Source organism: Aquarana catesbeiana, linkage group LG02, assembly GCF_042186555.1.
Source record: "Aquarana catesbeiana isolate 2022-GZ linkage group LG02, ASM4218655v1, whole genome shotgun sequence".
Lineage (NCBI taxonomy): Eukaryota > Metazoa > Chordata > Amphibia > Anura > Ranidae > Aquarana > Aquarana catesbeiana.
Window position 1 is genome coordinate 49,445,498 of NC_133325.1, and position 288,358 is coordinate 49,733,855.

At 42.8% G+C, this 288,358-nt stretch overlaps 1 protein-coding gene across 2 annotated transcripts; it reads left to right on the top strand.

The window, feature by feature from the left end:
* Positions 1-17,572: 17,572 nt before the first annotated feature.
* Positions 17,573-229,428, top strand: LOC141126853 (retinal guanylyl cyclase 2-like). 2 transcript variants are annotated; one of them, XM_073612862.1, is made up of 20 exons: positions 17,573-18,497; positions 73,209-74,010; positions 102,944-103,245; positions 107,133-107,487; positions 132,398-132,482; positions 142,562-142,658; positions 145,802-145,930; positions 150,766-150,846; positions 152,233-152,409; positions 155,196-155,352; positions 163,642-163,791; positions 168,231-168,379; positions 177,680-177,843; positions 182,207-182,399; positions 184,521-184,695; positions 192,097-192,195; positions 194,687-194,781; positions 196,967-197,052; positions 213,830-213,917; positions 228,487-229,428. In XM_073612862.1, exons 2-20 carry the CDS (start codon positions 73,266-73,268, stop codon positions 228,520-228,522), a joined length of 3,363 nt encoding a protein of 1,120 aa, XP_073468963.1. In that variant the 5' UTR covers positions 17,573-18,497; positions 73,209-73,265; the 3' UTR covers positions 228,523-229,428. The 2 variants fall into 2 exon arrangements, with proteins under 2 accessions (XP_073468963.1, XP_073468964.1); XM_073612863.1 differs by lacking the exon at positions 213,830-213,917.
* The last annotated feature ends 58,930 nt before the right edge of the window (positions 229,429-288,358 follow it).

Here is a 288,358-nt window from a genome sequence, read left to right on the forward strand (position 1 = left end):
TTGCTGGGCACAGATCACGCTGCATTGCTGGGCACAGATCACTCTGCATTGCTGGGCACAGATCACTCTGCATTGCTGGGCACAGATCACTCTGCATTGCTGGGCACAGATCACGCTGCATTGCTCGGCACAGATCACGCTGCATTGCTGGGCACAGGTCAGGCTGCATAACTGGGCACAGGTCAGGCTGCATAACTGGGCACAGGTCAGGCTGCATAACTGGGCATAGGTCAGGCTGCATAACTGGGCAATGGAGAGGTTAGCTGCATTACTGGGTTCAGATCAGGCTGCCATGCTGGGCACAGATCAGGCTGCCTTGCTGGGCACAGATCAGGCTGCCTTGCTGGGCACAGATCAGGCTGCCTTGCTGGGCACTGGTAATGCTACCTTGCTGGGCACTGGTCATGCTGCCTTGCTGGGCACTGGTCAGACTGCCTTGCTGGGCACTGGTCAGGCTGCATTGCTGGGCACTGGTCAGGCTGCATTACTGGGCACTGGTCAGGCTGCATTACTGGGCACTGGTCAGGCTGCATTACTGGGCACTGGTCAGGCTGCATTACTGGGCACTGGTCAGGCTGCCTTGCTGGGCACAAGTCAGTCTGCCTTGCTGGGCACTGGAGAGGCTGGCTGCCTTGCTGGGCACTGGAGAGGCTGGCTGCCTTGCTGGGCACTGGAGAGGCTGGCTGCCTTGCTGGGCACTGGAGAGGCTGGCTGCGCTGCTGGGCACTGGAGAGGCTGGCTGCGCTGCTGGGCACTGGTCAGGCTGGCTGCGCTGCTGGGCACTGGAGAGGCTGGCTGCGCTGCTGGGCACTGGTCAGGCTGGCTGCGCTGCTGGGCACTGGTCAGGCTGCATTGTTGGGTACTGGTCAGGCTGCATTGTTGGGCTCTGGTCAGGCTGCATTGCTGGGCACTGGTGAGGCTGCATTGATTCGGCCCCCCAACAATCTGAGGGACAGTGGACTGGGCCCCTATTTAAAAAGTTAGAGGACCCCTGCCTTAAAATGATTGTTATCCATGTGACATTGCGTTGATTACTTCACATTTGGGGCACAACCACTGTTTACAAACACATGCATGCCCTACGTGTGCGTTTGCATTCAAGCGTGTGCGGGGGGGGGGGGGGGGGGGGGGGCAACAGGGGTGCTTCTAAATGGTATTTATTTTTTTATTATTTTTAACTTTTTTATCTTTATTACTTTTAAAGGGGGCTAACACCCCTATGCATACCTCCCAACTTTTTGAGATGGGAAAGAGGGACACCTATCAGCAAAAGTATGCAGGCATAGGACACACCCCTTGCCACATCCCCTTAAAGGAGAACTGTATAAAAAAAATGTTTAGTTAAGTGCTTTTTTTACCACTAATATTCCTTTATATTGGCTTTTGGAATTTCCAAATGCAGCAATTTAGAAATAATCAGATGAAAAGTTTAGCACTGAGAAACACTTTTTGATAGATAAAAAGTGCATTTTATATACATCTATGTGGATCAGACCAAAATAAGGGACAAATGAGGAGGAAAGAGGGACAGAGGGACATTGCTCCAAATCAGGGACAGTCCCTCGAAATCAGGGACAGTTGGGAGCTATGGCTATGTAATAGCAACAGGCAGGTGATAGGTCCTTTTCTTTGAGACATTGGGGGTCTATAAGAGCCCCAAATCTCTCCCTTGCTCTCCATTCCAGCTAATCAAGCTTGATTAGCTGCTTTCTCAGCTATAGCAGCAGGGAAATGACAGCTTGGAACCCACAATTGCCAAATTCTTTGTTGCTTCCGGGTTCATTCATCGCAGAGGAGATGTGGGAAATAGATGTTCCTTGATCTCCTCCCGCTTGGCATCCTGAAGCTGTTTACTGTGGTCCAAGGCTCCCTGGAGGGACTGAAGAATCTTGGAAACATCACAGGTGGCACCAATGGGACGATCCATAACTAAGCTACGGGGAGCAGAGTGAACCATGTTGGGGGCATGGCCTAGTGGGAGCCCAGGCCGAGGTTGTCTCTCTTACATCACCATAGGACTCCGTGGATGTGTGGCACCAGGGATCTTTCCTCTTTTCTTTTCCAGTGACTACAGGAGCTGGGACAAGCTCCATCCCTTGCTGGCACTCCTGCAATGGTTGCAGCATCACCCACACTGCTCCCCATAGTGATTGAGCCTAAGTGGCACACCATGGAAAAAAATTGTTGAAGACTACCTATTAGATTAGGGCCTGGAACCCAAGCCACATCCCATATCAAACGAGAGAGCAAAGAGAGAAGGTGCCCCAGGGATTTTCGACCCTCGCCCGTAAAATCCCTGGGGCATCCTCTCTCTTTGTTCTCTCACCAAACACACCATGGGTAGGGATGAGCTTCGTGTTCGAGTCGAACCCATGTTCGACTCGAACATCGGCTGTTCGATCGTTCGCCGAATTGCGAACGTTATGGGCCGTTCGCGCTAAATTCGTGTGGCGCGTCACGGCCCATAATTCACTGCGGCATCGCAGTGCATTGCTGGCTGATGATTGGCCAAGCATGCACTATGACCCGCATGCTTGGCCAATCACAGCGCCGTCAGTAGAGAGAGCTGTAATTGGCCAAAGCCAGGGTGGCTTTGGCCAATTATGGCTCAGGGGATTTAGTACACACCCCACACTATATAAGGCCGCCTGCACGGCGGCCCTGTGTAGTGTGTGTTCCGGTGTGCTGAGAGATAGAGAGAGAGAGAGACAGTGTCATTTGATTTGAGTTAGATAGATTAGGCAGAACAGTCAGTCAGTTAGCTGCACTTACAGTGTATTGTGTATATATATGCATCCCAGGTGTTGCATATATATATATACACTGTATTCAGTTTAGCTAGATCCGTTCCTGTTATCTTCTATCTAGACTATTTACATTTAATGCAGTGCGTCCTGCTCACAGTGTTCAGCTAGATCCGTTCCTGCTATTTACATTTAGTGCAGTGCGTCCTGCTCACAGTGTTCAGCTAGATCCGTTCCTGTTATCTTCTAGACTATTTACATTTAGTGCAGTGCGTCCTGCTCACAGTGTTCAGCTAGATCCGTTCCTGCAATTTACATTTAGTGCAGTGCGTCCTGCTCACAGTGTTCAGCTAGATCCGTTCCTGCTATTTACATTTAGTGCAGTGCGTCCTGCTCACAGTGTTCAGCTAGATCCGTTCCTGCTATTTACATTTAGTGCAGTGCGTCCTGCTCACAGTGTTCAGCTAGATCCGTTCCTGTTATTTACATTTAGTGCAGTGCGTCCTGCTCACAGTGTTCAGCTAGATCCGTTCCTGCTATTTACATTTAGTGCAGTGCGTCCTGCTCACAGTGTTCAGCTAGATCCGTTCCTGTTATCTTCTAGACTATTTACATTTAGTGCAGTGCGTCCTGCTCACAGTGTTCAGCTAGATCCGTTCCTGCTATTTACATTTAGTGCAGTGCGTCCTGCTCACAGTGTTCAGCTAGATCCGTTCCTGTTATCTTCTAGACTATTTACATTTAGTGCAGTGCGTCCTGCTCACAGTGTTCAGCTAGATCCGTTCCTGTTATCTTCTAGACTATTTACATTTAGTGCAGTGCATCCTGCTCACAGTGTTCAGCTAGATCCGTTCCTGTTATCTTCTAGACTATTTACATTTAGTGCAGTGCGTCCTGCTCACAGTGTTCAGCTAGATCCGTTCCTGTTATCTTCTAGACTATTTACATTTAGTGCAGTGCGTCCTGCTCACAGTGTTCAGCTAGATCCGTTCCTGTTAAATTCCTACTGACAGGCAGGCTTGTCTGGTTACAGTATATAAAGCTACCTGAAGAAAATTACAGGTGTTCTATTTGATCCTATTAGTACCACGGTCAGGCAGCTAGACTATTTACATTTAGTACAGTGCGTCCTGCTCACAGTGTTCAGCTAGATCCGTTCCTGTTATCTTCCTACTGACAGGCAGGCTTGTCTGGTTACAGTATATAAAGCTACCTGAAGAAAATTACAGGTGTTCTATTTGATCCTATTAGTACCACGGTCAGGCAGCTAGACTATTTACATTTAGTACAGTGCGTCCTGCTCACAGTGTACAGCTAGATCCGTTCCTGTTATCTTCCTACTGACAGGCAGGCTTGTCTGGTTACAGTATATAAAGCTACCTGAAGAAAATTACAGGTGTTCTATTTGATCCTATTAGTACCACGGTCAGGCAGCTAGACTATTTACATTTAGTACAGTGCGTCCTGCTCACAGTGTTCAGCTAGATCCGTTCCTGTTATCTTCCTACTGACAGGCAGGCTTGTCTGGTTACAGTATATAAAGCTACCTGAAGAAAATTACAGGTGTTCTATCCCAGCTTAGTGCAGCTACAGGCCATTAGTATGTCTGGAAGGCCAAGAAGGAGAGGCAGACAGTCACAAGCCAATAAGAGAGGGCAAGCAGGCTCTGTGTCTAGTGCTGGTCGTGGAGACGGTGCATCCTCATCAGCACGTGGCCATGGGACACGCTTGGCCTTTTTTTCGGCAGCTGGCCGTGTTGAGCCGCAACATGCGGAAGACTTGGTCGAGTGGATGACCAAGCCGTCCTCATCCTCCTCATCCTCTCTCACCCATGCCCAGGGTGCTTTGTCTGGCAAAGCAGCGGCCTCTTCCCTCAGCTCAATGTCATCAGTGACTCCTTCCCTAGCTCCACCATGTCCTCATGAGGATTCCCTCGAACTGTTTGACCACAGTGTTGGGTACATGCTCCAGGAGGATGCCCAGCGTTTGGAAGGCTCTGATGACGATACTGAGCTCGATGAAGGCAGTAACATGAGCACGGACAGAGGGGGTGCCCAAGAAGGACAGCAATCTGGCAGTCATGCTCCCCCTGCTGCAGCATACTGCCAGGTTTGCTCCAGTGATGAGGAGGGAGGGGATGATGAGGTCACTGACTCAACGTGGGTGCCTGATAGGAGAGAGGAGGAGGAGGAGGAGGAGGAGGCGGCGGCACATCACCAACGAGGCAGGATGCCCTCCAGGGGCCAGCCTAAGGGCAGCACATTGACTGCATCACACCCCAAAGCTCCACATGTGCAGGGCGCTGCAGTCTCTGCGCGTTATTCAAAAAGTTCTTTGGTGTGGGCCTTTTTTGAGACGAGTGCATCAGATCGCACCGCTGCTATTTGCAACATATGTCTCAAGCGTATCTCGCGTGGCCAAAACATCTCCCGCTTGGGTACCACATGCTTGACCAGACATATGTTGACCTGCCATGCAGTTCGTTGGCAAGCGTATCTAAAAGACCCACACCAAAGAACAAAGAGGATCTCTCCTTGCTCCTCATCAGCTGAGATTTCCAACCCCACTAGACCTTCAGTCCTCTCTGAGACCTGCAGTGAGAGGAATGAAGGTGTAGAATTAGGTGTGTCACAGCCAAGTACTTGTGGGCAATCTGCTTTTGGTACACCGACGTCAGATTGTACCAGGCAAATTTCCCTGCCCCAGCTGCTGCACCGCCGAAAGAAGTTTGCTCCCAGCCATCCACATGCCCAGCGGTTGAATGCTAGCTTGGCAAAATTGCTAGCACTTCAACTGCTGCCTTTTCAGTTGGTAGACTCTGCCCCCTTCCGTGAGTTTGTGGAATGTGCGGTTCCTCAGTGGCATGTACCCAAACGCCACTTTTTCTCACGGAAGGCGATTCCGGCTCTCTACCGGCATGTGGAAGGCAATGTCCATGCCTCGCTGGACAGGGCGGTCAGCGGTAAGGTGCATATTACCGCTGACTCATGGTCCAGCAGGCATGGACAGGGACGTTACCTAAGTTTCACGGCGCATTGGGTGACTCTGCTGGCAGCTGGGAAGGATGCAGGATAAGGTGCAGTAGTGTTGGAGGTTGTTCCGCCACCACGCCTCCAAAATGCTGATTGTGACACACCTCTCTCCTCCACCCCCTCCTCTTCTTCTTCCTCCATGGCCTCTTCCTCGGAACCAGCGGTGCTCCGTAGGCGTTCAAGGGGCTACGCAAGTACGCAGGCCAAAAGATGCCATGCGGTGCTTGAGCTGGTGTGCTTGGGGGACAGGAGCCACACTGGGGCAGAGGTTCTGTCAGCTCTGCAGGGGCAGGTTCAGAGGTGGTTGACGCCACGCCAACTTAAGGCAGGAATGGTGGTTTGCGACAATGGCACCAACCTCCTCTCTGCCCTCCGACAGGGACAAATGACCCATGTGCCCTGTTTGGCTCACGTCCTTAACTTGGTGGTGCAGCGGTTCTTGGGCAGGTACCCGGGCTTACAGGATGTCCTAAAGGCAGGCCAGGAAAGTCTGTGTGCATTTCCGCCGGTCATATAATGCCAGTGCTCGGCTGACGGACCTCCAAAAGGAGTTTAACCTGCCCAAGAACCGCCTAATCTGTGACATGCCCGCCAGGTGGAACTCAACGTTGGCCATGCTGCAGCGGCTGCACACGCAGCAGAGGGCCATCAATGAGTACCTGTGTGACTATGGCACCAGGACAGGGTCAGGGGAGCTTGTTTTTTTTTCCCCACGCCAGTGGGCCATGATCAGGGATGCATGCACTGTCCTGTCACCATTCGAGGAGGCCACGAGGATGGTGAGCAGTGACAGTGCATGCATCAGTGACACTGTCCCCCTTGTCCACCTGTTGGAGCACACGCTGCGTGGAATAATGGACAGGGCACTTGAGGCAGAACAGAGGCAGGAAGAGGAGGACTTCCTTAGCTCTCAAGGCCCCCTTTATCCAGACAGTGTTCCTGCGTGCCCGCCGATCACACAGGAAGAGGACGAGGAGGAAGAGGAGGAGGAGGAAGATTGTGTCAGTATGGAGGTGGAGCCTGGCACTCAGCATCAGCAGCAGTCTTTAAGGGATCAGTCCCAAGAAACACGTGGACTTGTACGTGGCTGGGAGGAGGTGGCTGCGGACCATGTCGTTCTTAGTGACCCAGAGGACTCCGGACCGAATGCCTCAGCAAACCTACGCTGCATGGCCTCCCTGATCCTGCAAAGCCTGCGTAAGGATCCTCGTATTCGTGGTATCAAGGAGAAGGACCAATACTGGCTGGCAACCCTTCTTGATCCACGTTACAAGGGTAAGGTTGCGGACCTTATCTTGCCATCGCAGAGGGAGCAGAGGATGAAACATCTTCGGGAGGCCTTGCAGAAAGGTCTGTGCAACGCGTTCCCAGAGACTGGGAGGTTACAAACTCCTGTTTCTGGACAACGTGTTGCTGAGGCTTCGGTCAGTCAAAGAAGGAGCGGTGGAGAAGGTGGCCGTCTGACCGATGCGTTCAGACAATTTTTTGGTCCGCAGCCCCAAGGTATGATCGGTTCCAGCAACCATCGCCAGCGTCTGTTTTACATGGTGCAGGAATACCTAGGGGCAAGATCAGACTTGGACACCTTTCCCACCGAAAATCCTCTGGGTTACTGGGTCTTGAGGATGGATCACTGGCCAGAGCTTGCACAGTATGCAATTGAGCTACTGGCCTGTCCTGCATCCAGCGTTCTTTCGGAACGCACATTCAGTGCTGCTGGAGGCGTGGTAACCGATCACAGGGTGCGTCTGTCCACCGACTCGGTCGATCGGCTGACCTTCATAAAAATGAATGAGTCTTGGATCACCACCAGCTACCAAGCACCTGATGCTGATGTAACCGAATAATTTTTTTTGAAATCTCAGATCCCTTCAAAGACTGCCTATGCTGATGCTGAGTGACTATCCCTGAGTAATTATCCTCTTCCTCCTCAATCATCACGCTGATAGCTTGTAAGAACATTTTTGGTTCTGGGCGCCACCACCAGTGCCTAAGGCACAATTTTTCAGCCCCTGTTTAACAGGGGCGTGTAATTACAATTTTTGATGTAATACTTTGCAGCAGGGCTCGTTCCTGCATTCCAACTAGAGTGTCTGTGAGGGGTTGCAGTGTTGTGGCACCAGCACCAGTGCCTAAGGCCCAATTTTTCTGCCCCTGTCTAACAGGGGCGTGTAATTACAATTTTTGATGCAATACTTTGCAGCAGGGCTCGTTCCTGCGTTCCAACTAGAGTGTCTGTGAGGGGTTGCAGTGTTGTGGCACCAGCACCAGTGCCTAAGGCCCAATTTTTCTGCCCCTGTCTAACAGGGGCGTGTAATTACACTTTTTGAAGCAATACTTTGCAGCAGGGCTCGTTCCTGCGTTCCAACTAGAGTGTCTGTGAGGGGTTGCAGTGTTGTGGCACCAGCACCAGTGCCTAAGGCCTAATTTTTCAGCTCCTGTTCAACAGGGGCATGTAATTACAATTCTTGATCTAATATTTCACAGCAGGGCCCTGTGAGGGCTTACAGTGTTGTGGCCACAGCAACACCTAAGGCCCAAATTTCTGCTGAGTATATAGGGCAGGACCCTACTTTCAAACATCTAACTTACAAACGACTCCTACTTGCAAACGGAAGGAGACAACAGGAAGTGAGATGAAATCTACCCCTAGGAAGGGAAATTCTCTCCTGTAAGAGTTAATATGGGAAAACAATTTCTCCTTTCCACTGATGCTTTCCAATCCTTGTTCCACAAAAAAACCCAAATTTTCAAAAAACATTTTTCATTGGGACAAAAAAGTGAGGTGAAATCTTCTGAAGAGGAGGAAAGACAGCAAAACAAATGTCACAGGGGTGATAACCCTTCCCTATGTTTTCCAAAAAGCTTAGAAAAGATTTTTTGGCTGGAGCTAAACACGTTAAAAATGTTCAAAATTACAAACAGATTCTACTTAACAACAAACCTACAGTCCCTGTCTTGTTTGCACCGCCTGTATACTGCTGTTCAGAGTATATAGGGCCTGGTGGCCCCACACCTTTCCTTATTTTAATTTGGGTGCGGGGTTCCCCTTAATATCCATACAAGACCCAAAGGGCCTGGTAATGGACTGGGGGGTACCCATGCCGTTTGTCTCACTGATTTTCATCCATATTGCCATGACCCGACATTACATTAAACCCGCAAGCAGTTTTAAATGAGATTTTTTCCTTTAAAAATGACATTTGGTGCAGGGACTGTTCTAAACATGGGAAACACGCGTCACTTTACAGGCATACTATAGACACCCCCCAGGTACGATATTTAAAGGAATATTTCACTTTTTTTTTTTTTTACTTTAAGCATCATTAAAATCACTGCTCCCGAAAAAACGGCCGTTTTTAAAAGTTTTTTTTGCATTGATACATGTCCCCTGGGGTAGGACCCGGGTCCCCAAACCCTTTTTAGGACAATACCATGCAAATTAGCCTTTAAAATGAGCACTTTTGATTTCGAACGTTCGAGTCCCATAGACGTCAATGGGGTTCTAACGTTCGTGCGAACTTTCGGTCCGTTCGCGGGTTCTGGTGCGAACCGAACCGGGGGGTGTTCGGCTCATCCCTAACCATGGGGCACCAATGGGAGGAAAGGGGGTCAGGCCTTTCGATGTACTGTAAAGTCAACCAGATCACTTTTATTTGACAGCTGTGAGTTGGCTGAAGAAATCAATGCCAGCTCATGTCTGCAGCTAGAGCCATGACCTTGCCTGAAAACAATGTTAAACCCAAAACCAAAAATGTAATATATTGCAGCTTACCAATCATTAGATGGGGTGGCTGCTCCCTCTGTTTTCACCTGGTGATTTGGCCAGTAACACAGCTTGTGTATTAGATTGCCTCCACTTTGGATGAAGCAGCACAGTGGGCACAGCAGACAGCAGCAGTGTCAGTCTGGGGGAGGGGAGTGTTGGATGTACTAGCAGATTTAAATGCACTAACAAATTGAAGCCAAACCCCGGATCACACTTTATAAGCAGATACAGCAGTCTTTTTTGGGATAAAGGTTTTTACACTGATAATTTTAAGCATTCCTGCCCGTGTTAAATGGCTTGTCTCAACCCTGTAGACTGATACATTCTTCTGGAGAGCTTGTGCTTTTGAAAAAAAAAAAGAAAAACCGGTTCAAGCGGTTGTATTGTCTGCGTGGTCATTTTTACCTACAGGTAAGCCTACAATAAGGCTTACCTGTAGGTAAAATGAAAATGTACGGTTTAGGAGATATTCACCTTGCATTCAGCCGCTGATGTCAGTGGCGCATGCGCAGTGAAGGTCCGATGAAGGTCCGGTGAAGGTCTGGCGAAGGTCCGGGGTATTGTGCCAGAACTTGACGGAACGGAGTGATGTCGTCGCGGCTCCAGCCACTAACAACGCCAGAGCCGCAAACCCTGAAGAAACGCCAAGGGAACATGTCGGCTCCCTCATCGGTGACCGGGCGGCTCTGTGAGAGCTTCGTTCTAAGGTAAGTATTTCATAATGAGCTAGTATGGGGTGCGTACTAGCTCATTATGCCTTTGTCTTACAGGTTTTTGTTTTGTTTGTTATTTTTGTTTTTTGGGCATACAACCGCTTTAAGTTGAGGGGTGGGGGGAGAATGAGACAGAAATGCTGCAGCCCCAGAATGATATAACAAATGGGTCAGAAACTTTGAAGTATCTACACTGCTCAAAAAAAAATTAAAGGAACACTTTGAAAACACATCAGATCTCAATGGGGAAAAATATCATGCTGTATATCTATACTGATATGGATTGGGTAATGTGTTAGGAATTAAAGGATGCCACATCGTTTGATGGAAATGAAAATGATCAACCTACAGAGGGCTGAATTCAAAGACACCCTGAAAATCAAAGTGAAAAAAATGATGCAGCAGGCTAGTCCATTTGCCTTAAATTTCATTGCAGCAACTCAAAATGGTCCTCAGTACTTTGTATGGCCCTCTTGTGCTTGTATGCATGCCTGACAACATCGAGGAATGCTCCTAATGAGACGACGGATGGTGTCCTGGGGTATTTTCCTCTCAGATCTGGACCAGGGCATCACTGAGCTCCTGAACAGACTGAGGTGAAACCTGGCAGTTTCGAATGGGCGATACATAAAGTGGGACCCGGAGAAGAAAAATGGGCGCAGGGTCGGCATGACTAAGGGAGGAACAAGTCTGGGGAAGGGTTAAATAAATAAGTAGTTAGTGGGGGTAGGGGCGTAGCTTACCTGATTGGTGTATTATGGGTCAGATGGTCAGGGTGGAGCCGCAGGAGGTTTTGTCCGTGCAAGGGCTGATGGGTAATCACTCTGGAAAGTTCTCTAGATTGAAGAGTTCCCATCCGCCCTGTATTCTGGTTTAGGGGGTAGTCTGGGTGGGGGGACAATTCTGATGTTTCATTTAAAAAAAAAATGAATAAATAAATAACTAAACAAATAAAATAAATAAATAAGAATAAATAAATAAAATAAAAAAAAATAAAATAAAAAATATATTTTTTTTAAATATTTTACACTTTTGTCACAGCAGCTGGCGGGTCAGGGGGTCTTTCGGGGGTCAAGGATTAACCAGATTGTAGAATCGGGGGCCCATCTAGGGTATGGCGCCCCCACCTGGTTGGTTGTTTGTTAAATAAAAGGGCTGTTGTGGCCGTTTAAACCCATGTCACGCAGTGTTGTGTTTCTATTATAAGTTTAAGGACCGTAAGTTGACGAATCCTATAGTCATGTCCCAGAGGTGTTCTATTGGATATATGTCAGGTGAGCGTGGGGGGCCATTCAATGGTATCAATTCCTTCATCCTCCAGGAACTGGCTGCATACTCTCGCCATATGAGGCTGGGCATTGTCATGCACCAGGAGGAACTCAGGACCCCCCCAGCGTAGGGCCTGAGAACGGGTTCAAGGATTTCATCCCGATACCTTATGGCAGTCAGGGAGCCATTGTCTAGCCTGTAGAGGTCTGTGCGTCCCTCCATGGATATGCCTCCCCAGACCATCACTGACCCACCACCAAACCGATCATGCTGAACGATGTTACAGGCAGCATAACGTTCTCCACGTCTTCTCCAGACCCTTTCACGTCTGTCACCTGTGCTCAGGGTGAACCTGCTCTCATCTGTGAAAAGCACAGAGGAAGAGTGGCAGACCTGCCAATTCTGGTGTTCAATGGCAAATGCCAATCGAGCTCCAAGGTCAGTGAGCACAGGGTTCACTAGAGGATGTCAGACCCTCAGGCCACCCTCATGAAGTCTGTTTCTGATTGTTTGGTCAGAGACATTCACACCAGTGGCCTGCTGGAGGTCATTTTGTAGGACTCTGGCAGTGCTCATCCTGTTTCTCCTTGCACAAAGGAGCAGATACCGATTCTGCTAATGGGTTAAGGACCTTCTATGGCTCTGTCCAGCTCTCCTAGAGTAACTGCCTGTCTCCTGGAATCTCCTCCATGCTCTTGAGACTGTGCTGGGAGATACAGGAAACCTTCTGGTAATGGCACATATTGATGTGCCATCCTGGATGAGTTGGACTGCCTGAGCAACCTCTATAGGGTCCAGGTATCCTCTCATGCTACCAGTAGTGACACTGACCCTAGCCAAATGCAAAACTAGTGAAAAACAGAAAGGATGAGTAGGGGAAAAAAATGTCAGTGGCCTCCACCTGTAAAATTATTTCTGTTTTGGAGCTCGTTGTTGTTGCCCATCTAGTGTACCTATTGTTAATTTCATTATTAACACCAAAGCAGCTGAAACTGATTAAAGTGGAGTTCCACCCATAGAAAAAACTTACTTACTGTGCAGCAAATAATATAATATATATATAATAAATGACATTTGGAGAGTTTTTTTTTTTAAATTACTTTGCATGCCTGTTGCTATGTGGTCCCTTCAAATCTTCCCCTTCCTCACCGCGGCTCCTTACGTCACTTCCCTCGGCGCCTCCTCTCACTACTGCTCCTGGGGGATGTGTGTCATCATTTCCCAGCAGTCAGTTGGCAGCGCCGAGGGCTTCGTTGCCATCACAACGGGGCGGGCACTTCCGACACCGACGCCCGTTGTGATGGCAACCTAAGAAGTTGACGGCGCTGCGATTCTGTGAAAATGCACATGCGCGAAAACGGGCAGTGCATGCTGGTCGCTCAGCTGCACCGTATCCCGTAACGTTATGCTTGTGGGCTTCACATGCCCACAAGCAATATGGGAACGGCCTGGAAGCAATTTTATAAGTTGATTTTTTATATTAAACCGGACATCGGGGGACACATTTTTCTAAAGACGTGAGTGTTAAATGTCTATGTTATGACCTTAAGAAATGTTAAATAAAAAATTAAAATATTACATGTCGTTGGAACTCCGCTTTAACAACCCCCAGTGCTACTTAACTGATCAGATCAATGTCCCAGGAGTTTAATTGACTTGATGCTATACTCAGGAACTAGAAAGTGTTCCTTTATTTTTTTGAGCAGTGTATTAAAACTGAACTAACAGGTTTGGATGGACTGACCCTTTAATCTAGTGAAGTTTTACTTTCCAGTTCTCAGTCAGCATTGCTCTATCAAAGTAAATCGTTAGCAATTATGAAGGACGTATGAAATGGGATCAAAGCATCACCATGTAAGATTGCTGACTTATCTCTCTATAATGCAGCAGAACGTTTTGTCTGGCTGTTCAGGTGATTAAGATGTGTGGATGAATCCTTAATGAACTCCCCATGTGTTTTTCTGCTGACTTCTCATAATTCACTCCTTAGTAAACAAAGCTTTGTCATCAGCAAAGGTGTCCTGGGAGAGGGGGCAGGAGGGAGGGCTTATTACACTTGGGAGTTATCACAATCTCTGCAGAACATGCCTGTGAATCTTCAAATAACAGACAAAATTGTCATCCCATCTTTTTTAAAGATAAACTCCAGGCACAAAGACTTTCAGTTAAATAGATTCCTAAGAAGCCACAAAGAATATATATCCACTTTGTCTGCAGCAAATGACTTTAAAAATCCAGATGTTATCTTGTAAAAAACAGCAGTGACGTCATCATGCTGTACATAGCCTGTGCAGGGAGTAGAGCTATGGGAGGGGCCCAGCAGCTCCACCCACTACAGGCTCCCTGCAGAAAACTACCGGAGGGGGCGGAGACAAGACCAGTCCCCCTGCACAAGGAGAGAGAGCAGCAGTGAGCGGTTTTTATTTCAGGAAGTTCCTGTACAGAAGTAAAGTGTCACACTGGATTACTGCACAGATCTGGAAGAAAAACACAAAGCACACCGAGATTCAAGGAAGAATACACATCTACTGTATTTAGATATATTTGCATATCCTGGAGTCCACCTTTTTCTCAGAAGCATGATATTATAAAGCAGGGCTGTGATATTATTACTATTATACACAATTTAACTACTTGCTGACTGCCTGTCGCAGATTTACTGTGGCAAGGTGGCATGGCTGCTCAAAACGATGAACCTGTATGTCGTTTCCTAGCCTGTGTGGGCACACGCATGCCGATTGGCCAGAGGGGGAGCCAATCAGCGGGTCCAGTGGATGCGATGTCTGCCAGCCACTGGCGACCGTTCCCCACAAAGGCAGAGCAGTGATCTGCCTATGTAAACAAGGCAGATCGCCATTCTGACAGGGGAAGACATAGGGATCTTGTATTCCAGCTAAGCAGGAACACGGATCTCTGTGTTGTCCCAGTCAGTCCACCCCCCACACAGTTAGAAAACACTCCCAGGGAACACACTTAACCCTTTGATCCCCCCGTGGTGTTAACCCCTTTTCTGCTAGTGTCATTAGTACAGTAACAGTGCATATTTTTAGCAATGATCACTGTAATAATGTCACTGGTTATCAAAAAAGTGTCACTTAGTGTCATATATATAACAAGAAGTGCAGCGCTGGATATGTAAAAAAACAAAATTTAGTGATAATTGATAAGTGAAATGATTAATATACGTGATCCATAAAAAGTGAAAAATAAAACACAAAACAAGTAAGTGCTTCACTGTAGGGATATGTGCGTGGTAAATAACACCACATTCACTTATTTTGATCAAACCAGTATCAGCTTTGTCTGCCGTAATGTCGCAGTCCAACTAAAAATCACAGATCGCCACTATTACTAGTAAAAAAAATCATAAATACAAAATTCCAAAAAATTTCCCATAGTTTGTAGACGCTATAACTTTTGCGCAAACCAATAAATATACACTTATTGGGATTTTTTTTACCAAAAATATGTAGCAGAATACAGATTGGCCTAAGTTGATGAAGAAATTTGATTTTTTTTAAACATTTTTATTGGATGTGTTTTATAACAGAAAGTTAAAAAAAAATTGTTTTTCAACATTGTCTCTGTTTTTGTTTATAGCGCAAAAAATAAAAACTGCAGTGGTAGTCAAATACCACTAAAAGAAAGCTCTATTTGTGGGGAAAATTTTTTTTTATTTGGGTACAGCGTCACACGACCGCACAATTGTCAGATAAAGTAACCGTATCACAAGAAATGGCCTGGTCAGGAAGAAGGTAAAACCTTCTGGTCCTTCAGGTCCTTATATAGCGCTAATCTTAAAGCAGCCTTTCTCATCCTTTTTAAGACATAGGAACCCTTGAAATAACTTTCTGTTCTCAGGGAACTCCTGCTAATCTACAACTCATAACACATTAGTGTGATGGTCAGTGCGCAAAATGCTCCTTACACTGGTGGATATTGAGAAGAATTACCCCCTTACAGATAGCTAAAAAAAAGGTCAATGGTGTCAGTGGGAACCTATCTGAGAGGCAGAAATTGCTCATTGCTGGAGGAACCCCTAGCAACCTGTGGAGGAACCCTAGGGATCCATGAAAACCTGGTTGAGAAGCCCTGATCTAAAGAAAGAAAGTACAGACAGCAGTGAGTTTGCAACCCTAAACATCAACCTTGTTTTCCTGAGCAAGGAAAGAGTTAATCCCTTACTTGTGGTCTATGAAAATTCAATACCATGAATTTTCATATACCCTAATGCAGGGGTTTCCAAACTTCTAAATAAGGGGCAAGTTTACTGTTCTTCAGACTTTAGGGGGGCCGGACTGTGGCCATTGGGTTTAAAAAAGGTCCCAACATCAGCAGGGAAAAAACAATGTCCCATCTTTGGTGTCAGTGGGAGGGTTTGTGCCTCCGTTGTTGGTGTCATTGGGAGGATTTATGCCCCATCATTGGTGTCATTGGGCCCAGTTGTTGGTGTCATTGATAGGAATTGTACCCTATCGTTAGTGTCATTGGGAGGAATTGTGCCCCATCATTGGTATCATTAAGAGCAATTGTGCGAATTCACTGATGTTAGTAGGGAGGAAATTATGTCCCACTGTTGGTATTAGTGGGTTAAATATTGCCCCAAGGGCCAGATAAAAAGCAAGTGAAGGGCCACATCTGGCCCCCAGGCCCCAGTTTGGAGACCACTGCCCTAATGCATAGTAAATCCACAGATTCTCAAGATGACCTTGTATTACATGTCAGAAACTTCTGGCCATAAACAATAATACATATCAAATAGAAAAGTTTACCCACTATGTCTTCTCAGCTCTCTGCTTTTTCAAAAAGGAAAGAAAAAAAATGACCACTTACTCAGAAATATTCTATATAGTGCCGATAATAAATGTATGTTGTTTGTAGGAATACATTGCAGAGCCCCAACAGTTTTTTTTTTTTTTTTTTTTTTACATATTTTTAAGAAAAAAACAAGAAAAAAAAACAAACACCAAAAAACTAAAATAAAACCAGAAAGAAAGTAAACAATAAGAATAACATTTACCCACTACGTCTACTCAGCTCTGTGCTTTTTCAAAAATTGAAGAAAAAAAAATAATATTCTATATAGTACCGATAATAAATGTATGTCTTTATTAGTTGGGTTTTTTTGCCCATGTTTTGATTTAAGATAATGTGTATTTTGCATTTTTTAGGTAAAAAAATGCTGTATATTGCTTTGTACTTCAAAAGTCCTTATAAAATGATATTGTTCACTGATTTTTTTATACATATTAAATCCACAGATTCTCAAGATGCCCTCATGTATTACATGTCAGAAACTTCTGACCATAAACAATAATACATATTAAATAAAACTGGTATTGCATTTACCCACTATGTCTACTCGGCTCTGTGCTTTTTTCAAAAAGGAAAGAGAAAAATGACCACCTACTCAGAAATATTCTATATAGTACCGATAATAAATGTATGTTGTTTGTGGGGATACATTGCAGAGCCCCAACAGTTTTCTTTTTTTACATATTTTTAGGGGAAAAAAAGAAAAAACACAATAAAAAAAAAAAAAACACAAAAAAACTAAAAAAGAAACCAGAAAGAAAGTAAACAATAAGAATAACAAAGGTGGAAAAAAATTGTTATGTGCCACCGAGTTAGTATGCTTATGCAACTATAGACTCATTTAGCGCCACACCATTCATGTTACATTCATGTTGCCCATGTTTTGATTTTAGATGATGTTTATTTTGAATTTCTGGGTAAAAAAAAATGCTTTGTATTGCTTTGTACTTCAAAAGTCCTTATAAAATGATATTGTTCTCTGTTTTCTTATGAGCACAAAATTATTTAAATAGAACAACATTACAAAAAAAAAAAATCAAATATATTTTATTCTTTTTTAACATAAGTCATATTTCTATCAAGTTCAAAAAGACAAATCAATTAGCACAAATTAGTGGAAGTTTTAAGAACTAGTTTTCAGATACTTTAATCATAATAGATGTCCTTGTGTTTGTTCAGCTCTAATTAATTTATTTAAATGCCCCAGGTGTCATGTTTTTACAATATAAAAAAATAAAATAATTATGCAGTGATTATGGTTTGCCGTCACTGATTATCTCCCGTCTCTTTGTGGCTCTGTCTGTAGAGTGCACATCTGTTCCTCCAAACCCAGTTTTGTACACGTTGATGCTTTGTATGAGGCTCTTCGAGCAATAGAGAGGAATACATATAGCAGGGAAGAGTTTAAGGTGTGAGAGACACACAGCATCAACAATCTTCTTATGGAGCTTCCTACACAAAGCAGGGATTAAACACACTCACAGCTCCAAGTAAGCCGTGTGCCTGACCTAGAGGTTACACTTATGAAAACAGCAGCAGATACATTTCAACCATCTGAGTTATGAAACAATTTGAACTGGGAATTATACAAACATCAAAACAGAAACATCAAAACAAAAAATCAGCTTTTGTCACTTAGTGGGATTCTACCGGGCTGGAGCGAACTAAGAACGGTTCGAAAAATTGTTTTACCACCACCGTACGTTTTGGAAGAAGTGGTGAAATGTAATATTTATTGATACAGATCGAGTTTAACCTTTTTTTATTGAGAAATATATATTTTTTGCAATGTTACTTTGGTTCTGGTGCACTTCTATTCATGGCTGGAGCATTGACCCTTTGGTATGGAATTTGCTGACAACTTAATTGAAGATAAAGAAGATAAGACACTGAGTAGATACAGGACACCGGGGAAAGGACCAGGACCTTCGCGTTTGGTTCCTGAAGCTACGGAATAGTCATTGGTTAAGGACATGAAAGGGAACGTTGTCCGGACAAAAGGATCTATGACTAAATTTACACAGAGTTGTCCATGGTGCTGAAAGTTTGGTCCCTTGAGGAGACCGAGAAGACATCAATGTCAGATTGTGGCTGCTCTGTTCTGCACTTTACCTAATATGTCCTTCCTACAAAATTCATAATGGGCCCTTGAATGGTAAGTTAACCCAATCCCAAATTGTGTCAAAGTGTACCTATCTTTTAACCACTATAAAACAATTATAAATTGGCCATAAAATGCACTTGTTTGGTTTACATGTTTTGTTAAGGTATAAAAATAGATAGGTATTTCATGAGAAAAAAAAGCAAGATATATAAAACTGTATTTATTTGCTGATGTTTAGTAAACTGGTGCAAATTAATGGATATTATTTATCCTGTTTTATTAATTTTTTTTTTAGAAAATGAATCATTGTAAATCGTTTGTGATATTAATAATTCCATTAATAATATTAATAATTCCAGAATATTAGCATCTTGAATTATTATGGATCTTTAATATTCAATTCAAGTCTTTCCAGTGTTTTCTACAATATAGAATCACAACTATAGGTTTGAGATTGAATATTTTATCTATTAGCCGGTGAAGAGATTCCATTTTAGAAGATCACCCTAGATCCTCTTAGTAGAATATCTAATAATTTACGTGGGACAAAGGAGTTAATTTACTAAAACTAGAGAGAGCGAAATCTGCATGGTTGCCAATCAGCTTCTAACTTCAGCTTGTTCAATTAAGCTTTGACAAAAGAATGGAATCGGATTGGTTTCTATGCAGAGCTGCACCAGATTTTTCACACTCCAGTTTTAGTAAATCAACTCCAGGGATCTCCAAACTATGGCCCTCCAGCTGTTGCGGAACTACATGTCCCATGAGGCATTGTAAAACTCTGACATTCACAGACACAACTAGGCATGATAGGAATTGTAGTTCCTGAACTACTTAGTTTGGAGACCCCTGGTCTATAGAATTTCACAGTGTACATGGTATCGTTACATCAGTCAGTGCACCATAGAAGGTTCAACTCTAATACCCATACCATGGTCTAACACCCATACCATGGTCTTTAGAGACACAAGCACTAGGGTCAGGTTGAAGATGATTAGCCTCTCACTATACATTTAGATGGCAGAATGAAACCAAGATACCAGGAGAACATAAAAATCCCACCAAGATACCAGGAGAACATAAAAATCCCACCAAGATACCAGGAGAACATAAAAATCCCACGTATACAAAGATCCTGGGATAATTGAACTTAAGACTTCAATGCTGTACGAATGCAGTCCCAATAACTCCTCTGCAAATTGGTCATGTCCAAGAGTGTCATGTGACTGGGAAAAATGCATTGCAAAGGAAGGTGACTAGGTAGAAAAGTGATGCCATTTGTTTTTGAAATTTTTAATAAAAAGTTTTAAAAGGTGCAGAAACTTTTTGAGGAACCCTCATATGTAAAGCCCAAACTTTTTTCTATTTTTTATGAATAGAGGACGGAAAAGCTAGAGCCCATCAGTTTGCTATTGACATCTGTGTTCTTATTGGGGAGTATCACCCTTACCTTGGCTTTGTTAACCATTGTCCCCGGTACAGAAAGCGATGGGAACACTTTTGAGTTGTCACAATAAAAGGAGATGAGGGGAAATCTTTCAGTGGAGAAATGTGTTCTGATGACAACAGTTCAAAAATATTCCCTCACTTTGGAGAGATTCCCTCTTACTTCCTGCTGTGTCTCTGACACAGGAAGTAAAGGGCGATCTCCCCAACGAGACACAGAAAGGGAAAAAAAAATATTCGATACTTTATCCGAAAAAGTCTGGGCATTACATACACTTTAAATAATATTTGGAATCTATATATTATATAAAATAAATGACTACACATAAAACATGTAATATCATTTACCCTCCTAGGGCATATTACAAAATTATCTTATAATGCTATGGCTGAACATTTCCAAGTTTACATAAGAGCTGTTTCTGTAGGACTAAATGTGCTTTTAATATGATATATATATATATATATAAAGGTTATCTTCATGCTTTTCCATCCCTTAATGACTTCCTTTTAATGAAGACAAAACTGGTAGCTTGTGAAGAAGAATAATTCCAATAGAGGGTACAGAGAAGTCCAGGGAAGATAATTAAATCACTGAGACCTGACTCTGTTGCTTAAATGTTTAATAAAATCTTACGGGTTGGAGCTATTACATTCTGAATGTTGAAGAATATGGAAACCAGGACAGGTGACATCACTTGGGCTTGGACTAGGCATATGGCAACTCTGGCAAACACCAGGAGTATACTTAAAAGGGCTACATTACCTATAATAGTCTTGATTTCTAGGGATACTATACCGGACAACATTTTTACTTAATATTATAAATCTACTTTCTCACTCTCCCTTCACTCACTCCCTTCACTCTCCTTGGCACCACTGCGGGTGCCTCTGGACCAAAAGCCAAGCTAGATCCTACAAGTCACAACCCTTTTGGCTTGAGACAATCTTGGTAAATCATGCCAACTTGGGTTTGTGATGAAATCACTTCTAATCTACTGTTCTGTGCTTTCCAGAAGATTCTGCTGTGATCCCAACTGGAGTAGCACAAACTGGAGACAATGTAATTTCACCAATGAATACTCAGAAGATTACATAGATGCCAACACTAAGTGAGAAAGTGTTCAGGGCCCCAGACCTCACAGGTACCACTAGCACCCATTGTGAAGCCTGGGTGAGTCAAGAGAAAGGAACCCCCATATGCAATATTACATGAAAATGTAAACACAAGGAATAGAGTTCCTTGAACAGAACATCTCAGCTTCAACTAATTTTATATCCAGCTCTTGGGGGATATTCTTTTAAAGTGATACTAAAGGAAAAACAAATCTAAATAAATAACAAACATGTTATACTTACCTGTTCTGTGTAATGGTTTTGCACAGAGCACCCCCAATCCTCTTCTCGGGCATCCTTGGCTCCTCCCCTCAAGCCACTTTCTATGGGGGCACTCGTGCATGCTCACTTCTGAGCCCCGCTCTGTATGTCCATTGACACGCACAATGGGGCTCAACCCCGCCTCCTACTCCCTCCTCATTGGCTGTGATTGACAGCGGCAGCAGCAGCAACCCGGCACTTTTGGCTTCTTCCCCCTGCTGAGTGCCCCCTTGGCAAGCAGCTTGTTTTGGGGGAACTGGTGCCTGCTCTCTCCCAAGCCCCGTTCTGTGTGTTCATTGACATACAGAACTGGGCTCAGCCCTGCCCTCCACTCCCTCCTCACTGCTGTGATTGATAGTAGCAGGAGCCAATGACTCCCGCTGTTGTGTCTGAGGTAATGAGGAGGGAGAGAGCGAGGAGAGCAGCGGGATCAGGCTCAGGTAAGTATTAGGGGGGTTTGGGGGGGTTGCTGCACACAGGTTTTTTACCTTCATGCATTGAATGCATGAAGGTAAAAAACCTTCAGCCCTTAGAACCACTTTAATGCACAAAGAGAAAGAAAAAAAAAAGGAAAAAATAAAACAGCTCAAGAGGGAAAAAAAACATCTTTAAATAGCCAACTTAAATGTGTTGCAGGAATGAGATAAAGTTACTGAATATGTTAAACTTAATAAATAGTGACCAGGACTGAGGCCAAGGCATTGGTCATAACTGTCTCCAATAAAGGATCTTGTTGGACTGACATTTAGAAAGAGCCATAGGCTGTGTCAAGACTATGATTGTCCCCTTCTGCTGAGACCAAGAAACAAGCAATAGTGGCCAAATGCTTGAATCACCATTTTCTATACCAAGGTACTAGATTGAACCTAGGGTGCACAGAGGCCTAAGTTAGTTATGAGTTTGGGCCTGCATACAATGGAAGAGCTCTGTATCAGTGCACAGCTTTGGCGGTGGTTCCGCTGAATGTTGTCAAAAAATGACATTTAGGCAGAACTGACAAATCACAAACCCCCTGACAAACCACAACTGTGCTGAAGATAATCTGAAAAGGTGCGTAGGTAGGTATTTGACAGCTTTACACATTAGACTAGGTATTAGAGTAATGAGGGGAAGAGAATTTTGTATCCGTTTGACCTTTTTTGCCAACAAGTTTGTTTGAAAACAATTAAAGTAGATATTCTTACCTATTCTTCATGATAGTTTCATAGCAAATCATGGCTAAAGGGGTGAAGGCCCAGCAACTTTCCTCAATAGAGCCCTGCAGGAGCACAGCTGAATGAGAATTATGAAACCACTCCTGTTAGACTCACTTTCCCATATGGATACAGACAAACACACAGGGATTTCTTCAGAATAACAAAAGGTAGGAATCTGCAACAAAGTTTGTTAACATCTTTGTAATGTACATAGATCACCCAGAGGGTTACGCTTCAAACTAGCATAACATTTTATTGGAAAAGGATGGCCCCGACTTTTGGTCTAAGGCCCACTAACCACTCTCTACCTGTCATTGATTAATAAGTGATTAACAAGGGCACTCTGATTGGATAGGGGAAAAAAAACAGAATAGAGCTAACAGAAAGTGATGCCAATATTCAAAATAAATGATCAAGATAAATCACAAGCATAAATGAATGCCAAAAGGTGCATTAGAATAAAAAACTCAAGCATCTGTATGTGCACATATAAATTAATAAACTAAAATATGTGCTTTACAGAAAAAATGTGGTACACAAATATGAGAATCACTAGTTCATATAAGGTCCCGTGAAAAGAATAAAGTATATAAATGTTGATAAACTGATGATAAACATCTAAACACCCGTGCAAAATTTGAAAATTAAAAAGTTCATAAAATGTCAGCTACATGTCATCAGAAAGGTGTTGCGTGAAGGTAGTTGAATCCACCACCAAAACAGCAGGAATGGACTCTTACCAGAGCTCCATGATCCCCCTCTGATTGGATAGCAGAATGGCGATTAGTAGGGCTTAGGGCAGAAGTCAGAAATTTTAAATCTCCATAAAAAATGAATCCAAACTGAAGACAGCTACTTCTATTTGGGTTTGTGCAGGTATCTCAACTTGATTAAACTCGTTTCATTTGTATAATTCAGCTATGAAAGATTTATAGGTATATATATAGCTTTTTTCACTATTAGGGTTGAGTGAATTTTTTTTTGCAAAATAGTTTTCGCTGAAATGTTACAGGTTTTGGCAAAATTTTGGCAAATGGGGAGACTCATAATTACACTTATTCAGCTGCTCAGGGGAAACCTGGCTGGCAACTAATCTACTTTTTTTTTCTTTATTTACAGTGGGTTTTTTTGTTATTATTTTTTGTATTTATGTATTTATTGTATTGTATTTAGTGTAGTTTTGAAAAATAATTTTTTATTGAGTTTACAAAAACTGGCAAATACAATAGAGATCGCCTTAAGTTGGCAACGCAGAGCCGTGTAATAAAAATACATACATCAACCTAATAAAGTTCCCCCCTCCTCCACCCTATCAAACTCCAACCTATCGAACCCCACAACTGTTTCCTTTCCAACTATGAAGCCCCGATGGGCTGGAGTGGTAAAGCTGTAAAAATCAGGTCCCATAGCAAGTGTATAAAGGGATGGGTGGCCCTCAGCCCACCTAGCTCCGCAAATGTCACATACATTTGAGTCAAAAAATACAAGAGTAATCACTAATACCTTATAAGTAAAGGACACTGATGATAAGCCCTCTATCGATTATTGTTATCTGAGCCTCTGTCCCGCCTGCTATACAAGAGTAAATCGTCTGGGAGTTTCAATCCTCATCTGTCCCTTACCCCACAGTGGAGGATGAGTCCATCCACTCCTGCCAGACCTTTGTAAATGTCTTCTCACAACCCCTGGAGATATATGTGGCTCTATAGAAGGGGATCATGGAATTAACCAATCCCTTCCAGGAGGATGCCGTTGGAGGAGTTGGTTTTTTCCAATGTAGCAGAATGGCCTTAATAATAAAATGTTAAGAAGGGTCCTGTGTGCATTAGACAAGACCACAGCATCAACCAAGTCAAGAAGATGCATACCAGTCACAAGCCCTGTCGCATGCCCCTGCCTATGGGAAAAAAAAAGAGAAACAGAGAATCCAAGTCTGATTGCTACCTGGGGAGATCTATATAATAGTGTCACCCATCTGAAAATTGCGGACCAAAACCCATCTTTTCCAGGACCTTATGCATATATTGCCAGTCCACAATGTCAAATGCTATTTATATGTCAATTGACACTAGAACTTTTGTGGACTGGCCAATATACGGAAGTTGAAGGTGTGTGAAAACCCCATGGAGGTTCGTGTCTGGATTTTCCAGGCATAAAGCCAGTCTGATCTATGTCTACTAGGGAAGGAATGACCTTAGCTAGTCTCGTGGCTATAAATTTAGTAAGAATTTTAAGGTCAGCATTTAAAAGTGCAATCAGCCTGTAAGAGGAGCATTCAGTGGGGTCTTTCCCAGGCTTTGGCACTAACACCATGTAGGCCTCCAGCATGGAGTCTGATGGTCCAGACAGTATTCAAAAAGTGTGCATAGTCTGGGAGATACCTGCTCCATGTAGGTCCGATAGAACTCGATTGGGAAGCCTAACTAACTATTAGGGTTATAGAAGTCCAGATTGACATCTAGAATATGTTAAAGTTCCCCATAAATATCATAGGGTGCTGGGCAAAGGGGGCTAACTTTGGCAACAACTCATATAGTACCTTCGATTGAAATGGGGGCAGCACATAAACATTCACAATAACCATTTTATGATAAACAATATCTAATACCACAGCCAGATATCGACCTCCTGGATCAGAGATCACCTGATGAATAGTGCAGGAAACTGATTTGCTAACAAGAATTGAAACTCCCCTATCCAGGGAAGAGTGGGTGGCATGCAGTGCACGCTGCACCCAAGGTCTGCGGAGGGCAACAATTCTACTTCCATCAAGGTGAGTCTCCTTAACTAGTACCACATGTGGCTTTAGTGGCTTACTATAAGAGACTGAAGCCCTTTTAAATGTATCATTTAGTCCTCTAACATTCCACAAGACAATTTTAACATTATTAGTATCAGAACAGTAAGTATCAGAACAGTAAGTATCAGCCAGGATACTTGAGAAGAAGGTACGGTACCAGTTGACCTTAAGGGCCAGTCATTCAGCAGTGCAATAGAAAAGTAGGGACCTGAGACAATCTAGACTAGGGAAAATAAAAACAAAAACTAAAATCCATCCCTGCTGCTTCACTAGAAACCAAAACTAAAGAAAAACAGTTCTATTGACAGCTTTTACCCAAAACTTGACCAACAAAAATGGGGAGTTCAACCGGATTTTCAAGTAGCAGCTGAAGAACCTACGTGGGAGACTGCGCAAATCAGTCAGGCAAAAGTTAACAGGGCCCCATCCCTTAGTTTAGAGAGGGTCTAATCCAGCTCCCCAAAGAAAAATGGTAAGGCACATACCAGGTGGTAGAGCAAGTAAGGGACTCAGGACAGTCATAAGGATTTGCAGAAAACAGCAAAAAAGAAGAACTTGCAGTAGATATCTGTATTCAGATCTCAGATAACTTTAAGGGACATCATCCAGCCCCCTTCCCGCGGGGTGTCAAAGAATTTTACAGCACCATTATGCTGCACTCTAAGCTTGCTGGGGTAAAGCATACTATATTGTAGGCCTTTCTCTCTCAAAACGCTTCTGAATATTAGTGGAAGAGCGCAGTCTTCTCTGGGTTTCAGCCCAAAAAATCAGGGAACATCATAACTCTTGCATTCTCATAGCATAATTCAGGATGTTTCCTGGCTTCTGCCAATATCACATCCCTAACTTGGTAATTCAGAAATGGCACAAGGAAAAGACTAGGAGACACACCAGGGGGGCGATTACCTGTGGGAACCCGATGGCCTCACTCCACAACATAAGTTGAAGGGAGATTTTCTAGAGCCAGTACACTGTAGCTGTTTAAAGAACTGTTCAGCGAATGTAGTGGTCTTAGAACCTTCAACCCCTACAGGGAACTCCACCACCCGCACATTGTTTCTCCTCTGCCGATCCTCTGTGTCATCCGCCCTGTGTTGCACTGCCCTTACCATATCCTGCAGTTCGGATAGCTGGGCTGTATGGGAGGTGGAGTCCTCCACATCCGAGATGTGACCTTCCGCAGTCATCAGTCGGCCCCTTATTTTGTCAACGTCATGGCGGATGAGCTTGCATTCTGATGCCAGGTGATCAATTCTGACCATTAATTCCGCCTTGCTGGCAGTTATAGCCTCTAGTATGGGTTTAGTGATTGCCTCTATGCCAGCCTCAGGGGTAGAAGGGGGCATAGCACTCTCAGAGGGCCCCCGCCGGAACTCTGTGCAGCCCAGGAGACTCCATCCTTGTGGCGTGTGGTGAAGAATGAGGAGAAGCCGCAGTCTTCGACAAAATGGCGGCGGTGGCGCCCGAGTCCTTGCCTTATGTGGAGCACAGATGCCGCGGGTCCAACTGTGGCTTACCCCTGACTTTGGAAGCCATAAAAGATGTGCCTGTAGTGTCCGGATATGTCGGGGAGCAGCTGCAGAGCAATATTGGGGTGTTCAGTGCCCTGGAGACAGGATATACTACAGGAGGCTTGCGGAGCTCACGGGAAGTACGTCCATCCCCACTCACTTCCCGACCACACCCCCTGTATTTACTGTAGTTAAAGCGATTGTAAAAACATTTTTTCTTTAAAATAATAAACGTTATACTTGCCTGCTCCGTGCAGTGTTTTTGCACAGAGCAGCCCCGATTCTCCTCTTTTCGGGTCCCCCATTGACACTCCTGGCTCCTTCCCCATGCTTGTTATTGAGGGCACTCCTGACTGCTCCCCCACTTGCTATGGGGGCACTCGTGTATGCAAGGATAGTTTAAGGTCGTTTTCCAGGCCCCCCCCCTCCAATTCAAAGTCAACAGGTACAAATACTGCCAACTGGACACGGAAGCGAATACCTGTCAAAACCAAGTTCTCCTCTCCCCTCCCCCCTCCCAAAATTCCCAAATGTTAAAGAGGAGGGGAAATGGAGGAGTAGGATGCAAATATGTGGATCTTTCCTTTTTGAGTGAAGTTCCACTTTAAAGGAGCTTCCATAACCCTCAGTAATCATTTAACCACTTCCCAACTGCACTATAGCCAAAAGACAGCTACAGCACGGTCATCCAGTTTTGGGAGTGTGTCCATAGATGTCCTCCTAGAACCCCGCCCCCTTGCACGCCTCCTGCGGCGCGCATCAGGTGTGCTCTGTGACCGCTCATCACAGATTGGGGTAAAGGGTCATTTACAGCGATCCTTTACCATGAAATCAGCTGTGTCCAATCACAGCTGACCACATGTAAACAGACTTGCCGGTTATCAGCAGTGCTTTCCTCCCACGCGGTATCTGAGAGCCATTAACTGGCAAGAATGTGAGCACATTGTTTACACTGGGCTCTAATCATCAGTGCCATGAGTATCAGTGCAGCCCCATCAGTGCCCATCAGTGCAGCCTATCAGTGTCTATCAGTGCAGCCTATCAGCGCACATCTTTGAAGAAGAAAAATTTGTTATTTACAAAATTTTATAACAGAAACATAGAAAAACTAATTTTTTTACCCCCTTCCTGACCAGAACACTTTTTGCGATTCGGCACTGTGTTGCTTTAACTGACAATTGCGCGGTCGTGCAACATTGCACCCAAATAAAATTGATGTCCTTTTTTTCCCACAAATAGAGTTTTCTTTTGGTGGTATTTGATCACCTCTGCGATTTCTATTTTTTGTGCTATAAACAAAAAAAAGAGTGAAATTTTGAAAAAATGCATTCTTTCTTACTTTTTGCTATAATAAATATCACCCAAATATATATATAAAAAACTATTTTTTTCCTCAGTTTAGGCCGATATGTATTCTACATATTTTTGGTAAAAAAAATCAAAATAAGCATATATTGATTGGTTTGTGCAAAAGTTATAGTGTCTACAAAATAGGGGATAGTTTTATGGCATTTTTATTATTAATTTTTTTTTCACTAGTAATGGCGGCGATCTGCTATTTTTATCGGGACTGCCACATTATGGCGGACACATCGGACAATTCTGACACATTTTTGGGACCATTTGCATTTATACAGCAATCAATGCTATAGAAAATGCACTGATTACTGTAAAAATGTCACTGGCAGGGAAGGGGTTAACACTAGGGGGCGATCAAGGGGTTAACTGTGTTCCCTAGTTTGTGTTCTAACTGAAGGGGGGAGGGGACTGTGCAGGGGAGATGACAGATCGCTGTTCATACTCTGTATGAACAGAAGATCTGTCTGTTCTCCCCTCAGAGAACCGGAAACTGTGTGTTTACACACACAGATCCCATTTCTCCATGTGTCAGCGGCGTTTGCGGGAGCCCGGCGGTGATCGTGACCGCCGGGCACTCGCATCGGTTCGGGGGGCGAGCGGGGGGGTGCGCGTGCACCCCCTAGTGGCCACAGGGCGAAGCGACCTAACATAAAGTCGTTTCGCCCAGCTGTGCCATTCTGCCGCAGTACAACTGCGGCGGCTGGTCGGCAAGTAGTTAAATACCACCAAAAGAAAGCTATATCTATCTCAAAAAAATGATAAATATTTCACATGTGTTCAGTGTTCCTTGACTGCGCAATTATCATTCATAGTGTAACAGCGCTGAAATCTGAAAATTGGCCTGGGCAGGAAGGGGGTGAAAGTGCCCGGAATTGAAACGGTTAATGCCTATTGTACCTTTAAAATCCACTAAAACCCAAGTTAATTTTTCTTGCCACTTTGATGCAATGCATGTTGACAAAATGGCAACATTTTGTGGAAATCTCCTAATTTTCACGAAAATTTCAGGAAATTCAGAACTCAAAGGGGTTGATTTACAGTACTAAAGGCAAATAGACTGTGCACTATTCGAAGTGCAATTGCACTCTGCAAGTGCAGTTGCTCCAGAGCTTAGTAAATGAGGTAAAGCTTCACTTTGCAAAGAATATCCAATCACATACAAAGAAGATAAAAAAAAAAAAACAGCATTTTTGCTTGCACGTGATTGGATAATGGAAGTCAGCAGAACTTCCAATCATTTATTAAGCTCTGGAGCAACTGCTCTTACGGAGTGCACAGTCTATTTTACTTAAGTAAGTCAACTCCAAAATGTCTTCCCTGTTATTTAGTTATATTTTGGAATAATGAACAAAGGACTTCAGTTGGGTTATAGTTATAATAATGAACAATAGCATGGTAAAACTGCAGGACCTAAGAAGGAAATAGTATAATAGTTCATCTTTATAGAACATAAAAAATTCTATTATTTTCTTATTAAGATATTTGTATGCTGATGGCAGTGGGTTCTGGAGCTCCTTTTTGTTTCTGAGCCCGTTAATGAGTAATCTGCAAGCACCATTAAAAATTCAAAGGGGTAAGTGAGCAGTGGGCTGTACTTGTCAACACAATGGTCCGCGGAAGTAAGATTCAAGACCAAAACATTGTGAAGGAGCCTCTATAAAATATTCAACAGGTAATAAAGCCTAAATGTTAAAGTGGAAAAAACATAATTAAAAATGTTTTAATATACTGCTAGCATAACTGCCTGCAATCATGCTTCATATTAAAGCAGAACATGTCCTCCAACCCATACGAAATCACCAGATACGTATTCCTAACAAAACAATGGAACTCCTTATCCTGTACTTAAATCTTGATAAATGGGTGGATAGAGGCTTCCTATCTGTAGACGAGCTCTTGAATTGGTACTGTATTGAAAACTATAGAGATACTAAAACAAACTCATGGTTTTACTAATACAGATGAATTTACATGTATCTGCATAGGGAAATTTCTAAACACCTTCTCCCCACGGTTTTCAGTTGACTTGAAAGTGCACCTGGAAGTGCAGTTGCTGTAGATCTGAGGGGAAGATCTGAAATGAGGGGAAGCTCTGCTGATTTTATTATCCAATCATGTGTAAGCTAAAATGCTGTTGTTTATTTTCCTTGCATGTCCCTCTCGGATCTACAGCGACTGCACTTCCAAGTGCACTTTCAAGTGCACTTGCAGTGCGCTTGTAGTGCAAAGGGGCTTTTCCTTTAGTAAATAACCCCCAATGATTTACTGTAGTCATGTTAATTTTTTTTTTTACATGTTTCGCCGTATGGCTTCTTCAAGAAAGAACATGAAGGCTCATTTGTTTTAAATATAAGAACCTAAAATTCGACAACTTTAGTTGTGCAACAGAAACAAAGAAAAATACAAATTAATACATCACGTATATACAAAATATGTCTTTTGTATATCTATGACTGCACTTAAACAAACGGCAAGAGACATTCACTAAAGCAAAAACCAAAAGCCTTTTGGTTTTTGCTTTAGTGAATGTCTCTTGCCTTTCATTTAAGTGTATATATATATATATATATATATATATATATATATATATATATATATATATAAGACATATTTTGTTTATACTTGATGTATGAACTGCCTGAAGAGCTCAGAGACAGAATTGTGGCAAGGATCTGGCCAAGGTTACAAAAAAATTTCTGCTGCACTTAAGGTTCCTAAGAGCACAGTGGCCTCCATAATCCTTAAATGGAAGACGTTTGGGATGACCAGAACCCTTCCTAGAGCTGGCCGTCCGGCCAAACTGAGCTATCGGGGGAGAAGAGCCTTGGTGAGAGAGGTAAAGAAGAACCCAAAGATCACTGTGGCTGAGCTCCAGAGATGCAGTCGGGAGATGCGAGAAAGTTGTAGAAAGTCAACCATCACTGCAGCCCTTCACCAGTCGGGGCTTTATGGCAGAGTGGCCCGATGGAAGCCTCTCCTCAGTGCAAGACACATGAAAGCACGCATGGAGTTTGCTAATAAAAACACCTGAAGGACTCCAAGATGGTGAGAATTAAGATTCTCTGGTCTAATGAGACCAAGATAGAACTTTTTGGCCTTAATTCTAAGCGGTATGTGTGGAGAAAACCAGGCACTGCTCATCACCTGTCCAATACAGTCCCAACAGTGAAGCATGGTGGTGGCAGCATCATGCTGTGGGGGTGTTTTTCAGCTGCAGGGACAGGACGACTGGTTGCAATTGAAGGAAAGATGAATGTGGCCAAGTACAGGGATATCCTGGACGAAAACCTTCTCCAGAGTGCTCAGGACCTCAGACTGGGCCGAAGGTTTACCTTCCAACAAGACAATGACCCTAAGCACACAGCTAAAATAAGGAAGGAGTGGCTTCACAACAACTCCGTGACTGTTCTTGAATGGCCCAGCCAGAGCCCTGACTTAAACCCAATTGAGCATCTCTGGAGAGACCTAAAAATGGCTGTCCACCAACATTTACCATCCAACCTGACAGAACTGGAGAGGATCTGCAAGGAGGAATGGCAGAGGATCCCCAAATACAGGTGTGAAAAACTTGTTGCATCTTTCCCAAAAAGACTCATGGCTGTATTAGATCAAAAGGGGCTTCTACTAAATACTGAGCAAAGGGTCTGAATACTTAGGACCATGTGATATTTCAGTTTTTCTTTTTTAATAAATCTGCAAAAATGTCAACAATTCTGTGTTTTTCTGTCAATATGGGGTGCTGTGTGTACATTAATGAGGAAAAAAATGAACTTAAATGATTTTAGCAAATGGCTGCAATATAACAAAGAGTGAAAAATTTAAGGGGGTCTGAATACTTTCCGTCCCCACTGTAGGTTTTTTACATATTGTTGTCTCAATGCTTTGCACCTATAAAGTCCCATATCTCCTAAATGTTTCTTCCGACACTATTTTACAACTTACTACATCAAAAGTTGTTTTTTGAGAAAAAACATTCCAATCCTTAAATGGGAATCAGACGTTGGACAATCTTTCTCCCCCTCCCGGTAGCTTTCTGCCTTTAAAACTATTTACTCATCATCTCACTGCACTAACCACTGGGAACTGCAACAAAAATAAATCACAAGATGACATTATTATATTCCCTACCAACTGTCCAAATTCTCCCCACAGAACTCCACCTTATGCTGGAGAGGCTGTGGACAGACGGGTACCCTTTACCATATATTTTGGCCCTCCAGAAATCTCTCTAGTTTCTGGAGAGAAATATTTAAATTGATTTCTAACATCACAGGGACCTTCCTTAAACCCAACCCTGCTCTAGCAATCCTGAACTTACAAACTGATAACCTTCCGCCAGCTTTTTCGCACTGTGACGACCCACATTTTTGTTGCCGCAAGAACGGTAATAGACAAACACTGGAAAGCTTCTCAAGCCCCTAGCAAATCCGAAGTCTTATCTCTAGTCCAAATGAATTACTCCTATGAAAAATCCCTATCTACCAGTACAGGCAAGAGCCAATTATTTGACAGTTCGTGGAAACCGTGGACAGACTGGTGTCATAATTGATCCTGATAATCCTATACATTACCGTTATTACCCTTTATTTCTCTCTGTAAAATCTTAAGATCTCTATTCTCGTTTAAATTTAGAGTGGACTATGTATGGATTTTCCTGACATGTTATTTCTTGCTTTCGTTAGAATATAATAACTACCTATATTTTCTTATTTTGTTTTGTTTTATATCCTGTATTTTCCCTTGATACTCAATAAAAATTTATTGAAAAAAAAAAAAAAAAGCAGAACATGTCACTAGGGCAGAAAGTAAAAGGAAATACAAAATGTTATGGTTGTCCCGAGAGAGAAGGGAAATCTTCCAATGGAAACACCTGCTTCAGTGATTACTGTCTAAGCCCACTGGTGCGATTTGTCAAGTCGCACCTTATTGCTGGCTATGGAACCATTTGAAAAAAAAGGTTCCTGCAGTACTGTTTTCCAATTTCAGCTTGCGTTGCCTTCTGTTAAAAGAAGTCGCAAGTCACAGTGTAATCGGATGTACAAATCGCACTGATGGGTGACTTTAAAATTGCGCTGTAGAAGCGCGATTTCAATGCTGCACCAGTGTGAATGGGGGGCTAAGGGTGATGTTCTCCTTTCTTAGGTTTGATTCCTTCTTGCTTCCTCTTGTGTCTTCAGAGAACTTTGCTTTGTGCACTGGTGTGTAGTCATGTTGGAACAGGAAGGGGCCATCCCCAAACTGTTCCCACAAAGTTGGGAGCATGAAATTGTCCAAAATGTCTTGGTATGCTGACACCTTAAGAGTTCCCTGCCCATCCCCTGAAAAACGACCCCCACCATAATCCCCCCTCCACCAAATGATTAGGACCAGTGCACAAAGCAAGGTCCATAAAGACATGGATCGGATTGTTGGCCAAAAACGTGGACTTTTGTCCAAAGGGCCAAACTTGTCTTGCATACACACGGCAAGGAATTGTCAGCCAACAAATACGAACGTAGTGACGTGTTACGTTGTTCTTCAGCTTTTTTAGCGCCACCCTTTGGGCTCCTTCTGCTAATTTCGTGTTAGTAGAAGTTTGGTGAGTGTTGATTCGCGCTTTTCATTTCACACTTTTCATTTCACACTTTTCATTTCATGCTTTTCAGTTTGCTTCTGAACGGCCGTTCGTCAACCAGACATGTTTGCTGAATCGGAGGAGATAACATGTTATTTATTATTGGCCTTGGAGTTATTGCTTTGACATTATTTTTTTTGGTTGAATAATGATTTCATTTGGTATATTTTCTATATTTTTGGATGCATAGAATGCACTTTTTGGTTAAGTTCTATTGGCAGATAGCATGTCTAATTTTATTTGTTTTCTTTTTTTAATGCACAATAAAAAAAATTGTGTAGAATAATACTTGGCTATGTGTTTTACTTCTAATGACAGTTTGGGAGTAGGCAGTTACATTTAAAAAAATACAATGTAAAATAACAAGGGACACCAACTTAGCTGTATCTTTGATCTGAAAAACTACGGGATAATGGTGTTGTGGTAAGTTGCCCAAACCCCCCCCAAAAAAGCATAATAATATTATTCTTGATATCACTAGAAAAAAAAGACCTTTGAAACTTCGTTTGCAATAACTCCATCAGTATCACCAGCAAAGCAGCTTCATTATTATCCCATTAAAGAAGAAGAGAATTGTGTGCTGCATTTCGAGATTTCATAATTTGCCATGTCACGAATGTTAATTCTCCATTACGAACGCTAGTTTACAAGACCGACCGCTTCCGGCTCGTCCTTGCTTCTGAGCATGTGTGTTATTACTTTGGACTTTGTCCGACGGACTTGTGTACACATGCTAGGAAAATCCGACAACAGACATTTGTCTGCGGAAAATTTTAAAACCTGCGATCCAACATTTGTCCGTGGAAAATCCGACAATTGTCCGATGGAGCATACATGCGATGGAGCAACAGCCTGTCATCACACATTTCCCTCGGAAAATCAGATCGTGTGTATGAGGCTTAAGGGTGGAGACTACGAGCCAGGCCTTCTCCTCCAACATCAGTGCCTGACCTCACAAATGCTCTTCTGGAAGAATGGTCAAACATTCCCATAGACACACTCCTAAACCTTGTGGACAGCCTTCCCAGAAGAGTTGAAGCTGTTATAGCTGCAAAGGGTGGGCCAACTCAATATTGAATCCTACAGACTAAGACTGGGATACCATTAAAGTTCATGTGTGTGTAAAGGCAGGCGTCCCAATACTTTTGGTAATATAGTGTATCTTCAATGGGTACACAGCTAAAAAAACTTGAATGGAGAGAAATAAGTTATTAGAAGGTCTATGTCTGCTCTTGCAGAGGTTTGGTCTGTTCTGTCCATGTGTGGCGTGTTACACGTGCAAGACGGATCATGGCCTCTTAAAAGCATTCAAAATACCAAGATCTGTGTTTTTGAATTCTTTAGATTTATTTCCTTTAGATTTATAAAAATTGGTGTTGATGGTTTCCGAGTAAACCGGAAGTGATGTCATCACTTCCGGTTTACTGCTATGAACAGCCGATCCCGACTTTGCTTGGCCGATCAGACGGGAGAGCTCAAGAGAGCCGCGAAAGGTGGTGGGGGGGGGGGGCGGCTAGTTAGAAACTCCGATTGCTATTAGTAAGACATGTGCAAGACGAAAAAATGTGTTTCATTTCATTTAGATTCGTTAATCTAGTTATTTAATTTTGTTAAATTTCGGTTGATTCCTTTAATTAGCATACGAAATTCGTTTTATGCATTTTATCAATTTTTCTTTTTTTTAATTTACCGTTTTTTTTAATTAGATTTGAAACACGAATCAATAAATTTAGAATGAGTCGAATCAAAAATTTTAGATTTTTTTTTTTTCGATTCAAATGCGGCAGTTGAAATGTTTACATTTAAATAGTGCATTTTGATTACAATGACAACTTAGATCACCTTTGGCTTAACTAAAACAGCGTTATTTTGAAATGTTACTCTAATAACACACACAGTCATTGATTTCAGAAATGTGTTTACAGTTCGAATTCGAATGGAATTCGGTGTAAAATTCTATTCAAATTTTAATTCAAATTTTGGAAATTTGGATGAGTTTCGTTTCGTTATTTGGAGCATTTGGTAAAGGTAGTTTATACTGTAATTCGTCCCAATATTTATTCGGAACAAAATGCATGGTATGGCCTGGCGGTATCTTTTCCCTGGTGGATCCACTGCTTCCACACTGAATATCGAGGTGTTTACATGCGAGTGTACTATTCTGTTTTATTCAGTAAATTGTATTACTATGCTAACAAAGATCTCACGCTGCTATTCCATTGTCTTTAGTTTTGACGTCCTTGTGGGTGTCTGTGCCTGAACTGCATATGGGGACACACACCCACACAGATGTCAAATTGAGAGTAGCGTTTTTTTGTGTTTTTCTCTTTTTCTTGTGACAAAAAATATAAAAGAATGAGAGAATGAGGCTAGCAAGGGGCCAATTTTTTTAGAGCGAGAACAGGTCCAGGATAGTTGAAAGGAGCTTCTGTAACCCTTAGGGGCCATTTCAAGCTCATCGCAGCCTTAAAAACCCACATAAAATTCCTTAAAGCCATACTCCACAAGGTTTAGGAGTGTGTCTACGGGAATGTTTGACCATTCTTCCAGAAGAGCATTTGACACCCTCCTAAACCTTGTGAACAGCCTTCCCAGAAGAGTTGAAGTTGTTATAGCTGCAAAAAGGGTGGACCAACTTAATATTGAACCCTACGGACTAAGACTGGGATGCCATTAAAGTTCATGTGTGTGTAAAGGCAGGCGTCCCAATACTTTTGGCAATATAGTGTACATCCCCAAGTGAAAAATAAAGTAAAGTATACTGATAACAATACTTAAAGTAGAACTATAGGCAAAACTTTTTTTTTTTCATTTTGGATAGAGTAAGGGAGGGTTATAACCCCTGTCAAAAATGTTTTCACCATCTTTGTCCCAGTTTCATAGATTACCCTTCACTTCCTGTCCTATAGCCAAACAGGAAGTAGGAGGAAATCCCTGAAAATTAAGGGAATTCCTTGGGGACCCCCAAGCAGTGGCGTATCCGGGGTATGGTACATATGGTACGTGCCATGGGCGTCATATCAAGGGGGTGCTCGTGAGTGGCTGGGCAGCAAGGCACGGATTTTACACACAATTACCCTCCAGCCGCCAGCCGCTACATTGCCTTGCAGTCTCGCCAGACAGCTGAATTATAGGCCCAAGACAGTGAGCCGGCCCGCGGCGGTGGTTGCTACATACATTACCTTGCAGAGAACACTGCACTGCATAGCCTCTGTACTAGTGCGCTGAGGCTGAGCACGCTCCTCCCCCTGATGTCCTGGGCGGCATGACGTCATCCAGAGTCCGGACTAAGAGGCTGGTGGGAAAGGAGTATGGGCGGCACCGGCGCCGCTGCAACCAAGGAGGAAGAAGCGCCGTACAAGTACAAGAACGAGTAAGCTCTGCCTCTGCATGGGGCTGGGGAAGTTGGGCAGATAAGTGCAGCTCAGTGTACTGGCTCTGGCTGAAGTGAGTTAACTGTTTGGGAGGGAGGGCGACCGGGGGGGCTGTCAGTGCCTCCTAGGCCTATCACTACCAGTGCTCATTAGTGCAGCTCATCAGTGCCAGTGCCACCTATAAGTACCAGTGTCACCTATCAGTGCAACCTATCACATAGCTCCCAAAGTCCCTGAGTATGAGGGACTCTCCCTTATTTGGAGCAATGTCCCTCTGTCCCTCTTTCCTCCTCATTTATCTCTCATTTTGGTCTGATCTATATAGTTGTATATAAAATGCACTTTTTATCTTTCAAAAAGAGTTTCCCAGTGCTAAACCTTTCATCCAGTTTCTAAATTGCTGCATTTGTACATTTTAAAAGCCAATATAAAGGAATATTAGTGGTAAAAAAAAGCCCTTGTGGATTTAATTAATCCTTTTTTTTGGGTTAATTCTCCTTTAAGTGGGTGTGGCAGGAAGTGTGTCCTATGCCTGCATACGTTTGCTGGTAAGTGTCTCTCATTCCCAATCTCAAAATGTTGGGAGGTATGCTATCAGTGCAGCTCATCCGTGCCACCTATCGATGCAGCTCATCAGTGCCACCTGTCAGTGCCAGTGTCACCTATCAGTGCCACCTATCAGTGCAGCTCATTAGTGCCACCTGTCAGTGCCAATGTCACCTATTAGTGCCTATCAGTGCAGTTCATCAGTGCCGCCTATCAGTGTTAGTGTTGCCTCATCAGTACTGCCTTGTCAGTGCCCATAAATGCCGCGAATCAGTGCCCATCAGTGCTGCCTATCAGTGACCATTAGTGCAGCTCATCAGTGCCAATCCATAATTTGTTAATTGAAAGATTAAAGAGCTTGACTTGTGGTTTTGTTAGTTGTTTTTTTTGTTTTTTGTTTTTGTTAAGGTTATCTGAAAGATGGGTTTCAAATGTTTTGACGTGCGCAGTCCAGGGCTTGATATAGGCGCCATTTTCACTAGATATTTTCACTCTCTGAGGATCTGAAAAAAGAATTGTTGCTCTACATAAAGATGGTCTAGGCTATAAGAAGATTGCCAAGGCCCTGAAACTGAGATGCAGCACGGTGGCCAAGACCAAACAGCGGTTTAACAGGACAGGTTCCACTCAGAACAGGCCTCACCATGGTCCACCAAAGAAGTTGAGTGCACGTCCTCAGCGTCATATCCAGAGGTTGTCTTTGGGAAATAGACGTATGAGTGCTGCCAGCATTGCTGCAAAGGTTGAATTGGTGGGGGGTCAACCTGTCAATGTTCAGACCATACGCCGCACACTGCATTAAATTGGTCTGCATGGCTGTTGTCCCAGAAGGAAGCCTCTTCTAAAGATGATGCACAAGAAAGCCTGCAAACAGTTTGCTGAAGACAAGCAGACAAAGGGCATGGATTACTGGAACCATGTCCTGTGGTCTGATGAGACCAAGATACATTTATTTGGTTCAGATGGTATCAAGTGTTTGTGGCGGCAACCAGGTGAGGAGTACAAAGACAAGTGTGTCTTGCCTACAGTCAACCATGGTGGTGGAAGTGTCATGGTCTGGGGCTGTATGAGTGCTGCCGGCACTGGGGAGCTACAGTTCATTGAGGGAACCATGAATGGCAACATGTACTGTGACATACTGAAGCAGAGCATGACCTCCTCCCCTCCGAGACTTGGCGCAGGGCAGTATTCCAACATGATAACGACCCCAAACACACCTCCAAGACAACCACTGCCTTGCTACAGAAGCTGAGGGTAAAGGTGATGGACTGGCCAAGCATGTCTCCAGACCTAAACCCTATTGATCATCTGTGGGGCATTCTCAAATGGAAGGTGGAGGAGCACAAGGTCTCTAACATCCACCAGCTCCGTGATGTCGTCATGGAGGAGTGGAAGAGGATTCCAGTGGCAACCTGTGAAGCTCTGGTGAACTCCATACCCAAGAGGGTTAAGGCAGTGCTGGAAAATAATGGTGGCCACACAAAATATTGACACTTTGGGCCCAATTTGGACATTTTCACTTAGGGGTGTACTCACTTTTGTTGCCAGTGGTTTAGACATTATTGGCTGTGTGTTGAGTTATTTTGAGGGGACAGCAAATTTACACTGTTATACAAGCTGTACACTCACTACTTTACATTGTAGCAAAGTGTCATTTCTTCAGTGTTGTCACATGAAAAGATAGAATAAAATATTTACAAAAATGTGAGGGGTGTACTCACTTTTGTGAGATACTGTATATTCCATAGTTTGTAGACGCTATAACTTTTGCGCAAACCAATCAATATACATTTATTCATTTTTTTATCAAAAATATGTAGCAGAATACATATTGGCCTAAATTGATGAAGAAATTTGATTTTTTTACAATTTTTTATTAGATATGTTTTATAGCAGAAAGTAAAAAAAATATTGTTTTTTTTTCAAAGTTGTCACTTGCATTGGTGGTCAGTGGGAAGAATGCTCCTTACATTGGTGGTCAGTGGGAAGAATATTCCTTACATTGGTGATCAGTGAGAAGAATGCCCCTTACATTGGTGATCAGTGGGAAGAATATTCCTTACATTGGTGATCAGTGAGAAGAATGCTCCTTACATTGGTGATCAGTGGGAAGAATGCCCCTTACATTGGTGGTCAGTGGGAAGAATGCTCCTTACATTGGTGGTCAGTGGGAAGAATGCCCCTTACATTGGTGGTCAGTGAGAAGAATGCCACTTACATTGGTGATCAGTGGGAAGAATGCTCCTTACATTGGTGATCAGTGAGAAGAATATTCCTTACATTGGTGGTCAGTGAGAAGAATGCCACTTACATTGGTGATCAGTGGGAAGAATGTTCCTTACATTGGTGATCAGTGGGAAGAATGTTCCTTACATTGGTGGTCAGTGGGAAGAATGCCCCTTACATTGGTGATCAGTGGGAAGAATGCTCCTTACATTGGAGATCAGTGAGAAGAATGCCCCTTACATTGGTGATCAGTGGGAAGAATGTTCCTTACATTGGTGGTCAGTGGGAAGAATGCTCCTTACATTGGTGATCAGTGGGAAGAATGCTCCTTACATTGGAGATCAGTGAGAAGAATGCTCCTTACATTGGTGATCAGTGGGAAGAATGCTCCTTACATTGGTGATCAGTGGGAAGAATGTTCCTTACATTGGTGATCAGTGGGAAGAATGCTCCTTACATTGGAGATCAGTGAGAAGAATGCTCCTTACATTGGTGGTCAGTGGGAAGAATGCTCCTTACATTGGTGATCAGTGGGAAGAATGCTCCTTACATTGGAGATCAGTGAGAAGAATGCCCCTTACATTGGTGATCAGTGGGAAGAATGTTCCTTACATTGGTGATCAGTGGGAAGAATGCTCCTTACATTGGTGATCAGTGGGAAGAATGTTCCTTACATTGGTGATCAGTGGGAAGAATGTTCCTTACATTGGTGATCAGTGGGAAGAATGTTCCTTACATTGGTGGTCAGTGGGAAGAATGCTCCTTACATTGGTGGTCAGTGGTAATATTGCTATCCTTACAAATATGCTCAAAAGATCATTGGTTTCAGTGGTAACTGTAACAACCTATTGAGTAACCCTAGAGTTCCTTGTAACCCTAGTTGAGAAAGGTAGCTCTATAGTATCCTACTCTCCTTCCCCGGCAGCAAAAGTTATGCAGAAAGGTTTTAGGAAAGAGGAGCTGGGCCAGCACAGAAAATAATTAGACACTCCCAGAAGAGGAGAGGGCTATAACATGCACTGATGGAGAGCCTGTGCTAGAGAATTGACTAATCAATTTTTCTAGTAAATTCATAGGCACATGCAAGTGCATAAGTATAATTTATGGAAAGGAAAAATTGGACAGGTCCTGGGGTTACATAGAAGTTTGAAGATCTAAAGGAGATTGTATGCTCAAATTGTAACATGTGTGCTGAGTAGACATGTGCACAATTTTTCATAACGAATCGAAATTCGGTTGAATTTTGCATCTTTCAGACATTCGGATGCACCTGAATGTCCGAAGAAAAAAATAACGAATTTCAACGAATACGAAAGAAATTATAGCGAACATAACAAATTAATTCAACATGATTCGTTCAATCGTTAAAGGTCTAATGAAGCAAAAGGTCAACTCAGACTTAAGCCCTGTACACACGATCGGATTTTCCCAACGGGAAATGTTGAATGTCAGGCTGTTGGTGGAAAATCCGACCATGTGTACACTCCAACCGACAATTGTTGTCAGACTTTCTGCCAACAAATGTTGGCTATCATGTCCTCAAATTTTTGAAAAAGTGTTTCCCAGAGCTAAACCTTTCTTCTGATTTCTAAATTTCTGCATTTGTACATTTTAAAAGCCAATATAAAGGAATAGTAGTGGTAACAAAAAGTCCTTGTGGATTTAACCACTTACGGACCGCCGCACGCCGATGTACCTCCTAACTTTGAAGAGGAATATCATTGTTATGGCAACCCCTGTATCCTCTTCTTCGGCCAGCGGTTCGCTTTCCGATAATAGTGGTCTCTGCGGTGGATTTGCCGCGAGATCACTTTTATCTGCCGCGCTCCGGTGCCCTCTGCCGCCTACCGGAACCATCGGTAGCCGTGAAGGTGATCGGATCCTTCTCCCTGTGTGGTATGGAGACGAGTGAGAGGTAGATGGGCCCCCACCCGTCTCCATACCATTGCAGGGCGGAAGCGACGTCAAATCGTCCCTTCCGCCCCATCCCGCCGAGCTCGCGTGCAGAAGCGAACGCATACGTGAGTAGCGCCCACATATGAAAAATGTGTTAAAACCACACATGTGAGGTATCACTGCGATCGGTAGAGTTAGAGCAATAATTCTAGCCCTAGACCTCCTCTATAACTCAAAACATGCAACCTGTAGAATTTTTTAAACGTCGCCTATGGAGATTTTTAAGGGTAAAAGTTTGTCGCCATTCCACGAGCGGGCGCAATTTTGAAGCGTGACATGTTGGATATCAATTTACTTGGTGTAACATTATCTTTCACAATATAAAAAAAAAATTGGGCTAACTTTACTGTTGTCTTATTTTTTAATTCAAAATGTGTGTTTTTTCCAAAAAAAGTGCGCTTGTAAGACCGCTGCGCAAATACGGTGTGACAGAAAGTATTGCAATGACCACCATTTTATTCTCTAGGGTATTATTAAAAAAAAATGTATAGTGTTTGGGGGTTCTAAGTAATTTTCTAGCATAAAAAACTGTTTTTAACTTGTAAACAACAAATCTCAAAAAGAGGCTCGGTCTTTAACTGATTAATTAACTTATTTTTTGGTTAAGTCTCCTTTAAGGGGGTGTGGCAGGGGGCGTGTCCTATGCCTACATATGTTTTTTAGTAGGTGTCCCTCATTCCCATCTCAAAATGTTGGGCGGTATGCATATGTAATACATATAATACATATAATATATTAATGGACAATAATAAAATATAGTAATACATATAATACATATAATATAATAATAGACAATAATAAAATATAGTAATACATATGTGCAGTATATCAGCTTGACATAAATAAGGTTATTATTATGAGTTTAGTGTTTTAAATACCTTATATGGGGGCAGCCATATTTGCTCAATACATAGTCAGGCTCTGCTTCCTGCCCCACCCTTCCTGCTCACAATTGAAGTCTATTTGCAAAGTCAATGATCACAAAGCTTAGTAAAAACACTTGTTGTGTTCATGTTAATCATCCAATCATGGGCAAAAAAAAAAAAAAAATCTATTTTTTTTTTAAATTTCCCTTGCTCACGATGGCCATTCAAATAAAAACATATCCGTTTAAAGTATAGCGAAAGGCATTTAGTATTTGCTTTTTTCTTTTTATGGCTGTCTGTGCCCCCATTATGGAGCTTCCCCCTCTCTATTTGACCTATTTACTATCATCACCAAAAGTGAAAGTAAAAGAAAATCCCAAATATTGGTTTGACACCAGAACAGAAATAAAGGGGAAATCCTCCAATGGGGACACTAGTTCTGGTGACAATCAGGGATTTCCTCCCTTTAGAGGGATTTTCTCTCACTTCCTGTTTTGGCTATGAGACAGGAAGTGAAGGGAAATCTCCAGAGTGGGCAAAAAAACTGTCAGGGGTTATAACCTTCTCTTGCTGTATCCAAAAAAATAAAAATGTGCTTTTAGTTACACTTTAAGATGAGTGAACAGTTGATTATTTAGTAAATCAAGCCTGCTGAGTCAGCTGTGTGGCTGATATCTTACTCAGCAGGAATCAGTGCACTCTCTAATCTTCACTGTAACAAATAACATAAAAAAGTTTAATAAAAATGCTGCAGTAATATTTCAAAATTGGCACTCACTGAAAATAAACCGTATTGTCCCTTTAGGCCCCCTTAACACCAACTTCCTTTAGAAGGCGCTATAGGATTGATTTACTAAAGACATATAGACTGTGCACTTAGCAAGAGCAGTTGCTCCAGAGTTTATAAATGAGCAGAACCTCTGCTGACTTCCATCATCCAATCATGTGCAAGCAAAAATGCAATTTTTAAAAATATTCCTTCAACATGATTTGGTACTTTTTGCAAAGTGAAACCTTACCTTATTTACTAAGCTCTGGAGCAACTGCACTTTGTAAAGTGCACAGTCTCTTTGTAAATCAACCCCTGTGCTCATTCTCCATGGTCTCACTGTATGTAGCAACGTAGCCATCCTTTCTTGCTCACTCATGAGATGGACTGTGGGCAGTGGGAGAAGAAAATGTCCTGTGTCAATGGGAGTAAACAATGCCTCATCATTGGTGTTGAGGGGAATAATAGTGACCCATCATTAGTATCAATGGGAGGAACAGTGCCCATCGTTGGTGTCAATGGGAGGAATAGTGCCCCATCCTTGATATCAATGGGAGGAATAGTGCCCCATCATTGGTATCAATGGGAGGAAATGTGCCCCATCATTGGTATCAATGGGAGGAAATGTGCCCCATCATTGGTATCAATGGGAGGAAATGTGCCCCATCATTGGTATCAATGGGAAGAATAGTGCCCCATCATTGGTATCAATGGGAGGAAATGTGCCCCATCATTGGTGTCAATGGGAGGAATAGTGCCCCATCATTGGTATCAATGGGAGGAAATGTACCCCATCACTGGTGTCAATGGGAGGAATAGTGCCCCATCATTGGTGTCAATAGGAGGAATAGTGCCCCATCATTGGTGTCAATAGAAGAATAGTGCCCCATCATTGGTGTCAATGGGAGGAATAGTGCCCCATAATTGGTGCCAATGGGAGGAATAGTGCCCCATTGTTGATGTCAGGAACTATGCCCCTCTGTTGCTGACAACGGGGGGGGGGGGGGGGGACTAATGTCCCATGGGCTGGAGAAAAGCAGACAAAGGGCCATCTGGCCCTTACCAAAATTGTTCCTTACCAAATTTATTCAGTACACACAGGTATTATTTAACCACCAGCCCCGAGCCTAACATTACATATGGGTTTTTTTCAGATACCCTAGAGAATAAAATGGCGGTCATTGCAATACTTTATGTCACACCGTATTTGAGCAACGGTCTTACAAGTGCAATTTTTTTGGAAAAAAATACACTTTTTTGAGTTAAAAAATAAGACAGCAGTAAAGTTAGCCCAATTTTTTTCTATATTGTGAAAGATAATGTTACGCCAAATAAATTGATACCCAACATGTCACACTTCAAAATTGCGTCCGCTCGTGCAATGGTGACAAACTTTGGCACATACAAATCTCCATTGGCAACGTTTTTAAAATTTGTACAGGTTACCAGTTTTGAGTTACAGAGGAGGTCTAGGGCTAGAATTATTGCTCTCGCTCTAACGATCGTGGCGATACCTCACATGTGTGACTTACATATGCGTTCACTTCTGTGCACGAGCTTGGCCGGACGGTGCGCTTTAACCTTTTTTGTTATTTTTCCTTATTTATTTCACTTTTTATTTTTTATTTTTACACTGTCCTTTTAAAAAAAAAAAAATTGGGTCACTTTTATTCCTATTACAACGTTCCAGTGTAAAAGCCCTCGGGGCTTTCATACTGGAATCAAAGCAGCGGCACTTTCGTGTGGGTTTGCAGGCGCTATTATTAGCACAATAGCGCCTGCAAACCGCCCCAGTGTGAGAGGACCCTTAAATGCAATAAAAAAATAAAAAATAAAAATTAAATGTCATTTAAAAAAAAAAAAAAAAACTTTAAGAGCTTTGGGCAGAAGTGACGTTTGACGTCGCTTCCGCCCTCCAATGCTATGGAGCCAAGCGGGGGCCATCTTTCCCTCACTCGGTATCCAGGCAGTGAGGGGAGCGGACGCGATCGTCCCCATCGCTACCGACAGCTCCGGTAAGCGGCGGAGACGACCGGAGCGCGGCAGAGAGGGGGGTGGGGCTCTCTCCTGCCACCAATAAAAGTGATCTCGGAGCAAATCCGTAGCTGAGACCACTTTTATCCGAAAGAGAAACGCACGCCGTTCCTGAAAATACCGGGGTTACGGCAGCTAGCTGCTGCCATAACAACGGTATTTAGCGTCAAAGTACCGACATACAGGTACGGCGATTTGTGTGAAGTGGTTAAAGGAGAAGTACAGCCAAAGCTCGTACGAGAAAGAGAGCCGCTGAGAGCCTGAGCCGGCCGCCCCCTCCGCAGCGAAGCGCTCCAATGAGCGAGGAGGGAGCAGAGCAGAGAGCGGTGACTGACAGTCAGCAGCTCTCCGCTCGGGGAACTGTGAGAACCGAGCGATCGGCGATGTTCGGTTGCTCGGTTCTCAGTGTGGAGGCATCCACCTAGGTAAATATGATACTAAAGAAAAACCCCAACCCCATACTTCTATTTTAAAATAAAGTTGCCAGGTCTCTATTACCTAAAAAAGGGAATAAACCATCTGTCCATCGGAGCAATTTTTAAAATTTTTGAATTTTTGCACATGTGGTAAAATCTGGATATTTGCTAGAAATTGCTGTAACACCAACCCCCCCCCCCCCCCCCCAAAAAAAAAAAAAAAAAAAAAAAGTTTATATTTTATGATAAAGTTGCATTTTTTATGGTGAAAAATATTTGCACAGTTATTTATCAACTACACATTTTTAGGCTGGGTTCACACTGCCGTGACCTGAAAGCCATGTGACTTACAGTACGACTTTGCCAGGTGACTTAGCTGCGACTTGAAGTCACTTTGAAGCAACTTCAGGTATTCTTTTCTGTAGTTTTGGATCCAAATCACATCAATTAAGTTGAGGATCCGACTCGCAGGCGACTTCCATTAAAGTCTATGGGCACAAGTCGGATAGAAGTCGCCTTGAAGTAGAACAGGAACCCTTTTCCCGTTCAAAAATTTTATTTTGAAATTTTAAACAATAACAAATACAATATATCTGACTATTTTCTGAATATTATTCTATATTACAGAAAATACAGGTAAATATATTACTCTATGTTTATGACTGGTAGAGATGATCCATTTTAAGAGAGACTTTTACTTTCAAGGTGTTATAATAAACTTTCTGTGTAATAATAAAATATTGGATTGTCATATGTAGATATATTGTTTTCCAGTTGAAAAGTTGAAAGTCTCAATAAGTTACAGTTAACATGGACATATTTAATTTAATGTTTTGTAGCTATCTACAATATAAACCATAACTACGATTATGTAAAATTACCTGTTGGTAACAAATATTATGTGTAAAAGATTGAATTGAGAAAGACAATAGTTACAGGAACCTTTTTTAAAGTCAGAGCGACTTCAGTAGTGCTAATCAGGACAGCTCTCGTGGACTAAAGTGGGATTTCACATATCACGCTACTTGGGGGTCTCACAAGTTGTATCCCAAGTTGCAACAGTGTGAACTGAGCCTTATGCCGCGTACACACGGTCGGACTTTTCGACCGGACTTGTCTGACGGACGCCGACGGACCAAATCCGGCGGACAATCCGATCGTGTGTGGGCTTCACCGGACCTTCAGACTTTTCCAGTCGCAAATCTGACGGACTTTAGATTTGGAACATGCTTCAAATCTTTATGTCGTAACTCCGCCGGACCCAGAAATCCGCTCGTCTGTATGCTAGTCCGACGGACAAAAACCGACGCTAGGGCAGCTATTGGCTACTGGCTGTCAACTTCCTTATTCTAGTCCGGTGTACGTCATCACGTACGAATCCGTCGGACTTTGGTGTGATCTTGTGTAGGCAAGTCGAGTCGTTAGAAAGTCTGTTGAAAGTCCGACAAAAGTCCATCGAAAGTCTGTCGAAAGTCCGTCGGACGGGCTGTCGGACTTTTGTAGCTGAAAAGTCCGATCGTGTGTATGCGGCATTAGGAAAAAATACACTAAAATTAATTTTAGTACAAACAAACACAATTTTTGATAAAATATAAAAGATGAGGTTGCGTTGAGTAAATAAATACCCAACATGTCAAGTCTTAAAATTGCACATGCAAGAAAGAAAGTTCCAAAAGCTGCACATCACACAAAACCCCCTGTGTAAGAAATAGGAGCAGCCTCAGCCTAGACGCCGTTAGGAGTCTCTGTTTTGCCTGTTACAGGGGAAACGCGTCGGGTAGAGTCACATCTATGACGTCATCATGCACAGGTCTGCTAGCGAGTACCCCTGCCGTGCTTGTGGAATTGTATACTGCTGTTAGATGTTTCTAAACATGTAAGTGCAATTTAATAAGCTGCATGAGCAGGGTCCTCCTGTTCCTTCTGTGTTGAGCTATATAGTAATCGTACTGTGCTCCTTTATTTTGTAAAGAGCTGTGTAAACTGTTGGTGCTTTATAAATCCTGTATAAGAACAATAATACCGACATACTGCGCTATGAAGCTTAATCTATACCCTGCCTCCTTATACAGGGCAATCTTATGCCGTGTACGCGCGACCGGACTTTTCGACCGGACTGGTCCGACGGAACGAATCCGTCGGACAATCCGACCGTGTGTGGGATTCATCGGACCTTCAGCTGACTTTTTCTGTCGAAAATCAGACGGACTTTAGATTTGGAACATGTTTCAAATCTTTCCAACGGACTCGAGTCCGGTCGAAAAATCCGTTCTTCTGTATGCTAGTCCGACGGACAAAAAACGACGCAAGGGCAGCTATTGGCTACTGGCTATGAACTTCCTTATCATAGTCCGGTCGTACGTCATCACGTTCAAACCAATGGGGTCGTTGTCCTGCTGGAAGGTGAACCTCCGCCCCAGTCTCAAGTCTTTTGCAGACAGAGAAATGTCACCAGCACACGAGGATATCCAAAAATGGGTTCAAAACTTTAATCAAGGATCACATAGTTACAACAAAAGGTGAAGTTTCGGAGCCTCGCAGGACCCCTTCATCAGGCATGTGACCTATTTCACATACCTGATGAAGGGGTCCTGCGTGGCTCTGAAATGTCGCCTTTGTTGTAACTATGTGACTTTAGTCCGTTTGTGTGTGGGCAAGTCCGGTCGTCTGTCCGTAAGTCCGAAAGTCTGTCGTGACTGCGTCAAACGTCTGTCGGAAAGACCGTCAGATCTTTGATGCTGAAAAATCTTCTCGTGTGTACACGGCATAAGAAGAAAACCAGTTGGAGTCTGCAAAAGACTTGAAATGTAATATTCCCAACGCACACGTTCCTGCAGAAATGGCTGTATTTTCAATTGGGTGCTGAAGCAACCACCGGCTGGAACCGTGAAGAGTCATAGAGAGAAATGTCACCAGCACACGAGGATCTCCAAAAATGGGTCTAAAACTTTAATCAACGATCACATAGTTACAATAAAGGCGACGTTTCGGAGCCACGCAGGACCCCTTCATCAGGTATGTGAAGTAGGTCACATGCTTGATGAAGGGGTCCTGCGTGGCTACAAAACTTTACCTTTTGTTGTAACTATGTGATCGGTGATTAAAGTTTTGGACCCATTTTTGGAGATCCTCGTGTGCTGGTGACATTTCTCTGTCTGCAAAAGACTGGAGACTGGGACGGAGGTTCACCTTCCAGCAGGACAACGACCCTAAACATACAGCCAGAGCTACAATGGAATGGTTTAGATCAAAGCATATTCATGTGTTAGAATGGCTCAGTCAAAGTCCAGACCTAAATCCAATTGAGAATCTGTGACAAGACATGAAAATTGCTGTTCAGACGCTCTCCATCCAATCTGACAGAGCTTGAGCTATTTTGCAAAGAAGAATGGGCAAAAATGTCCCTCTCTAGATGTACAAAGCTGGTAGAGACATCCCCAAAAAGACTTGCAGCTGTAATTGCAGTGAAAGGAGGTTCTACAAAGTATTGACTCGGGGGGGGCTGAATACAAATGTACCCCACACTTTTCACATATTTATTTGTAAAAATGTATGAAAACCATTAATCATTTTCCTTCTACTTCACAATTATGTGCCACTTTGTGTTGGTCTATCACATAAAATCCCAATAAAATACATTTACATTTTTGGTTGTAACATGACAAAATGTGGACAATTTCAATGGGTATGAATACTTTTTCAAGGCACTGTATATGAATTTGATATCATTTATTCAGTTTATTACTTTATTACTTATGAGATTTAAGGGGGATATGCCCACTTTTATGTTGGTTTACATTTAATTGTGTTGCATTCGTAACTAAATTTATTTTGTTTAGTTTAGTTTATTTATTTTCAAATGGATTCAAATTTGAATCGAAATGATCAAATCGATCCAAATTAATTTGATAATAGCTGTTTGTTACGCATCCTTAACAACCATGACTCATCTGTTCTCAGCAGGATTCCCCGCTGACAACACAATGTAAGCAAAAGAGTAGCGGCTTTAACCACTAACCTACTGGGCACTTTCACCCCCTTCCTGTCCAGGCCAATTTTCAGCTTTTAATTGCACAGTCATGCAACACTGTACCCAAAGTAAATTTTTATAATTTTTTTTCACAAAAATAGAGCTTTCTTTTGGTGGTATTTAATCACCACTGGGTTTGTTGTTTTTTGCTAAATAAACATATAAGGATCAAAAATTTTGAAAAGAAAAAAAACTTTCATAGTTTGTTATAAAATTTTGGAAACAGGTAATTTTTCTCCTTCACTGATGTGTGCTGATGAGACTGCACTGATGAGGCGGCACTGATGGGCACTGATAGGTGACACTGATGGGCACTAATAGGTGGCACTGATGGGCACTGATAGGTGAAATTAATGGGCTGCACTGGTAGGCAGCACTGATGGGCACTGGTAAGCAGCACTGATAGGTGACACTGATGAGGCGACACTGATGGGCACTGATAGGTGACACTAATGGGCGCTAATAGGTGGCACTGATGGGCACTGATAGGTGACACTGGGCACTGATGGGCTGCACTGATGGGCACTGGTAGGCGGCACTGATGGGCACTGGTAAGCAGCACTGATAAGTGACACTGATGAGGAGGCACTGATGGACACTTAGTGACAGCACTGGTGGACACTGATTGGCAGCACTAATGGGCACTGTTTGGACTGCACTGATAATCAGGACACTTGATTATCAGCGTAGATGTCCCTTTAACACAAGCCAGTTATCGGCTCTCTTCTCCTTTCCTCATGCTGTCAGTATGAGGAAAGGAGTGCTGATAACCAGCTTCTATTTACATCCGTGATCACAGTGTCCTCCGGGCACTGATCACAGAGTGCACCGCCCGCACCCAGCAGTGGGCGCGATTACAGAAGGTAGTCAAATGACGGTTTCCCAGAACTTGCCAGTCTCGCTGTAGCCATCATTCAGCTATAGTGCGGTTGGAAAGTGGTTAAAAATGAAAAAAAAACATTTTTTTGAGGGGTACCCATAGCCAAAATGGAAAAAAATGGCGTGGGGTCTCCCCCTAAATCCATACCATACCCTTATCCAAGCATGCAGCCTGGCAGGCCAGGAAAGTGGGGGAAGAGTGAATATCCCCCCCGTACTATATCAGGCCACATGCTCTAAACATGGGGGGCGGCCTTTTCCCTACAACCTTAGGAGTTATTTGTGGGGGTCTGCGGACGGGGGGCTTATTAGAATCTGGAAGCCCCCTTTAACAAGGGAGCCCCCAGATCCCGGCCCCCCCTTCCCATGTGATTGAGTATGGGGTACATAGTACCCCTACCCATTCACCAAAATCAGAGTCAAAAAGTAAATAAAAACACAAACACAGTATTTGACAAGTCCTTTATTAAAAAAGTTTAAAAAACAAACAAACAATGTCCCCTGAAGTAAATCCAGCGTCAATCATGATGAACGCTGACGCTGACTCGAACCAAAAAAAAAAAAAAACGGTGTACAAGTGACACTTGCTTCCTGGTGACTGACATTTCTGGTTCCCACGAACGGGAAATAAACAATGGGGCCCTAGCGGCACTAGGCACCTGCCGGCATTTTTCTTTGTTTGTTTTTTTCAGGCTGGCGGTGGCACCGTTCATCAGGATTTACGCTGGATTTACTTCACGGGGATATTTGTTTTTTTGTTTTTTGTTTTTTGTTTTTTTTAATAAAGGACTTGTCAAAAACTGTGTCAGGCACACAAGACCTCTCTGGGCCTTAAAACATATCTAAACCCTAATAATGAACTTCCCTTTATTGCTCCCTTTTTCCCTGTTAAATATATGATTAAAGGGTGATTTCACCTTTACTAAAAAAACTGCCTATACAGATAAGGGGCGTCTGTAGATAAAAAAAACTGCAGCTCTGACTAAAGTTGAATAATGCCCTTGCTATAGGTGTAGGACATTTACGCATCTCATGAATCCTGACTGAAAAACTCCCAGGACGTTGCTAAAAGACTTCGAGCTGTTACTGCTCACCTCCACCATGTGTTGGTGGAGGTGAGCAGTAATAGCTGGGAGTCCCTTAGCAACAGCCCAGCAACAAGGCAGGACATGGGAGCTTTTCAGTCAGGCTTCATGATGTACGTAAATGGCCTACACCTATAGCAGGGGCATTATTCAACTTTAATAAAAGCTGCACAGTTTGTTTTCATCTGCATCCCTCATCTGCATTGGCAGTTTTTTGGTAAAGGTGAACTAACCCTTTAAATAGCATAGACATTCCTGTGCTCTCTGTCTGTGCTGCACTCGTATCAGTTACTGTACATCAAGGGTCCTCAAACTTTTTAAACAGGGCCAGTTCACGGTCCCTCAGACTGTTTGGGGACCAGACCATAGTTTGAAAAAAATATGAACGAATCCCTATGTCTTATTTGTAGTGCAAAATAAAATACAATATTTAAAATAATGAACAATTTTAATCAACATAAACTTATAAGTATTTCACAGAATCCCCTTATCACAGCCCCCCCCCCATCACAAAGCACCCACATCACAACTCCCCCCATCACAGACTCTCCCCATCACAAAGCCCCCCCATCGCAACCCCCCCATCACAGACTCCCCTCCCATCACAGACTCCCCTCATCACAAAGCCCCCCCATCACAACTCCCCCCATCACAGACTCCTCTCCATCACAGACTCCCCCCCCCATCACAACTCATCCCCATCACAGACTCCCCTCATCACAAAGCCCCCCATCACAGACTCCTCTCCATCACAGACTCCCCCCATCACAACTCCCCCGCCATCACAGACAGACTCCTCTCCATCACAAAGCCCCCCCATCACAACTCCCCCCATCACATACAGACTCCTCTCCATCACAAAGCCCCCCATCACAACTCCCCCCATCACAGACTCCTCTCCATCACAGACTCCCCCCCCCATCACAACTCATCCCCATCACAGACTCCCCTCATCACAAAGCCCCCCATCACAGACTCCTCTCCATCACAGACTCCCCCCATCACAACTCCCCCGCCATCACAGACAGACTCCTCTCCATCACAAAGCCCCCCCATCACAACTCCCCCCATCACATACAGACTCCTCTCCATCACAAAGCCCCCCATCACAACTCCCCCCATCACAGACAGACTCCTTTCCATCACAGACTCCCCCCATCACAAAGCCCCCTCCCACATCACAGACTCCCCCATCACAAAGCCCCCCCCCCACATCACAGACTCCTCTCCATCACAGACTCTCCCCCATCACAGATCCCCCCATCACAAAGCCCCCATTACAAAGCCCCCCACCCCCATCATAGATCCCCACCCCCATCACAGATCCCCCCATCACAGACTCCCCCCCAATCACAGACAGACTCCTCTCCATCACAAAGCCCTCCCCCATCACAACTCCCCCCCATCACAGACAGACTCCTCTCCATCACAGACTCCCCCCATTACAAAGCCCCCCATCACAGACTCCCCCCATCATAGATCCCCCCATCACAAAGCCCCCCCATCACAACTCCCCCCCATCACAACTCCCCCCATCACAGACTCCCCCCATCACAAAGCCCCCCCATTGCAACCCCCCATCACAGACTCCCCTCCCTTCACAGACTCCCCTCATCACAAAGCCCCCCCATCACAACTCCTCCCCCATCACAACTCCCCCCCATCACAGACTCCCCCCATCACAGACTCCCCTCAACACAAAGCCCCCCATCACAACCTCCCCCCCTCACAGACTCCTCTCCATCACAGACTCCCCCATCACAAAGCCCCCCCATCACAACTCCCCCGCCATCACAGACAGACTCCTCTCCATCACAAAGCCCCCCCATCACAACTCCCCCATCACATACAGACTCCTCTCCATCACAAAGCCCCCCCATCACAACTCCCCCCCATCACAGACAAACTCCTCTCCATCACAGACTCCCCCCAATCACATACAGACTCCTCTCCATCACAAAGCCCCCCCATCACAGACACACTCCTCTCCATCACAGACTCCCCCCCATCACAAAGCCCCCCCATCACAGACTCCACCATCACAAAGCCCCCCCACACATCACAGACTCCTCTCCATCACAGACTCTCCCCCATCACAGATCCCCCCATCACAAAGCCCCCATTACAAAGCCCCCTCATCATAGATCCCCACCCCCATCACAGATCCCCCCATCACAGACTCCCCCCCCCCCCCCAATCACAGACAGACTCCTCTCCATCACAAAGCTCCCCCCATCACAAACCCCCCATCACAGACTCCCCCCCAATCACAGATCCCCCCATCACAAAGCACTCCCCCCCCCTAATCACAGACTCCTCTCCATCACAGACTCTCCCCCATCACAGATCCCCATCATAGATCCCCCATCATAAAGCCCCCCAATCACAGACCCCCATCACAGACACCACCATCACAAAGCCCCGCCATCATAGATCCCCCCATCACAGACTCCCCCATCACAAAGCCCCCCATCCCTGTTGCCTGGCTGAGTGTGTAAAGGCAAGGCCTGTAAATCCAGCGGCCCTTACTGGGGTAGCGATACAAGTGAACAGATGGTTTTAGATTTAGGGTATGTATAAAGTCGCTGGCAGTTTATGTTTTTATTGTCTGTGCCCCATTGGGGAGATCTCCTTTCAATTTCTGTCCCAAAGTTGTAACAGGAAGTCAGACAAGATCTCCACAATGTGATTTTGATTAGACAGTAATCACCAAGACCTGTGTTCAGGTATCAAAAATTATCTTTTTTTGGGGGAGAGTGATGTCCCTGAATGGCAGTTTTGGAAAATGTGGTCACCTTATTTCTCATTGGAAGATCTCCCCTCACTTCTTGTTCTGGTGACAACTGTAAAACTTCGATTTTCGATCACTTTCTCTCTTTTTCTTCTCTTCTCCCTAAACCATCTTTTTGAAATGGGAATGAGGGACACCTATCAGCAAAAGTATGCAGGCATAGGACACACCCCCTGGCCACGCCCCCTTAAAGGAGAATTGTACAAAAAAACACAAGATTGGTTAAACCCACAAGAGCTTTTTTTTACCACTTCTATTCCTTTATATTGGCTTTTGGAATTTACAAATACAGCAATTTAGAAAACAGATGAAAGGTTTAGCACTGGGAAACACTTTTTGATAAAAAGTTCATTTCAAAAACATCTATATAGATCAGACCAAAATGAGGGACAAATGAGGAGGAAAGAGGGACATTGCTCCAAATCAGGGACAGTTGGGAGCTATGCGCTTATCAGAGGAGTGGCTATGTTAGTCCCACAAATGAACAAGCACTAAGTCACTAAGAAAAGAACTGAAAACCAAACACATGAGCTCATACACACTATTACAGATGCAAAAATCTATGCAAAGCCCGCCATACACATACAGATTATTGTTCCTGCAGGTTAAACAGAAAAAAAAATTAAAGTAGAACTATAGGCAACACTTTTTTTTCTTTTTGGATAGAGTAAGGGAGGGTTATAACCCTCTATCTGAGTCCCATTGGGGAAATTTCCCTTCATTTCCTGTCCCATAGCCAAAACAGGAAGTTAGAGGAAATCCCTGAAAAGTACACAATACAACATTGTAATAATAAAAAAAAAAAAAACGCTCTGCATTGGAAAGAAGTCACCTGCCTCTGCTGAAAGCAAAAGCTGGCCATACACATAGATTTCTCTCAGTAAGCCCCCCCCCAGACATGTGCGATTCGTTTCGTACAAATCAAAAGTTCGTACGAATTTCCGTAAATTTTTCGTACATTCGGGAGGATCCGAAATACGAATTGCTATGCTTCCGAATTTTGTACAAAATTTTGTTTATGAATTTCGGATCCAAATTCCGTTACAACGGAAACGAGAATATTCGTTTAATTACGATTATTCATTATGATGAAGTTAAATAACACAGGAAGTCAGCACAGCGCAGGGATGGTGGGAGCCCCTCATAATGATAAATTCATCATAACCAACATTCGTAATTGTTACGAAAAGTTAACGAAAATTCATATTTCGTACGAATCCAAATTGAATTTCGGACACGAATTACGAAATACGAATTAATTCTAATACAAAACGGAACAGAACGAAACGAAAAAAATGTATTGACGACGCACATGTCTACCCCCCTCCCCGGGTGAACAAGAGAAATTGATCAATTCCTCCATCCATGCTAAACAGAATAGATCAGGGATTTTTCAACCTTTTTGCCTTGGAGGAGTTTGAATATAAACCCCTGAAATAATGTTCTCAGAACATTGGTGTGATCAATGATCTTTTAACCGCTTGCCGACCAGCTGCTGCAGTTTTACTGTGGCAGAATGGCACGGCTGGGCGAAACGGCGTTAAGTAGCGTCGCTTCGCCCTGTGGCCACTAGGGGCCACTGCTTGCCCCCGGAGCCGATGCGAGACCGGGCTCCCGCGATCACTCGTAACAAACTGAGAACCAGGATCTTTGCACTGCAAGTGCACTTAGAAGTAAAATCGCTGTAGATCCGAGGGGGACATGCAAGGAAAATAAAAACAGCATTTTAGCTTGTACATGATTGGATGATAAAATCAGCAGAGCTACCCCTCATTTCAGATCTACCCCTTAGATTTAGAGCGACCGCACTTCCAAGTGCACTTTCAGTGCAAAGTGGATTTGCCTTTCGTAAATAACCCCCAGTTTCCGGTTCTCTGAGGGGAGAAGAGACAGATCGTGCGTTCATGCAAAGTATGAACAGCGATCTGTCATCTCCCCTGCACAGTCCCCTCGCCCCTTCAGTTAGAACACACACTAGGGAATACAGTTAACCCCTTGATCGCCACCTACCTAGTGCTGACCCCTTTCCTGCCAGTGACATTTTTACAGTAATCAGTGCATTTTTATAGCACTGATCGCTGTATAAATGCCAGTGGTCCCAAAAACGTGTCAAAAGTGTCCGATGTGTCCGCCATAATGTCGCAGTCCCGATAAAAATCGCAGATCGCCGCCATTACTAGTAAAAAAAATAAAATAATAATAAATATACTATAAATATATCCCTTATTTTGTAGACGCTATAACTTTTGTGCAAAAGAATCAATATATGCTTATTGCGATTTTTATTACCAAAAATATGTAGAAGAATACATATCGGCCGAAACTGAAAAAAAAATGTGCTTTTCTAAAAAAAAAAAAAATGGGGGTATTTATTATAGCAAAAAGTACAAAATATTGTGTTTTTTTCAAAATTGACGCTGTTTTTTTTGTTTATGGCGCAAAAAATAAAAACCACAGAGGTGATCAAATACCACCAAAAGAAAGCTCTATTTTTGGGAAAAAAGGGACGTCAATTTTGTTTGGGTGCAACGTTACACGACTGCGCGATTGTTAGTTAAAGCGACGCAGTGCCGAATCGCAAAACATGGCCTGGTCATTCAGCAGCCAAATCTTCCGGGGCTGAAGTGGTTAATATACCAACAATTATTTTTAGAAATAGCAGAAAATAATGAAGGAAATATTAAAACATACCTATTTGATGTGAAATGTGTACTTGCTTTTTTTTCTGCACAAATGCTAAATTCTGGATCAAACTTGAGATCACGGTGTTCAGGGGGACAGCAGGGTGGGGCACAGGGGGTCAGCTGAGCAGAGTATAAGGGGGCACAGGGCAGAGCACAGGGGGTCAGAATGGCAGAGCATTGGAGGCTCAAAGGGCAGAGCACAGGAGGCCAGCAGGGCAGAGAATCGGAGGCCCAAAGGGCAGAGCACAGGAGGCCCAAAGGGCAGAGAATCGGAGGCCCAAAGGGCAGAGCACAGGAGGCCAGAATGACAGAGCACAGAGGGACATCATGGCACAATACATGGGGGGCAGCAGGGTACATTACGTTGGGGGCAGCAGGGCACATTACATGCAGGCAAGTATGACGTGTTTGTTATTTATTCCTATTTTTTTAAACAAGACATTGCAATCACTTTAAGTGCCTGTATGATGGGAACTGTGCACAGTTTCCACTGGCAAAGCAACCAATAAGAATCACCCCATTCATGTTTTAAATGCAGGGACCCTGATTCTAGTTGTTGAGCCCATACGGACTGTCCTTCCTTCACAAGGCCTCTGTCTGTCATTGAGTACGGTATAAGTGACAGTGAGGCAGAGATTTGTTCTTCGTATGTAACTGGTGAGACTCTCCAGTAAATCCTGTGTGCTTACTGCTGACAAAGCGAAGAGTATAAGATGCTTATGTTCCATTGAGTTAATTGAGATGTAATGTGTTCTACATCATCTCCTATATTCCTGTATGCAGAAACTAATAGGAAAATGTTTCCAGATGATCCAAAACTAAGACTGGTCATCTCCTCTGGATTAGGAAAGTGAAATGAGTGCTTTTGCTAAGTAGATCAAATCTACAGTATATATCTATCTATCTACTGTATATCTATATCTACTTATCTTAAGTCTTAAGGATGTTTCCCATAATATATATATATATATATATATATATATATATATATATATATATATATATATATTCTCAAAAGTATTGGGATGCCTGCCTTTACACACACATGAACTTTAATAGCATCCCAGTCCTAGTCTATAGGGTTCAATATTGAGTTGGCCCACCTTTTTTTGCAGCTATAACATCTTCAACACTTCTGGGAAGGCTGTCCACAAGGTTTAGGAGTGTGTCTATGGGAATGTTTGACCATTCTTCCAGAAGCTCATTTGTGAGGTCGGGCACTGATGTGGACCAGAAGGCCTGGCTCGCAGTCTCTGCTCTAATTCATCCCAAAGGTTTTCTACCAGGTTGAGGTCAGAACTTTGTTGAGGCCAGTCAAGTTCCTCCACCTCAAACTCGATCATCCATGTCTTTATGGACCTTGCTTTGTGCACTGGTCCAAATCATTTGGTAAAGGGGGATTATGGTGTGGGGTTGTTATGCCAACATAATTTACCAAATCACCTATTGGCTCTTGAAATATATTGGGACTCAAATGGTGACATCTCTCTCCATACTTCCTGGCCTTGTTTCTGCCTTTTTTGAGTTTTTGGATGGTTCTGCCTTCTTTGAGATGCTCCCACTCTCCTTTTGTATTCTCCATAATATAAAAAGAAATCTAGGAATCCACCACCATCATAATGGTTTACGCAGACTTTGGTTTCTAGCATGTGCGTTGTTTTGCTCAATAACATGGTTGCCTTAAGGCGACCAATTTACTTTGGAATGGGCTGCCAACACACCCAAAATGCACATGACCCTTTTTGCCAACATAGCTCACCAAATCACCTCCTGACTTTTGATATATATTGGGACTCAGATGGTGAATTCTCCTTCCATACGTCCTGGCCTTGTGCCTGCCTTCTTTGAGTTTTTGCTGTTGTTGCCCACCTTAAGGTGTTCCTACTCCTCTTGTTGTATTTTCCATAATACAAAAAGAAATCTAAGAGTCCAGAAGGGGGAAGTAGACCCTAACCACCATCATAATGGATGCTGCAGACCTGGGAATTCCAGCATGCATGTTGTTTTGCCCTGTGCACTGGTTGCCTTAAGGCTTAAGGTAACCCCATTTACCTTGAAAGGGTTGCCAACACACGCAAAAACCCACACACAACCAACATATCTCTCCAAAACACAGGAAATGTATTTTGTGATGTACTGTTGTGCAGGTGCATTGGCCACTACTGTACAGTGCATTTGGGTGCGGATGATTGGACATATACTTTGAAATACGTTGCAGGACCTTGCGTTTTACCGTACTTTACCATAGCACCATAATTCTAATGGACCTTTGGCATGCCCAGTACCTAAATACAAAGGCCAGTACTAAATAAAGACAGGGAAGACGGTACTGTATAACATGTACTATATTTTGCTCATTAATCCCAATGATGAATTGCTTGTCTTCGATGTTAGCATACTTTTAATCTAAAATGTGCTGACTCTGTATTTCCAACACTTGAAACAAATTAAATTATAATCTTGACATCTCTGATATTCTGTTCTTGTGTTCATTCTGATTTAATAGAGATTTTTCAGTGAGTTCAATGGACTGAGACCAAAGCAGGTGGATTAACCATCTCATCTCTCACACACTGGGCAGGGATGGCATTGCAATTATATTTTGTTTTATTTAGTAATTATAAAAATAATGTGTACAAATACATTATGGAAATGTTACCTATTTTTGAAGAGATTACTTTTTCTTATATATATAAGGTGGCTTGCAGGGAATGTGAGATTATACAGGAAGGAGGTTGACATTAAACATGACCTGGTGCTTTGCCCTGCATTGGCAAAATACAACTTCAAGCAAACCTAAGATGACCACACTGCTCCTCTATAGAAACAGTAAAGCGTGTGAGCCTTGTCACCTAGTAAACATGTTATTAGCAGGATCATCGGGTGAATATAAAGGAAAATAGACTAAAAAATAGAAAACTAATGCAGTCATCACACCTAATGTTTTTGGATTCAGATACTCATTAAAGCAGACCTTCACTCAAAAGTGAAAGTGCTGCTATTATTTTTGTTCAGGATTTATACAGCGCCAACAGTATGCACAGCGCTTTACAACCTGGGGGCAGACAGTACAATTAGAATACAATTCAATACAGGAGGGATCAGAGGGCCCTGCTCATTAGAGCTTACAATCTAGAAGGGAGGGTTAGGTGGAACAAAAGTTAAAAGCTGTGGGGGATGATCAGATGGAGAAAATGAAAATACAATTCTTAGGTGTGGGTAGGGTAGGCTTCTCTGAAGAGAAGGGTTTTCAGGGATTGTCTAAAAGCTATTAGAGTAGGAGATAATCGGACAGATTGGGGTAAGGAGTTCCATAGGATTGGAGAGGCGATGCAAAAGTCCTGGAGGCGAGAATGGCAGGAGGTGATGAAGGAGCTAGAGAGCAGGAGGTCTTGAGAAGAACGAAGAGAAGGATTTTGTTGGTATTTTGAGACTAGGTCATTGATGTAGCTGGGGGCAGAGTTGTGGATAGCTTTGTAACTTATTGTTAGTATTTTGAATTTAATTTGTTGGGTGAGCGGAAGCCAGTGGAGGGATTGACAGAGAGGAGTAGCAGACACAGAGCGGTTGGTAAGGTGGATGAGTCTGGCAGCAGCATTCATGATGGATTGAAGGAGGGATAGACTATGTAGAGGTAAGCCAATGAGGAGGGAGTTGCAGTAGTCTTTCTCCCACCCCTGCAACTTAACTTTAGACTTTTTTTTGACAGGTACCCGCTCTCACTTCCTCAGTTCTCATCTAGGCGGGAATGATGTGGGATTAGGCATGTCCCCTGCCCATACCCCCCACCCACAGCCTCCTGTGACATGTCACATGTCCCGGGAACCTGCAGTCCTACAGATCTTGAGCATCTTTCTCAGAACCAGCTGTGGGAAGGCAGCGGTTGACTCCAGGCACTGGTATCTGATTTCCAAAAAATGATCAGCTACCTTGCTCCTCTTTGTGTTTTTGTTTTGTAAAGGTTGTTTTTTTTTCAATAACCTCTTTAACGCTAAGATAGTTTTCTACTTTAACCTGTAGATTTTACCAAGCTGAAGAATAAAGAATCCTCATGGTAACTGAACAGTGATTGGACTTCCAACTCAAGTAGAGCAGGGTATCTTGTGCTTTTCTTCTGAGGGTTGAGATCATTAATTAGCTGTGGACTTTTGAAATACCAGACATGCCCTCAAAACTTTTGGCATGTGTGGCATACCCTGCTCCTCCTCCTCTGTTTTTGGCTGTATTCACTGGAAAATCCCTGCTGTTATTTTGACAGCCGGGACTTGTTTTTGTATCACAAAAGCAGCTCCTGCGTACATTGACACGTGCAGAGCAACACTGTCAGAAAGAATTACAATATAGCATTTATTTTGCAACATTGTAATTACTCTGGTTTATCCATTGCAGATCAAAGGGGTGACCTTTGAACTGCATATGATGGCAGTTAAAGCAAACAATAAATAAACTGTGTTTCTATTTAATCCCTAAGGGCTCACTTACACTTGGCTTCAACACACATTAACGGCTAGTTTACACTTGCTTCAAAACAAGGCTTCTGACACACTCTGTTAAAGCTTTCTGAACACTAGTCAAAGCTCCTGTCACTAAATAAAATAACTTACAGTCCTGTTTACACCTTGCTTTTGCTTTGGTTTCGCTTCAAAAATTATACCCCATGTACAGTAGCTTTAGTTGTGCTTCAAAGCATCTTCAAAGCCTTCATAGAAGTCTATGGCAAAGCTCGCTTGAAGCCCCACCGAAGCCCCACAAAGCCTCACTGAAGCCCCACCAAAGGCTCATCAAAGCCCCACCAAAGGCTCATCGAAGCCCCACCAAAGGCTCATTAAAGCCCCACCAAAGGCTCATCAAAGCCCCACCAAAGGCTCATCAAAGCACCAAGTTAAAGCAAGGTGTAAACAGAACTGTAAGCTAAGCATTTTATTTAGTGACAGGGACTTTGACTGGCGTCTAGAGAGCTTTAACAAAGCCTGTCCGAAGCCTTGTCTTGAAACAAGTGTAAACTAGCCCTTATTACTAACACTTATGCTGGCCATACACTATACAAAAAAGTCGGCAGTTTGTTCATTTTTCAGCCAGTTTATGGGCTCAAATCAGTAATCGGTTGGGACCTTTTTGAGACCAAAAAAACGAAGGAAAAGTTTGGAAATTTTCTGCTGAATGAACAATAAATTGAAAGGTTGATCCTCATCCAAACTGTTTGCATTAGGTATATGTGAAAAATGCGAACAAAAAATTGATGAAATAATGACCATTGAACGATTTATTGGTCATTACATGATGGCACTCTCGTTTGCTCTCACGGCCGAATGTTCGTTTTTCGAAAATGGGTTTGAACAATTTTTCATATAGTGTATGGCCAGCATTAGGCTGGCCATGCATGGCTGTTTTTTTTTTTTTTTCATTCAGCCAGCACATTTGAGGTGGATGGGGAAATTCTCCCTGGTGTGTCTTTGTATTCTGATAACAGGACTCCACAGCTGTGAGAATACAATGATCAGTGCTGCAGCCCACTGGCTGCATGCACTGATCGCTTGTTGGTTAGACCAGCTCCTGTTGAACAAAGAGGGATACATACAGATTAAAATTTGGCAGGTTTCTGCTGAGCTGTAGGTTAGTCAGCTTTAGTTACCCTAATCAGCCCTAATTTACACTTTTCTTCACTTCTCACCCTAGCTATTAATTTGCTGCTGATTTTCATTTATTATTATTCATTAAAACAAAAAATGCTTTTTTGCAAATAACATATGCTTTGTAGCTTTGTAATATTATATGTAATACTCCTGTCATCATAAAGGGCAAACATTATAGAAAGAAATGTATATCTTTTATTTGCAGTAATACTAGTTACTACTGCAGTGCTAATAATAATACAGTACTTCAAAATAACGCTGATCAAGTAATAAAAAAAAAATACATATTTTGGAAGCTAATATTTCCAAAAGAAAGCCTTGTTTTTAATAATTATTTATGCGCTATTTTGTCTATCTTAAAGTGGAATTTTATCCATAGCAACTTATTAAAACATAATGTTCTTTAGGAAAGTACATACATTCCACATGAATAATTATTCTACCAAAATGAGTGTGTGCTGTAAATTGCCTCCAGCATTACTCCTGTCCCGGAACGAAACCCATCGACTTACAGTTTCAAAAAACAGTTACATTCCTATCAACCATCAACCTGGCTGGTGTGATAACTGATCACCATGGCAGTTGCAGATCAAACAGAAGCAGATTCCTTGGCTGTAAGGCTCAGTTCACACTTGTGCGATGCGGGAACCCTGCGAATCCACTGCGGGTTCCCGCATCGCACCCGACTCGCACAGCAGTTCTCACTGCCATATGCGAACTGCCGGGAGTGTCAATGCATTGTTAATGACACCCCCATTTCAGCTCGCATATCGCACTGCGAATTGACAGTTCGGATATGAAACGGATCGCACGGGTGTTCACTGATCTGATTCTGGTGTGAACCCAAAAAAAGGGTCCTGTGCGAGTTTTTTGTCCGAATGCGATTTGATACCAGCCATACTATCTGTATGGCTGAAAGCGTATCACACGGACATCGCATGTGAATTGCAGTGCAGTGCGGTGCGAATAACATGGGATCTCGCAGAGCGCACTGGTGTGAATCGGCACTAAGGCTGGGTACACACCACAGCACGCTCCGGCTCACAGCAGGAGGTCCGGTGCATCTTCATTCACAGTTTAAGGTCCAATTTCAGCCTGAATTTTTTGGCTGAATTCGGACCTGAAACAGACCAAAAGAGGCAAAGGACTCCTGTGCAATTTGTACCGGAGCCACTGCGGAGATGTGTGAACCGGCTCCATAGGGAGCCGGTCACAATCTCCTGCTATGCGAATTGGATGCGGAGAAATCATCATCCAATTCGCATAGGTGTGAACTCAGCCTAAAGGATAGGAGGGTTCAAAGTGATTGTAAAGGTTCGTTTTTTTAAAAAAAAACAAACATAAAAAGGGTTTTGCACAGAGCGGCCCCGATCCTCCTTTTCTGGGGTCCCCCTCCTGGCTCCTCCTCTTCATGGAGTGCCCCTACGGAGAGTCTCTTTCCATGGGGGCACCTGTGCGGGCGCGCTCCCGAGTCTTGCTGCTGCGTCTATTGACACAGACAGCAGGACTTAATCCCGCCCCCCCCGACTCTTGTGTCACTGGATTTGATTGACAGCCGCGGGAGCCAATGGCTCCTGCTGCGATCAATCTATCCAACGAGGATCTGAGACAGCGGCTGAAGCTGCTGGGCTCGTTCTCATAGCTGGAACAATTGGGGGGTCAGGTAAAAAAAAAAAGGGGGGGGTCTGGGGGGCTACAGCACAGAAGATTTTTCACCTTAATGCATTCTATAAACCCTCCTTTAATTTCACTTTAAGGCTGTCAATAGAGCTGCCTCTACAAACTCGGCAGTGCCTAAAAATGCCTAAAAATAGAGCAGGGGAAGAAATTGTATTACTGCATTATAAACAGTAGAGACACGTATTTATAATGTTTCATATAACTATACCTGGAAAAGGGATCAACCTGAAGACATCTAGCAGGACTTCATTTTTTGACTAAAGTTCCACTTTAAAGCGGCATTAACCACTTAAAGTGGTGTTCCGGCCGAAATTATACTTTTTAAATACAAATACCCCTATAATACACAAGCCTAATGTATTTTAGTAAAAATAGTCTGTAAACTAAGGTCTGTTTTGTTAGTTTATAGCAGTAGTTTGTTATTTTATAAACTTACAGCAGGCCGTGGCCATCTTAAGTGTGGGCATCTGAAGCCAGACTGTATTTCTTCCTGGATCTCATCCTTGCAGATCTCGCACATGCTCAGTGCAGCACAAGCTGTGTAATAGGTTTCAGGTCAGGTTTCCATAGCAACGGCAGTGTCAGAGGAAGTTGCCGCCCCTTCCCAGAAGGCATTGCAAACAGGAAATGATGCGATGGGCCGCGGCCAGGGAGGAAGAAGTGAAAAATGAATACAGCAGATATACAGTAGGTGCTGAGAAAAAATATATATATATCCAATTTGTTTACAGTGCACAGTTTAGTGAGGGATGCTGAAGAGTTGTAAAAGTGGGTGGAACTCCACTTTAAGGACCGGGCCTATTTTTTCACCTTTGGTGTTTACAAGTTAAAATCATTTTTTTTTTTGCTAGAAAATTACTTAGAACCCCTAAACATTATATATTTTTTTTCAGAGACCCTAGAGAATAAAAAGGCGTTTGTTGCAAAACTTTATGCCACACCGTATTTGCGCAGCGGTCTTACAAACACAATTTTTTTGGACATAATACACTTTTTTTTAATTAAAAAATAAGAAAACAGTTAAGTTAGCCCAATTTTTTTTGTATATTGTGAAAGATAATGTTATGCCAAGTAAATTGATACCCAACATGTCACGCTTCAAAATTGCGCCAGCTCGTGGAATGGCAACCAACTTTGACACTCCATAGGCGAAGCCTAAAAATTTAAAAAATTTCTTTTTTTTTTTTTCAATAAAAAAAAAATTCTGCTTTAAGACCATTGGGCGGAAGTGATGTTTGACGTTGCTTCTGTCATCCAATGGCATTGAGTCGAGTGGGGGCCATCATTCCCTCACTCGACTTCCAGCCTCTGTGGGGAAAGGATCGGATCGGGACCGGCACGCGGCGGGAAGGGTTTGGGCACCTCTCTCGCCACCGATAAAAGTGATCATGCGGTGAATCCGCCGCAGAGACCTCTTTTATCTGAAAGCAGACTGCCTGCCGTTCCTAACTTTGAAGGGGGATATCGTTGTTATGGCAGCAGCTAGCTGCCATAACCCCAGTATCCTCTTCTTCGGCCTGCGGCCCACTTTCTGATAAGAGTGGAGTCTGCGATTCGCCGTGAGATCACTTTTATCGGCAGCGGGAGAGGGCCCCCCTTCTGCCGCGATCCGGTGCCCTCCGCCGCTTACCGGAGCCGTCGGCAGTGGCGGAGGCGATCAGATCTTTACTCTTGCTGGGCATGGAGACGAGTGAGGGGAAGATGGCCCCCACCCGTCTCCATAACAATGCAGGGCGGAAGCGACATCAAAACGTCACTTCCGCCCATAACTCTTAAAGGGACATTTTTTTAATTATTTTTTTAACTGGCACATTTTTTTTTTTATTGCATTTTAGTGTAAATATGAGATTTGAGGTCTTTTTGACCCCAGATCTCATATTTAAGAGGACCTGTCATGCTTTTTTTTTTCTATTACAAGGGATGTTTACATTCCTTGTTATAGGAATAAAAGTGACACCATTTGAAAAAAAAAAAAAAAAACAGTGTAAAAATAAAAAATGAAAGGTAGAATAAATAAGAAAAAAAAATTTTAAACACACCCCGTCCCGCCGAGCTCGCGTGCAGAAGCGAATGCATACGTGAGTAGCGACCGCATATGAAAACGGTGTATAAACCACACATGTGAGATATCGCCGCGATTGATAGAGTGAGAGCAATAATTCTAGCCCTAGACCTCCTCTGTAACACATGCAACCTGTAGAATTTTTTAAACGTCGCCTATGGAGATTTTTAAGGGTAAAAGTTTGTCGCCATTCCACGAGCGGGCGCAATTTTGAAGCGTGACATGTTGGGTATCAATTTACATTATCTTTCACAATATAAAAAAATTGAGCTAACTATACTGTTGTCTTATTTTTTAACTCAAAAAAAGTGTATTTTTTCCACAAAAAGTGCGCTTGTAAGACCGCAAATACGGTGTGACAGGAAGTATTGCAACGACCGCCATTTTATTCTCTAGGGTGTTAGAAAAAAATGTATAATGTTTGGGGGTTCTAAGCCCCTTTCACACTTGGGTGGGGTCGGCGGTAAAGCGGCGCTATTTTTAGTGGCGCTTTACCGTCATATTTGCGGGGGTATTCGGCCGCTAGCGGGACGCTTTTACCCCCCCGCAAGCAGCCGAGAAAGGGTTAAAACCACCGCAAAGCGCTGCTGCAGCAGCGCTATGCCGGCGGTATAGCCGCGCTGCCCCATTGATTTCAAAGATGCTGCTAGCAGGACTTTTATTAGCGACATGCCAGCGCACCGCTCCAGTGTGAAAGCCCTCTTTCAGGACCCTGATCTACCTGACACGCACTGACCTACCTGACATACATACACTGACCTACCTGACACACTCTGACCTACCTGACATGCATTGACCTACCTGACACGCACTGACCTACCTGACACGTACTGACCTACCTGACACGCACTGACCTACCTGACATGCACTGACCTACCTGACATGCACTGACCTACCTGACATACATACACTGACCTACCTGACACGCACTGACCTACCTGACATACATACACTGACCTACCTGACCTCTACCTGACACGCACTGACCTACCTGACACACATACACTGACCTACCTGACACACACTGACCTAACTGACACACATACACTGACCTACCTGACACACACTGACCTACCTGACATACATACACTGACCTACCTGACACACTCTGACCTACCTGACATGCATTGACCTACCTGACACGCACTGACCTACCTGACATGCACTGACCTACCTGACACGCACTGACCTACCTGACATGCACTGACCTACCTGACACGCACTGACTTACCCGACATACATACAATGACATACACTGACCTACCTGACACGCACTGACCTACCTGACATGCACTGACCTACCTGACATACATACACTGACATACACTGACCTACCTGACATACATACACTGACCTACCTGACACACACTGACCTACCTGACATACATACACTGACCCACCTAACACACATTGACCTACCTGACATACATACACCATACCTCCCAACTGTCCCTGATTTCGAGGGACTGTCCCTCATTCCACCTCATTTGTCCCCCATTTTGGTCTGATCTATACAGTTGTATACAAAATGCACTTTTTATCTTTCAAAAAGTGTTCCCCAGTGCTAAACCTTTCATTCAATTTCTAAATAGCTGCATTTGTACATTTTAAAAGCCAATATAAAGGAATAGTAGTGGTAAAAAAAGCACTTGTGGATTTATTTAATCTTTTTTTTGTGTCAATTCTCCTTTAAAGGGGTGTGGCAGGGGGTGTGTCCTATTCCTTCATACATTTTCTAGTAGGTGTCCCTCATTCCCATCTCGAAATGTTGGGAGGTATGCATACACTGACCTACATACACTGACGGTAGTGACACACACTGACCTACCTGGTCCCACCATTGGACCAGTGGGACGTCCATCAGCGCTGAAGGCTCCAGAAGGCAGGACCTGATACGTGACTTGGCGGCGCTTGGGGGCTATTATTAGAACCATGCCCACTCTAGACCCAGGGCTTTTTGGGGACCCAATCAGGGCTTCAGCCAAGGTCAGTCCCCCCCCCTGCCAACGCCACTGGGTAAGAGGTTTGTTCCACGGCTCTAACTGCTACTTTGGCAGGACAACTTGATGTGTTAAAGTAAAGGTGCCCATGGTTCAGCAGGGACCAAGTCGCATTTTGATCCCTGTACAGACAGTCCCTGGGTTATGAACAAGACAGGGTCTGAAGGTTTGTTCTTAAAGTGTAAGTAAACCACGCTATAGTTTTCAGCCAAGGAAGCTGCCATCTTTGCCTCTGTTTAATCTACAAACTGCCATGATGCTGCACATGTGATCAGTTATGACACCAGCCATTGGATGGTTTGCCAGTTTGGTTGAGAGCACAACCAATGAGAGTGTTACATTTCCAGCACGTGCTGGAAACGAAACTGTTTTATGGATGGGTTTACTTCCGCTTTAAGTTGAATTTGTATGTAGGTCGGAGCAGGTCCATTTTTTAAGTGTAACTCCAGCCAAAAAAATAAGTTTTACATTTTTTTGGATAGCATAGGGAAGGGTTAACACCCCTGTATGGTTTGTTTTGCTGTCTGTGCCCGTCTTCGGAAGATGTCACCTCACTTTCTGTCCCTGTGACAACTGGATTTTGAAAATGTTGGGTTGTCATGGAAACAAGGGTTGGTGATAAAGCTTCAGCGGAGACACCTTTTTACCCATGATGACTCTTACAGGAGTGAATTTCCCTTCCTAGGGGGAGATTTCCTCCCACTTCCTGTTTTCTCCTTCCGTTCAGAAGTATTTGAATGTTCATAACTCAGGGACTGCCTGTGTGGGCACTGTGGTTGTAGCAAAGTGAATTAGTGTTGGGCCAACGATTTGGCCCGGGTATCAGTTTGGGCCGAACATTAGCTGTTCGCCCCGTTCGTCCAACACCCAAATTTGCAGGGGGATTGGCGGGTGTTTTTTTTTAACAGTGCTGTTGTTATGGAGATGGGTAGGGATGCCGGCCACGGTGTCCATAACAACCAATGAGTCATCAGCTGTCAATGAGTTTCCCCGCTGAAATAAAAAAAAAAAGATTTGCTGGTTAAATAAAAAAAAAAAAAACTGCGTGGGCCCGCCCCCACCCCCCAGTCCATACCTTCGGGTCTGGTATGGATTTTAAGGGGCCAAAATAAAAAAAAGAAAATCTTGGGGTTCCCCCAAAAATCCATACCAGACCCTTATCCGCGCATGCAGCCTGGCAGGTCAGGAAAGAGGGGGGGGTGAGCGAGCGCCCCCCCCTTAACCATACCAGGCCACATGTCCTCAACATGGGGGGGGGTGATTTGGGGACAAGGGTCTCTTCCCCACAACCCTGGGCTGTGGTTGTGGGGGTGAGCGGGCGGGGGGCTTATCGGAATCTCAAAGCCCCCTTTAACCCCTACTCATTCACCAAAAAAGTGTCAAAAAGTATTAAAAACACAGAGACTGTTTTTGACAATTGCTTTATTAAAAAATAAAAAAACAGTAAATCCATCATCAGTCACGCCGGGTGATGGCAATTACAATCACAAGTCAATTTAAATGTGATTTGACTCGTTTTTTTTGTTCAGAAATGTCATTTTTGCTGCAGCATGTTCTATGCATGCTACAAATGTGCCACGTTACAGGCAGACTAAGGGGACCCCCCAGACACTATATATTTAAGGGATTTTTTTTTATTGCTGCACTTTAACCGCTTCAGCCCAGGAAGCTGCTGAATGACCAGGCCATTTTTTGTGATTCGGCACTGCGTCGCTTTAACTGACAAGTGCGCGGTCGTGCAGAGCTGTACCCAAACAAAATTGACTTCCTTTTTTTTTCCCACAAATAGAGCTTTCTTTTGGTGGTATTTGATCATCTCTGCGTTTTTTATTTTTTGCGCTATAAACAAAAAAAAAGCGACAATTTAGAAAAAAAACACAATATTTTATACTTTTTGCTATAATAAAAATCCCCATTTTTTTTTTTTTTTAAAAGCGAATTTTTTCTCAGTTTAGGCCAATATGTATTCTTCTACATATTTTTGGTAATAAAAATCGCAATAAGCGTACATTGATTGACTTGCGCAAAAGTTATAGCATCTACAAAATAGGGGATAGATTTATAGCATCTTTATTATTATTATTTTTTTTACTAGTAATGGCGGCGATCTGCAATTTTTATTGGGACTGCGACATTATGGCAGACACATCGGACACTTTTGACACATTTTTGGGGCGATTGACAATTATACAGCGATCATTGCTCTAAAAATGCACCGATTACTGTTAAAATGTCACTGGCAGGGAAGGGGTTAACACTAGGGGGCGATCAAGGGGTTAACTGTGTTCCCTCTCTGTGTTCTAACTGAAGGGGGGAGGGGACTGTCTAGCATAGATGACAGATCGCTGTTCATACTTTGTATGAACACATAATCTGTCTCTTCTCCCCTCAGAGAACCGGGATCTGTGTGTTTACACACACAGATCCCGGTTCTCGGTGTAAGCAATCGCGGGAGCCCGGCAGTCATCGCGCCCGCCGGGCACTCGCATTGGCTCCTGGGGCGAGCAGGGGGGGGGCATGCGCCCCTAGTGCCCACAGGGCGAAGCGACATAACATAACGTAGTTTCGCCCAGTCGTGCCATTCTGCCGCAGTAAAACTGTGGCAGCTGGTGGGCAAGTGTTTAAGCATCATTAAAATCACTGCTCCTGAAAAAACAATTGTTTTTAAAAAAAATGTTTTGCATTGAAACATGTCCCCCAGGGGCAATTGATTTTTCTGTACGGTTCCCATAGACTTCAATGGGGTTCGCCGTTCAGGTTAGAACTTTTCTCCTGATGGGAGTTCTACTGCGAACCGAACAGGGGGTGTTCCGCCCATCCTTAAAGGGAACCTATGGATCCCCTTCTGTACAACAGGCCTGCTGGAAAATGTGCTTTTGTGTAGGGAAGCCATCACGCTGTCAGAATACAATGACACAGTGAGGAGGATTTCCCCATCCACATTGAATGTGTGAATGGGGGAAACAGGTCCGTTTTTTTATTTAATCCGCTGGTTGACTCATCGATGGCCAGCCTAAAGGGGTTGTAAACCTTCGTGTTTTTTCACCTTAATGCATCCTATGCATTAAAGTGAAAAAACACCTGGCAGTGACTGGCCCCCCAGCTCCCCCGTTTTACTTACCTGAACCCTGGAACTTGAGCCGGAGGGGACGCACTGTCTCTCTGCCCGGGGTTCTCAGCTCTTGATTGGATAGATTGATAGCAGGGCAGCCATTGGCTCCCGCTGCTGTCAATCAAATCCAACGACGCGAGTGTTGGGGCCGAGTCCCTTGTTTCCACTCTATGGACGCTGAATGCTGGACTCGGGAGCGCGCCTGCAAGGTAACCCCCTCGGGGAAGCGCTTCTCTGAGGGGGTTATCAGATGTGGGGAGGAGCCGCGAGAGCCGCCAGGGACCCCAGAAGAGAAGGTTCGGGGCCACTCTTTTTTTTTTCTTTTTAATTTACCTTTACAATCACTTTAAGTTTAAAAACAACAAGAACTAAAGCAGCCACCACATCTAATGCAGTGTACACACGATCGGATTTTTCAACCGGACTTGTCCGACGGACGCCGACGGACCAAATCCGGCGGACAATCCGATCGTGTGTGGGCTTCACTGGACCTTCAGCGGACTTTTCCAGTCGCAAATCTGACGGACTTTAGATTTGGAACATCTTCAAATCTTTACGTTGTAACTCCGCCGGACCCGGAAACCTGCTCGTCTGTATGCTAGTCCGACGGATAAAAACCGACACTAGGGCAGCTATTGGCTACTGGCTATCAACTTCCTTTTTTTAGTCCTGTGTACGTCATCACATACGAATCTGTCGGACTTTGGTGTGATCGTGTGTAGGCAAGTCCGTTCGTTAAAAAGTCAGTCGGAAGACCGTCAAAAGTCCGCTGGAAAGTCTGTCGGACCAGTCCGGTCGAAAAGTCAGAAGGTGTGTACGCGGCATTAGAATTGAATTGGTGAGCTGCAATTTATTAATATTTAGTTTTTGGGTTTAATACCACTTTAAGTTATGACAAAGTTACTGATGAATCAATAGTCCCATAGCAGATATATAAAAATTGCTCTGGTCTATAAGAAATATACAGGTGCGATCGCTGAACTAGTTAAACATTTCAGTATTCATTTGATAATATTTCACCTAAAAGCTATACATCAAATTGCTTTGGTAACTGACTTGTATTGCTTTGGAAAGTATCATATAGGGGAAAGTACAGAATACCATGAAAGTATTTGAAGAAACGATCCTTAGAACATAAATTATAACAGTTAGTTTGCTTAACAGCATGTAGAGTACAACGTGGTACCATGGTTTTTGCCCCTTCTTTATTGTGTGAAAACCTTACGTGAGCTTGGTTCCACTTTACAAAGAAAATATTTTATTCTATTCATCTCATGTTTTATGTATTATTTATGTTGTTCTTTCATCTTTTACAGGTAACACTGTAGATTCATGGCCTGTGAAGGACTTTAGCGTGGCCGTAACAAGCTACAATGTTTTATCGTTGTCCACATCTTGGAGACTTCTTGTGGAAGAAATCAAGACTCCAAGGTTCCCATCATCTACCAATCCAGAGACCTTTAAGAACGTTCCCGTTTGATGTGCTCCTCTGTTTAATTCTAATAGCATTACTCATGAAACCTTTGGGCGTGCAGAGTGTGAACTTCACAGTGGGTGTGGTTGGTCCATGGAAGTGCGACACCCATTTCTCTAAGGCCTTGCCAGAATTGGCTGCTCGATTGGCAGTGACCAAAATCAACAATGACTCATCGCTACAGCTGGCTCACACGCTGGATTACAAAGTTCTGGAGGAAAACTGCGAAACCTCCAAAGCGTTAATGGAATTTGCAAACTTTGACAAGTTTTCTTCTGCATTTATAGGTCCGCAGAACCCTGGATACTGTGATGCCGCATCGCTTTTAGGAAAAAACTGGGACAAAGCCATTTTTTCCTGGGCTTGCATTAACCATGAGCTGGATATGAGAGATAGCTTTCCAACATTTGCCAGGACTATGCCAACTCCAACCAAAGTTTTGTTTCTTTTTATGAAGTATTTTAGATGGGCTCATGTTGCGGTGGTGTCTTCCAATGAAGACATCTGGGTGGACACTGGAAGGAAGGTAGCTAGTGCGCTAAGAAATCAAGGACTTCCCATTGGTATTGTCACAAACATGGGCAATGGAGAGCGTGGTCTTATAGATACATTGACAGCTATAAAGGACATGCATGATATCAGAGGTAAGAAAACTATGCACTGTATACTGATATACAGTAAACCTTGGTTTGAGAGTAACTTGGTTTAAGAGCCTTTTGCAAAACATGCAAAATTTTTAATACAATTTGACTTGATATACAAGCGATGTCTTGATATAAAAATAGCGTCATATGACAACTGAGTATAAAAGAGAAGAGAGGCACCTCTAAGTGTAGCAATATGGTTACATTTCATGAAGGTACAACATTTAGGCAGGCATTCGGGGAAAAGCTGTCCACATAGACCATCCTTCTCACCACCATCGACGTCATCCCTTCCATGCTGTGCTCCATGAGAGGTTTAAGCCTCGCTTTCAGATCGCTCTACTGCAGGGTAGTCTGCATGGTCATGATTGCAGACTGACATCGGTGAGAGCCAGCAGTGCGGGGGATGATCTATGTGTACAGCTTTACCCTGGATGTCTGCATACCTAGATGTGCCTCTTTTAATCATCAACCATGTAAGTTGCTAAATGTACCTTCATTAAATGTAACCATATTGCTACACTTAGAAGTGGCTCTCTTCTTTTTTAAACTCTGTAGCTCCTGCTGGATTTTGCTTCTAATAACTGTGGATGCTTCCATTTGTGGATGGACATTTTATGGTTACACAACCTACCACATTGCTATAATTACTTTTATATGGACTATAAACTGAAGAAGGCCTTATTAATAAATGGTTGTGGAATGAATCATTTGAGTTTCCATTATTTCTTATGGGAAAATGTGCTTTGATATAAGAGTGCTTTGGATTACAAGCATGTTTCTGGAACTAATTATGCTCGCAATCCAAGGTTTTACTGCACTGTATACAGTAAAACCTTGAATTGCGTGCATAATTTGTTCTGGAAACGTGCTTGTAATCCAAAGCACTCGTATATCAAAGTGAATTTCCCCATTAGAAATAATAGAGACTCAGATGATTCGTTCCACAACCATTTATTCATATAAAAATGAGTACCGTACCTTCTTTAAATATAACCATATTGCTACACTTAGTCTGGGTTCACACTGGTGCGACACGACAGCCGTCCTACTTTGGAACTAATCCGACTTTGCTCTGAGACATGAAGTCGGCATGTGTCCGACTTTCAATGAACGGGGATCCGACTAGGATCCCCGCCAATGGCCGGCACTGTGTTTGGTATGAATATTGAGGCTGAACTCCGTGCCAAATTTTAAATACAAAGCGAGCGCCCCCCCCCTCCTGAACTGTACCAGGCCGCAGGCCCTCAACATGGGGGGTGGGTGCTTTAGGGCACCCTGCAGGCCTCCCCACCCCAAAGCACCTTGTCCCTATGTTAATGAGGACAAGGGCCTCTTCCCGACAACCCTGGCCGTTGGTTATCGGGGTCTGCGGGCGGGGGGCTTATCGGAATCTGGGAGCCCCCTTTAATAAGGGGGCCCCCAGAGCCCGGCCCCCCACCCTTTGTGAATGAGTATGGGGTACATCGTACCCCTACCCATTCACCTAGGGAAAAAAGTGTCAATAAAAAAACACACTACACAGGTTTTTAGAGTAATTTATTAGACAGCTCCGGGGGTCTTCTTCCGGTTTCGGGGGTCTTCTTCCGACTCCAGGGGTCCTCTTCCGACTTCGGGGGTCTCTCCGGCGTCTCCTCCTGGTGTCCTGATCTTCTGCCGGCTCCTCAGCTATCTTCTGCAGCTCTTTTGCTAGCGGTGGCCCGGACTTCTGCCTTCTTCTCTTCTTCCAATGTTGACACAACGCATTCTCCGGCTGGAATGCTCTCTGAGCGCTCCGATGTGACTTATATAGGCGGTGACCCCGCCCCCTTATGCCGTCACAGTCCCTGGGCCACCCACAGACCCGACAACCAACGGCCAGGGTTGTTGGGAAGAGGCCCTTGTCCTCATCAACATGGGGACAAGGTGCTTTGGGGTGGGGGGGCCCGCAGGGTGCCCCCCTGCCCCAAAGCACCCACCCCCCATGTTGAGGGCATGCGGCCTGGTACAGGTCAGGAGGGGGGTGGGGCGCTCGCTCGTCCCCACCCCCATTCCTGACCCGGCCGGGCTGCGTGCTCGGATAAGGGTCTGGTATGGATTTGGGGGGGACCCCCACGCCGTTTTTTCGGTGTAGGGGGTTCCCCTTAAGTTCCATACCAGACCCAAGGGCCTGGTATGCTCTTGGAGGGGGAACCCATGCTGGTTTTTTATTTAAAATTTGGCGCGGATTTCCCCCTCAAGATCATCTGAGCACAAGTCGCATGCCGAAGTCGGATCATGCGAGACGGCGATCTGACTTTGAATCCGACTTCAGTGTTGGTCAATGGGCTGAAGTAGAATCAAAGTCGGACCAAAGTAGTACAGGGAGCATTTCTAAAGTCAGCACAACTTGTGTCGGACCAGTTAGGACGGCTCCCATAGGGAAACATTAAATTTCACACGTCATGCGACATGAGCTCCCAATGTAGGAGCATTTGTCGGACCAGTGTGAACCCAGCCTTAGGCCCCTTTCACACTTATACGACTTCAAAGTCGCGAGATTTTACTGCGATTTTGCGGCCGCTATTTTGCCGCGATTTACTGCCAATTTACCGCAATTTTGCCGCGATTTGGGAGCAGTACTACTTTGTACGACTTTGCCACAACTTTGGCATTAACCATTTTCAGCTTGTGCTTGCAAAGTAGTGCTGAAATCGTGTCTATATTATTCAGGTACGATTTGCATGCTACTTGAGGGTTTAACATTGAGGTCTATGGAGTACATATCGTATGGAAATTAGAGGCACAAAAAACGCAGGTTATTGGCGCACTCCAGCTGGGGTTGTTTCTCTTAAAAAGTCCTAATCAGGTGACACAAAGAACACAAAGCATAGTTCCCAATTCTCTGATTTGGAGCAATGTCCCTCTGTCCCTCCTTCCTCCTCATTTGTCCCTCATGTTTGTCTGATCTATATAGATGTATATAGAATGCACTTTTTATCCATCAAAAAGTGTTTTCCAGCCCTAAATCTTTCATCTGAGTTCTGAATTGTTGCATTTGTAAATTCCAAAAGCCAATATAAATGAATAGTAATGGTAAAAAAAAGCATTTTGTGGGTTTAACCAATCTTGGTTTTTTGTACAATTCTCCTTTAAAGGGGCGTGGCCAGGGTGTGTCCTATGCCTGCATACTTTTGCTGATAGGTGTCCCTCATTCCCATCTCAAAAAGTTGGGAGGTATGCAAAAACAGCAGCGCCATCTAAGTCTACTGTAGATCACAGCTGGAATGTAAAAAAAGTGGAATGACACTCACAATGTTAAAAACAATATCCAGCGTTAAGGAGTCTGGTGCTCATCCACGTAAAGCCGCTGGTGTATAGAGACCAGAGACCTGGGGGTGCTGGGGGCTCCCAGCGCTTCCTGGAGACACTCGAGACACTGGGGAACTGTTCCGGGTGCTCTGAACGGACGCTACACCCGCCCCACCTGGATGGGAGTGTCTCCGAGTTCTCCAGGAAGCGCTGGGAGCCACCAGCGCCCCCGGACTTCTGGCCATGTATACACCAGCGGCTTTACATGGATGAGCACCAGACTCCTTAACGCTTGATATTGTTTTTTACATTGTGAGTGTCATTCCACTTTTTTACATTAATACTGTCATCATACTACAGTACACTTAGATGGAGCTGCTTGACACTACTCGTATTGCAAGACCTCACTTGTATATCAAGTTAAACTTTTTTTTCAATTTTGCTCGTCTTGCAAAACGCTCGCAGACCAAGTTACTCGCAATCCAAGGTTTTTCTGTATATATATATATATATATATATATATATATATATATATATATATATATAGATTATAGATTACCATCGCACATCAATGTTCTCACTATCCCATTGTAATCACCATCCCACTAGGTGTTATGATGATTTTTAATTTTTTTTTATGCTTGTCTTTACTTATTTTCTATGCCACTGAAGGTACAAAGGAAGATCAAACTAACTAACGTAACACATTCAGTTTTTGAGTCACATGACCTATAAAAACACACCTTAAATATAGAAAAATTGCGTCAAATTTGCAGCCAAATCGGGTGCATTTTCGGTGTTATTATCAGCACCTTTTTCCTCTTATCGGCAAAATGCCGATAACACCATTTTCGCCCGATATGTTTCCGCCGCCGAAATTTCGGTACATCTCTAGACACTAGCTCTAGTGACAACCTATTTATTTTTATCAATCTATTTATAAATGTTTTTCACACAAGATTCACAGAGCGTTCCCCCAAAGATTCACAAATGTTTAATTAGGAGTAAATTAGGAGTAAATCGATCCGTAATTGACTTATAAAAGAATACAGAGCCGCATTTAAATTTAGTTTAGATTTCTTGTAGCACTCACCCCCAAAGGGGCTGCAGGAAGCAGACAGGTCCTCTCTGAACAGTACAGTGGCCACCAATCACATCAACACACCAACAAATCACAGTCTAGGCCTCTAGGGGGATGTCTTTTTAGGATTTATTGCAGCAGAACATTAACAGTAGGAAGGGGTTTAGAGTCACAGGATACTCCATAACGATCGGCGACAACAGCAAAAGTACAAGCTTCTCTCTGGTCTCTCAGTAGCAGCTTCTCTGTAGGTAGCTGGGAAATGAATGGTCAGCATATCTGATACCTCACAGCTGTAGACCTGTAGAAGCCGTTAGCAGCTGGTTACCTTTCGCTTCTACACAATCAGCCCCAGTATAATTTTTACTCGCTGTGTGCCAAGAGCTGTTTTCAATGCAGTCTCCATGGGCATATCCTTGGCAAAGTCCTGCTTTAGGCCCAAACGTGAGTCGCTTGTCTTAGTGATACTTCTCCTAGGGGCAACAGCCCCAGAAGTACTGGAACCTTCCCTGAAGAAGAAAGAACAATCTGTTTAGGCCTCCTGTCTCTTTATCACCTCCCCAGCTACCTTTTGGATACCCCCTTCCAGGGATTGGCCGGGGAATGATAAATATTCACCCAATCATTTGAATCTCCCTTCCTATGTTCTGGACGCTTCCTCCAGAGGCAGGGGAAAGCAAACAAACCCTCAGGAACCCAGAGCAGACTAAATTATCTCTTCAAGACAGCGCTATAGCCGAAGGATGGCTACAGCGCAGTGGCACATTGCTGGGAGGGCATCTATGGACATCCTTTTATGATCATGCTTCTTGTGTGCCCCTGCGGCATGCATCAGCAGGGATCTGTAAGCACTGTATCCTTAGGACACAGCTCATCCCAGATCGGGGTAAAGAGCCAATCACAACAGCTCTGTACCACATGATCAGCTGTGTCCAATTACAGCTGATCACACGGTCTAAACAGGATTTGCCGGTTATCGGCATTCCTCTCCTCATGCTAACAGCGCGTGAGGAGAGGAGAGCCGATAACCGGCAAATCCACACAGAGGACATCTATACTGATAATCAGGGCACTGATCATCAGTGTCCTGATGATCAGTGCAGCCCCAACAGTGCCCACTAGTGCTGCCAATCAGTGTCCACCAGTTCTGCCAATCAGTGCCCACCAGTGTTGCCATGCAGTGCTGCCTGCCAGTGCCCATCAGTGCAGTCTATCAGTGATGGCTATCAGTGCCCATCAGTGCTGATTATTAGTGCCCATCAATGCCACATATCAGTGCCGCCTCATCAGTGCCTATCAGTGCCCATCAGTGCAACCTATTTTATTACAGAAACTAAGAAAAACTTGTTTCCAAATTTTTAGTCTTTTTTTATTTGTTTAGCAAAAAATGGAAACCCAGTGATGACCAAATACCACCAAAAGAAAGTTCTATCTGTTAAAAAAAAAAAATTACAAAAACTTAATTTGGGTACAGCACTGCATGACTGCGCAATTGTCATTCAAACTGCGACAGCGCTGAAAGCTGAAAATTTACCTGGGCAGGTAAGGGTTGAAAGTGCCCAGTGGGCTAGTGGCTAATCAACAAACACTTCACTCACTACTTTGGATCCAAACTAAATTTACCTAACAGTCTAACTGTAAGCAACCACTCCACTCACTATCATGGAGCCAATAACTAAAATTTACCTAACTGTCGAACTGGGAGGGCGCCACATCTACATAACCTGCCCTACCTACAGTGCAGCATTATATTTTCTATATAGTGCTGCCATTTTCCCACCTAAGCTCACCCCCCTCATTTCTGGTGCCTAGGATGCAGAGCATATCAACCAGAGCCTTGGTCGAATTCTTTAGCCCTCTTTATGCTAATGGTATAACTGATACTGAATTAATTAAGAGCAAGCACAATTTATGCCATGAACTTTTGTATCCGATAAGCTGAAAAACTTGACACCAGTAAATGATTGAAGACTTCACTGTAACCTTTGGCTTAAAATGCCATTCCTTTTGCTCTCCTACGCCTCTCTGCCAATCCGCAAAAGGCAACATTTCCTATTCTTTGACAGTCGTGCTCTTGTGCGGTTATAGAAAAAAATTAAGGAAATAATAAATATTCCAAAGACCAAGAAATCTGAAATGAGCTTACATGTTAAAAGGATTGACAGAGAATAAACAAGTATTGCAGCTCTGAGCCAGGCGTTAGTTCTAAAAAGATGTTTTTCATATTTATTAATGTGTGATAACTCGTGGGCAAAATTGGATTTCATAGTGTACCCGTCCATACTAAGATAAACATGGAGTAAGGTGATTAATTGGATTTAGATTGTTAATTTGTGTCTTTTTTTTTTTGATGCCCTTCAGCTTTTAAAATGATTCAGATCTATATTTATATCCAAAGCACATCTAAACCCAAGTAAAACAAATTTCATTTATCTCAGCTTACTAGTCCTACTCCTTAGATGTGGTGACTGCATTTTCATTTTTTCAGGCTTTTTTCCTTTTTTTTTTTTATCCTGTGGATCCTTCCAGTAACACACTTCCTGTACCAGGGTAACAATGCTAACTCATCATACTATATCTATAAAGCAGAAGCATTAAAATAGATAAATATTGCTACTAATTGGTATGGATAGGTGACAGTGTCAACAAGGAGGCACCACCATCCCTGAATAATGTATGTAAACAGGAGGATAATTTAATGGGATTTTGTGGGTGCCAGGCAAATAGAATTAGACATACACCAAGGTAAAAAAATATATATCACATTTTATTAGACATAGAAAAAGTTTAAACAATTATGCTGGCTATACATAAATAACGCAAACAGCAGTACATATCAGATTGTATGGTAAAAAGGGGGTCACCCAGCACTAATATCCCGACATGTTTCGCCCGCTGGGGCTTCCTCAGGGGATGTTTTTTCCTCTTCCCTCCCCTTCCCTTCCACACCTCACTCCTATTTTTCCCTTCTTTTCCTCCCTGCCCTTTCCCTTCACCTCCTTCCCATTCCTCCCTTCCCCTTTCCCCTCCACCACCCCACTTCCCTCTCCCTGTTCCCTCATTTTTGGTCATCACATTCATATTCCTTTCTCCATTGGGCAGAGATTTATCCGATGACCTTTTCCTGGGCTCATCTAGGCCAACTTTTTCCTGTGCAGCGCAGTGTCCGTTTTCCTAGTGCGGCTCTACATTTACCGCAGGTTACTATCTAATGGCTGGCAGTTGAATTTTTGGCTTTGGACGGTCGTTGACATCATTTCCTAAGTGTACATTTTTTGTTGTAATTTGTTTTTGATAGTCCTTAATTGTACTCTGTTTCATGCAGTGACATATCTACTTTAGTCTCTCAACAAACATCCCCTGAGGAAGCCCCAGCGGGTGAAACATGTCGGGATATTAGTGCTGAGTGCCCCCTTTTTACCATCTGATATGTACTGCTGTTTGCGTTATTTATGTATAGCCAGCATAATTTTTAAACTTTTTCTATGTCTAATAAAATGTGATATATATTTTTTTACCTTGGTGTATGTCTAATTCTATTTGCCTGGCACCCACAAAATCCCATTAAATTATCCTCCTGTTTACATAGATAAATATTGCTGCGCCTCCTCCTAAGGACACATATGTAAAGTGAAAACTTCTAGAAAAAAAAGAATAAATATTAGTGTGAATTAGACATGTGCACAACAAAAAAATTTGTTTTGTTTTGTTTCTTTACGTTTCCGTTGATTCGCAACGATTCGTAATTTCGTAAGACGAGAGTTTTTATATTCGGACTCGTTCGTATTTTAGTAACAGATATATTTTCGTTGATACGAAATGATTCATAATTCCGTTAGTCTAACAATTTGTAATTCCGTAAGGCGTGAGGTTTCATATTCGGACTCATTCGTATCAGTTATATTTTCTTTGATACGAAATGATTCGTAATTCCGTAATTTTGTTAGATAATAATTTTCGTTTATTCGGTACACTAATAATTTAGTAACCGGTACTTTTGTGAGATTTGCCTTTTTCGTTGATTCGTACTTTCGTAGGAGATAAAGAAAATTTAATCCTATGCTTGTTTTTATAAAAAGTCCTGTACTTACTCCAGTCCACTCCCTCACTCACGAGACCTGACTCCGTCTCCTCCTCAACTGAATCTAAAAAGATTCAGGAATGCAGTGTGACTCAGACACAAAAGAGATAAGCTGATTGGCTAAAGATATTAAGTAAGATACATCACTCACTAATACAAATCAGACTCCACTTTAAACCTCCTCCACCCCCGTTCGCATTAATGGGGTCCACTAGTCACTCCTTAGCCACAATGTCTGGCCCTTTAAGACCGCGCCGTCTCCACTGCAGGTAAGCTCACACAAGACAAGACAAGGAAACCCCTGAGGAAGTCACGTGACCGTGACGAAACGCGTTGGGCAGAGCCAGGTGACGTAGCCGAAACCAGAAGTGACGCGGATGTCACGAGCCCTGCTAGGAGAATTTGTCTAAGCTGTGTTTTCATTATCTTGATGTAAGTGCAATAATTTTAATACACTATAAGGTTCCCTTGTCTTGTGTGAGCTTACCTGCAGTGGAGACACCGCAGTCTTAAAGAGCCAGACACTGCTCTCGTACATCTAACGCCGACAATGGAACCGTTCATATCGGCGCTACTCATATCGCAGCAATTATGAAAAAGGTTCCTGCGCTACTTTTTTAAAATGTAATTGCGACTTACATAGACTTCTGTTAAATGAAGTTGCACGCTGCCATGAAATCGGCAGTGCAAATCACGCGGCTTTGAAATTGCGCTACAGTAGCTTGATTTTAAAGCCACACCGGTGCGAACGGGTCCTTAAGTGGTTGTAAACCTCAGACATGAAATATTAAAAAAGCATATACTTCTATAGAGTGTACTTGTCTCAATTAAGAGCACTAAGGCTGGGGTCACACTAGTGCAAATTAGATGTGGGCTCCCCATTCAATTTGCAACAGCAGGAGATTGTGACCGTCTCTCTATGGAAATGGTGGAATCAACCTGCGCTAATGAGCAATACGTGATAGGAAAATATATATGTACAAAAAGTGCAGCTGCAAATAAAACTCCAAATATCTATGAAGTGGTAAACATATAAATAAACTTAATTGCGCTAGCAGTGAAAAAATTGGAAAGTGCTTAGGAGACACAATGTGTATGTGAATCCCACCCAAAATAACAATAAGTGCATAGAATCCTTATTCAGAAATACAAAAAATATGTGTTAAAAAGTCAGTGATCATAGACCGAAAACACTTATAATCAGTCCATAATAAAATGAATTGTATTGGATAAAAAGAAAAAAAAAGAAAAAAGTCCGCTTAATATGTTTCATCACCAAGCACTAAGGACTGATGAGCCGAAGTACTTCTTATCAGATGTACATTGATTGCAGAAAGAAGAGTAATAGGTGTGCGCTTACCCCAAATGTTGGACCTCCACTGTGGCAAGGTCTTATGGGCTTGCAGATTTCACCCTCTGCGGGGACAAGATGTTGATCTCCAGGTCTTGGCAGCGTATACCGCCGACTTCCGTGTGGTCTGGATAGCCCAACTGCTCCAACATCAGAGGGGGGACTCAGGAATGGAAGAGCCCATATACAAGAAAAAAAGTATAAGGAGAAGAAACTCCAATAGTGTGATAACGTTTAGGGTTTTATTGGTTAAAATAAACCACAAGTAAATATTAAAAGATTCCAGTAAAAAAGTAGTATCATAAAAAAGCCGGCATAATCAAAGGCAGAACGCCCGTGCAAATAAACACTTCGGAACACGTGATGGCAAGCAGTGAGTCCCCCCTCTGATGTTGGAGCAGTTGGGCTATCCAGACCACACGGAAGTCGGCGGTATACGCTGCCAAGACCTGGAGATCAACATCTTGTCCCCGCAGAGGGTGAAATCTGCAAGCCCATAAGACCTTGCCACAGTGGAGGTCCAACATTTGGGGTAAGCGCACACCTATTACTCTTCTTTCTGCAATCAATGTACATCTGATAAGAAGTACTTCGGCTCATCAGTCCTTAGTGCTTGGTGATGAAACATATTAAGCGGACTTTTTTCTTTTTTTTTCTTTTTATCCAATACAATTCATTTTATTATGGACTGATTATAAGTGTTTTCGGTCTATGATCACTGACTTTTTAACACATATTTTTTGTATTTCTGAATAAGGATTCTATGCACTTATTGTTATTTTGGGTGGGATTCACATACACATTGTGTCTCCTAAGCACTTTCCAATTTTTTCACTGCTAGCGCAATTAAGTTTATTTATACGTCTCTCTATGGAGCCGGTTCACATATCTCCGGAGCTGCTCCAGTACGATTTGCGCAGGGGCTCTGTGCGTATCTTGGTCCATTTCAGGTCCTAATTCAGCCAAAAATTTGGGCTGAAATCGGAACCTGAAATGGTGAACAAGGACGCAAGCTCAGCATGACACCATAATGACAGGGTGTCACAGCAAGTGATAGTAAAACTGTACAAAAGGAACAGAAAGGGCCACAAAAACACTTGTGAAGAAATGAAGAGAAGAAGTGAAGAAAGGTTAGTACATCTGTCAGGTTTTATAGCTGTTTGAGTCTTGCTGTTCTGTTGGGACTAGTTCCCTTAATTCTTGATCGGACGTCCCAGGGACAGTAAATGAAGGGAAATATTTCCAAATAGCACGCCAGGATCTCCAAAATCGGGTCCAAATTTTGACCACCTGCCTGATGAAGGGGCCCTGCGTGGCTCCGAAACATTGCTTCTATTTATTTTTTTGATACTATGTGATTAAAATTTTGGACCCAATTTTGGAGATCCTGGTGTACTGGTGACACTTCCTTCTCATGATTGCAGTCGGTTCCAGCCGTTGGTCATCAGCACCCAATTTAAGATACAGCCGTTTGTGCAGGAACGTGTGCGTTGGGAGTATTGCATTGGATCTTTCCAAATAGGTCACAGAGAAATAAAACCTATTCAAAATCAAATAAAAAAAAATGGGAAGAGTTGGGCTTTAGTCATAACAAGAATAATTCTTTGGAGAAACCTCAGCCTCTTGTATCTGTGATATTGTTCTTTCGGTCATTACCCAAAGCTCATGATTATTGGTGTAGAGGTGGTGTACCAGTAGTGCAAAGACATAATGTTGCCCAGAAGACGGGGTATCATCACACATACTGTAAAAATACTCAAATACTCAAAAAGCCAAGACCACTCACAACAGAAGCTTCCAGGGCCACACACCCTTAGGTGTCTCAAGCTCAACCTTCAGTACTCAGGAGCTTTTTAAGTGGAGGTGCATGAGCCCCTAGCTTTCTCTGCAGACATGAACCAGCTTTGGTGGAATCAACCATTACCCTCCAGGTTGTATTGGGGAAAAAAAACAATATTTTTAGAATAATCTTAACCACTTGCTTACTGGGCACTTAAACCCCCCTCCTGTCCAGACCAATTTTCAGCTTTCAGCGCTGACTTTGAATGACAATTGCGCGGTCATACAACACTGTACCCAAATGAAAGTTTTTTCACACAAATGGAGCTTTCTTTTGGTGGTATTTAATCACAGCTAGGGTTTTTATTTTTTGCTAAACAAACAAACAAACAAAAAAAATAGAAAATTTTGAAAAAAAAAAAAAAATCATGTTTCATAGTTTGTTATAAACAGGTAATTTTTCTCCTTCATTGATATGTGCTGAAGAGGCGGCACTGGTGGGCAATGATAGGCTGCACTGGTGGCTGAACTTATGGGCACTGATAGGCACAGATAAGGTGGCACTGATAGGCACAGATAAGGCGAAATTGATGGGGACAGACAAGGCGGTACTGATGGGCACAGATAAGGCGACACTGATGGCCACTGATAAGATGGCACTGATGGGCCCTGATGGGTGGCACTGAAGGGTACTGACAGGTGTTACTGATAGGTACCACTGATAGATGGCACTGATGGGCACTGATAGGTGGCACTGATGGGCATTGGTAGGTGACACTGATGGCAGCACTGTTGATGAGGCACGGATTGGTGACACTGATAGATGGCATTGTGGGCACTGATGGGTGGCACTGTGGGCACTGATGGGTGGCACTGTGGGCACTGGTAGGTGGCGCTGGTGGGCACTGGTAGGCAGCACTGTTGTGCACTGGTAGGTGGCACTGGCAGGTGGCACAGGTGGGCACAGATGAGCTGGTGGCAGCTCTCCTTGATCTGGACCGATGTCCCGCTGACAGCCGCCGGTGATCGGCTTTTTTTTTTATAGCCTGATAGCGTGAGTAGAAAAAATAGCCGATTACCGGCTCTGTTTACATCTCATGATCAGCTGTCATTGGCTGACAGCTGATCACGTGGTAAGGGATCAGGATCGACCCCATACTCCGACCTGTGATCAGCCGAGTCTCATAGACTCGCTAATCACAGAGCACGCGGCGCGCGCCCTGCAGGGGGCGCTCAGGCCGCTCAAGCATGGGAGGACATCTATTGACGCCCTCCCGGCAAAATAGGTCCACGCTGTAGCCGTCATATGGCTATAGCGCGGATCTAAAGAAGTTAATAAATAATAACTTATATTGGGTATCTCCTATTCCCTAGCTATTTCCCTCTCTTTTTCTTCTCTGTATTTTTTTTGGGATATTTCTGTCAGAAGCATGCACCCCCAGGATTTAGGAAGAGGGTTTAGGTTTGGCTACAACCATGAAGCAACTCAAACACTGCTCTCTTCACTTTTCCTTTCCTTTCTTCACAAATTTATTTGATAACCCAAGTGAAGGCTCAGAACTTAAAGTGGTGTTCCGGCCGAAATTATACTTATAAAAAAATATTACTAAATAAAAATACCCCTATAATACACAAGCTTAATGTATTCTAGTAAAGTTAGTCTGTAAACTAAGGTCTCTTTTGTTAGTTTATAGCAGTAGTTTGTTATTTTATAAACTTACAGCAGGCCGTGGCCATCTTAAGTGTGGGCATCTGAAGCCAGACTGTATTTCTTCCTGCATCTCATCCTTGCAGATCTCGCACATGCTCAGTGCAGCACAAGCAGTGTGATAGGTTTCAGGTCAGGTTTCCATAGCAACAGCAGTGTCAGAGGAAGTTGCTGCCCCTTCCCAGAAGGCATTGCAAACAGGAAATGATGCCAGGGAGGAGGAAGTGAAAAATGAATACAGCAGATATACAGTAGGTGCTGAGAAATTTTTTTTTTTTTAAATATCCAATTCGTTTACAGTGCACAGTTTAGTGAAGGATGCTGAAGAGTTGTAAAAGTGGGTGGAACTTCACTTTAACCACTTCCCGCCCGCCCACCGTCATATGACGTCCTGGGCTTTGGGCGGGTATATTCCGGCGAATCTCTACACCATAGGAACAATCATAGCAGCCGTTCCGCCGCTTGATTGTTCCTATGGGAGGCGAGAGGGGACGTCCCCCTCTCCCGCCGCCCTCCGGTGCTTGCTCCGACTCACCGTTATGATCGGTGAGGCGGAGAGCGGATCCGCCGACGCCGGATGTAGATCATAGGGATTGTCGCCGGAGTCTCTATGATCATCGGAGGCCGGGCGCGATGTTATGACGTCACGCCCGGCCTCTCCATTCAAAAAAACGGCGCAGCTTCGGCTGGGAAGCGGTGAACGTTTTATTTTATTTTTTATTTCAGGCTTCCCAGCCTAGTGGTGAGATATGGGGTCTTATTGACCCCATATCTCACTATTAAGAGCACCTGCAATGTCATATTCCTATTACAAGGGATCAAAAATTTTTTTTTTTCAAAAAAGTGTCAAAATAAAAAAAACAAAATATAATTATCAATAAAGAAATTTTTTTTTTAAAGCACCGCTGTCCCCGTGTGCTTGCATGCAGAAGCAAACGCATACGTAAGTCCCGCCCACATATGAAAACGGTGTTCAAACCATACATGTGAGGTATCGCCATGAACGTTGGAGTGAGAGCAATCATTTTGTCACTAGACCTCCTCTGTAACTCAAAACATGTAACCAGTAAAAAAATTTCAAGTGTCGCCTATGGGGATTTTTAAGTACCGAACATTGGCGCCATTCCACGAGCGTGTGCAATTTTGAAGCGTGACATGTTAGGTATCTATTTACTCGGCGTAACTTCATCTTTCACAAGATGCAAAAACATTGGGCTAACTTTACTGTTTTTTTTTAAACACAAAACTGTTTTTTTCCCAAAAAAAACGCGTTCGAAAAATTCCTACGCAAATACCGTGTGAGATAAAAAGTTGCAACAACCGCCATTGTATTCTCTAGGGTCTTTGCTAAAAAAACATATATAATGTTTGGGGGTTCTATGTAATTTTCTAGCAAAAAAATGATGATTTTTACATGTAGGAGAGAAATGTCAGAATTGGCCTGGTAGGGAAGTGGTTAAAGCGGAACTAAACCTTCCTATCGTTTTCAGCTAAGGAAGCAGCCATCTTGGCCTCTGTTTGATCTTCAACTGCCATGGTGCTGCACATGACACCAGCCATTTAATGGTTTGACAGTTTGGTTTAGAGCACAACCAATGTTACAGTTAGATTCCCGGTAGGTACCAGGAATGTAACGTTTTTTTAAACTGTGAAATCAATGGGTTTAGTTCTGCTTTAACCGAAGACTTCTCAGATGTAGAACATAACAGTAGATCTGGCACATGACTTAAAGGCAAAAAAGAAATCATTCAGTGGTAGATGCATAACTTTGCTTAACAGTTTTTGCCCACAGGAGCCTCTTTCAAACTCCCAGGGTCTCTAAAAGTCCTAATTTCTGACTTCTCCTGTCTGCAATGCCATATTTAGATTTCATACTGCCTGATCGCCTTCCCATGACTTTACCATTGAGATCAACGGCACAACAATTGGTCCCTCCACACATGCCAGGGTGCTGGGTGTGATCCTCTGATCTCTCCTTCACATCCAATCACTGGCTAAATCTTGCCACCTCCACCTCCGCAACATTTCCAGAATTCGCCCCTTCCTGACTAACGGCACCACAAAACAGTTTATTCACTCCTTGGTTATTTCCCGCCTTGACTACTACAACTCCCTCCTCACTGGTCTACCCTTACACAGGCTCCCCCCCTTCAACCTATTATGAATGTTGTTGCTAGACTCATACAGCTTACTAACCAATCCGTGACTGCTGCTCCTCTCTGCCAATCCCTTCACTGGCTTCCCCTACCCCACCGTATAGAATTCGAAATACTAACCACAACATACAAGGAATCCACAACATCTCCCCCAGCTACATCACCAACCTCCTCTGCAGATATCGCCCAAATCATCCTCTGTGCTCCTCCCAGGACCTCCTGCTCTCTAACTCCCTTGTTACCTCCTCCCATGCTCGTCTCCAGGGCTTCTCCAGAGCCTCTTCCATCCTCTGGAACTCCCTGCCCCAGTATGTCTGATCAGCTCCTACCCTGTCCACCTTTAGTAGAGAACAACAGCACATTTCCATAGGACTTTTTAGGTGCAGCATAATGATTGAACTACAGATTCTTTAAAATAGTTAATTTTTATTAAACATTAGGCTAAAATGACATGTTCACGTAAAAACATATACAAATATGACCCATGTGGTGTGGTCCTTGTTATTAATAGCAGCATATATGTAGATTCCGATATGTTTCGCCCAAAAGTGGGCTTCCTCAGGAGACGTTAACTGCTTAGGGCCAAGGCCTTCTAATAATTGCACATCAAATGCTTCTCTTAAGAAAAATGTATAGAACTTGCAGGGGTTGAATGTAGAAATTGGAACACGGAGGCAAGAAATACACACCCAGGGAATGCTCATACAGAAAATGAATGTGCAATTGAAAATAAATGTAAAATTGAAAATGTATTTAAATTTGAAAACTAATTTGAATTCGAAAATGAATGTGAATTTGAAAATTTATTTTAATTCAAAAATGTATTTGAAATGAAAACATATTGCAATACATACAGTAAGATATAAAAGTAAAATAAGATGATGACTCCTACTAGGCTGCTTTATAGAATAGAATAGAATATAAAAGAATAGAACTGAATAAAACAGACTAGAATAGAATATAAAAGAATGGAATAAAATCAAATAAACCAAATAAATAGAATAAATAGATTAGAAAATAAAAGAATAGAAAAATGTAATAGAAAAGAATAGACTAGAATAGAAAAAAATAGAATAGCATTAAATAGATTAGAATAAAAAAAGAATAAATATAGCCATCTTCTGAAATGTACATTTTGAAAGACAGCTCTATTTGTTCTATTTTATTCTATTCTATTCTATTCCCATATTTTCCATTCTATTGTATTCTGTTTTATTCCATTCTATTCTATTCTTTTATTCTCTATGCTATTTTATTATATTCTGTTTTGTTCTATTATTTTCTATTCTACTCCATTCTGTTCTATGTTTTCTTCTATTCTATTCTATTCTGGTGTATTCAATTCTATTATTTTCTATTCTATAAAGCAGCCTAAGTAGGAATCATTATGTTATTTCACTTTTATAACTTGCTGTATTTATTGCAATATTTCTCCATATCAAAATTCAAATTATTTTTCGAAATAATTTTCAAATTCAAAGTCGGATCATTTTGAATCGATTTGAAAATGACAAATATACAAAACAAATCCGAAAATACGTAACGAATTCTGAAACCGAATCCTTCTAACACAACGAATAGGATGAAACAAAATGATCAACTTAACAAATTTGAAACTATACTAATTTTTCTGTTGTGCGCATCTCTACTTCGAACCAACCTCAAACCGAACACAGGTATGTTTGGTTCATCCCCACTAGTTATATGTAAAAATACAATACAGTATACACTGATAAACCATAACATTATGACCACTGAAACGTAACGTAATTACCACTGATTATCTCCCTTTGACAATGGTAAAATTGTAATGGCTGGATGAGGGGGTCAAAGCATCTCCAAAACTGCAGATCTTGTGGGATGCTCCTGGTCTGCAGTGGTCAGGACCTACCAAAAGTGGTCCAAGAAGGGAGAACCGGCAAACTGGCGACAAGGTCATGGGCGGGCAAGGCTCACTGATGCCCATGGGAAGCGAAGGATGGCCCATGTAGTCTGATCCAATAGAAGAGCTACTGGAGCTCAAATTGCTGAAAAAGTTAAAGCTGGTTCTGATAGAAATATGTCAGAACACACAGAGCATCGCAGTTTGATGTATATGGGGCTGCGTAGCAGCAGACCGGTCAGGGTGCCCATGCTGACCAGTTTCCATAGCCAAAAGTGTCTTCAATGGGCATGTGAGCATCAGAACTGGATTATGGAGCAATGGAAGAAGGTGTCTTTGAGGTGTTGAATTGACCTCAAAATTCTCCAGATCTCAATCCAATCGAGCATCTGTGGAATGTTCTGGAAAAACAAGTCCAATCCACGGAGGCCCCACCTCACAACTTACAGGACTTGAAGGATCTGCTACTGATGGCTTGGTGCCAGATACTACAGGATACCTTCAGAGGTCTAGTGGAGTTCATGCCTCGATGGGTCAGGCCTGTTTTGGGGGGGGGGACCTTCTCAATATTAAGAGGGTGATCATAATATTATGGCTGATTGGTGTATGTAAACCCAGTGCCGTCTTTAAGGCAGGGTAAAAGGGGCAGCTGCCCTGGGCCCTGTCATTGTTGGGGGGCCCAAAGCAGCTGCCTCATACTTGACAACTATCTCAGTTTAAATTCCCTTGTCCCTTGAAGTTTTAGTCCTGTGCTGTGTCCCGATATCTCAGTGTAAAGTGCTGTTACTAATGCTGCCCAGCTCTGCCCTATTGTTGTGTACAGATGACTCACCTGCAGACCCTATGTTTACATGTAAATAACCTGCATTCATAAGTAAATAGCTGTGGTCGGCGGCATTGATATGTAAATAAAGGCGGCATTCATATGTATATCATGCCCCCCTGCAGTGAGGAGATGATGTGCTGTAACTTCTAGCAACCAATCAGTGAGCAGTATCACTGTACAGTAATCTCTAGCAACCAATTAACAAGCAGAAATCATTTGCTATAACCTCTAGCAACTAATCAGTGAGCCGTAATGTGTGCTGTAACCTCTTGCAACCAGTCAGTAAGCAGTAATGATATGCTGTAACCGCTGGCAACCAATCACAATTGCTGCCTGATCTGATACAGTAATCTGATTTTAAGTCTAGCTGCTATTTATTGTATGTCTCAGAGCAGGTGGGGAGTGAAATTGCATGGGGGGGGGTTAAGAAAATTTTTGCCCAGGGTCCAATCAATATTAAAGATGGCCCTGTGTAAACCCAATCACTAACCATTTTTTATATCTGCAGCTGTTATTAAAATAATACCAGGTGATCCTGCCATTAAAATCTACAAAAGTCCTCCCTTGCCACGCAACCTTTGCTGGAGTACATGCAGGCTGGAAGTTTCCACAAAAGAGTCCTTAGGAGATCAGCAACACTGAAATGCAGAAGAAGATGAAAGAAGTGTTTATAGTACACAATGGGGGTTATTTACGAAAGGCAAATCCACTTTGCACTACAAGTGCAAACTACAAGTGGAAAAGACACTTGAAATTGCACTGAAAGTGCACTTAGAAGTGCAGTCGCTGTAAATCTAAGGGGTAGATCTGAAATGAGAGGAAGCTCTGCTGATTTTATTATCCAATCATGTGCAAACTAAAATGCTGTTTTTTTATTTTCCTTGCATGACCCCCTCGGATCTACAGCGACTGCACTTCCAATTGCACTTTTAGTGCAATTTCAAGTGCCTTTTCCACTTGTAGTTTGCACTTGTAGTGCAAAGTGGACTTGCCTTTAGTAAATAACCCCCATTATGTCTTATTAGCTAAATGTTATTCAGTTAGGGTTCACATCTTCTTTACCTCATTTTTAAAGAAATATTTAGTTGCAATAATTAGTGTTATTTCTGCATGACTTAGGCCCCTTTCACACGGACGGATAGAATTGTGCTTTTAGCTGCGGATTTTCTAGTTTTCTACCACAGCTAAAAGCACACAATGCTTTCCTATAGCCCCATTCACACACTGCGTTTAGCTGTGATTTAGTTACATGTGGTTTGGTGCGGATAGAAAAAAATAGAATTGACTGCATCCAGGAGCGATTTAGCGCAGCTATCTGCACATAACTGCAGGTAATCGCAGTGTACTATTTCTCCTGCGGATAGCAGCGGCAACAAGGAAAGAAAAGCAACAGGAAGCACATTAGAAATGGCAAGAATGTTCCAAATGCACGTAAACGCAGGTAATCTCACTGTACAAATGCAGCTGATCGCAGTGTCTGGAGTCTTGAATTTCACAGATCATATTATATGCTTTTAACTGCGGCAGAACAGCCGTCCGTGTGAAAGGCGCCTTAAAGAGGAGTTCCGCCCACCGCTGCAAAAATTTAAAGCCTGCAGCTGCACAAACTGCAGCTGCTGACTTTTAATAATCGGACACTTACCTGTCCTGGAGTCCAGCAATGTCAACACCGCAGCTGATGTTTCCATCAGCTGTCCGGTGCATGCCACCTCCATTGCGAGTAAGGGAACCCGGCAGTGAAGCCTTACTGCTTCATGTCGGGAACCCTACTGTGCATGTGCGAGGCTCCACTCCTCTCTCCTACTGGCCCGGGGGCTGGGGAAGGAGGAGGGAGGAGGAGGATGCCCGGGCAGTGACGTCAATACCCACGGGCGGCTGAAGCTCCCAGAAGTGGGAACAGGATACCTTTGAAAGACAGGTATCCTGCCCCCCTAAAGGTGCCAAATGTGGCACCTGAGGGGGGAAGGAGTACAAGGAGTAGAAGTTCCACTTTTGGGTGGAACTCCGCTTTAAACTTCAAAGAAGGGTTCCTTTCACTTCATGTGAAAAATTGTAAGGGTATCATTTAGCACCTGAGCTCTTTTTTCTGTTCTCAGGTCTAGCTTATGTTCCAGTAAACCTAATAAGCTTATTAGATGCTCTTACATCAGATAACAGTATAGAGGAAGGGATGTGCTTCATTCTGTTCCAAGTTTAACGTAAGCATAGAGCAGATAATTAGTGGCCTACAGCAGTTGTAATTTAGCTCCCTGATGCTGTCATGGATGTACCCGTTGTAACCAATATAATTACTCCTTCGTTGTGCTTTCTGGAGGCTGATGCCTGTCAAACTTTTTACAAAATAATGTATGTCTTCCCACTTCCAAGGCACTTTAGCACTTTGGAAGTCCTAGTCTATATAGTAGATGAACTGATGCATTCGTTAATTGCCGTCCCTTTGTTGAAACCCCCAATAAAACATACTGACTGCACTCCATGGGTTTAAATGGCCACAGAAGCCCTTTATTTAACCACCAAATAAATGAACAGTTCCAATTAAAAAATAACATAACAATTGTTGATTACGAGAAGGGAATCTTTGGTGTCCAGCAGCCAAGAGAGAACAATCTAACAACATAGGACTTTTCAGGTACCAATACAAAACACTAATGTAGACAATTCATAGGTTTTTTTATTCTCCATAAAAAGTTTTCTCAAAATTATAAGGCCAGCACAAATATTCAGATCACACAACCTAGATCGTTCCATCCCCTTATATATATGAACCCCTCTGCAATGGATTGTGTGTTTATGCAAGAATATCCAAAGATCTTCAATGTGCACAGCGGAGGGAGCTACTCGACTCATTTCATGGACAGTGATTACTGTATTTATTGGCGTATAACACGCACTTTTCACCCTGAAAATCGGGTGCAAATAGTGTGTGCGTGTTATACATGGATACTGCAATTTTGGCTGCCTAGGAGGGAACAGGGAGGGGGGAGGGATGAGCTCCATCAGATTACTTACAGCAAGAATCTCCTGTTTACTCAGCGGCCTCTGTAATAGGAAGTCCCGTTTCCTGGACCAGAATTGGACTAGTGTTTGGTCTATCATAGAAGCTGGTCCAGGAGGCAGGACTTTGTATTAAAGAGGCTGCCGAGTAAACAGGAGATTCTCGCTGTATGTAATTTGACGGCACTCGTCCCACCCCCCCCTCCCTGTCCCCTCCAAGGCAGCAGTAATCTGAGATGAGGCTGCAAATGGGCCTTGATCAGGCTGCATTCAGGGCAATGGTGAGGCTGCATATGGGCATTGATTAGGCTGCAATGGTGGGCAATTGTGGGGCTGCAGATGGGCATTGATCAAGTTGCATTGATGGGCAATTGTGAGGCTGTAGATGGCATTTATCAGGCTGCAGATGGGCAATGGTGAGGCTGTAGATGGGCATTGATCAGGCTGCCTTAATGGCAATGGTGAGGCTGCATACAGTATGGGCATTGATCAGGCTGCAGATGGGCATTGATCAAGTTGCATTGATGGGCAATTGTGGGGCTGCAGATGGGCATTGATCAAGTTGCATTGATGGGCAATTGTGAGGCTGTAGATTACATTTATCAGGCTGCAGATGGGCAATGGTGAGGCTGTAGATGGGCATTGATCAGGCTGCCTTCATGGCAATGGTGAGGCTGCATACAGTATGGGCATTGATCAGGCTGCAGATGGGCATTGATCAAGTTGCATTGATGAGCAATTGTGAGGCTGCAGATGGGCATTGATCAAGTTGCATTGATGGGCAATTGTGAGGCTGTAGATGGCATTGATCAGGCCGCAGATGGGAAATGGAGAGGCTGCATTGATGGACACAGACCCTTATTTTGCTTCAAAGTTCTTTATTTAAAATTTAAGTTTTTTCCTGAAACTTCCCTCCTGAAATGAAGGTGTGTGTTATACGCCTGTGCGTGTTATATGCCGATAAATACGGTACCACTTCCTTAGGAGATTAAAGGGGTACTGCAAGTATAATATATAGCATGCAATGTAGCATCAGAATAAGGCCAGCCACATTAAAAACACTGATGTTTGTGCACCAAAATGATCCAAAATTAGCAGTTATACAATCATCAGAAAACCCATGTGGAAAATCCAACATATACAGTGCCTTGAAAAAGTATTCATACCCCTTGAAATTTTCCACATTTTGTCATGTTACAACCAAAAATGTATTTTATTGGGATTTTATGTGATAGACCAACACAAAGTGGCACATAATTGTGAAGTGGAAGGAAAAAGATAAATAGTTTTCATTTTTTTTACAAATAAATATGTGAAGAGTGTGGGGTACATTTGTATTCAGCCCCCCTGAGTAAATACTTTATAGAACCCCCTTTCACTGCAATTACAGGTGCAAGTCTTTTAGGCTGTATAAGGAGGAGAAGAACTGGCGCCTGGAGTTGTATTCAAACAGTCAGAGCAACTGGGAGAAATGTCTCTAAAAACATATAAACATGATGATATGGGATTAAGAGGCAGTCCATAAGGATCACTGGGCTGTGTTGATGGGTATTTTCTGAGATGAGAAAAATAAGGGGACTAGGGGAAAAAAGGGGGACAATGGGGACTTTATATGAAACACATCACTAGGGCAGGCTGAGTCATCAGATGTAAAAAAAATGTAAATTTATTGATACCACATGAGAAACAAGGTGCAATAGATGATACTCGCATATAGTCAATAGATAAGGTACAAAGTATGTAAAACATGGCAGTAGAACATATAATAGTAGCATAGTAACATGTTATACATTGTAACATAGGTAAATTGCAGCATCATCAAAATTACACCCCACATGTGTATACGTAATTCATATTGTATTAAAATCCAACTGATGGCTAAAACACTAAAATGCCCATGGTAGATACATATTCGTTGTGACATGTCAAGAAGTTATGAATGTTCAGTTGTATTGCTCGATGCGTTTCGTGGAAGTTTGTCCACTCATCAGGAGCAGCTATCTGGAAATATCTAAAGTAACGTATAAAGTAGTAATTAATCATATTTAATTATAACAGGAAGAGGGGAAGCAAAACCGCTAATCCTAACACTCTTACCTGTAGATATATGGTATAATAATAGTAGGGCATATATAGGAAAGTTCATGATGGTAGGAGATAACCAGGGGTGGACACAACAACCCCACGGGAGCTGAGGAGGCAACCAAGAGGCGGCAGGGCGAGGCAGCTCAGGACGCCGTAGAGCAATGGGTAGTGAAAAAGTTCACCTAGGTTTCCAACAAGGTGGTGTAAGATAGAGCATTGACCCAAGGTAACTGTAGATAAATAAAATAAAATACGTATAGGTAAAAAACAAGTAATGTTGGATGACCACTAGGTGGAAGATCAAGTGTGGGACAAGGTGAAGTGACAGTGAAGTGAACATAGGAAAAACAGACAGATAGTGTCCGGAAGACCGGTGGAATGAAAGAACAAAGAGAACCCATCACCACACCAAGCGAACAGGGTGAAGGGATAGTGCAAGGCAGGTTTGGTGAGGATGGGTGTGTAAAGGGGGATGAAGAAGGCATGGTGCAAGGAGATCTCCGGTTACCTAAGATGACAGAGTCTCAGCCCGCCAGCCAACGAGGTGAACCCCCAACGTCACGCTCAGACATGCTAGGAGGGAGGAGAGGAGGCAGCCCACTAAGGAGACTCGCGCCTATATAGGCAACCTCCGGCCTCCATCAGTATGCACGCCAGAAGGAAACAGCGTCACGATGGCACGTGACGTCAATTGACGCCAAACGTGCCGACGTGCGGGGCGTGACGTCGACGCACAGCGGACACCCGCCCCCGATCCCATGACTGGTGAATCAGGGGGATAGGGGGATAGCAACGGTGCGCGTCGCAGCTCCCAGAGGTTGGAAAGGATCCACCCCCGAGTATCAACCTGGATAGATAACATGACTAGGATAAAACAAAGATATTCCAGTGATAGCAAGTAAATATAATAACTAGACATATGACACAAGACCACAGCAATGGTATATATAGTATTTAGTGTGTGTTTCCATCCCATATTAATATTGAAACAAGAGGTATAGGTTAGGACTTTATATGAGACCATGACCATCTCAGATATAATTGGATGGAGACCTGTGTACCGGATGGTCATGGTCTCATATAAAGTCCTAACCTATACCTCTTGTTTCAATTTTCTGAGATGATATATAAGAGACCACCTGTGGCTGCTGTCCTCAGAGTTGTGACGGCTCTGTTGAAACCAAAGGAAGCAAGGAGAGAGAGGGAAGGAAGCGCGTCCTCCCCTCCCTCTCCAAGTCTTTTAGGCTATATCTCTACCAGCTTTGCACATCTATAGAGTGACATTTTTGCCCATTCTCCTTTGCAAAATAGCTCAAGCTCTGTCAGATTGGATGGGGAACGTCTGTGAAAAGCAATTTTCAAGGACTGCCATAGACTCTCAATTGGATTTAGGTCTGGACTTTGACTGGGCCATTCTAATACATGAATATGCTTTGATCTAAACCATTCCATCGTAGCTCTGGGTGTATGTTTAGGGTCGTTGTCCTGCTGGAAGGTGAACCTCCACCCCAGTCTCGATTCCTTTGCAGATTCTAACAGGTTTTTTTACTAAGATCGCCCTGTACTTGGCTCCATCCATCTTCCCATCAACTCTGACCAGCTTCCCTGTCTCTGCTGAAGAAAAGCATCCCCACAACATGATGTTGCCACCACCATGTTTCACAGTGGGGATAGTGTGTTCAGGGTGATGTGTAGTGTTTTTCGCCACACATAGCGTTTTGGTTTTAGGCCCAAAAGTTGAATTTTGGTCTCATCTGAGCAGAGCACCTTCTTCCACATGTTTGCTGTGTTCCCCACATGACTTCTCCTAAGCTGCAAACGGGACTTCTTATGGCTTTCCTTCAACAATGGCTTTCTTCTTGCCACTCTTCCATAAAGGCCAGATTTGTGGAGAGCACGACTAATAGTTGTCCTGTGGACAGATTCTCCCACCTGAGCTGTGGATCTCTGCAGCTCCTCCAGAGTTACCATGGGCCGCTTGGCTGCTTCTCTAAATAATGCTCTCCTTGCCCGGCCTGTCAGTTTAGGTGGACGGCCATGTCTCGGTAGGTTTGCAGTTGTGCCATACTCTTTCTATTTTCAGATGATGGATTGAACAGTGCTCTGTGAGATGTTCAAAGCCTGGGATTTTTTTTATATTCTAACCCTGCTTTAAACTTGTCCACAACATTATCCCTGACCTGTCTGGTGTGTTCCTTGGCCTTCATGATGCTGTTTGTTCACTAAGGTTCTCTAACAAACCTCTGAGGGCTTCACAGAACAGCTGTATTTATACTGAGATTAAATTACACACAGGGGGACTCTATTTACAAATCAGGTGACTTCTGAAGACAATCGGTTCCACTAGGTTTTAGTTAGGGGTATCAGAGTAAAGGGGGCTGAATACAAATGTACCCCACACTTTTCAAGTATTTATTTGTAAATAATTTCGAAAATCATTTATCATTTTTCTTCCACTTCACAATTATGTGCCACTTTGTGTTGGTCTATCACATAAAATCCCAATAAAATACATTTACATTTTTGGTTGTAACATGGCAAAATGTAGAACATTTCAAAGGGTATGAATACTTTTTAGTCAAGGCACTGTATTCTGAGCACTGTCCGTGATACTTTTTTAATTTGCACTAACATACTGTACATCGCGTATCACTGACAGTTGTTTTTATCGCAAGTGCACTAATATGGCTATAATCACCTCAAGCAATATATATTCTGAATACTAAAGCTGACTCGAGGTGGATATAAAAGACACACATGAATGCAGCTTTTTACCAGTTAATATATCATTAAATGCAATGTTTTAATGTACAGTAAGCCATGTTAGTACCTGAATTTGACCTGGTATCGGCCTTTTGCAGTCTACTGTACAGCAGAGCTACAAAAAGGGAGGAGAAGCAGCACAAGGAGCCAATCGGGTGTGCTAAAGTGCAAGGGGCATGGGGATAGGAGGCGAGGAAACCTGTGAAGTGAAAGGGAAACTGTAGGAGAAAATTATCAGAATCTAAAAAAAAAAACATTTTTCTTTTTCTTTCCACTTCACAATTATGTGCCACTTTGTATAAAATACATTTACGGTTTTGGTTGTAACATGACAGAATGTGGAAAATTTCAAGGGGTATGAATACTTTTTCAAGGCACTGTATGTTGTCCTGGCTATTCATTATAGCTTTGATTACGTGCTCCAAGTTATTATGTATTTATTACAGGTACTTATATAGCACTTACATAGTGCTTTACATATATGGTACATTTACATCAATCTCTGCCCTCAAGGGGCTTACAATCCAAGGTCCCTAATTCACATTCATATACTAGGGCCAATTTAGACAGGACCCAATTAACCTACCAGCATGTTTTTGGAGTGTGGGAGGAAACTGGAGTATGTGGAGGAAACCCACACAGTCAGAACATGAAAACACCAAGCAGGTAGTGCTGTGGTTGGGATTCCGATGACCCTAATGTTGCTAGGCAAAAAAACTAACCACTTAGCCACTGTGCTGCTGGTAGGGTAGCTAGGACCTGCTTTTTCGCTGGTTAATTGGTGTCAACACCATGATGTATACACTGTCATCTCAAGAAAATTCATAGCCCAAGACTTTCACATGAACCCAACCCCTTTCACCACTCACAGGCCACCCTGTATCCCCCTTGATTCCCTGCAATCAGCAGAGGTGCCAAGCCCCTGGAGTTGACTCTTGCTCCACTGTAGTCCATTATCCAAATAATGGACATCAAAGACATTCAACTCCAGCCAAGGTTTATTGCAATGATAGCACACATGATTAAGCCCCACTGTGGATGAAATATGTCGGGGGCATGGCTTTTTGGTGGACGTGAGCAGTGTGCCATAATTTCAGTAAACCTTGGCTGGAGTTGAACATCTTCAGTGTGCCCCCCTGATATTTGGATGATAGTCTATGACTTGTCAGGAACCCAATAACAGGGTATATAGGGAATGGTACAAACAAGGCCATGGATAAATCCAAGGAAAAAAAACAAGCTTAACTTACCACCAGCCCGCAGACAACCAAATAACCTGTCTAACAGTATGTGTTAAAAATATAGGGAATGGGCTGGCAATCCTCCTAAGGCAGGGTAGCAGGTATCTCTGCAGCTCCTCCCTACCACCAATCAGGTAGGGACTAATGTTTATACTTAACAAAGCTCATCAACACAAGGCTTTATATATGTGAACAAAAAAAGAAAACACCCGAGGAAAAATTATACAAAATACCTTATACACAGCTTCCTGGCAAGGATGACTTTACAACACTTCCGGCAAGATCAGTAGACCAGGTCAGAGAAGTCACACCATTTTATTTCTGAACTGTAACGAAGAGACTAGCCTTGGCCATGGAGTGTTGAACAGATGTTGCGCTGTACTTGGATAGAGAACCCAAGATGGCCAGGAAGACAGGGAGTGTAGGGAAAATAGAGTGGCCCAAGCGCTGGGGAGTGATGTTGGTATCACAGAAACTTTGAGAGCGCAGTCGTGAAATGATTTGAAGTGAGCAGGAGATGTAGTACCCACTGAGACCTGGTCAATACACAAGCCCAGGTCAGCAACAGGCGGGACATGCAGTGCCAAGTCATCAGGCAGGGAAAAGCCAGGTCAGTAACTTGTAGGGCTACAAGAGGGATGAGCATTCAATGAGCAGAGAAGCAGAAGTTTCAGATCAGTATGAACAGGTGCTCGAGCTTGATTCCAACTATGCAGGCTGGCAGCGTTTTCTTTAAATCCTCGTACACACGATCGGATTTTCCAACTGGAAATGTTCGATGACAGGCTGTTGGCGGAAAATCCGACCGTTTGTACTCTCCATCGGACAATTGTTGTCGGATTTTCCGGAGACTAATGTTGGCTGGCAGGTTTTAAAATTTTCCGTGGACAAATGTCTGTTGTTGGATTTTCCAAGCGTGTGTACACAAGTTCGTCGGACAAAAACCCAAAGTACAAACACGCATGCTCGGAAGCAAGGACGAGCCAGAAGCGGTCGGTCTTGTAAACTAGCGTTCGTAATGGAGAATTAACATTTGTGATGCGGCAAATTATGAAATCTTGAAATGCAGCGCACAATTCTCTTCTTCTTTAATGGGATAATAATGAAGCTGCTTTGCTGGTGATGCTGATGGCGTTATTGCAAACAAATTTTCAAAGGTTTTTTTTTTTCTAGTGATATCAAGAATAATATTATTATGCTTTTTTTTTTTTTTGGGGCGAGTTACCACAACACCATTATCCCGTAGTTTTTAAAATCAAAGATACAACTATGTTGGTGTCCCTTGTAAATTTTACTGAACTGAAAAGCACGAAATGAAAAGTGCGAATCAGCACTCACCAAACTTCTGCTAACACGAAATTAGCAGAAGGAGCCCAAAGGGTGGCGCTAAAGAGCTAAAAAAACTACGTAGTACGTCACTACGTTCGTGTTTGTTGGCCGACAATTCCTTGCCGTTTGTATGCAAGACAAGTTTGGGCCGACGCCCTTCGGACAAAAGTCCACGGTTTTGTTGGCCAACAATCCGATCGTGTGTACGAGGCTTAAGGGGTGTAAATAGCAAAATATATTTTTGCAGGCTAAACTTTTCACATGTATACATTGTAGCTTTTTGTTTTGGCATTGAGTTTTGTCGACCCATCCTTTTTGTCCCCATAGTCATGATCTTTCCTCTGTACAGATCATTGTTAACCTTACGTGTTGTTTTTTATGTTTTAGTCATCATTATGTGCATGCATTCTGTCTTCATTGGAGGGGAAGAACAAGCCATCTTTCTCATCAAAGCGCATGAAATGGGACTGACCGATGGAAGATATGTCTTTGTACCCTACGACACTTTACTTTACAGCCTTCCATACAAAAACAACTCGTACCCTATTTTTGACAAGAACAGCAGTCTGCAGGCGGCCTATGATGCTGTACTGACCATCACCATGGACTACGAGGAAAAGTCGTTTTATGAGGTTTTTGCCGAGCTTAAAGAGAAGGGGGAAATAAAAACCAATCTGGAGCCACAGCAAGTATGTAACCAAAAAACTATGCTCTTAAAATTGTACTGTGTCCTTCAATTGTGAAATATGCAAAAGTAGAGTGAAAATACTTACCTTTCCCAATCAGTGTTGCCAACCGTCAGTATTTTTACTGGCAGCCAGTAAAAAACAGGCAATTTTCTCCTGACAGTAAATGCCAATAAAAAGAAAAGGTTGCCAGTAAAAAATATGGCTAAGACACTCGGCCCGGAGCCAGCTGAGACCATACAAGTGCCTGATACAGTGCTCTGGCGGAGGCGGTGCCTGAGCATGTCCTGTGATGTCATAGTGCAAGGGAGCCAAGCAGATCGGCAAGAGCCTTGTGTGTGGGTCTGCGGGATGGGAGCAAAGCAGGCCAGGAGCGGGATCATCAGTTCTTTTTGGACTGGAGGGACCACCTGGCTTAGAGAGAGACTGTCACTGTGACTCTGGAGGGGACGTGTCGTGTCAGTAATCTGTACTGCTGCACAATGCTGTCAGTGTCACTGTGAGAGTCAATTTCATGTGTGTGCCGCCCATTCTAATTTCTTGCCCTCCTCAGTCCTGTCCCTGAGCTACTTACTTAATATATCGAAAATAAAATAAGAAATATGTTTTTTCCCTCATTATCTACCTTAAATCACATTGCTAATTACATATTATACTTGTAGCCTAAATAGTGAAATTTGTACTTAAAACTGATATTTTGTAACTTTTGGAAATGCCAGTAAAAACGTGGCTGTGCCAGTAAATTTTGGGTGTTGTGTCAGTAAATTTCAATCCGTTATGCCCCGTACACACGATAGGATTTCCCAACAACAAAACCGTGGATTTTTTTCCGAAGGATGTTGGCTCAAACTTGTCTTGCATACACACGGTCACACAAATGTTGTCGGAAGTTCTGAACGTGCTTACCCGCTGACAGCTGAATGTAAAAAAAAAAAGAGTTGCCAGCTAAAAAAAGAATTTGTGAAAAAAACAGCGTGGGGTCCCCCCAGGTCCATACCAGGCCCCCATACCAGGGCTCTGCACCCTATACCCCAAAGCACCTTGCTCCCATGTTGATGGGGACAAGGGCCTCTTTCTGACAACCCTGGCTCGTGGTTGTCGGGGTTCCCGGGGGGCGGGGGGCTTATCGAAATCTGGAAGCCCCCTTTAACAAGGGGGCCCCCAGATCCCAGCCTCCCCCCTATGTGAATGAGTATGGGGGACATTGTACCTCTACCTATCCACCAATTTTTTAACACTACACAACAAAGTAGTGTAGTGTTAAAAAATACAGTAGACAGTTTTTGACAAGTTTTTTATTAAAAATATCTTCTTCATTGCTTCTTCCTCCAGTCTTCCTGCATCTTCTCCCACATCTTTCTCCTCCGGGCTTCTCCTTCTCCCGCTTCTTCTTCTTTCTCCTGTCTTCTTTGTCCGGTGTGTTTCTTCCTCTGCTGCTGCTCCCGCCACTGACTCTCCTCCGTCCCGCTGATCTGCCTCCTTGTGATGTCACCGCCCGGAGCATGATGGGTCCGTGATGGAGGAAGATGGAGGCCACATGCTGAGGGCATGTGGCTTGGTACGGTTCAGGAGGGGGGGGGGGCTTGCTCGTCCCCTCCCTTTCCTGACCTGCCAGGCTGCATGCTCAGATAAGGGTCTGGTATGGATTTTGGGGGGACCTCACGCCATTTTTTCACATTTTGGCATGGGGGGGTCCCCTCCAAACCTGAAGGGCCTGGTATGGACCTGGGGGGGGGGACCCAAGACTGTTTTTTTCAAGATCTTTTTTTCCAGCAATTCTTTTTTTTTACCTTTAGCTGTCAGCAGGGAAGCCCGCTCACCGCTGATTGATCATTGGTTGTTAAAGATGCAGCGGCCGGCTTCCCAGGCCCCCTCCTTAGCAACCAGTTATATACAGCTAAAAAAAACAAAAACCACAAATCGCAAAATGCAAATCGCGGCAAAATCACATAAAAAACGCAGTACTTGCGTTTTGGATGCGGGTCCATTGAAGTCTATTACATGCAAATAGCTGCATTTTGCAGAAAAAAGTCCCTGACCCTTTCCAAAAATGCAGAGGCACAAAAATGCAATGATGTGAATGTGTTCCATAGGAACCCATGTTAAAAAAATTCCCTGCATTTCTGCAAAATGCATCAAAAAACGCATTAGTGTGAATGGAGCCTTAACCACTTGCCTACTGGGTACTTTCACCCCTTTCCTGTCCAGGTCAATTTTCAGCTTTCAGCGCTGTCGCACTTTGAATGACAATTGGGTGGTCATGCAACACTGTACCCAAACTACATTTTTAGAATTGTTTTGAGACAGATAGAGCTATCTTTTGGTGATATTTAATCACCATTAGGTGATTAAATAAACGAAAAAAGACCAAAAATTGAGAAAAAAACAAAAAAATGTTCTTTGCTTAATATTCCTTCCTAAATTCTAGAATCTTCTGACTTCTCCTCACATCTTTTGCACTCTGCTCCCCTACAGTTCTATAGCTCTTTTGTCTAGAGGTGGGCAGAAGTAAATGAAAAAGTTGTCACAATTGATAAATATGAATTCTTGGTGTTTCCCGCTCCTGCTGTCCAAGTCACAAGTCACTCCTCCATGACTTCGATTATTAATAATGAAGCCCTGGGTGCAAATACAGTTGGAGTTTTTAAGGCTGGACAATTCCCATTGCTTTCACCAACAGAAGTATGTATTTGCAGTGCTCGTGCAAGATGGTTATAGCACAAGACACATCAAAGCATACTTTAATGCAACATTAAAACGACTTACCTTGCTAGGATGCAGCTGTTGCGGTCTACTTAGAGGGTGATGTGGTATTGGCCTTCTTCTCTCAGTTATCTGCTTTCTCCCTTCTCCAATGACAGCAGAGATGCCCTTATACATTTTCAGAGTTCTCCACATGTAGCAAAATGGCGGCACATGGTTCAAGATGTTTAATCTGCTGCTACATGAGGGATCACAATGTATCTCCTTTTCACCACCCTCCTGAACCACAGCCTAACCAACTGTAATAATCTCAAGATGCAAAATATGAATGGCCCTTCAGCTCTAATTTTCTGACAACAAATGTTGGATGTGAGCTTCGTGGCGGAAAGTCCGACCGTGTGTATGCTCCATCGAACATTTGTTGGCGGATTTTCCGCCAACAAATGTTGGCTAGCAGGTTCTCAAATTTTCCACCAACAAATTTTTGTTGTCGGACTTTCGGGTCGTGTGTATACAATTCCGTCGCACAAAAGTCCACACATGCTCAGAATCAATGCTCAGCAAACACAACTTTAGCAGAAGGAGCCCAAAGGGTGGCGCATGACTATTGAACTTCCTTTTTATCGGCTCGCCGTACGTCTTGTACATCACTACGTTCGGAATTGTTGGCCAACATTTGTGTGACTGTGTGTATGGAAGACAAGTTGGAGCCAACAGCCTTCGAACAAAATTCCACGGTTTTGTTGTCGGAAAGTCCGATCATGTGTACGAGGCATAAGTGCTAATTTACCAATTATTTTTTTTTTTCACAATTAGGTTTTATTGAGGTTGTAAAGCAAACACAATGTACAAAATCATACAAATATATAAATGTATGAAAAATAAAGGATAATAAAATACATTATAACAAGGTAAACTATGTGACATAATCAAAGAGAATATGTGTTAAATGGGAAAACATTACCAACAGAAAAATAAATACAGGAATGTACCATAATATAACGTGTTGGTAATAAAATCAAAATACTGATACATTTTGTGTTTCATCTGTACTTTTTAAAGCTGACAAAAACAATCTACTACAAATATACACATTTCAGATTAATTGTTACCTCTAACTGCTACACAGAAAAATTGGAATGCATGTGGATTTGAAATTAGACTGACCAATCAACTTGATCCAACAGGTCTCACCGCTGTTTGGAACCATCTATAATTCTATGTACTTAATGGCCAAAGCCATGAGCAGCGCCTGGAAACAAGGGGCCTGGATGTCGGGAACCAATCTTGTGGAATACACAAAAAACCTGGACTACCCCGGATTCACACATATGTTGTATACAGATGGCAAGGGGAATGGGCTCAGCAGCTTTGTAGTCTTAGATACTGATGGGAAAATCAACCAGCTATTCCCGACCTACTCAGTGGAAGTTGGCATCAATTTAGTGCGCTTTTTAGGAAAGACTATACGGTTTCCAGGTGGGACGCCGCCGACTGCAGATTCCAGCTGTTGGTTTGACCCAGACACGCTCTGCATTGGAGGTAAAAAACTTTAATGTCATTGATTGTGCAATATTGTAACAATATAGGCTCTGTAAATGTGACCGCTGGTTGTTACCACATACCTCAAATTAGAGTTTTTAATTCCCACTGCTGTCCTGCAACAGACCTATTGCCAGCAAGGACACCTACTTAAAGCGGAGTTCCACTGTTTTTTTAGTTTATTAAAAGTCAGCAGCTACAAAAAGTATAGCTGCTGACTTTTAATAAACAGACACTCAGCTGTCCCACGGTCCAGCGATGCCGCCGCCCGAAGCCTCCGTTCTCTCCCCCCCCCTCTCCGCCGGCGCCGACATAGTGAGTGTGGGCACCCGGCTGTGACAGTTTGCGGCTTCACAGCCGGGCGCGCATTGCGCATGGGTGAGCCACGCGCTACGCATGCGTGAGCTGCGCTGCTCTCCGTCAATGGCCAGGCAATGTTCTGGGACCTGTCACGTGTCCCAGAACATTGCCAGGAGGGAGGGACCGCCTAGGAATCGCCTAGGCGGTTAGAAGCCCGGAAGGAGGAAATGGGACAGGAAGTCCCACTCCAAATCAGGTACCCAGCCTCCCCCCAAAAAAATGACAATTGTGGAATGTCAGGGGGCGAGGAGTACTTAAAGCGGAGGTTCCATTTTTTTACCCTTTAACCGGTTCAATACAGGGCAATTTCACCCCCTTCCTTCCCAGGCCAATTTTTAGTTTTCAGCGCTGTCGCACTTTAAACATCAATTGCGCGGTCGTGCGACGTTGTACCCAAAAAAAATTGACGTCCTTTTTTCACCACAAATAGAGCTTTCTTTTGGTGGTATTTGATCGCCTCTGCGGTTTTTATTTTTTGCACTATAAACAAAAGAAGAGCGACAATTTTGAAAAAAACACAATATTTTTTACTTTTTGCTATAATAAATATCCCAATTTTTTTTAAAAAACAAATTTTTTCCTCAGTTTCGGCTGATACGTATTCTTCTACATATTTTTGGTAAAAAAAAATGCAATAAGCGTATATTGATTGGTTTGCGCAAAAGTTATAGCGTCTACAAAATACGGGATAGATTTATGGCATTTTTTAAAAAAAAAAATTTATTTTTTTTTTTTGCGGCGATCGCAATTTTTTTTCGTGACTGCGACATTATGGCGGACACATCGGACACTTTTGACACATTTTTGGGACCATTCACATTTATACAGCGATCAATGCTATAAAATTGCATTGATTACTGTGTAAATGTGACAGGCAGTGAAGGGGTTAACCACTAGGGGGCGGGGAGGGGTTAAGTATGTTTCCTAGGGAATGATTCTAACTGAAGGGGAGGGGACCCACAAGGGGAGGAGAGCGATCAGTGTTCCTCCGTTCTGGGAACACAGATCGCTCTCCTCAGAGCTGACAGGCTGTGGATCTGTGTGTTTACACCCATAGATCCACATGCCGGCCCGGTTAACGGGCAATCGCGGGTGCCCGGCGGACATAGCGGCCGCCGGGCACACGCACCGGGTCCCGAGTAACGTGGCCGGCGCGCGCGCGCCCCCTAGACGGCCGGGAATCCCAGGACGTCATATGACGTCCACCCAGGATGGGAGATCCCATCTGTGGACGTCATATGACTATGGCTGGGTATTGAAGTGGTTAAAGGGTAAGTTCACCTTGGCACACTTTTTTTTTCTAAATTCCAGCTCCCCTATGCACCAATATAGCATTCATGTACTTTTTTAGCAAAAATATCAAAGCTTTCCATTAAATCTAGAGTCACTTACTTTTCTTGTCTTTAGTAATGTCTTCTTCCTGATCAGACTTTAGTGTCAGAAACTATTAATCAGACCGAGACAGAAGTACAGTTAAATCACACTTGTTGAATAAAAGTAAATAGAATAAACGTAGTTAAAACATAGCCAAATTTCGATAACCGGAACAGATATTCAGACAAGCCAGAAAGTCGGGATGCCAGAGATCAGCATAGTGGAACAGCAAGCAGGATCTGGAGCCAGAAGAAATGTCAGCCAAGCAAGTCTTTAACATGAACGCAGGAGATAGTCTCTCTGATGTTGACCAAGGCAAGGGCAGAGATTATCTGGGCTGGACGGCTTCAGTAGGCAGGACTGACGAGCAGGATATCATCAACAGGTGAGTCACTGTGGACAGATAGGAGCTGGCAATTAGCCGACAGCTGAGCGGGCAGCTCAGAGGAAGGAAGGGCTGAGCCCAGCCCTGACATTTAGGTCACGACACAGGAAGGAGTTGACCAGCTGATCTCATTAGCACACACCCCACATCATCCACCCTCCCATTCCCAGGTGCACGTTTTTTTCTCACTAAATTCACAATATACAATGAGCATGTTTATACACCTAAAATTACTAGTTGCGCTTTCAGTGCCATTAATTGTTAACAGCACACCAAACACCGAAGCAAACACACATTTTACCATGTGAAACGAGGGTCAAATGCTGCACGCACAGTAAAAAACATACAACCCACGAAATGCCAAAATGTCCCATTAACCACAAGTAGTGCAGCAAATTTAAATCAACAGGTTGCCCTATGGGTATCACATGAAAATTGAGACACAAAATGTGCTCTCCCACTATGCTAGATGTGAATTCGACCTGAAAGTGAAATTGGTGCGATAACACAAGAACAACGAGGCTCCATTCACATCTGTGCGTTTCCTTGCATTTCAGAAATGCGCTACACCAAAAATCGCAGTAAAAAATGCACCAAGCTCCACTCTAAAAAAAAGTTCTGAAGCTTCTTTGGGGCAATTGCTGTGTGTACGGCCGCCCATTCAGGTGGATGGGCTGCCCTATGTATGATGAGCGAAAATGCTCCAAAACGCCTCCCCCCCTCGCTAAAAAAAAAAAAAAAAAAAGCATGTAGGAATGCGAGTTCCCACTATGCAGAGTTGTGAATAGGGCTTGACAGCTGTGCGTTTCTGTCCACTCCTTCCTATGTACTTGTATAAAGATGGCCATACACTATGCAATCTGATTGTATATTGTGTATTTAGTGAGAAGGGTAATCACTGATTGATTGCATTTCATTTAAAAAATGTGCACCTGGGAATGGGAGGGTGGATGATGCAGGGTGTGTGCTAATGAGGTCAGCTGGTCAACTCCTTCCTGTGTCATGACCTAAAGTCTGATCAGGAAGAAGACATTACTAATGGAAACGTCTGGAAACATGGATTTAGACAAAAAAAATTAAGTGACTCTAGATTTAATGGAAAGCTTTGATTATTTTGCAAAAAAGTACATGAATGCTATATTGTTGCATAGGGGAGCTGGAATTTAGAAAAAAAAAAGTGTACAAAGGTGAACGTACCGTAACGTGACGAATATCTGCAGTCAGTGATGATGGAGGAATACAGGAAGGAAAGTGGGTGTATATAGCTGTATACGGGACAGGACAGATGATATGATCTTTCCGGCAATAGCTGTTCCTCTTCCAACTTTCCAATATATATTATGTTCCTCCTAATGTAACTGCTGTTACCTGTGGTTCTTCACTGCTGAAAGGTATGCCACTTGACTTCAGGATTTCCTCTGATGAGGCCTAGGCAGCCACGAAACCTCCTTGCTTCCTCCTCATCCAGTCCTCCATAAGCGTTTCTACACCACTCCAGTCCACTTGAGTGAGCGTCGCCGGCGCTGTGCCAGCCGGATCTATATCTGACAGTCTGCATTCTGCACAGGGACTGGAGGCCGGAGCCGAGCGGCCAAGCCATCGCATCGGATGATCGGGGGTGAGGGAGGGATGGACGATCAGAGAGCAGCAGCCAGCAGTCACTCAGCAGAGTCTTCAGCAGACCCATTGCCGATTCCGGGGTGGGGCACTCGCCCCCCCTTGCCCCTACCTGCGGACGCCCATGAATAGTGCCCCATTGTTAGTGTTAATAGAAGGAATTCTGCGCCATTGTTGGTGTCAATGAAAGGAATTCTGATTCTGCCCAATCGTTGGTGTCAATAGAAGGAATACTGCCCCATCATCTGTGTCAGTGGAAGAAATTTTGCCCCATTGTTGTTGTCAGTGGATGGAATAGTGCCCCAGATAAAGGCAAACAAAGGGCCACCTCTGGCTCAGACCTTTGGGGGGGCCAGCTCACCATAATCACTTGTAAACAAAGAAGTCCGGTTTCTGTGTTTACAAGTGACAGCACTTCACCTGTAGTGTTAGGGAAATGGGAAGGTATCATGGTTTGCCTGTTGGACTGTAAAATGCCTATTCCTGCAATTTTGCCAAACATCGTCTGTGTGTGGTCTGAAATGATTAAAGAGGTGTATCGCAAATGACTGGCACACACATGGTTCACCTTGTGGGTCCTAACACATTGGGGTACTGTATGAAGACTTCAGCACAGAGTGAAGTGGTGTGAAGACATAAGTGGTTATCCAGAATAAGGGTAGTTTAACAAGCAGTCAGTCAGTAGTGTGTACCCATTATAGGTGGCACAGCCTCTAGCAGGGAGGGAGATGTTGTCTGCACTCTTTCTGCCAGCGGTCTGTCTCCCATAGCAACAGGAGCGGATTGCGCTACAGAGGTTCCCCATCCTATGCAGGGGCACAGAAGTTCAAGTGTCAACTTGAGTGCACGTGTGGAGCCCGTGCAGAGTGCACGGCGGGGCCTACTCCGTTACCGGGAAGTAGTAGTGGAAAACGCTGGACAGGTGGTTGTGGACAATGGCTCAGTGTGTCCTTCCAAAATGCAAGTTACTCTGAAGGTGTCAGGGAGAACGGAGAGTTAACTTGAGAACTGTTGCAGTGCTATGTACATTATTATTATTATTATTATTATTATTATTATTATTAATTTACAGGATTTATATAGCGCCGACAGTTTACTCAGCGCTACAACATGAGGGCAGACAGTACAATTACAATACAATTCAATACAGGAGGAATCAGAGGGCCCTGCTTGTTAGAGCTTACAATCTAGGAGGGAAGGTCAAGTTATACAAAAGGGCAGGGGCGTTGCTAGGTCTGAAAAGATCTGGGGCTAGAGCCCATAGCAGTGGTCACCAACCTTTTTGCATGCCCGTGGGGGGGGACCAGTGGTAAGCAATTTGTCACGGGCGATGGCTGGTGTTGGCGCTTCAATCATAATGGCATAATGGTTGATATGGTGTCAGGGTGATTGAAGTGCATTATTTCTATTGTTACATTCTAATATATAATGAAGTGGTTCAACTCGCCATACTGCAGAATCATTGGGAGCCCTGGGCGTGTCCCTTACCACATCTCCTGCCACCAGATGCAGCGTGTCACTTGCCACCGTCGCCTGTCACCAGATGTGGATTGTCACTTGCCATGTCGCCTGCCACCAGATGTGAATTGTCACTTGCCACTTTCACCTGGCAGCAGATGTGGATTGTGACTTGCCACGTCACCTGCAGCAGATGTGGATTGTCACTTGCCACGTCACCTGCCACTATTTGCAGATTGTCACTTGCCACGTCACCTGCCACCATTTTCAGATTGTCACTTGCCACGTCTCCTGCCACCATTTTCAGATTGTCACTTGCCACGTCTCCTGCCACCATTTGCAGATTGTCACTTGCCACCATTTGCAGATTGTCACTTGCCACGTCTCCTGGCAACATTTGCAGATTGCCACATCTCCTGCCACCATTTGCAGATTGTCACTTGCCACATCACCGGCCACCAGACGTGGGTTGTCACTTGCCATGCCAGCCAGTGCCACCAAATATGGCGGGCAGTGAAAGATGATGTCATCTCTCTGCTGCTTGCCGCACCTCACTCCCAAATTGAAGAGGTCTGGCTGTGAAGAGCGCTGATGTGAAGCGGGCGGAGAGAGATGGCATCTCTGCTCGTCCGCCAGCTCGCTTCTCTTATCCGCCTCTCTCATGCAGCCAGCCCGCCTGCCCCAGTAGCTGCAGCCTGCTGGTTAAGCAGGGACCCTGCGGCAAGAGACTCGGGGCTATGGGCCCCAGATTGGGGGATATAGCCCCAATAGCCACCCCCTAGCAACGCCCATGCAAAAGGGTAATAGCTGTGGGGGATGAGCTAATGGAGAAAATAGTGCAGTTGTTAGATGGAGGCAGGATAGGCTTCTCTGAAGAGGAAAGTTTTCAGGGATCGCCTAAAAGTGGATAAAGTTGGAGACAGTCTGACAGATTGGGATAGGGAATTCCAGAGGATGGGCGAGGCTCGGGAGAAGTCCTGGAGGTGGGTATGGGAGGAGGTGATGAGGGAGCTAGAGAGCAGGAGGTCTTGGGAGGAACGGAGATGGCGATTAGGTTGGTATTTTGAGACTAGGTTAGTGATGTAGCTGGGGGCACAGTTGTGGATGGCTTTGTAACTTATTGTTAGTATTTTGAATTAGTTGGGCGAGTGGCAGCCAATGGAGGGATTGGCAGAGGGGTATAGCAGACACTGAGCGGTTTGTAAGGTGGACGAGTCTGGCAGCAGCATTCATGATGGACTGAAGGGGGGATAGTCTATTTAAAGGTAAGTCAATGAGGAGGGAGTTGCAGTAGTCAGACACCATGTACATGGTGTCTGTTCATCTCTAAGAGCCCTTTCACACTGCCAGCGCCTGAAAACGCTGGTAAAGCGCAACTTAAAATAGCAGCTCTTTACCAGCATTTTTCGAGTGCTAGTGGGGCGCTTTTAACCCCCGCTAGTGGCCGAATAAAGGGTTAAAAGCGCCAACAAATCGCAGCTGGCAAAAGTGCTTTGCAGGCGCTTTGCAGGCGTTTTGCAGACACTTTGCAGGCACTTCCCATTGATTTCAATGGGAAGGGGTGCTTTAGGAGCGGTGTATTCACCGCTCCTAAAGCGCTGCAAAGAAGCTGCTTGCAGGAATTTTCTTGACGCCCTGCCAGCGCAGCGCCTCAGTGTGAAAGCACTGGGGCTTTCACATTGGGATTGCAGATGAGGCTTCTTTCAGGCGCTTTACAGGTGCTTTTTTTAACGCTAAAGCACCTGAAAAGCGCCCCAGTGTGAAAGGGGTCTCAGGGTAGAGGTCCGCCTTAAGGTTGTGTATTCCCCACAGCAGCCTCAGCCTTGTCCCAGGGCATTGATGAAGATGACACAAAACAAAGGTACCACATGGTACAACAAAGGGGCCTTTAGTTGTGCTTTAACCACTTGCCATCCAGCTGCCGTCATTATACTGTGCCAGGTCGGCACGATCCCATGAAACGCCGTAGCTGTACGTCGGTCCCTTTAAGCAGGATAGCAGGTGCATGCGCCCGCTGCAAAGCGGGGGTGCCGATGCTCGTGACGGGCGGTCACGATGACCGCCGGCCACAAGTGATCGCAGGCACGAGAGGCAGAACAAGGACATGTGTGTGTAAACACACAAATAAATTCCTGTTCTGTGAGGAGAGGAGAGAGAGAGATCGTAAATTCCTACGAGCTGGGAACCAAGATCTGTCATCTCCTATAGTCAGTCCCCTCCCCCCACAGTTAGAAAACACACAGGGAACACAGTTAACCCCTTGATCGCCCCCTAGTGTTAACCCCTTCCCTGCCAGTGACATTTATACAGTAATCAGTGCATTTTTATAGCACTGATCGCTGTATAATTGTCAATCGACCCAAAAATGTGTCAGAAGTGACTGCTGTGTCCGCCATAATGTCACAGTCTTGATAAAAATTGCAGATCGCTGCCATTACTAGTAAAAAAAAAAAAATTATAATAAAAATGCCATAAATCTATCCCCTATTTTGTAGACGCTATAACTTTTGCGCAAACCAATCAATATACACTTTTTGTGATTTTTATTACCAAAAATATGTAGAATAATACATATCAGCCTAAACTAAGGAAAAAATTTGCTTTTTTTAAAAAAAATTGGTGCTATTTATTACAGCAAAAAGTACAAAATATTGTGTTTTTTTTCAAAATTGTCGCTTTTTTTTGTTTATAACGCAAAAAATAAAAACCGCACAGATGATCAAATATCACCAAAAGAAAGCTCTATTTGTGGGAAAAAAAGGATTTTTTTTTGTTTGGGTGCAGCGTCACACGACCGCACAATTATCAGTTAAAGTGACGCAGTGCCGTATCGCAAAAAATGGCAGCCAAATCTTCAGGGGCTGAAGCAGTTAAAGGATAAGTTCACATTTGGTAATATGTTACATGTTCCACCTATTTTTAGGGTTAAACATATAACATGTTCCCGCTCCTGCAGCCGCCGTCTGCTGCCCTCTTTCCCTGTGACAGCAGTACAGGGAGAAGTTCCCCGTCCAAGATGTTACTTTTGTAAAACAGCGCGAGTCATTCACTCACACAGTTCTATGAATCCTTTGCGGCTGTCGGCTTGTAGTTCTCAATGAACTACATTCAATTCACTTTTCATTTCAGAGATGTCTCGGTTGCACACAATATACATTTAGCATTTGTACCTAAGCATGCATTTTATATCATTTTTTGGGACAGATAGGGCGATAGGGATTTCATTTTGAAATTATATATATATATATATATATATATATATATATATATATATATATATATACAGTGGGGGCGGAAAGTATTCAGACCCCCTTAAATTTTTTACTCTTTGTTATATTGCAGCCATTTGCTAAAACCATTTAAGTTCATTTTTTTCCTCATTAACGTACACACAGCTCTCATTTGCTCTGATATGCACTGTGAGCTGTAAGGTCTTATATAGACAGGTGTGTGGCTTTCCTAATCAAGTCCAATCAGTATAATCAAACACAGCTGGACTCAAATGAAGGTGTAGAACCATCTCAAGGATGATCAGAAGAAATGGACAGCACCTTAAATATATGAGTGTCACAGCAAAGGGTCTGAATACTTAGGACCATGTGATATTTCAGTTTTTCTTTTTTAATAAATCTGCAAAAATGTCAACAATTCTGTGTTTTTCTGTCAATATGGGGTGCTGTGTATACAATAATGAGGAAAAAAATGAACTTAAATGATTTCAGCAAATGGCTGCAATATAACAAAGAGTGAAAAATTTAAGGGGGTCTGAATACTTTTCGTCCCCACGGTATATATATATATAGTGGAACCTCGGATTTTGAGCATAATCCGTTCCAGGAGCATGCATGTAATCCAAAGTACTCGCATATCAAAGAGAGTTTTCCCATTGAAGTCAGTGGAAATGAAAATAATTTGTTCCGCATTGACTTCAATGGGATGCAATACTGCATGCGGCGGGGGGTGCCGGAGAGCCTCGGAAACGGCCGAAAAGGCCCGAGCACACTTCGGCTGACCTCAGCAAACCTCGGAAAGACTCCGTTCACAAGCTTTTCCGAGGTTTACCGAGGTCAGCTGAACTGTCCTTGGGCCTTTACGTGCATTTCCGAACGCCGACGCCGATCGCTGTTCGGCTCTGGCGCCCCCCACCTCAGGCCAAAAGCTGTACTGCACACCGCTTTTGGCCTGAATCCTTCTCGTTTTGCAAGACAACACTCACAAACCGAGTTAGGATTTTTAGAAATACAGTGCTCTTTTTGCGAAACGCTCGTTAACCACGTTACTCGCAAACCGAGGTTCCACTGTGTGTGTATATATATATATATATATATATATAATGTGTGTACATACACATATAATGTGTATAATGTGTGTACATACAGTATGATCTTTTTTATTATTATTTATTCGTTAGAGAACATTTTTAAAAACATTCTCCTGCAACCTTTTATGTAACATTTATGTAATTTGCACACCTCCAGATTTTTACCCCAAATAATAACCATTCGACAATTAAAATGATATCAGTAAGAGCCCTTTCACACTGGGGCGGTTTGCAGGCGCTATTGCGCTAATAATAGCACCTGCAAACCGACCCGAAAGTGCCGCTGCTGTGTATCCAGTGTGAAAGCCCCGAGGACTTTCACACTGGAGCGATGCGCTGGCAGGACGGTAAAAAAAGTCCTGCTAGCAGCATCTTCGGAGCGGTGAAGGAGCGGTGTGTATACCGCTCCTTTACCGCTCCTGCCCATTGAAATCAATGGGACGGTGCGGCTATACCGCTGGCAAACCGCCTCTGCAGAGGCACTTTGCGGTGGTATTTAACCCTTTCTCGGCCACTAGCGGGGGGTAAAACTGCCCCGCTAGCGGCCGCATACCGACGGTAAAACGCCGCTAATAATAGCGGCGTTTTACCGCCGACGCCGCCCCCCGCTCCAGTGTGAAAGGGCTCTAAGTGTGATTTCTACGTAACATGAGATGAATAGCCACTGTCCCTTTACCATTTAAAAATGGCACCTGGGATTCAAGTACAGTACAGTGGTGATCGGTAGTGCGGGCAGGGGGGAAAGGAAAGTATTATTTAATTCTTTGCAGAGTACATTTTTTTTTTACATTTTTATTCTAACAACTGAAAGCATGTGGAAAGTCTATGGAGTGGTGGCTTTGGAGGTGTTTGTTACTTTTGTTAAAGCGTATCTCTAGGTAATATCTTTGGTTTTAGTTTTAGATGGCATAGGGAAGGGTTAGAGGTCAATGTTTTGGTAATAAAGTTTTTATTGTGGTTGTAAAAGACATGGACAATGCAAAACCCAGATACAACAATTCAGAAAAATGTATCTGGGTGGAAGAGATCACATGTAACATATGGTACATAATATGACAATGTACATATTGGGGGTTAGTTATGAAAGTAAGGAATTAATAGAATCGCGCTAAGCATTAGCATAAATAATAATATATGCATGCACTAATCCATTGACAATAGTGATGTACCATGTACCAGGTACCATATGATGTGAACAGATTATCAAACAGTAATGTAACACCAAAACAATGATAATTCAATATGTGGTGATATAAATAAATATCATATAATAAAGTGTCCAAAAGTTTGGGATGATCAAACGCCCGTGAGCTAAATATAATTAGTGAAATGAAAAAAGTCCATCCAAGAAATAAAGATCTTCAGTAAAGTGAAGAAAAACTGGTGCTCAGTCCGCCACCATTGGTAGAGATTTGCCGCTTACCAGAAACCCATGATCCCCCGCTACAGAGGATCAGGGGAAGCCTGTATAGAAAACGCCCTCCGGAGCATAGCAAATGAAACCAGAATTTGAAGTCTTTGGTGGTAATATGATATCCACAAACACCAAACAGGGCTAATTGACCTCAGATCCCATCATGAAATTCCCAGCTCGTAGGGTAAACGAGTATGGCATGTAAAGATAAGAGAAGCAGGTTTAATCGTTCAGAACGATCGGATTTTCCGACAACTTTGTGTGACCGTATGTATGCAAGACAAGTTTGAGCCAACTTCCGTCGGAAAAAATCCATGGATTTTGTTGTCGGAATGTCCAATCAATTTCCAACCGTGTGTACAGGGCAATATGGTACAGGTACATGGTACATCACTATTGTCAATGAATTAGTGCATGCATATATTATTATTTATGCTATTGCTTAGCGCGATTCTATTAATTATTTATTTTCAGACACTGTATTTTGTTGTGCAGAAGAATTGCTGCTTTCATCACTCTATTTCATATTTAATACTCTATATTTATTTCATATTTACTAATACGGTTTATGTTTAGGTACAATATTTAATTTTACCCTAGCGCAGTTTCTTTCTTTTTTCTTTTTGTTATTTATGAAAGGTAAATCCACTTTGCACTACAAGTGCAAACTACAAGTGCAAAGTGCACTTGAAATTGTACTGAAAGTGCACTTTGTAGTGCAGTCGCTGTAGATCTGAGAGGTAGATTTGAAATGAGGGGAACCTCTGCTGATTTTATTATCCAATCATGTGCAAGCTAAAATGTTGTTTTTTATTATCCTTGCATGTCCCCCTCGGATCTACAGCGACTGCACTTCCAAGTCCACTTGCAGTGCACAGTGGATTTGCCTTTAGTAAAAAAAAACCTTTGTGTTTGTGACCATTTTTTCTTCTTTTGCTTTGGTTAAAGCTCAAAAAATGTTGGTTTATTTTGAGTGACAGAGAAGCTTGTACATTTTATGCTTCTCCTTTCACTGCCTAGTCACGGACTAGACTTTCATGTATGACTGTACTGCAAAAGAGAGAAATCATGTCTCCTGCATTGGCAGACTGTGTAAATGTAGAATTGGATGGGTAAGAATACATATCCTTTGGCAGGTAAAACAGCTCACTTTTATGTATTATTTTCTGAATTTAGCTGTTTGCCTGGAGTTTAGTTTTCTTATTGTGTATTTTTTTTGTATTTAAAAAAAATCTATGGTTAGAGCTCTCTATACTTGTCCATCACTTGCTCATTTCCAGTTACGTGGCAAAAAAATAGAAGCAGAATGTAAACAGGAGGGGTATAAGCACAGAGATTTTGGCTTCAAATACTTATGCCCCGTACACACGGTCGGACTTTGTTCGGACATTACGACAACAAAATCCTAGGATTTTTTCCGATGGATGTTGACTCAAACTTGTCTTGCATACACACGGTCACACAAAGTTGTCGGAAAATCCGATCGTTCTGAACGCGGTGACGTAAAACACGTACGTCGGGACTATAAACGGGGCAATAGCCAATAGCTTTCGTCTCTTAATTTATTCTGAGCATGCGTGGCACTTTGTCCGTCAGATTTGTCTACACACGATCGGAATTTAAAGGATTGGATTTTGTTGTCGGAAAATTTTATAGCCTGCTCTCAAACTTTGTGTGTCGGAAATTCCAATGAAAAAAGTCCGATGGAGCCCACACACGGTCGGAATTTCCGACAACAAGCTCCGATCGCACATATTCCGTCGGAATGTCCGACCGTGTGTACAGGGCATTAGTGTGATTATCTTTCAATGCAGTATCATTGGTGGGAGAGTTTTCAGTAGATAAAGCTTAGCACAAATGAATTGCATACTGCAATAATTGTCATCACAATTTATCTGTCTCCTATGCTTATAACACATATGTATGATATTGAACAGAGATATTCCAACCTAAAAACGTGCTATTCATTTAACCACTTGAGGACCAGAAAATTTTCCCCCTTAATGACCGCGCCATTTTATTTGTGATACGGCACTGCGCCGCTTTAACTGACAATTGCGCGGTCGCGCGATGCTGTACCCAAACAAAATAGAGCTTTCTTTTGGTGGTATTTGATCACCTCTGCGGTTTTTATTTTTTGCACTATAAACAACAAAAGAGCGACAATTTTGAAAAAACAAAACAATATTTTTTACTTTTTGCTATAATAAATATGCAAAAAAAAAGTGTAAAAAAAAATGTCTTCATCAGTTTACACCAATATGTATTCTTCTACATATTTTTGGTAAAAAAAAAAATCGCAATAAGCGTGTATTGATCGGTTTGCGCAAAAGTTATCGCGACTACAAAATAGAGAATAGATATAGGTCCCTTTTTTTTTTTTTTTACCAGTAACGGCGGCAATCAGTGATTTTTAGCAGGACTGCGACATTGCGGTGGACAGATCGGACACCTGACTGACATTTTTTACACTTTTTTGGGAACTAGTGACATTATTACAGTAATCAATGCTAAAAATATGCACTGTTATTGTACTAATGACACTGGCAGGGGAGGGGTTAACACTAGGGGGCGATCAAGGGGTTAAATGTGTTTTCTAACTGTATGGAGGACTGTGTCACTGGGGAAATACACAGATCCATCTTCCTGCATAACAGAAAGACAGGATCTGTGTGATCTCCCCTGTTAGAACAGAGATTTGCCTTGTTTAGACAGGCAAATCCCTGTTCTGTCACTGCTGGGAATGATCGCGGGTGGCCGGCGGACATCGAGTCCGCCCCACCAGCTGATTGGCTCCCCTGCTGGCCAGTGGTCGCGCGCGCCCACAAATCGCTGTGTGTGAGCCGACGTACAATGATGGCCATTTGCGGGAACCAGCCACATCGCCGCAGTACAACTGGTCCTTAAACGGTTAACCAAGTCTCATCCAGAACTTCTGTCCCTCAATCTAAAAAGGAACTTCACCGAGTTGTAAAAAAATGGAAAGTCAGCAACTGCAAATTACATAGCTGCTGACTTTTAAGAAGCAGATACTTACCAGTCCAAGGAGTCCAGTGCTGTCTTCCCGCAGCTAAATCTTTGCTGGGCTTAAACTCTCCAGGGCCGCCATCTTAGATTTCGGTGCCGATGACCTGATGTCTCACAGCCAGATCCCCACTGTGCCAAGCACGGCAGTATTGTGAGACCTTTCATGTAGCCTTCTGGGACATGTCAAGGCCAAGAGGATTGAGAAAGTGGCAGTGGGCACTTGTCAAAAAAATGGCAACCTCCTGCAAGTTGTTAGGGGTTGGGGGGAGGAAGAGGATTAGCTGTACTTTCCTTTTTGGGTGAAGGTCTGCTTTATTCTCTAATGCCGCGTACACACGGTCGGACTTTTCGTCTACAAAAGTCCGACAGCCTGTCCGACAGACTTTCGATGGACTTTTGTTGGACTTTTGGCGGACTTGCGGCAGACTTTCTTACGAACGGACTTGCCTACATACGATCACACAAAAGTCCGACGAATTCGTACGTGATGACGTACACCAGACTAAAATAAGGAAGTTGATAGCCAGTAGCCAATAGCTGCCCTAGCGTGGGTTTTTGTCCGTCGGACTAGCACACAGACGAGCGGATTTCTGGGTCCGGCGCAGTTACGACGTAAAGATTTGAAGCATGTTTCAAATCTAAAGTCCGTCAGATTTGAGGCTGGAAAAGTCAGCTGAAAGTCCGGGGAAGCCTACACACGATCGGATTGTCAGCCAGCTTTAGTCCGTCGGTGTCCGTCGGACTTTTGTAGATGAAAAGTCCGACCGTGTGTACGCGGCATAACTCCTATCTTCAACCTGACCCATAACCCTTAACCACTTGTTGTTCCAGGTGGACAGCCTATGACGTCCTCCCAGAACGCTCCTCGCACGCGCCCCATGGGCCACTCTTGGTGCAATCTGTCAGCTGATGAATGATCGGTGTACTGGCCCTCTGCCAGTACCATGTGATCATTGTGACCAATCACAGCAGATCACATGACAATTGTAAACAATGAATGGCTTTCGTTCATACCATGCATTGTGTACACTTGTGTTGCTAACTGTGATTGGTCACAGTGATCACATGGTACAGACAGGGCAAATTACAGCCCATCTGTACCATGTGATTAGCTGTGGCCAGTCACAGCTGATCACAACAAAACACACTGAATTAATCAATTTAATTCAGTAAAAATGGTTCCCGATCACTTCCCCAGCAGTAAAATGTTACTATGGTAACGTCGTATTGCTCTGGTCACAGTGTGTTAAAAAAAAAAAAAGGAATTGTAAAGAAGAAAAAAAAGAAAAAAAATAGAAAAAAATATTACTATTATTATTTATTTTTTTACATACTGTCACCAGTTAAAGTCTCTGATCTCTGCCACACCAGTTATATAATGATGCTGTACTGCACTGGTGACAGTATGTAAAAAAATGTGAAAAAAAATATTTTATTTTTAATTTCTTCATTTCCAAAAAATTGTAACAAAAATTACCTAAATACATTGGACTGTTTACTTTCCAAAAAGGGGTCATTTGATATTTGTACTGTTCTGGCATTTCCGGGCCTCAAGAAATGAGATACGATTGATCGATTTTCAGACATACAGTGGGGAAAATAATTATTTGATCCCCTGCAGATTTTGTAAGTTTGTCCACTTACAAAGAAATGAAGGGTCTATAGTTTTTATCATAGGTGTATTTTAAATGATAGAGACAGAATATCAACCAAAAATCCAGATAAAAAACACATGATACAAATGTTATAAATTGAGTTGCAGTTCAGTGAGGAAAATGAGTATTTGATCCCCAAGCAAACATGACTTAGTACTTGGTGGAGGAACCCTTGCTTGCACGCACAGATGTAAGATGTTTCTTGTAGTTGGTGACCAGGTTTTGCACACATCTCAGGAGGGATTTGGTCCACTCTTCTTTACAGATCTTCTCTAAATCCTTAAGGTAGCTTGGCTGTCGCTTGACAACTCAAAGTTTCTGCTCCCTCCATGGTGTTCTTAGAGCCCTTTCACACTGGGGCGGTTTGCAGGCGCTATTGCGCTAATAATAGCGCCTGCAAACCGACCCGAAAGTGCCGCTGCATGTATTCCTGTGTGAAAACCCCGAGGGCTTTCACACTGGAGCGATGCGCTGGCAGGACGGTAAAAAAAGTCCTGCCAGCAGCATCTTCGGAGCGGTGAAGGAGCGGTGTGTATACCGCTCCTTTACCGCTCCTGCCCATTGAAATCAATGGGACAGCGCGGCTATACCGCCGGCAAAGCGCCTCTGCAGAGGCGCTTTGCGGTGGTATTTAACCCTTTCTCGGCCACTAGCGGGGGTAAAACCGCCCCGCTAGCGGCCGCATACCGACGGTAAAACGCCGCTAATAGCGCCGTTTTACCGCCGACGCCGCCCCCCGCCCCAGTGTGAAAGGGCTCTTAGGGTCATAGTCAGCATTTTTCTTCCTCCAAACACGGCGAGTCCCCCTCCTCAAGAAGGCACATGTACAGTCATGCCAATGAACATTTAAATGATTCAGAGAAGGATTGGGAGAAAGTGCTGTGGTCAGATGAGATCAAAATTGAGCTCTTTGGCATTAACTTGACTCGCTGTGTTTGGAGGAAGAAAAATGATGACTATGACCCTAAGAACACCATCCCTACAGTCAAGCACAAATGTGGAAACATCATGCTTTGGGGCTGTTTCTCTGCTAAAGGTACAGGATGACTTTGCCGCATTGAGGGGCCAATGGACGGGGCCATTTATTGTAAAATCTTGGATGAGAACCTTCTTCCCTCGGCCAGAACACTGAAGATGGGTCGTGGATGGGTCTTCCAGCATGAAAATGACCCAAAAAAGGCAACAAAGGAGTGGCTCAAGGAGAACATTAAGGTCATAGAGTGGCCTAGTCAGTCTCCAGACCGTAATCCTATAGAAAATTTATGGAGGGAGCTGAGTTGCCAAAAGACAGCCAAGAAACCTTAAGGCTTTAGAAAAGATCTGTAAAGAAGAGTGGACCAAAATCCCTCCTGAGATGTGTGCAAACCTGGTCACCAACTACAAGAAACATCTTACCTCTGTGCTTGTCAACAAGGGTTTCTCCACCAAGTACTAAGTCATGTTTTGCTTGGTGATCAAATACTTATTTTACTCACTGAATTGCAACTCAATTTATAACATTTGTATCGTGTGTTTTTTTCTGGATTTTTGGATGATATTCTGTCCCTATCATTTAAAATACGCCTATGATAAAAATTATAGACCCTTCATTTCTTTGTAAGTGGGCAAACTTACAAACCCTGCAGGGGATCAAATAATTATTTTCCCAACTGTACAATTAATACCATAGTTTATGGATTATATAACTTCCCTACAGAATAAATAATATACACTGATTTGTGTTATTTTTACCAAAGAAATGTAGCGGAAAACATTTTGGCCTAAATTTATGAAGAAAGATCATTTATTTGCAAAATTTTATAGAGGAAAATTTGTTTTCTTTTTAAAATTTTAAGGATTTTTTATTTATTTAGCAAAAACTAAATAACCCAGTGATGAAAAAATACCACCGAAAGAAAGCTCTATTTGTGTGGGAAAAAATTATAAAAATGTCATTTGAGTACAGTGTTGCATGACCGCGCAATTGTCATTCAAAGTGTGACAGCACTGAAAGCTGAAAATTGGCCTGGGCAGTAAGGGGGTGGAAGTGCTCAGTGTTGAAGTGGTTAAATAAATTTAACCCATAAACAGAAGCCTAAATCTAGCCTTCAATCTAACCCTAACACTACCCTTCAAACTAGCTTAACAGAATAAGGCCAGATGACCAGACAAAGAGTAACTGTAACTTGCAGTTTACAAAAAAATGTGCAAGTAAGGATCGTGCATACACCACGGAAAAATAATAAACAGATTATGAAAGCTGCACAAACATGGCTTCTTCACATGTCCCTGTGGCTCAATCAGGATAACATATGTCTACAAAGCATAGTCTCTAGATGACTTAATAGCAACAGAGTTCAGTTATAATACAATTCTATACAATGGGTTCAGGAGGACCCTGCTTGTGAGATCTTATAATCTATAAGAAAGGGGAAAGTGATACAAAACATAAACAACTGTGAGGGATGAGCTGATGGAGAAAGTAAAATTTCAGTTTTTAGGTTAAGGCGGGATAGATTTCCCTGCAGAGATGAGTTTTCAAGGATCGCTTAAAGCGGGGTTCCACCCAAATTTTGAACAATATCTGTATGTATTCTCTTCCTTGCCTAGATGCTGACATGCCGTTTAAAAAAATTGAAATCGCCGTAATTACCTTTTATTTTTCTATTCTTCTTTGCACTTCCTGGTTCTCCTCCCGTGGGAGTAGGCGTGTTTCTAGCCTCTCCCGGACTCCTGGGAGCTAGTCTCAGGCTTCCCAGGATGCCACTGAGCATGTGCGGGGAACGAGCGGTGAATGCTGGGAGCACAGCATTCACCACATCCAGGAAATAAATGCTTGTGGGCTTCAAATGCCCACAATGAAGTTGGAAACCGCCTGCAGTGAATAATATAAGTTATTCTTTCTGACGAAATCTGACACAGGCGGACATATTACACACAATATGTGAGTATGTAATGCTGAGAAGAAAAGTTTGTGAATGAACTCAAAAAAAAAAAAAAACGATAGATAGGTGGACCCCCGCTTTAAAGGTGGACAGAGTAGGATAGATTGGGGCAGGAAGTTCCAGAGGATGGGAGAGGCTCTGGAGAAGTCCTAGAGGTGGGCATGAGATGAGGTTAAGCAGGAGCTAGAGAGCAGGAGGCCTTGTGAGGAGCCGAGTGGAAGGTTTGGATGATATTTTGAGACAATGTTGGTGATGTAGATGGAGGTAGAGTTGTAAATGGCTTTGTATGTTGTTAGTATTTTGAATTTTATTAATTGGGTAATTGAAAGCCAGTGGAGTGATTGGCAGAGAGGGGCGGTGAACACTAAATGGTTGGCACAGTAGATCAGTCTGGTAGCAGCATTCATGATAGACTGAAGAGAGGATAGCCTATGGAGAGGTAGGCCAGTAAGAAGGGAGTTGCAATAGTCCAGGTGAGAGATAACAAGGGAGTGAATGAGGAGCTTTGTAGTGACATTGGTTAGGCTGCATCATGCGCCACCCAAGCTGGCACATACGCAGTGCGGGCTGGCTATGGTCCCTCAGGAAGCCACAGCCAGGTCTTGTATCTAAGATAGTTGTGCCGGAGACCCGCAGTGGTACAAAGAAGCAACTGCAGTAAGACAGCGCTGGACTCCAGGCACCAGTAAGTACCTGTTTTTTTAAAGTCAGCAGCTACAGCATTTGTAGCTGTTGACCTTCAAGAAAGAAAAATGTAATTAAAGATAGTTTGTTATTTATATGTCTATGGTATTATTTTGGGAGTATTTTAGGAGTACATCAATAGGGAGATTCATCTCAGGTAACCGCCTGGTTCGATTACCTTCCCCACTAGAAGCGTGTCTCTCCTATTTTGGAGGAAAATAGGAGCTTTTGGTCCATTTTTTTTGTTTTGTTTTACCAGCAGTGCCCAAGTTACACGCACGGGAGTCACATGACACCGGGGAGGGAAAATGGCTCATTGGTCCCAATTTGGACATTTTCACTTAGGGGTGTACTCACTTTTGTTGCCAGCGGTTTAGACATTAATGGAAACCTGCACAGATGTCTGTGAAATCGCCGCCGAAATCGGGACTGACACGCGGGTGTGAAATCGCGGCTTTATTCCCGCAGCTCAGTGTAAACCAGGGCTCAGCCCTGGTTCACATTGGTGCAATTTGGCATGCGATTTGACACGTCAAATCGCATGCCAAATCGGCGGCTATTGCCAGCAATGGCACCATCCGAATCAGTGCGAAGCTGACTTGATCAAATCACATGCTAAATCGCATCAATGTGAACCAGGGCTAAGCCCTGGTTCACATCGGAGTGATTTGGCATGCGATTTGACATGTCAAATCGCATGCCAATCAGCGGAGCCGCATCGATTCCCAAAAGTAGTTCCTGTACTACTTTTGGTGACTTCGGGGGGAGATTTGTATAGACATCTGTGCAGGAACCCACACAGATGTCTGTCAAATCGCCCCTGAAGTCGGACTGCATTGCATTGCATTCAGCTGAACTCGCACAATTTCTAACCCGCAACAATGTTAACCTAGGCTCAACCTTCGTTCGCATCAGGCCGATTTTACATGCAATGTGACATGTGAAATTGCATGGCAAATCACAGCCTATTGCCGGCAACAGCACCATCCAAATTGGTGCGACCGTGACTTTGCGGCACCGCACCGATTCCCAAAAGTAGTTCCTGCACTACTTTTGGCGACTTCAGGGGCGATTTCAATAGACATGCAGTGCTTATTTTCCTCATCGTTCTACAAACAATACCCCATAATGACAACGTGAAAGAAGTTTGTTTGAAATCTTTGCAAATTTATTAAAAATAAAAAAAAAATTAAAAATCCCATGTACATAAGTGTTCACAGCCTTTGCCATGACACTTAAAATTGAGTTCAGGTGGATTCTGTTTCCACTGATCATCCTTGAGATGTTTTTACAACTTGATTGGAGTCCACTTGTGGTAAATTCAGTTGATTGGACATGATTTGGAAATGCACACACCTATCTATATGCATAAATTCCTCCTCCTTCCAGTACAAATCTACCCCATGCTAAAATCCCACCTCTCAGCACAAATCTTTGCACCCCCATCCCCCAAATCCCCCCAGCTCAAATGCTCCCCCCCCCACAAAAAATTCACCCGTCCTAGCACTAATCGTCTACTCCTAAAATTTCCCCTTCACATCCCCCCCCCCACTTCAGGTTCCCCCCAGCACAAATTCCCCCCAAATTCCCTCTCCTAGCACAGATCTTCTTCCCCCTATCCCCCCTCCCAAAATAAATGCCCCTATATCACCACTTCTAGCACCCCGCCCCCCTATTCCCCCTCCTAGAACAATACTTATCACTTAGTCTATGCAGATATCATTAAAAGGGGATTTTCCAAATCCTTTCCAGAGTAAAAACACCACCACCGTGCACTTCTAAGCAGTAGTGACAATCCACCGTATAGTAGTTGAGCCTGCTTACCAGATGGCAAGCATAAAAGAGCAAGTGGCTTTAGCCCAGCCAAGGCCTTTTAGCTTGCTGGCGCTCCCGGTGTTCCTATGGGGGGGTAAATCTCCAGGCTCACTAATGTTGTCCACGTATCACCATTTAGCACGGGAAACCCGGATAACCCAATTGACAACGTCAGATGATGACGAAACGCGTCTGGGAAGGTACGCATTGCCGTCACCACGCTTTCGGAGTGGGAGAACGGGCTCCGTTTGTTTGCATGCCGGCCGGCTTTTTCGTATATGCAATCTTGCTAACCTAAATGTAATTGACTACGTGTTTTTTAAATAAATATCTGGAGGATTTTATACTATGGCGAGTTTTTCTTCCTTCTGGGTTATCCGGGTTTCCCGTGCTAAATGGTGATACGTGGACGACATTAGTGAGCCTGGAGATTTACCCCCCCATAGGAACACCGGGAGCGCCAGCAAGCTAAAAGGCCTTGGCTGGGCTAAAGCCACTTGCTCTTTTATGCTTGCCATCTGGTAAGCAGGCTCAACTACTATACGGTGGATTGTCACTACTGCTTAGAAGTGCACGGTGGTGGTGTTTTTACTCTGGAAAGGATTTGGAAAATCCCCTTTTAATGATATCTGCATAGACTATTATTTAACTCCTAGCGCAGCTTTTTACAGGACTTTAGAATTTTGGTGTAATCACACTATATGCTGCTGCTTATTTGTATTTTTTGTTAGCGCGGTTCTCTCCATTTAAATACTTATCACTTGCCTCCCCCCAAATTCCCCCTTCCAACACAAACCCCCCCCCCCAATCTCCTTGTTGCCCCCCCGCCCCTCCTGCCCAGCCCTTTTCCTGGCCCTGGGTATACCCATGTGCACTGAGGAATAGGTGCACATTTTAATGTGAGTGTGGTTTTAAACCTTTTAATACATGTGGTTTAAAGCGGTACACACTATGTAGTATGTTTTTGTTTGCCTTGAGTCACGGTGGAGCTGATGGAGCCGGTGGAGCCAGCAGTATTTGGGCCCCAGCAAAGCAACAAAACTCTATATGACCTCTATAATATACAGTGACCTATGATAAGTGCTTAAGGGTCCCTGCTCAGTCTGTCAAGGTCCGGTGAGTTTTATGCCACTGATCAGTGAGGGTGGAGGCTGAGAGAAGAGTAAGTAAGTAAAAGCATCCTCAGCTTGATTCACCCAGACCATGTCCCCAACAAGTTTCGCCCCACCCCAGGGGCTTAATCATGGACATAAAGGTCTGCTGGTGGCAGAGGAATAAATACCATCATCAGCCACCTAAATATTGATGTAGGTAAATCACTCAAAACATTTAAAGAGACAGGTAAGTAAAAAAATACACTGTGCAGCATAAGTTCAAGCCCCGGAAAAGCAACCAACCATAGACAGGAACTTCATGTGTTAGCAATAATGAGAGCTAGTATACAGTTTGGAGGTATGCATACACTGAAGCAAAAAGTACATTTTTTTAATTGTTTACTTGTTACTTTTAATTTTTTGAGTGGTTTATCTACATCAATATTTAGGCAGCTGATGATGGTATTTACCACCAGCAGACCCTCGTCTCCATGATTAAGACCCAGGGGTGGGGCAAAACATGTTGGAGACATGGTCTGGATGATTCGAGCTAAGGCTGCTTTTACTTCCTTACCACTCAGGCCGGGCGAGGTGGACGGCGGCCAGGCTACCTCTCTCTATAATATACAGGTCATTCTTTTAGGGTGAGAGCACATCTACACATGTGGTAGAGAAGAAGGGGAGTGAATCACTGTAGATACTGCACAGAGTGAATGGAAGATCTGTGGCACACGGGGGGGGGGGGGGGGGTTCATTTTTTTTGGACAGCACAGTTAGACTACAGATATTTATGTTGATCCTGTTTTGGATTACGCAGTTGGACTTTAATATTTTGTGTTTCTTCACAACACATTTATTTATGGTGTATTGTGTAAATGAAATTAGCGCTGCACTGTTATACTTACAGGGGTTTGTAGATTTTTATTTCACTGTATGTAGTGCTATTGGTACTGCCATTCAATAATTAATGACCATCAGCTAAATCATAGCCCACGCTGTGAATGTCTCAAGCATATTTACTCAGCAATAAAATTCTAGGAACATTAATCTCAAGTGTGGATCTTTTTTAAGGCTGTAATAAAGGAGATTAGTCAGTCACTTTGGTTGAGAATAAACGTAATCTATTGCATACTACAATATATGGGAATGAGGCCTCAAACACCAGACTATGCTCTTATCCTTTTCTATGGGCTTCTATTTAAAAAGTGTCCCTTCAACTGCACATACTATGCTAGACAGATGCTTGGGAGGGCTTTAGCTCTTAAAAGATTAAACCTGAACTCCAGGAAACCTAAAAATCTTGCTGTACAGTGGGTCTGCATCCACATTGCGAGGATTAACTGCTTGTCTAGGGGTCTTGGTAAAGCACTTTTACTTATCTGATCTTGTGGTCCTGCAGTCTCCTCTGCACTGCTAGACCGCTCCCTGAAGTCTCTTCTCAGCTATGCTCTGGCAGCCTAAGGTCCTCTGATGTCATCAACACTGATGCAGGGATCACAGCCCTGCTTTGGACCTGAGAACATTGAGGAACAACATGGGGGAGCAGAGGACCAGGTAGGTAAAACCGCTTTTCCATCACCTAGACATAAACATCCCACTGCAATGGAAGATTTTTTAGTTTCCTGGAGTTGGGATTTAAGGTTCCTAAAGGGTCTTAAAGACATATAATACGATAAACAATCATTACAAATTTCAGGAAAATGCTTTAAGCAATGACAAGCTGTTGTTACGATGGATCTGTCTCCTTCCAAGCTGTTGTTGAATTTGCCACGCAAGAAGGGGGGCAGGTTGAACTTCATAACTAGACTTAGGAAGCACCTAGCTACATGGGAAGGGGTTACATTTCAAAAAGCGGGAGGGCCTGAAAAACAATGTTTTTTTAAGCTCCCATTAAAGTCTATGAGGCCAAAAACGCACAATTCTGCCCCAAAGAGCTCCCCTACTTTCTTAAACTTCACACCAAAGCTGACAAATGACACCACGTTCAGATATGAAAGATCCCGTTGAGATTAATGGGATTCCTAATCTTAAACATTTTTGTGTTTCAGAAAAAACGCAACATAACCAGTGGCGGCCAGTTTATAAGAGGCCCAAAAAAAAAGTTTTGCCAAATAAGAAAGCTAAAAATAGAACTTTTTTTTTTTTTTTTAAAGTTCTATGTGTATGTACTGTGCGCCCGACCAATGGGTGTCTATTAGGTCCAGCAATTTTTGACAAGCATGTGATTAGAGCCTAAGCCTCTAATTGGCTTGTTTTAGGATGTCCTCGGGGGTGCAGAACCCAAACCCTCCCACTTTTTATTTTAGCGAATCAATATTCGCCATACCGTCACTTTTGGTTTCTGGCTCCTTGTTCCGGCCAATCAGGAGGCTGAAGATTTGAAATTGGAACCCAGAAAGAAGACCAGGTTAACACAAAAGCTGCTGGGTATCAGGGGAGCCGTGACCGTGGTGAGTCCAGACCTGGAGGAGTTTGTTTGCCCCCTCCCAAATAATTTTAGTACCAGCCACCACTGAACAAAAAGCTGTGTGAATGGGGTCTAGTATTACCTCAAAGGTTCTACACAGTAGGCAGGGCAACAGTTGTAGCCTATCACAGAGAGACGAGTGACAAGGAGTCCTGACAATCATTTGTTGTTCTCTCTGCATTGTGTCCATACAAGCTTGGCACTCAGCATATGCCTAATTTACATCAGTAAAATAAAATAAAATTACATTTTCTATGAAGGCTCCTGAGCCTGATATTATGTATGTAATAACTGAAACTCCCTTTCTTTTTCTAGGTATTGAACCATCGATTGTCATCCTGGTGTTTGGTCTGGTGTTTGCCTTGGCACTCTGTGGTGTTGGGGTCTCCTATCTTATCAGGTAACAATATAGAAGTCTACTTAGGTAGACACCAATACCTAGTACATGTCACCTTCTTCTTACCACCCATCTACTTAATTCTAGAAAACTATTTTAAATACTTTTTTGCAATACTATTGAGTTCCTTTAAAGTCCCACCCCAGGGGATTTCTAACTTTCAAGCTATTTAGGGATGTGGCACGTTAGGGAAAATACAATCACCAATATCCTTCCATCTACTTAATTCTATTCCTTTTTTTTTTATTCCTCATCTCTCCTCATCTATCATGCCTGTCTAAACCATAAAGGTCAAGAACCCAAGAACAGAAAATTTGTATAGAGCAGCTAGTTACCAGTTGCTGAATGCAATGGCTGCATTCCTTTTTTATTTCTTTTTTTTTTTTAGGCTAAAAAGTACAGTAAATCAGGACTGGTTGAGAGAGGTAAATGCGTCCCTGCCATATAAAAAAGTACTCTACATACACAGGGGTTGTCCTAAAAAGTACCATAAGATATGGAGCGCATGGCTAACCAACGATAATACCTGTACTACATGATCACTAATGTATAGCTGCAAGATTATGGAGGCTACGGTTTTCATTATTCTAGGAAGGTATTTTGGGGAAATGTCTAGTTTAATATGAACATTACAATGTAAATGGCTAACCTAGTTACAATGTCCAAGCTATGCACATAGTAGTACCTCCTTAGTCCGGTGTAAACAATGATGGAAAAGCAAGTTAGAATATATGTAATGCTCATAACCATTGATGCTGCTGACATGACACGTTTCTTTTATTTGTATGATGTGTTTTTTGACAACAATAAACATGTTTTTTTCAAAAATAAAAAAAAGTACAGTAAATACCCATTGATCTTGCTATAGATTCAGTGTTCTTTTAAATCCATGAGTTGAATTGGAAGCATAAAACAATTTTATCTTCTTCTTCTGTAAACTAATCTCCCTATCTCCCATATATACCTGAAAAAAAACAGATTTGTTTGAAGTCCAGCCTAGGGTGACATCCATGGCTTCCTCCATAGATACAGTGGGGGAGTGAACAAAGTCACCCAGGGACAGGAAGCTTGTTATTTGCTGCTCACCAGGTGACAATAAAGGGAAGAAAGCCTAAAAAAGGAAACTAATGCAAACACATCTAAAGATTTGTAAACTGCAATATAATACATTTTTGTTCTTGCGGTTAAGAGCCTTTAAGGACTTGTTCACACCAGCCACTCAGGTGCGGTACGACCCGACTGAGCTCAGCGAAGTGATGAAGCCCTAAGGCTCTGTGTATAGCACTGTTTGTTTTTTTCTTTAACAAACTTTATTGAGATGCCACACAGACATCTCATAAAGTTCAATTGCCGGCCGCCCGGTGCAAAGCAGTGGATTGCCTCGCACTGATCTACACTGAAAAAAGTATTCCGTGCAGTACTTTTTTTCAGCGCATCATGCCTTCACACCACCCCAACACAGTGGTGTGAACCAAGCATATAGGAGACAAGATATTTTGCTTTGCTTATGCAGTGGGACTGCGCTGGAGCAGCCGCCCAACGTAGTCCCACCGCATCTGGTGTGAACCAGCCCATAGAGCCCAGTCAGAATGTGTTGCTTTACACACACAAATTAACTGCTTTTCATCTTTTCATCCATAGGGTGTATATATATATATATATATATATATATATATATATATATATATATATATATGGCCTTAGATGGAAGTGGTTATATCAGGATCATGGCTGCAGCTGCATATACACTATATATATATATATATATATATATATATATATATTACAAAAGTATTGGGACGCCTGCCTTTACACTCCTCTGGGAAGGTTGTCTACAAGGTTTACAAGTGTGTCTATACGTATGTTTGACCATTCTTCCAGAAGTTCAGTTGGGACGAGAAGGCCTGGCTCGCAGTCTCCACTCTAATTCATCCCAAAGGTGTTCTATCGGGTTGAAGTCAGAACTCTGTGCAGGTTAGTCAAGTTCCTCCACCCCAAAATCGCTCATACATGTCTTTATGGACCTTGCTTTGTGCACTGGTGTGCAGTCATGTTGGAAAATGAAGGGGCCATCCCCAAACTGTTCCCACAAAGTTGGGAGCATGGAATTGTCCAAAATGTCTTGGTATGCTGACGCCTTAAGAGTTCCTTTTACTGGAACTGAGGGGCCAAGCCCAACCCCCGAAAAACAACAGCACACCATAACCCCCCCCTCTACCAAATGATTTGGACCAGTGCACAAAGCAAGGTCCATAAAGACATGGATGAGAGAGTTTGGGGTGGAGGAACTTGACTGGCCCATGGACACACTCCTAAACCTTGTGGACAGCCTTCCCAGAAGAGTTGAAGCTGTTATAGCTGCAAAGGGTGGGCCAACTCAATATTGAACCCTACGGACTAAGACTGGGATACAATTAAATGTGCGTGTAAAGGCAGGCATCCCAATACTTTTGAAAATATAGTGTATATATGTATATATATATATATATATATATATATATATATATATGGCCTCAGATTGAAGTGGTTATATCAGGATTATGGCTGCAGCTGCATATATTTTATTTTGTTATTGTGCCCAAACATACACTTTAACCCTTTTCAAATCCAAACTAAAAAAAATATTTTGTCTTTCAACATACTTTAGTGCAGTGGTCTCCAAACTGTGGCCCTTTGCTTGCCTCTATCCGGCCCTTGGAACACCATTCCTCCCACTGACACCATAGATGGGGCATTCTTCCACCCACTGACACTGTCAATGGGGCACTATTCCTCCCAATGATACCAACAATGGGGCACTTTTCCTCCTGTTAAAACCAGTGATGGGGCAGTGTGTACTCCAGTGATGCCGGGACATTTTCTACTCACACTGACCGCAGTCCGGCCCCCCTGAAGCCTAAAGGACAGTAAACTGGCCCTTTGTTTAAAGGGCCAGTTTACTGTCTTCAGTGTAACACACAGTGGCGGCCCCTCCATACCCCCTCGCAGGTCGGTCGGTCGGGTCTGGTGCACTTACCCCATCTATGGTGGGCAGCGCCTCTCCCGGGCTTCCTTGCTCGGCGGCGGCGGCAACAGCTTTCCCTTCCCCTGTCCTCCATGGGCATCACGGCGGCTTCCGTTTCCTCCCTCCTACTCGGCGGTCAATTGTGACTCTTCTCTTTTCGGACAATCGGAAAACGGGTCTCAGACTGCTTTTGATTGGCCGGATTGAGGATTAGTGTTTCAATAGCGAATATTCATTCGCTATTGTAACACCTGGGTAGGTTCATGGCGAAATGCTCTGCGCCACGAGCCCACCCTATTTTGAAGCCTATTAGAGCCTCTGGCTCTAATCAGGTGCTTTAAAAAAAACACCCCCACTGCTGTAATTCACGCGCCCGGCGTCCTGAAAGGGGCCAGACGCATGAATAGGGGGTGGCGGTGTCCTGTTAAAATATGCCGTGGATAGAGCATGGGGGTAGCGGCTGTAGATAGAGGGGGCGGCGCTCCTAATGGATGGGCCGCCACTGGTAATAACACATGTTCACCATAACATCCCAGCTATCTAAATGTTTATCTGTTAGCACTTAGCAAATATAATCGCTTACATTGGTTTCAGTTCAGTATTCGGCATGTGCTATATAACTAAATGTACATATGAAACAAATGTAATATCGACATGGGAATGTGTTTGGGAGGAGCGCTCCAGTTTTTTAGCCCAGATCTCTGGTATTCGGGTCTGGTGTGAAGTATACGTCCCATGGGGCAGATGACATCACTGACAGCTGGGATCTTGGCTCATCCCGGCCGGGAGATATTTTCCTGCGGCTCTCAGGCTGCATCTTGAAGTAATCTCCAGAATTTAATTTGTGCTCTTTGTTTAATGTGTTCAAAATCCTTTTGACATGGTGATATAATTGAGGTTCGTGCAAAGGTTAGGCAGTTGTTGCTCGTAAGGTGTTGCGTCAGCAGAAAGGATTATACATTATATTATGTATATTATTTTATATTTTATCCAAGCATTGAAGCATGGGACATTGGTTCCTGTTGCCATGACTGACACAGAAAACAAATTCAAACATTTCCTATCTCATATTAAATAAAAATGCTGCCACCCCCTTCATGACCAGGCTATTTTTTTGCGATACGGCACTGCGTTGCTTTAACTGACAATTGCGCGGTCGTGCGAAGTTGTACCCAAATAAAATTGATGTCCTTTTTTCCCCCCCCCACAAATAGAGATTTTTTTTGAGGGTATTTGATCACCTATTCTAATAGCTTTACAAAACGCAGCAACATCCAACGTTAGAGACAATTTATTCTTCCAAAGCAAATACGCGTTTTGCACACTGGTACTGACTAGCATTCCAATGTTTCTCTTCTCCCTCAATTTCTCTCCATCAGTCAGCTAATGTGACCCCCAGTACTGAGGGAGAGAGGTACAGGAGGGTCAAACAAGGATGCTGTGGAGGCGACAGACATCCTCCTTTTTAATCACTTAGCACCGGCGGCTCCCGGTCCTTTAAGAGGTTTATGACACCAGGAGGCGGGGCACGGCTTAATATCACGTGACTGCTGTGATTGGCTGTCACGGCGGTCATGTGGTCCGAAAACTCCCAGTCACAAGGAGCGATCAGAAGCTTTCGTTTAGGCGATGGTAACTGTGCCAGGAGTGGCAGCAGTGGGGGAAAAAAAAGAGGTCCATTACATTTTATTGTTTGCACTATAAACAAAAAAGACCAACAGTTAAAAAAAAAAAAAAAAAATTTTTTACTTTCTGCTATAATAAATATCCAATAAAAAAAATGTAAAAAATCGAATTTTTTCATCAGTTTAGGCCAATATGTATTCTGCTACATATTTTTGGATAAAAAAAATCCCAATACGAGAATATATTGATTGGTTTGCGCAAAAGTTATAGCGTCTACAAACTATGGGATATTTTTATGATTGATTTTTCTAGTAATGGCGGCGATCAGTGATTTTTAGCAAGGCTGCGACATTTCTCGCGGACAAAACTGACACCAAGTGATGCTTTTTGAGGACCAGTGACACCAATACAGTGATCAGTGCTAAAAAAAAAAAGCACTGTCACTGTATAAATGACACTGGCGGGAAGGGGTTAACACCAGGGGTGCTCAAAGGGTTAAATGTGCTCCTAGGGAGTGCTTTCTAACTGTGGCGTGAATGCTGTGGCTGAAGGAAAATGGAGATCCATGTTTCTGCTTAGCAGAAACACAAGATCTCCATTTTCTTCCCTCACAGAATGGCATTCTGCCTTGTTTACATAGGCAGACCGCCATTCTGCCTCTCCTGCGGATGAAGCCGGCCTTTAAGTTACACAAAGCCACGGGATTTCATTCTGCACCATTACGCCTTTCTAGATACTGGCATCCTAAAGACCACTGACTTTGTCAGTTAACCCCTTGGTGCCCGCCGTACGCAAATATACTGCCTCTTACATATTTGTGTGAATTGTTGCCACTACACCTGTGCCGAGAGCACTCTCGTTGTGCGCTCCCGGCACAGTTACCGTCGCCTAAACGAAAGCTCCTGATCGCTCCTTGTGATCGGGAGTTTTCGGACCACATGACTGCCGTGACAGCCAATCAAGGCAGTCACGTGATATTAAGCCACGCCCCGCCTCCTGGCCTCATAAACCTTTTTAAAGGGCCTGGAGGTGCCGGCGCTAAATGGTTAATAAGGAGGTCGTCTTTCGCCTCCACAATATCCTTGTTTGACCCTCCTGTACCCCTCTCCCTCAGCACTGGGGGTCACATTAGCTGACTGATGGAGAGAAATTGAGGGAGAAGAGAAACATTGGAATACTAGTCAGTACCAGTGTGCAAAACGTGTATTTGCTTTGGAAGAATAAATTGCCTCTAACGTTGGATGTCCTATGTGTGGGTGTTGCTGCATTTTGTAAAGCTATTAGAATAGTTTTTTACATTTTAGTATGAGGTGCCTCAAGATTGTCCATAATTTTAAAGGGTGTCCTCTCTGAAAAAAGGCCAGAGAAACACTGATTTAGAGGTTGTTGGAGTTTTTATGGGAGTGTATTTAGGGTAGTTTTATGTATTTCATGTAAGTGTTTTTTGTGTTTTTTTTTGGCATATTTGATCCTTATTTGTTTACCTTAACTTTATTTTTATAGGCATTTCCTTTGATAGGCTGACAGTGCCATTCCTTCTGCAGTGAAATCACAGCAGCATTGTCACCTTTGCTGTTGCTGTAGCTCCTTGGATGCTGGCACTTTTGGCAGCCCTATCAGGAATTCCCATGCATAGCTCTGCCCATAGTACTTTAGATAGACAGCACATTACTCTGTCTTCAGGAGCTTAATAAAATGATATAAAAGCCCTGCATAGTCCTTCCTACTCTATCCAGTGCTATCCAGAAGGGTGCAGGAGAAACCCAACTTCCCATCTTTATTTACCATTAAAAAAAGAGGTCCATTACATTTCTATTAAGACATTCCTTTTTATCACTCTTAAAACTAGAGGCTTTACATTGACTAATGAGGCTACTGAAGGACCTTTTTTGGCACAAGAGAGATTTGTTGGCCCTAGAGGTGCCTAAAGACTGGATTATCCCCTTTCAGTTTTCTAAATTACTGCCATGTTTGCTGGGCATTGAGCACAAACTGCCAATGACCACTGTTCATTTAAAGTAGACCTTAAAGAGGAACTGCAGTCTGCTCACATAATTTGTAATTAAAAACATCTTTGCCATTCTGAAGCTTCCCTCCAACCACTTTGCATATTATTTTATATATACTGTGATTTCTGTACTTGCCAAATATGCTGCAGAAATCTTCCTCCGCTGAGTCTGGCTGCATCCATTTTAACTGTGGGCAGGTGAAGCTGCCGCCTGTTCACTTTCTGGATTTACACAGAGGCACGCCTCCAGCTCTGCAATTTTCATTGGCCCTCTTATGACTCATCCCCCCTCCCATCCTGGCAAACTCTCACGAGAGTGAGAGAGCTGTGCATGATGTCATAATCCTAGGCTAATGACCAGACAAGAAACAGGAAGTGGGCTGTATAAGGTATTTACTGGCAGAAAAAAAAATGTTTTACTATCCAAAGTTAAAACAACAAGGGCAGAAGATTTAATCGATGGAAAGTTGAAAAAATGACTGAAGGTCGGTTTTAAGGCAAAACTTCTTTTTTTTTTCTTTTTCATTTTGGATGGAGTAAGGGAGGGTTATAGCCCCTGTCCCTTTGTTTGCCATCTGTATCCCATTAGGGAGATTCCTCTTCACTTCCAGGAAGTGAGAGGAAATTTCTCCAAAGTAATGAAATCTCTGCAAGGTCACGAGAATTTGTGTCCCCACTGGAAGATTTCCCCTCTATCATACCGCCCAACTTTTTGAGATGGGAATGAGGGACACCTATCAGCAAAAGTATGCAGACATAGGACACACCCCTTGCCACGCCCCCTTAAAGGAGAATTGTACAAAAAAACAAGATTGGTTAAACCCACAAGTGCTCTTTTTTACCATTATTACCTTTATATTGGCTTTTGGAATTTATAAATGCAGCAATTTAGAAATCAGATGAAAGGTTTAGCGCTGAAAAACACTTTTTGATAGATAAAAAGTGCATTTTATATACAACTATATAGATAAGACCAAAATGAGAAACAAATGAGGAGGAATAAGGGACAGAGGGACAATGCTCCAAATCAGGGAAAGCCCTTCGAAACCAGGGGCAGTTGGGAGCTATGCTCTATTAATGTTCTTGTGAGAACCCAAAATTTGTGATTTCACTTTTTGTAATGGTGCCTCATGCACACTGGGTGTCAAAAATGCTGGGTGATTGATGTTTTTTTCTGCATCTAAATGCCCCTCCGTGTTAGTTTATGTGCCCATGCACACATAGGCATTTACAGGCCTTTATAGACCGAAAACTGTGCGTTCAAGAGAGGAGCATTTAAGAAGAAAAAAACGCCAGGTGTGTTAAGTTCTTGAGTGTTCACTCATTTCAGTGGCCAGAATAAAATCATTTTACAATCAATAAAATGAATGAACACCAGTACATTTGACATGCCTGAAAAATGCAACTTTAAGCGCATTTTTAAGCTGCTTTTCTCCTGCAACGAGAAAGACATTTAGAAAAGCTGAGCAAGTGGCCCAGTGTGGATGAGACCTAAAAAGGGCAAATAAAGAGGGTAGATCTCCATAAGGACCCTTTCAGATGGAGCAGAATCCATCAAGCGGATCCGCCTGCTCAGACGTTGATCTCTCCGCTGATCCCCACTGGGCAGGCGGATGACAGGTCCGTGTTCGCTCCGCATACACAGTCTGCTGTTCTCTATGGGGCTGTCGGATGAAAACGGATTATTTGTCCATTTCCATTCGACTGTCATCCAAACCGATCTGCCTGACAGATGGGATCGGATGACGCTGGGGGTAAGTGGACACATGTCTGCTGACATCTGCTGCTCCATAGAGAGCAATGGGTGGTTCAATTGGGTCCACCTGAAAAAACGGATAGGTTGACCTGATTGGTCCGCTGGTGTAAAGGGGCATAATGGGGGCATAGACAGCAACATAAACCTGAGAGGTGTTCTAATTTCTCTCCATGTTACCCAAAACTAAAAAAAAAAAAAAGTTTAAAGGGAGACCACAAGAAGCATAACTATTCATGAGTTGCTTAGGCCAACCACACTAAAATAAGATCTAAATCTCAATTATACTGTGACGATTAGAAGATGTGATACTCATTGAAAATTAAGTCACAGTACCATCCAGAATTGCAAATACTGCATGGTGATAGTTTTAGGAAAGGTCTGCATTCTTTTCCTAAATACACGTAATATACAGTAACTGGATACAAATATTCATAGGTAAAGTTGATCCTGGGAATATCCGATTGCCTCTTGGGGAATCAGGAAGAAATGTTTTTCCCACGCTGGAGCAAATTGGATCATGCTTTATTGTTTTGTTTTTTTTCTTTTGCCTTCCTCTGGCTCAACTGTGGGTATAGGGTAGTGTATTTGAAGGTTTTCTATTTGTGTGTAGTTTTTATTTCTCTGTTGGTTGAACTAGATGGACTTGTGTCTTTTTTTCCACCATCTTAACTATGTAATTATGATTGCATTAAGACCATGGAAAGACTATCTCTGGTACCCAATGTGGGAGTCGTATGTGCAATAATATGCCCAAACCATTGTGACCCCATTTTGGATTTTAGCACAAGAAAACTGCTTGTACAGCACTATACTATATATATATATATATATATATATATATATATATATATATATATATATATATATATATATATATATATATATATATATATATATATATCATTGTGGTTTGGTTTGTCTTTTCCTGTTCCCTGTTCTGTAGGCCATGGGACAGGATGCATGACTTATGACTCATAACCAGATGGTCCGTAGACCCTTGTTAACTCATGATAATGTATCTTAAAAGGTCACTGACTTGTATAACCATATATCTATATATTTCTATACAAATACATAATTTACTAACCACTCCCCCCTCCCCTCTTTTGATTGGTAAGCTGAACCATATATAAGCTGTATACGCACCTAATAAAAGTGGAAATTTTACGAATGTACAACCTGCCTTTCATTTCATTCGGTGTCTCCAGATATCTGAGGGCCCTGTTGGTGTACCTATAGATGGGTGGTCGTCCAGAATACCTACTATTTCCTTTCAAATGGGGGCTCGTCTCGGGGTAAGACAATCATCCGCGATGGGTAGACCTTTGTCTATTTTGACTAATTCTTTCTTACCCTGGCTCTGATAAAGCCTTAGCCTTTTAAATTTAAAGAGAAAGGAAGAACGGACCACGCCTTAATAGACACACTCACAGGAGTGTAACATTATAGGGTCTTTGGGAGACCTGAGTCTATATTTAAAGTATCCTTTTGGGAAGGGTATTTAGGTAACCAACAGCGCCCGCTAAATCTTTGCTTCTCTTTCTGTTGCATAGAAGTAATAAGATAACTTGTGATTGCTGATTGGTATTGGTAGATTACCATCTCCCAGCATGACATTACAAAAGGCAGCACTGAGGATTATCTACTTATGTATTACACAAATAATGTTTTATGTTTTATTATTCCAGGCACAGTCTTCTTCAGATACAACTGGTAAAAGGACCAAACAAAATATTACTATCCCTGGATGACCTGACATTCATCAACCCCAAACTGAGTATGAAGGTGAGATGTCAAAAGATTAGTAAGCAGTACATGTTGGATGGATTAAACATGAATTGTCAATATGTCAATAAAAGTCCATATTATAGAGCCGACATAGACATTCTAGGCTCTAAGGGGCTCTTACAAATATATACAGGATCCTCTGTTAATTGCTGAATGGTTCCTGTGTGGGAGATTAATATAAAAAATAATTCACAAAAAAAGATGAATACAGCACAATACCCACTAAATGCCATAATATAACCTTTATTATATATGATAATACTCAAAGGTGTAAGATAAATGGATTCTGTTTTGAGTCTGCCAGGTATTTGTCCATATTATTTTCTTTTGTATTAACACAAAAAATGAGAATAAAAAGATCAGCTTTTGTTGGAGCAACAGATCAGATTTATTTTATTTTCACCCCTAAAATAAATCACTGGGGAGGATAAAGAAAACATCTGTTGGGATATTGGTAGAGACCAGCACAATTTGTGTTTTAAAGTGTTGGATACCTATGAACTTGGTCCAGTTTACATAAATACACCAATCTTTGCCTGGCTCCATTCAGGGCTTGGTAAAACACATTATATGGTCTTAAGTATGTGGACACCCCTCTAAAATATCACACATAGGGCATTTTCAGTGAAGTGCATGGCTAATGCTACAGCATACAAAGACCTTTTAGACAATTGTACGCTTCCAATTTTGTGGTAACAGTTTGGGGAAGATCTTTTCTTACAGCATGACTGTGACCCTGTACACAAAGCCATCTCCATAAAGACAAGTTTTGATGAGTTTGGCAAGAAGGAACTCGAGTGCCCTACGCAGAGCCTTGACCTCAACACTCCTGAACACCTTTGACCTCTTCTTGTACAACATCAGTACCTGACCCAACAAATGTTCTTTTGGCTGAATGGAACTCTTAAAAATCATCCCAGAAGAGTGGAGGTTACAAGGGAGGCCAACTCTATATTAATAAAAGTAAATATAAACAGTGCTTGCAGAGATGAAATACACATGCTCATATAATGTGCCTAAGTGCTCAAAAAGTGTGTATATATATATATATATATATATATATATATATATATAGTGCTGAAGTGCTTCAAGTATAACACACTCAATGTATAATAAAATAACAAATAATAAGAAGACAATCTCTAATTTTGTGTTAAGTGCTCCAAACAGATAAAGTACTATAGTACTATAGTACTATAGTAGTGCTGTGTGCCACGCTCCCCTCTTGTGACCCCACTCACCAAAGATAATTGACCTCCAGCTTTGCAGTCTGTGGGTCATACACACAGTGATCTATTGATCTGGTAGGATGGGAAGAACTCCTCAGAAACTCTCCATACAAAACAAGGGGGTCTTGGGGAATGCCAGAGAGACACAGATCTACCAGGCTTCAAAAGCAGAAAGAGCAGCTAATAGTGAAGCACTGCAGGGTAAGGCAAAAAGCGCAAGCTACAGTAGACGCCACTTACTAGACAATGGAAGAAAACAGGCATCAGTGTAGAGAAACAATTCTTCTGGGTTCGTTGCTGCTCAGCATGCGTTCCACAGAGGGCAGAAGTAACATCAATAGTTTGAATAGCCAGAAATACGTCAAATACATCAACGTATTTGCGGCTATTCCAATCATTGATGTCACTTCTGCCCTCCGTGGAACGCACGCCGAGCAGCGACAAACCCAGAAGAATTGTTTCTCTATACTGATGCCTGTTTTCTTCCATTGTCTAGTAAGTGGTGCCTAACTTGCGCTTATTGCCTTAGCCTGCAGTGCTTCACTATTAGCTTCTCTTTCTGTTTTTGGAGCCTGATAGATGTGTGTTTCTCTGGCCATCCCCAAGACCCCCTTGTTTTGAATGGAGAGTTTCCGAGGAGTTCTTCCCATCTTACCAGATCAATAGATCACAATGTGTACGACCCAAAGACTGCAAAGCTGTGGGTCCATTATCTTTGGTGAGTGGGGTCACAAGAGGGGAACGTGGCACACAGCACCTGGAATAATCATTGGAGCACTATAGTACTTTATTTGTTTGGAGCACTTAACACAATATTAGATGTTTTCTTATTATTCATTATTTTATTATACATTGAGTGTGTTATACTTGAAGCACTTCAGCACTTTATATATATATATATATATATATATATATATATATATATATACACTTTTTGAGCACTTAGGCACATTATATAAGCATATGTATTTTATCTCTGCAAGCGCTGTTTACATGTACTTTTATATTCCGGGGTTGTAGCACTCTGTGGACAGCTGCTGCAGGTTTATTTATTATTTTCTGTTACTTAGTGCAAGTATTTATGTTTTAACTGTTCAACCCTATATGAATGCCCATGGTTTTGGAATGTGATGTCTGGTTATGTCTTTTAGGTGCCCACAAACTTTCGTCATATCTTGTATGAGCCTCCAGCCTTTCAGGGACTATAGGTTTTGGCACACCCTTCTGGCCTCCGACTCGGATGTATATAGCAGGCTGCATAAGCTTATCCTCCTAGACTCTTCCCATTCGCTGGTTTTGTGCTTTTACTCATAATAAATAGATTGAACTAGGATTACAAATTTGTCATATGTCACTTGCATTACAGGGATATTAAGTCCACATTTTCTCCCAGTGTTTTGTAAGCTGACTGTGAAATGGGGTTAAATCCTAAGGGATACTAATGAGAGCGCTACATGATATTAATCCAGCTTCACAGCAAAATTAGTATTAGTATTTTCTGCCATTTCAACAAAGACTATACAAATTATATTATTGTCATTATTAATAATATAAATAATAATAGTGATATTTTGTTATCTAATAGTATCCGAAAGGGTATCTAAAACCACAAACTATTTGTTTTTAGTATGTTTGGTATCGTGCTTTAAAGCGGAAGTAAACTCTACGATTTAACAGGAATATAACTGTCACATTGGTTGTGTTCTTAACCAAACTGTCAAACCATCCAATGGTTGATGTCATAACTGATCACACCACCATGGCAGTTGAAGTTTAAACAGAGGCCAAGATGGCAGCTTCCTTGGCTGAAAATGATAGGAGGGTTTACTTTCACTTTGAGCAAAATGGCTTGCTTTATGCTTTATGAATCTGTTACAAAGTTCCTTTAACATAACATATTTTCTTTCACAGAAAATTAATATCGATAATATTAGTGACACCAAAAGCATCTCAGACTGCAGGAGTTTGAAATCCATAGCTCGTTCCCTGTCTACAAAAAGTGCAGTCAACCATGAGAATTCCAACGTGGCTGTTTACGAGGTAACCAGAATCTTATATTGGGTTGTCAGTACACCTTTTAGGCCATGTGATACTTTTTTGGCAGCGAAGGGTGTGCTGTTTTGTGTTCTATAGGAGTGCACACATTTAGTTCCTAATAAAACCTTTTGAATGGTGTGTGACACAGAACAAAGAGGACCACAGAAACGTACTGGGCATTTCTTTGATGCTCACTGTTTTCGCTCTTATTTCCTTATTGTCTGCTATAAGGCTGAAACCATCAACCAGAAAGCATCTAAGATGTTTCTGAATACTTGGTTACAATTTCATCATTGTTCTCTGTCACATTTTGACATCTATTATCCAAGGGCATTGCTAGGATTGTAACTGACCTATGGTAAAGAAGGACACCTGACAATACATTATATGGCAAAAAATCGGTGAACACATGACCATCACACCTAATATATGACCAAAAGTATGTGTACACTCCTCTAAATTATTGAGTTAAAGACATAGTATGATGCATTTGGTGTGGAGAAACTTGAGTGGCCTGTACAGAGCCCTGACCTCAACTCTACTAAACACCTTTGGCCTCTTCTAATCCAACATCGGTAAATCTGGGTGGGACGGGTGGAGTTTAAAGTTTTAGGGCGAACCCATTACTTTGCCCTGCACAAGTCTATTCTGAATCTATAACACCAGTGTTGATGTATAATGAATGTTTCCACACTTCCTCCTAGTGGCAACCAAAACAAATTGTATACAGCTTTGGACCACAATAGTTATTTTGTAGCTTCCCATTTTAAGCAGCATATTATCAGATTGAACCCCCTTGAAGTGAAACTGTACTCCATTTTATGCTTTTAAAACTCAAAGTCTCTCCCGGCTCGAAGTTTAGTTGATTCAACATAATGTTGCTGAAAATCGAGCCATGTATGGCAGCCTTAAAGTCATTGTAAAGTCTCATTTTTTTTCCTATAAAAATAACAAACATGTTATACTTACCTGCCCTGTTGCATTGGATTTGCACAGAGCAGCCCTGATCCTCCTCTTCTCGGGTTCCTCTTCTGTGCTCCTGGCCCCTCCCTCCTTTTCAGTACCCCCACAGCAAGCAGCTTGCTGGGGGGCACCCGAGCTGCATCACAGCTCCCTGTGGCCATTCAGACATGGAGCCCCGACCCGGCCCTGCCCCCTCTCTCCGCTGATTGTCTAGATGACTTTGACTGACACCAGGGCCAGTCAATGGCGCTGTTGCTGTGTCTCAGCCAATCAGGAGGGAGAATTGCGTGAGAGAGAGACCTCAGGTAAGTGTTAGGGGGGCTGAGAGGGGCTCCTACACAAAGAAGGCTTTTTATCTTACTGCATAGAATGCAGTAAGATAAAAAACCTCCTGACTTTACAACCACTTTAAGGCACTGTAATTGAACAATGCTACAGTATGGCAATTAGCAGAAGTCAGGCCAAGTCAGCCCCCAGTAACCCCATAAAACAAAACCAGAGAGAGGCACAAAATAGGCTTTCTGGGTTATTAAAGTTTATAGCAGGCACCCTGTGATGTCCACTTTTGGCAGCACTTTTTTACAAATGTCAATAATACAAAAAGAGTGGTCATATGCAGTGTCTTCCTCCAGATATTATGCTTAAGAAGCTCAATGTTTTTTTCAATGTTGGACTTTAAATATGAGTACATTTTAACATTAAAATTATTGCCTATAGAATGTTGAAAAATATGACTATATATATATATAAAAGTTTGCCGGTTATTTGAACAGATTCAGAAGGTGTGCATGTGGGGGAAGAAGAATGGAGGTCAGTTGCGGTGGTGAGAGTGGGAGGGGTTTGACTTTTAAGGTGCATTTCTTAGGGGGTTTTAGGCATGGTGGTGAGAAGAGGGGGTGCAGGTACAGTGCTGATGGAAAGGTGTGCTTGACAGTGGTGGTGGTGGTGTGTTGTAGTCATGTTGGTGGATTTTTACCTCCATGGAAGCCACAGAAGACGCAAGGTAGGGAGTTGGAGTGAACTGATTGGGCCATAAATTAGAAAGATACTTCCCATTGTAACACAAACTCACCTGCAACAAGGATTACTTTGAATATGCTTCTGCTGGGTATGGCCATTATGGATGGCGCTGCTCTACTTGTAAAATGTCAGTGCTACCGTGCATGTGTTGCATTTTTGGCTTAAGCAAAAAATACCTAGTGCATGTGTGCTAGCGGCACAATGGTAAAAACACTACACTATCCCCATCCTGCCAAATATCAGCTGAGAAAGAGGGTGGCAATGTTGCTAAGTTGCTCTGGATATTGGGTTTAGTCAAAGCTTACTCCCAGTATACACTGCACAAATATGCTGCAATCCTTGTTCCCACAAAATACATATTTGGTCATGATGATCGTCTGCTGTATGATGCTGGCTTGTCAAGTCAAGGTACATCTTATGTACTTTCTGCTACTCTTTTTTCAGTAACGAGGTGGAATACAGGAGATGTCCATCATATTTTACTGATTAATCAGCTTTAAGCCTTAACTTTTCTGATTTTGCCTTTTGGAAAAGTCCTAATTACTTGTTTTATATGCCGAGATGTAGCATTTTTCTAAATTCCCTTTTTTTATTTTCTGACCTGTTATTTTTAGCCAGCTTAGCTATGTGCTGGCTAGTGTCCTCTAAGCACAGTGTATTATCTCAGTCACATGCTGTGTTAAACTTGCTTCAGAAGGGTGTGCTTAAAAAAACATTCTGTGTTAAAGTGATATGAAAGCTTTAATTATTTTAGCAAAATCTACTTCTGGGATATCCTGTTTTTTTTTTATGAATAAAACTTGTCCTTTCAACCTTCATGCACCCTTCCCCCCTCCCCTGATTTCTGTTTCAGGGTTTACTTACCCTACAGGGTCCTACAGAGCCATCCTTGCATGTGTGCTTCGGTCCAGGACTAGAGCTGACTCTATAACTAGAGCCAATGCTGTGTCAACTCACACACATAGCCCTAAAACCTTCAAACAGCAAGCCATTCCCCTGCTCCCCCCACCAGTGCTAGGATAAGATCATCCAGCGCTCCAGGGCAAAGATGCCAAACTGCCCCCCCCTTCCCATCCCATAGGGTTAAAAGTGATATGAATGTCACTGTTGCTACTCCTGTCAGCCTTGTAACAGAAGCAACTGGCACCTGCAATGAACCATTGTGCCCAGGGCAGCCGCCTCTCCTGCCCATCCCTCATCCCTGCCCTGCCCACCTTCCCCCTCCAAGCTGCTGGCACCTTCATTGTTAATCATGATCTGCTACAGAATGCGTGCTCTCCCCGACAGAAATTTCGGGGGGAGCTGCACTGAGGGACTTGGAGCTGGCAGTGAAGATTTAAAAAGTAGGTGCATGGGCACATTTAATAACTAAATAATGTACTGAGGAGTGTTTGACTAATAGATTAGAATATATTTGTTTAAAAAAAAAAACATTTAATACTATTTTAAGAATGTTTAATATCTGGCCAATCAGCAGGCTTTGGGGGGCCTGCTGATGCAAGCTGGGAAAGCTATTAAATATTTGAGTCACTTCCTAGCACAAGGTCTACCTCCAGGGTTTTACTCTGATGGGGATTGTCCAAGTGCCTAAGAACCAGGGATCTCCCCTCCTGGAGGAAACCTTGAAGATATTGGTCCCTATAGAGTGCTATTGTTGGGCCTTGAGGAAGCAGACTTCAGTTGTCCCCCAGATGAAGGTGCTTAGTGTCTAAGTGAGCTGTAAATCAATACAGTAACCTTTCCACATTCCTGCCTTGAATTCTATGGCTGAGGTACCACAAGAACCTACGTTTTATAGCTGTCTTAAACTTTAAGTGTCAACAAGTATAGCCCTGTGAGAGCCTGAGTCAGAAGGTTTAAAAGACTTTCAGAATGTCAAGGACTGTGTTTTAAGCAGAACCTACATGTGTCCAGTGCAACCCTCACCACTCCTATTTCTCCATACACGATAAATCTTTTAAAATCTAAAGCAAAGTGACTAGTGCCCATCATTCTAAACATCTAGAACAGCCATTCTCAACCAGGATTCAATGGTCAACAACATAGGAGGAATTTTTCCCACTGACACTGATTAATTAGTTTAGGCAGGGTTTCCTCAAGACCTGAAAATTATTTCAAGGGTTCCTCTGGGGTAGAGGTTGAGAAAAGCTGATCTAAAGACGAGAACTTTACCCTGATGCTGCGAACACACGGACGGACATTCCGACGGGAAATGTTTGATGTGAGCTTGTTGTCGGAAAGTCCGACTGTGTGTATGCTCCATCGAACATTTGCTGTCAGAATTTCCACCCACAAATGTTTGAGAGCAGGTTCTCAAATTTTCTGCCAACTTCACTTTGTTGTCGGAAAGTCCGATTGTGTGTACACAAGTCCGTCGCACAAAAGTTCACGCATGCTCGGAATCAAGCAGAAGGAGCCGCACTGGCTATTGAACTTCCTTTTTTCTCGGCTCATCGTACGTCTTGTACGTCACCGCGTTCTCACGTTCAGAATTTTGGGCCAACATTTGTGTGACCGTGTGTATGCAAGACAAATTTGAGCCAATATCCTTCGGAAAAAAATCCACGGTTTTGTTGGCGGAAAGTCAGATCGTGTGTACGGGGCATGAGAGGAATGTGCCTGGGACTTTTCTTGCCAAGTAAGCGAGTCTGGTCAAATTCCTTTACTACTGTGTCTGCTTGGCTACCAATAGCGCTACAGATACAAAGTTGACTATTTCACCTAAATGTCACATTTACGAGTAAGTTCAAGATGGTGGAGCAAGGTAGCCTTCAAGGTACAACATTGCACATTCTCTGGCTGCAAATGTTAGATATGTGACAGCAATGTATTAATATTGTGAAATTATTTTACAGGGAGACTGGGTGTGGCTGAAGAAATTTGAGCCAGGGCCCTACCACGAGTTGCGTCAGAGCACGACCAGCACACTGCGGAAAGTAAGGACTACACTATTCTGTCATTTTATATAATAGGATAATAATGTGTGCTTCCTACATAAAGTAGAGCTACAGCCAACCCAACTGCAAGTGTTAAAGCTAAATTCCGAGAGGAGCAAATATTGTGTAAATACAAGAATCATGTGTAGTCTTCCTTCAATCTTGGTGTGTGAAGAGAAATGCCACTCCCAGGACTGCCACACCTGGATAATGCTCCCGCCCTACTCAACCTCCAGGTGCTGGCTCTGCACTAGAACGTGAAAAAGTAAAAAGATCCTGGACAGCGGCACTCAATGAAAAAAAGGCATCCTTATTAGGCAAAAAAAAAATAAAATCCAAGATACAGTCACATCAGAGGCAAATGACAGAGGAAAAATAGCTAACGCGTTTCACATCAACTGATGCTTACTCATAGCTATGAGTAAGCCTAAAAGTTTTGCCTAATAAAGATGCCTTTTTTCATTCCGTGTGGCTGTCTTCAATCCTGGTGTGATTTGTGTTTTTCTCCCAAATCTGTGCAGTAATCCAGTGTGAGACTTTCCCTCTGTGCAGGAGCTTCCTGTAATACAGACCGCTCACTGCTGCTTTCTCTCCTTGTGCAGCATGACTGGTCTTGTCCCCGCCCCTTCCTGTTTTTTCCTGTCTAGGACTCCTATGCAGTTCTCTCCGCAGCCGTCCCGGAGCTGTGTGAACCGGCTCCATAGAGAGCCGGTCACAGTCTCCCAACATGCAACTGGACTAGAAGGGAAAGTCTCCAATGGAACACCTGTTTCAGTGATAGCCATCTAAAAAGGCATTAGAGAGATATCCTTTCACTTCCTCTTGTGTGTTTAGGGTAGGAAATCAAGGGAGCTCAACTCAATTGAACGCAAAAAAAAAAAACTGACAGGGTTTTTAACAATTCCGTACTTACTTTAAAATGATAAAAAAATGTTTTGGCTTTAGAAATATTTCATCTTGAAGCTTGTTTTAACCCACTTTACAGAATACAGAACCTTATTCCCTTTTTCATTGGTTAAACAGTCCTGTGCTTTAGTAAAGAGGAAGGTCCTTCCCATGCATGTTGAAAAATGGAAAGCAAATTTCTCAACTGGGAACTACTGCCATCAAACCTGGAGCGAAGGGTAGGAGGAAATGCTTCCCTCCTGCAGTCTGCTGGTGACTTGATCCCTGTCCTCCTTACCCTCATGTCCTCTAACGCATTTTGCAGGCTTGTTGTGTTTAGGTGCTCACCTGCACCATCTGTTAGCAGACAGTCATCACCACGGCATGGCTGGCATATATAGGGCACTGGTTTTAATTCTGGATCAGAGCTGGAAACAATTAGGCAAACTATATTTCTGAATTTAGCGTGCCATTAACCAGCTGTTTTTGCACTGTTTCCAGATGAAGGATCTGAGAAATGAGAACGTTAACCCTTTTCTGGGCTTTTTCTCTGACTGTGGAATCTTTGCCATTGTGACGGAGCATTGTTCTAGAGGAAGTTTGGAGGATCTGCTCAGAAACGACGATGTCAAATTAGACTGGATGTTTAAATCTTCACTGCTTCTAGATTTGATCAAGGTAATTACTGCACCGAACTCACTCCACATCGCTATGACTTAGGTAGCACTGAAAGGCCACCCCAACTTCTGGAACCAAGACCAAGTTTTAGAGAGTCAGTGGGCTTGATTTACTAAAGGCAAATCCACTTTGCACTACAAGTGCAATGCAAGTGCACTTGGAAGTGCAGTCGCTGTATATCTGAGGGGAAGATCTGAAATGAGGGGAAGCTCTGCTGATTTTATCATCCAATCATGTGCAAGCAAAAATGCTGTTTTTTATTTTCCTTGCATGTCCCCCTCAGATCTACAGCGACTGCACTTCCAAGTGCACTTGTAGTGCAAAGTGGATTTGCCTTTAGTAAATAAGCCTCCCCATGTATATTCTCCCAGCACAGTGACACCCCACATTTTAAATGTCCACTGGAAGATGGGAATGAATGAGATATCTCTGTATATGGTACTTAGAAAAGAGCTTGTGTTGCAAATATTTAAAATAACATGACCTACTGCGCTCGCACCCTTCTTAATGTGAGAAAATGTAAAAGGGGAGTGGGTATGGCGCTGATCTTGTGTGTTCCCCTTTAAATCAAAAAAGGTGTTTGGTGCTCTGCACTTTCACATGTATTAGCACATTATTTGTGGTGAGAAAGTAAATACCGTATTTTTCGCTCCATAAGACGCACCTGACCATAAGACGCACCTAGGTTTTAGAGGAGGAAAACAAAAAATATTCTGAACCAAATGACTGCAAGTCCTGCTGGGGGGCAGGCTGCTGACTTGTGGGTCCTGCTGGCTGCTGGCCTGTAGGTCCTGATGGGAGCTGGCCGTGGCCAGCTCCCAGCAGGACCCACAGTGTTGAGGGCTATTTTGAGGGTCCTGGGTGGACACTGGGGCAGAGTAAATTGGGTGTATGGGGGGGGATAGATGGGATGTGGGGGTAAGCTGGCCCTGGGGGTGTCAGAATCTCTCACCTAAGTGATAGCAGCTGCTAGTGCCAGCTCTGCGGCAGTTCCTTACACAGCCTCCTCCAGTCCTGGGGGGGGGGGATACTTCTGTCCTGAGGCCAAGCAAAGTTGCAGCCCAAGCCAGTCACATTGGTCTCAAGTCCCGACTCCCTGGCATGCTCAGCCTCCAAGATCCTGGGATTTGTAGTTCCCTGACTGTGCTGAGCTGCTGCTCCACCCACCGGGAGCTTGAGCGTGTGTGGAGTGGACTACAACTCCCAGAATGCAACAGCGTCAGCTAGTTGTCTGGTCAATATTCGCTCCATAAGACGCACAGACATTTCCCCTTATTTCTTTGGGGGGGAGGGGAAGTGCGTCTTATGTCGCAAAAAATACGATATGTGATCTATTATTGAAATTACAAATTTTTAAACATTAAACTATTTTATAATATGTACAAACAATTAAATTCCCAACATATTCAATTATAAAATAAAGTGACAAGTGCTTGGAACTAGTAAACATTGAACTCTGTGGTGGTAGATATAACCACCCAATCTGTAAACCATCAAATCCCGGTGAGAATAATAGACATAAAAAAATATTGGAAAGAAAGGTTTTCAAAATAAAGTGACAGGTGCTCTATAATCGTACTTGTAACACATCCAGTACAGGTGCTCCACTCTGTGCTCCTCTTATGCTATTGCACTCAAAGGGGTATATATCGCTTTTACAGCTAATCTGCTGTATAACAGGATCCAGATCCATGGGTAAATTCCTTTCCTTTCTCCTTTAACCAGTTTGCCCCTTCTCCTCAGTAATATGTGGAAAGAAATTATATCCTATAGAGTGATACCATTTTTTGTTTTTTATTCCATTAAACAAACAGAAATGCACTTACATTACGTGTTCAGTGTTTGATAAGCATGATGAATCATCGGTTGTTAAGGACGCGGCGACTGGCTTCCTGGTCTGCTCCTTAACAACCACGTATTCTTTACACAGAATTCGAATCGGTTGATCATTTTTCGGCCGATCCGAGTTAGAATCGTTTTTAAAAATGTGGAATTCGTTAGAAAATTAATAAACGCAGCAAAACTAAACAAAATAAATTTAGAAATAAATTAAAGAAACCAAATTAGTAACATAAGGAATCTATCCGAAACTGAACAATTGTTTCCATTCTGCACATGTCTACTTATCACTTCCTGTGAGATGAACTGAATGTTATCTCCCTTCTGTAAATTACTAATCTACACACCCCCTATGTAATGGAGATGAAAAAAGGCAGACATGTTTGAAGTCCCCCCTGGGTGTCAGCCATGCCTTCCTCTATAGAAACAGTGGAGTGAGTTAGTGTAGCTACCCTAGTACAGCAAGTGTATTACTGGCAGGATTAGCAGGTACAAATTATGGAAAATAGCCTGAAAAAAAGAAAATGAATGCAACCACCACACCTAAGGACTGAAAATGCAATATATTACATTTTTTCTTGGGTTTAGATACACTTTAAAGTAAACTTGTGGCTAACCTGGGCAACAAAAAGAGAAGGTGATGCTGCTATTCAGTTACTCATTTGGAGTTAGAGAGTGTGGCTCCATTATTTCTTGTGGCTTAGGTTATCCTCGGAGGCCATTTAAAGCATCTATCTATCTATGTGTAAGTATTCCACGCAGGTTCAGGTAAGGTTTGCTGGATGTCCCTGTGTATGCCTTAAGTTTACTCCAACACCATGAAAGCTACTGTGTATAGGGAATGTGTGGGGCTGTGTATATCTCTGAGGTCCATGGTCTTTGGGTACCTCCAAGTGAGGCTTTATTCATTTATCATATCTCATTTCTTTCTTCCAATGTTGGCACAGGGTATGCGATATTTACACCATCGTGACTTTCAACATGGACGCCTAAAATCCCGCAATTGTGTGGTTGATGGGAGATTTGTCTTGAAGATCACTGATTACGGTTATAATGAAATTGTGGAGTCCCAGAAAGCTCCACGGCAGACTTCTCGTCCTGGAGGTGAGACAAAAATACACAATAAAAAATGATATGGAAAGATTGTTGTTTATGATTAACACTTTCACCCCTGAGTCAAAAGAACTTTCCCCGTGTATCGGTGGTTCCTTAAACCGCAGTCCAGATATGGAACTTGGCCCTTAGTTTCTCCCACTGACACCAATGATCGGGTGCTGTTCTTCCCACTGACATCAGCTAAGGGGCTCTATTCCTCCCACTGACGGGACAGTATTCCTCTCATTGACACTAATGATGGGATACTATCCCACCAACAGATAACAATGGTGGGACACTACTTTTCCCACTGACACCAACAATGGGACACTATATCTCCCACTGACACCAACAATGAGACACTATATCTCCCACTGACACCAACAATGAGACACTATATCTCCCACTGACACCAACAATGAGACACTATTTCTCCCACTGACACCAACAATGGGACACTATTTCTCCCACTGACACCAATAATGGAACATTATCCCTGATAGCAAGCAATTGTGCTGCAAGTTTGAAAATTACTTGCTAATTTATTGCTAGACTTGCCAGGCTTCAAAAATTTGTTGCACAATTGCAGCAAGTCCGCATTGCATGACTCCAGATCCACTTTCTTGGCAAACATTCTGCAAGGCTGCTGCAAGTTCTGGTTCAGTTATGTTGTGCAATAGTCATCCCACCACAGGGGTCACTGTGGCTGAATTTTCATGCTGTAGACTTGCAGAGCTCTTGCTGTAGACTCACCACTTTGCTCTTGCTAAGGACTTACCATGCAAATTTGCTACAAAGTGGAAAAGTGTCAACTAGAAATTGGGCTTCAAGTGCTCCGCAATTGTACAACTTGCCAGTGAAAATGTGCAGCAAGTTAACAGACTTACAATTCAACACTACCACAAATTTGTGGCAAGGTTGTGGCTTGCTATCTGGGATCCCTCCCACTCCAACTGATACCAACAAGTATACCAACTGTTTCCTTCCAGTAAAATCCATGATGGCTATTTTGTACACCCACTGGCCACTATCAGCCTCCCCCCGAGGTTTGAAACACAGCTTACTGTCCCTTTGTTTTAAGACCCCCTGCCCTATAGAGTCCCAGGTCTACTTACTCTAAACCTAAGCACTGTAAAATACTCTCTGTGGTCTTCAGTAGTTGGTGATGGTCAGTTTGATTACTTTTTCACTTTCTGCCCCAGTAACAAGGATAATGTCATGAACTTGGTGTGACCAGACTGTGTGGACTGCACAGAGATAACATGCGTTTGCATGTAAATGAAATAAATAATATTTATTAAAATAAGTGATAACTCAGAAAATACAGATAGTGCAAACCAACACAACAACCCCACTACAAACAACAATATATATATAGCAAGGGACAATACCGAAATGACAGATGTCAGCCAGGCCAGGGTCATACACAGCAGGTCAGCAGGAACAAGGGATATACCAGAGACATACACGTTAGCCAAGCCAAGGTCATACACAGGAGATCAGCAACTGAACAAGGGCAGGTAGGGAAAGGGAGATAATGGATGGGATAGGATACAGGCTCAGGAACAGGTTCAGGGTCCGATACAGGTTTACAGGATGACAGGTTCAGGATACAGGTTCAGGATACAGGTTCAGGGTGCAAGGAAGAAAGATACCAAGGCAAGCCTATGAGGGCTTGCCGGGTATTTATAAGGCTGTGGTAATTGACCTCATGTCACAGCTGATCGCAGAGTGTGCTGTTTGCTCCACACTGCCGGAGCGCACCCGCTGGTGGACACCGGTACTACGGCCCAAGGATGCAACAGTGCCACCAGTAGGAGAGACCTCTTACTGCAGGTCCCAGGTGTTGGAAGACACCCGCTGGTGGACACTGGTACTGCGATCCAAGAGGCCGATAGCGCCACCAACGGGTAAACCCTCTCATGACAGTACCCCCCCTAAAGGAGCGGCCTCCGGACGCTCTAACAAGGTGCAATTGTCCAAAGTTCATGGCCTCCGACCGAATAGATGAGGGCACATCAGGCTGGGCATCGGGTACATCAAACTGGACAGTGGGTACATCTGAGAAGACAGCGGGCACATCCGAGCAGGCAGCGGGCACATCCGAGATGACAGCGGGCACATCCGAGATGACAACGGGCAGGAACATACCAAGCTGGGCAGCGGGCACTTCGAGCTGGGCAGCAGGCGTATCAGGCTGGGCAGCAGGCACGGGCACTTCGAGCTTGGCAGCAGGCACTTTGAGCTGGGCAGCAGGCACATCAGGCTGAGCAGCGGGCATGGGCACTTCGAGCTGGGCAGCAGGCACATCAGGCTGGGCAGCAGGCATGGGCACTTCAAGCTGGGCAGCAGGCACATCAGGCTGGGCAGCGAGCATGGGCACTTCGAGCTTGGCAATAGGCACATCAGGTTGGGCAGCGGGCATGGGCACTTCGAGCTGGGCAGCAGGCACATCAGGCTATGCAGCAGGCATGGGCACTTCGAGCTGGGCAGCAGGCACATCAGGCTGGGCAGCAGGCATGGGCACTTCGAGCTGGGCAGCAGGCGCATCAGGCTCGGCAGCGGGCACGGGCACTTCAAGCTTGGCAGCAGGCACTTCGAGCTGGGCAGCAGGCACATCAGACTGGTAGGTAGGCATCAAGATATCAGGCTGGAAGGCAAGCTTCAAGACATCAGGCTGGAAGGCTGGCACATCAAACTGGGAAGCTGGCACGTCAGACTGGGAAGCTGGCACGTCAAACTGGGAAGCTGGCACATCAGGCTGGGAAGCTGGAACATCAGGCTGGGAAGCTGGAACATCAGGCTGGGAAGCTGGAACATCAGACTGGGAAGCTGGAACATCAGGCTGGGAAGCTGGAACATCAGGCTGGGAAGCTGGAACATCAGGCTGGGAAGCTGGAACATCAGGCTGGGAAGCTGGAACATCAGGCTGGGAAGCTGGCACAACAAACTGGGAAGCTGGCAAATCAAACTGGGAAGCTGGCACATCAAACTGGGAAGCTGGCACATCAAACTGGGAAGCTGGCACATCAAGCTGGGAAGCTGGCACATCAAACTGGGAAGCTGGCACATCAAGCTGGGAAGCTGGCACATCAGACTGAGAAGCTGGCACATCAGACTGAGAGGCAAAGACCTCAAGCTGGAAGGCAGAGACATCTGGCTGGAAGGCAGGCTTCGGGACATCAGACTGGGAGGCAGGCACATCAGACTGGAAAGTGGGAGCAGGTTGGGTTACTGGCAAGATGGTGTGGGTCGGGAAGAATTTTCGTTTCTTTTTTGGTTTAGCCCGTGCAGTTTTGTATGTAGGTGCAGGGCTGTAAGAAAAGAAAGTAGCTGGATCGAAGGAAGACCAAGGAATTGTAGCTAGAGAAGGGTTTTGTGGGACTGTTACAGGTGGAGGAGAAGAGACAGGTGGATTGAAGGCAGGATAGGTGCGACACTTGGAGACTGGGTGGTAGTATTTGGTAGGGAGCTGATTAAACTGGGTTGTAGCTGAGGTTGCCATAGGCGACGGGGAGATAGATTTTTTGGAAGGCAGATGATTAATGGCAGGGCTGGAATATTGTGGCTTAGCTAAAGACAGGAGATCTGACCATGCCTGCAGCACAGGTTGAACAAACGCTGATTCACACACAGCCTGACTAACCAGAGATTGTACTGAATAAATGCAATCGGATATCACCTGCTGGGAACAAGCGGAATAATGTTCATCAAAGAAAGCCGGATCATCCTCTAACAACCATACCAGGGATTCAACCTGGTCACAACCGAAAGGAGGGGAGAAATCGTCACTACCTTCGGGAATGCATGACAAGGCCGACTCTGCACACAACTGGATCAAAGGCTGAACATCCTCAAATAACGCATGACCCCGATCTACTAGTAAATGGGCTGTTTGGATCGTTTCCAGCAGTTGGTCACGGGTCCAGTCTTTAAGAGTCTGACGGCAATATTCACTATCCTCTGCCGCCAGCAGAGAATAATAGCCAATTTCATCAAAGTCCATCTTTTGCGCGCCCACCGTAACAGGACGGTTTCTCAGTGCAGCCACGTCTGGTCAGGGATGGCCTTGGTATACTGTCATGAACTTGGTGTGACCAGACTGTGTGGACTGCACAGAGATAACATGCGTTTGCATGTAAATGAAATAAATAATATTTATTAAAATAAGTGATAACTCAGAAAATACAGATAGTGCAAACCAACACAACAACCCCACTACAAACAACAATATATATATAGCAAGGGACAATACCGAAATGACAGATGTCAGCCAGGCCAGGGTCATACACAGCAGGTCAGCAGGAACAAGGGATATACCAGAGACATACACGTTAGCCAAGCCAAGGTCATACACAGGAGATCAGCAATTTAACAAGGGCAGGAGGGAAAGGGAGATAATGGATGGGATAGGATACAGGCTCAGGAACAGGTTCAGGGTCCGATACAGGTTTACAGGATAACAGGTTCAGGATACAGGTTCAGGATACAGGTTCAGGATACAGGTTCAGGATACAGGTTCAGGGTGCAAGGAAGAAAGATACCAAGGCAAGCCTATGAGGGCTTGCCGGGTATTTATAAGGCTGTGGTAATTGACCTCATGTCACAGCTGATCGTAGAGTGTGCTGTTTGCTCCACACTGCCGGAGTGCACCCGCTGGTGGACACCGGTACTACGGCCCAAGGATGCAACAGTGCCACCAGCAGGAGAGACCTCTTACTGCAGGTCCCAGGTGTTGGAAGACACCCGCTGGTGGACACTGGTACTGCGATCCAAGAGGCCGATAGCGCCACCAACGGGTAAACCCTCTCATGACAGATAATTAGAAGAGAAAATCTCTTCAGTGGGGACACAGACCACAATAATACCCTACCAAGGGTTTTAACCCTTCTCTACTTAGTCTGAAACTAAAAAAAAAAGCTTTGGCTTCACTGATGAGGAAAGAAGGTTAATTAGGAATTTCCAAAAAACTAATTTCCAAGCAAGTACATGGCAGGTGATAATCACATTGCTCCAACATTTATTAGCTGGAACATCCCTTGGGCAGCAAAGGTGCCAGTATAGGGAATTTTTCTCATGCCTCCTCTAGAGGGTACCACGAGAGGAAACATTTCCACCTTATCTAATGGAAGGAAAGTCCATACCCATAGGGAAAATACATGAGAAAAGCTGATCCCATGAGCAACCACAAAACATTAAGGCCAATTATTCATCCTTAAAAACATTGGTTCCAGCACCAGGTGTTTTTTCAGTGTGATTTGTCAATAATTGTGCATTTGGTAGTTATCAGTAAAGTAGATTTCCAGAGATCATGAACTTGCTGATTTTTTCTTTTTTTTTTTATTGTTGGAGCATCGATCATCTTACACCTAGCACCACTGACACGTTTCATCCCTACATAGCCCAATTCTAGCCCAGACTTTTCTTTGTTTTGTTTTGAATAGAGTCGGTAAGGGTTAGAACCCCGTCAAGTTTTCATCGCGGTCTCACTGGTCTGTGTTTCCATAAAACTAAACTAAACACCTTTGTTAGTACAATGGGGAAGGCTTAGACTGGGGTATATAATTACTCATGGAGGTCCAGTGAGTAAAAATGTACTCCCAGTAGAGGTCTGAATTTCATGTTTTTGCTACCAATCAGAATCTTCACCCCCCCCCCCCCCCCCAGGATATTATTAAGCGCATTTTGTTTGAAACACATTATCCAGGCTGCTGCTACCCTGTATACTGGATCTGTGATGTCTGTATTTTGTGGATTTTATTATTAAAAGTTTGAAATTTTCCTTAAGATTTGAGTGCGGTCAACTTTCTTTTGCATTCATTTGGATTGTTCGGCCACAGACTGGACTAGCACCCTGTGATTCAGAAAGGGGATTATACACCTAGTCTCACCTGTAGCGATGTTTGCTTTTCTACCCCCACCCCGCCTTTACATCACAGTCCCCTCTTTATGTCAGTGTCCTCAGTCCCCTCTTCACATCATAGCACCCCCTTCACTTTACAGCCAATCCCTCCTCCTTTACACCGCAGCCCCCCCCCCCCCCCCCTACATCACAGTCTCTTTTCCAGTGGTGGCTGGTGCTCTATATTTTTGGGGAGGGGGGGCAGCAAACAAACCCGCCCCACTCACTCGCACCGCATCCGCCACCCCCCTTGTGGGAGACGGACAGGAAGGCGGCGGCAATCATTGGCCTTACCTTAGGAGCTTGCTCTGCTGGTCCAGTTTCTGGTTTCAGTGTGGCCCCTTAGCTTGTGTGGTCCCACTGGAGTCACCTTGTGCACACTCCTGAGGAAGCCTCCATGTTGGCGTGACGATTCCTTCTGCGACTACATCCACAGGCAGCGCGAGATTGCAAGCTTGCGGAGGGAAGAAAAGATGTTCTAGATCTTCTCCTCCCGACTGAACAGGAAGTGGGTCCTGAAAACCAACTGGCCAGGAGTCCTAAGACTCCCTGGCCAATCGGGTATCAGGAGCCATGTCCTGATTGGCCGGGAGGAGAATCAGGAAGACGATAGCAAATATTAAATCGCTATTGTCACACAACTGGATGGGCTCCGGGCGCAGTGCTCTGCACCCCAAGCTCACCCTTTTTTGAAGCCAATTAGAGCCTAAAGCCGCATACACACGAGCGGAATGTCCAACAGAAAAAGTCCGACTGAAGCTTTTCATCGTATATACCGATCGTTTGTAGGCCTCATCTGAATTTTTTTTTTTTAAATTATGACGAACCTAGAAATGGAACATGTTCTAAATATTTCCGACGGACCCAATTCCTATCGGGAAAACCGATTGTCTGTATGCTGGTCCGACAGACCAAAAAAGACGCATGCTCTGAAGCAAGTACGAGATTGAAGCTATTGGCTACTGGCTGTTGAACTTCCTTTTTCTAGTCCCATCGTAAGTGTTGTACGTCACCGCTTTCTAGACGGTCGGACTTTGGTCAGACTTTGGGATGACCATGTGTAGGCAAGATCGCTTGAATGGAATTCCGTCAGAGTTTTGTCCGTGAAACCGTCTGAGTTTATTACGACAGCTAATGCCTTATGCCACGTGTGTACATGGCATAAGGCTCTATTTATGTGCTAAAAAAAAACCCCATTGAAATCCATGGGTCCAGCTCCCTGCATGTAGATTAGGGGCCGGGAGCATGGATTAGGGGGGTTGCGCCCCTGTGCCCCTTATGGACGGCCGCCACTGCTCCTTTCACATCACAGCCCCCCTACATCACAGTCTCGCCAATCACCTATTTCTTAACATGAAAAGTTGGGCAGCTTCTGACCTCCATCCTGTACCGCCCTCTTCTGTCCTACTGTGAGAGCCCAAAAAGAGGACACATAGGCTGCCGAGTGGCGTGGCTGCTGCCACGTGGATAGGACTGTCACTTGGTCTGGGTCTCTTTAATGATGCCTGGTTTAGAACATCTTTTCTGTTTATTATTGTGTCTTCCTGTCCTGGTGACAACCATTTCCCTCATTCTTCTCCAGCTACAAAAGACTGTCAGTTGGTCATGGTCATGATCAGCAATAAAATCTTCATAGAGATATTTGCTGTTCCCAGGTCTATTCAAAACTAACAATGTATGTAAACTCTAACATAGAACTTCTCTATTGTGCTCCCTTTTGGTTTATTAAATATGTTGTTGAAGGCATTTTATTATATCTGTTCGATAAGTGTAAAAGAAATACCCGTGGATCCTGCCAGAATTCCAGTGCTGTCCTGTGCACTCTACAGTGCTATCTCAAGCAGTGGTATCAGTCTTGCCTTGTTATGTTTGTGAACTACAGTTGTCCTCCCCTTATGTTATGCAGATAGGTAGAGGTGTTCTGTAGACATAAAACACTCCCTGTGATAGGGTAACAAGGCTGTTCCTCCATAGATATAGTATAGTCAGTGTTATCACCCTGGGATAAAAAGTGTGTTACAGGCAGAATCACCAGAAGAAAATAAAGGAAAAAAAATATCCAAACAGTTTTGTTTTTTTATTTGGATTCACAAAAGGTTTGGACTGGAGCTGGGCCTTAATCATTATAAGCGTGGCTCCTCTTTATTTTTGTCAAGAGACTCTTGTTTAATCACAGATGTGGCACAGCCTGCTGGCAAAGTCAGGCATAGCAGTGAGACCTGAAAATATATTTATTCCCTACAGGAACGATCTTTATCTGACCAGCAATAGGAGATGTTTCTACTTAGTAGAGGCCCTATTAAAATAAGGAATTTCTGTTTTTCTTGGAGATTTCCTTTAATTTCAGCCTTAATTTTAAAATGTTTTAAATTAGATTACTGTATTCTTTCATACAGAATTGTTTTGGACAGCACCAGAGCTACTCCGAGATCAAAATCTGGCCAGGAGAGGAACGTTTAAAGGCGATGTCTTTAGTTTTGCTATCATATTGCAAGAAGTGGTTGTCCGGGGTCCACCATACTGCATGTCAGGACTTTCAGCAGAGGGTAAGAGTTGGATTATTTTGTCTTGAGAATAGAGACGGAGGCGTAATAGGGGTTGATTTACTAAAGGCAAATAGACTGTGCACTTTTCAAAGTGCAGTTAAACTCTGCAAGAGCAGTTGCTTCAGATCTTAGTAAATGAGTAGAAGCTCTGCTGACTTCCATCATCCAATCACATGCAAGCAAAAATTCTGTTTTTTTTTGTTTTCCTTGCACGTGATTGGGTATTCTTTGCAAAGTGAAGCTTTACCTCATTTACTAAGCCCTGGAGCTACTGCATTTGCAGAGTGCAACTTTGTTAATCAACCCCATTGTGTCCACTGGACCAAGCAACCTTCATCCATAGAGTATATATTTGTACAGCTAGACCTGGAACTGTCGGCAGATTGTAAATTCTTGCTGTACTACCCACTCACCTTTCAAAATTATCAAATTGTTTGGGCTGCTTCTCACCATTTTCCTCACTAATAATGTTTACCTGGCCAATCTCTGTAGAAGCAAAGAATCACTGTTTAGTGAATTAAGTCTCTCCCCCTAGCTTTTGGGTCCTGTGCCGGGAAGCTTCCCTACTGCATTATTAACACAGGAGGTTGCTTGCTCCGCAAAGGTGGCATTCAGAGAACACTTGCATTTTCTCAGTGAATGCAAAAATTCTGTGAATGCAAAAATTCTATGAATGCAAAAATTCTGAATGTAAAAATTCTGTGATTGGAAAAGGTGGAGATTGTGACATCACTTCCCGTCTCTTTACCTTGTCCAATTCGAGAACGCTTTTTATTCACTGAGAAAATGTTATCTGAATCGTGCCTATGCCAAGAGCGCAACCTTCTGTGTTCACTAAGCAGCTAGGAAGCTGTTTGGCACAGGACCTGGAAGCTGGCGGTGATAACTGTAGTATCAAAGAACAAATTTGGTATTTGAGGTTGAAGATTTCGCCATATACACCACCTCCTTTAAATTAGTTAAAAATATTACCAAGGACAGAATTGGTGTTTAAATGCGCAAACAATCAATGAAAATTTATATTACAAAAGTACATCATTTTTATTAGACAAATTTAAAAAGAGAAAAAAACAACAATTTAATATAAAAAAAAGAGCACAATAAAGCTCAGTGGTCACTATACAAACGAATGGTTGCCTCTACATGTTTCAACACAATTGTGGCTTTTTCTAGAGCTTTTGTAGGACCTTAATACATTACCACCCTTTAAAAGATCACAGTTCCAAGCATAGGTGTGCACAGCCTATTGTATTAGGGTGTGCACTTCAAAGCTCCAACACATATGCCTTTCTGACACATTAACCCGCCTCTTTCCCACTCGTCATCCTAAAACAATGGGGGGGGAGCAGGTGAGCACACAGGGGGACCTGGGCAGCAGAAAGAAAAGGAACTGGGACAAGAGGGGTGGCATACATTGGTACCAATCCCCTGTATTTTCCTCCCATGGCAGCTGAATATTGACGAGAGGAAGAGGAGAAGCCTACTTTCAGCTGCTGCAGAAGAAAATACAGTTCGGTCCCTTAATTTTCACTCTAGCCACCTATCCTGTCCAGGTTCTGGGGGTCGGCAAGTAAGGATCGCGGCTTACCTGTCACCTGCCCACAATTGATGGGTTGCCAACTCCAGGATTAGGGTGTACCCAGGCACACCTGGCACACCCCTTGTGCACGCCTATGGCTCCAAGGAATCCTCAGAGCCCGTCGAGAGCTCCAATGAGGTGTCTGTGTGCCAAAAATAACCCTGTAATCACACCCTGTTATAATATGAAGTTTAACGAGTTTATGGACTGATATAAATATCCTCCCCAAGACACAAACTTCATATACTAGCAGCAAACTTCAAAGAAACTGTGCCATCTGAACAATTCCTTCTCTGATTTAATTTGGTATCAATATGATACCTTTAAATCAGTGAAGATCAAAGTAGTTGATCTGTCCCAAAGGGAATAATCCTTTTTTTTTTTATTTGGTTTAGTGACCCTACAGGTAATAAGGTGATCGGCCACAGCCTTGTGGCAGATCCCCTCGTTACCTGTAGGTTCACTAAACCAAGTAAAAAAGGGTTAATCCCTTTGGGACAGACCAACTACTTTGATGCATGTTTTTGCATGTTTTTCACATAAAACATGCAGGATGTTTTGTTATCAACGTGGAGAGTTGATGAAATGCATGTATTTGAATCCATGTGTACAGTTTTAATAAATATTAGTAGCAGAGAGCACTATGGTTTGCCTTTGTCATTTTATGGCCACACACGACTGAATGAGATCCCAGGAAGAGGTCTGCATTGTCCAGGGACACCAGCAGGAGGCTTCTATTTCCCGTGGCATCCTAAGAGACATAATAGCAGGCGTGTGTGACTCTGTAGTGGGGTCATTATCTGGAGGTGAGCAGGCATTCCAGCCAGAGGTGGTGGTCACTAGATAATATGAATTAACAATTCTACGAACTGTCACCTGGATTTGCAAAACGGTGGAATTTCATATTGTTTGGACTTGATTTATTGGTTGCGCTACACAATTTTTTTGTCTATTAGTATTGTATTGAGAGTCACATGTGGATACACTCTGAGAGGTGTTGGCAGCAATCACGATAAGCCTAGCAGTAGGCTATTGACATTTTATTTGTATAATATTGTGTTGCACTGAATATTTTATTCACATTTAGTTTGAATATTGCGCTGATTATATTTTGTTTCACATTTATGCAAAAAATATACATACCTGGAAGCTCAAAGGATTGTCAGAAACCATAAACCAGACCGAGACAGAAGTACAGTAAAATCACACTTGTTTATTAATAAAAATAAAAAGGTAAATAGAGTAAGCATAGTCAAAGCATAGCCAGAGTCCAGTAACCGGATCGGGTAATCAGCCAAGCCAGAGTTCAGTAACCAGATCGGGTAACCAGCCAGGCCAGAAGTCAGGGATCCAAGTAGAGGAACAGCAAGCAGCATAAGGAACCAGAAGGGATGTCAGCAAAGCCAGTCTTTAACCACTAAGCCACCGCCCACCGTCATATGACGGCGGGACGAGACTTCTGTTGTTCTGGGAGGACGTCATATGACGTCCTCGCCTTCCCGAGCCACTAGGGGGCGCGCGTGCTGCGTCGCTCGGGACTCGGTGCGCGTGCCCGGCGGCCACGATGTCCGCCGGGCACCCGCGATTGCCGGGTAACAGAGCAGGAGCGTGGATCTGTGCATGTAAACACAGATCCACGTCCTGTCAGAGAGGAGAGGAGACTGATGGCGTGTCCCTTGTACATAGGGACACCGATCGGTCACCTCCCCCAGTCAGTCCCCTCCCCCCACAGTTAGAATCACCTCCTTAGGTCATACATTAACCCCTCGAGCGCCCCCTAGTGTTAACCCCTTCCCTGCCAGTCACATTTACACAGTAATCAATGCAATTTTATAGCATTGATCGCTGTATAAATGTGAATGGTCCCAAAAATGTGTCAAAAGTGTCTGATGTGTCCGCCGCAATATTGCAGTCACAATAAAAATCGCAGATCGCCGCCATTACTAGTAAAAAATAAATAAATAATAAAAATGCTATAAATCTATCCCCTATTTTGTAGACGCTATAACTTTTGCGCAAACCAATCAATATACGCTTATCGCAATTTTTTTTTACCAAAAATATGTAGAAGACTACATAATGGCCTAAACTGAGGAAAAAATTTGTTAAAAAAAAAAAAAAATTGGATATTTATTATAGCAAAAAGTAAAAAATATTGTGTTTTTTCAAAATTGTCCCTCTTCTTTTGTTTATAGCGCAAAAAGTAAAAACCACAGAGGTGATCAAATACCACCAAAAGAAAGCTCTATTTGTGGGGAAAAAATGATAAAAATTTCATTAGGGTGCAGTGTAACATGGCCGCGCAATTGTCATTCAAAGTGCAACAGCGCTGAAAACTGAAAAATGGCTTGGGCAGGAAGGGGGTGAAAGTGCCCTGTATTGAGGTGGTTAAACAGGAACGCAGGAGATGGTTTCTTGTGATGTGACCAAAGCGAAGACAGGAATAAAGTGAGCTGGAGATCTTTAAGTAGGCGGGACTGACGAGCAGATCCGCAACAGCTGGTGAACTGTGGAAAGAGATGGGAGCTGGCAATTAACCGACAGCTGAGCAGCCAGCTCAGAGAAGGAAGGGTTGATCCAGCCCTGACAAGGATGCAAGCTTTCAGAACACATTAGGTTCCTTCCTCAAGCATGGAATTGTGTAATGCCCGAGGAAGAAAACGAATAAGTTCCGAAAGCTTGGAACTTTAAATTTTGAAGTTAGTTCATAAAGGGTATCCCTGAAACTCCACATTTTCAGCATTAATTGATGGATAACATAGTAAAAGACTTTACTACAGAACTGTTGTCCTTTTAGGATTCTTTTAGAGAAGGGATTTTGCTGCAGTGATGTATTACATTTGTGCTTTTTCTATTCCAGAAATCATCAGAAAGGTCAAAAAGCCACCTCCATTATGTCGGCCCACAGTGGCCCCTGATCAGGCTCCACTGGAGTGCATTCAGCTCATGAAGCAGTGCTGGAGTGAACTACCAGAAAGAAGGCCAACCTTTGATGAGATCTTTGATCAGGTTGGTGATTAATTCTCTTTTTAAAGGATATATTATAATCTGCATTTCACATAAATTATAAAGATGATACAAGTAGCCCTTTTTGAAATAATTACATGCAAGGGGGGTGAATTAAGGCACAATTCCAAATCATCCAGGATTGGACAGGCTAATGGAAGGACCACTACATATTTGGGGACCTTAGTGACTGTTATATATTGGGGTCCTTGTGAATTCCAGATATGTAAATATTTTACATAGTTACATAGGTTGAAAAGGATACAAGTCCATCTAGATCAACCAATATAAAAAAATATATACAGGCATACCCCACTTTTAAGTACACAACAGGACCAGAGCATGTATGTAAAACGAAAATGTACTTAAAGTGAAGCAATACCTTTTTTCACTTCTCAATGCATGTACATACACTAGCTCTATGGGAAATCTTGGTCAGCTTAACATGCACTCCTCCCGGTTGTTAACAATTAAAGAGGAGTTCAGCCGTTTCTGTGTTTATTAAAAGTCAACAGCTACAAAAACTGTAGCTGCTGACCTTTAATAAACACACACTCACCTGTCCCATGGTCAAGCGATGTGGCCACCCGAAGCCTCGGTTCTCTCTGTATCCTCTCTGCGGCACCGGCATTTCAAGTGTGGGCACCTGGCTGTGACTAGGCATGTGCATTTCGTTTCGTTCCGAATCGAAATTCGGACGAATTTTTCATTATTCAGAAATTCGGATGCATCCGAATTTCCGAATGACAAAAGTAAAGAATTTAAACGAATCCGAAAAAAAACGAACGAATTCGAATCGAATTCGAAAACATATTTGAATCGAATTCGAAAACATATTCGAAAACATATTCGAATCGAATTCGAAAACATAATCAAATTAAAAAAAAATAGAAAACGTTTTTCTAAAAAAAACAATAAGGTAGAATATAAAATAATAAAGCAATAGAATATGTATATATATATATATATATATATATATATATATATATATATATATATATAATTTTTTTTTATTATTCTCTTCTATTGTTTTTTTATGCTTTTCTTTTCTATTATTTTATATTCTATAATAGTATTTTCAATTCAAATTCAAATTCATTCTATATATTATATTTTCTTCTATTCTGTTCTATTGTTTTTCTAGTCTATTCTTTTCTATTATTTTCTATTCTATTCTAATCTTTTACATTCAAATTTGATTTCGGTCTATATGAAATTCGAATTTTGGAAGATGTTTTATATATATATATATATATATATATATATATATATATATATAATTTTCTATTCTGTTTCATTGTTTTTCTATGCTATTCTTTTCTATTCTATTCTAAACTTTTCTATTCGAATTTGAATTCATTCTATACGAAATTCGAATTTCATATATATATATATGTGTGTGTGTGTGTGTGTATATGTATTATATATATATATATATATATATATATATATATATATATATATATATATATATATATAAAACCATCTTCCGAAATTTGAATTTCTTATAAAATGAATTTGAATTTGAATAGAAAAGATTAGAATAGAGTAGAAGAGAAAAGACTAGAAAAACAATAGAACAGAATAGAATAAATTATATATATTATATTTTATTCTGTTCTGTTCTATTGTTTGTCTAGTCTATTATTTTCTATTCTAATCTTTTCTATTCAAATTCGAATTCATTCTATACGAAATTCCACTTTCAGAAGCCATCTTCCGAAATTCGAATTTCGTATAGAATGAATTCAAATTCGAATAGAAAAGTTTAGAATAGAATAGAAAAGAATAGCATAGAAAAACAATGAAACAGAATAGAAAATTATATATATATAATATATATATATATATTATATTTTCTTCTATTCTGTTCTATTGTTTTTCTAGTCTATTCTTTTCTATTATTTTCTGTTCTAATCTTTTCTATTCAAATTCGAATTCATTCTATAAGAAATTCAAACTTCAGAAGCCATGTTCCGAAATTCGAATTTCGTATAGAATGAATTTGAATTGAAAAGACTATTATAGAATATAAAATAATAGAAAAGAAAAGCATAAAAAAACAATAGAAGAGAATAATACAAAAAAATTACCGTATTTATCGGCGTATAACACGCACAGGCGTATAACACGCACCCCAAGTTTAGGAGGGAATTTTAAGGAAAAAAAAACTTTTAGGAGGGAAGTTTAAGGGAAAAAAACTTACATTTAAATGCCCATCATTGCAGCCTTCTCAGTGCAGCCTTGCCCCAGTGCAGCCATGTCAGTGCAGCCTTGTCAGTGCAGCCTTGTCAGTGCAGCCTTCCCAGTGTCCATTGCAGCCTTATCCCAGTGCAGCCTTGCAGCTTGCAGTTTGAAAATCCTATGATCCCCTGCGATCCTGAGCTTCAAAATCGCCGACCGCGATTTGAAAATGGTGCCGCCGGCGCCAAAATACACAGAGCCGGTCCTCGGCTCTTCTCGGCGGCTCTCGTTCACTTTCGGCTCCACTCGTAGTCCCGCCCGGGATGGGCGTGACTGTGAGCGGAGCTATCCGAACCTAGCCGAGTACACTCGGCTAGGTTCGGGCAGCGCTCGAGTGAAGCCGAAAGTGGCCGAGAAGAGCCGAGGACCGGCTCTGTGTATTTCGGCGCCATTTTCAAATCGCGGTCGGCGATTTTGAAGATCTGTCACCTCAGGATCGCAAGGGATCGGCGTATAACACGCACCCATGATTTTCCCCTGATTTTAAGGGGAAAAAAGTGCGTGTTATATGCCGATAAATACGGTATATATATTTATATATATTTTTTTTATTTTTATTTTTTTTCTATGCTGGTCTATTGTTTTTCTATTCTTTTCTATTCTTTTCTATTTTATTCTAATCTTTTCTATTTGAATGCGAAATCATTCTATACGAAATTTGAATTTCCGAAAATGGTTATACAGAAACAGAATGAAATAGAATGAAATCGAATTCTAATAGAAAAGACTAGAACAGAAAAACAATACAACAGAATAGAAAAAAAAATATATATATATATATATACACACACATCTTCCGAAATTGGAATTTGGTACAGAATGAATTCAAATAGAAAAGATTAGAATAGAACAGAAAATAATATAAAAGAATAGCATAGAAAAACAATAGAACAGAATAGAAAAAAATATAAAATATTCTATTCTAATCTTTTCTATTCGAATTCATTCTGGACCAAATTCCAATTTCGGAAGATGATTTTATTTATTTTTATATATATATATATATATATATATATATATATATATATATATATATATATATATATATATATATATATATCTATCTATATATATAAAATATTTCTTTCTATTCTGTTCTATTGTTTTTCTATTCTATTCTTTTCCAATTTGATTTCATTCTATTTCTATATAACTATTTTCTGAAATTCGAATTTTGTATAGAATAAATTTGAATTCAAATAGAAAAGATCAGAATATAATAGAAAATAATAGAAAAACAATAGAACAGAATAGAAAAAATATTTTTTATATATATATATATATATATATATATATATATATATAAAACCATCTTCCAAAAATCGAATTTCGTATAAAATTAATTTGAATAGAAAAGATTAAAATAGAGTAGAAAGAATAGACTAGAAAAACAATAGAACAGAATAGAATAAGATATAATATATATATTATATTTTATTCTGTTCTGTTCTATTGTTTTTCTAGTCTATTCTTTTCTATTCAAATTCAAATTCATTCTATACGAAATTCGAATTTCAGAAGCCATCTTCCGAAATTCGAATTTCGTATAGAATGAATTCAAATTCGAATAGAAAAGTTTAGAATAGAATAAAAAAGAATAGCATAGAAAAATAATGAAACAGAATAGAAAAAAATATATATATATATTATATTTTATTCTCTTCTGTTCTATTGTTTTTCTAGTCTATTCTATTTCTATTCTAATCTTTTCTATTCAAATTCGAATTCATTCTATACGAAATTCTAATTTTAGAAGCCATCTTCCGAAATTCGAATTTCGCATAGAATTAATTCAAATTCGAATAGAAAAGTTTAGAATAGAATAGAAAAGAATAGCATAGAAAAACAATGGAACAGAATAGAAAAAAAATATAATATATATATTTAACCATCTTCCAAAATTGGAATTTGGTACAGAATGAATTCGAATTCAAATAGAAAAGCTTAGAATACAATATATTATATTTTTTTCTATTCTGATCTATTGTTTTTCTATGCTATTCTTTTATACTTTCTATTCTATCCTAATCTTTTCTATTGGAATTCGATTTCATTCTATACGAATTTCAAATTTCGCAAAATGGTTATATATAGTTTAATTTTTCAAATTCAGTTATTGTTTTTTTCGAATGTGGTAGAAATTTTTCGAATTTGACAGTTTTTTTCGAATGTGGTAGAATTTTTTCGAATTTGATAGTTTATTTCGAATGTGGTAGAATTTTTTTGAATTTGATAGTTTTTTTCGAATGTGGTAGAATTTTTTCGAATTTGACAGTTTTTTTCGAATGTGTTAGAATTTTTTCAAATTTGATAGTTTTTTTCGAATACGGTCGAATTTTTTCGAATGCGGTCGAATTTTTTCGAATACGAAACGAAATGAATTCCGAAAACGAATGTAATGAATGCAACGAATTTAACTAAACGAATTAAGTTAAATAACGAATCGAAACGAAACTAAACTAAACGAATTTTTTCATCCTGCACATGTCTGGCTGTGACAGCTTGCGGCTTTACAGCCAGGGGTGCACTGTGCATGAGCATCATGAATGGCAATCTTCTGGGACCTGTGACGTGTCCCAGAAGATTGCAGGGAGGGAAGGGGAGAGGACAATTTCCGCTCGTGGCACCACGGCGCTCCGAGCAGAAGTGGGAGCTAGGTATCTGTCAAAATTAGGTATCCGCTCCCCCCCAAAAAAATGACATGCCAAATATCGGGGGTTCAGGAGTCCTTAAAGCGGAAGTTCCACTTTTGGGTGGAACTCCGCTTTAATATTGGTGTCTATGGGAAATCTTGGTCAAATTGACATGGCACTGCTCCCGAGCCATAAGTGACAGGGACACCAAACTTGGGGACCCAGGACTATGACATTGTAGATTACCTAAGCAAACTGAATTTGCATATGTTGTAGTCCTGGGTTCCCTCTCGGTGCTCCCCAAGTTTGATGTCGCTGTCACTTATGGTTCAGGAGCATTGCCATGACAAGCAGAAGAAGATTTCCCATAGACGCCAATGTTAAAAACTGGGAGCAGGGCCATGTCAAGCTGACCAAGATTTCCCATAGACGCCAATGTTAAAAACCAGGAGCAGTGCCATGTCAAGCTGACCAAGATTTCCCATAGACACTTATGTTAAAAAACAGTAGCAGTGCCATGTCAAGCTGACCAAGATTGCCCATAGACACCAATGTTTCCGTACTTGCGAGTGTACGCAAAGTGGAGGTACATAAAGCGGGTTATGCTTGTAGAAAACCTCCATATACACAATCCTATACCCACAGATGAGCCAGAGGAAGGCAAAAAAACCCATAAAGCATGGTCCAATTTGCTTCAGCAGGGGGAAAAAAATCCTTCCTAATCCACCAGGATATTTGGATATACCCTGGATAAACTACCCCTGGAGTTATTATCTCTAAATTTTATAATCTAGTTATATTTTGTGCATTTAGGAATGCATCCTGATCTTTTTTTAAACAATCTACTGATCTGGCAAGATCTAGTTCTTGGGGGAGTCTAGTCCACAATTATACAAAAATATGTTTAAGTCTATGATCTACCGGAACACTCAGATCCTCCTCTATAATTGACCCCCCCAGCTGTTATCCTCCTAGAATGTATGATGTATACATGGTTTTGCTGCCAAGTGCATAAGCTTATATTTATCAACATTAAACCTTATTTGCCACATGGTTGCCCAATTAAATAGTCCATTGAGGGCAGCTTGTAAATTGGAGACATCCTGTAAGGACGTTATTCCTGTACATAGCTTGGTGTCCACTGCAAACACTGAAATGCTAGTTTTAATCCCAAATTCTATACCATTGATGAATGGGTTTAAAAGTTAGGGTTCCAACACTACCTTGGGGTACACCACTAATAAGCTTAGACCATTCAGAGTATGAATTGTTAACGACTAGAATATGGTCTATTAGCCATATTTCTGACTTGTCTGCCCCTTTATATTTTAATTCTCCTTTACCCCTCAATCCTAGTTTAAATACTCCTCCAGCCTTCCCATAAACCTCTCCCAAAGCACAGCAGACCCCTTCCCATTAGGTGCAAATTATCTTTAGCACAACAAAAAGTCAACCCAGTGCTCTAGAAACTCAAATCTTTCCCTCTTACACCAGATCTATAACCATGCATGCAGCTATCTTAGCTCCCTCTGCTTCTTTAGTGTTGTACATGGCACAGGCAATATTTCAGAGATTTTCACCTTGGAGGCCTTTCCCTTCAACTTGCAGCCTAGTTCTTTAAATTGATGATTAAGGATCCTCCATCTTCCATATATTCTGTCATTGGTCCCAACATGGACCAAGACAGCGGAGCTGGGTCATGCCCAGCCCCTTCCACTAATTTGTCAACCCAGTCCGCCACATGCCAAACCCTGGCACCAGGGTGACAGAAAACTATTTGGTTAAGGCGATCCTGGTGACAAATTATTTTTTTTGTCTCTCTGATTAAAAAATCTTAAATTACCTCCAACTGTCTAGGGCTCTAGGCCTTCCTGCACTACCCTCACCACCCCTACTAGATTATTATTCATGATTTATATAGCGCCAACAATTTTTAGCAGCGCTTTACAATGTAGAGGGGGGCAGCACAATTACAGTACAGTTCAATACAGAAGGGACAGGAGGGCCCTGCTCGTAGAGCTTACATTCTAAAGGGAGGGAGTGGTTGTACAAAAGGTACTAGATGGACTGCTCTCCCAGCTGTTAGGGGTAGTAGTAACACCTGAGGCTGCCACTTCTGAGTTTTCCACCTCCACATCTTCACCCAACTTTTCAAATGTGTTTGGGTGCTTAAACACAGGACTGACCTTCCTTTTCTGTGAGCCCCTACCACTCCTCTAATAACATTAGCCCATATTCCTATCTGATAATCCTGATTTACCCCCCACCCTCCAAATCAACCCCATTAACCACCAACATCTTGAGCACAAGACTCCATCCAAGGTTGTTTGTTCCGTATCATTTTTTTGTACAGATAAAAATGATTATGGCCAATGTTGACTAATGTCAGTATGCAGGGGCTGTCTCTGGAGTAGTGGTTGATGCCCAGAGGACTTTAGGTGACATACCGGGGATGGGAAATCATCTCACATCTGCCTCAGTTTATTTACATCTTCTATTGAAATATGTTCTCTGTTTATGGTATAGACTCACAGGTTTGCAGATCACACTGGTATCATAGAGTACACTATTAGCCAGAAACAACTATCGTTCAGTGAGTTCTTTGAGTGGAGACATCAGAGACTATGCCCCATTCCTTGCAGATATCAACTGGCCATTGTTCTCAGCTTAACGCAAGAGGTCTCTTACCTTACCTTCTTTCTGGAGTCCTCTACTATGAGTTCAGTTTTGGGCACCAGATGCAAGAGGGATACCACCCTCACTCAGTGTAGAGATCTTGCCATTATTTGGTCTCATTCTGACACTGCAATCCCACTAACTTCACCTATCACATGCACAGGTAAATATTTAGCACTGCTAGATTCGGAGGACACTCAGATACAGTATGTCAGTGCTTGTTATGAGGAAAGGGTGGGTGGGAGCACTGTGAAGGTGAGTATAAGCTGGTCGGTTGGTGGGTTTTAAATAGACCCCATCACTTTGTCCTAAATATATGGAAAGAAAGGATGTGAGTGCTTGGTCTATCAAGAGTTGAATACCTCTGGGGTTGATTTACCAAAACTGGAGATTGCAAAATCTGGTGCAGCTCTGCATAGAAACCAATCAGCTTCCAGGTTTTTGTCAAAGCGTAGTCGAGCAAGCTGAAGTTAGAAGCTGATTGGCTACCATGCACAGCTGCACCAGATTTGCACTCTGCAGTTTTACTGCCGGTTCACACAGGGGCAACACGACTTGCAGGCCGACTCACAGAGGCGACATGCATACAACTTCAGCGGCGACTTGCAAAACGACTTCTGTATAGAAGTCAATGCAAGTCACCTGAAGTCGCCCCAAAAATAGTACAGGAACCTTTTTCTAAGTCGGAGCGACTTGCGTCGCTCCTATTAGAACGGTTCCGTAGTACAGAACGGGACGCGACTTGTCAGGCGGCTAAGTCGCCTGACAAGTCGCTTCTGTGTGAACCGGGGCTTAGTGAATCAACCCCAATGTGTTTCAGGGGTCATACACAAATTATCCTTCACTGGGGTTTAGGATTGCTGTGTGAGAGCAACCTGGACAGTTGGTTAATCTTGAGTTTTAGTTCTTTATAATTGTATTTTGGACCTTGCTCAATAAAGTTGTCTAGCAGTATTTCTCCTGACTAAGTAAGATGAAAGGGACTCCACACAGGAATTCATAGGTAAATGTGGCCTCTGACTTGTGTTCACCCCAGGAGAGGGGAAAGATAATATCCACAAGGTGGGTCACCAGCCAAAAAGAGCCCACTCCCTCTGACTGCAGTATGCCCCTTTCACAAGGGCTGTCTGATCAGGTCCGCAAGTCTTTTTTTCAGGCGGACCCTCCTATCTCTTCTATGGAGCGGCGGATGTCAGCGGACACTAAGGCCTTAGTCATAAGGCCTTATAGGCAGAAACGCGTCAACTGACTTAATCTGCGTTTGTTCACTGTGGCTATTCAATAAAATTAAGAAGTTTTAAGAGCAATAACCGGAGTGCGGATCATTTATTCTACATTACCCTTGTGAAAGGGGCCTAACATATTCAACCCTGCAACCAGCTTCCCTTGCTCCTGATTTGAGGAGGATTTCTGCCAATCATAGAATGGGACCCTAGTTGCCCACTACAATGGAAGAAAAGGAGCAAACATATATAAGCACCCCTTACATGTGCAGCAGTACAGGAAGTTTATTTCAAGAAAAAAAAATCCTTGCCTGGACAGGCTACAGCATCTAACACGGGTGGACAAATTATTACGGCATTCAGGAGCCAGCTTGTCCAATCCAGGAGCCAGCAGGGTTTTCTTTATTAGCTAGCTCCATTGATACCCAACTAGGGAAAACCTCAAAATGTAGGTGCCAGCTGTAACTCTTAAAAAGCATTGGCTAAATAGTTCTGATCTAACAGCCAGCTTTTGCTTTCCTTACCAGTTTAAAACCATCAACAAAGGGAAGAAAACTAACATTATTGACTCCATGCTAAGGATGTTGGAACAGTACTCCAGTAACTTAGAAGATTTAATTCGAGAAAGAACAGAGGAACTGGAGGTGGAAAAGCAAAAAACAGAAAAACTTCTCTCCCAAATGCTTCCTCCGTGAGTATTGCCTGTGTGAAATGAATATTTCTAGCATGTAGGCTAGTGGAATTTGGTTTAATAAACTAAGGCTAGGTTTGCACTTGTAGCAGACCCCGCTGCCCCTCTGAAAAGCAATCTGCAGCATTTGTAAAAGCAACTAGTGCAGATAACTGAATTGGACCTGTTACCAGCCTCTTGCAATATCTGTACAGCAGAACTCAGAGTGAGGGAGAAGCAGCACAAACACCCTGCCTGGAGGAGAGAGCAGAGTGGTAGAGAATTAACGCATCTATCTGCTGCTTTTCCCTCATTGTTGTTGTTGGAAAGGACAAAACCTTGTTGTATTACTTAACCACTTGACCTCCGGAAGCTTTACCCACCTTCATGACCAGGCCATTTTTTTGTGATACGGCACTGTGTTACTTTAACTGACAACGCTGTACACAAACAAAATGTATGTCCTTTTTTCCCCACAAATAGAACTTTCTTTTGGTGGTATTTGATCACCTCTGCGGTTTTTATTTTTTACGCTATAAACAAAATAAGACCGACAATTTTGAAAAAAAACAATATTTTTTACTTTCTGCTATAAAACATCCAATATCCAATAAAAAATTTAAAAAATCGAATTTCTTCATCAATTTAGGCCAATATGTATTCTGATAAATATTTTTGGTAAAAAAAAAAATCCCATTAAGCGTATATTGATTGGTTTGCGCAAACCGTATAGCGTCTACAAACTATAAGATATTTTTATTCATTTATTTTTTATTTTTATTTGTTTACTAGTAATGATGGTGATCAGTGACTTATAGCGGGACTCGGATATTGCGGCAGACAATTTGGACAATTAGGCCTCATGTGTGCTGCTGATAAACGGACATTTAGGGGCAGTTGGGCGTTTTTTTCAGCAGCCCCTGAACTCTCCTCTGTGTTATCTTATCTGTCCATGTACAGTCGTTTAGAGGCAGTTGAGTTTGGTGGCATTTTTTTTTAAAGCAAAAAAAATGCGTTTAGGACAGAAGTTTATTGGCATTTGAAACACCAAATGCTTGTAACAGCGTGCAAACGCGTCCAAACGCGTCCAAACGCGGTAACTCGCATTTAGTTTATAGGCGTTTTTAATGGAGATACATTTTTGACCATTTACCAGGAATGTGCAGTCAGGGGAGGCAAGTGAGGCAAAGCCTCACCTGCCATTAACATAACAAAAAAACAAAAAAAAAGCTAAAAAAGAAAAAAGGATCGAGTTTTAAGTCTCGTAGCTCACAGAGACCGAGAGGCTGAAGTCCTACTCCATCACTGGTCAAACTTTGGGGCTCCTGTGACCTATGGTTCCAGAGATACTGGGCTTCTTGTGCAGCCTGTCAGAAGCTACATACAGAGCGGTCAGTTTAAATACAAGCCTGCTCTGTTTGCACCAGACTGAGAGGATGAGCTCCCAGTGCCTCTCACTTCTTGTCAGAAGCACTGAGCCTAATGGACAGCTTGGAGCCTTGGACCAATGGTAAAGCACCATTGGAACAAGCTGTCCAATAAAAATGCTGCAGTGAAGGCTGTCCTCTTACTGCAGTGTCATAGTCATGCTCCCTTCCAGCCCAGTCCTCTTAACTAGAAGGAAAAAGCATGGGTTTATGGGTATAAGATTTACCCACAATCCCAATGTTTTTCTCACACAGTTAAGAGGGAGAATGAGAATCTTCTGCCTGCTGAAAAGGTACAACCTAAATCATATATTAAAAAAAGACTGCGCTAAAAAAAGTGACATTAATAGTAACTATACATACATGAATATATAAATGGTGATGAATATCGATCTAACAAGTGATACAAAATATTGATAATATAATGAAAGCAAGATATCAATAAAAATAAATGTGAAAAATAATAAAATAATAAAAAAGTCCCAAATGAAATCAAGTATTTGAACACCAAATGACAAAAGTGACTGAAGATGAAATAAGAATGATCAGAAGAGAAACAGTCCTTGGAGACAAGGCAGATTCAATTGGTGATCGTAAATGTTAAACAACCAACACCCAGTGAGGAATCCTCCACCTTATTAGATGTACGCTTACCAGAGGTAAGCTAAATATCAGCTTAACTATGGACATCCACTCAGGGGAAAACGACTCCTCAAATCTCCTCACAGGGAAGGGGCAGGCAGAATCTCTCCGTGCGGTGGGTTCAATCGACATGCCGGGGGGGACCTGGCTAATGTCTCCTAGAACATGACAGTTGACGCTGAAAGGAAAAAATGTCCCCCTGTATGAGGTGTCACTGGAAGGAAAATGCCCAGAGTTGATGGTGTTACTGGAAAATATTCCTGTGTTGGTGGTGTCACATCTCTTTATAGTTCTAAACCAGTAGTAGTCAACCTCAGTCCTCAAGTACCCCTGAGTGGATGTCCATAGTTAAGCTGATATTTAGCTTACCTCTGGTAAGCGTACATCTAATAAGGTGGAGGATTCCTCACTGGGTGTTGGTTGTTTAACAGTTTACGATCACCAATTGAATCTGCCTTGTCTCCAAGGACTGTTTCTCTTCTGATCATTCTTATTTCATCTTCAGTCACTTTTGTCATTTGGTGTTCAAATACTTGATTTCATTTGGGACTTTTTTAGTATTTTATTATTTTTCACATTTATTTTTATTGATATCTTGCTTTCATTATATTATCAATATTTTGTATCACTTGTTAGATCGATATTCATCACCATTTATATATTCATGTATGTATAGTTACTATTAATGTCACTTTTTTTAGCGCAGTCTTTTTGGATTATTTTTGTTTATATATGTGCACGCCTCACTTTAGGACTGCAGCTCTAATTGTTTATAATCTAGTTAGCAGTATATTGTTTTGAGTAGCGCGGTAATTTTTGGTGTTTATTAAATCATATATTATTATGCTATATGTTATAACATAATAATTTATTATTTATTTATTTACTGTGAAATTACTTGTTTGAAGTTATAACTTCAAACTTCAGGAATTTGTCCATTAAGCCACCTGCTTGAGTACAAATTTGAAAATATAGTAAATTACCTTAAAAACAATATATAATAATTATTTGTATATTACTTATGGTAATTAACCCCTTGCCACCCAGGCTAATTCTGAAACCTCTCCTACATGTAAAAATCACACTTTTTTTGCTAGAAAACTACTCAGAATCCCCAAACATTATATATATATTTTAGCAGACACCCTAGAAAATAAAATGGTGGTTGTTGCAACTTTTTATCTTGTATGGTATTTGTGCAGCAGTTTTTTAAACGCCTTTTTTTTTTGGAAAAAAAACTGTTTCATGAATATAAAAAAAAAACATTAAAGTTAGCCAGATTTTTTTGTATACTATGAAGGATGATGTTACGCCAAGTAAACAGATACCTAACATGTCACGCTTTAAAATTGCGCACACTTGTGCAATGGCGCCAAACTTCGGTACTTAAAAATCTCCATAGGCGTCGATTTAATTTTTTTTACAGGTTACATGTTTAGAGTTACAGAGGAGGTCTAGTACTAGAATTATTGCTCTCACTCTAACGTTCATGGCATATGTAACCTGTGTGTGTCTGGCTCTGATACTAGCCAGTGCCTCACCAGCCACTGACCTCACCACATGTCCCTGCCATTTACAAGGCAAAAAACTCTTTCAAATCCAAACGTGGCTAAACGCAGCATGTAAACACGGCACAAGGGATGTTTTAAATCCTCGGTTACTAGCTGTCAAGTTCTATCGTTCCAGAGAGGTTTTAAAACGTCCTGTGTACACAAATCCTAACTGACACTTTTGACAATTTTTGTGGACCAGTGACATCAATACAGTGATCAGTGCTAAAAAGTATGCACTGTTACTGTACTAAAGACACTGGCTGGGAAAGGGGTTAACATCAGGGGCGATCAAAGGGTTAAATGTGTGCCTGACCAGTGCTTCACTGCTGTGTGGGAGGTGATTGTACTAGTGGAAGGTCTGCTTAGCAGAAACACAGGATCCATGTCTTCTGTACTGACAGAACAGAGATCTGCCATGTTTACATAGGCAGACCGCTGTTCTGCCTGTGTAACAAAGCATCTGCAGGTGCCGGTGGACATTGAGTCCACCGTACCTGCCGATCAGCTCCCGCTGTGTCTAATCGCAACAGGAGCAGGCCACCAACGGCGCGCGCCCCGCACCAGAAGTGCAGGATCACTCGTCTGTTTTTAGCGCCCTCCGACCACAAGTGTAAACTAGGCCTAAATCTCAGGAACGAATGGACAAAGTACAAATCCTTTGCCGGGTAAAACCACTCTCACACACACGATATATTAAATCTCTGTATTTAGCTGTTTGCCTGGAGTTCAGCCTTCCAAATAATTGCCTGTGGCTCTGTCTAGGTCTGTCGCGGAAGCTCTAAAAACAGGAGGCACGGTGGAGCCGGAATACTTCGATCTAGTCACCATCTACTTCAGTGACATTGTTGGCTTTACCACGATCTCGGCACTCAGCGAGCCCATTGAAGTGGTCGACCTTCTAAACGACCTCTATTCTTTGTTTGATGCAGTTCTGGGCAATCACGATGTTTACAAAGTAAGTAAAGCGGTGACATTTCACAAGGTTGTTTTTTCTCAGACAAAGGTTTCCCGTTTTTTTTTTTTTAACGCCAATAATTTAAAACTCTTATGCAAACAGAGGAGCTGGGGGGGCATTTGGGTGGATTTACTTAAGGCAAATAGACTGTGCACTTTGCAAGGGAATTTGCGCCAGAGCTTAGTAAATGAGGGGGAGCTCTGCTGACTTCCATCATTCAACCATGTGCAAGCACAAATGTTTTTTTTTTTTATTTTCCTTGCACGTGATTGGGTACTTTTTGCAAAGTGAAGCTTCGCCTCATTTACTAAGCTCTGGAGCAACTTGCAAAATGCACAGTCTATTAGATATGTGCAGAACAGAAAAGTTTGTTTAGTTTCGGATAGATTCATTATGTTACTAATTTCGTTTCATTGATTCGTTTTGGAATTCATTTAGTTTCATCTCATTTTGTTTATTTTTGTTTCGTCTTATTAATTGTCAAATTTTTGGATTTCAAATTTTTGGATCGATTCAAATTCTGTCTGAAGAATAGCTGGTTGTTAAGGAGCGGGCCGGGAAGCTGGCCGCCGCGTCCTTAACAACCGATGACTTATCAGCTTTCAGCGGAGCTCCCCACTAAGGGCTGAAATAAATGTAACCAAAATAATGCCAGCAATGAAAAATTCAGAAAATAAACAGAATGCATACCCCCCCCCCCCCACCCAATCCATACCAGGCTCTTTGGGTCTGGTATGGATTTTAAGGGGAACCCCATGTCAAAATCCATACTGGACCCTTATCCGAGCATAAAGCCTGGCGGGCCTGGAAAAGGGGGAGGACGAGCGAGCGCCTCCCCTCTCCTGAACTATACCTGGCCACATGCCCTCAACAGCCAAATGCACCTTGTCCCCATGTTGATGAAATTTTAAAACCCATACCAGACCCAAATTTGAATCATTACGAATATTTGGTATTCGTTAGAAAACAAATATACAAAATGAAATTAAATGATTTCAGCAAAATTCGTTACTATTTCATTTGGAGGTTCGGATACATCCGAATCCCTGAATAACCAAAAATTAATCAGAATTTCCATTCAGACTGAAACAAATTGCACATGTCTACAGTCTATTTGCCTTTAGTACATCCACCTCAGTGTGTGGCCTCAGGCAGTTGGTAGGGCAGCAGCTGTCATACCACATGTGGCATCGCCATTGAACTTGTATCGCTAGCCAAAACTTTCTTTTTTAAGTTTAGGATAGAGTAGGGAAGGGTTGGAACAAACCAAAATAAAGGCACTCTCTTCAATGGAAGCTAAATAGCAATGAAAAAACAAAAACAAAATAACAGAAGCTGACCTCCAGCTTTCCCTTCAGGCTTGCACAGCTGTACTGGCTCCCCTTCTGTACTAAAATTGTTTGCTCTGATTTCACTGCACCATGTGAGCTTCTCACAGTGTGCATTTGAAGTTGTAGCAAGTCAGATAGAGCCCCCCTCATTTCCTGGTTTGGGGATGTCCAGCATCATCTAGCCCAAGGGTCTCCAAGCTTTCCAAGCAAACGGCCAGTTTACTGTTCTTCAGGATTTAGGGGGGCCAGACTGTGGTCAGTGGGATTAGAAAATGCCCCGGCATCAGTGTTATGAAAACAGTCATGAAAACAGAAAGGTTTTATTTAATAATTTCATAATGAGTTGATGAGGACGAAATAACTTGGAAAGAGAAAATATAAGCAGATTAAACAGCTCTGATCACTCTTCACACTATCCAAAAACATTAGTGTTGCTAGAGATAAGACCTCCATTGGTGGCTCGAATATTGTCTGATCCTTGCTAAAATTCAAACCATGGGTGGCCTTGAAGAAAATATTTGGCCAAACAGTGACTGCGTTCCATCAGATGCAGTCATTTTTTGGCAGTGCCAACAACCATGGAAGGCAGGGTTACCTGAATACTTTGAAGATTCCTTCTTCCACATTCTTTAGCATAGATGGAGGAATTGACTGATTTTCTCTTTGTCTCTCATGGGCTGAACAGCCAAAATTCGAGCCATCTATGCCCAGCTATACACTTTATTTAGAAAATTGTTCTTCAATTAACACCACTCATTTTATCCTATTGTAATGACTTGTCTCTTCACAGGTGGAAACAATCGGTGATGCTTATATGGTGGCATCAGGTCTTCCCAAGAGGAATGGAAACAGACACGCGGCAGCCATTGCCAGCATGTCACTAGATATCCTGAGTTCTGTGGGCACCTTCCAGATGAGGCACATGCCTGACGTACCGGTCAGGATTAGGATAGGTCTGCACACAGGTATCCAGATCACTATTCTGTTTTTCAGTACAGTTGTATGATTGTGGTCAGCCAGCATTCCTTAAATCAGTGGTTGTCAACTTATGAGCTAAAGAATCCCTCAAATGTGGCCTCTGACATCATCAAGGGGCCACACATAATTCGAAGTGTCTCTAAAAAGTTTGGTGAATGGTATCAGAAAACAAACAAAAAAGAAAATACAAATAAATTACCTTTATTGACCTGTAAAATAATCGTCGTCCTTCACAACAAACTTTTGACAACGTTCATAAAGGTTCTGGAAACAAAGGCCTCTTAAGGAATCGCAGAATCACTGTCGCACATTCTTGGATTTGCTTATGAATGATGCCATTGTTGTCGAAGAAGGTGATCAACATTGTCTTGACTAGGGATGGGCCAAACGACCCTCTGTTCAGTTTGCACCAGTACTTTCGACCATCGCAAAAGTTCGGAACCAAATAACAAACCCCATTGAAGTCTATGGGACCTGAATTGGAAAAATCAAAAGTGCCCATTTTGAAGGCTTATATGCAAGTAATTGGGCATACAATAGTTATGGGGGTTTGGGTGGGGGAAATGTATCAATGAAAAAAAGTTTGTAAAAAACACCATTTTTGAATGAGCAGTAATTTATTGATGCTTAAAGTGAAAGCATAAAAATGAAGGGTCCCCTTAGTCTACCTGTAAAATGGCACATCTGTATTGTGTATAGAAGCTGCCGTAGCAATAATGGCATTTATAAAGCAAAAAAAATGAAAATTTCCCTGCAAGCTTTCTTTATTTTGTGTACAACAGCTTGCGGAGCCAGTCTGAATGAAATTTTTGGGATAAATTCTGGTGTCTCTTTTCCACAAACTTTGGATAGAAGTAACAGGTGCGGAAAAATTGGTCTTTGGGCACCTTCACACCGTAACCCTATAGAGGTACTCTTGATGAAAGCCAGAATTGGCCTTGCTGTCAAAAATTGCATTGATATGCACCTGTCAAACAGGTGCGGAAAAATTGGTCTCTGGGTGTTAATAGTGCCCATGAAACCTACACCAAAAAATTTTTTTCAGATGAAATCAACACCCACAACGGCAAGCAGCCTAGAAGTCCTGCAGAAATTCCAGATCCCAAAAACACTTAATCGAGGCGAGGATTGAAAAAATTTTGAAATGCATCACTTAGGCAGCTGCCTTCTCCACTGCTTCTCTCTTGACCAACAGAAGCCTCAAAACTACGTCTTCCAAGACACTGTAACCTACCAGAGATGGGAAAACCATTAGATAAACTTCTCTTTAGGGTGTCCTCAAGAAATTTCATCTTCTGCACTCTCTGTGGGGATGGGATGAGTTCTGAGACTTTTCCCTTGTAACGGTGGTCAAGGAGGGTTGCCAACCAATATTGATCCTTCTCCTTTACGCCACATATTCTTGGGTCCTTTTGCAGGCTTTGAAGCATGAGGGAGCCCATGCACTGCAAATTTGCAGAGGAATGAGAAGCAGACTCCTTGGGATCACTGAGAATTATATTATCTGGAACTGCCTCCTCTCGGCCACATACTACTCCCAAGGTTTCTGGTGATGGAAAACCATCTCTTACTATTTGACGTATGTCTTCCTCTGCTTTAATGCCTCCAAAACTGCCAGAATCCTCCTCCTTCTCCTCTTGTGTGTTCTGTGGTTTAGGAACAATGGTGTCTGCATAAAGTGGGCCTTGAGAGGAAAGGAAGTCCACCTCATCCTCCCGCTGCTCTGCCTCGAGTGCCCTGTCCATGCAGAGTCTGCTCCAGCTGGAACACAGCAGGGATTGTGTCACTAATGCATGCATTATCAATGCTCACCATCCTTGTGGCCTCCTCAAATGGTGACAGTACAGTTCATGCATCCTTTATGAGCAGCCATTGGCGTTGGGAAAAAAAGGCGAGCCGGCCTGAGCCTGTTGTTGTGCCATACTCACAACGGTACTCTTTGACAGCCCTCTGCTGCATGTGCAGCCGCTGCAGCATTGCAAAAGTACAGTTATAATATAATAAAATACAAGAGGATTAAAAGGGTCCTGCTCAGAAGAGCTTACAATCTAATAGGGTGGGGCAGGTGGTACAAAAGGTTGTAACTGTGGGGAATGAGCTGATGGAAGTAGTAAAAGATCAGTTGGAGACGTGATAGGCTTCCCTGAAGAGATGAGTTTTCAGGGATCGCCTGAAGGTAGCAAGAGTAGGGGATAGCCGGACAGGTTGAGGTAGCGAGTTCCAGAGGATGATAGAGGCTCTGGAGAAATCCTGGAGATGAGCATAGGAGGAGTAGATGAGAGAGCTTGAGAGTAGGAGGTCTTGAGAAGAGCAGAGAGGATGGTTTGGATGATATTTGGAGACAAGATTGGTGATGTAGTTTGGGGCAGAGTTGTGAATGGCTTTGTATGTTGTGGTTAGTATTTTGAATTTAATTTGCTGGGTGATTGGGAGCCAGTGTAAGGTTTGGAGGAGAGGGTTGGCAGACACTGAGCGGTTGGTAAGGTGGATAAGTCTGGCAGCAGCATTCATGATAGACTGAAGAGGGGATAGCCTATGGAGAGGCAGGCCAATGAGAAGGGAATTGCAATAGTCAAGGCAAAAGATAACGAGGGAGTGAATGAGGAGCTTGGTGATTTCATCTGTTAAAAAGGGGTGAATTTTAGAGATGTTATGGAAGTGAATTCTACAAACTTTTGACAACGATTAGACTTGGCGCTGAAATGACAGGTCAGAGTCTAGGATTACACCTAGTGCCCTGGCGTGAGGGGAGGGACTGATGGTTGCATTGTTGATTTTGATGGAAAAGTCATGGAGGGGGGCACATTAATAGCTCGGTTTTAGAGAAATTTAGTTAAAGGAAGTGGTGCAACATCCATGCTGATATATCAGTTAGTAAGTTAGTAATGCAAGAGGAGACTGAAGGAGTGAGGTGAGGAGTAGACAGATAGATTTGGGTGTCATCGACGTATAATTGGTATTGGAAACCGTGGGCAGTTATCAAGTGACCAAGGGAGGAGGTGTAGATAGAGAAGAGAAGGGGTCCAAGAGCAGAGCCTTGGGGGACCCCCACAGAAAAGGGCAATGGAGAGGAGGAGACAGAGTTGTAGGTAACACTGAAGGAGCGCTGTGATAGATAAGCAGAGAACCAGGATAGAGCAGAATCTTGGAGGCCAAGGGAATGTAGTTTATTGAGAAGGAGCGGGTGCTCAACAGTTTCAAAGGCCACAGAGAGGTCAAGTAGTAGGAGTATGGAGTAATGGCTGTTGGTTTTAGCAGTTAGTAAATCGCTAGTGAGTTTTAGTAAGGCAGTTTCCGTGGAGTGTTGTGAGCAAAAGCCAGACTGTAATGGGTCAAGAAGGTTATTTTCACTGAGGTAGGAGCTAAGACAGTTGTAGACAAAGCGTTCTAGAAGTTTAGAGGTGAATGGGAGCAATGAGATGGGTCTTAAGTTGTTCAGGTTGGTGGGGTCCAGCGAGGGCTTTTTAAGTATGGCAGTGATCTGCGCATGTTTTAGAGGGGAAGGTGCCACTAGAGAGGGAGAGATTGAAGATGTGAGGGAGGAAGCATAGGATAGAAGAAGAGGGTAACCATAGTAGTTATGAGGGAACAGGATCCAAGGGACAATTGGTTAGGTGGGCATCTGAGAAAAGTTTTGTAACCTCTTCAGTAGTAGCCAATTTAAAGGAGGAGAGTGTTAAATGTGCTGTTAGGCAAGGTATGTTTGGTGGGGAGGATGTACACACAGTGGAGGTGTCCTTACGAATTGCATCAATCTTGTCCGTGAAGTGATTGGCAATCTCTTAGGGACTGTATTATGCTGGAGGATACATCTTGAATTTTACCCATGCTCATTTGACTACCTGTAATAGGTGTCATGGTGGTCTGGTGAGTACATGTTTGCCTAATTATCAGTGGAGTGGCACTCATTTCTCACAGCAATTAAGAATACTCCATTTTTGACGTGGATTGAAGAATTTGGTGGTGGTTTTATGGACTTTATTATTTGTTACACATAGATTTATGAGCGCGGTATGGAATTTATATTTAGTTTCTTGTTTCATAGCTTGTTTATGAATAGCTAGTTGCTGTCAAACAAAGTCCCTTCTCCTAGACCGGCTACTATGATAGACAGAACACTGGTCCAATGTCAGTCCAGGAGGCAGGACTTTGACAGTGACCGGCTATTCGAATACAAGCTGTGTCTCAGTGGGAGATCCCCACTCTGTGTGATCCGGCAGCCAGATCCTCACGATTCCTCCCTGCTTGACTTGTGAGCACTGATAGGCTGCACCGATGGGCAATGATAGGCTGCACTGATGGGCAATGTTAGGCTGCATTGATGGGCACTGTTAAGTACTGGTGAGGCTGCACTTATGGACATTAATAGGCTGCACTGATGGGCAATGATAGGCTGCACTGATGGGCTATAATAGGCTGCATTGATGAGCACTGATAAGCACTGATGAGGCTGCACTGATGGGCACTGATGAGGCGGCACTGATTGCCAATGATGAGGTGTCACCGATGACCACTGATGGGGCTGCACTGATAAGGCAGCACTGATATTCTGCATGGATGGCCACTGATATGCTGCACTAATGGGCACTGTTAGGGTGCACTGATGGGCACTAATGAGGCTGCACTGATGGCCACTGATGAGGCGGCAATGATGGGTACTGGTAAACTTCACTGATGGGCACTAATGAGTCTGCACTGATATGCTGCACTGATGGGCACTGATGAGGCTGCACTGATGAGGTGGCACTGATAAGGCGGCACTGATGGGCACTGATATGCTGCACTGATGTGCACTAGTAGGTTGCACTGATGGCTACTGATGTGGCGGCGCTGATGGCCACTAATGAGGCGGCACTCTTAAGCTGCACTGATAAGGCAGCACTGATATGCTGCACTGATGGGCACTGATGTGGCTGCACTGATATGCTGCACCGATGGGCACTGATAGGTTGCACTGATGGACACTGATGAGGCTGCACTGATGGGACTGTACTGATGGGCACTGATAAGGCTGCTTTGATGGACACTGATAGGTTGCACTGATGGGCACTGATAGGCTGCACTGATGGGACTGTACTGATGGGCACTGAAAAGGCTGCTTTGATGGGCACTGATAAGGCTGCACTGATGGGCACTGATGAGGCTGCACTGATATGTGTTATGTTAATATTGGTAAAGTTGTTGTTATTATTTATTTTTATAACTTAATTCTGCATAGAACATTTAACAGTGTCATTTCATGAGATAATTTACGAGGGTGTGTGTAGGGGTGGACTCTTAAGGCCTTGCTAGTGGCTCAGGACTTTTAAATTTTGAGCCCTGCCCTAATCAATGTTTCTACTACAAACTAGGCACATTGGACACCAGGGCCTTAGATGGTAATTTTTTTTGCCCTGCAGCAGCTGATGGAGATATAGTGTCAAGTTCTGCTTACTTTTGTATTTTTATACTCCAATCAGCTATAGAATTATGACCACCCACCATAACCCGTTGAGGCATGGACTCCACTAGACCTATGAAGGGATGCTGTGGTATCTGGCACCAAGCTGTCAGTAGCAGATCCTTTAGGACAGTTCTGTAAGTTGTGAGGTGGGGCGTCCATGGATTGGACTTGATTTTCCAGCACATCCCACAGATGCTCGCTTGGATTGCGATCTTTTGAATTTGGAGGCCAAGTCAACATCTCAAACTCACTGTTGTGTTCCTCAAACCATTCTTGAATTCATCCAACTAGACCACCTTCTTCCATTGCTCCATGATCCAGTTCTGATGCTCACATGCCCAATGTAGGAGCTTTTCGGTCAGCATGGGCACCCTAGCAGGTCTATGGCTACGCAGCCCCATACACAACAAACTGCAATGTACTGTGTGCTCTGACACCTTTCTATGGGAACCAGCATTAACTTTTTCAGCAATATAAGCTATTGGATTGGACTATTGGCTTCAGTTTTGGGGTTGCTCTGACCCAGTCTTCAAGCTATTACAATTTTCCTCCTGCCATTGTCGCTTGAATCCTTATGCCGCACACACACGGTCGGATTTTCCGATGGGAAATGTTGGATGTGAGCTTGTTGTCAGAAAGTCCGACCGTGTGTATGCTCCATCGAACATTTTCTGTGGGACTTTCTGCCAACAAAGGTTTGCTAGCAGGTTCTCCAATTTTCCGCCAACAAAACTTTGTTGTTGGAAAGTCCGAATCTTTTGTATACAAGTCCGTCGCACAAAAGTTCACGCATGCTCAAAATCAAGCAGAAGGAGCCGCACTGGCTATTGAACTTCCTTTTTCTCGGCTCGTCGTACGTCTTGTACGTCACCGCGTTCCCATGTTCGTAATTGTTGGCCAACATTTGTGTGACCGTGTGTATGCAAGACAAGTTTGAGCCAACAACCTTCGAACAAAAATCCACGGTTTTGTTGGCGGAAAGTCCGATCGTGTGTACGGGGTATTACACTCTGGCATTTTTTCTGCTCTCAACACACAAATTCAGGAACAACATGTTCACATGCAGTCTAATATATCCCACTGACTTACTGGTGCAATTATTGAGCACCATTAATTGCATTAATCATTATTCACAATTAATCTTTTTCCTTCCACTTCACAATTATGTGCCACTTTGTGTCCCAATAAAATACATTTATGTTTTTGGTTTGGGGGTACGAATACTTTTTCAAGGCACTGTATATCTAAAACCAAAGTATTTTTATTTTGGTTGAGTCAGGAATGTTTAAAACCTGACGCTTTTTTTTTTTAATCTGTGTCCTAATCAGAAGATTTTCTTCCACATTCTGTCCCATAAACACAAAGGGAGGTGAGATGATATTGCTCCATGGTGAGAGAAGTGCCCTCCTCTTAGGCCTATTTTACATGGGTACATGGGGCCGGTAAGAACAAGTGGCTGAGGTTTTGCCACACCCCCGGTCACCCACCTAAAGAGTAAAATTACAACCAGAACAGGCTGTGCACATGCTATGGCAAATTTAACACGGCATGCCGAGCTGACAGGTAGCACTGCCAGGTCAATGGGGCCACGCTGCAGGTGCAAGCCAAACTCGCGCTCCGAAACTTCCTTTGGGCAGCACGCATCGGGCGATTTGTTGCGTGACAATAGCGCCAAAATCGCACCACGTTTAGGGTACCATTAAGAAATAATGGCATTGCAAACGTGTACAGTGTTTTGACGCAATTCTGGAATCATGGTCAGAATCGCAGCGATTCCGCCCGTGAATCAAATGTGTGAACAGAGCCTTACTGATGCATCTTTATGGCTGCCTATTCATAATAGAAATGTTTATATATATTTTTCTTTTTATTAAAATTTTCAGAATAAAGTTACAACCATTAAAAAAATAAGTCAATATCACAATTGTATTTATTTTTATTAAAGGGCCATGTGTAGCTGGAGTTGTGGGCCTTACTATGCCTCGTTACTGTCTGTTTGGAGACACAGTGAATACGGCTTCACGAATGGAATCCACGGGATTGCGTAAGGCTTAATGATTATCCCACATAATTATACATACTGTACATTGGCGGCTGTTACTGATATGGCTTTATGACCACCCGAAAGTCATTGATCAACCTTCAGCACTGACATTGGGAGCACAAGGGTTTTGATCATAAACAAAGGATTATGGTTACAAATAAGCCCATTTCAATCCATCCAATCGGATCCGCCTGCTCAGTGGGGGATCTCTCCGCTGATCCCCGCTGAACAGGCAGATGACAGGCCTGTGTCTGTCCCGCTATGCGGACACAGCCTGCTCCCTTCTATGGGGCGGTTGGATGGAAACAGACTGCATGTCCGTTTCCATCCAATTGTCATCCGATCCGATCTGCCCAAAGGATGGCAAACGTATCCCCATATGCCTGTTTTTAGATTGGATGCCAGCGGGTGACAGCGGACACATATCTCCTGATATTCGCCACCCCATAGACAAAAATGGGTGGTCCAACCTCATTAGTCTGCTGCTGTGAAAGGTGCCTTAGGGTTAGAGCTTGCTCACACCAAGTGTGTTGATCTGCACTAATCAAAGAAGGCACATTGCAAGGCCATTGAAAAACCATTTGATCCAGTGGCGGCTGGTGTTTTTTTTTCGGGGGGGGTAATGCGGCAGACAACCACCCATCCCCCCCTCCCCCCCTGAGCAGCACCCACCCCCTGCTGTTTGCCAGTCGGTCCAGCACTTACCCCATCGGCAGCAGGTGGCAGGCAGCAGGCAGCAGGCAGAGTGGTGCAGCAAGCTCCGGTCCTCTCCTCCATGGCGGCTTCCAGCTCCTCCCCTCCTCCTCCTAGGCGTCCAATAGGATTGTCTGGGGGGTTCAGCCAATCGGGTGACCGGTGTCAAAACCCGCTTCCCGATTGGCCGGGAGGAGGATCAGTGTTACAACAGTGAATGCTCATTCGCTGTTGTAACACACCCGGGTAGGATTGGTGCGCACCGAACCCACCCTATACTGAAGCCTATTAGAGCCTCTGGGTCTAATTGGTGCTTCAAAAAAAAAAAACAGCCTCCCCGCATTGGAATCCATGCGCTGGTGTTCTGAAAGGGACTAACACTGCCACTTGAATGAATAATAATAAACTACTGTATAAACTGCTAAAGTGAATAGCGGCACTGTAAATGAATAACTAAATTAACATTGAATAATAAAAGAATGACAAGTGATAAAGAAACAAAACAAAAACAAAAGTTCATTGACTCAATAAGTCCTTAAATGTAACAGTGATTAATCAATAAATGCATTGAAAGCAGATTCAATATACTGTATTTATTGGCGTATAACACTCACTTTTTCACCATGAAAATTGAGTGCAAATAGCGTGTGCGTGTTATACGCCAATACTTCAGTTTTAGCTGTCTCGGAGGGGACAGGGAGGGGGGGCAGGAGGAGCACCGTCAGATTACATACAGTGAGAATCTACTGTTTACTTGGCGGCCTCTGTAATAGGAACTCCTGTCTCCTGGGCCGCCATTGGACCACTGTTCTGTCTATCATAGGAGATTCTCACTGTATGTAATCTGTCGGCGCTCGTCCCGCCCCCCTCCCTGTCCCCTCTGGGCTGCAGATGGGCATCGATCAGGCTGCACTGATGGCAATGGTGAGGCTGCATTGATGTGGACTGATGAGGCTGCATTGATGGCACTTGTGAGGCTGCAGATGGGCATTGATCAGGCTGCATTGATGGTAATGGTGAGGCTGCAGATGGGCACTGACCCTTATTTTACTTCAAAGTTCCTTATTTAAAATTTAAGTTTTTTTCCTGAAACTTCCCTCTTAAAATGAATGTGCGTGTTACACGCCTGTGCATGTTATACGCCGATAAATACGGTAGTTCATCCACCATACCACGTGCAAACGGTGATTCCACTCCCCTCTGGGTGTCCACTTACCAAATGAAGTTGCCTTGCACTCTCATGCTCGGCAAATAAGCATCAAGCCATATAGGGTTAAATCATCAATCGATCTCCCATCCATGCGATTGATCTCATGGAAAGATCAACATATATGAAAACAAAGTGCAGTAACGTTTGATCAAATTTATTAAAAAAAAGGTTTCAAACATTGTACTTACATAGGTTAAATTAAAATTGTGCATGTGATACATCCACTGCAGCAGCGTGAGACTGGCAAAGCATGGTCACAACAAACTCAGTGTGTAGTAGTATCTCACCCACACCGGAATCATCACCACCAGAATCATCACCGCCGGAACGTCACTTCCGGTATTGCGTCTGATGTCACTAATGGCTGCTATACAGCCACGTACAAACGCGTTTCGTCATCACAACTTACTCATGGGATTTAATTTACTTAGCCTGCTTAATATTTAAAGGGACAGCACAATTTTTTATTAGGAGTAATGGGTAAAAAGTCCTCTTATCTGTATGAATTCCAAAGTCCATAATATTTATCTATTATATAATATTTGCAATTATATTTTGTGACATGTCCTTTTTTTTATCCCATCACAGCTTACAGAATTCACGTCAACCAAAGCACAGTGGCCACACTTCGCACTCTACCAGAAAACTATAAAATAGAACTTAGAGGAAAAACAGAATTAAAGGTAACTTCAACCATTAAAGTCATATTGGGCCTTCACAATTTGAAATACTTAGACCATTCCTCTACCAGTTTTCCTTGAAAGCCCCTTCATAGCTCAGGTTGCCACAACAAAAGATTGACTTTATTATTTTATTTTTTTCCAATTGATAACATTGGCATATGTTTGAGCATATAGTAAATGCAATTGTCAGGTGTCCACAACCTTTGGCCATATAATGTATTACGGGTTGACCTGACAAATTTATTGAAGGGCAAGTGTATTGACATCATTTCTTCTATTAAAAATTATTCACACTGGTTTAAGGAACTTTTTGGATGTTCCATTATGTATACACAGGACTTTTTTCAGCGGGAACATGGGGGAACGTACCTGCAGCACTAAACGTATGTAATGGGACTCTGGGGTGTGCTGGAGGACCTATTGATGTTGGCTGCTGGTGGATCTATTTTGCTGGTGGAGTGGGTTCTATGTTGCCTGGGGGGGAATGGGTGGAGTGTCTATTGTTGCTGGGAGGGATCTCCTGTTGAGGAAGAGGTCTTATGTTGCTGGCAGCTGGGAGGTCTATTAATGTTGGTTGCTGGAAGATCTATTGTTGCTGGTGGAGATCTATTTTTGCTGGGGGGGGGGGGGGGGAGTATTTTTTGCTTGTGGGGGGATCTATTTCTGCTAGTTGCAGGAGAATTTTTTTTTACTGCTTTGCTTGTTGTTATCATTAACAAATAAATACAACTTACTTAGCACCACAAAATGATACTTGTTTCTGTTTTCTCTAAAAGGGGCAGTACTAGGAGGTGGATAGGGGATGGAATGAAGGAAAATTGCTTAGAGGTGGGTCAGGGGTGGAACTAAGGGACAGTGCTCAAAGATGGTTAGGGGTTGGAACCAAGGGACAGTGCTCAGAGGTGGGTAGGGGTGTAACCGAGGGACAGTGCTCAGAGGTGGGTAGGGTTTGGAACCAAGGGACAGTGCTAAGAGGTAGGTAGGGGGTGGAACCAAGGGACAGTAATCAGAGGTGAATAGAGGGTGGAACCAAAGAACAAGGCTTAGAGGTGGGTAGGGTTTGGAACCAAGGGTTAGTGCTAAGAGGTAGGTAGGGGGTGGAATCAAAGGACTGTATTCAGATGTGGGTAAAGGGTGGAACCAAGGGACAGTAATCAAAGGTGAGTATAGGGTGGAATCAAAGGACAGGGCTTAGAGGTGGGTAGGGGATTGAACCAATGGACAGTGATCAGAGTTGGATAGGAGGTGGAACCAAGGGACAGTGCTCAGTGGTGGAAAGGGGGTGGAACCAAGGGACAGTGATCAGAGGTAGGTAGGGGGTGGAACCTAGGAACAGTGTTCAGAGGTGGGTAGAGTGTTCAACCAAAGGGCAGTGCTCAGAGGTGGTTAGGGGGTGGAACCAAGGGACAGTGATCAGAGGTGGATAGAGTGTGGAACCAATGGACAGCGCTCAGTGGTGGATAGGGTTTGGAACCAAGGGACAGTGCTAAGAGGTAGGTGGGGGAGGGGTGGAACCAAGGGACAATGATCAGAGGTGGCTAGGAGTGGAACCGAAGGACAGTGCTCAGAGCTGGGTAGGGAGTGGTACCAAGGGACAGTGCTCAGAGGTGGATAGAGTGTGGAACCAAAGGACAGTGCTCAGAGGTCTGTAGGGTTTGGAACCAAGGGACAGTGCTAAGAGGTAGGTAGGGGGTGGAACCAAGGGACAGTGATCAAAGGTGGGTAGGGGGTGGAACCAAGGGACAGTGATCAGAGGTGGCTAGGGGTGGAACCGAGGGACAGTGCTCAGAGGTGACTAGGGGGCAAAAACAAAGGGTGACTCGGAAAGGGGAAGTACCTGCACCTATTCTCTGAGAAAAAAACCCCCTGAGTATACATAAAAGTGTGATGGAGATTCCAAAAGCGTGTATGAGGCTGAATACATGGGGTAAACTACAGAAAAAAAGACCCATAAGTGTTTATAGAAAAATATCTTAATGTAAATTTTACATGTATATATTTTGATCCTTTATAGTAAAGTGTGATACACAGCATTTTGAATTGTGTTGTCTGATTTTGTCAGACTATATCCTGTAAATGCATCTCAACCCATTGAAGGAACTAGCCTGTACCATTGTGGATCACGGATGGGAGGGTTCTTTTCTTTCCTTGCTTAACGTAAACTAAAAATGGTATTCTTATTTAGGGAAAAGGTGTGGAAGAAACCTTTTGGCTAGTTGGAAAAGATGGATTTAACAAACCTTTACCAAAGCCTCCAGATATAAAGCCAGGGTAGGTATTTCACCTTATTCACAACATGATCGGAGAAGCCAGTATGCATGTTATGTACAGCCTGTCATAGGCAAGGATCTATTTTATTTTTAATTTTTTGCTTAAAACTAACACATTTTAAATGTGAAAATTTCAGAGTTAACATTAATCTGTTTTATTTGGTATGATGTATACCAAGGTGTGATTACCGATAAAAGAAGAACAAGACATTGTTCATCATGTAGAAAAATATTGGGCATTTTATAATGTTTAGGCTTTTTTGGCTAACTTTTTTGCTTGGAAAAGGGCATAAAATGTCTTTCCTCTTATGCCCCGTACACACGATCAGACTTTCCGCCAACAAAACAGTGGATTTTTGTTTGAAGGTTGTTGGCTCAAACTTGTCTTGCATACACACGGTCACACAAATGTTGGCCAACAATTATGAAGGTGGGAACGTGGTGACCTACAAGACGTACGACGAGCCGAGAAAAAGGAAGTTCAATAGCCAGTGCGGCTCCTTCTGCTTGATTCCAAGCATGCGTGAACTTATGTTACGTGACTTGTGTACACACGATCGGAAATTCCGACAACAACGTTTTGTTGGCGGAAAATTTGAGAACCTGCTAGCCAACATTTGTTGTCGGAAAGTCCGACAACAAATGTTCGATGGAGCATACACACAGTCGGACTTTCCACCAACAAGCTCACATCCAACATTTGTTGTCGGAAAATCCGACCATGTGTATGGGGCATTAGTGGAAATGCACTCCTTGATCTCCCACTCCAGTGCTCTATGCTGCCATAGATTATTATCAGGCACCCCTCATCACAAGTGTCCTTACACAGACCTCTAGTGTTGAGGAAAAGAGGGGGATGCCTGACAAGGTCAGTAAGTGTGGAAGTGTGGTCAGATAAGTGTGATCAGAGAAGTGTGGTCAGAGAAGTGTAGTCAGAGAAGTGTGGTCAGAGAAGTGTGGTCAGAGAAGTGTGATCAGAGAAGTGTGGTCAGAGAAGTGTGATCAGAGAAGTGTGGTCAGAGAAGTGTGGTCAGAGAAGTGTGGTCAGAGAAGTGTGGTCAGAGAAGTGTGATCAGAGAAGTGTGATCAGAGAAGTGTGGTCAGAGAAGTGTGATCAGAGACGTGTGGTCAGAGACGTGTGATCAGAGAAGTGTGGTCAGAGAAGTGTGGTCAGAGAAGTGTGATCAGAGACGTGTGATCAGAGACGTGTGATCAGAGACGTGTGGTCAGAGAAGTGTGGTCAGAGAAGTGTGATCAGAGAAGTGTGGTCAGAGACGTGTGATCAGAGACGTGTGGTCAGAGAAGTGTGGTCAGGGAAGTGTGATCAGAGAAGTGTGGTCAGAGAAGTGTGATCAAAGAAGTGTGGTCAAAGAAGTGTGATCAGAGAAGTGTGGTCAGAGAAGTGTGATCAGAGAAGTGTGGTCAGAGAAGTGTGGTCAGAGAAGTGTGGTCAGAGAAGTGTGGTCAGAGAAGTGTGGTCAGAGAAGTGTGGTCAGAGAAGTGTGGTCAGACTCTTGAGCCTATTGTATTGTGCAGTCTTATTTAGACATGCTGTGCAGCAGCTATAACTGGAAAGTGCAGGTAAGACTTAAAAAAATTTTGGTTGTTTGTACTATGTCTTATGACTGAATATCTATTTCTGTGACTTCAATTGGGCTTTGATATAGGATGCATCTGTTGCAGTTTGCAAATCATCTGTGAATCAGTCTGAGCCCAATTCTATTCAAAACATTTTTTTTGTTTTGTATGGACTTTGGAAGAGTAAATACTGCTGTCTGTGACCCCGTTGAGGACATTTCACTTCATTTCCTGTGTCTGTGACAGCTGAGCAAAAGGGAGGGGCTTTTACTGAGACAGAAAGACACAGACAGTAATAATAGCCAGACAGAGGTTCTAACCCTTTCAGATGTGTCCTCAGTGGAAGGATTTCCTATTACTTCATCTCCTGACATGAATAATAACCTAACAGAGGTCATCGGTTCAAAACAAAAACAAAAACTTTTGTTTGAGCTGAGCTTGGAGGGTTGTGTCTCTTCTTTGTAAGCCAAACTGCATTGTGTAATCTGATCTCCCTTCTGTTCAGGCCTATTTTACAAAAGGAGTGGTTCCTTAAAGCTTGCACCTCTCTGGCTGTAAGTGGTATCTACACTATATTACCAAAAGTATTGTGACACCTGCCTTTACACGCACATAAACTTTAATGGCATCCCAGTCTTAGTCCGTAGGGTTCAATATTGAGATGGCCCACCCTTTGCAGCTATAACAGCTTCAACTCTCCTGGGAAGGCTGTCCACAAGGTTTAGGAGTGTGTCTATGGGAATGTTTGACCATTCTTCCAGACGTGCATTTGTGAGGTCAGGCACTGATGTTAGACGAGAAGGCCTGGCTCGCGGTCTCCACTCTAATTCATCCCAAAGGTGTTCTATCGGGTTGAGGTCAGGACTCTGTGCAGGCCAGTCAAGTTCCTCCACCCCAAACTCGCTCATCCATGTCTTTATGGACCTTGCTTTGTGCAATCCCTGTTTTTCAAGCTTGGCCCCTTAGTTCCAGTGAAGTGAACTCTTATGCCGCGTACACACAACCGGACTTTCTATCAGAATAAACTCTGACGGTCTTCCAGACGGAGTTCCGCCGCTGAAACGGACTTGCCTACACACGATCACACCAAAGTCCGTTCATTTAGACGGGACTAGAAAAGGAAGTTCAATAGGCAGTAGCCAATAACTGCCCTTGCGTCGTTTTTGGTCCGTCGGAATAGCATACAGACGAACGGTTTTCCCAATAGGAATTGATTCCGTCGGAAAGATTTAAAACATGTTCTGTTTCTAGGTCCGTCAGGAAAAAAAAAGTCCGCTGAAGCCCACACACATTCGGAATATCCGATGAAGTGATTCTGTCGGAACTTTTTCTGCCGGAAAGTCCGGTCGTGTGTACGTGGCATTAAGGTGTCAGCATACCAAGACATTTTGGACAATTTCATGGTCCTAACTTTGTGGGAACAGTTTGGGGATGGCCCCATCCTTTTCCAACATGACTGCGCACCAGTGCACAAAGCAAGGTCCATAAAGACATGGATTAGCGAGTTTGGGGTGGAGGAACTTGACTGGCCTGCAGAGTCCTGACCTCAACCCAATAGAACACCTTTGGGATGAATTAGGGTGGAGACTGTGAGCCAGGTCTTCGTGTCCACATCAGTGCCTGACCTCACAAATGCGCTTCTGAAAGAATGGTCAAACACTCCCATAGACACACTCCTAAACCTTGTGGACAGCCTTCCCAGAAGAGGTGAAGCCGGTATAGCTGCAAAGGCTGGGCCAACTCAATATTGAATCCTATGGACTAAGACAGGGATGCCATTAAAGTTCATGTGCGTGTAAAGGCAGACGTTCCAATACTTTTGGTAATATAGTGTATAAAATATTAATTTGCAGTATTTCATATTTAACCGAACATAAGAAAGGCCATAACATCAGTTCACAAAAGAATGATTCATGTGATATTTACATTGTCATGCTTTTTTTTCTGCTCCTTTTAATTAGCCTGCTAAATTTACCATAGAAGTATAATAATGTTGAATTTTTTTTCCGAGTTCTGTATGTGAAAGTCAATTCAGAAAGAATGCCGTAATCACTTTGAGAATATTTTGACAAAATGTTATCATTTTGGCAACTTGCATTTCAGTCATTTTGTCAGGGTGTTTTTTAAAGCTTTAAAAAGGCTCCTGAAGGTTATGGAGGTTCAGCATCTATGTAGGTTCATTTAGCATTTAGGTTCTAGTTCAGCATTAGAGCATTTTTTTTTTTCATTTGTTGCACACATGTAAAAATCTTCATTTTTGGCCATAAAATTACTTACCCCCTGAAACATTATTTATTTTCTAAAAGCAGAGGCCCTGTAGAATAAAAAGAGGATAGTTGCAGTTTTTTTTTATCTCACATGATATTTGCACAACTGTTTATTAACCCACATTTTCACAAATGTAGCAAAGTCCCGGAGCCCATGAAGCCCAATGGTGACCTCCAGAGATAGGGACCGCTGACACCTTTCAGTGTAGAGTGGGTTACAAGGCATGGTGGGTTTAATGAAAGAGGAACAGGTGGGCGCCAGACACTTTTTGAATACAAAGAGATTTATTGTCTCTTAAACAGAACTATGGGAGAGAGGATTAGGGCCAGGACACCATTAGGTAGATGCAATGTTAATTGGCAGACTCCGAGACTTCTATAGGTAGACAGCTATACAGGTGAAGCCCTCCAGCAGGACACCACTTCTGTATAGGTAGGACTGCTGTCTCCTATAGCAACAATCTTGTAGCTGTTACTAACGGTAATGTATTCAACTATCTGCAACACGAACAGTTCCCTTTACTCCACACTCTATCATTGTGGGTCTTCACTCAACGAGCTCCCAGTCTCTCACACTAGACTTCAGATCCACTAGCCACTGGATCCCTTGAGCTCTTTCACTGTAGCACTCAGTATCTTCCTCAAGCGTCACCCCTGCTTCCCTGCTGGGTCCCTGGTTTGGTACTCACAGATACTACTCAAGCTTCACCCCTGCTGACACGTTGGGTCCCTGGCTTGGCACTCCACAAGCGTCGCCTCTGCTGTCAGGCTGGGTACCTGACTTGGCACTTGCTGATGCTTTCCCACTTCTTTACCGTCCCCGGCTGGCGAGAAGTCTGCTCTGGTACTGGCTTCAGCTTCCTCACAATGATCACTGGTAGCAAGGTGGATGGTCCCTTTGTGGCGACAGCTTCCCCTCTACCTCCGACCACAACTGGTTCCCTGGCCAACGGACCGTTACTTCTGGTTGGGTGGAACTGTTACTTCTGGTTGGACTACAAGCCTGCAGTCCCAACCCTGCACTACTTCTGGATAGGCACTCAGAGATCCTAGCAGCCAGATGTCCCCGGGATAGGCCTCTGCAATAATATAAACCTAAACCTAAAATAAAACCACCTGCCAATGACATGGCCGCAGCCAGACACCCGAAGAAGCCGGTAGAAGATGCCATGAGGGACCTTGGACATTTGAAGGAGAGGCAGGTATTGCGAAGTTTAGTTCTGCTTTAAGTTAACAGACAAGGAATTTAATATCTTCCTCAAGCGTCACCCCCGCTTTCCTGCTGGGTCCCTGGCTTGGTACTCACAGATACTCCTCAAGCTTCACCCCTGCTGACACGTTGGGTCCCTGGCTTGGCACTCCACAAGCATCGCCTCTGCTGTCCGGCTGGGTACCTGACTTGGCACTTGCTGATGCTTTCCCACTTCTTCACCGTCCCCGGCTGGTGAGAAGTCTGCTCTGGTACTGGCCTCATCTTCCTCACAATGATCACTGGTAGCAAGGTGGATGGTCCCTTTGTGGCGACAGCTTCCCCTCTACCTCCGACCACGACTGGTTCCCTGGCCGACGGAACCGTTACTTCTAGTTGGGTGGAACCGTTACTTCTGGTTGGACTACAAGCCTGCAGTCCCAACCCTGCACTACTTCTGGATAGGCTCTCAGAGAGCCTAGCAGCCAGATGTCCCCGGGATAGGCCTCTACAATAATATAAACCTAAACCTAAAATAAAACCACCTGCCAATGACATGGCCACAGCCAGACACCCAAAGAAGCCGGTAGAAGATGACGGTGAGGGACCTTGGACTTTTGAAGGAGAGACAGGTATTGCGAAGTTTAGTTCTGCTTTAAGTTAACAGACAAGGAATTTAAGTCCAACTTCAGTTAAAACTTTTAGACAGGTAACAAAGCAGGTAAAATAGTAGAAGTTGCAATTCTTCCCCTACTCTCTCTATAACAAAACAAAGGCTCTCTCATACGGGTAGCTGTGGTACAGTAAGGTAGGGGCAAACAGGTCCGCACACATACTGCAGCGCCGATGCTTTGCTTCGCCACCCTATTTTTAACTTGGGCTGTAGAGCTTGACAGCTGGCCCCGCCTGTCAAACTCTCCCCATTGAGATGAATGGGGCCTCCCTGCAAACCGCAAGCCAAACAATTTGCTCTAGGGTTCCCTGAGAAGAGATCCACCGCAGAACGCTTTTCAGAGTGCGGTAAGCATTGAAAGAGCTCTAATGCCCTGTACACGACCGGTTTTGCCGTCGGAAGAAACTCTGAAGGTTATTCAGACGTAATTTTGACGGAATTCCGCTCAAACTGTCTTGCATACACACGGTCACACCAAATTCCGACCATCAAGAACGCGGTGACGTACAACACGTACGACGGGACAACACGTACGACGTCTCGTACTTGCTTCAGAGCATGCGTCATTTTTGGTACGTCGGAACAGCATACAGACGTTTTCCCGATAGGAATTTGTTCCGTCGGAAAAATATAGAACATGTTCTCTATCTAATTCCGTCTGAATTTTCGACGTAAAAAGTTCGATGGGGCATACACACAGTCGGAATATACGATGTAAAGCTCCCATCGGACTTTTTCTGTCGGAAATTCCGACCGTGTGTATGGGGCATAAGATGTTTTGGCTTTACATACACTTTAAACATTTTGATGTGAAAATGATCATGATATAAAAAAAGGAACCCATCTTAACCTCCCTGGCGGTTTTCCCAAGTGTGGCTCGAGGTTAAATTTCAGTACCATTAGCGGTAACCCCGAGCCACACTCGGGATTGTATTGCAGGATCCTGGTGCGGTATACTTACCTTGTCCCCAGGATCCTGCGATGTCCCCCCCGCTGTGTCCATGGGCTGTGTCCTCCGCCCCGTTGTCCTGCATGCCGGGCTCCGTTCCCTGCGAGCGTCGCAACGCATGGGGGCGGAGCCTGGTGGCAAATTCAAAAAATTGAAAATTCATAATACATACAGTACTGTAATTACAAATTACATTACTGTATGAAATCATTTCACATCCTATTTGTCCCCAATGCTTTGTCCAATGCCCTGCATGCAGTTTTATATGATATATACTGTTCTTTCTGCCTGGAAACTGGAGATTGTCCATAGCAACCAAAAAGTGTCCCTTTACGTCAAAAGTGGTTTTAGACCAGCTAGAAAACCGCGATAGTAAATTAGAACACTTGCAGAATTGAGCGATAGTGAATCGTGGGGAAATTAATTTTATTTTTATTATATTATTATTTTTATAATTATTTATAGTTATTTATTATATTATAATTTATGATTTTGTGTTTCAAACGTTATCATACCCGGGATGTCTACTTGACTTTGGACAGATATAAGTGTTTTATTGCTAAGAATTACAGGCCTACAATATAAAACGCCAAATTTCTATGCAAAACAATTTTATCGCTTTGAGACGCAAAAATCTAACATAATTATACCACCAGGGAGGCTACAAAAGCTATTGCGGCTTGGTGAGTTGTATACAGTAACAAAAACAACAACAACCACAAAAAAACGCACATTCCTTATAAGTCTGTTTTATGCTTTTGCTATATTTTTACAAACTTATTTGTGTTACCGAAAAGGATTTGAAATTCACGATCCCGCACCTATAAATGTGATTATACATAATAGCGTTATGGCTTCTTCCCCCCCGCTGTTTACTTTGCATATAAAGCACCGTCTTTAGCCAATGTATGCCTAACTTATATGTTGTCATAAAAACGTGCGGCAGATGTTGATTAATGACTGCGTCTTCAAGGCTCTGCTTTTATGGGGCGCCATAAATTGTCTTTAATAGGGTAATATCTCAGCACAATGAAAAGCGCTTGCGGCGTTCTAAACTTGATAATTGGAACTGAAAAGATGTGAAGGAGAAAAAAAAAAATAAAAATATAACAGCAGACAAAATAAATCCAGTGACCAGCATAATAAGAGAAAGGGTTCTGTAAACCAGGGAATTTGAAGAACTGCAGGACATGTAAATAACAAACATTGGACTGTTAATATGCAGTCAGAATAATATAGAAGGATGAACTTCCCCTGAATATTGATGATGAAGTTGCGGTAAAACTTAGGATGTGAGTATCGCTACATTAGAAAGAAAGAGGGTTAAGTCTTGATTATTAAAGCATATTAACCACTTGTAAAAATCAGCATTTTTTTGCTCGCAAATTGCTTAGAACCCCCAACATTATATATATTTTATTATATAGCAGAGGCCCGAGGGAAAAAAATGATGGTGGTTGCAATTTTTTCATGTCTCACGATATTTGTGCAGCTGTTTATAAAATGTAAATTTTCAGGGAAAAATACACTTTAATTTTAGTGCAAGCAAACACAATATAGTACCCAATTTTGGTAAAATATAAAGAATGATGTTACACTGTGTAAATAGATACCTAACATGTTACGCTTTAAACTTGTGCACGCCCCTGGAATGGCGACAAACTACGGTACATTAAATGATCCATAGGCAACGCTCTTAAAGCCTGTACAGGTTACCAGGAGGTCTGGTGCTAGAATTATTGTTCTCACCCTGATGTTTTCAGCACAACCGCACACGTATGGTCCGATCACTGTTTACATATGCATGCTGGACCTATGTGCACATTTGCATTTGTGCGTGAGCACAGGGGGACAGGGGCACTTTAACTTTATTAAATTAATATTTATATTATTTAAATTAATTTTTTGATGCTTTTTATTCAATTTTTTTTTTTATTGAACTTTATTGCTAGTGCAAGGGATGAGCAACATCCCTTGTGATAGCATGGGCCATAACAGGTCCTCTTTATGGAGAGATTTGGGTTCTCAGATGTGTATCACATAACCAACCTGAAGACATCTAAAAAGTAGTATTTTAAAGAATAACATGCGAGTGGGACCTCCAAGGGAAAGGGGGGGGGGGGGAGTGGACTTTTGGCAGGGGGAAGCGTGGAAATAGACTTTAAAGAGGAATTTTACCCATAACATTTTGATAAAAAATAATGTTCTTTAGCAAGGAACATTCATTCCGCATTAATAGTTATGCTGCCAAAATAAGTGTGTGCTGTAAATTGCCTCCAGCGTTGCTCCTGTTTCTTCCTGCTGCTGGCTGACATTTTTTGCTGAAGCCCAGCCCCCCCCCCCGAGCAGCAGTAAATCTTTAGACTGTAGGCAGATTGGCCTCTAGCGGCTCTGATTTTCGGCACAATGGCAAAAAAAGAGAGTAACTGAGCATGTGCATAGTGGGGTGAGACAGTGGGATTGATTTACTTAAGGCAAATAGACGGTGCAATGTGCAGTTGCACTCTGCAAGTGCAGGTGCTCCAGAGCTTTGTAAATAAGGTAAAGCTTCACTTTGCAAAGAATACCCAATCATGTGCAAGGGAAATTAAAAAAACAGCATTTTTGCTTGCACATGATTGGATGATGAGCTTTTGCTCATTTACTAAACACTGGAGCAACTGCACTTGCAGAACTGCAACTTCACTTTGCAAAGTGCACAGTCTATTTGCCTTTAGTAAATCAACCCCAGTGTATTACTGAATTTTAAACAGCATATGCACTTATTTTTATTGTTTTACATAGCTATACCTGCAAAAGTGGCCAGCCTGGACTGATCTAGCAAGACTTAATTTTCTGACTAAAGTTCCACTTTAAAGTGAATCTACAGCAGTATGGACTGACTTCACTGTCAATAAGGAGTCTTTCTTTAAGCACCCTAGAGTGACCATATTTTGGCCCACGAAAAACTGAATGTGATGGGGTGTGTTGAGACTTGACTGTTTCCAGCCAAGGAAGCTGCCATCTTTGCCTCTGTTTAACCACTTCAGCCCTGGAAGATTTTACCCCCTTCCTGACCAGAGCACTTTTTGTGATTCAGCACTGTGTCGCTTTAACTGACAATTGCGCGGTTGTGCGACGTTGCACCCAAGCAAAATTGATGTACTTTTTTTCCTACAAATAGAGCTTTCTTTTGGTGGTATTTGATCACCTCTGTGGTTTTTATTTTTTGCGCTATAAACAAAAAAAAGCGTCAATTTTGAAAAAAACGCAATATTTTTTACTTTTTGCTATAATAAATATCCCCCAAAATATATATAAAAAAAAATTTTTTTTCCTCAGTTTAGGTCAATATGTATTCTTCTACATATTTTTGGTAAAAAAAAAAATCGCAATAAGCGTATATTGATTGGTTTGCGCAAAAGTTATAGCGTCTACAAAATAGGGGATAGTTTTATGGCTTTTTTATTATTAATTTTTTTTTTTACTAGTAATGGCGGCGATCAGCGATTTTCGGGACTGCGACATTATGGCAGACACGTCGGACAATTTTGACACATTTTTGGGACCATTGGCATTTTTACAGCAATCAATGCTATAAAATTGCATTGATTACTGTAAAAATGTCACTGGCAGGGAAGGGGTTAACCACTAGGGTGCAGTTAAGGGGTTAAGTGTGTCCTAGTACGTGTTCTAACTGAAGGGGGGAGGGGACTGTGCAGAGGAGATGACAGATCGCTGTTCATACGAACATATGAATTCATATGAACAGACGATCTGTCTGTTCTCCCCTCAGAGAACTGGAAACTGTGTGTTTACACACACAGATCCCGGGTTCTCGGTGTGCCTCAAGCAATCGCGGGAGCCCGGCGGTGATCGCGACCTCCGGGCACTTGCATCGGCTCCGTGGGCGAGCAGGGGGCGCGTGCGATTCGCGCAGCCGATCTATGTTGACGGCGATTCGCGCAGCCGATCTATGTTGCCGCAGTACAACTGCGGCAGCTAGACGGCATGCGGTTAATCTATAACTGCCGTGATGATGCACATGTGATCAGTTATGACACCAGCCATTGGATGGTTTGACAGTTTGGTTGAGAGCACAACCAATAGGAGTGTTACATTTCCGGCACGTGCCGGAATGAAACCGTTTTTTAAAACTGGTAAATGGATGGGTTTACTTCCGCTTTAAACTAGAGTGATTCAATTATTTTGAGCTTGGGCAAAAAAAGCTAGAATTTCACTAACATTATGCTAATCAAAATGTTGTTTTTATCCAAAGTGCAAATGTTATTATGTGATATGTCCCTTTTTTAACCGCTTCAGCCCAGAAGATTTTACCCCCTTCATGACCAGGCCATTTTTTGCGATACGGCACTGCATTACTTTAACTGACAGTTGCGCAGTCGTGCGACGCTGTACCAAAATAAAATTGATGTCCTTTTTTTTTCCACAAATAGAGCTTTTTTTGCTGGTATTTGATCACCTCTGTTTTTTTTTTATTTTTTGCGCTATAAACAAAAAAAAAAAAGACAATTTAAAAAAAACAAAAAAAACAATATTTTTTACTTTCTACTGCAATACATATCCATTTAAAAAAATAAATAAATAAAAAATCTAATTTCTTCATTGATTTAGGCCAATCTGTATTTTGCTACATATTTTTAGTAAAAAAAAATCCCAATAATGCCCCGTACACACGGTCGGATTTTCCGACGGAAAATGTGCAATCGGAGCGTGTTGTCGGAAATTCCGACCGTGTGTGGGCTCCATCGGACTTTTTCCATCGGATTTTCAGACACACAATGTTTGAGAGCTTGCTATAAAATTTTCCGACAACAAATCCCGTTGTCGGAATTTCTGATCGTGTATATACAAATCCGACGCACAAAGTGCCACGCATGCTCAGAATAAATAAAGAGATGAAAGCTATTGGCTACTGCCCCGTTTATAGTCCCGACGTACGTGTTTTATGTCATCGCGTTCAGAACGATCGGATTTTCCGACAACTTTGTGTGACCGTGTGTATGCAAGACAAGTTTGAGCCAACATCCGTTGGAAAAAATCCTAGGATTTTGTTGTCAGAATGTCCGATCAATGTCCGACCGTGTGTATTGTATCAATATACACTAATGCGTGGACATTAGTGTATATTGATGGGTTTGCGCAAAAGTTATAGCGTTTACAAACTATGGTATAGATTTAGGGACTTTTTAGTTTTTTTATATTTTTTACTAGTAATAGCAATCAACAATTTTTAGCAGGACTGCGACATTGCGGCTGACAAATCTGACACTAAGTGACACTTTTTGGGGACCAGTGACACCAATACAGTGATCAGTGCTAAAAAAAAAATGCATTGTTACTGTATAAATTACTCTGTCAGGGAAGGGGTTAACACCAGGGGCAATCAAAGGGTTAAGTGTGTCCCTAGTGAAGTGGAATAAAACGGTATTTCTATATACCTGACAAGACCAGCTAGGTATAATCACGGCAATTACCACTCTCACAAGACCCTCTTAGTACTGTAGTACTGTAGTACTGAGCTTCTTTGTGAACACAAGAAGAGATGAGTCAAAGTCGATGTTCAAAGCTATCTGATTTAATTCTGGGCGGGTATACAACTTATATACGTTATCATTAGCCAATCATATTGAAAATGGGCGGGGTTAATACAGAGGTGTACATTACATATCATTAATTATGCCATCTGCTTTCATGACTCATAGTCATGAGTCTTGCTTCCCTGTGTCCTGTCTCATGACACAGGAAAGGTGGCCCAGACATATTGAGCAACAATTCTTTATTTAGACGGTACAGAATAAAACTGCTTACACAAGCTATATTTTCCTATATGTGTGCTTTATAGACAACCTGTTATTAACTAGTTGACTTTAACTAGAGTCTGAATATACAAGTTAAGATATAAAATGGAGTCACTTCTGTTCTGTATCAGTCATATTAATACAATCCCCTCTTTCAGACACGAAGGTCACGGAAGTGACGAAGGTGACTGACCTCTCTGCATTGTGACACACATAACAAACTCAAAGCAGGCACACAGAATTAATGCCAGAAGCAAAGTCACTATAATACACACAACAATATACTTAATCCAGGAGAATACTCCATTGAACCAATCCATCCTATGTTACCCAGGGGGCTCTCAAGTAATTATTTAGCCTTTTCATCATGTCAATACCCCCTTCGGTTCCCGAATTCGGTTGTCCTTTTCCAAAAACAAAAACAATGACCTGGCATAGCGGTGTTTGAGGGGGCATTTAGAATGAATATTAGCCTTGAGAAAGTGACGTTCCTCACTGTCCCAGAGAATTCCCATTATCGGAACCAATGAGGCCAAGTAACACCATCCCTTGGAATCATTCAGAATCCATGGATGGCTGTTGCCCAAGGCCAGTGGCTGTCTGCTAAGGACCCATTGGGTACCTTCAGAGAATTCTGCAAGGGTAAGCTGTAAGAGTTAGCCTAGCCATCTCAGTATGGGGGTCAGAGGCATGCATGAAGGCATATATAGTGTGATTTAAGGCAGGATCTGAGGTGTTAAACACTGTGGAGTTCCCTCAGACTTTGAATACACATCCCCTCTATGTCTAATGAGAGTGTTATTAGTGGTGTTATCGGGTGGGCCACATAAAACCTTAAGGGCCCCCCCACAGAGGCTGGCGGATGACATGTGAACCAATTCATATATACTACAGTGCTCATGCCAGCATCCCTCAAAACATTATCCAACAGCTACAGTTTCAAACCATCTTTCACACTGAAGCGGTTGATCACAACAACAACAACTGTGTGGGGGATGGTCTGACTGGGCAAACACAGAGATCCATGTTCCTGCTTTGCAGAAACACTAAATCTCCATGTTCTCCCCTGACAGAACAGCGTTATCATAGGCAGATTGCCGTTCTGCCTCTATGGGGAACGATCGCGGGTGGACGCAGACATCGCATCCACTAGACCCGCTGATTGGCTCCCCCTCTGTCCCACAAAGGCTACTGGTACTTGGATTCATGCAGCCGTGTCGGCTGGCCGCAGTAAATGTGCAGAAGGCGGTCCAGAAGTAGTTAAAGGCACTAAAATTATGTTTCTGATACAACACTCCTTTTAATGCAGTGCTACAAAAACATGCTAATGCAAATTTAAATATTTACATATAAATGGTCATTTAAAAAATTATCAGCACGAAAGATAAGGGAAGTAGAGGATCAGGATGTTAAAAGTGAATTGTACCACTGATAACAGCTCATCAAATTAATTTTCCACATTAGCTTTAAAATGGAGAGGGACCGGCACACTGTTTTTGTTGAGTAGGGCAGTTATATCACATTTTTATGAATAAAATGATACAATTGCACTTACAAAACAATGACTTGATTAGGCCATAAAAACAATGAGAACCTATGCTGTGTGTAAAGGGTAGGCGGGTGATGGCAGACCTTCCTCCATGTTCCCCATACGTTGGGTACCAAGCGTGGGTCAGATAAGAGCATACCTCCCAACATTTTGAGATGGGAATGAGGGGCACCTAATAGCCAATGTATGTAGGCATAAGACACACCCCCCTGCCACACCTCCTTAAAGGAGAATTATACAAAGAAAAATGATTAGTTGAACCCACAAGTGCTTTTTTTACCACTACTATTACTTTATATTGGCTTTTGAACTTTACAAATGCAGCAATTTAGAAATTGGATGAAAGGTCTTCCTTTGCACTGCCCATGGCAACCACAGGTAGCACTGCAATAGGATATCTCTTTAGGTGCTGTCTTTATACCCCAATGCATCTAGTTATCCAAAGCTGTAGGTTGTGTGTGCTGGTTACTTGAATAAAACTCATTTAAGAACTTCACACCAGGCAGAAGGCAAAGTTTAAAAGCTTTACTCAGAAAAAGGTGCAAAACATGACAGAGTCCTTTATTTTCCCTAAATCCCTACTCCCTAACTCAGGTTTGTGTGCTGCCCCGGCATACCACAGCTGGTGTCTTCTGGAGGACTAAAGGTCTTAGTAGCCCCAGGCATGTTAACAGGCTCCTCTCTCCAGTGATGACAACTGGACGAGAAGAAAGCTAAAGGAGAGCCGAGTAGGGCCCCCTTTAGAGTGAATGATGGAGGATCAGATTACATTGCAGCAATCAGCCTCTCTTCTGCCCACGTGGCTGGTCTCGTCTAGACAGAACTCACTCCTATTTTTTTATGCACAGGAAGGGGGCAGAGCCTGAAGTCAGGCAGTAGTTAACTAGGACTTTCCAACTTGCTTACATGTGGGATACCATCAACAGTTGATGAATTCACTGTCGCTAGGCAGCTGGCAAAAGGACATTAAAGGAAAGATGGAGGCTTCTGGAGTGAGCACTGAAAAAAAAAAACATGGAGCAAGGCAATACACAACAACCCCAAGAACAATATGAAAAAGGGACTGATATTGTATTCTGTATTAGCAAGCCCCTGCATATGTTTTGGGATAATCCTCCATAGCCAGTGTCAATATTAAAGGGACATGGCCCATAACATCTAATTCTAGGTACATATGCTGGCAATTCGGTCTGTTTTTTACAACGGTTCTTGGGGTTGTGTTGTAGTGCCTTGCTCCATGTTTCATTCAGTGTTCACTCAAGAAGCCACCATCTTTCCTTTCATCTCTGCTTTTGGCATATGCCTAATGACAGGGAATTCAATTAATGTTGATGTGACATGGTACCCCACAGGTGCTGCTTTTTTTTTCACAGTCAAATGCTGTCTAAGCTTTAACCTGGTCCCACCCCCATTCTAAGCCCTACCCTATGCTAACTACCCTGTAAAGATGTCTCTACTTACCTATTCTAAGGTCTGGTCATATGATTGGCTCCCAGCTCTGTAGACAAGACACAGCCGACATTGGATCCCCCATAGTAAGTCTATGGGTGATGACAACACATAGGCATTGCAGCCGTTGTCAGCAAACTCTCCTCTTCACTGAAGGCGGCCACGGGGGACATCTCGTGGGAGCACCCTCAGAATAGGTAATTATAGACATTTTTCCTTTACAGGGCAGTTAGTAGAGGGCATCGAATGGGGATGGGAGAAGGTTTAAGTATAAATAGGATTTCATTGTTCTTTTACTTTAAAGAGGAAGTAAACCCTGGTGGGTTTTACTTCCTCTTTATTTCCCTGCAAAGGTAAAGCATAATGGGCTACTATGCATTGCATAGTAGCCCATTATGTGTCACTTACCTGAAACCGAAGCCCGCAATGTCACCGTTGTCCCCACTAGCAGGGAGCGTCCATCTTCACCCCTCTTCCTTCCGGGGGCTCTGTGACTGGCCAGAGACGCGTGACATCACTCCCGCGCATGCGTGCGGGAGCCACCAGTCACGGCATGACCCCTATTCGAAATGGCACGATGTGCCGTAGTCATCGGCGCTCGGGTCTTTCGTAAATATCTCCTAAACTGTGTAGGTTTAGGAGATATTTCCAGCACCTACAGGTAAGCCTTAATATAGACTTACCTGTAGGTAAAAGTGGTTGTACAGGGTGTACAACCACTTTAAGGTACAGTAAGGGCCTATGTAGAAGGGGTTTTGTTGCTCTAAATGGGTTTTGCTTTTCCATACAATACTATAGGAATGCAAGGTGAAGCAGATGAAATGCAGGTCAGCAGCAAGTATTCTTCAGGTCAAATGCACCTAATGAATTCTAAATGATCTCAAATGGATGTCACACTTGGACACAAGCCTAAACCCTTCGACACAGGCCCTAACAGTAAGTGATGTGATTGGGTATTCACTGCGCCCATCCATTTCACTTGCTCACTGCAGCATCCTAGTAGTGGTAATGCTACCTTCTCATGAGTAATTCCGAATTAGTCTAAAATGGCCCATGGGTGGTACATTGGAGACACTTTATCTAATACAGAGTTATGACCTCACCATAATGGATGCTGTTGATTAGGAATCGCATTGCTCATGGGAAACATTTCCAGGCAGATTTGGATCCAAATTGTATGCAACCCTCCATATGTGTTCATACTTTAGGATTAAACTTTCTTTTTTTTTTTTTTATGTTAAAACAAAGATGTGCCTATGTGGTAATTTTTCTCCTTGTTCCAGGGACAAAGTCGCTCTACTAATTACATATATATGTCTACAGGTGTATTGCCCATGGTTTAACAGCGGAGGAAATTGCAGAGTTCAAAAGGAGGAAAGCTGAAAAGTTGCTTTCTAAAAAGGAGGCAGAGGTATGAGGAAGAGGCAAAACGAATTATGTCTGGTTGTTGTGTGTGTATGTCAGTGTATACCATCTAGAATATCTAGAACATCTAGAATACACCATGCGTGGGCTCCATTTTGATTCTTTTTTTTTTATTTATTTATTTACTTTTACATGCACACATGCATGCCTACAAGCACTCAACATGATTTACCCTCTCGCTTGAGAAATTGTTTAAAAAAAAAGCAAATTTCTTTTGCACATCACTGGATGATTGAAGTGAATACAGGTTTATTAACCACTTCCATACCGGGCATTTTCACCCCCTTCCTGCCCAGGCCAATTTTCAGCGCTGTCACACTTTGAATGAGAATTGTGCGGTCGTGCGACGTTGTACCCAAATTAATTTTGAACATTTTTTCCCCCCACAAATAGAACTTTCTTTTGGTGGTATTTGATCACCTCTGCGGTTTTTATTTTTTGGCGCTATAATAAATACCCCAATTTAAAAAAAAAAAAAAATTTCCTCAGTTTAGGCCGATATGTATTCTTCATCTTTTTGGTAAAAAAAAAAAAATCGCAATAAGCGTATATTGATTGGATTGCGCAAAAGTTATCGCCTCTACAAAATAGGGGATAGAATTATGGCATTTTTATTATTTTTTTTTTTGCTAGTACTGGCAGCGATCTGCGATTTTTATCGCGCGATATTGCGGCGGACATATCGGACACTTTTGACACTATTTTGGGACCAGTGACATTTATACAGTGATCAGTGCTATAAAATGCATTGATTACTGTATAAATGTCACTGGCAGGGAAGGGGTTAACACTAGGGGGGTGATCAAGGGGTTAACTGTGTGTCCTAGGGAGGTGATTCTAACTGTAGGGGGAGGGGACTCACAAGGGGGGGAGACCGATCGGTGTTCCTCTGTAATGGGAACACACGGATCGGTCTCCTCTCACCTGACAGGACGTGGATCTGTGTGTTTACACACACAGATCCACGGTCCTGCTTGATTAACGGGCAATCGTGGGTTCCGGGCACACGCATCGGGTCCCAAGTGATGCGGCGCGCGTGCGCTCTTCACAATGCAGGGAGTCCCAGGACGTCATATGACACCCACCCGGAGGGATGAAGGGTTCCTGCGGGCGTCATATGACAATACAGCGGTAGGGAAGTGGTTAAAATACAGTAAGTCCTTTAGTAAATCAATCCCATTGGTGCTAACTTACTGAGCTTCAGTATCACATACATGGGGTCATAAATATGTCCTGCCCCTCCCAGATTACCTTATGGCCCCCTCTCCGATCCTGATTTCTAAAGCAGCAGTATGGCCCTGCTGCAACCATTACAGTTCTGTGCTTTAAAAATGTGTTCAGAACTTGGCTACGGTTTAAGGCATCCCCAGAGCATTTTATGTACAAGAGTTGTGTATTCTGAATGTTGCCGTTTAAGCCATAGAATTCCAGGCTAGACCTAACTAGTCTTAAAAATGCCCCTCCCCTCTTCTAACACCTATGCTGACTAACCTGTGTGAGAAAGATTTGTATACTTACCTATTTTCAGCCCGGTCCTGTCATGTTATTCCCTATGCCAGCCAAAGGTGGCTGCAGGGGAAAGGTGAGAGCACTCAACAATGGCTGGTAAAGCCTGGTGTGTTGACATAGGCTTTTTTGGCCCATCCATTGTCTGTACTCCCTCTTCTCCCCTGCAGCTGCTGCTGACTGACACAGGGGAGCCAGATCACTTGACCAGGCCAGAGCAGGCTGAAAATAGGTAGGTATACAGATCTTTATTACACAGGTTAGTCAGCATAGGCGTTATGAGTGGTGGTGGTGGGGGGGGGGGGGGGGGGGGGGGCGTTTTTAAAACTAGTTGGGTTCAGCCTGGAATTCTACTTTAAAGGACCCTCTCCAAATAGAGAGAGTATTTCTTTTTTTCTAATTAGTACTTGGTAAATTGGAATTTGTCCTTCATGGCAGTGCCCAGCTACCAATGTCCTTCTTTTAGCAAAAGCTGGCAAAGTTGGCCTTGAAAAGGGTCAGCAAAAAACATGTTTCAGTTCCCATAGACTTAAATGGGGTTTTGGCTCTATGTTAAGAATTTGTTGCTGGGTTCGCCAAACTTCTTTTGCATGGAACTTTGCCTGGTTTTCTCATCCCTATCCAGATCATTCAGACTTCATTGCTTATGCATTTGACCTGCAATTGATCTCCATCTGAACAGCATTTGACCCAATTCATGCTGCTTTTACATTCCCATAGACTTATATCTAGAGAGAAGTAGTTCTGACAAAAGTCCATCAACGCTGGTCCTTATAAAAGCATGCATGTTGACTACTATTTTAAGGACTAGCTGTTGTTTGGGTTTGAAACCAAACAACAGCACTACAACTTGGATGCAGACGCTGGTGGGCATGGCTTGCAGTAGTAGAAGGGTTATAAACCCTTTGTGCACTAAAGCAATCAGGAGGTAAAAAGTAACTTCAAACGCATGGCATTCTGACACTCTTATGCCCTGTACACACAATAGGATTTTCCGACAACAAAATCCATGGGATTTTTTCTGACGGATGTTGGCTCAAACTTGTCTTGCATACACACGGTCACACAAAGTTGTTTGATAATTCCGAACGACAAGAACGCGGTGACGTACAACACGTACGACGAGCCGAGAAAAGTGTAGTTCAATAGCCAGTGCGGCTCTTCTGCTTGATTCCGAGCATGCGTGGCACTTTGTGTGTCGGAATTGTGTACACACGATCGGAATTTCCAACAACGGATTTTGTTGTAGGAAAATTTGAGAACCAGATCTCAAACTTTGTGTCGGAAATTCCGATGGAAAATGTGTGATGGAGCCTACACACGGTCGGAATTTCCGACAACAAGGTCCTATCACACATTTTCCATTGGAAAATCCTATCGTGTGTACAGGGCATTAAAGGTGCTTAAATGCATTTATTAAATAAACAGTAACCTCAAATGTCATGGTATCCCCATGATTCAAGATCTCAAAGGGCAGTGGCGACCTGTCCTAATCTACATGCAGGGTGCCAGATGCATGGATTTCGATTAGGTTTTTTTGTCCATCTCCCACGAGGGGGGATTGCCGCATTCCCGCCCGTCTGTAGGGGGGTGATCACCGCCTTCCCGTCCGTCTCCTGCAGGGCAAACCAACCCCCCACACACACACACACCCACACACACAAACACAAAATTATGAGCATCAGCCACCACTGTCAAAGGCTAATCTCCTAGAGGAGGAGGGCAAGTGAAAAAGCACAAAAAGCATGCAGAGTCCCAGCCTTAGACATCATTATGGGGCTGATTCTACCAGATAAAGTACCTCTGGCAGGGGTTGGAGGTCTAAGGTAGATTATAATGGTTTTCTGTCAACTTTCCTTTTTTTCTGTTTAAAAGTCCATAAACTGATGTATTACATTACATACGTTTTTATTTGCTTGTATAACATCTTCAGACACTGTAGTCAAGGCTTAGTTTGCAGAGCATGCTGGTCTTTACAATAAGAAAGCCCATCAATGCCTGCATAGGTGTGCAGCCTAAACTCTTGATGAGTCCATCTCTGCTAATACAAAGAGAGGTCTCACCTTCGAATCATGAGCTATGTGTGTGTGATTTGGTTTCCATCTATTCAAAAGAGGGCTTTTCACAACAAAGTTGTAGGCCAACCTCAAGCTCTCCACATCTTGGTAACTATATTACCTGTATAAACAATAAACAAATACATAAAATCATTTTATATAAAAAGTTTAAGACCTACACATAGTAAATAAAATTTATATAAATACATAAAACTAACATACTGCTTTGTAATGTTTTTTTTTTTTAAATTCTATATTTTATTTTTTCAAACATAGAAAAAGAAAAAAAATACATTTTCATATATATATATATGCATATAAAACAAATATCGTATAACTTAGCACATTGTGATTCAGTTTTTAGTAGACACATATGACTTATTTTCAAACAAGACAGAAAAAAAAAAAAAAAAAACAACCGAAAACCCCAAATACAAAAATTTCCTTATGGCATTATTTAGGTTATCTCGCTCAACCCCCCCCCCCCCCTCATAATGACCCATCCTGCTCTCCGAGCACATATCCGTACTCCCTGGTGCAGACCAGAAGAGACCATGAATTCAATTTTTTATTAAATTTCTCCACCTTACCCTGTGTAATCACAATGCCTTTTTCCATGGCGTATATATCCGCTACTTTTTTTAACCATAGTGAGATCGAGGGGGGCCATTCTTGCTTCCAAACGGCCAGGATACAGGCCTTTGCCGCATTCAAAAGATGGGCCACCAGAGAATTCCGATATGTACACTTTGAGAGATCCGAAAGATGAAGAAGATATCTTGCTGGGTCGGACCCCGGGTCATACTCTGTTAATTGTCTTACAGTATCTCGCACTTTAGACCAGAAATCTACTAACTTTCGACATGACCAAAAGATGTGGAGCAGATTACCCTCTGATTCTCCACATCGCCAGCATTTATTTGTCCGCTCTGGATACATTTTTTGTAGTAATGATGGAACTTTATACCACCTTGTAAGAATTTTGTAACATATCTCCTGGTATTTGCTGGCAGTTGAGGAGTAATGAGCAAAGTGTAAAATATAGCTCCTTTGCTCTCTGGAGAGTGTAATGTCCAGATCTCTTTCCCACTTCGAAAGAAATCTTGGGACAAAGTCTTCAGGGGGATCTATTAATATTTTATATACCTCTGATACTCCATGTGCAGAAGGCTCTTCCAAAAGGCATACATTTTCTAATGGTGTATTTAAGCGGTCTGATCTTTCCCCCCTATTAAGGGAGGTTAGGAAATGTGTAAGCTGTTGCATCCGCTTTGTAATGTTTTGAATATACGAGGGATTTGACATTATATTCACCATCTGCTTTTTATGCTTACTTGGAAATTAATCTTACTTAGGTTAATGCACATATGTATGGCAAATGAGGTAATTGATGAACATCAAGCCTCAATGTCTGTTCTATCAGAACTGTGAGGGCTGAACGGATAGTGAAGCTTCACCAAAAGGCTAATTACTAGTGTGGACTGGTATGATTGGGGCTAATGGGAATACAGTATTATTCAAGTTGTGGTGATATCATGGTTGCTTAATTGTAGATATTAGCATCCCATGGCTATTTCTTAAGACCCAGCTACTTTATTTAGTTTAAGTTTTAAATAGAATTGAAGAGGGTTGGTTCGCTTGTCATGTTTTTATTTCTGTCCATGTTCCCTCTGGAAATCTTGATGACCACACATGAGAGAAATCTGGTCAACAGGGACATATACAGAAGACATAAAAAAAAAACAAGTGACAGATATGCTATACCTTCTTCGCTGTACTAAACAAATATGATTTATTGTTGTCTGTGACCCCAGTGGAGAAGTTCTCCTTACTTGCTGTCCTGGTGACCATAGAAAGCGGAGTGAAAGTTCAACAATGGGACCACAGAAAGCAAAGACTTAATATGGGATCTTACCTTTCTCTATTCGATCATTTTTTTTTAAGTTTTGCCTGGATTTGGGGTTTGAATATATTTAGCATTGGAAATGTATTGAGTATATTTTATATGTTTTGTAGAAGTAGAACTCTTTAATTTACGAATGTGCAATGGGTTTTGAGAATTAACCAATCAGTTTGAGTTACCAGTAGTTTTTCTGGAATCCATCTTCACTATCCCCATTATCAAGATTATACACTACTGCAGGCAACTTGATAACTAGATGTTGCTACATAAATTAGATAATTCTATTATATATATATATATCTGTATATGACGAGAAGCTTGTGCCTCGTCAAAACGTCTAATTACCGTATTTATCGGCGTATAACACGCACCGGCGTATAACACGCACCTCAATTTAGGAGGGAATTTTAAGGAAAAAAAACTTTTAGGAGGGAAGTTGAAGGGAAAAAAACTTACATTTAAATGCCCATCATTGCAGCCTTCTCAGTGCAGCCTTGCTAGTGCAGCCATGTCAGTGCAGCCTTGTCAGTGCAGCCTTGCTAGTGCAGCCATGTCAGTGCAGCCATGTCAGTGCAGCCTTCCCCAGTGTCCAGTCCAGCCTTGCCCCAGTCCAGCCTTGCCCCAGTCCAGCCTTGCCCCAGTGCAGTCTTGCTGAAGCCTCTGAGCTTCATAATCGCCGACCGCGATTTGAAAATGGCGCCGCCGGCGCCGAAATACACAGAGCCGGTCCTCGGCTCTTCTCGGCGGCTCTCGTTTACTTTCGGTTCCACTCGGACGGTGAGCGGAGCTATCCGAAACTAGCCGAGTATACTCGGCTAGGTTCGGGCGGCGCTCGAGTGAAACCGAAAGCCGCCGAGAAGAGCCGAGGACCGGCACTGTGTATTTCGGCGCCGGCTGCGCCATTTTTAAATCGCGGTCAGCGATTTTTCCGTTCTGACAGGTCAGGATCGCAGGGGATCGGCGTATAACACGCACCCGCGATTTTCCCCTGTTATACGCCGATAAATACGGTAAATCGCCATCGCGCATTCACCTTTCAAGACCCGTGAGTCCTGCTCTCATTTTTGGTTTATATGCACTACAGTCATTGCTGTGCACCTGGGTCCTTTTTTATCCCTGATTTGTGTGCCGTGACAACCATTGGATATTTGATATATTTATTTTTATATATATAGAAATATATATATATAGATAGATAGATAGATAGATAGATAGATAGATAGATAGATAGATAGATAGATAGATAGATAGATAGATATACACAGTGCCTTGCAAAAGTATTTACCCCCCTTGGCATTTTTTGGGTTTTGTTGCCTCACAAACCGGAATTAACATGGATTGTTTGAGGATTTGCATCATTTAATTTACAGAACATGCCCACAACTTTAAAGATTTTTTTTTTTAATTGTGAAGCAAACAACAAATAGGACAAATTAACAGAAAAAGTCAATGTGCATAACTATTATTCACCCCCCTAAAATCAATAATTTGTAGAGCCACCTTTTTGCGACTATCACAGCTCCAAGTCGCTTTGGATAAGTCTCTATGAGCTTGCCACATCTTACCACTGGGATTTTTGCCCATTCTCACTTGCAAAACTGCTCCAGCTCCTTCAAGTTGGATGGTTTAGGCTTGTTAACAGCAATCTTTAAGTCTGACCACAGATTTTCTATTGGATTGAGGTTAGGGCTTTGACTATGCCATTCCAACACATTTACATGTTTCCCCTTAAACCACTCAAGTGTTGCTTTAGCAGTGTGTTTGGGGTCATTGTCCTGCTGGAAGGTGAACCTCCATCCTAGCCTCAAATCACACACAGAGTGGTACAGGTTTTGTATTTAGCACCATCCATCTTTCCATCAACTCTGACCAGTTCTCAGTCCCGACTGCTGAAAAACATCCCTACAGCATGATGCTGCCACCACCATGTTTCATTGTGGGGATGGTGTGATTTAGGTGATGTGATGTGTTGGGTTTGCACCAGACATAGCGTTTTCTTTGATGGCCAAAAAGTTCAATTTTAATCCCATCAGACCAGAGCACCTTCCTCCTTACATTTTGGGAGTCTCCCACATGCCTTTTTGCAAACTCAAAATGTGCCATTTTGTTTTTTTGCTGAAAGTAATGTCTTTCTTCTGGCCACTGTGCCATAAAGCCCAACTCTATGGAGCGTACGGCTTATTGTCGTCCTATGTACAGATACTCCAGTCTCTGCTGTGGAACTCTGCAGCTCCTCCAGGGTTACCTTAGGTCTCTGTGCCGCCTCTCTGATTAATGCCCTCCTTGCCCGGTCCGTGAGTTTTGGTGTGCGGCCTTCTCTTGGCAAGTTTGCTGTTGTGCCATGTTCTTTCCATTTGGTTATGATAGATTTGATGGTGCTCCTAGGGATCAGCAAAAATTTGGATTTTTTTTTTTACAACCAAACCCTGACTTGTTCTTCTCAACAACATTGTCCCTTACTTGTTTGGAGAGTTCCTTGGCCTTCATGGCAGTGTTTGGTTAGTGGTGCCTCTTGCTTAGGTGTTGCAGCCTCTGGGGCCTTTCAAAAAGGTGTGTATATGTAATGACAGATCATGTGACACTTAGATTGCACACAGGTGGACATCATTTCACTAATTATGTGACTTCTGGAGGTAATTGGTTGCACCAGAGCTTTTAATGGGCTTCATAACAAAGGGGGTGATTTCATACGCACATGCCAATTATCAGTTTTTTATTTCTGAAAAGTAGTTTTATGTATATATTTTTCTAATTTTACTTCACCAACTTATACTATTGTGTTCTGATCCATCACATATAATTCAGATGAAAAAAACATTGAACTAAAGGCTGTAATGTAACAAAATAGGTAAAAAGCCAAGGGGGGTGAATACTTTTGCAAGGCACTATATATATCTATATATATATAGATATATAGAGATATCTATATCTCTATATATCTATATATATCCACTTGCCGACCGCCTAACGTAGATATACGTCGGCAGAGTGGCACGGGCAGGCAGAATCACGTATATATACGTGATCTGCCTCCCGCGGGCGGGGGGTCCGATCGGACCCCCCCCCCGGTGCCAGCGGCGGTCGGCATCTGACTGGGAGCGTCGGGAGGCGAGGGGGAGACCATCCGATCGTGGCCCCCCCCTCGCGATCGCTCCCAGCCAATGGGAATCCTCCTCTGCCTGTGTGTAGTTTCACACAGGCAGAGGATGTGATGTCATCTCTCCTCGGTCTGGCAGTTTCCGTCCAGCGCCGAGGAGAGAAGACATGTAAGTGCACACAACACAAACACACACAGTAGAACATGCCAGGCATACCTTACACCCCCGATCCCCCCCCGATCGCCCCCCGATCCCCCCCCAATCACCCCCCCCCCCCTGTCACAAACTGACATTAGCAGTATTTTTTTTTTTCTGATTACTGCATAGTGTCAGTTTGTGACAGTTACAGTGTTAGGGCAGTGAGTGTTAGGCCCCCTTTAGGTCTAGGATACCCCCCTAACCCCCCCTAATAAAGTTTTAACCCCTTGATCACCCCCTGTCACCAGTGTCACTAAGCGATCATTTTTCTGATCGCTGTATTAGTGTCGCTGGTGACGCTAGTTAGTGAGGTAAATATTTAGGTTTGCCGTCAGCGTTTTATAGCGACAGGGACCCCCATATACTATCTAATAAATGTTTTAACCCCTTGATTGCCCCTAGTTAACCCTTTCACCACTGATCACCGTATAACTGTTACGGGTGACGCTGGTTAGTTCGTTTATTTTTTATAGTGTCAGGGCACCCGCCGTTTATTACCGAATAAAAGTTTAGCCCCCTGATCGCCCGGCGGTGATATGCGTCGCCCCAGGCAGCGTCAGATTAGCGCCAGTACCGCTAACACCCACGCACGCAGCATACGCCTCCCTTAGTGGTATAGTATCTGTACGGATCAATATCTGATCCGATCAGATCTATACTAGCGTCCCCAGCAGTTTAGGGTTCCCAAAAACGCAGTGTTAGCGGGATCAGCCCAGATACCCGCTAGCACCTGCGTTTTGCCTTTCTGCCCGGCCCACCCAAGTGCAGTATCGATCGATCACTGTCACTTACAAAACACTAAACGCATAACTGCAGCGTTCGCAGAGTCAGGCCTGATCCCTGCGATCGCTAACAGTTTTTTTGGTAGCGTTTTGGTGAACTGGCAAACACCAGCCCCAAGCAGTGTCAGGTTAGCGCCAGTACCGCTAACACCCACGCACGCAGCATACGCCTCCCTTAGTGGTATAGTATCTGATCGGATCAATATCTGATCCGATCAGATCTATACTAGCGTCCCCAGCAGTTTAGGGTTCCCACAAACGCAGTGTTAGCGGGATCAGCCCAGATACCTGCTAGCACCTGCGTTTTGCCCCTCCGCCCGGCCCAGCCCAGCCCACCCAAGTGCAGTATCGATCGATCACTGACACTTACAAAACACTAAACGCATAACTGCAGCGTTCGCAGAGTCAGGCCTGATCCTTGCGATCGCTAACAGTTTTTTTGGTAGCGTTTTGGTGAACTGGCAAGCACCAGCGGCCTAGTACACCCCGGTCGTAGTCAAACCAGCACTGCAGTAACACTTGGTGACGTGGCGAGTCCCATAAGTGCAGTTCAAGCTGGTGAGGTGGCAAGCACAAGTAGTGTCCCGCTGCCACCAAGAAGACAAACACAGGCCCGTCGTGCCCATAGTGCCCTTCCTGCTGCATTCGCCAATCCTAATTGGGAACCCACCGCTTCTGCAGCGCCCGTACTTCCCCCATTCACATCCCCAACCAAATGCAGTCGGCTGCATGAGAGGCATTTTCTTTATGTCCTCCCGAGTACCCCTACCCAACGAACCCCCAAAAAAGATGTCGTGTCTGCAGCAAGCGCGGATATAGGCGTGACACCCGCTATTATTGTCCCTCCTGTCCTGACAATCCTGGTCTTTGCATTGGTGAATGTTTTGAACGCTACCATACACTAGTTGAGTATTAGCATAGGGTACAGCATTGCACAGACTAGGACACACTTTCACAGGGTCTCCCAAGATGCCATCGCATTTTGAGAGACCCGAACCTGGAACCGGTTACAGTTATAAAAGTTAGTTACAAAAAAAAGTGTAAAAAAAAAAAAAAAAAAAAAAACACATACAAAAATATAAAATAAAAAAAAATAGTTGTCGTTTTATTGTTCTCTCTCTCTCTATTCTCTCTCTATTGTTCTGCTCTTTTTTACTGTATTCTATTCTGCAATGTTTTATTGTTATTATGTTTTATCATGTTTGCTTTTCAGGTATGCAATTTTTTATACCTTACCGTTTACTGTGCTTTATTGTTAACCATTTTTTTGTCTTCAGGTACGCCATTCACGACTTTGAGTGGTTATACCAGAATGATGCCTGCAGGTTTAGGTATCATCTTGGTATCATTCTTTTCAGCCAGCGGTCGGCTTTCATGTAAAAGCAATCCTAGCGGCTAATTAGCCTCTAGACTGCTTTTACAAGCAGTGGGAGGGAATGCCCCTCCCCCCCAACGTCTTCCGTGTTTTTCTCTGGCTCTCCTGTCTCAACAGAGAACCTGAAAATGCAGCCGGTGATTCAGCCAGCTGACCATAGAGCTGATCAGAGACCAGAGTGGCTCCAAACATCTCTATGGCCTAAGAAACCGGAAGCTACGAGCATTTTATGACTTAGATTTCGCCGGATGTAAACAGCGCCATTGGGAAATTGGGAAAGCATTTTATCACACCGATCTTGGTGTGGTCAGATGCTTTGAGGGCAGAGGAGAAATCTAGGGTCTAATAGACCCCAATTTTTGCAAAAAAGAGTACCTGTCACTACCTATTGCTATGATAGGGGATATTTACATTCCCTGAGATAACAATAAAAATGATTAAAAAAAAAAAATGAAAGGAACAGTTTAAAAATAAGATAAAAAAATAATAATAATAAAGAAAAAAAAAAAAAAAAAAAAAAAAAAGCACCCCTGTCCCCCCTGCTCTCGCGCTAAGGCGAACGCAAGCGTCGGTCTGGCGTCAAATGTAAACAGCAATTGCACCATGCATATGAGGTATCGCCGCGAAGGTCAGATCGAGGGCAGTAAGTTTAGCAGTAGACCTCCTCTGTAAATCTAAAGTGGTAACCTGTAAAGGCTTTTAAAGGCTTTTAAAAATGTATTTAGTTTGTCGCCACTGCACGTTTGTGCGCAATTTTAAAGCATGTCATGTTTGGTATCCATGTACTCGGCCTAAGATCATCTTTTTTATTTCATCAAACATTTGGGCAATATAGTGTGTTTTAGTGCATTAAAATGTAAAAAAGTGTGTTTTTTCCCCAAAAAATGCGTTTGAAAAATCGCTGCGCAAATACTGTGTGAAAAAAAAAATGAAACACCCACCATTTTAATCTGTAGGGCATTTGCTTTAAAAAAAATATATAATGTTTGGGGGTTCAAAGTAATTTTCTTGCAAAAAAAAATTATTTTTTTATGTAAACAATAAGTGTCAGAAAGGGCTTTGTCTTCAAGTGGTTAGAAGTGTGGGTGATGTGTGACATAAGCTTCTAGATGTTGTGCATAAAATGCCAGGACAGTTCAAAACCCCCCCAAATGACCCCATTTTGGAAAGTAGACACCCCAAGCTATTTGCTGAGAGTCATGTTGAGTCCATGGAATAATTTATATTGTGACACAAGTTGCGGGAAAGAGACAATTTTTTATTTTTTTTATTTTTTTTTGCGCAAAGTTGTCACTAAATGATATATTGCTCAAACATGCCATGGGAATATGTGAAATTACACCCCAAAATACATTCTGCTGCTTCTCCTGAGTATGGGGATACCACATGTGTGAGACTTTTTGGGAGCCTAGCCGCGTACGGGACCCCGAAAACCAAGCACCGCCTTCAGGCTTTCTAAGGCCGTAAATTTTTGATTTCACTCTTCACTGCCTATCACAGTTTCGGAGGCCATGGAATGCCCAGGTGGCAAAAAAAACCCCCAAATGACCCCATTTTGGAAAGTAGACACCCCAAGCTATTTGATGAGAGGTATAGTGAGTATTTTGCAGACCTCACTTTTTGTCACAAAGTTTTGAAAATTGAAAAAAGAAAAAAAAAATTTTTTTTTCTCGTCTTTCTTTATTTTCAAAAACAAATGAGAGCTGCAAAATACTCACCATGCCTCTCAGCAAATAGCTTGGGGTGTCTACTTTCCAAAATGGGGTCATTTGGGGGGGTTTTGTGCCACCTGGGCATTCCATGGCCTCCGAAACGGTGTTAGGCAGTGAAGAGTAAAATCAAAAATTCACGCCCTTAAAAACGCTGAAGGCGGTGATTGGTTTTCGGGGTCCCGTACGCGGCTAGGCTCCCAAAAAGTCTCACACATGTGGTATCCCCGTACTCAGGAGAAGCAGCTAAATGTATTTTGGGGTGCAATTCCACATAGGCCCATGGCCTGTGTGAGCAATATATCATTTAGTGACAACTTTGTGCAAAAAAAAAAAAAAAAAATTTGTCACTTTCCCGCAACTTGTGTCAAAATATAAAACATTCCATGGACTCAACATGCCTCAAAGCAAATAGCTTGGGGTGTCTACTTTCCAAAATGGGGTCATTTGGGGGGGTTTTATGTCATCTGGGCATTTTATGGCCTTCAAAACTGTGATAGGCAGTGAAGAGTGAAATCAAAAATGTACGCCCTTAAAAATCCTGAAGGCAGTGATTGGTTTTCGGGGCCCCGTACGCGGCTAGGCTCCCAAAAAGTCCCACACATGTGGTATCCCCATACTCAGGAGAAGCAGCTAAATGTATTTTGGGGTGCAATTCCACATATGCCCATGGCCTGTGTGAGCAATATATCATTTAGTGACAACTTTTTGTAATTTTTTTTTTTTTTTTTTGTCATTGTTCAATCACTTGGGACAAAAAAAATGAATATTCAATGGGCTCAACATGCCTCTCAGCAAATTCCTTGGGGTGTCTACTTTCCAAAATGGGGTCATTTGTGGGGGTTTTGTACTGCCCTGCCATTTTAGCACCTCAAGAAACGACATAGGCAGTCATAAATTAAAGGCTGTGTAAATTCCAGAAAATGTACCCTAGTTTGTAGACGCTATAACTTTTGCGCAAACCAATAAATATACACTTATTGACATTTTTTTTACCAAAGACATGTGGCCGAATACATTTTGGCCTAAATGTATGACTAAAATTGAGTTTATTGGATTTTTTTTAGAACAAAAAGTAGAAAATATCATTTTTTTTCAAAATTTTCGGTCTTTTTCCGTGTATAGCGCAAAAAATAAAAACGGCAGAGGTGATCAAATACTATCAAAAGAAAGCTCTATTTGTGGGAAGAAAAGGACGCAAATTTCGTTTGGGTACAGCATTGCATGACCGCGCAATTAGCAGTTAAAGCGACGCAGTGCCGAATTGTAAAAAGTGCTCTGGTCAGGAAGGGGGTAAAACCTTCCGGGGCTGAAGTGGTTAAATAGATATATAGAGATATAGATATCTCTATATATCTATATATAGAGATATCTATATCTATATAGATATATATCTATATAGATAAGGCTCCATGCACACTGAAGCTCCTAAACGGCCGTTTTTTGGAGTTTGGCCATTTTTTTTTAACAGCCCATAAACTCCCCTCTATGTTATCCTATGTGTCCATGCACATGGACGTTTTTGAAGTTTTATCAGGAGTGGAGTTTATGGGCTGTTTCCTGAACGCCATAAAATCGTGTTCAGGAGTAATTTTTCTGACCACAAAAAACGCCAATCTCTCATAAACGTCGATAAATGCTCAAAAACGTGGCTCACCAGCGTTTTTGTTTTTGATCCATTAAAAAAAATAAATAATAAAAAAAAAAAAACGCTAACGTGGAAAAATGCTAAAAAACACTGATAAACGCTATTGCAAAAACGTTAAAAAAACATTGAAAGACTCACTACAAAGCTACTGGCCTTTTTATAATGTTATTTTAACGTCCAGTGTGCATGGAGCCTGAAAATAGATTTTGAGTTTATATACACTTTAACTTTAAAAGTCCAGTTTTTAATTTAAAATTATTTCTGTTGTTTTTCTTTTAGGGAGGACTGGCAGGAAATGGTAACCAAGGAAATTAAATCTATCTTCTGGAAAGCCAGGAAAAGTATATCTTTGGCCAAAAAGGCATCATTTACAGGAATTTTGTAATGGACCACCTCTAAATTCTCTGGAGAAGGATGGATTTTTTTTGAGAGGACGCCGTTACTGAAGGGTTTCTTGGAGTGAATGAGGACTCTTTTTAAGGCAGAAGTTTTAACAGTTGGATGGATAAAGTTGAGGAAGTCTCTCAACTCTCTGCTTCGAGGCTGGACCAGATGACATCACAGACAATGTAGTTGCACGTTAGAGTGTTTGCTAATGCTATGTTTGAACACACAACTGCATTGCAATGGTGGTCATCCACAACAGGCCGCATGGGGTGTCAGTGCTCCTCTCAAGTTCAGACTTTGTCGGGTGTCATGACCCCAAAAGTTCATAAATATATGTTTTAGGACTTGATTTTCCTTCAAGTTACGCCTAGTGTGTGTATATTGGTTGGCTTGTTTTAAATAAATGAAATTGCTTGTTCCAATGGATCCCAAGCTGACTTAAATGTTTGCTATTCTGTATTAAATACTGTGCAAGGAAAGACCAAGAAGAAGGGAGAGATACCTAATAAAATGAGCACTGGAAGTAGAAAATCTCAGTAATTAATAAATTAAAGTAAAGTAAGTAAAGACACAAAATAAGATAATACTTAAAGCCAACCTTGTACTAAAGTGCAAGGTCCACTTATTCAGTAGTGGACCCCCAATGTATGATCTTTGTACAATAACTTTTTTTCCACAGGCTTTTTTAATTTAAGGATTGCGGGGATATGGGCCACTACTAAATAAACAAACATTGCATTTTAGTGCAGTGTCCACTTTAAAGGGAAACTATATACCCTATATTACCAAAAGTATTGTGACGCCTGCCTTTACACCCACATGAACTTTAATGGCATCCCAGTCTTAGTTCATAGGGTTCAATATTGAGTTGGCCCTCCTTTTGCAGCTATAACAGCTTCAATCCTTCTAGGAAGGCTGTCCACAAGGTTTAGGAGGGTGTCTATGGGAATGTTTGACCATTCTTCCAGAAGTGCATTTGTGAGGTCAGGCACTGATGTTGGAGAGAAGGCCTGACTCTCGGTCTGCATTCTAATTCATCCCAAAGGTGTTTTACTGGTTAAGGTCAGGACTCTGTGCAGGCCAGCCAAGTTCCTCCACCCCAAACTCACTCATCCATGTCTCTATGGACCTTGCTTTGTGCACTGGTGCGCATCCCCAGGAAGGCGTATCCCCAAACTGTTCCCACGAAGTTGGGAGCATGAAATTGTCCAAAACGTCTTGGTATGCTGAGGCCTTAAGAGTTTTCTTCACTGGAACTAAGGGGCCAAGCCCAACCCCTAGAAAAAAACAAACCCCACAATCCCCCTCCACTCAATGATTTGGACCAGTGCACAAAGCAAGGTCCATAAAGAAAACAAAAAATGGATGAGCGAGTTTGGGGTGGAGGAACTTGACTGTCCTGACCTCAACCCAATAGGACACCTTTCGGATGAATTAGAACTGAGATTGCAGACAGGCCTTCTCGTCCAACATCAGTGCCTGACCTCACAAATGCGCTCCTGGAAGAATGGTCAAACATTCCCATAGACACACCCCTAAACCTTGTGGACAGCCTTCCTAGAAGAGTTGAAGCTGTTATAGCTGCAAAGGGTGGGCCAACTCAATAATGAACCCTACGGACTAAGACTGGGATGCCCTTAAAATTCATGTTCGTGTAAAGGCAAGAGTCCCAACACTTTTGGTAATATAGTGTATTTTTTTTAAGGTTTTTAGGTATATATATATATAAAAAATATATATTTTTAGGTACATGTAAATGTGATGAATTAAATGTAAATACTCTTATTAATAAGTGGCAATGTTTTAAAAAGATTATTTATGTGTATAGTCTGTAAATACACATGTTTATGGGGGCAGCTACGTTTGCTTGTTACATATTTTCTGCATAGTAGTGTTGCACAATGATTGTACTTTACTGTTCTCAATACGAGTCTATATGGTCGATTTACTAAAGGCAAAAAGGTTTTGCTTTTTGCAAGGGAAATTTCCCCAGAACTTACAGAATGAGGTGAAGCTCTGCTATCTTCTATCATCCAATCATGTGCAAGCAAAAATACTATTTTTATTTTTTTTTTTTTCTTGTACGTGATTGGGTATTCTTTGCACAGTGATTTTCACCACATTCACCTAGCTAAGGGAAAATTTCCTTGCAAAGTAAACAGACTACTTGCCTTTAGCAATCCAACTTCTATTGGGTCAGGTCAGTTCTAACTAAAAATCACCAGGTTGTCTTTAAGTCTAAAGCTGGCCATACATTGTTAGATTTTTTTTTTTCTTTTCAGCCTCTGGGCTATACAGCATGGATGGATGTGTCTCCTGCTGTGCCTGTTGTATTCTGTATTCCTCCCAAACAGCGGCTGCCTCTGATTGGATGAAGGCACTCTTCAGCTGAAAATTTTTTAGCTTGGCTTCGATTATTTAAGCAAAGCATGTTGGGCAGGTAGGGGGCGGCAGGGCCACCCATATTGCAGGTTTTTACCAAATCATTAGGATGCGGGACAAAATTTGCACAGTGTATGGCATTATGGTTAAGTGGGCTTCACTCAACAGTCTTTAAAAGGGCTTCTCTTAAAAGTAATTGAAGTGATCATAAATGAAGCTGAAAGTGGTACCCCAAGCGGCCCGGTATAATATCTCTTTTACAAAAAGAGTGTTTCCTTTTTGAGATTATATTCTCTGTGCTATGGAGCCTCAATTTAGGGTACTGATTCATGCCACTAAAAATCAAAAAGTTGATTCTCCTCGGTAAATAGAAAATATTCTCATACAGGAAAAGTTATATAAAAATAGACTTTGAGTCAGATGTTACAGTTATTACATGTTGGAAAATGTACTATAGCTTACCTTAAAAATAACTACACATATGTTCGTACCTTATTGACAAAAAACAAAACTAAATAAAAACAATTTAAAAAATCTAGAAAAAAAAACCCCCAAAAAAAACAATTTGTAGAGAAAAGCAAAGAAAACCACAATGGAGTGGAGACATACAGTTAAAAGAATGTTTCTTTACGTCAGTCATTCATGTCTACTGTATAGCTTAAGAATGTATTACTCAGTTAATGATGGCTTTTTCGGGAGAGCCTGAAAGGGGAGTATAATAGGAATACATATAGTATTAAAAAAGACAATATTATAACCATAAGGTATGAGTTCAAAAATAGCTCACTTTAATTTGTGTACCCACAAGTACTAACCTTATGAGCAAAAGACTTCTAGCTTGTTAATATACTAACATGTTATATATACAAACAGTCATTCAAATACAATGAATGATACCTTCTGGGATAATATTAAACATACTGTGGGGAAAAAAATTATTTTACCCCCTGCAGATTTTGTAAGTTTGCTCACTTACAAAGAAATGAAGGTTCTATAATTTTTTTTTATCATAGGTGTATTTTAAATAACAGAGATAGAATATCAACCAAAAATCCAGAAAAAACACGATACAAATTTTATAAATTAAGTTGCAGTTCAGTGAGTGAAATAAGCATTTGATCCCCTACCAACCAACAATAGCAAAACATGACTCGGTGGAGAAACCCTTGTTGGCAAGCACAGAGGTAAGACATTTCTTGTGGTTGGTTACCAGGTTTGCACACATCTCAGGAGGGATTTTGGTCCACTCTTCTTTACAGATCTTCTCTAAATCCTTAAGGTTTCTTGGCTGTCGCTTGGCAACCCGAAGTTTCAGCTCCCTCCTTAAATTTTCTGAAGGATTTAGGTTGCCTTGGCAGTATGTTTTGGGTCATGTCATGCTGGAAGACCCATCCACGACCCATCTTCAGTGTTGTCTGGCTGAGGGAAGAAGGTTCTAATCCAAGATTTTCCAATAATAAAGCCCCATCCATTGGCCCCTCAAAGTCGGCCTGCACCTTTAACAGGGAAAAAGCCCCAAAGCATAATGTTTCCATGTTTAACTGTAGGGATGGTGTTCTTAGGGTCATAGTCAGCATTTTTCTTCCTCCAAACACAGCAAATTGAGTTAATGCCAAAGAGCTCTCTTTTGGTCTCATCTGACCACAACATTTTCTCCCAGTCCATCTCTAAATAATTTAGATGTTCATTGGCAAACTTCAGATGGACTTAAACATGTGCATTCTTGAGGAGGGGGACCTTGTTGGCGCTAGAGGATTTCAATCCATGTTGGCGTTTTGTGTTACCAATGGTTTGTTTGGTGACTGTGGTCCCAACTGCCTTGAAATCATTCCCAAGCTCCTCCTGTGTATTTCTGGGCTGATCCCTCACTTTTCACATGATCATCCTTACCCCATGAGGCAAAATCTTGCATGGAGCTCCAGACCGAGGGCGATTGATGGTTATTTTGTATTTCTTCCATTTGCGAATAATCTCTCCAACAGTTGTCTCCTTCTCACTAAGCTTCTTGGTGATGGTCTTGTAGCCCAATTCAGCCTCATGCAGGTCTACAATCTTGTCCCTGACATCCTTTAACAGCTCTTTGGTCTTGCCCATAATGGCGAGGTTGGAATGGAAGAAAGAGATTCTGTGGAGAGGTGTCTTTTGTACACATAATGAGTTGTCATTAGGAGCACTTTCTTAAATTAAGAGGTGTGATATGTGTAGCACATGAGAACATACTGTAGCCAGTCTGTGGGAGCCAGGATTATTGTTGGTCGGTAGGGGATCAAATGCTTATTTTTCTCACTGAACTGCAACAAATTTGGATTTTTGGTTGATATTCTGTCTCTATCATTTAAAATACACCTATGATAAAAATGATAGACCCTTCATTTTTTTGCAAGTGGGAAAACTTACAAAATCTGCAGGAGATCAAATAATTATTTTCCCCCAATGTATATATTAACTTAAAATATTGTTAAAAATTGAATAAAAATTATTTAAACAAACAGTTTATAACAAGATTATATTACTTTTAGAATGTTTCCTGTGAAATTTTGCTGTTGCTCTCACTGTTTTTTTTTCAATTAGGTTTAGTTGAATTGCTTGGCCACAGAAAATTAGCTTTCAGAAATATTGTTGAAAATAATATTTTTTTTTTTGCAATATCTAGTATTTACTTTATTAACCACTTCCGGACCAGCCACCGCAGTTATACTGCGGCAGGTTGGCACAGCTGCACGAGCCGTCGTAGCTGTACGCCGGCTCTCTAAAACGCTGTAGCAGACACATTGCGACCGCAGCGTGTCCCCAGAGCCGATGCGTGTGCCCGGCGGGCGCGATGGCCGCCGGGCACCCGCGACCGCTCGTGACAGAGCGAGAACCGGGATCTGTGTGTGTAAACACACAAATCATGGTTCTGTCAGGGGAGAGGAGACAGATCGCGTGTTCCTACTAAGTAGGAACAATGATCTCTCTAAACCTCTAGTCAGCCACATTCCCCCCACAGTTAGAAACACACATAGGGATCACCCTCTAGTGTTAACCCCTTCCCTGCTAGTGACATTTATACAGTAATTATTGGCTATTTTTAGCTCTGATCGCTGTATAAATGTCACTGGTCTCAAAAAAGTGTCAAAATTGTCCGATGTGTCCATCGCAATGTTGCAGTCCCAATAGAAATCGCAGATCGCCGCCATTACTAGTAAAAAAAAAATAATAATAATAAAAATGCCATAAATCTATCCCCTATTTTGTAGAAGCTATAACTTTTACGCAAACCAATCAATATTTGCTTACTGTGATTTTTTTTACCAAAGAATATGCAGAAGAATACATATCCGTCTAAACTAAACTTTTTGTTTATAGCGCAAAAAATAAAAACCGCAGAGGTGATCAAATACCACCAAAAGCAAGCTCTATTTGTGGGGAAAAAAAGGACATCAATTTTGTTTGGGTACAGCGTCGCATGACCGCGCAATTGTCAGTTAAAGCGACGCAGTGCCATATCGCAAAAAATGGCCTAGTCAGGAAGAGGGCAAATCCTTCCGGGGCCGAAGTGGTTAAAAACAGAAAAAAAGAAAATCCTTAACACATCAAATTTTCAGTTTTCTCGTCTAAAAATTACAATATACTTATAAATATGAAAAATGTTACCAAAGTTCTTTTGGAGAAATGAATGTGCAATTACTAGGTAAATAATACATCGTAATTAGTAAAAAATACTTATAAAAATAAAAAAATTAAATAAAAAAAATTACCGAATAACACAACTTGAACATATTTAGGTTTTAATGGGTTCAACTGAAACTGTGCACAGTGTAATTTTTAGACATATTACATAAAGTGAAATGTTACCTCTTCATTAAAAATTTGTCTTCTAAAAATTCCAGCTAGCTTGCTTTTGCCTTAAATTGGCACTGCCATTTGTCACAGTAATTAAAGTTATTGCTGTTTTTTAATAAAACGGCTCTACAAGTAAATATTCATGTAAAGAAGAGTGATGAAACCTTCCTGATTGTTGTAACTTCAAATACCCAATTATTTGCAGGTAAATTTAAGGTGGATCTTTTTTTTTATAGGTTTTTGGATATTGTTGAGGCATTAGAACCCCTGTCAAACTTGTGTTGCTGAGAGTGTTTCTTCTAGAGAAATTCACCTTTGTATGTGTCCTGGTGACCAATGACCATTGACATAGAAAGTGAAGGAAAATCCACAATTATGGGTTTTTAATATAACAAGAGGTGGAGGAAAAATCTTCAAAACGGGACACTTTTCAAGACAGCTGTCATAGAGTGGATTTACCTAATTTTGGACAAATTTCTTCTCACTTACTGCTGTATCTTCAGAGAAGGAGATGATCCCCGGCAGCAGTGTCGGCTGGTGTTGGGGCCTAGAGGGAGCGGTGGCGATACCCTCTTTGTCATGTGACAGGGTTTGCTAGACCCCAGTGCTTCTCCATATCCAGAAGCTATGGAAAGCCCCAGGTATATTGCACTGAGGAAAGAGCGGTGCAGGATTTTTATCGGAAGGGTGCCTTTTCACAGACACTGTCACTACCCTGAATGTTCAACGACGGTGTCTCTTTAATAAATAATCAAAGCAAAAAAACATCCCTTGTATTATTTTGTATTACCCTGACAAGCATGATGGCATTTTAACTGTGAACACATGGTACTAACTTGTAATAATTAACAATAATTATGAATTAATAATCATAATTATTAGTCAATTAATAGTTAATTGATATTATTATATTTTTGCTTTGCTAATTGAAGTGGATTGTTGGCTTAACAATATAACACGGAAAGAGTTAAGGTTATACATAAAACATCCCTTTTCTATTCAACACATTTTTATTTAAAAGTAGAACTTATATAGCGAGGTTCATTAGGCAGATTAAAAATGTAAGTGTCATAGATTAAAATGTAGCAGTTTCAAGAAATTCATGATTTTGCAGAGTAAGTAGCTAATCTGTAAGCAATTCTAACAAAAGAAATGGCAGTTACTTTTGACTATGCAGAGTAACAAAAAAACAAACAAACAGTATGTGTGTACATAATTGATTGGGACAAAGTTTGATATAAATATATCAACTTGATGACCCAATGGGATCTTTATGTGAGCTGTAATGCAGTACAGTATGTAGCTTGATTATAAAATACACATCCCATGATTAAATAGACTGCAGTTAGTACTAGACCATACTATATATTTTTATATGTGCAATATTTTTAGGTTTGTATAATATATTTCTGTAAATAAATATACTTTGGTTAAGCTTTGGTAACATTCTGTGTCATCATTTGGCTAAATAAATATTTAAAAAAATAAGAGTTCTTTAGAAACTGAAAATCTGTTCATGAAAAAACTTTGTAAAAAAAGGAAAATAAACAAAAACACCCCCTCTTTAATCCCCCAATCTCTATCCTCTTTGGGCTCCTTGGACTCTTAATAGTGATGCTTCCACTCCTAACTTTTGCTAAGCAAGTAACTTAGGAGAAAAGTCCTGTAGCAGTTTTGCCACACTGACTGACAAGCCACACATTGACCTTGTCTTCTTTGCAGGACCTCTAATTCCAAAAATTAAGTCAAAGGGGTTTTAGTAACTGCATCTGTGGCCATCCTAAAATGTATGAAACAGAATTCTGAGTTTCAAAGTCAGAATTCTGAGTTTTTAAATTCAGAATTCTGGGATTCAAAGACAGAATTCTGAGTTGCAAAGTCAGAATTCTTATGCCGTGTACACACGAGCGGACTTTTCGAGCGGACTGGTCCGACGAACTGAGTCCGGCGGACAATTCGACCGTGTGTGGGCTTCATCGGACCTGCAGCTGACTTTTTCGGTCGAAAATCTGACGGACTTTAGATTTGGAACATGTTTCAAATCTTTACGTCGGAACTCCGCCGGACCCAGTTCCTATCGAAAAGTCTGCTCGTCTGTATGCTAGTCCGACGGACGAAAACCGACGCTAGGGCAGCTATTGGCTACTGGCTATTAACTTCCTTATTTTAATCCGGTCATACGTCATCACGTACGAATCCGTTGGACTTTGGTGTGATCATGTGTAGGCAAGTCCGTTCGTTGGGAAAGTCCGTTGGAAGTCCGTCGGATAATCCGTCAGGCCAGTCTGGTCGAAAAGTCTGCTTGTGTGTACGCAGCATTAGACTAATATTTTTTAGGAGGGTAGCAAGGTTTAAACAAAATTCTGAGTTTCAAAATCAGAATTCTGAGCTTTTCAATTCAAAATTCTGGGATACAGTCAGAATTCTGACATTAAAACTTGGGACCCTCCTAAAATTTATTAAACAAAAATTCTGAGTTTCAAAGTCAGAATTCTGGTTTTCAAAGTCAGAATTCTGAGTTTTTAAATGCAGAGATTTGGGGTTTAAAGCCAGAATTTTGAGCTTCAAAGTCAGAATTCTGAGATTAAAATGTGGGACCCTCCTAAAAATTATTAAACAAAATTCTGAGTTTCAAAGTTAGAATTCTGAGCTTTTAAATTCGGAATTCTGGGCTGCTCGGCTGTTATTACAAGCATCGGGAGGGGACGTCCCGCCTCACACGGCTTGGCCGGGCTCTCCCGTCCTACCAGGAGGCCTGAGCGACCAGCCTGCACGCCCGCTGGCTGGAGACCTGAACGAAGCTGGAATTGGATCTCAGATCTAGTAACCCGGAAGCGATGTCATTACATCACTTCCTGTTTACTGGAGCCTTAAAGGCGCCAAATTTAAAAAAAATGACTGTATTCAAAACCAACTTGGTGTTTTGAATGCTTTTAAGTGCAAAAGAGGGGTTTGGGGGTCTTATAGACCCCAGATTCCTCCATAAAGAGTACCTGTCACTGCCTATTACTGTCACAAGGGATGTTTACATTCCTTGTGACAGCAATAAAAGTGATAATTTTTTTTTAAAGGGATAGTGTAAAAAAATAAAAATAAAAAAAAATATATATTTTTTTTTAAAGCGCCCCATCCCTCTGTGCTCTGTGCAGAAGTGAACACATACGGAAGGCGCGCACGCAAATGTAAACGGTGCTCAAATCACACATGTGAGGTATCGCTGGGATCGTTAGAGCGAGAGCAATAATTCTAGCACAACACCTCTGTAACTCTAAACATGTAACCTGTAGAAATTTTTAAAGTGTAGCCTATGGAGATTTTTAAGTACCGTAGTTTGTCGCCATTCCATGAGTGTGCGCAATTTTAAAGCATGACATGTTAGGTATCAATTTACTCAGCGTAACATCATGAAGAGCCACCCCCGAAGGAGCCACTTGGTAAATTTGGGTTCTCTGATCTCCGCTTAAACCCCAAGAATGACCTCAGCCCCTCTGGAACACCTGGTTTAATTAAATTACTGCAAACACATGTAACCGCTTGCCGACCAGCGCACGACGACGTACGTCGGCACAATGGCATGGCTGCCCAAATGGGCGTACCTGTACGTCCCCTTCAAATTGCTGGCTAGTGGGAACGTGCATCCCCGCAGACATGATGTCCACCAGCGGCCCACGATCGTGACACGGATCGGCAGAATGGGGAGATGTAAACAAGGCATTTCCCTGTTCTGCCTAGCAACATGATAGGGATCTACTGCTCTCAGTGATCGGGAGCAGTGATCTCTGTCATCTTCTAGTGAGCCCATCCCCCCTACAGTTAGAACGCAGTGAGGGGACACAGTTAACCCCTTGCTCGCCCCCTAGTGCTTAACCCCTTCCCTGCCAGTGTCATTTACACAGTAATCAGTGCATTTTTATAGCACTGAGATCGCTGTATAAATGCCAATGGTCCCAAAATAGTGTCAAAAGTGTCCGATGTGTCCGCCATAATGTCGCAGTCACGATAAAAATCGCAGATCGCCGCCATTATCAATAAAAAAGCCATAAATCTATCCCCTATTTTGTAGATGCTATAACTTTTGTGCAAACCAATCAATACATGCTTATTGCGATTTTCTTTTACCAAAAATATGAATGCATATCGGCCTAAACTGAGGAAGAAATTAGTTTTTTAAAATATTTTTGGGGGATATATATTACAGCAAAAAGTAAAAAATATTGCTTTTATTTAAAAATTGTCGGTCTTTTTTTGTTTATAGCGCAAAAATCTCAGAGGTGATCAAAACCAAAAGAAAGCTCTATTTGTGGGAGAAAAAGGACGTCAATTTTGTTTGGGTGCAACGTCGCACGACCGCGCAATTGTCAGTTAAAGCGACGCAGTGCCGAATTCGCAAAAAGTGCTCTGGTCAGGAAGGGGGTAAAATCTTCCGCGGCTGAAGCGGTTAAAATAGATGAATTCGATCAATGAGTCTTTTTCAACCTATATAATTGTCCACCACATGAGGGCAGCAGAACCCTTTCAGGCAGCACCATCCATGAATTGTATTCACCTAAGAGATCCCCAACACAGTATATAGAGCAGTGTGACACCTGTGCTGTTCATACACTGCCATTCATTATTCCTTCCAAAGGTAAGGACAGGTGGAATGGATCTATTGCATCCTAACTCATTCATTAAAGTAAAACTAAAGGCAGCACTTTTTTTTTTCATTTTTGTCAATCCTGTCTTTTTTTTTTTTATCTGTCTCCCATTGGGAAGATTTCCCTTCACTTCCTGTCCCAAAGCCACAACAGTAAGTAAGAGGAGATCCCTCCAATGTGACGGAATGGTTGTCACCAGAACTAGTGACCCCATTGGAAGATTTCCCATCTCTTCCTGTTCTGGTGACAACCCAAAATATGGGATTCATTTTTTTTTTTGTTTTTTTGTTATGATATTGGTAAACAGGACAACTAAAGAGAATGACCGCAATAAAAACAACTGACAGGTGTTCTAATCAATCGCCACTCTATCCAAAGTTTTAAAATGCCTTTAATTCAAACCCAATCCTTAAAACATCACATTGGATCGCACGTGTTAAAGTATAACTAAAAGCAAAATGCTTTTTATTAGTTTTGGATAGAGTGGAGAGGGATTAGAACGCCTGTCAGATTTTTATTGCTGTCTGTGCCCCCCCGTCAGGGCGATCCCCCCTCTCTATTTGTCATGTATACCGTTATCATTATCAGTGAAAGTAAAAGAAAATCCTAAGTTTTCGGTTGTCCCCAGAAATGTAATAGAGGGGAAATCTTCCAATGGGGACACTAATTCTGGTGACCAGGGGGGGTCCCCAAGGATTCTCTTAATTTGTATGGATTTCCCCTCACTTCCTGTTTGGCTATGGGACAGGAAGTGAAGGGAAATCTCCGCAATGGGACACAGATGGCGAAAAAAAATCTGACAGAGGTTATAACCCTCCCTTACTCTATCCAAAACGGGGAAAAAAAAAGTTTTGCCTATAGTTCTACTTTTCCTTACAGTCTTTTTAACCGCTTTCTGACCGCCTCACGCAGATATACTGCGGAAGAAGGGTACGTACAGGCAGATTAACGTACCTGTACGTTGCCCTTTAAGAGGCGGCTTGCGGGCACGCCCCGGGAGCTCCGCGTCCGCAAGGATACCCGCGATCGTCTCACGGTGAGGAAGAACGGGGAGATGCTGATGTAAACAAGCATTTCCCCGTTCTGCCTAATGACACTGTCACTGATCACAGCTCCCTGTAATCGGGAGCGGTGATCAGTGATGTGTCACACACAGCCCCTCCCCCCCACAGTTAGAATCACTCCCTAGGACACACTTAACCCCTACAGCGCCACCTAGTGGTTAACCCCTTCACTTCCAGTCACATTTACACAGTAATCAATACATTGTTAATCGCACTGATCGCTGTATAAATGTGAATGGTCCCAAAATTGCGCCAAAATTGTCCAACGTGTCCTCCATAATGACGGACGTCATGATAAAAATCGCTGATCGCCGTCATTACTAGTAGAAAAAAAATTATCAATAAAAATGCCATAAAACTTTTTTGTAGACGCTATAACTTTTGCGCAAACCAAACAATAAATTATTGCGTTTTTTTTTTACCAAAAATATGTATAAGAATACGTATCGGCCTAAACTGAGGGAAAAAAATGTTTTTTTATATATTTTTTGGGGGATATTTATTATAGCAAAAAGTAAAAATAGCGTGCGCTATTTTTTTGTTTATAGCGCAAAAAATAAAAACCGCAGAGGTGATCAAATACCACCAAAAGAAAGCTCTATTTGTGGGGAAAAAAAGGACGTCAATTTTGTTTGGGAGCCACGTCGCACGACCGCGCAATTGTCAGTGCCGAATCGCAAAAAGTGTTCTGGTCTTTGGCCAGCCAAATGGTCCGGGGCTTAAGTGGTTAAATTTGTGGCTTTAACCCCTAGGCACTGACCGCAGGCAAAAATGTGGCCTCTCGGCGGTCAGGCCTTGGCGCTGAGGGGCCGCATATTTGCTTGCACTAGCGCCAATAGAGCTGTGCCGAGAGCACGCGCCCCGCGACACAGTGACCGGTGGCTCAGGAAAAGCTCCCGATCACTTATGACCAATCACGGCAGTCACATGGTCACAAGCCCCGCCCCGCATCCCGGAGGCGAGAGCCAGCACCGAAGGGGTCAAATAAATTACAGCATAATCACCTGTCGGGTTTTTATTGCTGATTCACCCTCTCTTTGTTCTGTTTATCATTATCACCAAGGCTGAAAGCAAATCCCAAATTTTGAGTTGTCACCAGAACAGGAATAGAGGGGGTGACAACCAGGGATTCCCTCACTTTGGAGGGATTTCCTCTCACTTCCTGTTGTGGCTATGGGACAGGAAGTGAAGGAAAATCTCCTCAATGGGAGTTAAATGACAAAAAAAAAACCAACAATGGTTGTTAGACATGTGCAGAACAAAAACATGTGTTTTGTTTTGATTTGTTATTTGCATAAATGAATTTAGTTAACTTTGTTGAATTCATTGATTCATTTCAATTCGTTTAATTTATTCAAATTCAAATCAATTTGAATTTGGCAAATTCTGTCGTACTGAACTAAATTCAACCAAATTGGGAAAATTTGAATTGATTCAAATTCCATTTAAATCAAACTCCATTTGAAATCAAATTTATTCTACTCGAAATTTGAAGAATTTTGGAAGATGGTTACTGTATATTCTTTCTATTTAATTCTATTCTATTGTTTTCTATTGTATTCTTTTATTTTCTATTCTTTTCTATTTTATCCTATTCTTTTCTATCCTAACTCAAATTTATTCTATTCGAAATTCAAATTTCGGAAAATTGTTATATTGTTATATTATTTCTATTGTATTGTTTTTTTTTTTTTTTGTTCTATTCTATTCTTTTCTATTCTATTATTTTCTTTTCTATCATTTTCTTTTCTATTCAAATTTTAAAAAATATATATTTTTTTGTATTTTATTCTATTCTTTTCTTTTCTATTCTATTCTTTTCTATTTTATTATATATATATATATATATATATATATATATATATATATATATATATATATATATATATATATGTATTTTATTCTTTTCTATTCTATTATTTTATTTTCTATTCTATTCTTTTCTATTCAAATTCAATTTTTTTTCTATTCTTTTCTTTTTTGTATTTTGTTCTGTTTTACTCTATTATAATCTATTATTTTATTTTCTATTCTATTATTTTCTGTTCTATTATATTCTTTTTTATTCCTTTATTTTCTATTCAATTGCATTCTCTTCGGAGATTCGAATTCGATTCGAAAACAATCCGGATTAGATTCGAAAACTATTCGAATTTTGTTCAAAATGTTGTTTCAATATTTCGGATTCATTTAAATTCTTTACTATTATAATTCGGAAATTTGGAATAACAAAAAAATTGTTATTGTTACAAACCCAACCGCCCATGTCTAATGGTTATAACACTCCTTTACTCTATCCAAAATTAAAAAAAAAGTGTTGCCTTTAGTTCTGCTTTAGACCACTGGGGCCACAGCCACATTAGCACTAAAATGCCGCTCGCGGGGCGTTATTAACCCCAAAGAAGGGGTTAAAAACACCCGTGTTGCGGCGCTTCCGAAGCACTTTTCAGGTGCTTTGGTAGCGCTGCCCATTCATTTTAATGGGCAGGGGCGTTTTGGGAGATGCTGCTCGCAGGACTTTTCCTAACGTCCTGCAAGCGCACCGCCCCAGTGTGAAAAGATGCACTGAAATGAATAGGAGGCGGTTTTCAGGCACTATTTAGAGGCGATTTCTACCGCCCCAGTGTGAAAGGGGGTCTTAATATCTCATAATCCTGCCATGACGGTTATTGTTTAGGCACTTCCCCCTATGGGGGTGGCAACTGTCTCCCTATTGTGCTTCTGGGTTGTCACCCTGTCACATGCACCCTTGGTGGGGACTACACACAGCTGTTGTCACCATTAGGAATGCAGTCCAAACCTGTGACATGATCAGGAACTTTCATTGGATCCTGTGTTACTACCTCACTTGTCCCGGGTCCAAGACTCAGGGTAGCCAGGCAACTAGCATTTGCAGTTGCACCAATGAGAGCCCATGTATTTATCCGACAATCTGACATGGGTGTACTTAGTAGGCATCTGGCACGTCTGTACTGAGAAGAACAAGGACCATGTAAGCCAAGAGATCTGAAAAGGAATTCAGAATTGGCCGTTCCTCCTAACCTGGCGTCTCCTCCGCTGTACTCCATTTGTTCCTCCTATCTGACACATTGCTGTGATTCCCTGCCAGTAATATCATGTAATCTGCTGAAATGGAGGAGTATTATCTGGGTTCACAGATTGGACGAAGCGAGGAGACAATTAAAACCAGTTGTCAGAGAAGGTTATCAAATCATACAGAAATTACAGGACATTAAAAGAACACGTTACTCCAAAATTGCTCTAAAACTGTAAAGCTGTAAACACATGACCCTTGTTAAACGTGCATCATTCATGAACATGATGTCATCAGTCTGCTGCAGGCAGGAGGAAGCATTTCCTCCGTCTCCCCTTCCCCCAGTAATCAGACTGTAACATTGTAACTGTGCAACAAGTTCTAAGGTGAAATTCTGCATATGCAGGGCCTGATCTGTGTCAGACTTTTGTGAACGTAGCCAAAAAACTCCCAGAAACCAAGAATTACACGATTGTGTCATCTCAATTCAGAAATTAAAAAGTTATACAGTGGAACCTCGGTTTGCGAGTAATGCGGTTAACACGCGTTTCGCAAACCGAGCACTGTATTTATAAAACTCATAACTCAGTTTGCGAGTGTTGTCTCGCAAAACGAGCAGGATTCAGGCCAAACGCGTTGTGCAGTACCACTTTTGGCCTGAGGTGGCGCCGGAGCCGAGCAGAGCCGAAAGTCGCGATCGGCGCCGTTCGGAAATGCACGGAAAGGCCCGAGGACAATTTGGCTGGACGTCGGCAAACCTCGGAAAGGCTCGTGAACGGAGTCTTTCCGAGGTTTGCCGTGGTCAGCCGAAGTGTCCCTCAGGCCTTTTCGGCCGTTTCCGAGGCGCACCCCCCGCCTCTGGCCGCATGCGGTATTGCATCCCATTGAAGTCAATGCCGAACAAATTATTTTCGTTTCCATTGACTTTAATGGGAAAACTAGCTTTGCTATGCGAGTACATTGGATTACGAGCATACTCCTGGAACGGATTATGCTCGTAATCCGAGGCTCCACTGTATCTTCTATGTGTAGTGCCCCCTTGTGTACATAATGGCACTTAATGGCATCCCAGTCTTAGTCTGTAGGGTTCAATATTGAGTTGGCCCACCCTTTGCAGCTCTAACAGCTTCAACTCTTCTGGGAAGGCTGTCCACAAGGTTTAGGAGTGTGTCTATGGGAATGTTTGACCATTCTTCTAGAAGCACATTTGTGAGGTCAGGCACTGATGATGGACGAAAAGGCCTGGCTCGCAGTCTCTGTTCTAATTCATCCCAAAGGTGTTCTATCGGGTTAAGGTCAGGACTCTGTGCAGGCCAGTCCAGTTCCTCCAACCAAAACTCGCTCATCCATGTCTTTATGAACCTTGCTTTGTACACTGGTGCGCAGTCATGTTGGAACAGGAAGGGGCCATCCCCAAACTGTTCCCACAAAGTTGGGAGCATGAAATTGTACAAAATGTCTTGGTATGATGACACCATAAGAGTTCCCTTCACTGGAACGAAGGGACCAAGCCCAACCCCTGAAAAACAACCCCACACCATAATCCCCCCTCCACCAAATGATTTGTACCAGTGCACAAAGCAATGTCCATAAAGACATGGACGAGCTGCACAGTGTCCTCACCTCAGCCTGATAGAACCCCTTTGACATGAATTAGAGCGGAGACTGCGAGCCAGGCCTTCTCATCCAACATCAGTGCCTGACCTCACAAATGCGCTTCTGGAAGAATGGTCAAACATTCTCATAGACACACTCCTAAACCTTGTGGATAGCCTTCCCAGAAGAGTTGAAGCTGTTATAACTGCAAAGGGTGGGCCAACTCAATATTGAACCCTACAGACTAAGAATGGGATGTCATTAAAGTTCATGTACGTGTAAAGGCAGGCGTCCCAATACTTTTGGTAATATAGTATAGTTGTGTAGTGAAGATAGAGGCTTTAGGAGCCTGGGTATGAGTCAAACAGTTTACTTTAGGTCAGGCTGGAGGCTCTGCAGGTCAGGCCTCTGGTACCTCCCCCTGGTTCTAGAAACTAGAAAAGTTCCTAGAAGCTAGCAGGTGGAGGCCAGAAGGTGCTGATCTGAATATTTATGGGAATTTGGCCAATCCCCAGGCAGGGGGCTGACAGGGTGGCTGAACCAGCCTAAAAATATTGTGGGGTCTGGCCAGCAGGGGAGACGGGTCGAAGATGGAGTGCTGAACTTAATTTTTAATTGCAAACAGAACTCCACAATTTTTAATTGCAAACAGAACTCCACATATATACAACTCACATTTCAAATACATAAAAACACCTTTTAAAGTGCTGAGGGGTGATAGAGTCAACTGTGGTCCAGTTCTGCAGCCCCGGTTTACACAGCATTCCTCGTGACCTATGCCAGCTATGCAACACTTCCTGGTACCTCTCTTGTCAGCCGATCAAGCTCCTCCTACCGGTTTCGTCATAGTCTCGTGACTTCCTCTGGTAGTATTCCATTGTATTTGCAGATGACAACGGTACTGATTAAACGAAACTGGTATCGTATAAGAAACATTTTTGCGTTTGTCCGATTGAATAATATCAGATGAACTTTCGTGATCAGCTCTCGAAAGCTGTTTACTAAAAATCTGATTGTCGTACGATAGTTTCAAAATCTCAATTTTTATCCCAATTTCAAATCGAGTGTATGGGCCATAAGTGTCACTTTTCCCTGCTACTTCGTTCCTCTATTATCAGCATGAGTCACCTCTGACAAGTTTTCCTGACACCAAGAGAAAAAAGGTGACAGGGGAGGGATCTCCAGCTGATTGACAGCCTCAGCTTTGTTCCTGTGTGCTGTGTGAAGAGGGTGTGTCCCTTCCCTCCAATCAGCTCTCAGAGTTCTCCCTGAGCTCTGCAGTGTGTAACTTCAGCTCTCTGCCCCCTTTTGTTCTGAACTTGCAGAGAATCTTTATATTTCTGAGGACAGTCACTTCACTGGGTATATGTAAGGGTTTACAACCACTTTAAAACTCAGGGAGAGAAAAAACTCTTTCCTACTCCCCTTTCCCTCTCCAATCCCCCAAAGGAAATGAATCTTTATGTATATCTACAATCTGCCTAAAGTTCCCAAAATTGTATTTAAATCTCAGGTAATAAAAAAAGCAGTCTTAGATCTTCTATCTTCCAGTCTGTAGCGTGGAAGGGACCGGTCTGCATTGACCACGCTGTTTTCTGGTGACATTGGCTGTCCACCAAGGGTCCCCAAGCCTTCACACATGAGGTCACAACATGGGGGGGGGGCGCAAGACTGGTCCGCTGTGCAGTGGAGTGCTGTTTTTAGTATACTGTATACAACTGAAGCAACCCATATAGACATTCCAACCAATTCCCCAGTCCTGCAAATCTAAGCATGGTTATCTGGATCCAGCTTAAGAATCTATACACGTGGCTTTGTTAGGTTTGGTATGCACACAGAAAAGATTGTCCTTCATATGGCTCAAATGTGTCGGGTGGAGAATTAAATTGCTGAAATCTGCTGATGGAAGGAAATGTTATATTTCACATGCATGTCTTTCAAAAACATAGGAAGAATAGGGAAATGGAATGATTGGCTTCTAGGAATTCTTGGCTTCATATTTTTCTTCAGCTTTTGAAATTACTTTTCTTCCCAGCTTAAATTACTTTTTCTGCAGAAAAGAAACTTGGACATGAACTTTAGTCAGCAAGATGCTCTTATTCTGAGTTCACAAGACTGTGCCATATGTTATATACCGATTCAGCCCCGGGAAAGATTTGGCTGCTGAATGACCGGGCCATTTTTTGCAAATCAGCACTGCGTCGCTTTAACTGACAATTACGCGGTCATGCGACGTTGTACCCAAACAAAATTGGTGTACTTTTTTTCCCTACAAATAGAGCTTTCTTTTGATGGTATTTGATCACCCCTGCGGTTTTTATTCTTTGCGCTATCAACAAAAAAAGACCGACAATGTTGAAAAAAACACAATATTTTGTACTTTAGGTCGATATGTATTCGTCTACATATGTTTGGTAATAAAAATCGCAATAAGCGTATATTGATTAGTTTGCGCAAAAGTTATATCGTCTACAAAATAGGGGATAGATTTATAGCATTTTTATAATTTTTTTTTTTTTTTACTAGTAATGGCGGCAATCTGTGATTTTTATTATGACTGCGTCAATATGGCGGGCACATCGGACAATTTTGACACATTTTTGGGACCATTGGAATTTATACAGCGATCATTGCTATAAAAATGCACTGATTACTGTAAAAATGTCACTGGCAGGGAAGGGGTTAACACTAGGGGGGACTCAAGGGGTTAACTGTGTTCCGTGCTACGTGTTCTAACTGAAGGGGGGATGGGACTTGCTAGGGGAAGAGATAGATCGGTGTTCATACTTTGTATGAACACACGATCTGTCTCTTCTCCCCTCAGAGAACCGTAGTCTCTGTGTTTACATGTCTCGAGCGATCGCGGGGCACTCGCCTCGGTTCCGGGGGGCAATCGGTGGTGCACGCGCACCACTAGTGGCCACAAAAAGAAGCGACGTAACATGACGGCGATTCGCGCAGCTGAGCCATGTTGCCGCAGTACAACTGCGGCGGCTGGTCAGCAAGCAGTTAAATAACAAAATCAGTGCAGCGTAACAATATATAATGATTCAAACACAATATGAGAGATGGTCCTTCTCCATGTGCAAAGTGCTTGATAAAGACCGTGATAAGAGTGAATGGAGCATGGGGTGGGTTCCGCTGAGGAAGTCCTGCCCATAGAACGTAGCAGCAGGGGCGTTGCTATGTCTACAAAAGATCTGAGGCTAGAGCCCATAGCAGTGAAGTAAAGAAAGCCATACGCTATTATATATATATATATATATATATATATATATATATATATATATATATATATATATATATACAGTATATATACATTATCATTACATCAGGGTCCCCAGAGAGCCCCCACTTACATCAGGGTCCCCAGAGAGCCCCATACTTACATCAGGGTCTCCAAAAAGCCTCCCACTTACACCAGGGTCCCCAGAGAGCCTCCCCTTACATCAGAGTCCCCAGAGAGCCTCCCCCTTGCATCAGGGTCCCCAGAGAGCCCCCCCTTACATCAGGGTCCCCAGAGAGCCTCCCCCTTACATCAGGGTCCCAAGAGAGCCCCTTCCTTACATCAGGGTCCCCAGGTAGATGCCCCTACTTACATCAGGGTCCCCAGAGAGCTCCTTCCTTACATCAGGTTCCCCAGAGAGCCTCCCCCTTACATCAGGGTCCCCAGAGAGCCCCCCCCATTTACATCTGGGTCCCCATAGATCTCCCCACTTAGATCAGGGTCCCCAGAGAGCCCCCCAGTTACATCAGGGTCTTCCAGAGAGCCTTTCCTCTTGCATTAGGGTCCCCAGAGAGCCTCCCCCACTTATATCAGGGTCCCCAGAGAGCCCCCCCCACTTACATAAGGGTCCCCAGAGAGCTCTCCCTTACATCAGGATCCCCAGAAAGCCCCCCCACTTACATCAGGGTCCCCAGAGAGCCCCTCCTTACCTCAGAGTCCCCAGAGAGCTGCTCCTTACATCAGGTTCACCAGAGAGAGGGCGGGCAGTGAGACATGATGTCATCTCTCTGCTGCCCACGGCTGCACAGTGAGATTGGAACAGTGGTGATGCAGGGTGGGTGGTGAGAGATTATGTCATCTCTCTGCTCTCTCGCCCACCCAGCTCTGCCATGCTGCCTGCCTGCTCTCCAGTGCTGCCTGCCGCACTTGCGGCCTGGCTGCAGAGAGGCCACGGCCGTCTCTGAGAGACTCAGGGCTATGGGCCCCAAAAGCCACCCCCTATCGACGCCACTGGCGCTCAATATTTGTTGTTATTTTATATATTGTGCTTTGCATGCTCTGCTATACAGGTGCATCTCAAAAATGTAGGATATCATCAAAAAAGTTCATTTGTTTCAGTAATTTAATTCAAAAAGATAAACTCATATATTATATAGATTCATTACACACAGAGTGATAGATTTCAAGCATTTCTATCTTTTAATTTTGATGATTATGGCTTGCAGCTAGTGAAGAGTCCCCAGTAGTTGCCATTGTACTTACACAGTCCTCTCTCCTTGCTCCCGTGCCTCCAGGAAGGGCTTCCTCTGTGTGTTTTGGCAGGATCCTTCCAGTACCCCAAGCCCCAGCACAAGGTCACCCCCCCCCCAGACTAAGCGGTACCCCAGAGGGTCACCGACAGTCTCCACAGCACTATATCTCTATCTTTCACCCGATTGCCCCTGCAGGCATGGCTCATGCCTATTTATGAGGTGGCCTGCCCCCCTGCCAGCCCTTTAGAGAGGATTGGCTGAGGCATACCTCCTAACTTTTTTGAGAGGGGAACGAGGGACACCTATTAGCAAAAGTATGTAGGCATAGGACACACCCCCTGCCACGCCCCCTTAACCACTTCAGCTCTGAAAGGTTTTAACCACATCCTGACCAGGCCATTTTTTGCGATACGGCACTGCGTCGCTTTAACTGACAACTGCGCGGTCGTGCGACGCTGTACCCAAATAAAATTGATGTCCTTTTTTCCCCCACAAATAGAGCTTTCTTTTGGTGGTATTTGATCACCTCTGAATTTTTTGGGGGGTTTTTTGCGCTATAAACAAAAAAAGACCGACAATTTTGAATAAAAAAACAATATTTTTTACTTTCTGCTATAAAACATTCCCAATAAAAAAAAAATTAAAAATCTAATTTAATCATCAATTTACACCAATATGTGTTCTGCTACATATTTTTGGTAAAAAAAAATCCCAATAAGTGTATAATGATTGGTTTGTGCAAAAGTTATGGCCTTCAAAAACTATGGGATAAATATAGGGACATTTTATTTTTTAAATTGTTTTTTACTAGTAATGACGGTGATCAGCGATTTTTATCGGGACTGCGACAATGCGGCGGACAAATTGGGCACTAAGTGACACTTGGGTCACACCAGTGACACCAATACAGTGATCAGTGCTAAAGAAATGCACTGATCACTGTATAAATGACACTGGCAGGGATTTAGGTCAACATGTATTCTGCTACAGTTCTTTGGTGAAAATAACCCAAGTAATGGGGCGTACACACGGTCGGACTTTTCAGCTACAAAAGTCCGACAGCCTGTCCGACAGACTTTCGACGGACTTTCGACGGACTTGCGGCGGACTTGCGGCGGACTTTCTAACGAACAGACTTGCCTACACACGATCACACAAAAGTCCGTTGAATTCTTACGTGATGACGTACACCGGACTAAAATAAGGAAGTTGATAGCCAGTAGCCAATAGCTGCCCTAGCGTGGGTTTTTGTCCGTCAGACTAGCATACAGACGAGCGGATTTTTCGACCGGACTCGAGTCCGTCGGAAAGATTTGAAGCATGTTTCAAATCTAAAGTCCGTCGGATTTGAGGCTGAAAAAGTCCGTTGAAAGTCCGGAGAAGCCCACACACGATCGGATTACCAGCCAGCTTTAGTCCGTCAGCGTCCGTTGGACTTTTGTAGACGAAAAGTCCGACCGTGTGTACGCGGCATAAGTGTATATGTTTTAGTCTGTAGGAGAATTATAGAGTCCACAAACTATGGTATATACAGTGTGTATATATATATATATATATATATATATATATATATATATATATATATATAAATGCCAGGACAGTACAACTACCCCCAAATGAACCCTTTTTGGAAAGTGGACAGTCCAAGGTATTTAGTAAGAAGCATGGTGAGTTTTTTAAATTGTAATTTTTTTTTACAATTATTTTGAAAATGAAGAAATAAAAAATAAATTAAAAAGTCGCCATTTTGTTTCATACTGTCACCAGTCAAGTACAGCATTATCATATAACTGGTGTGGCAGTGATCAGGGACACTGACTGGTGACAGTATGTAAAAAAAAAAAAATAATAATTTTTTTTCAAATTGTTTTTCTTTTGCATTACTTTGTTTTCTTTTTAAATTATTTTTTTTCCCACCACACTGTGACCAGATTAATACAGTGTCACCATAGTAACACTGTACTACTCTAGGGAAGTGATCAGGATTTTTTTTTTACACATTATGATTGCTTATACCAATGAATTTCATTGGTATAAGCAAACATTTTTACTGAATGAAACTGATTCATTAAGTGTCTTTTGTTGTGATTAGCTGTGATTGGCCAAAGCACATGGCACAGATAGGCTGTGATTGGCCCTGTCTGTACCATGTGGTCACTGTGACCAACCACAGCTACTAACACAATTGTGTACAATATATGGCATGAAAGAAAGCCATCCATTGTTTACAACCGTCATGTGATCTGCTGTGATTGGTCACAGCGATCACATGGTACTGGCAGCAGGCCGTTATAGGGATGAATCATCGGCTGTGTCCGGTGGATCACGTCGTCATATGAGGTCCTTCCAGAACAACAATGGAGAGGTAGGTCTATGAGGTGGGAGTTGCAATAGTCAAGGTGAGAGCTAACAAGGGAGTGAATGAGTAGCTTGGTGGTTTCATTAGTTAAAAAGGGGAAAATTTTACAGATGTTACGGTGAAGGTGAAGTCTACAAGCTTTTGACAGCAATTGGATTTGGGGCTGAAAGGACAGGTCAGAGTCTAGGATTACACCTAGTACCCTGGCGTAAGGGGAGGGATTAATGGTGCGACAGCTCTGTTTTAGAGAGATTTAGTTTAAAGAAGTGGTGCGACGTCCATGCTGATATGTCAGCTAGTAAGTTAGTGATGCGAGAGGAGACTGAAGGAGTGAGGTGAGGAGTACAGAGATAGGTCTGGGTGTCAATGGCGTAGAGATGGTATTGGAAGCCATGGGTGGTTATCAAGTGACCAAATGAGGAGGTGTAGATAGAGAAGAGAAGGGGTCCAAGAACAAAACCTTGGGGTACCCCCACAGAACAAGGAAATGGAGAGAAGGAGACAGAGTTGTAGGAAACACTGAAGGAGCACTGTGATAGGTAGGAGGAGAACCAGAAAAGAGCAGAATCTTGGAGGCCAAGGGATTGGAGTTTATTGAGGAGGAGCAGATGGTCAACTGTATCAAAAGTCAAGTTTTTTCTTCCAGCTCACTTACCTAATCCCGGCATCTTGACATAGCTCAAGGCATGGAATAACTTTATATAATTAGTCTGGTTTAAAAAAAGTCATCCAGTTCAACCAATAGAAAAAAAAAAAATAGAATATATAAATAAATAAATAAATCTTAAAACCTTTATATATGGATTCCTATACCTATAGTTGATTCAGAAGAAGGCAAAAACATATACAGTATATAGTGCAATGTTTTTCATAAAGAGAACATTCTCTACTCCTTTAGTAAATCAAGTCGGCTGTTCTCTGTCTTTAGTTTGGGGGAGATGACTGGATAATAGAACTGCTTTTTCGCCGGTGATTGAGCAGAGTGGAACCCCATTATTGCTTTTGCAGGTGAAAAATAGATTTGATTGGCGGTATGCATGAACTGGTAAAAAAAAAGTGATCCAACGTATTTCACCTTTTCTTCAGTGGAGTGGCAGTGGGACCCCCAACACAGGAAGTCATCCAGCCTCCCCAACATGGCAGGAAGCTCACTCAGGAGTCCTCGTCTGCAAAAACAGCCTATATGCTCATTAAAATAAAGGTATATAAAGCTGTCATCACTGTCCAAGGTGTTTTCCGAATTCTGAGGAAGCAGCAGTGACGCAGGAAGTGGAGACCATTTCCTGCTGGGGTCACATATTCCCTGATACTACAGCTGGCAAATAACAATTATCCTTGTTATGGCCATACGTAACCCAACCTACATTATTCAATATGTATTTTCGGAGCAGCAATTTTAAATGGTGTTTTAAACTGGAGGTCTCCTAATTTTCTAAACAAAGGGCCAGTTTATTGACCTTCAGACTTTAGAGGGGCTGGACTGTGCCTAGTGGGAGTAAACAATGCCCATTATTGGTATTATGGGGTGAAGTAGTTGATGTCAGTGGAAGGAATAGTGCCCGATTGTTGGTGTCAGTGGGAGGAATAGTGCCTCATCATTGGTGTCAGTGGAAGAAATAGTGCCCCATCATTGGTGTCAGTGGGAGCAATAGTGCCCCATCAATGATGTCAGTGGGAGGAATAGTGTCCCATCGTTGGTGTCAGTGGAAGGAATAGTGCCCCATTGTTGGTGTCAGTAGGAGGAATAGCGCCCCATTGTTGGTGTTAGTGGAAGGAATAGTGCCTCAATATTGGTGTCAGTGAAAAGAATAGTGCCCCATCACTGGTGTCAGTGAAAAGAATAGTGCCCCATCATTGGTGTCAGTGGCAGGAATATTGCCTCGAGGCCGGATAAAGGCAAGCAAAGGTGCCGCATCCAGCCCCCGGGCCACAGTTTGAAGACCACTGGTCTAAAAATAAAAATAAAAAAGATCCCACCCCATCTCTTTGTTACATAGTTACATAGTAGGTGAGATTGAAAAAAGAAACAAGTTCATCAAGTCCAACCTATGTGTGTGATTATATGTCAGTATTACATGCGGTCGTTCAGGTGCTTATCTAATAGTTTTTTTAAACTATCAATGCTCCCCGCTGAGACCACCGCCTGTGGAAGGGAATTCCACATCCTTGCCACTCTTATGCCCCGTACACACAGTCGGATTTTCCGACGGAAAATGTGTGATAGGACCTTGTTGTCGGAAAGTCCGACCGTGTGTGGGCTCCATCACACATTTTCCATCGGATTTTACGACACACAAAGTTTGAGAGCAGGATATAAAATTTTCCGACAACAAAATCCGTTGTCGGAAATTCCGATCGTGTGTACACAAATCCGACGGACAAAGTGCCACGCATGCTCAGAATAAATAAAGAGATGAAAGCTATTGGCCACTGCCCCGTTTATAGTCCCGACGTACGTGTTTTACGTCACCGCGTTTAGAACGATCGGATTTTCCGACAACTTTGTGTGACCGTGTGTATGCAAGACAAGTTTGAGCCAACATCCGTCGGAAAAAATCCTAGGATTTTGTTGTCGGAATGTCCGAACAAAGTCCGACCGTGTGTACAGGGCATTACAGTAAAGAACCCTCTACGTCGTTTAAGGTTAAACCTCTTTTCTTCTAACTTTGAGTGGCCACATGTCTTGTTAAACTCCCTTCTGCGAAAAAGTTTTATCCCTCTTGTGGGGTCACCTGTACGGTATTTGTAAATTGAAATCATATCCCCTCTCAAGCGTCTCTTCTCCGGAGAGAATAAGTTCAGTGCTCGCAACCTTTCCTCATAACTAAGATCCTCCAGACCCTTTATTAGCTTTGTTGCCCTTCTTTGTACTCACTCCATTTCCAGTACATTCTTCCTGAGGACTGGTGCCGAGAACTGGACAGCATACTCCAGGTGCAGCCGGACCAGAGTCTTGTAGAGCGGGAGAATTATCATTTTATCTCTGGAGTTGATCCCCTTTTTAATGCCAATATTCTGTTTCTTTTGTTAGCAGCAGCTTTGCATTGCATGTCATTTCTGAGCCTATCATCTACTAGGACCCCCAGGTCCTTTTCCATCCTAGATTCCCCCAGAGGTTCTCCCCCCAGTGTATAGATTGCATTCATATTTTGCCATTATTTTATATTTTTCTACAATAAACCTCATTTGTCATGTAGTTTTTCCATTTAACTAGCCCAAATTTTTTTATTTAAAAAAAATGACCATTTCCTTACACTAATCCACTGTCAGGCTAGGTCCCGGGTGTTCTGTCTTCTGGTCTGTAGCAGTGCCTATGCCCCATGATGCTCCTGGGTGACATGGCTGTCAGAAGAGTCCATTGGTGGTGTCCTCACTGGGTTCTGAAGACCTCCAGAGGTGGCATTATGACATCATGATCTGAAGGGTGGCAACAAGACCATTTGAAGGACCTGGACTGCAGGGGTGGATCATCTATTTTCACTACAGGAAGAGGCATTGCAAGGGGTCACATGATAGCAGACTTTGACAAGTGTAAAAGGTTTTAGATTTTTTTTCTCATGTGTGAATGGGTATAAACAGGAGGGATGGGGGGAGGTTGTTTTCCCTGGAACTGGTCTTTAAATGATCATACATGTCACTTTGCAGGATGGTACTTAAATTGTGGAAGGTGGCAGCTTGGACAACAAAGTGATTTATTGGTTAACGCTGCTAAAGGTCTTTGGTTCCCACTAGGGCACTGCCTCTATCTATAGAGTGTGTTCTCTTTGCTTGTGTGGGTTTGATTACTCCTGATTCCATTCCCAATCTAAAATAAACCAGTACAATCGTTAATAATTCTTGATCCTTATATGTATCTGCTTGCATTGATTTCAAGTTGAAATTCTACCCAATTTCTTAACCATGCACTTTTATTTAAACAACTTGAAATCATGCAAGCAGTTTAGCTCATTAGTTGGTTCTCCATTCAACAGTACTCTAATGCCCCGTACACACGATAGGATTTTCCGACGGAAAATGTTCGATGGGAGCTTTTTGTCGGAAATTCCGACTGTGTGTAGGCTCCATCGGACATTTTCCATCGGAATTTCCGTCACACAAAATTTGAGAGCTGGTTCTCAAATTTTCCAACAACAAAATCCGCTGTCGTAAATTCCGATCGTGTGTACACAATTCCGACGCACAAAGTCCCGCGCATGCTCAGAATCAAGCAGAAGAGCCGCACTGGCTATTGAACTTCATTTTTCACGGCTGGTCGTATGTGTTGTACGCGTTCTTAAAGTTCGGAATTTCTGACAAGATTTGTGTGACCGTGTCTATGCAAGACAAGTTTGAGCCAACATCCATCGGAAATGAATCCATGGATTTTGTTGTCGGAATGTCCGATCGTGTGTACGGGGCATAAGACTGCTCGTTCGCTCTGGGTCTGACTGACCCCAGTGATTTATTGGTCAACTGCCCTGACCCTGGCTACATCCCTGGTAGAAACTACAGGACAATATCTATGACCGTTCGTGTTTTTAACCTTGGCTATCCCCCTACTGTTCACATTACTTTCAAACAGATATTGATAAATTAAAATGAATGTTCGCAGATATATCTTATGTTCTGTCATAAGATTGTTAATGTTATGTTCTCATTATAGAGTGTAGATCCTTGCTTCTACAGTGGATATACCCCTGATGAAGGTTACAAAAGAAATTTCGAAACACGTTGGGTGTTCACTACCTGGAGCATTCTGTTTGATATATTTTTACCGTACTTTCATGATTTATTGTATAATATTGTAGTCGGGAATAGCTATTCATGCTGTGTTTTGTATAATGTATTTTTATATTTTATGTCATAAATAAAGACCCCTTTTTCACATATTTTTACAAAATCCTTTAAAGACATTATTCATTTTAGACCATCACTTATTGCCATTTAAAGTCCCATATATGATGGTTTTATTTCTTTTCAATGACAAGACACTATTTTCCCCACACCATTGATATGGCTACCCTTCCTCCCACTGATACGAATGATGGGGCACCATTTCTCCCACTGATACCAATGATGGGGCACTATTCATCCCACTAATACCAATGATGGGGCACTATTCCTGCCACTGATACCATAGATGGGGTACTATTCCTCCCACTGATACCAATGATGGGGCACTATTCCTCCCACTGATACCAATGATGGGCACTATATCTCCACTGATACCAAGGATGGGGCACTATTCCTCCCACTGATACCACCGATGGGGCACTATATCTCCCACTGACACCAACGATGGGGTTACCCTTCCTCCCACTGATACCATTGATGGGGCACTATTCTTCCCACTGACACCAATGATGGGGAACTGCTGTTCCCAAATAACCTGAATTTATTACTTTTTCAGTTTAGTTCCACTTTAAAATATTGCATCAAAAACTTGTATAGAGTAAAATTACCCTTTAAATTAAATGGCATACTAATATATTAAATAATATACTATAATATGCTATAATATAATATGCTATAATATAATATGCTATGCTATAATATAATATAATATAATATAATATAATATAATATAATATAATATAATATTGGCTCGCAGTGTTGCTCAATTGTCAGCCTCAGCACTTTCTATGATCTTTGGAGACGTAACATAACCACGCTGCTTGTAAAAGAGCAATAGGTTAAATCACAGATTCTGGGAAGTGATGATTAGCCGGGATAAAATTATTAACAAAAGTTATTGGATCACTCTGGGGGGTCCTGAATGAGTTCATTTTTTATCTGAGTTACTCAGCCAAATGTTCAGCAACTTCCTGGAGGAAATTCCTCATCCAGAGCTCTGCAAACAGACCAGCTCATCCGCCATGCAGGAAGCATCTTTCACCGGGTATGTGCTGACTGACCTGACTCTGTTGTAGCCGGATAATCCAGAGATGCTCAGCCTCACTGACTAATGTGTGCCGGCTAAGAACTGTCTTTATTATCAGGGGGTCACCAGTTGGACTTAAAGTGGAACTCCAGCCAAAATAGGAAACAACCCTGTATCTCAGGTCTTCTTTGACCGGTCTTGTTTCCACCCCTCTTGTGATGTCTTCACATTGCTGAAGCCTTCTGGAGCCTAATGTCACGTACACACGAGTGGACTTTTCGACTGGACTGGTCCGACGGACCGAATCCGGCGGACAATCCGGCCGTGTGTGGGCTCCATCGGACCTGCAGCAGACTTTTTCGTGTGAAAATCTGACGGACTTTAGATTTGGAACATGTTTTAAATTTGTCCGACGGACTCGAGTCCGGTTGAAAAATCTGTATGCTAGTCCGACGGACCAAAACCGACGCTAGGGCAGCTATTGGCTACTGGCTATCAACTTCCTTATTTTAGTCCGGTCGTACGTCATCACGTACGAATCCGTTGGACTTTGATGTGATCATGTGTAGGCAAGTCAGTTCGTTCAAAAGTCCGTCGGAAGTCCGTCAAAAGTCCGTCGGAAAGACTGTCGGACCTTTGTTGCCGAAAAGTCCGCCCGTGTGTACAGGGCATAATAGGTACTTGGAGTTGGACAGCCAGTGTATGAAGTATCCATTCCACCCAGGCAATGATGTGACACCCAAAGAAGATAGAAGACCTGGCATATCACATGACCGCAGTTATAGCTCTTTTTCCTAAAAGCGGACCTTCAGTAATTTTTTCATCTTTCCATCTATTAAATCTTCTGGCCTTGTTGTTTTAACTTTGGATAGTAAAACATTTTTTTTTTCTGCCAGTAAATACCTTCTACAGCCAGGGGCGGATCCGGGCGGGGGGGGGGGGGCGCAATGGGGCAATTGCCCTTCCCAAAAATATTAATAACTCCTGTCCCGAGTCTCTCTCACATCAGCAGCGGCGGCGAGAGAGAGAGACCCGGTTCTCTTCATGCCGCGCTGGAGCCTGGAGAAGATCAAGGGAGGACTCGGAGGTGGGTGGAGCCGCGCCGCTGGCCTTGCCTCTCTAATGCTAGCAACCAGTGACGTCAGGTCATCGTCAGTCACATCCCAGCCACTGCTGAGGGGGAGGAGAACGAGGCACCGCATTCAGAGCCTTCTTCCTCCTCCGTGCCTAGTGTGAGAGTGTTGGCTCCACCCACCTGCTCCCTCCATGAACTTCTCCAAGTCTCCAGCACAGCGTGAATGTGAAGACGCTGACAGTCAGGATGAAGAAAACATGAAGGCTGCAATGGCCGTGTGCCATGTGAGTGGTGAAGTAATGGCGATGCTGCCTTCAATCCTATTTATCTGTCTTGGTCCTTGGAAGCCCCTCCCCCCACCAGAGCACCAAAGTATAGGAAAAGTGAGTACAAAAAGTAATGGATTGTGTAAAATCACAGAATACATGTATGCCAATTAATTTTGAAGAAAAAAAAAAATGCTCTTTTAGTATTGACGTTTTCATCTTGTTCAATCTTAACCACTTCAGCCCCGGAAGGATTTACCCCTTTAATGACCAGGCCATTTTTTGCGATATGGCACTGCGTTGTTTTAACTGACAATTGGTCGTGCGATGCTTTACCCAAACAAAATTGACGTCCTTTTTTTCCCCACAAAAAGAGCTTTCTTTTGGTGGTATTTAATCACCTCTGTGTTTTTCATTTTTTTTTGTTATAAACAAAAGAAAACCGACAATTTTGAAAAAAAAAAACAATATTTTGTACTTTTTGCTATAATAAATATCCCAAAGTGTTTTTTAATAAATCAATTTCTTCATCAGTTTAGGCTGATATATATTCTTCTACATATTTTTGGTAAAAAAAATCGCAATAAACGTATATTGATGTATAGTTGGATAGTTTGCGCAAAAGTTATAGCATCTACAAAACTTTTTTATTTTTAGTTATTTTTTACTAGTAATGGCGGCAATCAGCGATTCTTAGCGGGACTGGGACATTGCGGCGGACATTCGGACACCTGACATTTTTGACACTTTTTGGGGACCAGTGACACCAGTGACACTAATACAGTGATCAGTGCTAAAAAATAACTGTTATTGTACTAATGACACTGGCAGGGAAGGGGTTAACATCAGGGACGATCAAAGGGTTAAGACCCCTTTCACACTGAGGTGATTTACAGGCCCTATAGCGCTAAAAATAGCATCTGCAAAGCCCCTGTAAAGAGCCTCTCCTCTCACTCCAATGTGAAAGCCCGAGTGCTTTCACACTGGAGCGGTGCGCTTGCGGGACGTTAAAAAAAGTTCTGCAAGCTGCATCTTTGAGGTGCTTTAGGAGCGGTGTATACACCGCTCCTAAAGCGCCCATTGAAATCAAGTGCCGCTGCAGCGGCGCTTTGCGGGAGCTTTTAAAACTTTTACGGCCGCTAGCGGGGGTTAAAAGCTCCCCGCTAGTGACCTAAAAGTGCTGCTAAAACGACAGTAAACGCCCCTAAAAATAGCGGCACTTAATCGCCGACGCCCCCAACACCCCAGTATGAAAGTGCCCTTAGTGTATCCCTAGGGGGTTCTTGCTACTGTGTGGGGGATGGATTCAGTAGATGAACAGAGTGCTCCATGTTCCTGGTTAGCAGGAACACAAGATCACTCTGTTCATATCTGACAGAATGGCAATCTGCCTCGTTTACATAGGCAGACCACCGTTCTATCTCTGTGGGGAGCGATCGAGGGTGGCCGGCGGACATTGCTGATTTTCTGGCAGTGCCCCTCCGGAGACTAGACTCTGGATCCGCCCCTGTCTACAGCCCACTTCCTGTTTCATGCCTGGTAAAAAGCCTAGGCTTTTGACATCATGCACAGCTCTCTCTCTCACTCTCGTGAGAGTTTGCCAGCAAGGAAGGGGAGATGAGTCAAAAGAGGGCCAGTGAAAGCTGCAGAACTGCAGAGCTGGAGGGAGCAGGAGGAGGGCAGAGATATTAGGAGACTGCAGAGAGCAACGTGTATCTATCCAGAGAGGAGAAATGTGCAGGCAAGCAGAGGTATGAGTGTGTCTGTCTGTCTTAAGTCGACCACGTGTCCCGGATTAGAAGGTATGTCCCGGGTCCCGGGCACCTTCATTCCGGGACAATACAGTGTCCCCGAATGAAACTAACACTAACAGCAGTCCGGAATGCAGTTGACAGGAGCGGACTGAGCCGTGGTAGTGCTGGCTCCAGCTCCGCCCCCGCCTCCACCTGTCTCAACTCCTGGCCACTGGTTGCTAGAGCCACCTGGCGTCTAGCAACCAGTGATGACACAGCTGTGACCCCCTCCCTCCCTGCCCAGAATTCAAAGCGGAGGAGGATTTCACTTCCTCCTCCTCCACGTTAGTGCTTGCGGGGTCTAAAGAGTTGAGCACTGCCCCCTTGTCATGGTTTGACCTGGACTGGAGAGTCCCGCCGCTGGTCCGGTGGCCGCGGGGTGCATGGCAGTGGCATCTTCAAACAGTGAGGGGAAGGCCTCGGCAGCCAGGAAGAGCCCAGGTCCAAGAGGGAGTGAGAGAGAGAGGATGGGACCTTACCGCCACCCAGAGCAGCATCCCTCGGTGCCTCTCAGAGCCTTCACTCCTTCTCCAACCTCCTCTCCTCACTGTGACTGCCATGGACCAGCAAGAACAGGCTGACCAAGGATGAGTGGGAGGTAGGTTAGGGTTGCCACCTGTATGGGAATGACCCAGACAGTCCGGGTTTTGGCACTTGTGCCCAGGTTTTTGTCCTCCTGATACCCGGACACAGTTAGTTCCAACCTGTCAGGCAGAGCCGGTACAAGGGGAGAAGCCGAAGGGTCACCCGCCTGTGTTGAGGAGGGGCGCAGTGGCCGCTTCAGTTCCTCCTGCATCTTAGTGACATGATCAAAACTGTCGGCTGCTGTCAGCCCGCCCACCATTTGCATTGCTTTGGAATTCTTAGCTCACTCCAGTTTGAGTCCCGGCATTTTCTGCATCTTTTGTCCCTACCCACTGGCCTGCCCACCTCCTATCAGACCTGTAGAACATAGTCTATGGAAGTACTACAGGAGGTGGGCGGGGATAAAAGATGCAGAAAACGTCGGGACTGCATCCCCCACAGAGCTAAGAATACTAAAGCAATGCATGTGGTGGGTGGGCTGACAGAAGCAGACAGAAAATGCACACTAAACCCAAGAACACAAGAATTACAGGTACAATGCAACTATGTCCTGCTCTTTTCAGCTGAGCACTGTGGATATGATTGTTAGGAGAGTACTAGTGGAAATATTTTTTTAAAGTGACTTTGTGCTATTAGGTGAATGATGTTTGGAGGCACTGTGCTATATGTATTACCTTTTAGCTGACTATTATGTCAGGTTCACACTAATGCATTTGCTGTGACTCGCATTTGTGTGGGCACAGCAGCCCATTCATTTAAATGTGCTGCTGTACCTGCAGGAAACACAGAAAAAAGGTTCCTGCACCTTTATGAAAACACAGCCGCAGGGAAATCGCATGGTGCTTTTGCACCATGCAATTTCCCACATCTGAAAATGTGCTGCATCTTCAGAGGCGTGGGGGTGCCAATAAGCATAAATGGCAGCCTTGCAAATCTTTAAAAAAACTGGGAACTTTGCCTACAGGTGGTTGTGGGAATAGGTGCCATTTACATGCTGTCCCGGACATGCAACCACCTGCAGTGGTGTGAACCTAGCCTTGGGTCATTTACTCTTGTGGTTGGGGGGCAATAAAACATGCTGCTGAGCCTCATTTTACAGCTCCCTATCACTCCCCCCATTTAAGCTGAAGAGACAGCAACTGGAGGTGTACAGATGGCACTGCTGCAATATTTGGATTTGCAGTTACGGCAAGAATTATACCCCCCCCCCGTCACTTTCAGCACACACTACCATGTGAATGGGGCCACACTGCAACCTCCCCGCAACTGCATGCAATGCACACAGTTGTAGTGCAGCTTGGGGGGGGGGTTAAAACAGGTGGTGAGGAGGCAGTATATTGCCTACATATACCTACTGTGGGCAGAAGAAAGAGGACGCCTGCTGAAAACTCACCTCAGTCTCAGCACAGTGCCACTGGGGAGTGAGGTCAGACTGGTTTCTCCTTGTCATGTGACATATCATATGACTGGAGTGGAAAAATGTAGCTCTAACAAAATATATATAACAATGATAAGTGCAATAAAATAAAAAATTGCATAAAGTCTAACATATGAATAAAAGCTATGTGCACAAATAATAAGTGCAATAAATGTTAAAATATGTGTAAAGTCCAACATGAACAATGGTGTGACTGTGAGTCTCTGGCCCCAAATCCTGGCTGAGAAATGGGAAAAAAGGTGGAAATCCTCAAACAATGATGTGTAAATCCTCTTGGGGTGCAAGGAATGATGTGATACATCCACAATGGTAAATCCGGAAAATGAAACAAATGGGTACTCTTACCAGAGCAGGTGGACCCGGGTGTCAGCGACACCGAATCGTAAAGACTTAAGGATCGAATCCGTGGCTCTCTCAGATGGAGGTAGAGGTCCAGGGTCTTTTACGGGTAGCTCCAAAGGATCTCAGTGACCTTGACCTTATTGACCTTAAGCCCCTGTGGAAGTCCTATTTGGGCGAAACGCGTCGGACCACAGTTACTGCTCCCCACATTGCTTTTTATTCATTGTGATCACTTTTATTTGTCATTGTGGTTTTAATAAACCTACCTTTTTGATCCGCACTATTGGAGCCCCCCTCTTCTTTTTTACACATTGTTTTTTTTAAGAGAGTTGCTGCGGTGGTTCCTTTTGAGATGGCGACTTCCTGGTCGGGTCAAGGTCATTGAGATCCTTCGGAGCTACCCGTAGAAGACCCCAGACCTCTACCTCCATCTTAGAGAGCCACGGATTAGATCCTTAAGCCTTTACGATTCAGTGTCGCTGACATCCGGGTCCACCTGCTCTGGTAAGAGTACCCATTTGTTTCATTTTCTGGATTTACCATTGTGGATGTTTCACATCATTCCTTGCACCCCAAGAGGATTTACACGTCATTGTCTGAGGATTTCCACCTTTTTGTTTTCCCATTTCTCAGCCAGGATTTGGGGCCAGAGACTCACGGTCACACCATTGTTCATGTTGGACTTTACACATATTCTTACATTTATTGCACTTATTATTTGTGCACATAGCCTTCATTCATATGTTGGACTTTATGCAATTTTTTATTTTATTGCACTTATCATTGTTATATATATTTTGTTAGCACTACATTTTTCCACAAAAGAAAGAGGGGGGATTATAGGGACTTTTAGGAAGCCTAAACCTGGTAAAATTATGTATTTCCATCCCTATGGGACTTTAAATGAAACCGTGGCCCGGTAGGGTCACAAGTTTCCATCACTATTTGTCAGACAAGACTTTTTAGGGGGGCGGGAAGGGTGGGACTTTAAATGAAGCACATGAAAGCGAAATAATGGTAATTATGTGGAAGAGAGGAATTTTATTGTTACAATATAAATGTACAGAGATTGTTTATACATGATAACAATATTAAAAGGGTAATATACGTATCTTGAAACATAACCATTGATGTCAAGGTGCAGGTAGAATACAGTACACAATAAAATGATAACAGGATAACAATTGAAGAGCGTGGTGATTCAATGAAAAATTCCAAAGTTCCACAAACATGATGGGATAAAATAATAAATATGAGGTAAAACCTGCAGGGCCTATGGCCTCACTAAGCCTGTAAAGGTGATGATTGTATAGAAACTTGAGCCAGACATAGAATAGGTGAAAACACGGCATCATGTAGCTCTACGCGTTTCGTGGCTGAACGCCACTCGTCAGGAGCATGCACGTGGTAGTCTAAAAAATGAATATAAGGATAATCAACTATCATAATCCCATGGATAGAGATAAGATGACATCACCAGCAGCACGTCAGTGCATACTTACTGGTTAAAGTCTGCAGGGTAATGGAACAATGTGAGACGCCGAGGCATCCGGAAAAACCATGGGATTATGATCGTTGATTATCCTTATATTCATTTTTTAGACTACCACGTGCATGCTCCTGACGAGACGATGTCTGGCTCAAGTTTCTATACAATCATCACCTTTACAGGCTTAGTGAGGCCATAGGCCCTGCAGGTTTTACCTCATATTTATTATTTTATCCCATCATGTTTGTGGAACTTTGGAATTTTTCATTGAATCACCACGCTCTTCAATTGTTATCCTGTTATCATTTTATTGTGTACTGTATTCTACCTGCACCTTGACATCAATGGTTATGTTTCAAGATACGTATATTACCCTTTTAATATTGTTATCATGTATAAACAATCTCTGTACATTTATATTGTAACAATTAAATTCCTCTCTTCCACATAATTACCATTATTTCGCTTTCATGTGCTTCATTTAAAGTCCCACCCTCCCCGCCCCCCTAAAAAGTCTTGTACTACATTTTTCCACACTTCTTATTGAATTTTGTCACATTTAGTGTAGCAGCTGTCTCACTTGGTTCATATTTTTGAGCAGTATTATTCCACCTTCATATCATATGACTGGAGAAGGGAAGAGAGGGAAGCTGCCTTCATTCCCAGCAGGAGCCACACTGAGACCAAGATGTGAACTGTGAGTATATGTGGGGGGGGAGGGGGGGGCGCAGTTTGTCATCTTTGCCCAGTGCGCTGGATGACCTTGTTCCAGCACTGCTGTCAGGTATCTGTCCTGGGGATGGAGCCAGTGCAGGAACTCAGTGGTGGTATCCCTGAATTCAGTAATTATTCCTGCTGGCTGCAGCTTGCTCTGCTGTGCACTCTCTCCCTCTGCCTTCTCCCCCATGGCGTGTCTGCCGCCCAGCCCCCCCGCCAGCCTGTGAATGCTTTGCAGTCATTGGTTGCTAGGACTGCTGGGATAGGAGACAGAGGGAGGGTGAGAGAGAGGGGTGGGAGAAAGAGGGGGGTAAGAGGGGGGGTGGGAAAGAGAGGGGGTGAGGGAGGGTGTGTAGAGAGAGAAAGGTGGCGAGAGAGGGGTGGGAGAGAGAGGAAGTGGGAGAGAGAGGGGTGGGAGAGAGAGGGGGGAGAGGGAGGGGTAGGGAGAGAGAAGGGGTGAGGGAGGGTGAGAGAATGGGGTGGGAGAGAGAGGGGATGAGTGAGATGGGGGTGAGAGAGAGGTCCCTCCTGTGCCCCCCTGTCCCAGCCCCTGTCTGTGGATAGGTGTGTGTTATGTACCTATCTCCTGCCTGTCCTCGTCCTCTGGCCCCCCTCGGTCAGCCTGTCTTCCTTTTGATGTCACAGCTGGGAGCAGAGAGGAGAGGAGGTTAAAGAAAGAGTGCAGGCTCTGGGAGGCGCCAGGGAATGCTGCTGCTCGGGTCAGGGTGGCGGTAATGGTCTTCTCCCTCCTGGGCTTGCAGTTCTAGCCATCCACATGCTGCTTGCCTTCCCCGTGGCCTCTGGGCTGCCTGCTTGCTCTGTGAAGATGATATGCGGGGTTCAGGCATATCATCCTGTTGGAGACCGCTGTCGGCACCAGACTGGTGGATTTAGCTCTGCTGCCCTGCACCCCGCCGCCACCACTGGACCGGGACTCTCCATCACAAGGGGCTAAAGGGGCATGCGGTTTGGGACCCCCAATAATGACTGGGCCCTGGGCAGCTACCCCTTCTGCCCTGTATAAAAGATGGCCCTGACTTTAAAGTGGATGTAAACCCTCACATATACCCAGTGAAGTAAACAGCCTCAGATGATACACAGAGATGAAACAAATCTCCCTACATAAGTTTTACATGTATAGCTTCCAGTCTTCAGCTTTATATATCCTTTGTAAAGTACACATCAGAGAACTTGTCAGAAGTTATGATGCTGATGTAGCACCCTGAGTGTCAGCTTGGTCTTTTGTCACTTTACGCCAGTGCTGCAGGGGTTAAGGCAGACTCCATGATAGTTTTGGAGTAAAGAGGCGGGTGCTAAAGTTACTGAAGAGAGTGTGAACCAATACCTTGACAGTGGGAGGAGCCATGAGTCTGCAGAAGAGGAAAAGGAGACACCACCGCGCATACCACCATTGCTGATACACATGTTGCGACACTGCTACTCAGAGGAGGACAGGAAAATTTATCCCTGGCCTGAGTGGGCTGAAGAGTGTCACTACTGAGTGGGGTATGTACCGAAAGGTAGCCTCATGCTCTACACTGCAGGAGACTATGTAGAGATCTGACTTCTATGTGCCAAGTGTTCTGCCCTAGCTACAAAGGTTCAACCCTGGATTATCTGCGGGCATTGCGGAGAATCACTACTAGAGGTAGTCTCACCAGCCCTACCCCCACGGGTACTACAGGTGAACTAGGACAAGAATGTCGCCATTTCGGCTCAGGAAGCTCCTGAAAACCCTGCTGCTGTCACTCGGCTTACTGAAGCACCTGTTTCTTCAACCACCGTAGCTGCTCTGAAGTCACGTATCCCAGTTATCTCCTGGGGGCTACGGTCGGGCCCACCTACATGCCCTAATGATGGAACCTTCTGGGGAGAATAAAACCGGACCTGGTAAGCCTAATGGGAGTGAGGACAGTGTGCCCGTGGGGACTGTGAGACCTGAGACCACCAAGGGAGTAGTGTTTGGACAGTCTGTTGGTACCCGTGTGAAACGCAACCTACTCCCGGCCAAAGAGTGTTTTACTGAGTCAGACTCTGATATCTTGTCCAATCGAATATCGGAACTATTTTCAGACACCGTGTCTTGGACTGAAAGTTGGTCTGACAGCGATGTTGAACAACCATGTCAGCTTGAGGAGGAGGAAGTTTCCTCTGCTGTTAAAACCTCCAGTATTAAACCTGAATTGTCACCTAGACATGTTGGAAAGTACAAAAATGTACTACAAACCTGGGCCTAGGGCCACCACATTTACTCAGACCATGTTGTCAGAAATAGAAAAGATGTTAAATGTTGAATCCAGTTGAAGTGGAACCCAGAGCCATGCTCAGTTTGTCTGTGTCAGTTCCACCGGAAGTTGCTCCACAGTTGAAAAAAATGTTGATGTAGGGACACTCCTGCCCGCGCTTTCACTGCTGGATAGTGTTCCTGATACCAGCAGTTGCAGGGGGTGTGCTCTAAGAAGAAAAAGAAAGCAAATTACATACTGGTCTGTACCCTGGAATTGCCAGTATGCCTCACTCTGCACAGAGAGATGCTGATCTGCTGCCCTGGATTATCAGCATTTCCTGTTCTTCATATGTACAGAAAAGTGATCTCAGTCCCCAGCTGAGCCAAGGACAGGCTGAGATCTGTTAAAGTGCAAGGGGACTTTGTTGTTCTGGAAGAGGAAAAGTTCTTTGTGATTACAGTCCCTTGCATGTTTGTGTGGCTAAAGGTTCTTTTTGAAATTAGCCATGCATACCATTCCAGAAATTATTCCTGTGAAGAAGGGAATTTGCTGGAAAGTTATTAACCATGTTACTGCACCGCAAGGAAAAATACCTATTGAACTTTGGGGCTCCAAGGACAATGGGGTATTTAGTGCTGTGGCTGTGTGCTGTGGCAAAGGGGCAAGTCCTTACCTTAAAGTGGATGTAAACCTGAAATTTATTTTTTTTGGATATCATACTGTAGAGTATAAGATTTCCTATCATTTGAGCCCAGTCTTGCCACACAGAGTTAATCCATCTCTGAGCAATCCTCTTTTATTGTTCAGTGAGAGAAATCTTGACAAACTGAGAAAAACTTTGTCAAATACTCCCCTTTGCTGTGAGTGACAGCCTAAGACACAGGCATTATTTTTTAATTCCCTCCCCCACTCCTTTCTTCAGCAGCTCTGTAAGGATTGGCTGTTCCACACCTCAGCATGATTTGGCATGCTGAAGTCATGTGGTTACTTTCCTGTCTTTTCACTGGATGTTAGAGATCATAGCAGAAGTTCAGTTAGAAATACACAGGAGAAAATGCATATTGACAAGGGGAGTGTAGAGGTGGGCGGGGAGTCTACTGACATCACGACTCCACCCACCGAGCTCCAGACAACAGACCCACCCACAGAATCTGCAGTTTTTCAGCTCTCATAACAGACAGAGGGGAGACATTTGACAGGTAAAGATACATGCAGGAGGCATGTATATCCTTATAGATAACCCCTATGGCAGTAGTTTAGAAAGGATGACATTGGGTTTACATCCACTTTAACCTTTTATATTTCATGGACTGATATGTTATACATGGACTGATCTCTCCTTTTACTGACCACTAGATGGCGTGAGTGTGCCATTCTGAGTGAGTCATAAGTTCTACTTACACATGGTTCAATATAGGTTGCTAAGTGAGGTTTCATTTTTTAGATATGCTAGAATTGCTATTTAAAACAGGTGTCATTCTCGAGGGCATGGGGCCCATTTTCAATTGTACAAACATCTAGGTGTAGTAGATGATAGAAGTATATATGTAGAGTAAGATAAATTACTGTGTTTTTTATTTTGCACCATTTTTGTTGTTCTCGGGTGAGAGTAAACAAAAGTTCACTCATGTACATACTGCACTGGTAATGTTAGAGTAGTAGGTTGTATTTTCTATATTGTCTGTTTTCTTCTCTTTCAGGTGTTCCTGTACCCCTGAATGAATGAATGAATGAATGAATGAATGAATGAATGATTTGTAAAGCGCTGCAAATGCGAACTGGATCGCCTCAAGGCGCTAAATGCGTTTTGTGTTGTCAGCTTCTTAGAAGAGGAAGGTCTTCAGTTTTTTCCTTAAGGCCAGATGGTTTTCTTCCATGCGGATGTTAGTCGGAAGAGTGTTCCATAGCCCAGGTCCCTTCCTTGGCTAAGAAGAGACCATGTCTTCAACTTATATAATAATTCTAAACTTTTATCTCTTATTGTGTGAATATTAGATAGATACTTAGGACGTAAGGTTATTGTTCATTGCATTCCCCTCTTTTACTTGCATGTGGTACGTTAATTGTACATAATGTCTTATATTTATCTATCCTTGTGTGAAATGCCACTTGTTTTTTGTACATAAGTTATGTTCAAATATTTGCATGTGATACACCACATGTATTTGTTACTACTGTTTATCTTTCCCTGTTACCCCTCACTATCCACTTTTTGCCAGGACATTCACTCTCAGGATTGAGAGTACTGTTTTTTTGTTGCAAACTCTGGGATGTAGTTTCCTTGGCAGGGGGAGATTGTAGCACCCTGGCTTTAAACAGGGCTGCTAATAAATCTAGTTGTGCTGGTGGTAACTAGCCTGGCTAATTGTTAGGTTGATCCACTGATTCCTGTCCTAAGTCTGAGTTTGGTGTAGTCTCTCTCTTCTGCCAATAGACACTGTTGCTTTTGGAATTAGAATGATGGATTACCATAAATTCAGGTAATGGGTAACTAGGTTGTCTCAGCCAATCAGCAGGAGTTTCTTTAACCGCTGTGTATGCTGGGATAGGCTATTTATTTGGGAGGAGTCAGGTGATCAGGGTTCTTCCCACCCGAGGCTGCGACCTGGGTGTGTGTGTGTGTTGAGAAGCTCCTGGTTGCTAGGCCTGAAGCCTGAGGCCTATCCAGGGGGCATACTGGCTGCTAGGTCCACTTAAGGCCTATCCAGCAGTTCCAGGTTCCGCAAAGGAGGAGCAGCCAAGGTTGAGCCCGAAGTCTGGGGCGGAACCGCATGTGTTAGAGGCTCGGCCTGAAGGGAGCCTGGTCATTGTCGGAGGTAAAGGAGAAGCAGTTGCCACAAAGGGACAACCACTCCTGTTACCAGAGGCAAGTTTGTAAGGGATAAAGTTCTGAAGGAGTACCAGAGCAGACACTTCACTAGCTGGGGATAGGCTTCAGTAGAGACTCATCCAGGAAGGCAGCGGGTAGCTGTGACTAAAGCTTGAAGGAGTATGGCGGGTAGCTGTAAGTAAAGCTTGAAGATAAAGGAGAGCAGTTAGCTATGGATGAAGCTCGGGAATCCAGCGGGTGGCTGAGAGACCAAGAAGACTAGTGAAAGATGGCAAGCTGAGCTTAAGGATCTGCAGTGGGATACTGTGAGTTAAGCTGCAGGATCTACAGTAGGATACTGTGAGAGAATTTGTTGCCATAGGAGACAGTGGTTGATATAAGATACAGATTGCTGCATTCAGCTTAAAGACCCTTGTTCTATATTGCTGTCTGCCTAGTTATATTTTTGTCTGCGGAGTTTGCCTTAATTGCTATTGTATTTGCCTAAGGTTGTCCTGTACCCTAAACTCTCTCTCCCCAACGTTCCTGTTAAGACAAATAAAATTCTCTTTGTTAATTTTTACAAAAAGTGACTAGCGCCCAACTTTTCACCTTGCACCACACCCACTATGTCTAATAACCTGCACCTTGAAGAGGAACATTAGTTCTCCCTGGCTCTGGGGGTCAACATCAGGCCCTTGGAAGTCGAGGAGACCACTACACTGACAACAGAGGAACGGAGCAGAAGAAAGACACGGCACTTAGAGCTATGGAGAGAGATAAGTGAACACTACAAATATGTGTGCCCAGGTCAGATTTCATGAATGGGGTTTACATCCACTTTAATAGATTCATGTATCTTTTTAAAGCTGGTTTTCTTTAAAATAATACCTGGTTATCCTGCCACAAAGGTCCCTATCTAAGCACATCCTATTATAGGGGGATAACCGTCTTCCAATTGCTCTCCTCTGTCTCAAAAACCAGTACAGGTAATTGGAATGGAACTCTAGAGGTGTCAAAGTTACAACCAGCCACACAACAATTAAAATATCAGAAAGTTTTGTTACAATTAATATTAAAATCAGTAAAACAATTATACAAAAATAATTGTGAGGATACACTGTACATAAAGTTGGGATGTTGAAAGAATCCTTTACACATAGTTTTCTACATGTTTCACCATCCTGGCTTCATTAGGAAGTAAGTATACATGTGTGAGGGATACTAATAAAGGTAACGAAAATCATAACACTAATGCCGCGTACACACGGTCGGACTTTTCGGCTACAAAAGTTCGACAGCCCGTCCGACAGACTTTCGACGGACTTTTGGCGGACTTGTGGCAGACTTTCTAATGAACGAACTTGCCTACATACGATCACACAAAAGTGCGACGGACTTTGATAGCCAGTAGCCAATAGCTGCCCTAGCGTAGGTTTTTGTCCGTCGGACTAGCATACAGACGAGCGGATTTCTGGGTCCGGCGTAGTTACGACATAAAGATTTGAAGCATGTTTCAAATCTAAACTCCGTCAGATTTGCGGCTGGAAAAGTTCGCTAAAAGTCAGCGGAAGCCCACACACGATCGGATTGTCAGCTGGCTTTGGTCCGTCAGCGTCCGTCGGACTTTTGTACACGAAAAGTCCGACCGTGTGTACGCGGCATAACTAAAAATTAAAAAAAATAAAAATTGCACACAGGTATAGGCCAAAAATATCAAACTTGCTGAGACATACATCAGCCCCATAGAGTCCAGATGAACACCACGAGAAGGTTCGCCAATATGGAAAAGGGAGAGGATTTCCCCACATGGCACCCAGGAGTGAGCCCAAGACCAGCGCAGGGCAAACAGCAGAGGAGACATGTAAACCAAAGGTAATTCTAATAACAAAAATTTATACAAGGGGTCTTCAAAAAGTTTTCACACTTTTTTATATTTAACAGAGTTAAAAACGTGAGGAAACTTTTTGAAGAACCCTCATACATTGTTTTATTTTAATTCTAAGGACACTTATGCCACAACGGTGTATTGAGTTTTCATGATTCATTCTGTTACTTACTAAACACATTGTTTTGTCACTCTGTCATATGCCCCCCTGCTAGGGACTACAAGTGGCAGTGCCAGTACACATTACACAGGTATGGTCCATCATCTTCACTATAAGGAAGTTGGTACAGGGCAATGCCAATGCTGGAGCGAGTGCATGCAGACAGAAGTGGTCATCAGGTTTTCAGGAGGCAATCCTGCAGCAAAAATTGCTGGAGATGGTGGCACCCCACGCTGGATTCATATTTTAATTGCTGGAACTTTAAGCATGCTTGTTATATAATGTCTTCTCTATTTCAGTCCTCAATGCCCCCTATTGAGGTTTCACCGCCCCTCAGCTGCCCACCGAATGTGTAATAAAGAGCCTGAGGATGCCTGTCAATTGCGGCCATTAAAGTCATTTGGGCCATGCCCCAACTACAATCCAAACTCTATTGACTTGAACGACCCCATTTGACCGGCCTCTTCTGGCTGAATTGTATACTTTTGGTGGTAAAACTGCGATAAGGGGCATTTATTGAGAAGTTTTCAGCACACAATAGGGCAGAATGGACTGGAATGAAGGGGGCAAATATAACTAGCATGGTCAAAGTTCCAGCAAATAACAAAATGGGAACCCAGGGGTGCCACCAACACCAGTATTTTGTTTAGGGTGGCACCACAAGCCCCAGCAATCCCAGTGTCCAGAGTGCGACATGCAGCCAATACGAAACGACAAGACTCAGTGTCCAGAGAGTGTCATGCAGCTAACTCAGAACTACAAGTCCCAACATTCTTAGTGGCCAAATAGCAGCATGCAGCCAATACGGAACTACAAGTCCCAACAGTCCGAGTCCAACTAGCAATGCAATGCCACTGAGAAACTACAAGTCTCAGCATTTTTTTTTTTTTTTCAAATCTTCTGCTAGTAAGATCCTATAGCCACAAACTTTATGCCTATCAGTGGAATAAATTCTCAGCGTTCCTTGACATTTTTCTCTGAACTTTGGACTGTTATATTGTATCTGGAGTTCAGTAATTACAGACCTGAGCCCAAATTCCTGGGGCTGAGATATCTAGCTATGTCCTGGAACAGGATCCTGTGTTCTCTGCCCAGTCTCCAGACCTCTAGGTGAGCCCCCATTGATCAACCATGAGGATCATGGTTGATTGATTACACACTGACTAGTTTTTCATGTAACGTGATTTATAGAGTCTGCTGACTGTATGTCAAAATCTAACAATACTGATCTATGTCTTAGGATTGTTAATTTTTATTATTTTGGCTTGAGTCATAGGCGTGCGCACAGGGTGTGCTGGATGTGCCTGGGCCCCATACAGTGCCGATTCCCCCTGCTTTCTGGCACCCCGTCTCCCCCCTGCAGTGCTAAAAAGCTTCCCTCCTCTCCTCTCCCACGGGCTGCTGCAGGGGTTGTTTCAATAAAGAGAGCGGGAGAAGGGGCGGTAAATATTTCATTTATTGGCCCCTTTCTTTTCTGAATGTTAGTACCGATCACTCCTATGTTCATGTTTAACTGAAGCATAGTAAACTTAGTAAACTATGTTTACTTTGCTTCAGTTTGTGAATGAACAGGGAGCCGCTCAGCACAGAGCACTTCCCATTTCCTTCACTGTCCAGTGCAGCTGAGGATGCAAAGAAAGGGACTGGGTGGAATCTATGTCCTTAATCCATTTCTCTGTCTCAAAAGTGAGACATCAAGGGTCTGTTTAGACCCTTGATATTTCACCAAAGCCCCCCCAACAGGGCTCCTAAAAACATTGTAAAAAAATAATAAAAAGAATATTGTAAAAAATTATTTTAAAAATAAAATTGTAAAAAAATAAAAAATAAAGATAAAAAACTACTGACACCAATCTCGGTTCTACTGACTCCATACACTGCTCTGCTGATATACTCACGTGAGTTTGTACTCTGGGGTGCACACCCTAATGCAATAGGCTGCGCACACCAATGGCTTGAGTTCGGCTTTGTGAAGTATTCCTTTAAGTACAATGTGTGCGTACTGGGGAAGCATATTTTTTCTAGGTGGAAAGGTGGTGTTTCTCAAGTGCAAGGCAGTCTGTTAGCCATCACAAAGAAGATGCTGTGTACAGTACATTGCATTTGCACTCCCAAGATACGTCTGCATAATTCCTGAAATATGTTCTGTATGTAATGATTGGAGTCTCCTCGGGGTGCGATTACTCACAACCGACATTCCTCAACCTCTATTCACGTTCGATCTGGAGGCAGAAGTGAGAATGGAACGTGGTGATACTATAAACATCCACAGATATTATGGTAGGGCTATGGGGAGATGATAATTGTAAGTGCAAGAATGGATGAGAAAAATGTGTGAGAAATAAACGGAGTGGTAAAATAAAACTAGAACAGCCAACATATGGCTCAATCTTTGCGATTCTCATCTTGTGCCCTGGGTTGCCGATAGAAATCACGGGGCCCCATACAGCCTACCTGACAGGGCCACCCCGAATTACAAAGATTACAATTTTTGTAAATATTTTTTTTTCCAATTTTAAAAAATGCTTTATATACAATTTTAAAAACTTTGTTTTATAATTTATTTTTAAAATTATTTTTCACATTTTTTTTTTTTTTTTACAATGCTGTTGGGAGGGCTTGGATGAAATATCATGGGTCTAAACAGATCCCTGACATCTCACCTTTGAGACAGAGAAAGGAATTGAGAACACAGATTATTTAGTTCCTTTCTCTGTAGCCTCAGCTGAACTTGAGACGAATAAACAGGAGACATAGTTTACTATGCTCAGTTATCAATGGACACAGGAGCGATCAGTATCGATCACTCACTCTGTCCAATTCATAAAAGGAAGGGGCCGGTAAATTACATATCTACCGCCCCCTTCTCTCACTCTTCAGCCACCTGTGTATCCGCAGCAGCCGGCTGGAGAGGAAAGCTGGCAGCACTGTAGGGGGGGAGGTGAGGGGGGGCCTGGGCACATAGGGGGAATTAGATGTGGGCAGCACAGGGAGGGGGATCAGTGCAGAATGGGAGGACAATTACAGAACAATGCACTGTGTCTGTGTCTCTTCCTCCAGCAGCTCAAAGTCTAGGAGGGGGAGAAACCAGCTTTCAGCTGCTGGAGGGACAGACACAGACACAGTGCATCGTTCTGTAATTGATCCCCTTGTTGTCTGAGCCCCACTGTGTGCCTGGGCCCCTTACAGGAGGCCCTTGGTACCCCCCTGTTAGTGGCCCTGGCCCTAACTCTGGGTAAACAGTTAAATACACATATGCAAGTTCTATTTTCCTGCCAAAGGATTTGCAATTCTGTCCAGTGCGTCCTGAGTAGGGATAACCTTGGATTCAGTCCAAAGTCATGTTCAACTGAACCTGGAAGGAAGCTGTCATACCGGTAGCTAATGCTGGGGGCATTTACCACCTGCCGCTGTATGTATACAAGTGGGCAGGGATGATCATACATCATTGACTTAATATGGCCATAGTAGGTTAATGATGTCACAGGAAACTCTGCTTGCCCTCTTGTGTACATGCATTGGAAGGGCAAGGGGAGTTATTCATGACATCATTGACCCAATATGGCCATATAATATCATTGACCTAATATGGCCATGCAGCCGTCCTAGGTCAATGATGTCATGAGCATCCCCGTCCCTTGATATACATGCAAATGCAGGGAGGGTAAAGCCCTGATTGCAGCTGCATGGGCTGCCACTTCCTTCCAGGTTCAGCCAAACATGGGTTTGGACTGAACCTAAGGTCATCCCTACTCACAACTGACTGGACAGAATTAGAAATCCTATGTCAGGAAGAATAGCTTTTACATATGAATTTTATAGGTGCCACAGCTGATTGGGCCAGCACTGGCAGCTTCCTTCCTTCATTCAAACATTCGGTTCAGGCCAAACCCCAACTCATCTCTGTTTCTGAGTATAGTATTCCTAAACAAATCTGCCAAACTTTGGTTCAACCCAAATTCTTCATATTGAAAATAAAAAAATAAATAATAGCAGAAATCAAAGTAAATAGTAATCAAAGAAAATTTTGATGATCACGTTTGGCCCTGTGGAGGGCTGCTAGGAAAACTGTTATAGACAATAGATGTGGAAACGGCACCTTGTAAAATGTAATAAGACAGTACACTGTTTTATAAAAAATGTAGTCCTACTGCCCCTGGGGTCATGTGAGATGAGCCCCTAATAGCAGAATGATGTTTTAATCCATTTCCTTTAAATTATGTCCCCAGATATATTCACTTTTCGGGCTGAGTTCTTTACTTGTAGTGAGGTTGTATATATTTGGTCCCCTATAGACAGGTGCAGTCTATATTCTCCACTGCGGGTGGTGCTCGTCCGCACTGGCAATGCAGCTGGGAAGGAAGTTAAGAGGAACCCAGTTCCTCCATGGTTTCTTCAATAACAGGGAGGCAGTCATCCGATTGGATGCTGGCATACCATGTGAATTTGGTGGCCATCTTGGGTCAGGCAAAATCTCTTTAAGACCCTGGCTCCCGAGTTTAGCATACATTTTTTATGAGTGCCTTTTCTAGGGACAGGTCGCCCATCTGTCAGGTACAGTATTTACAGTCAGGGAAAGGTTCCGGAGGAGTAGGGAAAGTATAGGGACTACTCCTACCTTCTTGGAAAGCCTTCCTTTTGGGTATGGACCAGCCAGACCGCTTTCCACTCCTCGTGGCAGGTGGACATCTTCCAATGATGGTAAGTAAGCATGATGGGTCTTTCATCTGCTGCATTAGGTTTCCTTGGCCGACCACTGCATCTACAGTCCTCAGCTTTGCCCGTTTCTTTGTCCTTCTTCAAAAGAGCTTGAACAGTATATTTTGTTGAAACCCCAGTCTGCTCTGAAATCTTTGCCTGGTAGAGGCCTTACTGATGCAGTATAACTACCTTGTGTACTCATTCTTGCCATGGTGTATAACTTGTGACATGAAACTCTCTTACTCAGTTTTAAGCCTTCTACACTGCTGTTTCTGTTTCAGTTATTGACTGTGTTTCAACCTACATATTTAATTGATGATCATTAGCACCTGTTTGGTATAATTGGTTAATCATACACCTAAATCTAATCCTAATGAAAAACCCTGACTTTGTGCAAGTGTACAAAGTGTGTAAGTGTAAGAATTGATGCTGGTTTGAAACCAAAGGCTAGTCACACCAAATATTGATTTGATTTAAAATTTTCTTCGCTCACTTTGCATTTTATACATTGATAAAAATAAACAATTAAAATGTATATTGTTAAGGGCATTCTTACTTTAGAGCATTTCTTCACAGCTGCCTAAAACTTTTGCACAGTACCATATATATATATATAGGGCATTAATCAGAGAGGCAGCACAGAGACCTAAGGTAACCCTGGAGGAGCTGCAGAGTTCCACAGCAGAGACTGGAGTATCTGTACATAGGACGACAATAAGCCGTACGCTCCATAGAGTTGGGCTTTATGGCCAAGTGGCCAGAAGAAAGTCATTATTTTCAGCAAAAAACAAAATGGCACCTTTTGAGTTTACGAAAAGACATGTGGGAGACTCCCAAAATGTATGGAGGAAGGTGCTCTGGTCTGATGAGACTAAAATTGAACTTTTTGGCCATCAAAGAAAACGCTATGTCTGGCGCAAAGCCAACACATCACATCACCCAAGGAACACCATCCCCACAGTGAAACATGGTGGTGGCAGCATCATGCTGTGGGGATGTTTTTCAGCAGTCGGGACTGGGAAACTGGTCAGAGTTGAGGGAAAGATGGATGGTGCTAAATACAGGGATATTCTTGAGCAAAACCTGTACCACTGTGATTTGAGGCTAGGACAGAGGTTCACCTTCCAGCAGGACAATGATCCCAAACACACTGCTAAAGCAACATTTGAGTGGTTTAAGGAGAAACATGTAAATGTGTTGGAATGGCCTAGTCAAAGCCCAGACCTCAATCCAATAGAAAATCTGTGTTCAGACTTAAAGATAGCTGTTTACAAGCGCAAACCATCCAACTTGAAGGAGCTGGAGCAGTTTTGCAAGGAGGAATGGGCAAAAATCCCAGTGGTAAGATGTGGCAAGCTCATAGAGACTTATCCAAAGCGACTTGGAGCTGTGATAGCCGCAAAAGGTGGCTCTACAAAGTATTGACTTTAGGGGGGGTGAATAGTTATGCACATTGACTTTTTCTGTTATTTTGTCCTATGAAAAAGCATCCTAAAAATGCCAAGGGGTGTGAATACTTTTGCAAGGCACTGTATTGCTGAAATCAAAGACTGTGTGTGTTATTAGAGTACCATTTCGAAATAATGCTGTTTTTGATTAAACGAGTCATTGTAATCATTTGATGAAGATTTGTTTGTTCACTTTGCTGCATTCGAATTGAAAACAATATAACATTTTTGTTTCAACCGATTCGAAAAATGTATCGATTTGATTGCTTTGAATCGAAAAAAAATCGGTAACTTCCAAGAAAATTAGAAAATTACGAATTACGAACTACGAATTTGAATTAGGAAAATGAATTGAACAAATTACTCAAATTTAACTAAACAAAATAACTAGATTAATGAATCTAAACAAAACAAATTTTTTCGTTATGCACATGTGAAGGTTTTGCTGCTGAAGGGGATTTGCCTTCCTATGTGGTCACCAGCACTAGAAAGTAAGGGAAACATCTCCAATAGGATATGTAGATATTCGTCAGCACACCAAGGATCATCAATTTGGTCCAAACTGTTTTTTATTCAATGAATGATCACATCATAAAATGGTGTAGTTCAACGTTTCAAAGCCATGCAAAAACCCTTTGTCAGGTATGTGATAAGTGCATACTGTTGTGCAGATACTGCACAACAGTATGCACAATCTTCATTTTGTTATGTGATCATTCTTTGAAAAAAAAACAGTTTGGGCGAAATTCAAAACTACATTATCAAACAAAATACTTTTGCTAAACTCAAACCTCTCAACGGAACAAACACTCAACTCCCTAAACAAGATATCACTACAAACAGCAGACTCAGTGGCGCCAAAACGCAGAACACTCGTCCGCAAAAAAAACTCGAGATGGTTTAATGGCACTCTCACCCTACTCAAGCAAGAACGTAGAAGAGCTGAAAGAGCATGGAGAAGAAATCCTACCAAGAAAAACCATACTAACTACAAAGCACTCACTGTGAAATACCACAAGGCAATCTTCAAAGCCAAAAAAGAACATTTCTCAGACACCATCTCAACTGCCTTAAACCGTCTGCGGGAACTTTTCAAAATAGTCGCTCAGTCAATGAACCCGACCTGCTTAGAGCCCCCAGCAAACGATACTCAAGAATTCTGCAATGAGTTATCAGATTTCTTCATCGACAAAATCGACAACATTCAGAAATCAATTCATCAGAAAATAACAACCAACCTCACTCAACCAAAGCAAAAAGAGGATATCGACACGAACATCACACAACCACCGAATTTCTCTTTGTCCCCAATCACCACTGACACGACTTAAAACATCATCAGAAGCCTTCAAAACAGCACATCACCAAACGACATCATTCCCACTAAACTCCTGAAAGAATGTTCCGACATCTTGGCCCCTACCCTAACACACCTCATAAATCAATCATTCAAAGAAGGGACTGTGCCAACCTCCCTCAAGCAAGGCATCGTCAAACCCCTGCTAAAGAAACCCAATCTCGACCCTAAGGACCCTAACTGCTGCAGACCGATAACAAGCCTCAACACCATCTCCAAGATTATGGAGAAAGCAGTAGTATAGCAGCTACAACGCCACCTGGACACACACCAACTCCTGGACCCTCTGCAATCAGGCTTCCGCCCAGGCCATGGCACAGAAACAGCACTTCTCAAAATATGGGACGACGCCCTTGAAGCAGCAGATGACGGAGAATCGTGTCTCCTGGTACTGTTTGACCTCAGCGCAGCATTCGATACAGTGGACCACAATACTTTACTTGTCCGCTTCACAGAAGTTGCAGGAGCTACAGATTCTGCTCTAAAATGGTTTGCATCCTTCTTAGAGAATCGCTCTCAGATAGTGAAACTAGGAACATTCACCTCGGAAACCCGGGCAATCTCCTGTGGAGTCCCTCAGGGCTCACCCTTGTCACCAGTGCTATTCAACATCTACATCCGCCCACTTCTCAATATCATCAGGAAAACGGACCTCTGCTTCCACTCATACGCTGATGACACCCAACTCTACCTTCGCATCACCGGACAAAAAGACCTTCATCAGCAATTAGAGAAATGCCTCACTTTAATAGATGACTGGATGACCATTAGCTCCCTCAAACTCAACGCATCAAAAACAGAAAAATTCCAAAATTAAGACTCCGTGGACACCTCCCACCATCCTCGGACAGACCATCTCTCCAAGCACCAAAGCCAAGAGTCTCGGAGTCATCTTTGACTCAGGAATGACAATGGATGCACAAATAGGATCAGTAGTTAGCGGATCCCACCATCTCCTCCGCCTGCTACGTAGACTCATCCCCTTCATCCCAGAACTCATCCAAAACACGGCGGCAAGACTGTTAACAGGAAAAAACCCTGGGAATCCATTTCCCCATCCCTAAAGAGCCTACACTGGCTAACCATAAACATTCGGATCACATTCAAGACCCTCTGCCTCACCCACAAATGCATACAAGGAAACGCTCCGCTATATCTCCGGGAGAAAATAAAACACTACACACCTAATCGCAGTCTTCGATCAGCTAACCAAAACCTCCTCATCATTCCCAAATACCGCTACAAAGCAAAGGGAGAACGAAGATTCGCAGTCCAAGGACCTCGGCTATGGAACGCTCTTCCAACCAACATCCGCATGGAAGAAAACCATCAGGCCTTCAGGAAAAAACTAAAGACCTTCCTTTTCTAAGAAGCTGACAACAGAGAATGCATATAGCGCCTTGAGGCGATTCAGTTCGCATTTGCAGCGCTTTACAAATAATTCATTCATTCATATCGTATAGGTTCCAATATCCAGCTGGCAGTCGCTACAGCACCCAGTACTCTAAGAGCTTATTCCAGGAACGTGTGCAATGGGAATATGGACTGTGCATCTCCAATAGGAAAACAGAATACAAGTGAATCACTTGATTCTAGTACAGTGGGGAAGCATTTGAACCTCTTGTAGATTTTATTACTGTCTGTCTCCACTGGGAAGATTTCCCCAATAGGGATTTCTTCCTTTGGGGTTGTCATCTTTTTGTGGAAAAAAACTACCAGCCTTATATATTTTTTATGAAAAACCTTGGCAACAAGTCCCGTTTTTTTGAGCCAGGTGGCAATCCCACTTTGTATGTGTTCAGCCAAACACGATGTGAGGGGATATTTTTGTATCAGTCATAGGTAGCCATAAAACCTGACAGGGGTCCTAACGCTTGAAAACTTTTTCCAAACTTAACACGAGTCTATGGGACAAGTCTTTATATCTTGCACATACACATCAAAGTTCTTATGTGGTTGCGGTTAATGAACTTTCATTCTGCTTTACAACTTCTTTAACAACAAGCACTCCATATATCACTGTATAATATAGATGCAGCTGCTGTTTATTACATGCATGGAACAGACCAGAAATGTTTAATCTCCCGTCATAGAGGGTGGGACCCCAGTATATGGTTGTCCAGCTGTGATTCATTACAAGCCATTTTTTTATAATATGTCATCCTGACTGAAGAATGAGTAAAGCAAATTCTTTGAGGAATTGCTGAAAATCTATTTAAATTCACTCTGTAAAGTATTTAAATGCAGGCCAGTAAATACACTTTAAGATACAGTTAACCTTTCAAGACAGAACCTTCTTATTTTTGTTACGGTACAGTCCTGGTGAAGACAGACAATACATATTTAAAATTTGGTTTGGCTCAGGGTCTTTGGTCTTCCGCTGGGAGATGATCCCATGGTAGAGGAGACTAGACTTGGTCTGGAAACCATAAAAAAAAAAAAAACTATCTCCGAAAGATTTGATCCAGATTGGACATTGAAAAGAGCCAACTTTTACAAAACCCAGCACATTTTGATTACTTCCAGTAAGCTGAGTTCAACCCCCACCATGTTTAGATGGCCACACAGGAGAAGACTTAGACGGTCAGACCTAATCATAATGGATGACCCTTATTAGACTGTTCATGGAGTTGAGGCAGACACAATATTTTGGCACAGAACGGAGCATTTGAAGATGAAGATGTATGCCAATATCAAGATTCTCTATCTAACTCTAAACACCTCATACTGTACCAGTTTTGGATGTTGTGAACAATCAACAAACTGACCTCTATAGTCTTTTTTGACAGATTGTGTTATAACAGCTATTGTCGAGTGATTTGAGTGATCCTTCTGATCCCTAACCAGTTTCCTTCCTTTATACAGAGCACAATGGGTTCTCTTCTTATCTGTGCTTTCAAAGAAGAAGTGAATGGTTAAAATTCATTGGATATGGAAGTGGACTGGTGACAGGTTGAAAGGATACTGAACATCCATGGCAGATAATCCCTGCAAAATGGAACACCATCTTAGTGAATTCACTTATAAGTAATAGCAAAACTGCTGGGACCATTCTGTTCATGGAGCCCACCTTTACCGCCATACCTCTAAAAAAGCATCTCTCACAGGTTCCCTTGACAGGCCTTCTTGAAAGTTGCGCCACCCACACCCACTAATACATTTGCTGCACTCCGCCATCAGATGCCTGGTGCTTAGAGTATGAGGGATCATGTGATCACCTCCCATTTTTCCCAGAAAGGGAAGCATATTATTGACCTTGTGTGAGTGCCAACGTTCTCTTACTTGGAGCTTACACATGATTTGTTCTCCATGTTTTGCACTTCTTTAAGGGAATTTACTGGAGAACTAGCCCAACCCCTTTTCATGCCAGCCTGTATTCTCCTTGATTTCATGCAGTCAGCCGGCTGCCAAGGCCCGGAAGTCCACTCTTTCTACTTGGGTGGTGATTTTCTGAAGGTCAAACTTAACCAGTTAATGACTGCTCACCGTAGTTGTACTGCGGCAGGTTGGCTCTCCTGCGCAAATCACCGTCATTGTACGTTGGCTTGCACAGGCGCGGTTGTAGGCGGGCGTACGCTGCCCGCGGCAGGCTCTCACGACTGCTGCCAGCTGCGGGAGCGTACCCGCGGGTCGGGCAGACTTGTTGTCTTCCAGCAACCCAGGATCACCTAGTACAGAGGCAGAATGAGGATCTGCCTTTGTAAACAAGGCGGATCCTCAATCTGACAGGAGACAGGACAGAGATCTACTGTTCCCAGTGATCGGGAACAGTGATCTCTGTCATGTCCCAGGAAGCCAATCCCCCCTACAGTTAGAACCCAGCTGGGGAACACAGTTAACCCCTTGATCGCCCCCCAGTGTTAACCCTTCCCTGTCAGTGTCATTTTTACATTGATCAGTGTATGTTTATAGCACTGATCAATGTAATAATGTCACTGGTCCCTAAAAAAGTGTCATTTGGGGTCAGACTTGTCCGCCGCAATGTCGCGGCCCCCCTAAAAATCGCAGATCACCGCCATAACCAGTAGTATCAATAAAAAATAAATAAATCTATCCCATAGTTTGTAGACGCGATAACTTTAACTTACCAAAAATATGTAGAAGAATATATATTGGCCTAAACTGATGAATACATTTTTTTTTATATATATATTTTTTTTGAATATGTATTATAGCAAAAAGTAAAACAAAAAAAATTTTTTTTTTTCAAAATTGTCGCTCTTTGTTTGTTTATAGCGCAAAAAATAAAAACTGCAGAGGTGATCAAATACCAGATGTAAAACGAAAAACAATCAGCGCACACAAAAATGAACGGATAGCTAAAATAAACAATTGCAAGCTGAACACCAAAAGGCAAAGCACAACACCTCAATAGATGAATAAAATATAAAAAGGTGCAGCGCAATAAAATAAGTCCATACACATAAACGATACAGAGTATTGAGTAGAATGGAATCCACCACGTGATAATCAAAGTGTTGTCAACTGCAGTACATGGTGTTTGTAGTGACAGGTCTTCCACCATCAATATAATGCACTCTTACTGGATCAGATGGAACACTTGAGTGAACAAGTGGTCATACATGCTTGTTTCCCACATATGGGGTAAGAAAGATGAATCAGTAGAGTGTCATATACAGGATACTTATAGATAGACCCCAACGGGTCTAATGGGGCATCAGTGAACGACCAGCCTGTTGTTGAAGCTTTCCTCACAGCTTTCAAGGGATCACTGGAAATACCACCAAAAGAAAGCTATATATGTGGGAAAAAGGGAAGTCAATTTTGTTTGGGTACAGCGTCACACGACCGCGCAATTGTCAGTTAAAGCGACGCAGTGCCGTATCGCAAAAAATGGCCTGGTCATTAAGAGGGCAAGTGGTTAAAAAAAAAAAATACAAAACCTTGTCCAAAGTTAATTCTCATGTTAAAGGGCAATATGCTAGGGTATTAAACTACTGGTGAATTACATAATATTTTCCGCTATCAATTAACATATTTTCACTTATAATTTTTCCTTTCCTCATTCAAGCAGACATTAACATCATTTTTAATGTAAGCTCCTCCCCTGCCCTATTACTGGATCCGAGGTCCCTTCAGTTACCAGCTAACTGCATCTTCCTGATATGAGCCATGGCCTGGAGTGAGAGTTGGCTCAGCATCAGCTCGGGACTGGTTTAATCAAACCAGGCCAAATAGCTAATGTATTTCTGCCAAACACTGAAAACCAGCCTGGGTTTATCTCATACCCAGAAGCACTGGAGAAACAGCAAGCAGCTAGTAAAATGGAAGGACCTCGGGAGAAACAGCAAGCAGCTAGTAAAATGGAAGGACCTCGGGAAAGGTATGTATTTGAATACCTTTACTGCCACAGGAGGGGGGGGTGCCATGTTAAAAACTGAGTTTAGGCCTACTTTCGTGAGCATTAAGGTGCATTTATTTGGCTCGAGGAGAGTGATTTTGCAGAGCTTGATTTCCCAAACAAATTTTACCAAAATTTCTTCAATGTTGGATTGCTTAGGGCAAAATTTTACAAAAAATAGAAAATTACATGGTTTTGTTTTCTAACACATTTGCAAAACGGAAATAGGGATAGCCTTAGGGTTGGCTTTATCAACATAGACATGTGATCACCATATCGGGGCCTACCAACACTCTATCAATAAATATGAAGCAATAAGAAGAAAAACCTACATTATAGACTTTTTAGGCACATATACTTGGATGGATACAATTATATCATCTTTATTACAATGTCAGATAAAAATATATGATGTAACAAAAAACTGATACAATAAATGCAATAAAATGCATCATTACATAATGGAATCTATGGGTGCCCCCTAATTATCAAACTTCTCTAGATCGAAATGTAGTATAGGTATACTCAATTATACAACACATTGGGATCCCAACTTCCAGATATTTGTGGTTCCACATGTTTCATGACTTGGTCACTTCTCCAGGAGCTTTGAGGTGCATAAGATTAAAAAGAAGTGTGTACATACAAGACTGAGTGGGAGCACAGGGGCCAGCAAAGGCTATGGGTCCTCAAATGGATACGGTGGCTCAAATCTGTACACTAATTGGGCAGGAAAAGCGCACGTTTAACAGCAACTAATCCACTTTAGGGTGTAACTGTAGCTGGGCAAATAACCAAGCCTTGACTAATCCACTTCTATATTGCCATATTCCAAAAGTCACTTGCATTCCCATACACCATATATACTTAAATGACAGAGGGATATCTATATGCCAAAGAAGGCCAAATGATGAGGGAGCCAGTGGGTGAACTTAAAGTTATATAGCCAATTACAAAGGGTCTTTAAAAAGTTTCCTCACTTTTTTATATTTAATAGAGTTAAAAAAGTACAGAACCTTTTTGAAGAAAAAGTACGGTAAGTATGCAGCAGGTTGGGACTTTAAATGAAGCATGTTCAATGTGACTAGAAAATGTCAAAGTCAATAATAAAAATATATATGTATTTATTATCTGGACGGTAAAAAACAGTCTCATATTGAATACAACAATTGATAAACATACAAAAAATATATATTAACAATCATTGTCCTAGAAATAGATCATAGCATAAAAGTACACTGCACAATGTGGCATAAAATATCATCCTCCATTTTTATGTAACTAAAACAGAGTGGTAAAATACTAATAAATCCAACTGAGATAAAATCAAATAGACCATCTATGTAAGACACAAGATGCATCCAGATATGCCCGGCATGTTTCGTGGCTAAAAACCACTTCCTCAGGGGCGGGTGCATCCAAATAAATAGAGAAATATAAGTAAAAGTATAATAAAGTGTAGACAGGGACAATTTATATAATAATATGTAAGAGACAGTAATAAACTATCCCCACATATAGTCATATAAGAACGAAGCCTAGAACCTGCGAGACCCAAACCTGGAGGCTGCCAATAGTGTCCATACCGGGAACTGTGGTAGAATGGACCCACCAGGGAGTCAAGCGCGCACACATATGGTCCCACAACTTTTTGAAGAACACTTGTATCAGTAGTTTAGAAGATCAGGACTCTGTGCAGGGCATTCAAGTTCCTCCACCCCAAACTCATTCATCCATGTCTTTATGGACCTTACTTTGTGCACTGGTCCAAATCATTTGGTGGAGGGGGGATTATGGTGTGGGGTTGTTTTTCAGGGGTTGGGCTTGGCCCCTTAGTTCCAGTGAAGGGAACTCTTAAGGCGTCAGCATACCAAGATATTTTGGATAATTTCATACTCCCAACTTTGTGGGAACAGTTTGGGGATGGCCCCTTCCTGTTCCAACATGACTGCGCACCAGTGCACAAAGCAAGGTCCATAAAGACATGGATGAGCAAGTTTGGGGTGGAGGAACTTGACTGGAGTGGACAGAGTCCTGACCTCAACCTGATAGATCACCTTTGGGAAGAATCAGAGCGGAGACTGCGAGCCAGGCCTTCTCATCTACATCAGTGCCTGACCTCACAAATGCGCTTCTGGAAGAATGGTCAAACATTCCCATAAACACACTCCTAAACCTTGTGGACAGCCTTCCCAGAAGAGTTGAAGCTGTTATAGCTGCAAAGGGTGGGCCAACTCAATATTGAACCCTACGGACTAAGACTGGGATGCCATTAAAGCTCATGTGCGTGTAAAGGCAGGTGTCCCAATACTTTTGGTAATATAGTGTATATTGCTCAATAGCTATGAAAGATAAAACTACACTTTGTGGGCGCAAAATATGTTGATAAATCTAGATATTTGGGCCTGTTCACACTACTCTGCTGCTCGCACAGCATTTTCTTGTGTGCCTTTTATCGCATCACACAGTCTCCCCTTTTGGTTTATATAAGACTTTATTAAAAGTGTACAAACAGACACTTATTTAAAGTCACTGCACAGCAGCTCGGTGCGCTGCGCTTCTGAGCAGTGACATGCCAGACCATGCAGTGCGGTGCGATATTATGCAAACATGTTGCATGATATTGCACTGCTCTAGAACGCAGTGTAACACATTGCTCTGAATGTGACACATAGAAAACTATTGTTTTCTGTGTGCCATTGCAGTTCCCTGCACTTTTCCATGCAGAAAAACGCATGTGACTGCAAACAGTGTGAATGGGCCCTTCTTCTTCAAGGCCCAACATCTAAGGACTGGTATGTTGCAATATATTATACTTTTAGAGATGCTTCAAACTCTGACATCATTTATGAATTTTAATATTATTTCTG

Excerpts from the sequence above, each read along its gene's own strand:
- LOC141126853 (XM_073612862.1), top strand. The coding sequence starts at position 73,266 with ATGTTTTATCGTTGTCCACATCTTGGAGACTTCTTGTGGAAGAAATCA. Across the intron at positions 74,011-102,943 it reads GGACATGCATGATATCAGAG|TCATCATTATGTGCATGCAT; the intron begins GTAAGAAAACTA and ends TTTATGTTTTAG. Across the intron at positions 197,053-213,829 it reads CCTCCAGATATAAAGCCAGG|GTGTATTGCCCATGGTTTAA; the intron begins GTAGGTATTTCA and ends ATATGTCTACAG.